Consider the following 268875-nt stretch of genomic DNA (forward strand, 5'->3'; position numbering starts at 1 on the left):
AGCCTCCCAAAGTGTTGGGATTTCAGGCGACAGCCACCACACCTGGCCAATGTGCCTGACATTTAATCCAACACATAGCTAAACTGAGTTCTACAATATTTAAATGGAAAATTAAGTCATTTAGCGGAGTGTGGTGAGGCATGCCTGTAATCCTAGCTACTCAGGAGGCTGAGGCATGAGAATCGCTTGAGCCTGGGAGGCAGAGGTTGCAGTGAGCCAAAATCACGCCACTGCACTCCAGTCTGGGTGACAGAGCAAGATTCTGTCTCAATAAAAATTAAAAAAAAAAAAATAAGTCATGTTCAGATTTGATTTATGTGTAAAAAATTTTTATTAGAGTCAAGAGTCATTTTTCTCAGGTACTTGGGCTGCTGAAACACAAATATAGGCAATCAATGCAACTTCATTTAACATTCAGACACTTTAACAAGTGTGTAAGTATTGGAGACTCGTGGATCTGCTTGTTCAGATTAGCATAACCAATATAACAATACAGTAAATACTACTAATAATATCTACAATAAATATATACAATATATAATATACAATAATATACACAATATATTGCATACAATAATTGTATATAATATATACAATAAATAACATATATAATAAATACCAATATTACCAATATAATTATACAATACTAATAATATATACAATAAATAATATATACAATAAATAATATATACAATAAACACCAATATTACCAATATAGTAATACAATAAATAGATACCATAACTTATTATTGTGGAAAATACGCAAAGTCTCCTGAGCCATAGAGCTCTGTTCTTTGGACTTACCAATCTATGTCCCTATAGTTATAACCCTTAAGTTAGAGTGAAATAATCACTCTAACTTGGAGGAAGCATTTCTTCTTTGATTAGTCAATGATCCGTCAGCAGTAGTTTGGGAGAAAGATTGTTTAACTATTCTATGACCTAAAGGCTGGCACACATCTGTTGTACAAAGAAAAGGAGTGTTGCAACCTTCCTTTGGAACAGAGATTGCCCGTTTTTGTGCTAATACATGTTTGGCTTAAAAATTATTTCTGTTGGCAAGGGCATAGGCTTTTCCAACATACTGAGATTTTCTTTCCAGGTACATCTTACATTTGGAGAAAACACACATGTAGGAAGGACTGCTATGAAGGCTTTTCACTGTACTTGTGATTTCGATTGACCTCTCCAGTACCAAATTGAATTTTAGACACCACAATTTGAATTTTATGTTGAAAACTTTGGGTCTGTAGGAAAAGAAAAACTATCATTAAAATTGCAAAGTGGGCGGGTGTGGTGGCTCACGCCTGTAATCCCAGCACTATTCTGGGGAGAGGAGGGCCCGGGGCAGATCGTTTGAGTTCAGGAGTTCAAGACTAGCCTAGGTAACATGGTGAGACCTTGTGTCCACCAAATATAAACAAAAGCTTAGCAGGGTGTGGTGATGCATGCCTGTAGTCTCAAGTACTTGGGAGGCTGAGATGGGAGCTTGAATCTGAGAGGCAGAGACTATAGTGAGGTGAGATGGTGTCACTGTACTCCAGCCTAGGCAACAGAGTGAGACCCTGTCTCATTTCATCTTATCTCATTTCATAAAATAAAATAAAATTCCGAAGTGGATCTTGAGAATATAGAGTGTTTTAGTCTGCTCAGGCTGCTATAACAAAATACCATAGGCTGCAGGGCTTCAACAATAGACATTTATTAATATTTCTTCTGAAAGCTGGGAAGTCCAAGATCGAGGTGCTGGCAGATTCTGTGTCTAGTGAGGGCAACTTTCTGGCTCATAGACAACCATCTTCTCCTTGTGTCCTCACATGGCAAAAGGAAAGAACTCTGACCATTTCAGAGTTCTCTATAAAAGCACTAATCCCATTCATGAAGACTCCACTATCATGATGTAATTATTTTTGAAAGGCCCTGCCTCCTTATACCATATGCTGTTAGGGTTGCAGCATATGAATTAGAAACTAGGGAACCCAAACATTTTGTCTGTAGTACTAACCCACATCCAATTCATAAGCAAATCCATAGGCTCCACCTTCAACATTTATTCAGAAGTTAACTTTGATCACCACCTCCACAGCCACCATCTTAGTCCAGGACATATCACCATCTCTTTCTTGGGTTATTGCAGTAGCTTAACTTGTCTCCCTGACTGTGCCATTTCTAAGGCAGTCTGTTCTCAACCCAGCAGGTGAGAGTGAGTGATCCTTTTCAAGTAGAAGTCAGATCACCTTATGTCTCTGCTCAAATATTCTCCAATGGCTCCCATCTCACTTTGGGTAAAAGCCGAAGTTCTGGCCGGGCACGGTGGCTCATGCCTGTAATCCCAGCACTTTGGGAGGTGGAGGTGGGTGAATCACTTGAGGCCAGGAGTTTGAGACCATCCTGGCCAACATGGCGAAACCCTGCCTCTACTAAAAACACAAAAATTAGCTGGGCGTGGTGGTGGTGCACTCCTGTAATCCCAGCTTCTTGGGAGGCTGAGGCAGGAGAATCGCTTGAAGCCGTGAGATGAAGATTGTGGTAAGCCGAGATGGCACCACTGCACTCCAGCCTGGGTGGCAGAGCAATACCCTGCCAAAAAGAAAAGAAAGAGAGAAAAAGAGAAAGGAAAAGAAAAGAAGAGAAGAGAAAAGAAAAGAAAAAAGAAAAAAGAAAAGAAAACAAAAGAAAAGAAAAGAAAAGAAAAGCTGAAGTTCTTACTATGATCTACTGGTTGTCTTAGCCCTGGTTTCCTCCCCACCCGAAGTAGAGCCTGGTATAGGGGCTGTGTGCAGGTAGTTTATGGTTAAAAATGATTCCCCAAATGAAGACTGTTTGAAAAGTGAAACAAGGAAGGAAGGAAAGGAAATCCAAGTGTGTGTTATTCAGCTGACCTCCACAATGGGCAAAATTGGAGCTGGATCCCTCTGAGGAATCTCAACAAGCTATCTCTGTATTCCCTCAGAATGGTCCTGCAAAGGATAGAAGAAGGATGTAATTATCCATTTGCTCCCATCCCCCATAGGGACTCCTGGCATGCACAGGGCTAAGGGGTTCATGCAAGAGTTCCATGCCACAGTAGGGAAGAAGCAAGAGATAAGTAGCCATCAGAAGAGGTGCTGTGGGATTATATCTGTGCTACTAGTTGCCTAGGTAGTAGCTGGACTTAAAGGATAGCTGATAGCATGTAAGGTGCAGCTCTAATGGGGTCTGATACAAAGCCCTATCTTGCCCTCACTTCACTACCTCTCTGACCTCATTCTCATTCTTTCCGTCAGTCACTCTTTCCCACTTCCTCTGCCCTGCTTGCTGCTGTTCCTAGAACAAAATGGACATGCACCCTCCTCAGGGCCTTTGCACTTACTATTCTCCCTGCCAGGAAAGACAACTGGCTGGCTTGAAATTCACACGGCTGGCTTCCTCACCTTCTTCAAGTTTCAACTCCAAAGTCACATTTTTAAAATTTATACATAATATTTTACATATTTTCAGGGTACATGTGATATTTTGTTGCAGCAAATGTGTAATGATCAAGTCACGGTATTTGGGGGCACCCATCACCTTGAGTATTTATCATTTCTATGTGTTAGAAACATTTCAAGTTTTCTCTTCTAGCTACAGGTTTTTTGTTTTGTTTTGTTTTGTTTTTTTGAGATGGGGTCCTGCTCTGTCACCCAGGCTACAATGCAGTGGCAGCGATCTCAGCTTACTGCAACCTCAGTCTCCAGGGTTTAAGTGCTTCTCCTGCTTCAGCCTCCCAAGTAGCTGGGATTACAGGTGCCCGCCACCATGCCTGGCTAATTTTGTATTTTTTTTTTAGTAGAGACGGGATTTCACCATGTTGGCCAGACTGGTCTTGAACTCCTGACCTCAAGTGATCTGCCTGCCTCAGCCTTCCAAAGTGTTGAGATTACAGGCATGAGCCACCGCACCCAGCCTCTCTTCTAGCTACTTTGAAATACACAATAAGTTGTTGCTATTAATATTATCATCCTACTCTGCTATCTAATATTAGAACTTGCACCTTCTATCAACTGTATCCATTGACCAACCTCTCTTCGTCCCCTCCCCTCAACTCATACATCCTTCCCAGCCTCTGGTATCTATCATTCTGTCCGCTACATCCATGAGATCAACTTTTTAGCTTCCATATATGGGTGAAAACATGAAAAATTTGTCTTTCTGTGTCTGACCTATTTCATTTAACATAATGACCTCCAGTTCCAGCCATGTTGGAGGCAAATGACATGATTTTATTTTTTTATGATTGAAAAGTATTACATTGTGTATATATATTACATTTTATTTATCCATTCACCTGATGATGATCACTGAGTTGATTCCATATCTTTGCTTTTGTGAATACTGCTACAATAAACATGAATGCAGCTATCTCTCTGATATACTGATTTCTTTTCCTTAGGATAAATGTCCAGCAGTGGGATTGCCGGGTCCTATGGTTGTTCAGGTTTTTATTTTTTTGAGAAACCTCCATACTGTTTTCCATAGTGGCTGTACTAATTTACATTTTCACTAATAGTGTATAAGAGTTTGCTCTTCTCTGCACCCTCACCAATATCTGCTTTTTTTTTTTGTCTTTTTAATAATAGCCATTCTATGGCCAGGTGCAGTGGCTCACACCTGTAATCCCAGCACTTTGGGAGGCTGAGGCAGATGGATCACCAGAGGTTGGGAGTTTGAGACCAGCCTGACCAACATGGAGAAACCCCGTCTCCAAAACCCCCAAAATACAAAAATTAGCTGGGTGTGGTGGGGCATGCTGGTAATCCCAGCTACTTGGGAGGCTGAGGCAGGAGAATCACCTGAACCCAGGAGGCAGAGGTTGCAGTGAGCTGAGATTGTGCCATTGCACTCCAGCCTGGGCAACAAGAGCGAAACTCCATCTCAAAAAAATAATTTAAAAAAATAATAGCCATTCTAAGTGGGGAAAGATGATATGTCATTGTGGGTTTGATTTGCATTTCCCTGGTGATTAGTAATGTTGCACTTTTTAAAAAAATTTGCCTGTTGACCATTTGTATGTCTTCTTTTGAGAAATGTCTGTTGATGTCCTTTGCCCAATTTTTAATGGGATTACTTGCCTTTTTTACTGTTGAGTTGTTTCAGTTCCTTGTATAGTCTGGATATTAGTCCCTTGTAGGAAGAATAGTTTGCAAACATTTTCTCCCATTCAACAGGTTATCTTTTCACTCTGTTGATTGTTTTATTTGCTGTACAGAAACTTTTTAGCTTAGTAGAGTCCCATTTGTCTATTTTTGTTTTTGTTGTCTATGCTTCTGAAGTCTTAGCCATGAAATCTTTGCCTACAATGTCACATTTTAATTGAGGTATCCTTAGCTATCTCATCTGAAATTTAGATTCCCACTCTCCCAATGCCATAGCTCTTCTCTCAGTTTGCCAGGACTTAGACTTCTATGAATCCATGAATGTGGGCTGGCTCTGCAAACACTGCTGTGAAGGCTACATTTTTTGTGGACCACCTGGGCACAGGTAGGTTGGTCTGCCTGGTTTGTACTGCAAGAGCAAAATAACACAGACTGGGTAATTTATAAATAATAGATTTTTTTTTTTTTTCTCACAGTTCTGGAGACGAGCAAGTCCAAGATCAAAGCACTGGCAGCTTCTTTGAGGGTCTGTTCCAGTAAAAGCATCTTCTTGCAATAACATCCTCACATGACAGGGGGGGAAGGGCAACAGGACATGAATGCTGTGCCCTCACCTGGTGAAGAGAGGGAGAGCAAAAGGGTCTCAGCTAGTTCCCTCCAGCCCTTTTCTAAGGTGCTAATCCATTCATGAGTTAACCACTTCCCAAAAGACCCTACTTCTCACTACTACCACAATGGGGATTAAGTTTCAACACATGAATTTGGGAGGACATTGAAACCACAGCATCTCTCTTGCCAACTTAATTATTTTTCTCCTTCACATGGGGTAACATTTCATATGCTTTACTTTTTATCTTGTTTATTTTTTTTCCCTCCTCCACTGAAACTCTGTGTGTGTGTGTGTGTGTGTGTGTTGTGTATGTGTGTTTTGTTCATTGCTCTACCTTTAGCACCTAGTACAGTGCTTTGCACATAGTAGGCACTTAATAAATATTTGTTAAATAAATGAATAAAATGAATTGAAATGAATCAAGATACTGCTGGCAAACCTTAAATTCTCTTATTTATGAACAGTGTGGACAGTACAGAGGGAATGGTGTACCATAGTTTGAAGCTATGATATTCTGAACAGAGGTACTTGACTCAGAAACAGAGCAGCTACGTTTGCCAGGACTTAGACTTCTATGAATCTATGAATGTGGGCTGGCTCGCGAACACTGCTGTGAAGGCTACATTTTTTGCAGAGCACCTAGCACAGGTAGGATAGTCTGCCTGGTCATTTATGATACCTGCAAGCAATGTAGTTGGTAGTTTTATGTGGCTTAGATGTTCTGAATTATCCGGGGATCATGAATTTCCAGTCAAGCCAGGGGCCATCACCAGCATCCTGGAGAACACAAAGACGTTTCACCCAAGAGCATTGGTTCTTTTCACTTGCAACCACGGGTTGAATGTGGGCCTTAGTGGCACGCATTTCACTGTAGATGCTAACGAGCAAATGTGGCCAGGTGGCTGGTCTCTTCCAACCAAACACACTAGGCAATCGGTTCAGCTGGCTATCAGCTTTGGGAGTTCATAGTACCTGGCTCCAACACATCCTAACAAACGCTTCTATAACTACCCACAGAGGGCAGCGCTTTTCTAGGCTATGTCAAAATATTGCTCTAGTGTGGCTGCTGAGTTCTTATTCCTGAATGAACCATTGAGTAATCTGTGCTCTCAGCTTAGGACATGCATTTATACAGTCAGCACAGGTGGGCCAGGAAGCCTGTCTGGTTTTCACTAAACTAGACCCTGTGAGTTTTACAGTATAGTTCACCTTCCACAGCAGAGAACGGCATGACCAAGTATACAATGTAATTTCTATGCAAAGGTGGGAAAATTAACCTCAGGCCTTATTTAGAAACTATTTTATTGTGCTGTGATATAAAATAATGACTTACTATGCCAAAAATTCTAGAAAAAATGTCAGCAGGGAAAGTTGTGTATTTATAATGTTTATTCAAAACAACTGTTTATATAAGCAGTATTGTTGTTTACAGAACCAAGATGAAAGTCAAAGGGTGGATTTCTCTAAAAGTTTTACATTTGTCATATGAACTTAATACATAATGGGGTAAGCTAGTAATGGCATCTAATGGCAATTAATATGTATTTTATTTTATATACATGAAACATCATGTTTATTGAAATTGTTATGCAATTCGAATTAAACTGGTTTGGCTCTTAGGGATTATCATCTAAATTTGAATGTATGTTTTTAAAATGAGTTTGGTTAGCCCTTTTATGTTTGCTTTTTGTTTGTTTTCCATTGGAGAATTTTATTGGCTTGTCATGAATTTTGAGCAGAAAGTTAACAGGTATCTAGTTAGTAAAAATGTATTTGTTTATTCCAATGTTTATCCAATCAAATGTATTTTCTAATAAGTTAGAAGACCAAAAGAATCTGGCAACTTCTAGCTTTTTATTCAAGTCTTTGTATTCCTGCTGCTACTACTCTTATTGACTCTAAAATAACATTTTTCTTTGAGTCTGTTTTGAGTTTTGCTTTATTTTTTGATTTAACTGTATTATTGTTATTTTTTAGACTCGCTCTGTTGCTCAGGCTGGACTGCAGTGGTGTGATCTTGGCTCACTGCAACCTCTGTCTCCCAGGCTCAAGCAATCCTCCCAAGCACAAGCAATCCTCCCACCTCAGCTTCCTGAATAGCTGGAACCACAGGTGTGTGCCACTACGCTCAGCTAATCTTTGTATTTTTGTAGTGATGTGGTTTCGCCATGTTAACCAGGCTGGTCTCGAACTCCCAAGTTCAAGCGATCAGCCCGCCTCAGCCTCCCAAAGTGCTGGGATTACAGGAGTGAGCCACCACCTTCGAGTCCAGGCTTCAAGTCTGCTTTGAATGCACTGTTATCACATCTAGTGCTCACAACTGAAAAACAACATCTATAATAATCTGCGTTTTGCAGATATTGAATAGTTATCTACCCTCGGTCACATTGCCAGAAGGTGATAGAATTAGAATTAAAACTCAGGAGTTTATTTCCACACCAGATACTCTTAACCATTTTATTAAAACTTGACAAAACTTAAATATATATATATATATCTCCATATATTGTGCATTTCTTATTAATACCACTTTATTATGTTTATTGAAAAAATATTCTCCCAACTGAAAACCTTTGGTAAGGTATAAGATCTCTCCAGTGAATAAAACTTCCATTCTATGTAGTGTGTGTGTGTGTGTGTGTGTGACAGAGAGGATGTTTTAACAGCCTGTTGCTCTGTTGCCCAGGCTGGAGTGCAGTGGCACAATCATAGCTCACTGCAGCCAGAACTCCTGGGCTCAAGGGATCCTCCTGCCTCAGCTTCCCAAAATGCTGAGATTACAGGTGTGAGCCACCATGCCTGGGCTAGTTGTGTTTTTTTTTTTTTTTAAACTTAATTAGAATCTCAAGATGACAAATTTGTAATGCAATAGTTCACCCTGAATTTATTCTCACCTCCCAAGCAGGAAGGATTCTCTTCTTCTTCAGAAGGCCTATGTCATTCTATCAGTATCACTTTTATAGAATTTCCTCCTTGCAACACATTATTTCTATAAATGTCTTTTCTCCTCTTCCAGGTAATAATAAACTCTGGGAGCAGGAATTCTGTATTCTATGTCCGTATACCTTTTATCCACTACAAGAGTATACTCCATACTCATTTTGTATGCCTAATAGTAATATCATGGCCGGGTGTGGTGGCTCACACCTGTAATCCCAGCACTTTGGGAGGCCAAGAAGGGTGGATTACCTGAGGTCAGGAGTTTGAGACCAGCCTGGCCAACATGGCAAAACCCCATCTCTACTAAAAATACAAAAATTAGCCAGGCGTGGTGGTGCATACCTGTAATCCCAGCTACTCTGGAGGCTGAGGCAAGAGAATCACTTGAACCTGGGAGGCTGAGGTTCCAGTGAGCCAAGATCATGCCACTGCACTCTGGCCTGGGCAACAAAGCAAGACTCTTCTCAAAAGAAAAAAAAAAAAGGAGTATCATATATGACCTTTGCCACAATCTCCTTCTATGCACACACAAATACACACCCTGCCTAACTCAATTCATTGGATTTTGGGGGTGGAATTGATGAATAACACAAGAAAAGGAAAAAAGAAAGAGAAATGTCGGGGAAGGAAATAACTAATAAAGGAGGTCTGTTATGGGTTGTACCCGTTTGAGGAATAAAGGAATTAAAACTCCCAAAAGAGGACAAATATTAACAAAAATGTACAGACAGATGCAAAACAACAAATCCTCCTTTGCAATCCAGAACTAATTGTTTAGTATGATTTTTGATACACATAAGAAGGAGTATTAGGCCAGGTGTGCTGGCTGGCGCCTGTAATCCCAGCACTTCAGGAGGCCAAATGGGAGGATTGCTTGAGACTAAGAGTTCAAGACCAGCCTGAGTAACATAGTGAGACCCTCGTCTCTACAAAAAAAGCAAAAATTAGCCAGCCATGGTGGCACACACCTGTGATCCCAGCTACTCAGAAGGCTGAGGTGGGAGGATCAACTCAGCTTAGGAGGTCAAGGCTGCAGTGAGCTGTGATCACACCACTGCTCTCCAGCCTGGGCGACAGAGCAAGGAAAAAATAAAAAAGGAATAGTCTGATATCCAAGACAGGTTAAAGTTATGGGGGTATTGATAACCATAAAGATTGGCTCCAAGTCTGTAGAGCTGATCATTTAAAAGCATAAAACCAGCCTGGGCAACATGATGAAATCTCCTCTATAAAAAATACAAAAATTAGCCAGGCATGCTGGCATGTGCCTGTAGTCCCAGCTACTCAGTAGGCTGAGGTGGAAGGATGGCCTGAGCCCGGGAGGTTGAGGCTGCAGTGAGCCATGATCATGCCACTGCACTCCAGCCTGGGTGACACAGTGAGAATCTGTCTCAAAAAACAAATAAATAACAAAAATAAAAAATAAAAAGCATAGGACATGGGGAAATTTTCAGCTATGTTGATTTACTATTCCAGTTTCATGTTGGCATAATACATCGAGATGGACTTTTTTTTTTTTTTTTTTTGGTTAAGGCTTTTATCTTGAGGACATAATGTGTGGATTTGAAGGTAGTGATATATCCCATGCTATTCTTCAGTGTGATAACTTAGGAACAAATATTATTTGAACTCATTTGGGTTTAGGGACGATGTCAGAAATTGAGAGCCGTTTGCTTTAAAAAATGTAGAGAATTTTTGAAAGTGGCATCAGTATGTCCATATTCAAGTGGAGATAAAATGAACCAAAATAAAAGAACTGTGGGCAGACAGGACAACTGTGGATTATGCATCAATTCCTTTGAAAAGTGCTATCTTGAAGATAAATCTTGACTCAATCTTTAGAGAAACTAAGATAACCTTGATGAGCAGGGAAGGAATCACAAGATATGAAATTCCTTGAAGAAAAATGTAATGACTTTAAATAATTTTGTCTAGTATTACACATAATTTTTAAAACTCTTTACACTGTATAAAGTCAGCATGTATTTTTGGCTCAAAGTTGCTCTAGTGTTTTCTGTAGAGGGAATAAAAATTAAATTTAACAGTTTCAGTTGTGGTATGCTTTAGGCTTGAAACACTGAAGGCCCTCTCCCCATCTGCCTGCTCCCCTTATAAATTTTTTTTCCCTTGCTCTTTTTTGGATACAATCTTCTTGCTTTGCTTTATCTAACTTTTGTTGTTTCACTTCAGCTAATTAATTGTATAATCTGTAAGAAATTTATATAGAATTAAAGACAAATACTGCAGGAAAGTAAATTACTAAAATAAAGGAAACCCTATAAAAAAATAAGGCAAGTATTAACATTCGCATACTCAAATACTTACCAGTTAGATTGACCTTATTTAACTCCCCCCAATGATTATAGCATCAATTAGATGATAAGGGAATAAAGAACACGTAACTCTTATCAATGAAGAACTCCTAGTTTATCAAGAGACATGTGGTTCAAAGGAAAATCTAAAATGCTAATGATACATAGGCAATCAGGAATGCTGAAATACATTTAAAAATAGCTGCAAAACTGGTGAAAGTTGTCAGTATCCATAGGGCAATAATCAGTTGCTTTCTGCCAGCACACAATTCATCTGCATTTCTATGGTCAGAAATCGTGTGTATTATTCTTAGCTCTCTAAATTTACAGAGTCATAAAATACCTCATAGATAATGACGAGAGATAACCCAGAAAGGTGTGCATGATACGACACCTGTACCCTTTTATGCCCATTTCAAAGTCTAGTAATATAATACTATAGTATAATACTAATGTAATATAATGATATTAATACACTTGGGCTTGTTGGTTTCTGTACCACTTTGTACTTGTAGGACTTACCGAGTATCTCAAAGAACTTTTGTCTATGTGGATTATAACTATCAACACTTAATGTTTTGATAATTGAAACAAAGAAAATTTTAAATATTGATTGATTTGAAAATAGCAATGATGAACATGTTGCATATTAACATTCTATCTTGGCATTGTCAGGAGGAAAAATAATTAATTTTTTCCTAAACTCCTCCTAGTTCTTAGCTGGGACTTCTATAATGAAAGATAGATTAACAAGAGAAAAATTAAGTTATTGATGAATATAGCACACATCATGCAGAGAAATCTCAATGAAAAGTAATTCAAAGCAATGGCTTAGAAACTGTAGGAAGGTAAAATATATGGGAGGAAACTAGTGCAGTAAAGTTTGTTTGCAGATTCCTCTGGTGCCATGTCTGGGCTAATAAGAGTCTAGGGTTGTCTCCAGTAAAGAAAAATTCAGGGAGAAAAGGGGTTGGATAGAGATAGCTTTTCTTCTGTTTGCTGCTTTGTAATGCCGTCAGCCTGAAAATAATTTTTATGTCAAAGCAGCATATTTTGGGGTGGCATATTCTGGTTTCCTTCAGTATTATTATATTTGTATTATTTGGATGTTACAGATACCCTGAAAGAGAATCACTGTCTTAAAATGTTAGTCGTTTCCAGAATATGAAAAAGCATAATTAAGTACTGTCTTAGTTCATGCTGCTACAACACAGTATCATAAACTGAGTGGCTTATAAACGGTTAGCATGTATTTTTTACAGTTCTGGGGGCTGGGGAGTCCACCCTCAAGATACTGGCAGATTTCAGTGTCTGATCAGGGCCAGCTTGCTGTTTCACAGGCAGCTGTCTTTTCACTGTGTCCTCATACGGTGGAAGAACAGAAGAGGAAGGGATCTCTCTGGAGTTTTTTTTTTTTTTTTTTTTTTTTGAGACAGTCTCACTCTGTCGCCCGGGCTGGAGTGTGCTGGCATGATCTCGGCTCACCACAAGCTCTGCCTCCTGGGTTTAAGTGATCCTCCTGCCTCAGCCTCCCAAGCAGCTGGGACTACAAACACGCCATCACACCTGCCTAATTTTTGTCATTTTAGTAGGGATGGGGTTTTGCCATGTTGGCCAGGCTGGTGTCCGAGCTCTTGGGCTCAAGCGATCTACCCGCCTTGGCCTCCCAAATAGGTGTGAGCTGCCCCCAGCCTGGCGTTTCTTTTATAAGGGCTCCAGCCTCTTGACCAAATCATCTTCCAACGACCCCAACTCGTAATCACATCACATTTTGGTGATAGATTTTAACATATGAATTTTGACAGAAGACAAATATTCAGTCTACATCACTGAGGAGACAACACTTTTTTTTTTTTTTTTTGGAAAAAAAAGGAAAGCACAGTTTTATTTTTCTGTCACTATTACACTTGACAGAATGTTATCCTCTTTTTATATACTGTTTCATAAAAGTAATCAATTTTATTTTTAAGACAGGGTCCTGCTCTGTTGCCCAGGCTGGAGTGAAAAGTGACTAATTTCTCTTTCACAGAGAAAACTAGGGAATGGATAACTAAGAACAGTCTATCATCGACAAGCATTTTTCAGCAGACTGGCAGCACTCATGAATACAAATAAAACAACTTGCTGCAACCACATACATCTCTTTTACATCTTCTTAAAGTGGCCAAAAAAATAAAAAGAGGCATTAAAAAGAGGTCACGAATATGACCCAGAGATATGCCTCTCTATAGCATATACAAATAAAAATCAAACATATGTAAAGACTACCTCACTGATTACCTCGATTTAATATGAATCTGAGCCTGGATGGGAATTATAAGCTAGAAGGATGGTGATTCAGACACAAAAATCAAAGACAGCTTTGAGGCTCTGAATTTGGGTGACTTGGAAGAGGAAGGAGTTTAGAAGAAAAGGGATGGGGGTGGTGCCATGGTGATCACATGCACCATGAAGGGGGTGCATATGATCACAGTAGGATAGATACATTTCCAGGAAGGTGATGTCTGGGACATCATGAGTTTGAGATGTCAAAACAATCGGGGAAAATGGCCAGCAAGTATTTGGCGATGCATCACTAGAATTTGGAAGATGTGCCAAGACATTTGTTTGGGCTGCTCTTACGGGTTACGGATTTGAGTATTGAGGTGATACTTGAGGCCATGCAAATAGAAGAAAGCCAAGAGAAAATAAACAGAAACGAATGTGATTTAGAACTTCGTTGTTATTCAGACTGCATATAAGTATTACTTAATTTGTTCTAAAATAGTGTTGCTTATAACTGTCTTAAAAATGCAAAAGCGGCCAGGCACAGTGGCTCATGCCTATGATCCCAACACACTGGGAGGCTGAGGGGTGCAGATCACTTGAGCCCAGGAGTTTGAGACCAGCCTGGCCAACATAGTGAAACCCCATCTCTACTAAAAATACAAAAATTAGCCAGGCATGGTGGAGCAGACCTGTAGTTCCAGCTACTCGGGAGGCTGAGGCAAGAGAATCACTTGAAGCCGAAAGGCAGAGGTTGCAATGAGCCGAGATTATGCCACGGCACTCCAGCCTGGGCAACAGAGGGAGACTCTGTCTCAAAAAATAATAATAATAAAAAAGAAAGAAAGAAAATGCAGAAGCCAAAAAAGATTATCACACTAGCATGATTAGACTTGAGGCCACTGACACAATGTCAAACATTATATTTAAGTATTCCTCAAGACTGAGGAATACTTAAATCCACACTCAGAGAATTATGCCAGTTTCACCTCCCTTCTATTTTGAACTTTTTTTTCTTTTTTTTTTCAGACGGAGTCGCGTTTTGTCGCCCAGGCTGGAGTGCAGTGGCGTGATCTCCACTCACTGCAACCTCCACCTCCGGGGTTCAAGAGATACTTCTGCCAGGTTCAAGTGATTCTCCTAGCCTCCCGGGTAGCTAGAATTACAGGTGCCTGCCACCACGCCTCGCTAATTTTTGTATTTTTAGTAGAGATGGGGTTTCACCATGTTGGCCAGGCTGGTCTCGAACTCCTGACCTTGTGATCTGCCCGCCATGGCCTCCGAAAGTGCTGGGATTACAGGTATGAGCCACTGTGCCCAGCCCTATTTTGAACTTTTTTATGCATTGGTTTCCTCTTAGTCTGTGACTTGCTTGATTTTTTTATTAGCTCATTAATCTCTTGTTTGCCTGAGTTGGATTTGTAACACTGTTTGGTTTACCTTGATGCCAATCTGGAAATCGATTGGGATTCTGCTTTTGTAACTAACTCATGGTTTTATTCAGGTGGTGATATGCTCATATTCTTTGCCTAGATCCCCAGAGTACATTACCTGGTGTTCAACCACCAATGAATTATTCTAGTACAACATATATCTGGGTCACCATTTTTCTTTCAAAATGTTTCAGGGAACTTATTACATGCTGTGAAAATCAACAGTATTTCTATCTTTTGAAGTATACCCATCAGTGTTTAGGACAATGTCTAGCACACAGTGCTCAACAAGTATAGGTTGAATAAATGAGTGTGGTCTTGAACACACAGATAAATTTTGAGTGATTTACTCAGGTTGTTCCCATCTTCTGTAAATTATATCATGAAATTCGAACTACCCAGTATACTTAACATAGAGATGGAATAGTCAAATTGGTGGCATTTGTACTCCAAAATAAGCTGTTGAACAACACAAATAAAAACATATTTTTGAGGGGCTGGGTATGGTGGCTCATGCCTGTAATCCCAGCACTTTCAGAGGCCAATGAGGGAGGATCACTTGAGTCTGGGAGTTTGAGACCAGTCTGGGCAACAGTGAGAACTCATCACACACACACACACACACACACACACACACACACACACACACAAATTAGCTGAGCATGATGATGCACACCTGTTGTCCCACTTATTCAGAGGGCTGAGGTGGGAGTGTTGGCAGTGGCGAACCCATACAGGTCTGCAGCAACCCCAATTCTTGCTTCCTCAGAAAAAAGAATTTGATGGAGGGGCATAAGGCAGAGTGAGAGACTGAGGCAAGTTTTAGAGCAGGAATGAAAGTTTATTAAAAAGTTTTAGAGCAAGAATGAAAGAAAGTAAAATACACTGGAAGAAGGCCAAGCAGGCAACCTGAGAGATTCAAGTGTGCAGTTTGGCCTTTGACTTGGGATCTTATACACTGGCATGCTTCCAGGGTTGCGTTACTTCTCCCCTGATTCTTCCTTTGGGGTGGGCTGTCTGCATGCACAGTGGCCTGCTAGCACTTGGAGGGGCTGCACTTGAAGTGTGTTTACTGAAGTTGTACACATGCTCACTTGAGGTGTTCTTCCCTTACCAGTCAAGCATTTCCAGAGAAAGGTCATACACCAGTTAAACTCTGCTATTTTGCCTCTTAGTGCACATGCTTGAGCCCAGTTGCTCAGCTCCTGAGATCTTATCAGGAAGATGCTGATCACCAGTTTCTGGCGCTTCTATCTATTGGGAGACTGCCTTTCCCTGCCGCCAGCTGTGACTAATTATTCTTTTAAAGAGACAGTACAACCACTGACTGACCATCACCTGATGGTCACCTGACATTCCTGATGTGGGGAGGAGCCCCTCCTGCTCTGCTCATATCAGACTAATTACCTACTGTAACAGTAGGATCTCTGGAGCCTAGGAGTTTGAGGCTGCAGTGAGCTGGGATCATGCCACTGCACTCTAGCCTGGGTGACACAGCAAGGCCCTGTCTGAATACACACACACACACACACACACACACACACACACACATATATATATATTTGAAAGCCTAGACTTTTACTTCTCAGAGCTGGGCTTTTTGGAAAGTATAAACCAAAAATAAAATTCTAAATCTCCCAACTAACTGAATAGACTCCACTTCTTGAAATCGCCTTCACAAAAATTATAAAAGTGAGAAAATTATGACAGTGAGAGAACTAACCAACCCGCATCTTGCCTTTAATCTCCAAACTGCCCTTAATTATTTCTGGGCTTAGGCCAGGCTAACTTTGAGAGACATTTAGTTTATAGTTTATTTAGAGACAGAGTCTCACTCTGTTGCTCAGGCTGGAGTGCAGTGGTGTGATCCAGGCTCACCACAGCCTTGACTTCCCAGGCTTAGCCTCCCAAGTAGCTGGGACTCCAGGTGCACGCCACCACACCTGGCTAATTTTTGTATTTTTTTGCAGAGACAGGTTTTGCCATGTTGCCCAAGCTCGCATTTTCAGGAAATTGATTGGAGTAATAAATTAGTCTCCCATGTGGTGTGACCAGCCTCGTGTCAATTAAACTCTTTTTTTATTGCAATGCCATGGTCTCAGTGAATTGGTTTTGTCAGTGCAATGAGTAGGAAGAATTCATTAGGCGGTTATGCTGTTGTCCAAGGACATTCTAAAGTAAACCTGGGCCAGGCATGGTGGCTCACACCTGTAATTCCAGCACTTTGGGAGGCCGAGGTGGGCAGATGAGGTGAGGCGTTTGAGACCAGCCTGGCCAACATGGTGAAACCCCATCTCTACTAAAAATACAAAAATTAGCCGGACTTGATGGCACATGCCTGTAATCCCAGCTACTTGGGAGGCTGAGGCAGGAGAATCACTTGAACTTGTGAGGCAGAGGTTGCAGTGAGCTGAGATTATGCCACTGCATTCCAGCCTGGGTGACAGAGTGAGACTTTATTTCAAATAAAAATAAAAAAAAAATAAAGTAAACCTGAGGCCAATTGCGGTAGCTCACGCCTCTAATCCCAGCACTTTGGGAGGCTGAGGCAGGTGGATCATGGGGTCAGGAGTTCGAGACTAGCCTGGCCAACATGGTGAAACCCCATCTCTACTAAAAATAAGAAAAAAATTAGCCAGGTGTGGTGGTGCATGCCTGTAATCCCAGCTACTCATGCCTGTAATCCCAGCTGAGGCAGGAGAATCACTTGAACCCGGGAGACGGAGGTTGGAGTGAGCCGAGATCACACCATTGCACTCTAGCCTGGGCGACAGAGCGAGACTCTGTCTGAAAAAAGAAAAGAAAGACAAACCAATCCACAATAACAAAAGTCATGTTTCAGTGTCAGGCAGAATTGTTTGTAATAATGAACCCCTCCCCTCCCCTCGCCTCCCCTCCCTTCCCCTCCCCTCCCCTCTCCTCTCCCTCCCCTCCCCTCTCCTCTCCTTTCCTTTCTTTTCTTTTTTTTTTGAGACAGAGTCTCGCTCTGTCAACTGGGCTGGAGTGTAGTGGCGCTATCTCAGCTCACTGCCACCTTTACCTCCTGAGTTGAAGCAATTCTCCCACCTCAGCCTCCTCAGTAACTGGGACTACAGGCATGCTCCAATACGCCGGGCTAATTTTTGTATTTTTAGTAGAGATAGGGTTTCACCATGTTGGCCAGGCTGGTCTCAAACTCCTGACCTCAGGTGATCTGCCTGCCTCGGCCTCCCAAAGTGCTGGGATTACAGGCAGGAACCACCGCACCCATCCCGAACATTTATTTTCAAAAGGGATCTCATCAAGCTTAAGGATAGAGAGCAGCAGTAGGAGATTCTTTAACAGCAGAAGATCAGGTTTCATCGTTACTTCCACTGAAGCCTGAAATTCAACTCTGTTGTAGAGAAAATTTGAGGACCCCTATGTTGGAAATAAGGCAAGGCATAAAAAAAAGTTACATACAAAAAAAAATGGCTTTTTGTGTGTTCCATTCAGCAGCCCTATCTAAAAGAATAAATTCAATTTACATACTGTAAACAGAAGCATCCTCCTTATTTTTCTATCTCCAACCTGTAAACATGGGCAGAATAAGGAAGGAAACACTTTGGGGATTACAAAGAACAATAGAGCTAAAATAAATAAATAAACAAACAAATAAATAAAGCCTGAATTTAGTTACCTGAGATTTTATTAGAAAATTCTTCATTTCATCTCATCATTAAGATACTTGGTGGATTTCCTAGATAATCATACACATTTAGCTTTCCTATTTTGACTTTACCCCACATTTACATATTTGTTCACTTTGAAAAAATAGTTTTTATGTTATCAATACACTGTATGCTTATTGCAAAAAATGTGATAAAAATTTATATAATCCTGCTACCCAGACATAATCACTGTTAATCTTTTGTTATATACTTCCTAAGGCTTTTCTCTATGCATCTATACATATATTTTACGTTGTAGATATCACAGTACATAAATAACTTTTTATTCTACATTTTTTCTTTCTTTCTTTTTTTTTTTTTTTTTTTTTGAGATGGAGTCTCACTCTGTTGCCCAGGCTGGAGTGCTCAATTTCAGCTCACTGCAACCTCCACCTCCTGGGTTCAAGCCATTCTCGTGCCTCAGCCTCCTGAGTAGCTGGGATTACAGACATGCACCGCCACACCCAGTTAATTTTTGTATTTTTAGTAGAGATGGGGTTTCATCATGTTGGTCAGGATGGTCTCAAACTCCTGACCTCAGGTGATCCGCCTGCCTCAGCCTCCCAAAGTGCTGGGATTACAGGCATAAGCTACCGCACCCGGCCATTATCCTACATTTTAAAATAGAACATAATCATTTTCCCATGATTAAAAAAATTAAGAGTTTTGGCTGTCTAATTTTCTGTCTATGTTGTGCCACAACACACTCAACTATTTTTTGAGTGTGTTAGGGTACAAACACAGACTTGTGTGTTGTGGTCAAACAAAATATCTTTTGAACATTGAGTTGTTTTTCAATTTTAAATTGTAAATAAAGAATGTGATGAATATAAATAAGCTCATATCTAGGGCTACATTTCAGTTCTCTCCCCTTCCTCCCCACCCATACCTTACACTATGCACACAGGATAGATTGCTAGAAGTTGAATTACTTGATCTAAGGGTAAGAACATTACTGAATTATGTTCCCCACCCAAATTCCTATGTCAGTGACTAATCTCCAATGTGGCTATATCTGGAGACAGGTCATTAGGAAATAAGGTCACAAGGATAGGACCCTAACCAATAGGAAGGACTATAGTCTTAGAAGGAAAGATATTTCTCTCTCTCCTTGCAGCCCTGCTCTGTGAGAACACAGCAAGAAGGCAGCCCTCTATAAGCCAGAGAGAGAGCCCTCACCAGAAATCAAATCAGCTGGCACCTTATCTTGGACACCAGCCTCCAGAACTGTGAGAAATAAATTTCTGCTGTTTAAGCCACTGAGTCTACAGTATTTTGTTATGGCAGCCTAAGCAAATTAATAAAAACACTTTTTTTTTTTTTAAGACAGTCTCCCTCTGTCACCCAGGCTGGAGTGAGGGGCATGATCTCAGCTCACTGCAACCTCCGCCTCCTGGGCTCAAGCAATTCTGGTGCCTCAGCCTCCCGAGTAGCTGGGATTAGAGGCATGCGCCACCATGCCCGGCTAATTTTGTATTTTTAGTAGAGACGGAGTTTCTCCACGTTGGTCAGGCTGGCCTCGAACTCTCAACCTCAGGTGATCCGCCAGCCTTGGCCTCCCAAAGTGCTGGGATTACAGGCATGAGCCACTGCCCCCTGCCAATTTTTGTATTTTTAGTAGAGACGGGGTTTCACCATGTTGGCCAGGCTGGTCTTGAATCCTGGTCTCAAGTGATCCACCTGCCTTAACCTCCTGAAGTGCTAGAATTCAGGCATGAGCCACCACACCTGGCTTAAAAACATTTTTAAAGTTCTGGACACATGTTGATAAATTACTTTCGAGAAAGATGTTACCAATACGCACCACTCTGGCAGTATATAAGAACCTCTATTGCCCTGTACCCTCATCAACATTCAAAAAATTTTTTTTAAACTTAATTCTAAGATATATATCTTTAAAGTGTTTAAAAGTTCATACTTTTAAAGTTTCGTTTCATCAGAATTGTCTTCATTTTTATGGCATTGCCTCCTGAATCTGCCCCTGTATTTTCAAGTTCCCAGTGTAGTAATATTTCATAGCGATAAAAATGTCCACTCGGGAATCCCAAAACAAAGCAAAAAAACACATACAAACATTTAAAACTTTTCAGCATTTTATCATCTCCATTTTTATAGTTATGTAAAGGAAAAGCTAAGAATTAAGAACCTGAGATGGTTCCAAAGCTATGTAAAAACAGGATAAACAATCAAAGACTATGATATAGGCGCTCTCATTTAAAGCACTCACCTATTTTGGACAGAAAGATTTCCTTTTAGTTAGAAAGTAGTCATACAGAAAAATTGCCATAGAAGCAGAAAATACACTCTCTCTTAGTGAATTTAAATAAAGCCCTTACTAGAAGAACACTCCCCTTTTCCTGATAAGCACCCTAAATTCTCATAGGTTTCATGCACAATCATTTTTCTCTCCTTCAGCTTGAAATAGAACTAAGTGATTTAAGAGATAGGTTGGAGTTTGAAACTAAATTCCACTTCCCCATCTAGTTTTACACTGAGAACACTGTAATGTTCTCTCCACAAAATGCTAATATTTGTAGCATTAATTAGTTTACTATTAAATAGTAACAGAAATTTGCCAATTAATGCCACTGATAATTATCTTGAGGACAAATTCAGGGTGTTGTGACTTTATGTCTGACTCACTTTTCCATTCTTACTCCATTCTTAACTCACCTGTTCCATTCAGTATTACTTTACAGTACATCGTGGACTGTTTTCCTAACTTGGCCTTGAGTTGGCACCAAGTGCACGGAGATGAAAATATCTTTCACGTCAGTCTGTCTTGCCTCATGACATTCTCAAGCTGTTTTCCCCATTTTAGCATTTCAAGGGCAGTTCTCTCCTACTGGGTCCTCTTAAAGAGGTGCCTGCAGTTGATAATTGAACAAAGAAAAGAGAAAATTAAATTCACCTGTTCTGATCAAGCAGGCAAAAGAGAACAATCCAATGTCAAACAAAGGATATTTCAAAAGTCAACAGACTTTTGTTGTCTGAAAATCCAGCCAGAAATATCCTCAACCCAGAAAGATGTTCTTATGGGCTTTGAGTGTGCATCTTAATGTTATTTTTATAACATCAATGTTAGTTTTCAACTACTATAAATAGAAAAAAAAAAACCCCACAACCACAACAAACCACTGAGTTGAGGAATTGGAATGATAATTTGAGCAGAGTGATGAGTGAGTAGGGTATGGAATTAAAATGTCAGTTCTTCATATAGAAAAATGTTACATTTCAGGCAGGGCACGGTGGCTCACGCTTGTAATCCCAGCACTTTGGGTGGCCGAGGTGGGCGGATCACGAGGTCAGGAGATCGAGACCACGGTGAAACCCTGTCTCTACTAAAAATACAAAAAAAAAATTAGCCGGGCGTGGTGGCGGGCGCCTGTAGTCCCAGCTACTCGGAGAGGCTGAGGCAGGAGAATGGCGGGAACCCGGGAGGCAGAGCTTGCAGTGAGCCAAGATCGCGCCACTGCACTCCAGCCTGGGAGACAGAGCAAGACTCCGTCTCAAATAAAAAAAAAAAAAAAAAGAAAAATGTTACATTTCAGAAAAAAAAAAATCTTCATGGTTCTAAAAAAGAAACTCACTTCAGTGATACTTTTTTTTTCAATTTAGAAGTGCAGGGGTCAGAGATGTTTGAACCAGAGCAAACTCCATCTTGAATAGGGGCTTGGTAAAATAAGGCTGAGACCTACTAGGTTGCATTCATTAAAGCATTCTTAGTCATAGAATGAAACAGGAGGTCAGATATATGATACAGGTCATAAAGACCTTGCTGATAAAACAGGTTGCATAAAGAAGCCGGCTAAAACCCACTAAAACCAAGATGGTGATGAGAGTGACCTCTGGGGGTCCTCACTGCCACACTCGCAACAGCACCATGACAGTTTATAAATGCCATGGCAATGTCAGGAAGTTACCATACATGGTCCAAAAAGGGGAGGTATAAATAGTCCACTCCTTGTTTAGCATATAATCAAGAAATAACCATGAAAATGGGCAACCTGCAGCCCTCGGGGCTGCTTTATTCCTTTACCTTCTTAATAAACTTGCTTTCACTTTGCTCTATGGACTCACCTTGAATTCTTTTTTGCACGAGATCCAAGAACCCTCTATTGGGGTCTGGATCAGGACTCCTTTCCAGTAACAGGGTATAAAAATTCTAATTTCTTAAATGTCTAATGTGTGCTATAAATTGAACAGAAAAGATGCAACCAAGTGTCTATAATTTACTTGAAATAAAATTAGGTTCAAATTTAATTCTTCGTCTGTGTTCATTTTAGTGTGGAAAATGCCTGTTTTTTTAAAAAAAAATTGTATAGAACAAAGATGTTTCCTTATATTAGGTTCTAATAAAATTCAATCCATACTGGAAACTAATATTTGCATAGTGTCAGTTGAGACTTAGAAAAGACTTGAGTGTAATTCAAAGAACATTTTGATGCCTATAGAAATTACATGGCTTTCCTCTTCTTTCTACTAACCTAAATGTACACTCCAGGATAAATGGTATCAGAGGATACCTTAGGAGAGGTATGGCAATTCCGTGTCCCTACACTTCAGCAAGTTTCCAGAAAATTGAATGTATTGGTATTTCCCACCAAGATATAACTTTCTCTAATAAAACACAAATGTGACATAAATATAGTAACTCACAGCTTTGTCAAGAGTGTCCAAAATCATATCTTGGCAAATTTTAGGCAAATTAGATGTTATCAAGTCCCTCATCTAAAAGACAAATAACAGGGCTGGGTGTGGTGGCTCACACCTGTAATTCCAACACTTTGGGAGGCCGAGGCAGGTGGATCACTTGAGGTCGGTTGTTTGAGACCAGCCTGGCCAATTTAGTAAAAACTTGTCTCTACTACAAATATAGAAATTAGCCTGGCATGGTGGCAGGTGCCTGTAATCCCAGCTACTTGGGAGGCTGAGGCCCAATAATTGCTTGAACCCAGGAGGCAGAGGTTGCAGTGAGCAGAGATCATGCCACTGCACTCCAGCCTGGGCAACAAAGCAAGACTCTGTCTCAAAAATAAACAAATAAATAGCTCACTGCAACCTCTGTGCTCCGGGTTCAAGTGATTCTCCTGCCTCAGCCTCCCAAGTAGCTGGGATTACAGGCACCCACCACCACATCTGGCTAATTTTTGTATTTTTAGTAGAGACAGGGTTTCACCGTGTTGGCCAGGATGGTCTCCATCTCCTGACCTCATGATCCTCCCACTTTGGCCTCCCAAAGTGCTGGAATTACAGGCATGAGCCACCGCGCCTGGCTGAATTTCCACAAATTTTTAAGAAGATCAATAACAATGGAGTAAAAATAGTGTTGTCAATAAATAACCCCTATGAGGTGCCAGACTTAGACACTTTCAAAAGTAGATTCTCTTACATTTGCAAGAAAGAGAATACATATGGCTAGCTGTCACTGAAGATTTGTAATCCTCCTTCCATAATATGGAACTATAGCTGGAAAGTGGCCACACAGCCAACACTGGCACTTGTCTGGCAGCTAGGTAGAGCCACTTAGCTGTTTCTCATAAAACAAACGTAGGCTTGAGTGATAACTGTCACTTCGGGGTCTGGACTGTTAGGAAGGGGGTCTTTCGTTCCTTTGCGCCTTTTCAACCCACTATATCCCAACTGAATGACAATGCCTAGGGCATCCTTTTGAATTACTATATGAGTAAGAAGTAAATATCAGCGGTATTTGGCCTGTTGCACATTTTTGGGTCAATTGGTTTATTTGGTCTATCAATCTATCCTAAGCCATATGTTACATAATGTGTATCAGAACAGCTAGAGTTAAAATGTTTCCTTTACTTTAATTCATACTTTTCTTCTTTTCCTTAGTTTGTAAAAGAATGAATGCAAGCCATTTTAACATCATGAAACAACAGTAAAAATAAAAATAAAAAATTATTTGAAAAATAAAAATCTTCACAAGAAAATAAAAGGTCTACACAAAAATAGGTAAAGTCAAGCAATCCTACTTAGAAAACTTATCTGACTAGATAGACTTGTCTTTTTAGAAAATGACACAAAAATATGCCAAAAATAATAGTTGAGTGACTTGAAAATATTTGACAATCTAGGAACCAGAAGTGTACAAATATGATCTTTTTTTTTTTAATTAAAGTTTCCAATTTAACAAGAACTCTTCCAAGTCGGTCCTCAGGCTGAAGTGCAGATATAGAGAAAGTTAAAAAACAGGCCCGGCCTCATGGCACAATTTGGACATAGGTTATGTTTATATTTCCTATCCTGTCCCTTCCCCCAGCATGTTGGGTGAGTTTGTACCTCTATTCCCTCTTGTCATCAAATGATTTCATAGTGTTCTCTGGCACTCCAGGGCTGAACTCATGTTAATATTCTATCTTGCAAGTTTATCTTTGTAAGTTTATCCTCCTAAGGAAATGTACTCATATTATGTTCCCTTTCCTTGAGAACTAGGGTCATAAAACAATTGCAATAAAGTAACATAAGCCACATTCTTCTAAGTATTAATAGCATAACATTTATCATGGTTGTTCACAAATCTGGCTAAGTATCAGAATCATGTGGAAGCCCTTTTAAATCTATACATTAACAGATTTCATATCTTAGAGATTCTTTTTTCAGATCTTGGACAGGTTCTGACAGTCAAAAATAATAAATACACAAACAAAAGCTCTTGGATGATCCTAATACCCAGCTAGATGTAGAATCTACTGACATTATACTGTTCTACAGTTGACTATGTAATGGATATCTCCTTCACTATTAAATTTCTTGATGGCAGGGACTATGTTTTTAAATTTTGCATCCTTTAGTAGAGTTCCTTGTGCATGTCACAGTAAGAGCTCAATGACCATTTGTGGAATTCAGTTGAATAACGGCTGAAATTTCTTGCCAGTTATAGGCATATTGATGGACTTTCTTTCCTATGTAGTAACTAAACATACTATCTTATGAGTTTCATGCTGCTACAGATACTACAAATATTCTTATTTGAATTAGTAGTATATGAAGTAACTTCTCTCACACATATAAAAAGATTAGGCATCAAAGTGTCAAATTTACAAAAACTAAAAGAAAATATAATTGACTTTTTGAGAGCTTTGGGAATTGGTGGTGATTTTTTAAGCTTAGAAAACCTGGATTAATAAAGACACGTATGTACTCCTCATATTATTTCAGCTCATTTCCAGTGCCTTTGGGTAGATATTGCTAACAGATGAAGGCACTCTTTTTTATTGAAATGGGACTTTGCTTTAGAATCCTTCTTAACCACATATTTATGCAACCACTAAGAAATTATGTGATGAGGTAGATGAATTAAAAATGAGTTGTCTATCTTTGAAATAAAACAAAAGGTAATCAAGTTTGATTTTAAGATGCCATTTCTTAATTTTTTAGGCCTTTCTTGCCTTCCATTTGAGTGATTTTTTTCTTCCCCTTTTTTTCTTTTACTAATTTACAAGTTATATATCTCTACCTTTCAGTGGTATGTTAGTGGGAGATTACCTTGATGTAATGGTGTCTCCAAGTCCTTTACCAAAGGGCTGGCCTAGACAGGCTCACAGACCAAAGATGCTGAGATCACAGTTTATTGAATCAATTTAAAGGATACAGCAAGAAGCAAGGGGAGAGGGGCAGTAGGTTAATAATGTACTTAGGAAAGGGTGCAATTAGTATATGATTGAATTAACTGAAGCCTATTCTATGAAATGTTTATATGTCCTCTCTTCTATTTTTCTGTATTAATTCTTCCTGCTAACATTGTGGTTATAAGGACCAGAATTGCAGACAAACAAAGAAGACTTGGCAGATGGAGGGTGCCTAGAGCCAATTTATATTTTCTCTGCAAGAAAGACTCAGGGACTGGTCCTCCTGGCTATAATTGTAACTCACCACTGTTACCTGTTGAGCACCCATGGATTTTATCTGTCTTGAGCAGAGGATACATGCAGCCAAAATGGGTGTTCATGAATATTTGGTGCCCTGGGTGTTTCATGAATATTTGATGCTTACCCAGTCCTTCCATATCTTCTTGTTTATGCACTCAGTACACACATACTCTACTTACGTTATATATCTAACATATATATGTATCTCTTAATTAATTCTTCCTTTCTTTCATTTTCTAGTCCCTGAATTGAATATTCTTAAATAAAGTAGCAAATACACATGACAGGTGTCTTGAAATTTTTAACATGCATACTTCATTTTACAATTTCCAAAATCAATAATAACTGTAGTCTCCTCTCAAAAAATGGAATTTAGAAACAGAGTATGTTCAACCTGACTTCCTCTTCTTTCATATTATAGCATCTTAATTTTCTTGGTTATAATACATTATTTATATATCAATACTTAGTTTCTCCAAATTTTATTCAGTTTCCTAGTTCAATATTTCTTCTTACATCTTGCTTCTTCCTTTTGGATTCAATTTCCTTCTTATTGAAGTACATCTGCCAGTAGTTGTTTCAGCCTATGTCCGTGAATGGTAAACTCTAGTGGTCTTTATCCGACAACTTTTCTCATCCTCATTTTGACAGTTTAGTTGAGAACAGAATTTCCAATAGCCCTTTAAAAATTTTATTTTAATCATTCTTTTTTACTAGTGGCACTTCTATTGTCAATTTTATTTTTGTTTCCTCATAGGTAGGCTATTGTTGTTGTTTGAGACAGGGTCTTACTCTGTCACTCAAGCTGGAGTGCGGTGGCATGATCATGGCTCACTGTAGCCTTGAACTTCCGGGACTCAAGTGATCCTCCCGTTCAGCCTCCCAAGTAACTGGGATGACAGACATGAGCCACCAAGCCCAGCTAATTTTTTAAATTATTAATTTTGGAGACACCTTGTTGCCCAGGCTGGTCTTGAACTCCTGGGCTCAAGTAATACTCCTGCCTCAGCCTTCCAAATTGTTGGATTATAGGCATGAGGTACTATGCCCAGCCTATAGGTATGTTTTCTTTCTTGCTTTGCTCTTAGGAATTGTTTTTCTTGTTTTGGTGCTCTTTAATTTTAACTAGAAGTGTTCTGATATTGATTTCTTTTAAAACATGTATCCTGTTAAGGACTTACTGCATTCTGGTTTGTATCTATCTTTGTATCTCACTTTATATCTATCTTTGTATCTCACACATTCTCTGCTAGCTTCTCTTTGAATCAGGCCTCCCCTCCATTTTATTTCTTTTCTTTCTTTTTAGAACTTCTATTAAATATGTGTTAGGTCTTGTTATTATACTCTTAAGGATGTAACTTCACTTTTATACTCTCCATTTTTTAAGGTCTGTATAATTTCCTCTGATTTATTTTCCAATTTAATAATTATCTCTTTCACTGTATCTAGTCCATCTATTTAACCCATCTGATGAACTTTTTATTTTTAATAGAAATAAGCTCTATGACAGTAGGAAATTTGTGTATCTTATTCACTATTTTATCTTTAGTACCCAGAACAGTGCTAGAACTCTGCAGATGTTCAATAAGTATCAAAATTATTAATAGATCAATAATTCCTTTTTTCACATATTTTTAATTTTTCTTATACTTTTCTTTCATTTGATTTTTATTTTCCTTTATGTTTTTAATCATTTTATGGATTTTTCTTTGATAGTCACTTCCAGGTTTTTTTTTTTTTTTTTTTTTTTTTTTGGTAGAGACAGGGTCTCACTATGTTGCCCAGGCTGGTCTCATATCTAGGCATCAAGCAATCCTCCTGCCTTGGACCCCCAAAGTGTTGGGATTACAGGTGTGTGTCACTGCACCTAGTGGTCAGATTGCTTTATTAACTCAAGTTGTTTGGGCACAGATTTTTCTATTTGTTGTGTCTTCTCATCTGCCTTTTGGTAGATCGTTTCTTTTTGTAGCATGCAAATTTTATTGAGAGCTCACCTTTACTGAAGGCCATTTATTCTGTGGGATTTTTTTGTTTCCTGAGTTGTGCATATGTCCTCATCAAGGATTTTTATATTTGCTTCTGTAGGGCCTGGCTGTTTCTCTGTTTTTAAGCTTAGGATTCTCTTTTCAAATGATAAGGTAAAATTGGATTTCCATTGGCAGAGGCTTTCAATATTCACAGGAACAATTACTCTCACCCCTACTCACCCTAGACTTCTAAGGCTTCAAAAAGTGAAAACCTCTTTAGGGTTCTAGTTTATGCAGGAATGTTAGTTCCAGATCCTCATAAGTGGCTTTAGGACCACATCTTTTAGTCCCAAACGGGGTTAAAACCTCAGCTCCTGGACCTTATTATTGTGACTTTGAATTTCTTCTTCAATTCTGGTATCTGAAGCCTTTGCTGTCTCTGTTTTAAACTCAGCTTTATATTTTAAAATACTTATACTCTATTCATTATTTCTACATATTTGGAGAAGGCAGGAGTCTCATGCCATGGGAAAAAAAGGGAAAATGGGAAAAAGATTATTTGATTCCATAGGTTTTGCTAATGAATTTCATCCAACTCACACATGAGACTATCATTAAGAAGCACCATATCATTTTGTTATTCTTAGAGTTTTTTGCAATAGTCTTATGGATATTACCATTAAACCCAATTCAATAAATAATAACGTGCAAAATATTTCAGGATATATAGATTACTAAGATAGTCTCTGCACTCAAGAGGCAAACATTGTATAGTACAGAGATTAAGTAAATTTCATAAATAATCACAACTCAGGAAGCCTAATTGCTATGGAGATGCATATAGCTCTTTAGAATAATACATGTATTATCAAACAAATTACTAAAATTGTTAGAAGAATGAAAAAGGAATCAAAACAAGGCATTTTCAAGTAATAGTAACAGGAAAAACTTCATGACAGTGGTACTAGTTGAAATGTGCCTTGAAGAATGACTGGGATTTCTGAATATAAAAACTATGAGGGAGGGGTCAGAAGGGAGGTAGTGGCTTTTCCAAGTAGAAAGAAAAGCATTAGCTTAGACAAGTAGCTAGGAGGGTGGAGGGCTTCCAATAAGGAACAAGTAATCCAATTTTCCAGGTTAGGATGTTAGAAAAGCAGTATCATTGGAAAGTAAAAATAAAGAAATGTAAAAAAACAATGGGGTATGGGGGTTGGTACAAAATGGGCAGAAATTAAAGCTAATTTAACTTAAAATGTTTTACTGTCATATTTATCTAAAGAGAAAAGATAATGTTGGGTTAATTTTTAAGGATCAATTTAAAAACCGGGATCACTTACATTTTAGGTTGGGCAAGTTTCCTCTTCTCAATGATCTGATCCTCTGATTGGTTAGTTTTACAGTTTCCAGGAAGGTAAACGGAATCAGCGTTTTGGTCTCTCAGGCATACAAGTACCATCTAGTGGCAAAGGAAGGCAACCACAAGAATGAAATTATACAGGAAACATCTGCTTGTTTATTTTGAATTTTATTTATATTATAATTAGCTAATAACAGAAGACCATGTTCTACTTGAATAGGGAAATAAAGTACCCTTTAATCAGACATTGCTTGGTTATTGGATTAAAAGAATGTGAGATCAGATAAAAATGGGTTATAAAGAGCTTACTGAATATGAAATGTTTGAAAATTTTACAAGAACTTTGTATCAAATTATATCTTGGGAATAAAACTTAAAGAAGGATCTACTTGAGTTTAAAGAGAGAGAGAGAAAAAGAAAGTCAATGTAAATGAGGAAGAGGCAGAAATACTGAAGGTAACTATTTCTTTCTTTTTTTCTTTTTGAGATGGAGTTTCACTCTTGTTGCCCAGGCTGGTGTGTAATGGCGCCATCTCGGCTCACCGCAACCTCCACCTCCCAGTTTCAAGCAATTCTCCAGCCTTAGCCTCTTGAGTAGCTGGGAGTAAAGGCATGCGCCACCACACCCAGCTAATTTTGTATTTTTGGTAGAGACAGGGTTTCTCCATGTTGGTCCAGCTGGTCTTGACCTCCCGACCTCATGTGATCCACCTGCCTTGGCCTCCTAAAGTGCTCGGATTACAGGTGTGAGCCACCGCGCCCAGTGAAGGTAACTATTCTTTTGGAATTTTCTCTGCTTACACTTTGCCTAACTCCTACTTAGCCTTCAAATCTTTAGATATGTCTTCCTCTAGACAATGTTCCTTGACACCCCAGATCTGTATTAGATGAATCACTAATATCCTTCTATGGACCACTATTCCCATGATGCCACTGACCACACTTCTTTGTCACTCCCCATTTTATAGCCCTCATTACAATCGATAATCCTAAACTGCTGGTGCCATGTCTTTTTCATCCACTGTTCTATCCCAAAGGCTTAGGATAGTACCTGACATATAACAGGTAATTCACAAATATTTACAGAATGAATGGACAGATTAATGAAGAAAGAGAATAACTGTGATGGAAATGTTCAAGGTACAAATATCAAAAGCTAGTATCAGTAAAGTTTAAATAAGAAAACAAAAAGTTTCCAGAAAATTATTAGTTGAAAAAACTGTTTTTCTTCATTGTACATTGATTCCCTACAGGACATCCATTTATTTATAGTTTCTGGTACTTTATAGTTTTCAGAGTACTTCTCTACCTCGGTGAAGAAAAAATAATAGTTCACAGCTCACGTATCATTGCAGAGATCAAATAAAAGGCTACACATAGAGCATATAGAAGAGTATGCAGCACATATTATATGCTCAACAGTGGGATTTTACTATTTCCTATACCTCATCTCATAAATTCTTTGAAGCAGCACAGAGTCAAAGAAGGAAGCTATTTTAGATTTCTGTTTTACAAATTAGGAAACTAGTGATTATGGAAACTAACCATGAGTAATATATGATCATGGAGTCACATCAGTTACTAAGTTTCTAAATCCACAACATCTAAGTAATAGTTATTGTCCCTTTTATGGCATCATGTTGCTTCCTTAGAGAGACAAGGAGAAGAAATGACATGTGGATGCTAAATAAGCACAGCATTGCAATGCAGAGAAGGAAAATACATTATAAAAAGTGTACTAGCTTTTCTGTTGCTTCCCTAACAAATTGCCACAGCCTTCAGTGATTTAAAATAACACAAATATATTATTACAGTTCTGTAAGTTAGAAGTCCAACACAGGCGGGGCACAGTGGCTCATGCCTATAATCCCAGTACTTTGGGAGGCTGATGCAGGAGAATGGCTTGAGCCCAGGCATTCAAGACCAGCCTGGGCAACACAGTAAGACCTCCATCTCTACAGAAAATTTAAAAATTAGCTGGATGGGTGGCATGTGCCTATAATCCCAGCTACTCAGGATGCTGAGGCGAGAGAATCGCTTAAGCCCAGAAAATTGGGGCTGCGGTGAACTATGATTTCCTCACTGCACTCCAGCCTAGGTGACAGAGTGAGACCCTGTCTCAAAAACAAACAAACAAACAAACAAAGTCCAACACACAGATCTCTCTGCGATAAAGTCAATGTGCTCCCAGGGCTCTCTGTTCCTTCCTGGAGGTTCTAGGGGATAATCTGTTTCCTGGCCTTTTCCAGCTTCTAGAGGCCATCCACATCCCTTCCTCCATCTTCACTGCCAGCAGTGGTGGATTGAGCTCTCCCATCACATAATTCTAGTCTCCGCTTCTGCCTCTCTCTTCTACTTTTAAGAACCTTTGTGATTATATTGCATCCACCGAGATAATCAAGGAAAATCTCCCTATTTTAAGATCAGCTAATTAGCAACCTTAATTCCATCTCCAATCTTAAATCCATTTCTCCACATAAACGAACATATTCACAGGTTCCAGGGATTAGGACGAGTGGGGGTGGGGGTCATTATTCTGCCTATTCCAGGGGAATAGTGGCAAGGGGATGAAAGGGAGGAGGAAGGTAGGGCAGTATTTTCAAATGGAAGTGTTAGAGGTGTAACTTCAGGCTATCCTCACATTGATTTTGGCAGACACTAAAACCTCTGGATGTTTTTCGCATGGCTAAGCTAGAACCCACACCCCTTTGTACTTGTGCTATTGTATTTTTCAACTTGAATGTAGAAATTTTCATATATTTTTGTTAAATTTTGTCTTTTAGGTTTTAGTTCACCGTTCAAATTGTTAAAATAATTTTGTTTTCTGGTTCTGTCTTCAGTCATATTTTCTACGCTATGTAGTTTTTGTTTCACCTGTTGATTTGACCAAAATGATTTCTTCGCCTGTGTAATTTATGAAAAATATGAACAAAAATCAGGGTACAGTTATCCAACTAATTTTGAATTTACCTAATAATAATTAAATCAGGCCCCTATTTTAGGCGCATCCACAAAGATACGAAAGACTGGATTAAATGCTTTGCTGAAATTAATTTATATCATGGCTATAACATTCCATCTTCTCTCAAAGATCAAATAAAGAAGTGTGGTGTGACTTGTCTTATTTTAGTCAGTCTGGTTCCGAATGACCAACAAATTCTAATACATTTAATTATGGACTCTGGAGTTTTACTTTTCTGTTCTACAGTTTTCAATGTCTACCTTTTTACCATGTTTTAAGCAAGTGATCTGTCATCTTTTTCATTTTTTACAGTTTCTCAGAACTCACCAGCAATAGATCTTAGGTTATTTGTAAACAGCTGTGGGATGTAATTTGTCCCTGGAAACATGAAACTTCTTTGAAACAGATAGGTGTTTTCTTACTACCTCCTCACCTGTCTCAAGTTTCAGTTCTCTTTGTATGTTGTTTCACCTTTACCAATGTAAAGTCCATTTTCTTTACTGAAAAGGGAAAGAAAAGAAAAATTGAGTCAAGTTTCTCTTTAATGTTTACATTATTCTCTTAAGTAAATTACAAACTGTGTTTATAAAATTTATGAAGGTTTATTTCTCCCTGCTCTCTATTATAATTCTTCACTCTAATTAAACCAATCTTCCCATTTTTCCCTCTTGAAGTTATCAGGTAACTCTAGTTCTCAATGATTTCTCTATAGCATTTTATAATTTGCACCACATAATTTAACAGTGGAAGAAATATTATCTTCCTTGTTTGATGCTTTTATAGTATTTTTTAAATAACTCTCAGAACAATTGTTGATTTCTTTACCTTTTTTCGTTTGGTTCACCTAGAAAGTTGGGAGATTTTACCAAACAAGAATACTGGACACTTAATAAATACTTGTCGGTTGGTTAAGTTTTAAACATCAAATTTGGCTATACATTCTTCAAATATCGGTCTCTGACTAATTTTTCTGTTTGGAGAAACAAAAAGGGTAAAATACTTAAAATTATTTTTGTTGTAATAAAACAATAGTAATAATAATAATAGTAGTAGTAATAACAAAAATCAAACTAAAACTACCTTTAGAAGTCATTCTCTTCTCCAATCCCTCCCCTGTAACCCTCCAACAATTATCAATTAATCATATTACTGAGCTATTTAATAACAATTTCAGCCACATTTGATATGCTAGTTTGGAATTCTCTTTAATGGTAAAGCTGCTTGATTCCCTGCCTACTTTGTCAGCCAAGGCTGCATTTCTTTATTTGTTTTAACTCATTCTAGACAAACGTACCAATTTGAAATACCGAATACTGAATCTAAACTCTGAATATATAAACCACATCATTTCTCTTGAAACCTTTTTTTACCCTTGTAGAAATGCTAAATGTTTAAAAACAAATAACAGTGTTTAATAATCATAGATTTTAAAAAAAGTCACGTAATTTTCAATGTATTATAATCATGCAAATTAATGTACTAAGTTGATAGTAAAAAAGGTGCTGTAACAATTTAATAATTTTGCTCTTAATTTTGGCAAAAATAACATAGAGACTCTGTTAAATAAGGCTTTGATGTCTAGCAAATTAAAAAGTAACACAAATAGAATTCATTGTTCACCAGCAGGAGGAGGGTAGGTTGTAGGTTTGTATCTAGGGTAGCAAGCCTTATTCTCTTACTCTACATTAAATACTGTCAAAATTCCGGTTCACCGTTAATTTTGTACAGCTAGGCAACTTGTTAAATCTCAATCTACAACTCCCATGATTTATGTATTCCCATCTGATTCATTTGTCTAAGAAACATATTAGTGAGATGTGGGGATTAGGGTTGCCACCATAACAACCCATCAGTATGGCTTGTTTCACTTTCCTAGACACGGAAGCTCAGAAAGGAACATCTTCCCTGAAGCTGCTTACTTAGTACTGGGACCTGGTAACTACGGACATTTAGATTGAGATTATATGGCTACATTGTTTACTAGGTACAAATAGTTTGATAAATAACCTGTTCAAATAGACAGTAAAGTATGTCAGGGTCCATACATCAATTTGTAGCAATAGGTCTTATTTAGTATTCCCTCTGTTAAATTATTCTTACAACTGCATTACATCTGTATTAGCCTGTTCTCACGCAGCTATAAGTACATGCCCAAGACTAGGGAATTTATAAAGAAAAGAGGTTTAATTGACTCACAGCTTCGCATGGTGAGGGAAGCCTCAGGAAACTTACAATCATGGTAGAAGGCACCTCTTCACAGAGCAGCAGGAGAGAGAATGAGTGCCGAGTGAAGAGGGAAGCCCCTTATAAAACCATCAGCTCTTGTGAGAACTCACCCTCTATCATGAGAACAGCATGGGGAAAGCTGTCCCCAGGATTCAATTGTCTCCTCCTGGTCACCTTTGACATGTGGGAAGTATAACAATTCAAGGTGAGATTTGGTTGGGGACACAGAGCCAAACAATATCACCATCATAATTTTGCCATTCATCCTCTAAGGGGAATTTGATATCTTCCCTTTTATGAGTAGGTAGCCCTTGTTGAGTGGGTTGTGACATTTTGTGGAGGAAATGAAAATATTTGCATATTCTTGCTTATTATATGTGTTTTCTCATTGGTAGCATTAATAATATTTACAGTATACTATGATGCATAGGACTTGGAAATTTAAATTGGTATAAGAAGAAGCTTTCGGCTGGGTGCTGTGGCTCAGGCCCGTAATCCCAGTACTTTTGGAGGCCAAGGACAGAGAATCACTCGAGCCCAGGAGCTTGATACCAGCCTAGGCATCATGGAAAAACCCTGTCTCTACAACAAAATACAAAAACTAGTCTGTGTGGTGGCATGCACCTGTAATCCCAGCTACTTAGGAGGCTGAGGTGGAAGGATCGCTTGGGCCTGGGAGGTAGAGGTTGCAGTGAGCTGTGATCACGGCACTGCACTCCAGCCTGGGTGACAGAGCAAAACTTTGTCACAAAAATAAAGAAAGAAAGAAAAGAAAAGAAAAAGACAAGTCAAGAAAAAACTCTTAACCTAAGACTATTTATAATTTAATTGAAGAGATGGTACATAAATAAAACGATGTGAACAAGATGGTAGTATGTATGCAATTGGGAGGAGAGTGAGATCATTTTGTCTGGGGTGATGAGATTTTTAGAGAATTGGGTTTTGGTCATGTCATTTTGAAACAAGAGTAAAAGCATGAGCAGACAGAATGAATGACAGAGAACATTACAAGGATAAGAAATGTAAGAAACAAATGCATAGCATAGTAGTAGAAATGAGTAGACTTCTGAAGTTAAGGCAGGTTAAGGCTACTAGTGAGAAGTGTTGGGGTGAAAGTATGGTTCAGTAACATGTTAACCAAGTTTATCCTTGACGTATATTTCTTTACTTGGCCCCAAATCCTAGGCCATTGAAAATTTGTAACTAAAATGTTCTAGATGTTTCAAAAAGAGACAGAATATATCATGGATAGTTTTCATTACATGCCTTCTTTAGTTTCCTGGTGTAGTTTCTTGAATATACTTATCTCCCTTTCCCCCACCCCCACTGCTAGATCTTTTAATCCAGGAGTCCCCAATCCCCAGGCCAGGGACTGCTACCAGGATCTGTGGCCTGTGAGGAACCAAGCGGCACAGCAGGAGGTGAGCGGAGGGCAAGTGAGTGCAGCTTTATCTGTATTTACAGCTGCCCCCGATGGCTGGCATTAGGGCCTGAACTCCGTTTCCTGTCAGATCAGCAGTGGCATTAGATTGTGATAGGAGCGAGAACCCTATTGTGAACTGCACATGTGAGGGATTTAGGTTGCGTGCTCCTTATGAGAATCTAATGCCTGATGATCCGTCACTGTCTCCCATCACCCCCAGATGAGACTGTCTAGTTGCAAGAAAACAAGCTCATGGCTCCCACTGATTCTACATTACGGTGAGTTGTATAATTATTTCATTACATATTATAATGTAGTAACAGTAGAAATAAAGTGCACAGTAAATATAATGTGCTTGAATCATCCCCAAACCATCCTCCCTCCCCCAGAAAAAACTGTCTTCCATGAAACGGGTCCCTGGTGCCCAAAAGGCTGGGGACCACTGTTTTAATCATCAAGGATTCTGAGGAACCTCTTTGAATTTTCTATTTAATTCATATCCCATAAGTAAAACTTGATTCCTTGTTTTTTCCCCCCACCCCCAAGAATTTGGAAAGCAGAGTGTATGTTGGGGAGATCTGGTTTAAATTCGAGAAACAGAGAAAACAAAGACAAGTAAAAAAAAAATACGTGATGTACACAGGATTGACAGAAGAAAAAAAAAAGTCTGTGCAAGGGAATGTGACTATACAGAAACCTGGAGAGGAAAATATGTAATGTTAGTGTTAATAACTTTTGACCCCATTTAGGTCACTTTGGGTAATGAAGCTCAAAACACTAGATTATATTTTTAGCAAAGTAAGTGCAGTATCCAGTCTCTCACAGATGTCATGTGTCTCAGGCCATTTGGAAAATTCAGCATCTGCCGCATTCCCAGACTTTGATGAGGACACTCCACGAACTACAAGCATCCTGAATGGGAGGACGTCCCAGGTCAGGGTGTGAGGGCGAATGAGGAGGCTGGAGAGAGGAGGCAAGAGTTACGGAAACGGGGCCACAGCACTTCAGATGCTGCGGCGGGAGGAAGAGGGGCTGCGGAGGACTCAAAACGCGTTCAGAGCGGCCCATCCAAATGCCAGGAGACAGATGGCAAGGATGCTTAAGAGGAGACGTGACTGGGCGAGGCAGATGAGTAGAGGGCGGTGGGCCAAGGTCACCCGCTAAGAGGCGGCAGGTTTACCACTGAGACCCGAGGCCGTGGTTTTTGCCCGTGCCTCTAGAAAGAGCGTGGCGAGATCCCCTCAGATCCCAGGCGTGGAAGGCCCTGCGGAAGAGCCACGAGGCCCGACTCTGGTGGCTCAGAGGCCCTAGACAGTCGCGCGCCACCGCTCGCCCCACCCTCAGCCGCGCTCCTCTTCCGGGCGCGATGCTTGCCTGCGTGCGCCGGGACGCGCGGGGCCGAGCGTCTGAAGCGCGCCCGTACGCGGAGCGGCGTTTTCTAGGAGCCCCGCCCTCAGGTGCGCTCTGCAGGAGGCGGGGCGCGACTTAGGCGCCGCCAGCTTCTCTAGTTGGCCGGCGCGCTGCCCGTTCTGCCTGCGCCAGGAGCGTGCGAGTGCGCGCGGCTGCGCCCTCGCACAGATCCCAGCCGGGTCACCCGCACTGAGTCAACGGACTGAGCGCGTCCAGGCCTGACAGCTCTGCGGCTGGGGCCCTGAGGTGAGCAGGGCGTCGCTGGCGGCGGCGGCGCTTGAGGCAAGCATGGGACAGCCGTCCCTGGGGGACGAGGAGGGGCTGGCTAGCGAGGGACGGCGGGGAGGGAAGGGGAGTTCGGCGTCTCAGGTGTGGGGTGAAGCGGGCTCGGAAGGGGCAGAGGCGGCGAGCTGAGGGAAACAGACCTTCCTCAGCTCCCGGGAAGCACGGATTGCCAGCCTCGGGGATGCGGTGGGAGCGCACAGGATGCGGACGTGAGGGGGTCGGGGCCCTGGGGCGGGGGCTCCGCGAGGCTCCCCCGGGACCGGGTCCGGCCGTGGGACTTCGGGACACTGCCTTTGCCTGGACGCTGTCGCTCCAACCTCAGCAACCTCAGGGAAAGAAGGAAAACAAATATTGATGTAAATTTCCGTCTGAACAGCTGGGTAATGAGCGCTTGCTCTTCCCTGCGAGGTTACGCGCGGATCATTACCTTGTGTGTTAAAAAGAGTATCAGTGAGAAGAAAATGCGCAGATCTCATGACACAGTTTGGGAGGGAAATTCCTTGATCCTAAAACAGGGATAGGAGCTCCAGGCATGGAAATACTTAATTGGATCGGAAAGCTAGGCAGGCTGGAGCTATTAAGCTGAAGGAGGGTTTCCCCTGGGCTCCTCAGGCTTCGATTTACGTTTTAGATAAATAAGTCTGAAAATAATGAAGATAATAACCACGTTTACTTTCTACGAGGGCGTTCCGAAGGCATCTAAGGGAAGAAAAGTATTTGCTGGACTACAGCTTTGAGCCAGGCTCGGTGTTAGCTCTTTTAATTCTGACAGCAACCCTGTAGGATTGGAGGGGGTTATTCCAGTTGGGCAGATGTGGAGAATGGGCCGCAAAGAGGTTAAGAAACTTATTAAGGTCTCAACTAGTAAAAGGATGGAGTTGAGATTCCAACCCGGGCTGCCAGACCCTAATTCTGGTGCTTTATCCATTATATTTTGTGTTTGCCCGGAGAGCAATATTGTATGTGTTTTAGGGAAGACTCCGTAGTAGGGAACATTATTAGGGCAGTTAGGGCTTTGTGGGTATTTGTGTTAAAATCAAACTAAAGAGGCGTTAATCTTTGCATATGTGTTGTTTGAGTGTATTTCCTTTCAAACAGATTTAGTGTAGGGGAATCTTACATTCACTATAACAGCAAATTTATTAGTATATTCTATGTGTATTGCATGTCTTATTTTTAAAGAGACAGCGTCTCGGGCTGGAGTGCAGTGGTGCGATCAAAGTTCACTGCAGTCTTGAACGTCTGGACTCAAGGGACCCTGCTGAATAGCTGGGGCTACAGGCGTGTGTCACTGCGCCCAGCTAATTTTTTGTTTTTCAGAGACGAAGTCTTGCTATATTGCCCAGGCTGGTTTGTTGCATGCCTTTTACATTCCAGATACTATACTATGTGCCAAGAGTACCGATATGAATACAATTTATAATCTCTGTCCTTGAGTTTAGTTGAGAGGGTGATTGCATAAAAGAATTTTATGATATTGTACTAAGTCATAACTTTTCTAGTATGTAAATTAGTTGGATTAAAAATAGTTTTAAGGGCAAGCTTTTAAGAACCTATTATGTATAAGAAAATTTATTGGATGATTTGTCCTCCGTGTACCATTGCATTGTTATTTTCTCCTTCATCAAGAAACACTGTCATAAAATTTAGGTTAAATTATATTGACAACTAGCATTTTTTTTTTTTTTCTATCACCCAGGATGAAGTGCAGTGGCAGGATCTTGGCTCACTGCAGCCTTGACCTCCCAGGTTCAAGTGATCCTCCCACCTCAGCCTCCCAAGTAGCTGGGACCACAGTTGCGTGCCCCTACACCTAGCTATTTTTTTTTTTTTTTTTTTAGTAGAGACAGTGTCTCTCTATGTTGCCCAGGTTGATCTTGAACTCTTGGGCTCAAGCCGTCCTCCCACTGGGATTGCCACGTGAGCCACTGCACCTGACTACATTTTGTTTTATTATTGCACCACCTTTCAGTAAATTTTAAAGCAATAGAGAAGATGAGGGCATTTATAATTTATCCCTTTTTAAGTTAAAAGGCATATTTTATAGTCCTTTTATTTTATCGATTGCTAAGCAAATGATGTAGCTAGGCAGGAGTTTATTTCATATGCCAGATATGTTCCTAATTTCTCATTCCAAAAAAATCTTAGTTTAAAAGTATAGCTAATACCAGATTGCATTTAAGTTCTTGTGGTTCAGAGTTGTAATGAAATCAGTCTTCAGTTTAGGTTGAAATGGCACATTGTTGAAATGCATAACATTACTTTGTGGTGGATTTTGGAAATCTCTTTTAATTGCTTCAGTTTTCTCAGTAAAGTAGGATTCAAGGTCATAATCTGAGGGTGATCCTACAGATGGAAGCTTCGGAGATTTGGGGATTGGGAGAGTGATGGACTAGTGAAATATGTGATTGCTAGGAAATTAAACATGACTCGTAGGTGTGAAAAGTACAGTAGAGGAAAGATATGAGTGCACAAATTAGGGTGTCTAATTTTGGATACCAGAAACTTCATAATCCATTCCCAATGCCTGCCTTTACCGTGTTATCTAGAACATACATCAGCACCTGTTCCTCCAGTTAACTTTGCCTTATGCCTCTGCCATATGGCAAGTATCCCTGTTCTTCACAAAAGTCAAGCCCTTTTGTTTGGGAGTCTAGCTTTACCATTCTTTTCTTTCTGCCTGGAAATTCCATTCCACTCCTTTCCAAGCTCTTTCTCTCTTATCACATTATATTAAATTTTCTCTCTCTGCAGAGTTAGTGACAGTGTCTAACTTTATTTATTTTTTGCCTCGTAATGTTGGATGCATAAATCCTTCAGCAAATGTTAAGTGAATATGCCACTTTTCTCACTTCACCTCTTCTTCCTTTTTACAGGAGTTGACCAACTCTTTTTGTAAAGTGCCAGATAGTAAATATTTTAGGTTTGCAGACAGTATGGTCTCTGTCTCAATAACTTTACTGTTGTAGCACAAAAGCAGTCATAGATAATACATAAATGAATGAGCATGGCTGTGTTCCAATAACACTGTATTTATAGACACTGAAATTTGAATTTCATATAATTTTTGCATGTCACAAGATATTATTCTTTTTTTTTCAACCGTTTAAAAATGCAGAAGCAGTGTTCCTCATGGGCTGTGCCAAACAGACTGAGGGTTGGATTTAGCCCCCACCTCTTTCATCATAGTTTGCACATCCTTGATCTTTAAGGACTCTCAGGAAGCCTTGATAAAGGAATCTGTGGTAAGATGATACTGGTTATAATATTTCCATTGGTGGTAGAGAAGCAAAGATAAATAAGACAGTGTTGTTTTTTTCATCAAGGATCTCATGGTCAAGTTCAAGATGAAAATATATAAATAAATAATGGTGACAGGGTATAGTTACTGCAGTTACAGTTATATTTACTGGGTATAGAGGTAAAACAAAGGAGTGATAATCAGCTCCATGTCAATGTTAATAATGACATTTAGGCAATATGATTAAAAATTGAGTTTATTTGAGCATAAAATTTGAGGATGGTCACACAGGAGGACACAGACTCCTAAAGGAAGGGGTAAATGCTCCAAAGTGGAGAGGTTTGAGGGTCCTTTACATAGGCAAGGCCTGGGGATGCTTAACAGGGTTACACCATTTTTCATACAAGGTTAGTGCATAGTTAGAGCAATTCAATTAGTTATAGGCAGTGTTTCTTTTTTGGGGAAGGGTATATTTAACATTTCACATTAAGGATGTAATGATCAAAGGGTCTTTTATCACAGTCAAGGGGTCTTTTATCCCTGGCATCATCTGGTCTGATCTAGGAACAAGAAAATAAGGAAGGAATTTCATGTATAAAAAAGGTCAGTAATTAAGAGGTCAAGCTTCATGACCCAGTCTCCAAAGTCAACCTTCCTCAGTGCCAAACAACGTTTAGAAGCCCCAAGTAGACAGACTATCCATTTTCTGTTACATCTGCTTAGGTGGATGAGAAGTAACCTCTAACAGTCATTTGTTGGAGGTAGGGAATGTGTTTTCAGCTAGCCTTTCTGGAAATCTTTTAAGGATGCTAAGAAGGTGACTGGCCACGTTTGTTATCAGGATGGCTCTAAACATCAGGATGACTCAACTTATTTATTTTATAGGGTATAATCTTAATTTGTTTCTCACAGAAATAAACATGGATATGTTTTTTAATTAGGTCTTTCTATATGAAAATAATTAAAAAAATTTAAAGTTATTTTACCTGCTACATAATAAATGGATTGTTTATTCCACAGATATTTAGTACCTCCTCTGCTGTGTAGTGAGTTGTTTTACTAGCTAAAAATATTTGAAGGAGATAATGGTATCATTAGATAAGTGATGGATTTTTGGGGGGGGGCGCGGGGAAGAGAGAGGCTCTTCTGAGGAAAGCACTGCTTTTAACAAAGGCAGTAGGTACAATAGTAGAACTACCTTAGATTTTAAAAAATACTGTATAGCTTTCAAATTTCTTAATTAAACTCATGCTTCCTAAATAATTTTTCTCTAACAATTATTTCTAAAGGTTATGTACATTTTTATTACTTTCAGTGATGTGAAATATGTTTCGTAGGACTTGGAATGTAGTAACCAGTACTTTTTCTTTTTTTTTTTTTTTTGAGACGGACAGAGTCTCGCTCTGTTGCCAGGCTGGAGTGCAGTGGCACGATGTCGGCTCACTGCAACTTTCGCCTCCCAGGTTTAAGTGATTCTCCTGCCTCAGCCTCTTGAGTAGCTGGGATTACAGGTGCCCGCCACCACACCTAGCTAATTTTTGTATTTTTAGTAGAGACAGGGTTTCACCCTGTTGGCCAGGATGGTCTCTATCTCCTGACCTCATGATCTTCCCGCCTCGGCCTCCCAAAGTGCTGGGATTACAGGCATGACCCACCGTGCCTGGCCGTAGTAACCAGTACTTTCAAGATAAATTAAGAAGTTAATTTTTGATATTGAAATTTGGATTATGCAACTCCTGGTCTTTAAGTCAATTAATACATTAGAAGAGGAAGATGGGCTTTAGTAGTCTTTCAATTTTCTTGCAATTTTTTGGATTTAGTATGAATTATTTTATCTAGAAAATTATTTATCTAGGAAAGTTAAATTTGATTAAATATTTAGAGATGTTAGGTGTTTAAAACTCATGTAATTATTATTTAAAGCCTTGCAACAAACTTAGTACATTTCTCAGGTATGCTGTGGAACTATGGAAAATAACTTTTTTTTTTAAATTTTGAACCCATATTTCTCTTTGTGCCATTGTTCTTTAACAGTTAAGAATTGGCTTTGTTAAAAAGTTTTTTAAAGTATTTCATTGGTAAGATTTTGAGTTGGAACCATATAAATTCTGCTTTGGTCTTGTATTAACTCAGCCGCTAGTGAGTGAACTCCTAGATATTGTCTGTAGGATTGTTCCCATTTAGAGGCAATTAAACTTAAACAGTTAAACTTGAGGTAGGCCATGCATCTTTTTGCTGCGTTTTTCTCTTATTCTTCCAAAAACCATCACGTAAAGCTATAAAATTTTGGAATTTTAGTATAGAAAGAGGAAATGTATAGCTCCATGCTAAATACGGGGTTTCTTGTACCCCAAGAAAAGGCACCTGAGAAGTCAAACCCTTCATAGATGTCCCCTTTTTGGTCACGCCTCATTTATAACTTTGCAGCCCTGTTTTCAGATATATGCTTCTGTTAGGAACACCACTTTCATGTCACCTCTGCTGTGTGGATCTCCACCTTTCTTTCTGGAAACCTCATTCTTTCATCCACAAGAGTTGCTCCCATCTCAAGATATTAACCCTTTATTTTTGGGTGTTCGTCAATATAGAAAACTATTGCCTTCCCACATTCTTTCTTCATCCCAATTTTCCCACCCTAACTCCCTGTTAGGCTAGTCAGTATTGTCCTTTGGGATTCCAGACCCTGCAAAACAGTGGAGGATGGGGTGAAGAGAGGGGCCTTGGTGATTACCGTATCAGTGAGAGTTGTAGTCACCCCTTTTTTTATTCTATCTTGTTTCTCTATCTTCTCCCCAAAAGACAGGTATTAATTCTCAGAGACAGTGTGGTCTTGACACCTAAAAAGGAAGCCAAATATTTTCCCCAGCACCTCATCATTTGCAAAGAATTTATAGGGTAGAGTTAGTTTTACATTATTATGCAGAACAGTCCTTGCTTATTTATTCCCCGTATCCCTTTTCAAATTGGGCCTGCTTACACAGTGTGGACTGGCGGGTTGGAGGATGCAGCAGGCAAAGAGGAGGGTGAATAGGTACGTTGTTGGGTCAGTTTACAAAGACCTGACTATAGTTTTGAAGTTTCTGTTTTAGATCAACATTAAAGTTTAAAGGTTTATGAAGAATTAATGTTAAGAATGTTTCCTTCTTTTCAATCAAACAGCTAAACCATATATTTCATACTATGAAGAAAACCAGCAATCGGATGGGCTAAAGAGGTTTTTTTTTTGTTTCAATAACTTGAATTGAATCTCAAGATTATTGAAAGTTAATATTTTCATATGATTAAAGATTTTGAGTATAAGAAAAATCAGATTGTTGAGGTTATTCATAATACTGAGTCATTGGTATAATTTGATGACAGAGTTTATACTTTCATCATTTTTTTCTCTTTGTCCTTTTGCAATTCATTCTGTAGGGTTTCTTTGACTCATGCTTCAATTTAGCTCACTAATTTGTCTTTAAATGAAGTTCACCCCGTCTTTTAGTGCTTTTTTATTTCTATCAGTTTGTTATTTCATTTCTAAGTTCTGTAATTGCTTTTTTCTTAATTGTCTTGCTCTTGTTCCAAGAATATGATATTCTCTATTAACTCTTTTAAGGATATTAGTTATACTTTTATACACAGTCATGATCAACATGTATAATTAGTCGCCATGTACAAGTCACCATTTTCAGCTTTTCGTGTATTAATTCTTTTAGTCATTTTAACAACCTAAAGAGGTAGGTACTGCTATTGCTGTATTTTACAGATAATAAAACTTAGGCACAAAAACATTAAATAACTTGCCCAAGGTCTCAAAGTTAGTATGTAGCAGAGGCAGGATTCATGTTTAGTTGGTTTGGCTTCGGAGGTCATACTCTTAACCTGTGCTACTTTGGGCATTATTAGTTCTTGTGTTTGTTAATTTTGGTGCCTTTGTAATATTGGTTAAGATGCTTTTTGCAAGAAATAGAATCTGATACTGGTTAGCTTAAGTGAAAATGAAAATATATTGGGAAGATAATAGGGCATTTTACATACTCCAAGGAAGAAAAATCAAGTTTTGAGCACAGTAGGTGTGGTACATTAGAAGAAAGCTTAGAGTAAGAATGTATACGCTTTCTTTCTTAAATGTTGCCATTCATGTAATTCAGTTTCTTTGACTTCCATCCAGTCTGTGGGTCTCTTAGTTAATTCTGCCAAGAGAAATTTTAACTGACACAGCTCAAGAGTAGTGGTGGTGGTGGTGATGGTTTGTGTGTGTTGGGAGGGTGTTTGGGGAGTTGGTGTAGTTTTGCTTTAAAAAGTTGTGATGAGAGGTGGAGTGGGTGGGCAGGTTCTTTAGACAAGGCCCTTAGAGACTCAACCTTGAGTTCAGGAAGCAGTTCTCAAAAAAGCAAAAAATTTTGTGGGTCCATCTACTCTATGAGTCTGTTATATAAAAATGAAGAGTTAAGCATCCAACATTCAAATTGGATTAATAATTTAGTAGCATTTACAAAACCAATGTGTTTTGGCAAGTAACTTGAGAATGTTCATGCTGCATTAGGTTAGTGTTTCTGTTTGTATTGTAGCAAATAATGCTTGAATGAGTACAGCTTCCTTCCTTCCTTCTTTCCTTCCTTCCTTCCTTCCTATCAACTCTTTACTAAATGTGATATAACAGTTGAGACTGTTAGAAGAATTTATTTATTGACTATTACAGAAGTTTATTTAACGAAGAGTCTAATATGAAAATGTACATGACCTAATTTTTACATCATAGTAAAACAGGCCCTTTTGAGAGGGGGACGTGGGTTTTTCTGCTGAACAGCCATTATTTATACTTGTTCCAAGGCTTCTAACATGATGATGCTATTACATTGCATTACCACCATTCCAATGTTGTTCTGTTGCCCACTAGTTGCCATCTCCACACATTAATCTATCACAAGATTCATAAAGGGATCAAATCCCCACAATATTCCTTGGACATGTCTGCCACCATTTAATTTTCAATGATAACTTCTTGTCCATAAATTTTTTCAACTCGGGAGGGTAAGCTTTGCTCATGGTGTCTACTCCACAGGTTCACAGATGCCTTGGAATGGAATGCCGGAAGAATTTATTTTAATGTATCTTCTATTCTTGACTGCTTTTGTTTTTCTGTTTTTAATTTACTTATTTAATATTTTTACAGTATGTCTAATTGTTTAATTACTTTTTTTTACTATGTAATACATAGAAAAAAAGCATGAAGAAAATAAAAGTTGTCTTTAATTCCATTGCCAATTTAAACAATTGTTTCTAGTCTTCCTTCTGTGCATATAAAGAAGATGCTCATTTAAGCCAAACTTTAATTATATATATTTACTGGAAAAGACAAACTGCCTCTCAAAAATTATGGGCCAGGTGTGGTGGCTCACGCCTGTAATCCCAGCACTTTGGGAGGCAAAGGCAGGTGGATCACCTGAGGTCAGGAGTTTGAGACCAGTCTGACCAACATGGTGAAACCCCATCTCTACTAAAAATACAAAAATTAGCTGTGCATGGTAGTGGGTGCCTATAATCCCAGTTACTTGGGAGGCTGAGGTAGGAGAATTGCTTGAACCCAGGAGGCGGAGGTTGCACTGAGCCGAGACTGTGCCATTGCACTCCAGCCTGGACAAAAGAGTGAGACTCCATCTCAAAAAAAAAAAAAATTGTGAGTTTTCTTTATCTAGGTGTAGACGGTACGCCAGCTGGGAACAGATGGTCCTTGTTTTGGAGGAGAGTTACAGCAGTGGCCCCACTAGATAGGTTTATTTAAAACAAGGCACAGCAATTTCTCTGGAAGGTTTAACAGGATTTTTTGTTGTTGTTGTTATTTCCCCCAAGCTATCTTCTCAATACTTCTTAGTATGCAGAGATCCTAGGTTACTGGGTTGAGTGTATTTGAATAGGGGCAGTGGACATTGCAGTTGAGACTCTGACCACTTCTGTTTTGAGTTCAGCTGGAATGAAACCTGTTTGAAGAATCGAGATAGCTCCAATAGAGGTCCACAGGCAGAAAGGATTTCAAGGATCTTCAAAGGGTAAATGTACCCTGGAAGAGGGATACTGGACCTGTGATAGGTACAATGATTTAGATCATTCAGTTTTATTTTTTAAAGTAATTTATTAAGGTAAAATTTATTTCCAAAGTAAAACTCCTTACCTTGTAAGCAGTTTCTCCTCATTCTTTACTCTCACTGGCCTCTGACAATCACCAGTTGGCATTCTGTCCCTACATTTATCTTTTCTGGAAGTTTCATATAAAGGGAATCATATAATATTTGACTGTTTTAGTCTGACTTTCATGTGACATAACGTTTTGTACGTTCATTTTAATTGTAGCATATAGCAGTACTTCATTCCTTTTTTTTTTTTTCTTTTGAGACGGAGTCTTGCTCTGATGCCCAGGCTGGAATGCAGTGGTGCGGTCTCAGCTCACTGCAACCTCTGCCTCCCAGATTTGAGCAATTCTGTCTCAGCTTCCTGAGTAGCTGGAGTTATAGGAATGCACCACCATGCCCAGCTAATTTTTGTATTTTTTTTTAGTAGAGACGGGGTTTTGCCATGTTGGCCAAGCTGGTCTCAAACTCCTGACCTCAAGTGATCCACCCGCCTTGGCTTCCCAAAGTGCTGGGAATACAGGCATGAGCCACTGCACCTGGCCACTTCATTCCTTTTTATGGCTGAATAATAGTTGTATGTATATGTCATAATTTGTTCATTTATCTGTTGATACGTATTTGGCCTGTTTCTGCCTTTCTGCTATTCTGAATAGCGCTACTGTGAACATGTGTGAACATGTGTGTGAACATGTACTCAGTTGAGTCCTTATGTTCATTTCTTTTATGTGTATACCTAGGAGTGGAATTGTGAGGTCATATGGTAAAACTTTTTCTCAGCATCTGAATCATTTGCTTTCCCACCGGCAATGTATTCCAGTTTCTCCGTAGTTTCTTATGAGAAGTCTGCTCTCATTCAAATTATTATTCTCTGTAGGTAATACATCATTGTTCTCTGACTGCTTTCAAGGTTTTTTATTGTCTTAATTTGCAACAGTCTAATTATAATGTGTATGGGCATGGATTTTTTTTATGTTTTCTGGGCTTCACCAGCCTTCTTGAAACTTGTGTTTATATCCCTTGCTAAATTGGAAGTTTTCAGCCATTAAGTCTTTAATTTTTTTTTTTTTTTAGCATTAGTACTCTTTCTCCTCTCCTTTTATATATCTGATCATATGAAAGTTAGACTTTTTGTTATTGTCCCATAGTTGTCTTTTTTCTTCTTTTTTTTCTTTGAGACAAGGTCTCGCTTTGTCACCCAGGCTGGAGTGCAGTGGAACAATCTTGGCTCACTGCAACCTCCTCCTACTGGGTTCAGACGATTCTCTTGCCTCCCCAGTAGCTGGGATTACAGGCGCCCACCACCCCACCTGGCTAATTTTTGTATTTTTAGTAGAGATGGGGTTTTACCATGTTGGCCAGGCTGGTCTTGAACTCCTGACCTCAGGTGATCTGCCCGTCCTGGCCTCCCAAAGTGTTGGGATTATGGGCGTAAGTCAGCATGCCCAGCCTGTCTCACGGTTTTCTGAAGCACTGTTATTTTTTAAAAAAATCTTTTTTCTCTCTGTTGTTCAGATTGGATAATGCCTATTGATAATCTTCAAGTTTACTGACTCTTTTTCTGTTGTGTTCATTCTGCTTTTGAGCCACTCCATGAGTTTTATTTATTTATTATTGTGTTTTTCTGTTCTAAAGTTTCCATTTGTATTTATTTCTTACTGTGTTTTTGTGTTCTAAAATTTCCATTTGGTTCTGCTTTAGGTCTTGTTTCTTTGCTAAGATTTTCTATTTTTCATTGCTTTCAAGAGTACTTTCGATTGTTTGCTGATGCCCTTAAATAGCTGCTTTAAAAGTTTTATCAGATAATTTCAAAGTCTGCATTATTTCAGCATTGGTATCTTTGACTTTATTTTCTTAGTAGAGTTGCTATTTTTTTTTGAGATGGAGTATTGCTCTGTCGCCCAGGCTGGCGCCACCAGAAGTGGCGCAATCTCGGCTCACTGCAACCTCTGCCTCCCGAGTTCGTGCAGTTCTCCTGCCTCAGCCTTCTGCGTAGCTAGGATTACAGGTGCATGCCACCATGCCCAGCTAATTTTTATATTTTTAGTAGAGATGGGATTTCACCATGTTGGTCAGGCTGGTCTCGAACTCCTGACTTCGTAATCTGCACGCCTCGGCCTCCCAAAGTGCTGGGATTACAGGCGTGAGCCACCGCGCCCGAACAGCTATTTGCTACATGCTTCATTTTCCATGTAATTTTGGATTGTATGAGACTTTGAGTTTTGTGTTAATACCTATGGAAAATGTTGATATTTTCTCTTAACAGACTGTCAACCAGGTTAGGTTCAGGTCATAAGTTTCTACCCACATTCTTTGAACTGTAGTTGTCATTTTAGTTTATTTTTCAAAAGCTTTTGCAGTACCTTTTTGGTCTGTCTTGTGTGTGCCTTGCAGTGAACAGTCTGGATTTGAACAGTGGTCTCTCTGTTCAGTTTCTCAAGTCTTTGTCACAATAATAGGATTGGATTTATGTATGTCCAGCTTGAGAGTTATTACAGGAATTAAAAACAACTTTTTAGAGTGCTTTCCTGAGCTCTCTTTCTATTTGTTCCCCCTTCTACTTTTTGCTTCCCTGTGGCTGCTGTTTCCATCCTCCAGCCAGATAGCTAGTGTTTATTTTCTCCATTGTGTTACACACTTGTGCGACTGCAACCACCATATCCAGGGCCCAATGGTAGGAGGTAGAGAAGAAAAGCAAAAGGGATTGGCCTCATCCTCTTACAACCATAGCTCCATTGAATAGAGAGAAAGGTTTTCCTGCCTCAGAGTGTTGGCTGCAGTAGGCTTTCCTTACTGTAGTCTGGCCCTGTTACCATGGGATTGCTTGCGTGTGGGGATACAGGAGAATTCAGAAAAGAAAAAAAGATTTGCTATTTCTACATTCTCCCTGAGCATTAAGACTTCCCTTGCCCATTCCTCAATTCAAAGCTAAGCCTTCTTCTGGAGCTGCCTCTGTGGGCGTTTCGGGAGATATCAAAGGAGAAAAAGTACCACTGTTGATACGGTGGTATTTCAAATTCTGGTCTCCCCTATTTCACATGCCTTGTTTACTTTTCAGAGTCCACGGATTGCTGCTCCATGCATTCTGTCCAGTTTCCTAGGAGAGACAGCTTGGAATATGCTTAATCCATCTTAGCTGGGACTGAAACATCTGCTTGTTTTGCCATTAAAAATTACATGCAGTTTACTGTGTGGCTGCAGGTTTGTTTGTTTGTTTTTCCTCCTTAATAGGTTTATTCAGAAAACATGCCCACTGCAATTAGAGAGGTGGGAGTTTGGAGACAGACCAGAACACTTCTACTAAAGAATTACTTAATTAAATGCAGAACCAAAAAGAGTAGTGTTCAGGTAAGTTAACTCTTTCTTATGCTTTTTTGCAGTTTATTTTGCTTGATATGTTCTATCTTGAAGTGATTATTTATTTTGCTAAATATACTTTTATTATTTTATTTTTCTTTGCTTGTAAAGTAAAAGCTTGCCATGTTAGCCACAGAAAAATAACTGAATTACCTGATGCTTTCTGAATGTTAAAAATTTTAATAATAATTTCTATATTTAGTTAATTTCTAGCATTTGTGCTTCATTTTGAGCTTTTGGGCATGTGTTTCGTAAGTTTCATGAACTAACATTCCAAAATAACTTTGATTCCAGAGTTTTATTCCCCACAACCTCATATTTTATGGACTCTAGATTGAGTTGCCCATGAGTATTAATATTATGACACAGATTTGTACCCACAGCATACATTACTTTTGATAAAGGTAAAAGAAAGGAAGAACTTTGGCTAACCAGCCTAGTAATAATTTCAAAGGGTGAAAATATATTATTCATCTTCTCCTGAAACCGGTAAAACAATTAAACAGCAAGATGATATAATAGCTCATTTCTACTAAAACTGACCGTAGAATTTAATTAAGTATGGTTTTGATAGTATACATTTAGGTATAATTAATGTATGATTTCTAATTCAGAATTGAATAAAGGCATTTTTATGGTGAATCCATATAGGGATGTTTGGTAAATTGCTTTAGATAAAATTATATGAGTAAATTTATTATGTTTTATGTCAATAATCTAAGATGTTTAAATGTTATCTTTTATGTCACCTTAATTTATTGTGTGACTTGAATTTTAAAATATTTCAGTAAAACTAAATGCAAAGGAAAAAGTAATTTAATATGCATATTGGGTTTGATGAGGTGTTCAGCACAATAATTCTTTTGGGATAGAATTGCTTTACTTTTTATTCATAAGAAAGGACAACCAAATTTCTTGTTTTTTCTTAGTATTATATTATTTGCAAAGAAATCTTGATGACTTTTGCTGCCATTGTTATATTTTGTAATCACATTGTTTCTTTTATTGTAGGAAATTCTTTTTCCACTATTTTTTTTATTTTGGTTAATATTAATTAGCATGATGCATCCAAATAAGAAATATGAAGAAGTGCCTAATATAGAACTTAATCCTATGGACAAATTTACTCTTTCTAATCTAATTCTTGGATATACTCCAGTGACTAATATTACAAGCAGCATCATGCAGAAAGTGTCTACTGATCATCTACCTGATGGTATTGTGAGCTTATATATGTTCTACTTATAATATTAAGCCTGTTCAATATCTATCAGCTTGCTTTATTGAATAAATAGCAGTCTTAACACTTAGAGATGTGTTCCTCCACCAAAGTATAGTTTTATAAAAATACTAAAATTATTTAATTCTGTTGCCTTATTTTTCTTGTGAAACATTAATTTATATTCTTGGTGGTAGGAAGCATATTTTATGTACTTTTATATTTAATTCTTAGACCATTTATAAAATAGTTTAAGTATACTTGTATAAGATACAAGCTTTGATGGGTTATTTCATTTTCATTCTGACTTTCATATAATTATGAAGCTAGCAATGTTTAGCTGAATGTGGTAGCATGTGCCTGTAGTCCCAGCTACTCAAGAAGTTGAGCTGAGGGGATCCCGCGAGCCCAGAAGTTTGGGGCTGCAGTGAACTATGATCATGCCACTTCAATCCAGCACTCCTTACTCTGGGCAACAGAATGGGACCCCCATCTCTAAAAATAAAAAATCTAAAAAAGAAGCTAGAAATATGTGATAAAGACTATAAAGCAGTCACCTTTTCAGCTTACCATGCTTGTTTATGCAAGTATGTGGTGTAAACTGAAGAAGTACCTAACTTTGGAGACTGCAACTATGACTATGGCTAAGTCCCTAACTCTGTTTTATTTATTCAGATGTATATTTTTTGTAGAGATGGGATCTTGCTGTGTTGCCCAGGTTAGTCTCAACTCCCGGGCTCAAACGATCTTCCTCCCTTGGCCTCCACCTAAAGTGCCACCTACGTCTTTTTTCTCAATGTGCACTTCTCACAAAGAAATGAACTAGAAAACAGTGTAAGCAGTGAAGTGCCAGTGAACTGAAAGTGGCTGTGAGAGAACCTAAAGCAAAAACTGGAGAAAGTGACAGAAATTCTTATACTATTAATGATTAAACAATGAAGTGCTAAATTGTAGAAAATAACAGATTAGCATGTTATTTTTTGCCATATGGGATAGTTGTAATTAGCTTATATATCATCACATTATTGGATTGTACATCATTGAATGGAAAGTGTTAATTATACAGTCAGAAGCCAAGTAACTTTTATTCCATTGGTTTCTTTCTCTGCTTATTTCTATTTAATATTTTGATTAAATACACTTCTTATTGTTATATGTTAGTGTATCGTATTAGGCACAAGTAGTATAGATTACCATGAGAATTTAGTATATAAGCTCAAAAAGCTGATTAAAAATGTTGAAATGAAATTCATTGGTAATTCTGAGTAGAAGGAAAGAATATAAACCAAAGAAATACGAGGCCGGGCATGGTGACTCACGCCTGTAATCCCAGCACTTTGGGAGGCCGAGGTGAGCGGATCACTTGAGGTCAGGGGTTCGAGACCAGACTGGCCAACATGGTGAAACCCCGTCTCTACTAAAAATACAAAAAAATTAGCCAGGCATGATGGTGGGTGCCTGTAGTCCCAGCTACTTGGGAGGTTGAGGCAGGAGAATTGCTTGAACCCGGGAGGCGGAAGTTGCAGTGAGCTGAGATTGTGCCACTGCAATCAAGCCTGGCGACAGAGCAACACTCTATCTCAAAAACAAAAAACAAAAAACAAAAACTAAGTCAGTGTATATTAACTTAGATGCCAAAATAGCGTATACATATACACACATTTTTTAGACTTCTGTCTTTTTAACAACAGAACTGTATGAAAATGGGTTATGCATACATACATAACATGACTGGTAGGATGTTGAACTAACACCTTCTTTACTCATGTAAATCCTGGAATTCCCTGTCCCTCTTAAAAGGCCTGGAAAATCTATTAATTAACATTTAAGTAATACTTTATAATCTACGAAGCATTTTTTTTGTCTTTTTCTTCTTTTTTTTTGAGATGGGATCTCACTGTCAAGCTGGTTTGCAGTGCTGTGATCTCAGCTCACTGCAGCCTCTGCCTCCTGGGCTCAAGTGATACTCCCGCTTCAGCCTCCTGAGTAGCTGGGACTACGGGTGCACACCACCACACCTGGCTAATTTTTGTATTTTTTGTAGAGACAGGGTTTCGCCATGCTACCTAGGCTGGTCTCGTACTCCTGGACTCAAGCAATCTACCTGCCTCCACCTTCCAGAGTGCTGGCATTATAGGTGTGAGGCACCACATCTAGCCTACAAAGCATTTTGATGTTTGTTACTTGATTTGTTTTTTCGCAACAACCCAGTGTCATCAGCTAGGCATTGTACATGAGGACACTAAAGTCTGAAGAGTTTAAATCGCCTGTCTGTGCTCACACAGTTAATACATGAAGAAGCTAAGTACTAATTCTATATTCTTTCCATTTCACCACATGTTTGAAGCTTCTGTAGTGAAAATTAGTTGCTTGTAAGCAAAACTACAAGAAAATATTTAAAAATTAGTCTTATCTGATGAGAAAGAGTGATTACAGTATTTTTTCCACTTATCTCCTAAGAAAGGAACAAGCAATATTGGATTTGAACGACAATTTTTATTTAAGGAGGAGTTGCGTCATAGTTACTAAAATGCCTATTTAGTTTCTGAGAAGGATTGTGGAATTTTCTTTATAAGAAATATTTAAAAATAAAAAATTCATATACTTACTAAAAAGTCATTTTTGTGCAGGCGCAGTGGCTCATGCCTGTAATCCCAACTAGTCCGGAGGCTGAGGTGGGAGGATCACTTGAGGCCAGGAGATCAAGACCAGCTTGGGCAACATAGTGACACCTCATTTCTACAAAAATTAAAAACAAAAAATTAGCCAGGCATGGTGATGAGTGCCTATCGACCAAGCTCTACTCCAGAAGCTGAGCTGGGAGGATCTCTTAACCCCTGAAGTTCGAGTGCAAGATCCCATGCACTGCAGGCTGGGTAACAGAACAAGGCCCTGTCTCTAAAAAAATATAAAATAACGAAGTTACCTTTTAGTTTTACTTCGACATAGATAAATGAACTGCATTACTAATAATTTTTATAATTTCATTGCCGCCTGAAATTAGTATAATTCATTGAGATTTTGAGAAACAGCAATTCTTGATGAAATATGAGTTCTGCATATTGTTTTATACTGTATTTCATATATTTATGACGTAAGTATAACACTGACACATTTCTGTAATCAAATGACAGCTGAGTAGTGTCTGCAACATTGTACCATTTTTTATTTATTATTATTTTGTTGGAAGAATTGTCTTCTTTTTGTTTGTTTGTTTGTTTTTTTGAGACATGGTCTCACTGTGTTGCGTAAGCTGGAGTGCAGTTGCTCAATTATGGCTCACTGCAGCCTCGACCTCCTAGCTCAAATGATCCTCCCGCCTCCACCTCCCAAGTAGCTAGAAGTACAGGCACACATCACTACACCTGGCTAATTTTTTTATGTTTTGGAGACAGAACCTCACGATGTTGCCCAAGTCGGACTTGAACTTCTGAGCTCAAGCAATCCTCCCATCTTGGTCTTCCAAAATGTTGGGATTACAGGTGTGAGCCACTGTGCCTGGCCTGTCTTCATTTTTTAAGAAGTAAATATAGCAAAAGTGCTTATAAAATATTCCATTTATCAAAATAATTGTAAACGTGATCTACTGTATTGTGGTATTTTAATTTGTGAGCTAACTATATTGTTATGATATCTTACAGTAATAATTACTGAAGAATATACAAATGAAAAAGAAATGTTAACATCCAGTCTTTCTAAGCCGAGCAACTTTGTAGGTGTGGTTTTCAAAGACTCCATGTCCTATGAACTTCGTTTTTTTCCTGATATGATTCCAGTATCTTCTATTTATATGGATTCAAGAGGTAAATAGCCCTACAATGATCATTGAAGATCAATTGAATGCATATCTTTGCTGCTTGCAGTTCATAGTCAAAATTTGATACAGTTCAATATTGGCATTTTCAAATATTCTTACTTGTTCCAATAGGAAAACTGAGAAGTATAGCATAAAAATATTTATTTATAAATATCTATCTACTTCTACACATAAAATATTTTTATATAATATCCATTTCGATTTAATACATTTATATATATTAAATACAGTAGCATAAAGCAAAATTGCATTTTGGGTTATATGACTTTCTAAATATCTTTTTTTCATGTAATTGTTTTTACTTATGGTATGTACAAATCTTTAAAATCTTAAGGTCTTCTACTAGTGAACTTTATTAGTTTTACATTTGAAACATGGGAAACAACCTTTGGTTGTTTAAACCTATGAAGAAATATTATCAACCACAAACATTTATTGAGCAATGTTAAAGTCGCTATGCTAAATACTGAATTTGTGGTTTTATTTCAAAAAGCCCTTCTGAAAATTCTTTTTTCCTGTTTGCTTGACTTTGACTTTTCATTGCTCTGGAAGTGCTTTGGAGCTAAGTCATGTAGAATGATTTACTTTAAAACAAAAAAGTAACTTGTTTTAAATAACTACAATTAATTTCTTTACATTTTTATTCATTTACTATTTAGTATTCTAACACATATAACTTTTATTTCAAAATTTCAGGTAAATGATCAGAAATCTTATAGGTATTGTTTACCTTTGCAAGTCAGCTTATTTCTTTGGTCCTATAGAGATTGATTGATTGATTATATTATTTTGGTATCTCTCCATATAATATCTTTAAAACAATGCACTTACATGTTGTACAGAATCTTAGATCTCATATTCTTCCCCCCCATAGCTGGCTGTTCAAAATCATGTGAGGCTGCTCAGTACTGGTCCTCAGGTTTCACAGTTTTACAAGCATCCATAGATGCTGCCATTATACAGGTAAATATGATAAGGGAAGAAATACAAAAACTATGCCATTTTAAAATAAATATTTCCTAATTCTTTACAATAGTATTTGGTTTGACTACTGTCAAATGTACAAAATATGTAGCTTACTACAACTCCTTTAAGAAAAAAGATAAAAAAGAAGTCATATTTTCTGATTTGGTACTTTTTGTTGTGTTTCATATTTTAGCAGAAAAACTGGCCATGAAATTTATTTTTAAAAATCTTACTTTTGTGTCTGGGCTAGATAGCAGTAGATGAAGTTACCTTAGAATTCAAACTATTCAAATTAACCATATTTCATTCTTCCATGTTCTGTATGGATCTGTGGCTTTTTTTTCCATTTGCTCTTTCTAATTGAATTTACTATGCTACAAAATTTACTATGCTACAAAATATTGTAATTTCAAAATGTATATCAACCATCTTCTCTACTAAACTATATGTTTAAAGTGTGTATGAATAATGATAGAACTGGAATCAAAATCTAAGCAGGAGTCTTGTCTCTGTTGTTACATTGCTATGTAGTAGAATGACTATAATAATAATACTTTACTTGACAGCATTGTCGTAAGAACCAAATGAGATGATTTATGTAAAATTGTCTTGTAAACTTTTGCAGTATACTATAAACATATTAGGGACATGTAATATTGCACAAATTCAATAATACAGAAATTTAAGGTAAAGATAGTGAAATACGGATCTATTACATTGATGATGTTGTATCACCTATTTGTGTTTTGGCCAAAGTTTTTAGCCATCCACAGCCCAGACCACACTGGATGAATAGGCAGGACAGATTTCAATTTAGGCATTAATTGAAATGTTAGAAGTATTATGTAGCATAAATAGTTTTATTATTTGGTCTATATGTGCTCTATATGTGCTGCATATATAGACTTTAAAGCAATAGAAGGGCTTGGTATTTAGAAGAACATTTTTTAAACAATCATAGGAATGATGGCACTAATAATCACTCCTAAATTCCTAAATTTTGAAGATGTATATTTTTACTAAGATACATATAATTGTCTGCTTAAGATGATAATTGTGCAATTTTATTTTATTTGACAAATTATTTAATCAAAATTTATACACTTACCGACTTTAAACTTTATGGTATACTTTTAGAATAAATTGAAAGCAATATTCTACTCAGAATTATGATATTGGGGTCACTCACTTTATTTCAGGTATGTAGCTTTTTGAGGATTGTATTTGTACTAGGTTATTGACCAAATTTAGGGATATAGCTGTCCCGTTTTACTAGGGGCTACTATCATAACTAAATTAATTTAATGTATTTACATTTTCTAATTATAGTTGAAGACCAATGTTTCTCTTTGGAAGGAGCTGGAGTCAACTAAAGCTGTTATTATGGGAGAAACTGCTGTTGTAGAAATAGATACCTTTCCCCGAGGAGTAATTTTAATATACCTAGTTATAGCATTTTCACCTTTTGGATACTTTTTGGCAATTCATATCGTAGCAGAAAAAGAAAAAAAAATAAAAGAATTTTTAAAGATAATGGGACTTCATGATACTGCCTTTTGGTATGTTATTGAAAATTTATTACTTAACATAATTAAAAGTTGTATTAAATATACAGATTTTCAAAATTGTAATTTTGATATTTACCTAACTTGATGAAGCGCTTATTCTATTTTCTTACAATGATTGCCTTAGTCTTGGAATTTGAGATTAGTCAACAAGTTTCAGCAACTAATTGGCTTCATTTAACGTAAGGAAGGAAGAATGTCAAAAGCTTATGTTGACAATACGTGTTTAAATTTTATTTCACATTTTATTTGAATCATGGGCACACTCGTGTATATTTCAGAGTATTTCAGTATACTCCATGTGTATTTCTGTGTATTTCAGACTTCAGGAAATGTCAAATCTTGGAACATTAGAAATTAATTGCCTGTTACAGTTCTTCCATAATATGGCATATATATAATATTAAAAATTTAGTTACAGTGATTAAAGTCTGTATATGTGGTATATGGATTTTTTTTCCCTCGAAAGTTTTAGTTATTTGGGTGAATTAAGATGAATATGCGGTGGCTCACGCTTGTAATCCCAGCAGTTTGGGAGGCCAAGGCGGGCGGATCACGAGGTCAGGAGATCGAGACCACGGTGAAACCCCGTCTCTACTAAAAAAAAAGTACAAAAAAAATTAGCCGGGCGTGGTGGCGGGCGCCTGTAGTCCCAGCTACTCGGAGAGGCTGAGGCAGGAGAATGGCGTGAACCCGAGAGGCGGAGCTTGCAGTGAGCCGAGATTGCGCCACTGCACTCCAGCCTGGGCGACAGAGCAAGACTCCGTCTCAAAAAAAAAAAAAAAAAAAAAGATGAATATGGAAATAATTTTAGAGAAAGAAATGAGAAAAACATGTTTTCACTAGTGACCTTTAATGTATCAGCATTTTTATAGTGATAATTTTACAAAGGCATGCATTTTTATAAATAATTCTAAGGGTAGTTTCCTTACTCTTTTCACTATGTAATGAAGTTTGTTCTGGGGGGGAAGTCTAATACTGTGCATGTGAGCTGTTATTATAGTCTGTTTTACAAAATTTTATTCCAATTATCCCAATGTAACAATGAATCATAACACTTTACATAATGGAATTATTGTATATAACATATTTCCTTTGCTTGTTTTTCTTTCATTTGTTATTTTAGAAATTATTAGTTTTGGATTTTTTTTTGAGACAGGGTCTTGCTCTGTCACCTAAGCTGGAGTACAGTGGCATGATCATGGGTCACTGTGGCCTCAAACTCCCAGGCTCAAGAGATTGTCCCACCTCAGTCTCTCAAGTAGTTGGGACTACAGGTGCATGCTGTCATGCCCAACTAATTTTTAATTTTTTTGTAGGGACGGGGGTCTTGCTATGTTGTGCAGGCTGGTCTCAAAGTCTTGGCCTCAAGTGATCCTCTCATCTTGGCCTCCCAAAGTGCTGGGATTACAGGCATGAGCCACTGTGCCTGGCCAAAGGATTGGTTTTTAAAATTTATTGGGTTATTAAAGTATTTTATGGAGAACCGGTAGATGGAAGAATTTAGGCAAATCGTTCTCTCAGGGTCTCAGTTTTGCCTCAGTAAACTGACGGATTCAATTTTGATAATTTCGCTACCTTTTTAGCCTTAACTCAGTGATTTTATGACATCATTAAATCCTGAGCTAACTTGAAAAAATATGTAAAATAAAACTTAATACTGCAGCAATTCCATTGAGCTCTGATTCGTAAAGAAGTCTTGAGTAAAAATAGTGAATTCATTACTGATCTTGTTGATTTCACATTGTATAATTGTAGTAATTATGTCATTGATTAGTGAGGTAAGGTAGCCTTTATTGTTTATAGTTACAGAAGCCGTCAGAGATTTAATTGTAGCACATGCTGTAAAGAAAATTGTTATCTTGACTCATTAAACTCTTACATTTTAAGAAAATCAGAGACATTGTGTGCTATTGAACTTTTGAGAATATTAGATTTAAATTAATTATGAATTACTATTCATTTTGAAAGCTTTTTTAACTCTGGAAGATAGTATTTTTTACCAGATTACACTTTTACCTATCACTTAACCAATACTATATTTTTAATTACTTATAAGACTATTAATATTCAATACATAAGCATATGCAGAAATGAACAGTGACTTAATTTTAAGAATAAAATGGCTAAAATCTAAAATTTTGTTTAAAATGATTTTTTAACTGTCTAAGCCTATGCATTTGACCATAAATATATCTGTATTCTCATTTTAGGCTTTCCTGGGTTCTTCTATATACAAGTTTAATTTTTCTTATGTCCCTTCTTATGGCAGTCATTGCAACAGCTTCTTTATTATTTCCTCAAAGTAGCAGCATTGTGATATTTCTGCTTTTTTTCCTTTATGGATTATCATCTGTAAGTATTTTAACTTGTGATAGGAATAAAGAACTGTCAAAATGTTTGATAATACAGCAAAGTATTTTTCTTCAGTTTACTTGTAGTCAATTTGCCATGAAAGACAGATTTTACTAAGTTATTGATAGGTGACTTAATAAGTAAATGATGTAGCATCACTGTATCCCTGTATTTTTAGGAATGTTACAGAATAGTTTTAGGTTTAGATTTAGCTTTTGTCATATGATGTATTTCACATACAACTCCTCTGAGTCTATCTGTTGTCTTTATATAATGATGTATATAATTAAGACTGTCGAGTATTGGACTATTTTTGTTTGTCTTCATGAAATCCTTACTCTTCAAGTTAATTTATGCTCCAGGATGATGATTTTTAAAGATACGTATTTGCAAATGTAACTCTTTAGCAGTCTGAATGAGGGGTTTTAACGACCAGCCTTTGTTTTAAGTGGTTCCATCTTCCATTCTGATTGGTTTATGTGCCCACCCTGTATCAGTTGTTAAATATTTTCACTATCATTTCTGCTCTTTAAAATAATAAATTAGAGGTAACTGACATACTTCCATATGTAATTGCCTGTTTTTTGGTTTTTTTTTTAATGTTTAATTTTACTTTTTTGAGACAGGGTCTCACTCTGTGGCCCAGGCTAGAGTGCAGTGGCACACTCATGGCTCACTGCAACCTTGACCTCCCAGGCTCAAGCAATCCTTCAACTTCAGCCTCCCAAGTAGCTGGGACTACAGGTGTGTGCCACCACACCTGGCTAATTTTTGTATTTTTTTTTTTTATTTGTAGAGTCGAGGTCTTTCTATGTGTCCAAGTTTGGTCTTGAACTCCTGGGCTCAAGTGATCCACTTGCCTTGGCCTCCCAAAGTGCTGGGATTACATGAGTGAGCCACTGCACCAGGCCTTCGGTTTTTTTTTTTTTCTTTTTAAACTGGTTTTTTATCTTATAATAAATTAAGTTTAAAAGATGGGTCTTGTACTTAAAATTTTTGTTGATTTATTATTTTCACTTATTTTATGCATCTTACTGCAGAAACACATGGCTATTTATGGTTTATATAATGTAGAGGTGGTCATGTTTACCTATGATACAGATAAAAATACAGTCTTTAATATTTGTTAGTTTAAGACCAGGTGTGGTGGCTCGCACCCGTAATCCCAGCACTTTGGGAGGCCAAGACACGAAGATTGCTTGAGGCAAGAAGTTTGAGACCAGCCTGGGCAACATGGTGAAACCCTGTCTCTACAAAAAAATACTAAAATGCTGGATGTGGTGCCCCACGCCTGTAATCCCAGCTACACGGGAGGCTGAGGTGGGAGGATCACCTGAACCCAGGAGGTGGAGGTTGCAGTGAGCCAAGATCGCACCACTGCACTTCAGCTAGGGTGACAGAGCAAGACCCTGTCTCAAAAACAAAATCAAAAAACAAACACAAAAATATTTGTTAGTTTAAATTTTTAAAAGGTATGTCACTATTTGTATGAAAATAAAATATCTTACCATAGCATTTATAGATTATAGTTGTATTTTAGTGAATGTATTTTTCATGAAAATAGCTTGTTCTTTCAGAAGCAAACTTTAATTTTGTTTTCATACCAGTATATATGAACATTGCACTAACCTTAATATTTGTATTTTATAGGTATTTTTTGCTTTAATGCTGACACCTCTTTTTAAAAAATCAAAACATGTGGGAATAGTTGAATTTTTTGTTACTGTGGCTTTTGGATTTATTGGCCTTATGATAATCCTCATAGAAAGTTTTCCCAAATCATTAGTGTGGCTTTTCAGTCCTTTCTGTCACTGTACTTTTGTGATTGGTATTGCACAGGTAGGTAATATATTAATCTTGGATTCACTAAATATTTTCTTTCTGTTTTATGTAGCTTCTTATACTACCATGAATACTACCTTTGATTTACCAAAAAAAAATTATTTTAAAATTTTAGCATGAGAAAGAAATGATTTCTACAGTATATTTTATATCTAGTTTTATTTATGTTTGTCCAATTTTAAGTTTTTAGTTAAATTCTGTTTATAAATTTTTCACTTTTTACTTCAGTGTATCTCAGTAATTTATTTCACTGCAGAAACTCATTTTGATAGTAATGTGTTTAAATGTCAAGTAATTCTTATTGCCTATGGCCTGTTTATATTGCTATCATTTGTACATTTATCTCAGAAGAATGCATGGGAGAAAATTGTGTGTGGAGCAGAACAAATTTACTGTGAGTGTAGTGGTGGAATAAGTAGGCCTGGTGGATTTTGTTGGCCCAGGCTTCGTGGAATTGTCATTCTAAATAACATTCAGACTTAAAATATTATTTTTATTAGTCCTTACAGGAGTAGTCAGGTTCTAAATGGAAGAAGTCTTATAAGAAACGGCTTTGTAGTGGAACATAAATTTGGCTAATGTACAAAGAAAAAATGTAATTACTAAATATAAGAAATTCATGTTGGTTGGATAGAAATTCTGATTTATGAGATATAATTAAATATTAAGTTAATCATTTTACTTTTTTGAGACCTAAGAGTGATTGTTATACATTTTGAGAGTTCATTGAGTCCCCGAGTCCGTGTTCTGTAGGAACGAAGAATTATAGATTCATAGATTTTTGTTGTGAGTGGGATGGCCTTTCAGTGTCATTGAATTTATCTTCTTCATTTTATAAATGAGGGAACTGAAGCCTGGAATAGTATAATTAAAACATATTCACTTAATGGCAGGGCTAGGACCTAAATGAGGCTTCAACCTCCAGTACATTTCTCTTTCCATGCTATCACAAGTATCTACTATGAATACTTTAATAGTTGTGTTAATTAATCAAAATACTTGCTTTCTTTTCACTCTTGGAAAGATGCTAACCATAATTTTATTCCCTAATACTTAATTTGTTTGGCTTCCATATGGATCATAACCCTTTTGTTTGCATTTGTTATTATTAATATTGTAGTTTATTTTTATTTCATTTGTTAGTAATTACATTAGAATTAAATGCCGCTAGAGTGAATATATCCCAGTTAAAGAAGCACAACATTAAAAACATGATTGAAAGGAATTGGTTTGATAAACTTATATCTTTGTAAAATCTTTATTGTTTTCCTTATAAATTTGTATTATTAATTTGGTAAAGTGTTTAATCTGTTAAAAGGCCCAGTTGGTTACTGTCACTCTGGATATGCTAAATAACTCTAAGCAGTGTTAGCTTTTTCTTGTTTTTGTCATTTTTATGTAATAAAATTAGTGTTTCTATTTTTCAGGTCATGCATTTAGAAGATTTTAATGAAGGTGCTTTATTTTCAAATTTGACTGCAGGCCCATATCCTCTAATTATTACAATTATCATGCTCACACTTAATAGTATATTCTATGTCCTCTTGGCTGTCTATCTCGATCAAGTCATTCCAGGTATGCAGACGGTTTTTGAATTTTACTTTAAAGATTTTTAGGCTTTTTTGCCCACATAGGGTCAGCTTAATTTTAAGATTTTTTTTCCTAGCCAGGGTACCCTAAGTCATATTCATTGTTAAAGCTTTTAATTTGACTTTAAATAAGTATATTTTGTACCTTAGTCTGTGGCCACTAGTGAACATAAAGAGATTGTGTAAAAAGAGAGCAGTTTGTTTTGAAAGCCTTAAGTCTCTAGTTGATCTTAACTTGGTCCTTCTTTATATCAGTCTTTTTTAATTGAAGTATTTTATTTTACCCTCTAAGGTCTAAAACTATGAAGTGATCTTGTAACTCCTACCATTTTCTTTATCTCCTGTCCACATCTATAGCCAATATAGCAAACTCCTATAGATTCAATAGTAATATTAAGTATTGAGCATATTTCCTTTTCCCCTTATATTCCTCATTACCTGTGTCTGTATTCTACACCTGTACTGTCCTGTATGGTAACTACTAGCCATGTGTGGCTTTTAAAATTTAAATTGATTACAATTAAATCAATTAACAATTTATTTTTTTCAGTAGCACAAGCCACATTCCAAGTGCTCAGTAGCCATGTATGGGTGTTAGTTACTAAATTACATGGTGCAATCTAGATGTTCTGTAGAACATTTCGACCATTATAAAAGTTGTATTGTGTAATACTAGCCTAGACTAGGGGTTCCCAACCCCCAGGACACGGATCTTACTAGTTGCCTGTGGGGAACTGGGCTGCACAGCAGGAGGCATGTGAGTGAAGCTTCATCTGTATTCACAGCTGCTCCTCATTGCTCGCATTACCACCTGAGCTCCACCTCCTGTCAGATCAGCGGCAGCATTCGATTCTCATAGGAGTGTGAACCCTATTGTGAACTGCGCATGTGAAGGATCTAGGTTGCATGCTTCTTATGAGAATCTAATGCCTGATGATCTGTCACTGTCTCCCATCACCCCCAGATGGGACCGCCTAGTTGCAGAGAAACAAGCTCAGAGCTCCCACTGATTCTACGTTATAGTGAGTTGTATAATTATTTCATTATATATTACAATGTAATAGTAATAGAAATAAAGTCCACAATAAATGTAATGCATTTGAATCATCCTGAAACTATCCTTGCCCCCTGTCTGTGGAAAAATTGTCTACCACAAAACCGGTCCCTGGTGCCAAAAAGGCTGGGGACCACTAGTCTAGACCATTGCAGTGTCTCTCATCTAGTTACATACCTCAAGTCTGTCTGAGCACTTCACTCTTCTTTTTTTGAGGTTTTATTATTTTTTAATAGATTTTTGGGGAACAGGTGGTGTTTGGTTATGTGAGTAAGTTCTTTAGTGTTAATTTCTGAGATATTCGTGCACCTATCACCCTAGCAATGTACACTGTACACAGTGTGTAGTCTTTTATCTGTCACCGCCCTCCCACCTTTTCCCCGAGCCCCCATAATCCATTGTATCATTCTTATGTCTTTGCGTCCTCATAGCTTAGCTCCCACTTATGAGTGAGAACATACAATATTTGGTTTTCTATTCCTGAGTTACTTCACTTAGAATAATGGTCTCCATTTCCATCCAGGTTGCTGCAAATGGCATTATTTTGTTCCTTTTTATGGATGAGTAGTATTCCATTGTGTGTGTGTGTGTGTGTGTATCACATTTTCTTTATCCAGTTGTTGGGATGGGCATTTAGGTTGGTTCCATATTTTTGCAATTGTGAATTATACTGTTATAAACATGTGTGAGAAAGTATATTTTTCACATAATGACTTCTTTTCCTCTGGGTAGATGCCCAGGAGTGGGATTGCTGGGTCAGTCGGTAGCCTTACTTTTAGTTCTTTAAGGAATCTCCACACTGTTTTCCATAGTGGTTTTACTAGTTTACATTCCCACCAACAGTGGAAAAGTGCTCGCTTTTCACCACATCCATGCCAACATCTCTCATTTTTTGATGTTTCGATAATGGCCATTCTTGTAGGAGTAAGGTGGTATCACATTGTGGTTTTGATCTGAATTTCCCTGATCATTAGTGATGTTGAGCATTTTTTCATGTTTCTTGGCCATTTGTATATCTTATTAGAGCTATCTATTCATGTTCTTAGCCTACTTTTTGATGGGATTGTTCGTTTTGTTCTTGCTGATTTGAGTTACTCATAGATTCTAGATATTAGTCCTTTGTCAACATATATATTGTGAAGACTTTCTCCCACTCTGTGGGTTGTCTGTTAACTGCTGATTATTTCTTTTGCTATGGAGAAGCTTTTTAGTTTAATTAAGTCCTATCTATCTTTGTTTTTGTTGCATTTGCTTTTGGATCCTTGGTCATGAAGTCTTTGCCTTTTTTCTGATGTTATCTTCTCAAATTTGTATGGTTTCAGGGCTTAGATTTAAGCCTTTGATCTATCTTGAGTTGATTTTTGTAAAGGGTGAGAGATGAGGATCCAGTTTCATTCTTCTACATGTGGCTTGCCAGTTATCCTAGCACCATTTGTTAAATAGAGTGTCCTTTCCCTGCTTTTATATTTTTGTTTGCTTGCTGTTGGAGCAGTAACGGTTCCCAGAGGGATGCCAAGTACTGATAAAATCAATTGGAATCCTCTGTACTTGGCATCAGATCCCTTTGAAATGTGGTCAATCTAGAAGAAGAGTAGATATTTGAAAAAAAATGAGGAATGTAGGTATTTTGAGGGGGGAAAAGGGAGAAAATGGAACATGTTGCATGGGCAGTTACCACTGTATACCATTTCTTTCTTTCTTTTGAGACAGGGTCTTTGTCTTTTTTGAGACAGGGTTTTGCTATGTCTTCCAGGCTGGAGTGCAGTGGCATGATCACGGCTCACTGCAGCCTCAGCCTCCTGGGCTCAAGTGATCCTCTTGCCTCAGCCTCCGAAGTAGTGGGACTACAGGCATGCACCACCACATCTGACTAATTTTTTGTATTTTTTGTAGAGACAAGGTTTTGCCATATTGCCCAGGCTGGTCTCAAACTCTTGGGCTCAAGCAATATGCCAGCCTCTGCCTTCCAAAGTGTTGGGATTATAGGTGAGAGCCACCATGCCTGGCCTCATTGTATACCATTTCTAAGTCTCAGATTTCTATCCTGTTGCTTTGTTGCTCTCCCTAATTCTGTAGTCTTTTCCATGAAGCATATCCACTTTTCTAGATACTACCTATTTTCAAAGACCATTTAAGATGGTGCCCATTCAAGTCTTCAACACATTCAGCCTACATTGTGTTCTTGCCATTTGCTATCTACTTGTACTCATAAAGGTATTAGTTCCTTTAGCATAGAAAATGTGCTTTATTCACCTTTACATCCCACTCAGCAATTCTGAAACTATTTATGGACTAGAACTATTTATCAATAAAACTTTGATTCATACGATATTGATTTAATACGATACACCTAAACTTTATTTACTTATTACTTTTTAATGACAAATGAACATTGTGTATATTTATTGTGTACAACATGATGTTTGGAAATATGTATATGTTGCGGAATGGTACCTAAACTTTAGATGCAGGTTGTCGTATGTTTGAAATTCTTTATGATTTAAAAACTAATCATGATAACTCGGTTTTTTAATGTTTATTTTTCAGGGGAATTTGGCTTACGGAGATCATTTTTATATTTTCTGAAGCCTTCATATTGGTCAAAGAGCAAAAGAAATTATGAGGAGTTATCAGAGGGCAATGTTAATGGAAATATTAGTTTTAGTGAAATTATTGAGCCTGTTTCTTCAGAATTTGTAGGAAAAGAAGCCATAAGGTATGGTTCAATCTTTGGCAATTTAGGTATAAGAACTGCTAATGGAACCTGCCACATTTATAATCCTGTTCTTTAAATATGTATGTAAATATGGTATCTTAGATTTGGTACGTATGCCATGATTTTAAAACATTAATAACAGCTACTTTTCTCTTTTTCTTATTTTCTTTGCAACCATTTGGAATAAAGTTGGTGCTAGGTTTGAAATTTTGTTTCTTTCTTTCTGTTTTTTTGAGACAGAATCTCGCTCTGTCGCCCAGCCTGGAGGACAGTGGCACAATCTCGGTTCACTGTAACCTCTGCCTCCCAGATTCAAACAATTCTTGTGCCTCAGCCTCTCAAGTAGTTGGGTCTACAGGCGTGCACCACCATGCCTGGCTAATTTTTATATTTTTAGTAGCAACAGGGTTTCACCATGTTGGCCAGACTGGTCTCGAATTCATAGCCTTAAGTGATCCACCTGCCTTGGCCTCCCAAAGTGCTGGGATTATAGGCGTGAGCCACCACACCTGTCCCCTGAAATTTTATGTTTGAATGGAAAATTTTAAAAGTAATAAAACCTGATGTTTATGCAATTAATGTTTAAAGCTTTTCCCATTATATAGACTGAAACATGATAAATATTAACTATAATTTTATTCATGCTACATTGTTTTATACAGCATATTAAATTGTCGTCTGTTAATTTCATAGACTTTTAGGGTTTTGGGTATAATTAGAACATTTCATTACTTTAATTTTTAAGAACCAAAGAAATGCATTACTATTCTTTGTTAGGTCAGTCAGTACCAAATTTAGAAATAAAATTAGGTGAAAGAAAAGAAATAAAATAAAATGACATTAAAAAGTGAAGCATAATAATTTTTAAAGTTAAGAAAAATGTAAAAATTCCAGAGAAAGTCAAAATACTTAAGATGTAATTCATTGGTCAGTGGCCTGCTTTCTCAAGGGTAAATTTTAACTGATTAACAAGTCATTTCCTTAAAAAAATATGAAAAAATTAGGTAGAATAAGAAAATCACTTCACGTTTATTAATGGTTTGAAATTTGTGCTGACATGAAATGACATCTGGTTTATATCACCCTTCATTGATGTAACAAGTGTTTGATAATCAGAAATGAAAAAATTCATAAATTGCTTAAATCAAATGCTTCACTTAGTTTTAGAAGTTGGGTTGGCATGAAAAATGAATCAATGACACTTACAATGGAAAGGAATACTATGCTTTTCTCTTGTACCTTCTTTAAAATAATTTTATAGTTGATCCCTGAAAAACACAAGTTTAAACTACACCAGTTCACTTATATGTGGGTTTTTTTCAGCAAATATATTGGAAATTTTTTTGGAGATTTGCAACAATTTGAAAAAACTCGCAGATGAACTGTTAGCCTAGAAATACCAAAAACAAATAGGTATGTCATGAATGCATAAAATATTTATAGATACTAGTCTAACATTTACTACCATAAAATATACACAGATTATAGTAAGTTATGCTTTATCAAAGCTTAATGTACACAATACTGACAGACCTACATTATGCCAATGCCCAGTTGAGAGAAATGTAAACAAATGTGAAGACGCAGTATTAAATCATAGCTGCATAATATTAACTACAGTATTACTGTACTATTGCAATAATTTTGTAGCACCTTCTTTTACTGTTATGGTGAGCTTATGTGTTCCAAGGATATACTTCAAATGCCATGTGACTCAATTATCTCCTTGTGAGCTGTTCATCTCTCCAGTAAATTGCATATCATGATAAAAAGTAATGTCTCAGGGTTCTTGCTTATTTTTTAGCATGTTTAGTGCAATACCGTAAGCTTTGAATAGCATCATGGGATCCATGGGAATTGCCACTGGTGATGCTGGAAGTGCTCTCAAGAAGCAGAGAAAGGTCGTGACATTATAAGAAAAAGTTGAATTGCTTGATATGTACTATAGATTGAGGTCTGTGGGTGCAGTTGCCTGTCATTTCGGATAGACTATGCATCTTGTTCATCTTATAAATAGATGATGTGAACTGATGGCATTGATAAATACAGTATAATACTGTAAATATATGTATTTTTTCCTTATAATATTCTTAACATTTTCTTTCCTCTAGTGTACTTTATAAAAATACAGTATTTAACATGTAAAACCTACAAAATATATGCTAACCAACTGTTTATGTTATCTTCAAGACTTCCTATCAATAGTAGGCTATTAATAGATTAGTTTTAGGGGAGTAAAAATGTTATATGTGTATTTTCAACTGTGTGTGGGAGTTGGCACTCCTAACCTGTGTTTTCAAGCATCAATTGTATTTTTATTATCAACATTATTTGGTTCATTGTTTTAGTAGGAAAGTACTTTATTATTATTTTATTATTCTTATAAAATATGATAGCATTGATAAAAATATACATGGTAAACACACATACTTATAAATTGCTTTAAATACGTAAAATATAAAACTTTATATTTCAGAATTAGTGGTATTCAGAAGACATACAGAAAGAAGGGTGAAAATGTGGAGGCTTTGAGGAGTAAGTAGTTTTCCTAGTATTCAGGCCATAGTATTTAAAGTACAAATAGAAAAATAATTTGCATAGCTTGTGGGAAATTTAAACTTCTCTACCATGATTTTCTGTCTTGCTTTTATTTTTATTTTTATTTTTTATTTTTATTTTTGAGATGGAGTCTCGCTCTGTCACCCAGGTTATAGTGCAGTGGTGTTCTCTTGGCTCACTGCTACCTGCGCCTCCTGGGTTCAAGTGATTCTCCTGCGTTAGCCTCCTCAGTAGCTGCAATTACAGGTGCACGCCACCATGCCCAGCTAATTTTTGTATTTTTGTAGAGACAGCGTTTCACCATGTTGGCCAGGCTGGTCTCAAACTCCTGACCTCAGGTGATTCGCCCGCTTCAGCCTCCCAAAGTGCTGGAATTACAGGCATGAGCCCCTGCGCCCAGCCTTTGTCTTGCTTTTTGAGATACTTTCATTTATGTGATTACTATTCAAAATAAAACTAACAACATAAAATTTGTAAAAGTAAAATGTAATATCTATTAAAATGAAAAATACTCAATTATTTGAATAAGGCTATGTCCTTGTTTCATTTTATTATTTTGCATGTATATACAATACATGTTAGTTACTTTTTGAAAAATTCATTTGGCCTATCATAGGGTTTTTCAGCCTCAGCACTACTGACATTTTGGTCCTGATAATTCTTTGTTGTGAAGAACTGTTCTTTATTGTAGAATGTTTAGCATTGTGTCAGTGTGTTAGTCAGTCCCCAGAACCAATAGAATACACACACACACACACAGACACACACACACACCAGTATGATTGTAGGGTGGGGGATTAGGGGAGGTTTGTTTTAAGTAGTTCATGAGATCGTGGGGCCTGGTAAATGTAGAAATCTGTAAGGCAGGTTGGAAACTCAGGCAAGTGTTGAAGTTTCAGTCTTGAGTTCAAAATTTGTGGACAGGCTGACAGGCTGCAAACTCACGTAGGAGTCTGTTACATTCTTGAGGCAGGACTCTTCCAAGGAACCTCAGTTTTTTCTCTTTTTTTATTTTTATTTTTTTTCTCATAGTTTTTTTTTTTTATTATACTTTAGGTTTTAGGGTACATGTGCACAATGTGCAGGTTTGTTACATATGTATCCATGTGCCATGTTGATTTCCTGCACCCATTAACTCGTCATTTAGCATTAGGTATATCTCCTAATGCTGTCCCTCCCCCCTCCCCCAACCCCACAACAGTCCCCAGAGTGTGATGTTCCCCTTCCTGTGTCCATGAGTTCTCATTGTTCAATTCCCACCTATGAGTGAGAACATGCGGTGTTTGGTTTTTTGTCCTTGCGATAGTTTACTGAGAATGATGTTTTCCAGTTTCGTCCATGTCCCTACAAAGGACATGAACTCATCATTTTTTATGGCTGCATAGTATTCCATGGTGTATATGTGCCACATTTTCTTAATCCAGTCTATCGTTGTTGGACATTTGGGTTGGTTCCAACTCTTTGCTATTGTGAATAGTGCCGCAATAAACATACGTGTGCATGTGTCTTTATAGCAGCATGATTTATAGTCCTTTGGGTATATACCCAGTAATGGGATGGCTGGGTCAAATGGTATTTCTAGTTCTAGATCCCTGAGGAATCGCCACACTGACTTCCACAATGGTTGAACTAGTTTACAGTCAGTTTTTTCTCTTAAGGCCTTCAACTGATTGGATAAGGTTTACCATTATTATCAAGACTAATCAAGTTTAAGTCAGATGATTATAAAAGTTAATGACATCTACAGCAACATCTACATCAGTATTTGACCAAATAACGGCACCATAGCCTAGCCAGGGGGACCCATAAAATTAACCTTCACAAGCAGCATCCCTGGCTTTGATCACCAAAGAGAGAAGGAGTTCAGCCTCAAGAATGAAACAAATTCTTGCATGAGTTTCCAGCCTGTCAGCCTGTGAATTTTGGACCCAAGACGGCAACTTTAACTCTTGCCTGAGTTTTCAACCTGCCCTACAAATTTTTGGGACTTACTAGACCCCACAGTCTTCTGAAGCAATTTCTTAAAATAAACCTTCCCTGATCCCCCAACCTCACACTCATACTTGCTCCATTGTGTGTGTGTGTATTCTATTGGTTCTAGAGACTGACTGACTGACATACTGCTAAACATCCCTGGCACACTGCTAAACATCCCTGACACACTGCTAAACATCCTCTCCCAATTGTAACAATCAAAAATGTCTCCAGGCTTTACCAAATGTCTTCTACGAGGCAAATTAATTAAGGAGAAAGTAGGTATAGTGGTATATTAATAGGGTTTTAGTTTGCATTTGCCTAATAAGTAATGTTATTAATCACCTTTTTATATGATTATTGGCATTTGGAGGTTTTTCTTTATGAAATGCCTATTCAAGTTCTTTTCACATTTTTGTTTCAAGACCTTTGTTAGATACAGGTATTTAAATATTTGTTCTCAGTCTGAGGCTTGCCTTTTAATTCTACTAACAGTGTCTTTTGACAAACACAAGTCTTAATTTGAATGAAGTCCAATTTATGAATCTGTTGTTTTATGGTTACAGTGTGTTTCACGTCTTTTTATTCAACATTGGAGAGTACATATAACCTCCAATGTAAGTTATTGGAACAACTAGTTAATTATAATTATAATTATAATTGTAATAACAATTGCAACTAATTGTTTCTAATGCAAAGAAGCAAGAGAATGAAATAAAAGGCATCCAGATTGGAAAGGATGCAGTAAAATTATTTGCAGTTGACACAATGATCTATTTTTAAAATATTTTAGATTGACAAAAAATAATAGTAGAACTAAACAATGAGTTTTGCAAGATGATGGGATACATGATAAATAATGGAAAAATCAATTGTATATCTATATGTTACCAACACATAATTGGAAATTAAAATTAAAAATAGCATTTAGCATCAAAAATATGCTTACAGGTAAATAAGGCAAAAATGTAAAAGACATATCCTGAAAAATACAAAATATTGCTGAGAGAAATTAAAGAAGATTTAAATAAATAGAAATACCACGTTCATGGGGCAGAACACTTAACGTTTGGTTGTTGAGTTCTCTTTCTTATTTTAACTTAGATTACTGGCCTTAGGATCTGAGACTTTTTCCTTCTTGTTTTATATGTTAGCCTTCTTAGTCTAGTTTTTGTTGTTGTTTGTTTGTTTTTGAGACAGGGTCTTGCTCTGTCCCCCAGGCTGGAGGGCAGTGGCACAGTCTTGGCTTATCATAGCCCTGACTTCTCAGGCTCAGGTGATTCTCCCACCTCAGCCTCCTGAGTAGCTGGGACTACAGGTGCCACCATGCCCAGCTAAGTTTTGTGTTTTTTGTAGAGACGGGGTTTCGCCATGTCGCCCAGGCTAGTCTCAAACTCCTGGGCCCAGGTGATCCTCCCGCCTCAGCCTCCCAAAGTGTTGGGATTACAGGCATGAGCCACTGTGCCTGGCCAGCCTAGTTTTTTGGTAAGCCATTTCTGCTTTATCATTTCAGGTCCCCATCTCCTGTCTTCCTTCATTCCTTTACATATCCATTCAGTGATATTGCTTCATTAAATCTAACCTTTCAAGCTATCTCTATACTATTGGTTAATTTCTTGGTTTTTTTTTGCCAGTTTATTTAAATGCCTATAAATATCCTCGGGAACAAATTTTTGTTTGTTTTAATTCCGTTGGTAATTCCCAAAAATTGGGACACAGAAAATTCCCAAATATTTTGTATACTCCTAAATCTTACTGTATGAACAAATAAAGTTTATTTTTATTTACTTTCCTTACTGTTTATATCATTGACTGTAACAAAGAAGCTATTTTACCTGCTATCAAATATGCTGGTAACTTATAAATATGTATTTATAGATATAGTGCCTTGAAGATTGCTCAAATATTATGAATTACCATGCATAGCTGAACAGACATAAAAATCACATTTGAGTCTTCTTTTTTCCTGAACTAGATTTGTCGTTTGACATATATGAGGGTCAGATTACTGCCTTACTTGGCCACAGTGGAACAGGAAAGAGTACATTGATGAATATTCTCTGTGGACTCTGCCCGCCTTCTGATGGTGAGTTTTCTGTCTTAAAGAAAAAAAAGACTTCATTATATATATTCTTTAAATGTGTATTGAATAATTTTCGTCAATGGGACCAACTTCCATATCTGTAAAGGTGTTTTCTTTTTTTCTTGGCTATACACATTTGGTTGTTTTTAGTAGAAGATAAAAATGATTCTATCATGTTTAATAAAGTAAAAAGGATCTAATTTTGTACATATTTCTATACATATACACACGTAGATGTGTGTGTATGTGTTTTTATTCATCATTTTCAAGGAAGGATAAGTGAGTAACTTATTGGAAATTAAATCAGAACTATAGACTATTTGAGGTTGAGAAAATAAACACAGATACCTAAATATACAGCAGTAGTTCAAAAGGAAATAATCATAAGTGTTCATACTATCTTCTAAAATGGAATTTTAAAAGCATACCTCAAAAGTATAATTTTGATATGTGATTGTTCGGTAGGTGAAAATTCATTATAGTAGCTCCATATTTTGACAGTAACCAAATAAAGTGGCAGTACAATAAATATTTTACTTCCAGAAGCGCTGAATTGTATTGAATCTGCATTTCAACTCTTTAAATGTTATTTAACTTTTAAAATTAGTTTGATTTTGTTCTTTGTCCTTAGTTGTATCACTTTTTGATAGTAGTCATAATATCTTACATTTGTATAAGAATTTATTATTTTTCTCATGATTCTTCATAATGCATGATTGTTTTGATTTAATAGTTCTTTAGTGGGATATATTAGTGTTCACTGTATAAAAAAGGAAAGCTGGAATTTAAAGAGATTAAGTAATTTGGCCATGACCACACAGCTAGTTAGGATAAAATTTATAGTTCTTTAATCCCTCCGCTATTGCATAGTGTCTAGAAAATTGTTACTGGAATACAAGTGTAAATAATATATCAATAAATATTTATGTTTAGTGTCAAGCTTTTAGTTTCTTGATTTTCCCACTATGTTATATGACCTGTAAGTGATGGAAAATGAAATTGAAATATAAGTGGATGCAGATCACCAATAATATGGAAGGTGTGTTGTGCCTTGTAAATTTATATTAATTTTTACCTTATATGTCTGTTATAACCAAATAACAAAGTTATCAGGATACTTCAAAACATACACATTATAAAATAATTAATGTACATTTAAATATATATTCTGCTTTTAGGGTTTGCATCTATATATGGACACAGAGTCTCAGAAATAGATGAAATGTTTGAAGCAAGAAAAATGATTGGCATTTGTCCACAGTTAGATATACACTTTGATGTTTTGACAGTAGAAGAAAATTTATCAATTTTGGCTTCAATCAAAGGGATACCAGCCAACAATATAATACAAGAAGTATGCTATTCATATAGAAATCTTTACTTTTATTTTCTGTAATCAATAACCTTTTGTAATGACTTGTGCAATAAAAATATGCTTGAAAATCTAAATATAACACTTGTTCTGAGCCAGTAAACAGAAAGCTATTACAAAGAATTAGACAGAATTTGGAGTAAATGTTTTAGCACACATAAAAGTTTGTTTCATCTGGAGGATGCTTGCCTGCCTTATTCCTCCCTTCTCTTGCTCTCATCTCCTCTACCCCCTCCCACTTCCACACATACATTAAGAACCATCACAGTGATCTCTTATTCCTTCCCTACCACCCAAGAAGGCAAAAAAGTAAAACTTTCCCTCAAGAGTCTTGTTACCTGTGGTTTTCATAATTATATACGAATATATGTCAAAGGCAGTTCCATGCTAAAGGATCATTTTTAAAGTTGATATTAAAATTATTTAAAAACATGTTACTTAAATGTTTAACACATTAAAACTTAAAATATTTAAAAAGTAATATTGATAATTATGTAAATGGTATGATTTTTAAAATAACATTGTTCATATTTTTAAAATAACATTGTTCATGCTTTACCTTTACAGGTGCAGAAGGTTTTACTAGATTTAGACATGCAGACTATCAAAGATAACCAAGCTAAAAAATTAAGTGGTGGTCAAAAAAGAAAGCTGTCATTAGGAATTGCTGTTCTTGGGAACCCAAAGGTAAATAAATGTTACTTTTACAAATGAGCTCATTTTAAATTATGTCGAATTAAAAAGCAGGTTGTAGAAAGATATAATACATTATGTAGAGGTTAAGTATACATAAAATACTGTATGTTATTATGGACATAATCATAGTAATGAGATTTTAAAACTGAAGTCAGAAAGATGTATAACTTTAATTTTAGTAGTTTTCAAGGTACTAAAGGTTTTTGGTTACATGGATGAATTATATAGTGGTGAATTCTGAGATTTTAGTTCACCCATCTCCTGAGTACTGTACGTTGTAGTCAATATGTAGTTTTTTTTATTCCTCACCCCCTTCCACCCTTCCCTTTCTGAGTTAACATCTTTATAATAACTAGTTACTTTTAGGAAGGAGAATGGAAGAATAGACTTTAACTATGACTGCCATGCTTTTTTTCTTTCTTTTCTTTTCTTTTCTTTTCTTTTCTTTCTTTCTTTCTTTCTTTCTTTCTTTCTTTCTTTCTTTCTTTCTTTCTTTCTTCCTTCCTTCCTTCCTTCCTTCCTTCCTTCCTTCTTTTTTTTTTTTAATTTGTAGAGAAGAGACCTTGCTATGTTGCCCAGGCTGGTCTTGAACTGGCCTCAAGCGATCCTCCTGCCTTTGCCTTCCAAAGTGTTGGGATTACAGGCATGAGCCACCACGCCTAGCCTCCATGTTTTATTTCTTTAAAAAATGATCTGAAGAAAATGTGGCCAAAAATAACATTGCTGAATTGGAATGATAGCTATAATAGTATTACTCTCTTGTTCTCTATAGTTTAAAAAAATATTTGTTATAGTTAATAACAAAAGTTAAGAAATAGAACAAAATCAAAGGAGTAATTCAGTTTGTCACTGTCCTGCTTTGATTTTGTATGTATTTGTTTTATGCTGTTCTCTGTCGTAGAAACAGAGAAACAACTGTTGTCCTACTTTACACAGGGCATCAAAACTGACAGGTGCATGCATGCATCTAGGATGATCTCCTATTGATTCCACCATCCTGCCACATGCCCCCTTGCTGTTGCAGCTGGGGAATGATTCTGGATCCTGGCTTTATGTTCATTAGTCTTCCTCTCAGCCCCCACCACCATGTTCTTTTTTATATTAAAAATAGTCTTGAAACAAATTGCTTCCCTTGAACTACTATAAAACCATATATTCTTCTCCAAAAAAGCAAGTGTTACATCTACAAATTTAATTGTTAAGGATAATAGCAATATACTTAATGTTTTGTTTTTAGTTTATTTGTCTGACTGTTGTTATACTTTTGTCTTATATATTACAGGCAGTCTTTTAGAATTAAACCAGGGAAAATATTCACATGTCAAATTAATAATTTTAAAAATTTATGTGAACTCAATTGTCAATGAAAAATCTGATCTAATATATTTCTGATTGAAAATAATAATTTGAAATGGGGCAGTTTTTTAGTGTCCACATGCCTGTTTAATATTTAGTTTTTCTGAGGATTCCCTGCCCTTCTTCACCTCTTTTCACACAGATACTGCTGCTAGATGAACCGACAGCTGGAATGGACCCCTGTTCTCGACATATTGTATGGAATCTTTTAAAATACAGAAAAGCCAATCGGGTGACAGTGTTCAGTACTCATTTCATGGATGAAGCTGACATTCTTGCAGGTGAGATTTTTGCTTTATTTTCAAAGGCTGAGATCATGGGCCAAAAAGAAGATGGACATAGAGATGCTAATTCCTGAGGTATAAATAGAGAAGCTTTTACCTAGTGGTATGTTTCCTTCACAAAAAAAGTTTTAAAAAATTTTAAAATGATATATTTTTGTGTTGAGAATCTCCAGGACCATCCCAGGTTTACTGATGTCCTAGAAGAACTCATATGACTCAGCACATAGTCATACTCATGACTATGATTTATTACAGCACAAGGATACAAAGCAAAGTTAGCAAAGGTAAAAGGTATATGAGGCAAAGTCTCAAGGAAACCAGGTAGAAGCTTCCAAGAGTCCTCTCCCAGTGGAGTAGACAGATGTGTTTTAATTTCTTCAGCATTGAGTTGTAACAACATGTGTGAAATAATCTACTTGGGAAGTTAGTATATACTCAGTGTTCAAGATTCTTATTGGGTGCTGAACATAGAAACATCGTCTGCCTAGCACATACCAAAGTTCCAGACTCTCAGAAGGAAAGAAGTTGTTCAGCATAAACCACATTGTTTGTACAGTTTAGGCACTGAGCCACTCTTATCTGTTTTGAGAATAGTAGGAACCCTCCCAAATCCAAGTTCTCAACTAACAGCCAAGAGCCAACCTTGTAAGCAGGCCTTTCTAAGGATAGAAGCCTCTGACCTGCTATGTTAACTCTTTTCTGCACAATTTTATACACATACATACATATAAAGAATCCAAGTTTAAGTCAACACATGACTTTTAATAGCTATGACAAGATATAGAAGTTTGAAATTCTTGAGCAACTTCTGTCTGCTTATAATGTAATCTAATAAAATTGGGCAAGTCATTCATGTCTTCAGTAGTACCTTTGTTTTTAAAAACCCAACAAACTAACATTTGTTCTTCTTCTGTTGATTTTTGGAGTTGTTTCTACATTTGGTTATAAAGGACATTGTGAAAGTGCTTGTATTGGTAAGCCTTTTAGGAAAAATCAGATATTTGGAATAATATATGGAAAGCAGACTCTAGAGGCAGACTCCTTGAGTGGAGTTCCTGGCTTTGTTACTTAATAGCTGTATGAAACATGTATAAGGAATGTATTTTCTTTTTGCCTTAGTATTCATATCTGAAAAATAGTTGATGATAATATAGTACCATCCTCATAAGATTGTTGTGATGATTAATGATATTATAACACGGATGACTCTCATATGAGAAACCATAAAATATAAATGCCAATTATTAATGCTGTTGATACCTTAGAAATTGAAATGTAAATATTTATCTGCAGATAGGAAAGCTGTGATATCACAAGGAATGCTGAAATGTGTTGGTTCTTCAATGTTCCTCAAAAGTAAATGGGGGATTGGCTACCGCCTGAGGTATCATTCATTTTTATTGACATTATTCTATATTATACTCTTGCTATACTGTTATTATTTTGGAGGCTTGCTGTTATATGCTTTGACCATCATTTATAGTACTAAATTTAATTTAAAGCCTTCATAATTTACTTTTGGCTGTTTATTGTATAATCATTAATTTTGATTTTTGGTATTCTCTAGCATGTACATAGACAACTATTGTGCCACAGAATCTCTTTCTTCACTGGTTAAACAACATATACCTGGAGCTACTTTGTTACAACAGAATGACCAACAACTTGTGTATAGCTTGCCTTTCAAGGACATGGACAAATTTTCAGGTATTACTTACTTTAAGTCTCTTGGTGTTTCAACTGGGATCTTATATTGGGAATAGGTTTCATTGATTTCCTTTTTGTTTCCTTCTCCATGTAGTATTGCCATGCTCCCAGGTGGCCAGAGCTAATATTCTGTTTCTGTTTTATTTTGTTTTTGAAAGCCAGAAAAAATACAGCAAAATTTTTTTTTTACAAACACCATGCAAGAAACTGTAACTAATATATTAAATACTTAAGAAAATGTTAAAAAATGTAAAAATAATTGTGTTTACTTTGTTGTCAAGAAAAAGAAATTTCTTGTAGGCCTCCTGAGAGTAAGGCATATATGTATACAGTTTGTATACATTCTCAGGTTCTTTTATAGTTTCATGATTTCATAATGAATGATATGATAAATCCTTGAATTCTTTTAATTGAGACATTATTTTTTAACTTTTTAATGAGGAACTCAAACTCAGTCTCCTTCCTCTGTTTAGGAATTGCTTGATAGACAAAAGGATGTTATTGATGTAAGTACATTGTGCAGAATTTTCATAGCATTTGTCTCATAATCAAAAAAATACTTGTTTTTTTTAAAAAAGAAATCACAGATTAAGTGGATTGAAGTACACTTGCCAACTTAATGCACTCTGCCTATCATTCTATCTACTTATACCCACCTATCTCCTATTCTTTAGTAACATTTATATAGTGCTTATTTTCTACCAGATGCTAGTCTGTGCCTTTTGCAATTATTAGTTTATTTCATTATCCCAATATTTTAAGAAATACATGAGATAAATACTATTATTGCTTTCATTTTACAAATGAAGAAACTGAGACATAAAAACATTTAAGGAACTTGCCCAAGGTAACACAGGTAGAAAGTGGTGGAGCTGAGTTTTGAACCCAGGCAAATCAGTTCCAGAACTCATGGTTTTCACCACCATACTTTGTTTGTTGACTCTTATATTTCTTTGAAAAATTGTCACGGTATTTCACTGGATTTCACAGTGTCTTCTGGGATCTCCTGTAGGATGGACCGTAAGACCTCTTAAAGGAATTCATAATGTCAGCACTTTTTCTAATAATACCAAAATGTTTGCCTTATTGACCCTCAGCTTCACATGATTATACAGTGTTTTCCAGAGACTGCATATGTGCTATCACAACAGATTGAATGCAGAAACGAATATGAGAACCCATCTGTCTTCTGTCAAGACAGACATTAAACAGAAATTGTAACAAACTGTCTCTCAGACCACAGTGCAATCAAACTAGAACTCAGGATTAAGAAACTCACTCAAAACTGCTCAACTACATGGAAACTGAACAACCTGCTCCTGAGTGACTACTGGGTAAATAATGAAATGAAGGCAGAAATAAAGATGTTCTTTGAAACCAACGAGAACAAAGACACAACATACCAGAATCTCTGGGACACATTCAAAGCAGTGTGTAGAGGGAAATTTATAGCACTAAATGCCCACAAGAGAAAGCAGGAAAGATCTAAAATTGACACCCTAACATCACAATTAAAAGAACTAGAAAAGCAAGAGCAAACACATTCAAAAGCTAGCAGAGGCAAGAAATAACTAAGATCAGAGCAGAACTGAAGGAAATAGAGACACAAAAAACCCTTCAAAAAATCAATGAATCCAGGAGCTGGTTTTTTGAAAAGATCAACAAAATTGATAGACCGCTAGCAAGACTAATAAAGAAGAAAAGAGAGAAGAATCAAATAGATGCAATAAAAAATGATAAAGGGGATATCACCACCGATCCCACAGAAATACAAACTACCATCAGAGAATACTATAAACACCTCTACGCAAATAAACTAGAAAATCTAGAAGAAATGGATAAATTCCTCGACACATACATCCTCCCAAGACTAAACCAGGAAGAAGTTGAATCTCTGAATAGACCAATAACAGGCTCTGAAATTGAGGCAATAATCAATAGCTTACCAACCAAAAAGAGTCCAGGACCAGATGGATTCACAGCCGAATTCTACCAGAGGTACAAAGAGGAGCTGGTACCATTCCTTCTGAAACTATTCCAATCAACAGAAAAAGAGAGAATCCTCCCTAACTCATTTTATGAGGCCAGCATCATCCTGATACCAAAGCCTGGCAGAGACACAACCAAAAAAGAGAATTTTAGACCAATATCCTTGATGAACATCAATGCAAAAATCCTCAATAAAATACTGGCAAACCGAATCCAGCAGCACATCAAAAAGCTTACCCACCATGATCAAGTGGGCTTCATCCCTGGGTTGCAAGACTGGTTCAACATACGCAAATCAATAAATGTAATCCAACATATAAACAGAACCAAAGACAAAAACCACATGAATATCTCAATAGATGCAGAAAAGGCCTTTGACAAAATTCAACAACCCTTCATGCTAAAAACTCTCAATAAATTAGGTATTGATGGGATGTATCTCAAAATAATAAGAGCTATCTACGACAAACCCACAGCCAATATCATACTGAATGGGCAAAAACTGGAAGCATTCCCTTTGAAAACGGGCACAAGACAGGGATGCCCTCTCTCACCACTCCTATTCAACATAGTGCTGGAAGTTCTGGCCAGGGCAATCAGGCAGGAGAAGGAAATAAAGGGTATTCAATTAGGAAAAGAGGAAGTCAAACTGTCCCTGTTTGCAGATGACATGATTGTATATCTAGAAAACCCCATCGTCTCAGCCCAAAATCTCCTCAAGCTGATAAGCAACTTCAGCAAAGTCTCAGGATGCAAAATCAATGTACAAAAATCACAAGCATTCTTATACACCAGTAACAGACAAACAGAGAGCCAAATCATGAGTGAACTCCCATTCACAATTGCTTCAAAGTGAATAAAATACTTAGGAATCCAACTTACAAGGGATGTGAAGGACCTCTTCAAGGAGAACTACAAACCACTGCTTAATGAAATAAAAGAAGATACAAACAAATGGAAGAACATTCCATGCTCATGGGTAGGAAGAATCAATATTGTGAAAATGGCCATACTGCCCAAGGTAATTTATAGATTCAGTGCCATCCCCATCAAGCTACCAATGACTTTCTCCACAGAATTGGAAAAAACTACTTTCTTATTTATTTATTTATTTATTTTTACTATTATACTTTAGGTTTTAGGGTACATGTGCACAATGTGCAGGTTTGTTACATATGTATCCATGTGCCATGTTGTTTTGCTGCACCCATTAACTCGTCATGAAAAAACTACTTTAAAGTTCATATGGAACCAAAAAAGAGCCTGCATTGCCAAGTCAATCCTAAGCCAAAAGAACAAAGCTGGAGGCATCATGCTACCTGACTTCAAACTATACTACAAGCCTACAGTAACCAAAACAGCATGATACTGGTACCAAAACAGAGATATAGACCAATGAAACAGAACAGAGCCCTCAGAAATAATGCTGCATATCTACAACTATCTGATCTTTGACAAACCTGACAAAAAACAAGCAATGGGGAAAGGATTCCCTATTTAATAAATGGTGCTGGGAAAACTGGCTAGCCATATGTAGAAAGCTGAAACTGGATCCCTTCCTTACACCTTATACAAAAATTAATTCAAGATGGATTAAAACCATAAAACCCCTAGAAGAAAACCTAGGCAATACCATTCAGGACATAGGCATGGGCAAGGACTTCATGTCTAAAACACCAAAAGCAATGGCAACAAAAGCCAAAATTGACAAATGGGATCTAATTAAACTAAAGAGCTTCTGCACAGCAAAAGAAACTACCATCAGAGTGAACAGGCAACCTACAGAATGGGAGAAAATTTTTGCAGCCTACTCATCTAACAAAGGGCTAATATCCAGAATCTACAATGAACTCAAACAAATTTACAAGAAAAAAAAACCCCATCAAAAAGTGGGCAAAGGATATGAACAGACACTTCTCAAAAGAAGACATTTATGCAGCCAAAAAACATGAAAAAATGCTCATCGTCACTGGCCATCAGAGAAATGCAAATCAAAACCACAATGAGATACCATCTCACACCAGTTAGAATGGCCATCATTAAAAAGTCAGGAAACAACAGGTGCTGGAGAGGATGTGGAGAAATAGGAACACTTTGACACTGTTGGTGGGACTGTAAACTAGTTCAACCATTGTGGAAGTCAGTGTGGCGATTCCTCAGGGATCTAGAACTAGAAATACCATTTGACCCAGCCATCCCATTACTGGGTATATACCCAAAGGATTATAAATCATGCTGCTATAAAGACACATGCACACGTATGTTTATAGCGGCACTATTCACAATAGCAGAGACTTGGAACCAACCTAAATGTCCAGCGATAGACTGGATTAAGAAAATGTGGCACATATACACCACGGAATATGCAGCCATAAAAAATGATAAGTTCATGTCCTTTGTAGGGACATGGATGAAGCTGGAAACCATAATTCTCAGCAAACTATCACAAGGACAAAAAACCAAACACCGCATGTTCTCACTCATAGGTGTGAATTGAACAATGAGAACACATGGACACAGGAAGGGGAACATCACACACCAGGGACTGTTGTGGGGTGGGGGGAAGGGGGCGGGATAGCATTAGGAGATATACCTAATGCTAAATGACGAGTTAATGGGTACAGTACACCAACATGGCACATGTATACATATGTAACAAACCTGCACGTTGTGCACGTGTACCCTAAAACTTAAAGTATAATAATAATTAAATTAAAAAAAAAGGAAAAAGGAAAAAAAAAAGACAGACATTAAAAAGATTTGCAGAAATATAAAACAATATTCTCTTCTCATTATTTTTGTTTTAAAAGATGCAGTTTTAAAAAATAAAATTGTGTTAACCTGTAATAGGTTTATTTTTTATTATTTTTTAAAAGATGAATAAGTATTTAGGTGATTTCTATATATTTTCTAATATACATATTTATTTTATTGTTCAATATAGTAACATTATCAGTTTTAATTTCAAATACTGTAAAATTTTTGTTAGCTTATAATATGATATAATATGGTAATATGATAATATATTCCCATAAATAAAATTCTTTGAGGTCCTTAATTTATAAGAATGTTAAACCTGTTAGGCTGGAGTTCAGTGCCACGATCACAGCTCACTGCAGCCTCAAACTCCTGGGCTCAAGTGATCCTCCCACCTGAGTCTCTTGAGTAGCTAAGACTACAGGCTTGCATTAGTATGTATGCCTAGCTAATTTATTTTTATTTTTTGTAGAGATGGGTCATGATATGTTGCACAGGCTGTTCATGAACTTATTTTTAAAGGATATTTTACAATAATTTATGATAATATGCTTAAAGATATACTATTCTTTCATTTTTTTTCTTCTAGGTTTGTTTTCTGCCCTAGACAGTCATTCAAATTTGGGTGTCATTTCTTATGGTGTTTCCATGACGACTTTGGAAGACGTATTTTTAAAGCTAGAAGTTGAAGCAGAAATTGACCAAGCAGGTAAAAACAGAACTAACAAAACATTTCAGGCAATGAATCAGACAGATGGTGAATAAGACAAAAATTATATAAATGTGAATTTTATTTTTTTTTGGAAGAAAGGGTAGAAATAAACAAGTAAATAAGTAATGAGATACTTAGTGATAGGAGTTATGCAAGAAATAATGGGGTGGTCTTAGAAGGCAGCGAACTTAGATTATATCATCAGGAAGGACTTTGTTGAGATGATACTTGACCTGAGGCCTGTATAACAAGAAAAATCAAGTAGGTGAAGATTTTATGGCAGAAATTTTCAGATAAAGAACTGCAACTGCAAAGGTATTAACTGAGGAATGAGTTGGATGTCTTTGAGGGATAAAAAAAGGCTACCATGGCCGGAGCCATGGTGAAGATATTACACAGCAAAGTCAGGAGGATACTCAAAGGGATAGATCATGTTTTGCCTTTGAACATCTGGAAAACAATTTCATTTGTTTTCTTATTGTAATGTGAAGCTATCAGAGAGTTTTAAAGCAAATAGGTACCATGATCTGATTTGAATTTTTAAAAAACACGTTCTGGTTGTTGCATGATGAGGGTATTATAAAGGAAGTGTGGAAGTAGGAAGACCAGTTAGGAAACTGTTATAGTTAATACTATCTTGAACTAAGGTGTCAGTGAAAATAGGGAGGCTGGGTGCAATGGCTTATGCCTATAATCCCAGCACTTTGGGAGGCCAAGGCAGGGAGATCGCTTGAGCCCAGGAGTTCCAGACCAGCCTTGGCAACATGGCAAAACCTTGTCACTACAAAAAAACACAAAAATTAGCCAGGTATGGTAGGGTGTGCCCGTAGTCCCAACTACTCTAGAGGCTGAGGTGGGAGAATCACCTGAGCCCAGGAGGTCAAGGCTGCAGTGAGCCATGATTGCACCACCGCACTCCAGCCTGGGCATCAGAAAGAGACCCTGTTTCCAAAAAAAAAAAAAAAAAAAGAATAGGGAAAGAACAGATATTTGGGTTATACTGGTGGTAGTGGTGATGAGTTGCTGATAGATTGAGTGTTAGAGGCTCAGGAGAGGGTGGAATGAAGAATAATTCTTAAGCTTTTGGCTTGATAACTGGGAATGAGATTGCCATTTCCTGAAAATAGGGGAAGAATAGGTTTGTGGATCCTTTTTTTTTTTTTTTTTGAGACAGAGCCTTGCTCTGTCATCCAGGCTGGAGTGCAGTGGCGCGATCCCAGCTCACTGCAACCTCCACCTCCCAAATCCAAGTGATTCTCCTGCCTCAGCCTCCCAAGTAGCTGGGATTACAGGCACCGACCACCATGCCCAGCTAATTGTTGTATTTTTTTAGTAGAGACAGGGTTTTGCCAAGTTGACCAGGCCAGTCTTGAACTGACCTCAGGTGATCCGCCCGCCTTGGCCTCCCAAAGTGCTAGGATTACAGGTGTAAGCCACTGTGCCCGGCCCAGGCATGAATTTTGAGTATATTGTTTGAGATGCATCTGGAGCTAAATGAAGATGTTAGGGCTGAAGATATAGATTTGGAAGTTACTCACAGGTAGATGGTGCTGTGGAATTCGATGAAATCTCTTAGCTGGCTAGGGAGTATAGATAAGAATTGAGGGGCAAGCCCCCTGGGTGAGCAGTGGAGAAGGAGCCAAAAGGGCTGACCGTGAATGAGCAATTATTACTCTACTTTTTCATGAAAGAGTGGAAATGGAAAAACCTAGAAAAATGGTGTTTAGGAAACAGGAAGTGGTCAGTTATTTGTCAATTGCTGTGAAGAATAAGATGAAGACAAAAAAGGTAGTTTTGGTAACATAGAGGACGGTGAGGGATTTGGTAGAGTGTAAGAGTGGTGATCTTGACAGATCAATTTCATGATGCAATAAGGAGCAAGGTGGATCTATTTAGTTTACGGTAAGAACATGAGTTGAGGAAACTTTCTTATGATCGAAGGTTAGCAAAATGTTTGTAGTGGCAGGTGAGGTCAGCAAAGGAAACCAGGATGTTAGTTCACAGTTGTTAAAAGAGTTGAGATGCTGCAAATACACATTTTGCATGAATGCCGAGTGGGTGATGATTAAAATCATTGTGATACCAAAGTCAAGAATCAAGCTGAATATATTATCATGAAGTAAACTTGCATTATATTATGCTAAAATAAATCTGGAACTTAAAAAAAAATTACTAGAATTTAATTATTCATGGTTTGGTAGTCAAATTTTAAAAGATTTGTGTGGGAACAATAATTTGTCAGCATCGCTAACTGTAAAGTTGCTCCTGTAGTCCTACGTTTATGATACCAGATGCTCACTTTCGAATGCAGTGAGGAGAAGCCACATATTTTTGAGTTCTTAATTTTTCTTTTGTTATTATGTCTGGATCAAAGAAGATTTATCTGAAAATTATGTATGTGATTTTGTAGTTTCTCCTTCTTTTGAAATTTTTAAATGAAGTGGGCATTCTGCTTTTAGTTCACCCTCTCAAATTGTGGAAGAATCCACAATAAAACTTTTATATTGAAAGTGTGTGGCCTTAATGGAATTAAATAACTAAAAAAAGAAGTAAGTCTCCCAAATTTGTTTTAATACCATAAGTACTAGTATACTGAACCACTACATAAAATTAATATTATATAATATTGTTTCTTTTTATATTATTATCTAAATTAAAAAATACATGTATTGGCCCAAAAGTTATAATGTTCTTCCTAAAGTTATCTAACTAGTACATTCTCTTTAATATTTGCATTAACTGTCAATATTTTTCTGCATCGAAAGTTCTGAATGTCTGTTTTTGAGTTTAAAATAAACCTCAATTGTGTAGTATTTTATTCTTGCCATTAAATAAATATATGTTTATGGTTTAATTGGTAGAATTTTAACATAAAGTACATAAATAAATTTTTATTCCAAATACATTTGGAATGTTTAACTAATTTAAATGAATATTAAATATTAAAATGAAATCTGAATGACATACCTTATTCACACTACTGAATTTGTTATACCTTTTAAATGTTGTGGTAATGATCTGTATGATCACACTGTCATTGATCATGTACAACCTCAGTAATCTCAGGAAATTATATTGAAGTAGGCATTTGGCTGTTAAACCTTCCAAAGACTAAAGATGAAGTTGAAGGGCAGAATTTGGCTGAAAACTGAGCCTGAGGCTAAATTTTAATTGAGAAGTAATGTAAAGCCAGGAGAGGACTCTCAAACATGGAGATAAGAGAGAAGTCTCGTGTATGATAAGGACATGATGCTAGGTTGTAGTCAGAGAGGAAAAGTTCACATAAAAGTTGGATATTATACAGATACAGAGATAATAAGATCTTAAATATGGACACGCATGCAGTTTGATTTTGAACTAGTGGAATTATACCATGTGTCTCCTTCACATCTGTCCTCTTTCACTCAAAATTACATTTGTGAAGTTCAACCATGTTGTTATGGGTACAGTAGTTTGTTCATTTTCATTGGTTTACATTATTCTGTTATATTCATATGTCACAAGTATTCATTCATTCATCTGTCAATAGGCATTTGCGGTCTTTCCAGGGTGTGGGTATTCTACTAAGGGCTCTACTAAGAATGTTCTTGTACATGTGTTTTGGTGAAACCTATATTTATATCTCTGTTGGGTTTATACCTGTTGGGGATCTCTTGGGTCACAGGATATACATATGTTCAGCTTTAATAGATACTGCCAGAATATACAAGAGTTCCATTTGTTCCACGTAACTGCCAGACCTATGCTTCTTTAAATTTTCCTGCTTCAGAAAGAGTGTATCTTTTTAAATGAATATACTGAAATGTTTGTTATGTTTTGGCAAATAGATTATAGTGTATTTACTCAGCAGCCACTGGAGGAAGAAATGGATTCAAAATCTTTTGATGAAATGGAACAGAGCTTACTTATTCTTTCTGAAACCAAGGCTTCTCTAGTGAGCACCATGAGCCTTTGGAAACAACAAGTGTATACAATAGCAAAGTTTCATTTCTTTACCTTGAAACGTGAAAGTAAATCAGTGAGATCAGTGTAAGTATAATTATCACCCTTATACCTGATGGATTGCTTTTTAAGGATACACATTGGTTTTACCATCTTAATTTTTAAAATGTTAACATATGTAAATAATTTATATAGTTTTGAAAGATTACCACTGTAATTTCACAATATTAGAGAAAAAAATTACAATAATTTCATCAAATACCCTGTCTTACACTTTTTAAACTAGCATTTATTGTCTCATCTATAAAGTGAGGAAATAACAAATATTCCCTAATTGTATAATTTTTGAATTACTGTCATTGTATCTTTTTCTTTCTTTCACCTGGGAGCACAGATTCAAGTTTCCTTCGATATATTAATACACTACCCTTTGTATCTTAAATTTTGTTTTGCGTTTCTATTTTTTCACTATTTTTTGCATCTATTAGTTTTTATAACTACTTTTTGTAAATAGCAGGAAAAATGAGTTTTACCTCTATTTATCCTATGAGGAAACTGAAAAATAAAGAAGGCTACATAGCTAGTAGTTCTTGGATCAAAATGACATCTTCTCAAGTTAGCTTTAGCCTTTCTCAGTTAGGTTCTCCTAGGGTACTAGGAACTGAATAATTTGGAAATAACATTAACCACTTTCATAAACCACACTCCTATCCTGTTAAGTCCAAAATGGCGGTAGTAATAAGGCTTAATCATTAAGAATAAGAATATTGTTATATGTTTGGAATATGCTAAATTTATATGCTCTTCTTTGACCAAATTCAGTGTCAAACAAATGTCAATCATGAATCTGATTTATTCCTGGGTCAGCATTACCAAAAGAAAAATGTTTATTTAAATCAGCATGTTTCAATGTATTTTATTTTATTTTTTATACTTTGAGTTCTGGGATATATGTGCAGAACTTGCAGGTTTGTTACATAGGTATACGTGTGCCATGGTGGTTTGCTACACTCATCAACCTATCATCTACATTAGGTATTTATCCTAATGCTATCCCTCCCCTAATCCCCACCCCCCAACAGGCTCTGGTGTGTGATGTTCCCCTCCTTGTGTCCATGTGTTCTTGTTGTTCAGCTCCCACTTATGAGTGAGAACATGTAGTGTTTGGTTTTCTGTTCCTGTGTTAGTTTGCTGAGAATGATGGTTTCCAGCTTCATCCATGTCCCTTCAAAGGACATGAACTCATCCTTTTTTATGGCTGCATAGTATTCCACGGTGTATATGTGCCACATTTTCTAAACACCACTCTCATAAAATACACTCAGAAAAATAATTAAAATACCAGCTGGGCTCGGTGGCTCACGCTTGTAATCCCAGCACTTTGGGAGGCCAAGGCAGGTGGATCACAAGGTCAGGAGATCAAGACCATCCTGGCCAACATGGTGAAACTCTGTCTCTACCAAAAATATAAAAAAATTAGCTGGGTGTGGTGGTATGCACCTGTAGTCCCAGCTACTCAGGAGGCTGAGGCAGGAGAATTGCTTGAACTCGGGAGGCGGAGGTTGCAGTGAGCCGAGATTGTGCCACTGCACTCCAGCCTGGCAACAGAGCGAGACTCTGTCCCCCCGCCCCCCCAAAAATTAAAATACCATAGTCAGCTTTGACTGCCATGACAAAATACCATTTACTGTGTGACTTAAACAGAATATTATTTTCTCACAATTCTGATGGCTGCAGGTCTGAGATCAGAGTGCCAGCATGGTAAGGGCTGTCTTCCTGGCTTGCAGAAGGCCACCATCTCCCTGTGTGCTCATATGACCTCTTCGTGTACAGTGGCATGCACCCTCTGGTGTCTCTTTTTATAAATGTACTAATCCCATCATAGGGACCCCACCCTCTGGATGCCATCTGATGCAGATTACCTTTACGAAGTCCCATTTCCAAACACCATCATATGGGAGTTAGGGCTTCAACATACAAATTTGGGGAGGCACAAACATTCAATCCATAACAAAATGTGTTCCATGGTCAAATACATTTAGAAAATATTACTCTTATATTCCCTATATTAAAGAGTTATTCATTAGCATAGAAAAACACATGAGGTATTCTATGGTAAAGAAATTCCTTCAACTTTGTTTTAACCTCATGTTTCCAAGTGTTATTTAATCGTGAATATTTTTTAACCTAAATCACTTCTTAACTTATTATGGAACTGGATCAATGCCATATGCTTTTGAAATCTTAGATATAACAATTTAAGAATTTTTTTAAAAAATTATGGGATATGTGAAATTTATAAATTGCTAAAGTTTGGTGATCTAAGCTCTCCAATCACTTGTTAGGACACTTATTACATGTGATAATAGAGATATTTTATCAAATAAGTAGCTGCCCTCCAGATAAAAGGGCATTGTAGTATACTTTGCTTTGCCTCCTGAGAGCAGCAATGGCAATTAATATGATAAAATTGTGATTAGGGTGATTTCAAAGATATCAGCCATTCAGAGTTTAATTGTATTTTTATTTGCTTCTCTATATCTAAAATATTTTTGTTGTTATGTGAAAAGTAAATGGGGCCGGGTGCGGTGGCTCACACCTGAAATCCCAGCACTTTGGAAGGCTGCAGCAGGTGGATCACTTGAGGCCAGGAGTTTGAGACCAGTCTGGCCAACATGGCAAAACCCTGTCTCTACTAAAGTACAAAAATTAGCTGGGTACAGTGGCACATGCCAGTTGTCCCACCTACTCGGAAGGCTGAGGCATGACAATCGTTTGAACCTGGGAGGGCATGACAATCGTTTGAACCTGGGAGGCAGAGGTTGCAGTGAGCCGAGATCACACCACTGTACTCCAGCCTGGGTGACAGAGCAAGACTCCATCTCAAAAAAAAAAAAAAAAAAAAAAAAAAAAAGTAAATGGTTAAGATAGAAACAGGACAAGAATTAATTCCTTCAGGAGTAGAGACAAATATTTGAGACATAATGTCTTGTGCTTTAACAGTTATAACTACGTGTTTACTTACTCTTATGAAAATTTAAGGGCGTCACTGATCTAAAATGTACTTTTATAACTTCTAATTTTGTCATACAGTATTGGCTTTCTTTCCAGTACTGTCATAAGATCATTTTGGGGAATACAATTTCTAATTTTTTTTTTTCCAGTTTTTTTCTTTGTTTTTTTCAGTGATTATCTTTTAACTGTCTAGAGTTTAAATCTATACCAGTGTAGGCTGGGCGGAGTGGCTCACACCTGTAATCCCAGCACTTTGGGAGGCCGAGGCAGGCAAGCTCCTTGTTTGAGCTCAGGAGTTTGAGACCAGTCTTGGCAACATGGCGAAACTCCATCTCTACAAAAAATAACAAAAATTAGTTGTGTATGGTGGCGTGTGCCTGTAGTCCCAGCTATTTGGGAGGCTGAGGAGAGAAGATTGCTTGAGCCGGGGAGGTGGAGGTTACAGTGAGCTGAGATCACGCCATTACACTCCAGCCTGGGTGACAGAATCAGACCCTGTATCAAATAAAAACAAACAAAAAAAAGTCCATATCAAGGTGAAGGGAGAGTTTTAATTGATTTTCGTATTAATGTATGTTTGTACCCTGAGCTGTGTTTTTTTTTTTTTCTTTTCAGGTTGCTTCTGCTTTTAATTTTTTTCACAGTTCAGATTTTTATGTTTTTGGTGCATCACTCTTTTAAAAATGCTGTGGTTCCCATCAAACTTGTTCCAGACTTATATTTTCTAAAACCTGGAGACAAACCTCATAAATACAAAACAAGTCTGCTGCTTCAAAATTCTACTGGTGAGAGTGTGTGAAGTTCTGTGAATGAGTGTTGGCATGGAGTGTGGGGTTGAGGGGTGGATAAAGGTCTGGATTTTAGAAATATATTTAAGGTAAAGGCATGGTCTGTGTGCATGAAATCTAAATTATAGTTCAATACGTATCTTACTGCTGCTGAAGAATGTATTACGGTAAATTTTGGTTTACAAATAAATGACAGTTTTGGCCAGGTGTGATGGCTCACACCTGTAATCCCAGCACTTTGGGAGGCCAAGGTGGGTGGATCACCTGAGGTCAGGAGATCGAGACCATCCTGGCTAACACGGTGAAACCCCGTCTCTACTAAAAATATAAAAATTAGCCAGGCATGGTGGCACGCACCTGTAGTCCCAGCTACTCGGGAGGCTGAGGCAGGAGAATCGCCTGAACCCGGGAGGCGGAGGTTGCAGTGAGCCAAGATTGCACCACTGCATTCCAGTCTGGGCAACAGAGGGAGACTCTGCCTCTAAATAAATAAATAAATAAATAAATAGTTTTTAAAAAATACTCTATACTTTGTATAATAGTAGAATTTCCTTTTTTAATAATAACGTTATTCTTACCAGCATGTTTTATGCTGGTAAGCCCATGATGAGCAAAATATACTTCAAAAGTTGAAAAACCCTCTTTACAAAAAGTTGTAGTACATAATATTTATACAGGTATGTGTCTGCGTAGAAGTGTTTAATTCTTCAAGGACAGTCTGAAGAATTAGTCAAAACTAAGAAAAATAAGACTTAAATATCTCTAATTGAATATATTAGATTTGTAATGGATATTTTTGGCTTTGCTATTAGTATTCTTACCATGTAGTTGTCAAATATGAAAAAAATTTAAACATACAGACTTGAGCAAAGCTCAAAACAAAAAACTGACATAGTGTTGTGATTTTCACAATATTAAAAGCTAATACAAACTTCATTCATATGTGATCAGTTGTTCCTATAACATCTCCTATTCTATAACAAACTCTTTGGGGTTTAACCTTTCTAACACTTCACCTACATTCTAGTATCATTCCTTTTGATTCACTAACTAATTCAAAAAAGACTTTGCCCAGTATTAAAATAATAAGCATGGCTAGGAATGATTATAAATTACATTAAAATCATCACTGTTAAAATCTGGTGCTTGTTATATTACATAACCTTCATTCTTTCCGGTAAAGATGCATTTATTGATGGATAAACGAGTGAGAACATGGAAAATTACTTGGAACATGGAAAACTAATGGAAAATTACTTGAATGGAAAATGTTAGGTTTTGCAATTTTTTTCTTTCATTAGGAAATTTCATTATGAATTCTCATTTTGGTTTTAAAATACATTTTATATTGCTAATATATAATCCTTACACTGTGATAATCTTGACTTTTTTATATGTGTCCAGGGAATTGTACATGTATCTCAAATATTTCTTTTTTTTTAAAGGACCTTGGCTTCAAATCAAATCTTTTTGCTTTGAGTTAATTCTCATCAATCTGCAGAAATTCTAGTATTTTCAGTTTGTCTCTTTATTTTTTATTATTCTTAGAGTTGCATGCTTATGCATGCCATATTTTCCTAAGCTTTGTATGTGTTCCAAAATAAAACCACTTTTTTTTTTAACCACTGGCCTCTGTGTGTATATATATTGGGTGGTCTCTTACCCACCTTGCAGAGCTTTTTGCATCTCTTGTGCTGTGGCTCCTTCACTTACAATGTGTCTCCCTTCTCAGGGTATATAGCTGTTCTTGCAAGTTAGAGATAAGAGATCAGTTAAGGTACTAGGTTGGGAGTAAAGTAGTGTCACCATTCTCTATGACACTGAGATTTAGTGCTGTGTCTGATCCACCCTGCCATACTATTCAGTTACTAGTAATGTTTTGCTTTGTTTGATTTAAATTTCTCTCAAAGTCACATTTGTCCTTCCCTGAATCCTGATTTTTGTTATGATGGAGGGGAAACCACATCTGTTCGGCAGACATGTTGGTATAGATTTAAATCCTGACAGGATTTAAAATCTTACTCTTGGCTCCAGGTACTTTAGAGAATGTAGATAGTGACGTGATTATGTGTTTGAATATATTAAGGTAGTTAAGGCAATTGACATGTCTGCCCAGAGTCTACAAAAAATCCTCTAGGGAGTGATGTTACCACACCTATACCTTTCTGAGCTTAGCAGGTTATCTTGTTACCTAAAATTGTCAGGTAGACTTTTATTCTTATTATTTAACCAAATTTCATGTACTATAGGTTAGCTTTTCAATGTTAATAATAGTTGTAGCAGCAGCAGCGGTGGCAGCAGCAGCAGCAGCAGCAACTAAAATATGCACAGTTACTATGTGTCGGGTTCTAAACTCTGTGTATATATTCAGTCATTTAATTATCTTGATCACTCTACCTATAAGGCAGATATACTTATTTTACCCACTTTACAAAAGAGGAAACAAGGTCCAGAGCATCTAGGTAACTTGCTTGAAGGATGAATAGTTTAATGTTACAACTCAACTTTAAAACCAGGCTGACTGGCTTCAGAGCCAATGTACTTACTTGTGTATTCGCTAATGAAAATAAAATGTTTCTCTGAAAATAGAATTATCTTCCCAATGTTACTAAAAGCCTCGTTTAAACTCATTCTTTATTATTTGCTTGTTTTCTAACACCAGACTCAGATATCAGTGATCTTATTAGCTTTTTCACAAGCCAGAACATAATGGTGACAATGATTAATGACAGTGACTATGTATCTGTGGCTCCCCATAGTGCGGCTTTAAATGTGATGCATTCAGAAAAGGTAAGATGAATGCAGTGAATGAATATCCATTTGGGAGTTATGTAAGATTAAAACATTTCTTCTAAAATTAATTGTTGATTTGACCTTATGAGTTAGAAATTAGATTTTACTTTTGGAAATAACTAGCTGTCTTTATTTATGATATATTTCATTCCCTCACAGATGACCAATATATAAAGTTATAGAAATTTAGTTTTTTAAAAAAGTTATATGGTTGTTTAAAATATTAAAATATCTGTACATTCCAAACCAGATTGTCTTTATCTATCATTGAGTATTATTTCTGTGAGTTGTTGAAGCAGTTTCTCAGTATGAGAATTAGCTTTGTTGGTGAGAAAAGCTTGGTACATAGTAATAATATATCTGCTTATGTACAGTATGTAATAAATGTCTTTTTTTAATTGTAGGACTATGTTTTTGCAGCTGTTTTCAACAGTACTATGGTTTATTCTTTACCTATATTAGTGAATATCATTAGTAACTACTATCTTTATCATTTAAATGTGACTGAAACCATCCAGATCTGGAGTACCCCATTCTTTCAAGTAAGCCAATGTATATACAGATAAATTTCCATATGCATGTCATATATATAATAACCATTAAAAACCAAGCAAAAATAACAAAATATGTAGAAATTTATCTTGTGAGATCTCTTAGACTTCTTAAAACTCAAGTGAGAAATGGTTTACATTAAGGTTTAGGATTCCCCGGTATGTTTCAGGGTAAAGGAGATTCTGTTTTGGTATTGATATTTGTATAAGGAATAAATGTGTTCTATATTGATCATAGAATAAAATATAAGATAATTTTTAAATGAATATTTTTTACCTGAAATCCAGATATTGGGGTGTTGAAAAAAACTTGAGAAGTCATCCAGGCAACCATTTTTCCTCTAGATAGAACTGTTGGATTGTACATATCAGAATTAAGATTACAGAAAAGTATTCAGCATTTTTTCTCTTACTCCTTTTGCTTTTCATATGCTAAAAAATAAATGGACAAATATCTGTAACAATATTTTCTATTTTCTCTTTTCATACTTTTAAAAACAGCTTCATTGAAATATAATGCCCAATGAACCTGACCATTATTTAAAATATACACCTCAGTGTCTTTTATTATGCTCACAGAGTTGTGCAGTCATCACTACAGTCAGTTTTAAATATACCATCATCCCCCTCCAAAAAAAATAACCTTATACTCATTAGTAGTCACTCATTTCCTCTCATACCCACTCCCAACCCTAGTCAACCACTAATGTACTTTCTGTATCTATGGATTTCCTTATTTTAGACATTTTATATAAATGGAATCATACAGTATGTAGTCTTTTTTGTCTGCTTTCTTGTACTTAGCATACTGCTTTGAAGATTCATCCATGTTGTAACACGTATCAGTGCTTCATTTATTTTTACTACCAAATCATATTTCATTGTGTGGAATGTATGGAATGTTTATGGGAAATACCACATTCTATTTATCCATTCATCAGTTGATGGCATTTGGGTTATTTCCACCTTTTGGCTATTATGAGTAATGCTATGAATATTTGAGTACAAGATTTTGTAAGAGCATGTGTTTTTATTTCTCTTGGATGTATAGCTAGGAGTGGAATTGCTAGATCATCTAGTAACTCTATGTTTAACACTTGAAGAACTGCCAACTGCTTTCCAAAATGGTTGCATCGTTTTCCATTTCCAGCAGCAGTGTCTGTGGAGAAGTATCTCATATTATGAAATATTTCAAACCTACAGAAAACGAACCACCTACTATCCAAATATTTCAAATGTTAATATTACATAATATTTGTTTTTAAAAAAACTTTAAAGACACAGGTGAAAACTCATGTTACCCCTCTCCAATCTTGTTTCCTTCTCCTCCGTAGAAGTAACCACAATTCACAATTTATAATTCTCATACATTTTTTTTTGATGTTACTACATATGTCTGTATCCATAACTATTACACAAGATTTTACAATTTACAATTTTCATCAACACTGACATATAATCATACTATATTTTGAAAGAAATACATGGGAGTTTTTAAAGCTAACTATTCATCTATATAGTCATATTAATATTTCAAATTTGTTTCTTCCTTCATTAGATTCTGTATGATTGGATCCAACTGTAGTCTCATTCATTTCCACTTCTGGCACTACTAGTCTACGTATTTGTGGGTTCTTTCTGGGCCTCCAGTGTCATATTACCAGAGTTTCAGACAAATTCTGCAATGTCATATGACCTGAACTTTGGAATTGACTTTATTGCTAAATAGGAAAAGGCTAGGTTTCAACAAGACAGTGATGTACTCTGTCTCTATGTCATCCCATGGAGGGGTGTGCCAGTGCGAGGGTATCTGCTAGGCACTGTGGATTCTATTCCAGTGCAAAGTACCTGCTCTGTCCCACGGGTCCATATTCTTATAGAACAAGGGGAGGAAACTGACCTTGGTGAGGGTGGATGATAATATAGTATCCTTGGACCTGGGTAATCTGCATTTGAAGTGCTAGCTGTTTATTGATTGTCCAGGAAAGTTAGCTGACTGCACCTGGATCCCTGGGGAAGCTAACGACATTGGGGCCTGTGGGAGTTAAGTCCTCTTCTGCTTGAGAGAAGAAATTCTAGTTCCATAGGAAGCTGAGCTTGGATATAGCTTTTCCCAATTAAAAAGACAATAAAGAGCAACAAATATCATTCTTAGATATGTATTATTATTGCATAGGACCACTATGGTGGACATACTAACTGCTTTTCAAATACATCATTCATTTTTATTAAATTGCAAAGCTTAATTTATATGCCTGATTATTGTGTGTTGTAGACAGGAAAATGAAAGTAAAATGATTTGCTTAGGATCAGATAGTTATTAGTAAGTGGTAGGGTTGGTAATATTGTCCACCACCACCTGTTAATACATCTGCCACTCATTCTTTCATGTAGACTATGCCTCGGTTAGATATTCTAATATGTTCTTTCTGAGGTTTTGATTTTTTTTGATATAAGATATATCCTAAGATATATCTTAAGATATAAAATGTTTCTCAGTTCCATTTGTTACTCTGTGGTTGTCTTTCAGGAAATTACCGACATAGTTTTTAAAATTGAGCTGTATTTTCAAGCAGCTTTGCTTGGAATCATTGTTACTGCAATGCCACCTTACTTTGCCATGGAAAATGCAGAGAATCATAAGGTAATGACTCAGTTAAAAATATATAATTTGCTAATAAGAAGTGTCATATAAAAATAACCTATTTGCATGATTGCAAGGCTTAGTATAATTGTTATTTTAGAAATAAGTAAATGGAATATAAATACATTTATTATGGTTTCTTGTAATAATGGTGAGAATTAATATTTATTACTTGAGACTTGCTACATGCTTTAAAAATTATATTCTCTAATTCTCACAACATTGTGAGGTAAGTTTTTTGCTACTGATTTCTTATAGATCGGGAAATCAAAGATGGGATTGTTCATATGACTTGCTCAGGTTGACTCAACTTGTTTAAATTGTGGATTTGGGAAGTGACTGTGATCTTTATGTTCTTAACTGGCACACTAACATGCCTGTCCCTTTTATCCTTTAACAGAGGTATTAAGTAGTCAAGGTGCTAAATTCTTATTAACGGGAAAAAAAATAGATGAAAGTGATTGTCATCATTAGGGCCTTGGAGAAATTGCTAAGTATGCAGAGGTTCTTTGGTATTCTTTCATTTTCTTTTTACGCCTTTCCCTTTTGTTTTCCTTCAGGCATATAGCAATCTTGTACAGTCTTTGGCTGTTCAAAGCCTCCCACTTTTTCACTCTGCTGAGATTATATCTTACTGCTCTAATAAAAATTCTGATCTTCTTCATGGATGATCTTAATTCAGTAAAAACACATTTGTCTAAATTAATTTACAGACTGTGATGAATAATGAACTCATTATTTTAATAAATTCTAAAAAAAATAAATTCTAGGCCAGGCGTGGTGGCCCACGCCTGTAATCCCAGCACTTTGGGAGGCCGAGGTGGGCAGATCACCTGAGGTTGGGAGTTCGAGACTAGCCTGACCAACATGGAGAAACCCTGTCTCTACTAAAAATACAAAAAAAAAAATTACCAGGCGTGGTGGCGCATGCCTGTAATCCCAGCTACTCAGGAGGGTGAGGCAGGAGAATCACTTGAACCCGAGAGGCAGAGGTTGCGGTGAGCTGAGATCATGCCATTGCACTCCAGCCTGGGCAACAAGAGCAAAAACTCCATCTCAAAAATAAATAAATAAATAAATAAAATAACATTCTAATAAAAATTTTATTATTAATTTGTTTAGTATAAAAGTACACATATCTCTATTTTTAAAATAATATTCAATTTTTGTTAAATATACTCATTGTAGTAATGTATAAATTACAGAAAAGTATAAGGAATATAGAAATCCATAACCCACTGCACAATAATAAAATTTACTGGACATTTCCATTTTTCTTGTTTCAACTGAAACATTTTTAATTAAACTTTTTATTTTGAGATAGTTGTATATTCATGTTTATTTGTTAGAAATGACAGAGAGATCCTGTGTACTCTTTACATTTTGTCCCAATAATAACATCTCGTAAAATTATAGTACAATGTAACAGGATATTGGCATTGATACAGTCAAGATACAGAACATTTCTGTTACCAAAAAGATTCCCACTTTTTGCCCTTTCCTAGCCTCTCTGACCTGTGGCAACCACTACTCTGTTCTCTATTTCTGTAATTTTGATAGTTCAAAAATGTAAAATGGCATCACAATAAGTTTTCTTTTGGGATTGGCTTTTTTCAAATAGCATTTTTTTTGAAATTCATCCAATTTGTATTTATCAATAATCCATTCCTTTTTATTGCTGAGTAATATTCCATGGTATGGATACATCACACTTTCTCTAACCATTTGCCTGTTGAAGAACATTTGGGTTGTTTTCCGTTTTTGGCTATTGTGAATAAAGTTGCTGTGGACATTTGCATACAGGTTTTGTGTAAACATCGTTTTCATTTCTCTGGGATAAATGCCCAAGAGTGCGATTGCTGAATCATACATATTAATTTTATAAGAAATTGCCAAATTATTTTCCAAGATGAGTGTTCCATTTTATATTATCCCTACCAGCAGTGTGTGAATGACAAAAGTTTGAATTATCCAAAATAATTGCATTTGCCTTGGCTTATATTTTTATTCTTGTATTAGAATTTACATGTGTCTCATGTTCTCATAATTCATTGAACAGAAAACTTGCCAATTTTGTTCATTTCTCCTCTTCTTAACTAATCTTTATATTTCATGCTTCCTTTATCTCTGTGGACAGCTATTTCATATAATACCTTTAGTTACTAGGAGTAGATATTTTTATAGATGACAAAAATCAACTAAATAAAATCGTTAGGTATTTGGATTTGTGAAATATTTTAGAAATTTCAAACTAAATGAGAACATGAGATAGGAAAACTATGATCATTTAAGTTTACCATTAACAAACTTGTGACGTAAATAGCACCTTAGATTTATATACTATACCAGTGTACATAAAAGACTTTGAACATTTCAAAAGCTTTCACTTAAGCTGAAAGCCTTATGTAAATCCAAAGGATACTTGGCAATTTATTAGTGTTTTTATTTATGAAAGGTTCATTTTTAAAACTGAGAATTCTTTTTCTGTGTAAACATATCTTCCCATCTGTTTCCACAGTATTTCAAAAGCAGTAATGTTTTGGCTACTTATTATTTGTATAGCTGTAACCGCAACCGCCATGACACCTGTTGCTTTATTTTAATCTCAGTTTCTTGGCAGCACTACTGTAGTCTGATTCTTAAAAATTTTGTTGAAATTGTTACATCTCAGAAATAGCCAAATTAAAGGCTAAATGGAATTTATATTTAGTGTGAGGGGGATTTTATTACCTATAAGCCTGGAATGTGACCTTTTTGGTTTTGCTGATGTAAAATTAAGAGATCTACAATAATTTATAATTTATTTGTGTGTTTCTAAAGTGTCTAAAATTATAATAAATTGTTTTTCATTTTTTTTAGATCAAAGCTTATACTCAACTTAAACTTTCAGGTCTTTTGCCATCTGCATATTGGATTGGACAAGCTGTTGTTGATATCCCCTTATTTTTTATCATTCTTATTTTGATGCTAGGAAGCTTATTGGCGTTTCATTATGGATTATATTTTTATACTGTAAAGTTCCTTGCTGTGGTAAGTTAACATTAGTTGTACTCATGCTATTTATAGATAGAATGTTATTTAGAATCTGTTATAAACATGACAGTTGACTTATTGAATAATTTGGTTATTAATTTGTTAAAGAAAATAGAGCAAGTGTCTATTGCATTTAATACATGTAATCATTTTATATGATAATAAGTGACTTTTAAAAACAATAACTTACCACCATTTTAAAATAATTTCTTGAAACTAAAGTGATCTTTCATGTAGACCACCTACTTGGGTGTAATCAGGAACATTTTAATATATTCCTTCCTTAAAATGCCTTCCTTGGTTTTTCTTATGCCTGAAAATAATTTCACAAAGGATAAGGTCTTTTATTCCGTAGTTTAAAATATAGCTTAACATTTCTCTATCTCAATAATGGGCAAGCTGCGAGCCAGATGAAGAACACAACTCCATTTACAATAGCCACAAAAAATTAAAATACCTAGGAATACATCTAACAAAGGAGATGAAATATCTCTACAGGGAGAACTACAAAACATTGCTGAAGGAATTCAGAGATGATACAAGCAAATGGAAAAACATTTCATGCTCATGGATTAGAAGACTCAATATGTTAAAGTGGCCATACCGCCCAAAGCAATCTACAGATTCAACACTATTCCTATCAAACTACCAACATTATTCATCACAGAATTTAAAAAAGCTATTCTAAAATTCATATGGAACCCCAAAAGTACCCAGATGGCTAAAGGAATCCTACGTAAGCTGGGCGTGGTGGCTCATGCCTGTAATCCCAGCACTCTGGGAGACCGAGATGGGTGGATCACTAGGTCAAGAGATCAAGACCATCCTGGTCAACATGGTGAAACCCCATCTCTACTAGAAATACAAAAAAATAGCTGGACACGGTGGCATGCGCCTGTAGTCCCAGCTACTCAGGAGGCTGAGGCAGGAGAATCGCTTGAACCTGGGAGGTGGAGGTTATGTTGAGCCAAGATTGTGCCACTGCACTCCAGCCTGGGCAACCGAAAGAGACTCCATATCAAAAAAAAAAAAAAAAAAAAAAAGGGAATCCATGTAAAAAGAACAAAGCCAGAGGCATTTCATTACCTGACTTCAAACTATACTATACAGCCTCCAGTGACCAAAACAGCATGCTATTGGTACAAAAACAGACATGTAGACCGATGAAACAGAATAGAGGACCCAGAAATAAAGCCACACATGTATAGCCATCTGATCTTCAACAAAGTTGACAAAAATTAGCATTAGGAAAGGACTCTGTGTTCAATAAATAGTGCTGCGATAGCTGGCTAGCCATATGCAGAAGAATGAAATTGGACCTCCACCTTTCACCATATGTAAAAAGTAACTCAAGATGGATTAAAGATTTAAGGGTAAGACATCAACTATAAGAATTCTACAAGAAAACATAGGAAATACCATTCTGGACATTGGGAAAGAATTTATGAGTAAATAAGTCTTCAAAAGCAATTGCAACAGAAATAAAAATTGACAAGTGGCACCTAATTAAAGTGCTTCTGCACAGCAAAAGAAACTATCAACAGAGTAAATGGACAACATACAGAATGGGAGAAAATACAAACTATGCATCCAACAAAGGCCTAGTATCCAGAATCTATAAGGCACTTAAACAATTCAGCCATCAAAAAACAAAGAACTCCATTAAAAAGTGGGCAAAAGGTATGAACAGACACTTCTCAAAAGAAGACATGCAAGTGGACAACAAATGTATGAAAAAATGCTCTACATCACTAATCATCAGAGAAATGTAAATCAAAACCACAGTGAGATACCATCTCACATCAGTTAGAATGGCTATGATTAAAAAGTCAAAACCAACAGATGCTGGCGAGGCTGCAGAGAAAATGAAATGCTTATATACTCTTGGTGGGAATGTAAACTTCAGCAACCATGGAAAGCAGTTTGGAGAGTTCTCAAAAAACTTAAAACGGAGCTACCTTATAACTCAGAAACCCCATTACTGGGTGTATATCCAAAAGAAAATAAATCATTCTACCAAAAAGACACATGAGTATGTTCATTGCAGCACTATTCACAATAGCAAAGACATGGAATCAACCTAGGAGCCCATCGACCAGTGATTGAATAAAGAAAGTGTGGTACATATACACCACGGAATACTGAGCAGCCATAAAAAAGAATGAAATTATGTCTGTTGCAGCAGCACAGATGCAGTTGGAGGCCATTATTCTAAGTGAATTAACAAAGGAACAGAAAACCAGCTATTGCATTTTCCCACTTACAAGTGGGAGCTAAATTGGGTAAACATGGACATAAAAATGGCAACAATAGACACTGGGCACTATTAGATGGGGGCAGGAGGAAGGGGAGCACGGTTGAAAAACTAACTGTTGGGTACTATGTCCAGTACCTAGGTGACAGAATGAATTATACCTCAAACCTCAGCATCAGGCAGTATACCCATGTAACAAACCTACACATGTATCCCTTGAATCTAAAGTAAAACTGGAAAGTACTTAAAATAAAATATAGCTTAAAATATCAAAGAAGAGACTGATTTGCATTCATGTTCACATGTAAATGACTGACAGTGGGCCCTTTCACTGAATATTAAGAAAAAGGGAAGGGGAGGAGCCAAGATGGCCGAATAGGAACAGCTCCGGTCTACAGCTCCCAGCCTGAGCGACACAGAAGACGGGTGATTTCTGCATTTCCGTTTGAGGTACTGGGTTCATCTCACTAGGGAGTGCCAAACAGTGGGTGCAGGACAGTTGGTGCAGCACACTGTGCGCGAGCCGAAGCAGGGCGAGGCATTGCCTCACTTGGGAAGCACAAGGGGTCAGGGAGTTCCCTTTCCTAGTCAAAGAAAGGGGTAACAGACGGCACCTGGAAAATCGGGTCAGTCCCACCCTAATACTGTGCTTTTCCAACGGGCCTGGAAAACGGCACACCAGGAGATTGTGTCCCGCACCTGGCTTGGAGGGTCCTATGCCCACAGAGTCTCGCTGATTGCTAGCACGGCAGTCTGAGATCAAACTGCAAGGCAGCAGCCAGGCTGGAGGAGGGGCGCCCGCCATTGCCCAGGCTTGCTTAGGTAAACAAAGCAGCCAGGAAGCTCCAACTGGGTGGAGCCCACCACAGCTCAAGAAGGCCTGCCTGCCTCTGTAGGCTCCACCTCTGGGGGCAGGGCACAGACAAACAAAAATTCAGCAGGAACCTCTGCAGACTTAAATGTCCCTGTCTGACTGACAGCTTTGAAGAGAGTAGTGGTTCTCCCAGCATGCAGCTGGAGATCTGAGAACGGACAGACTGCCTCCTAAAGTGGGTCCCTGACCCCCGAGCAGCCTAACTGGGAGGCACCCCCCAGTAGGGACAGACTGACACCTCACGCTGCCGGGTACTCCTCTGAGACAAAACTTCCAGAGGAACTATCAGACAGCTGAATTTGTGGTCTCACGAAAATCCGCTGTTCTGCAGCCACCGCTGCTGACACCTAGCCAAACAGGGTCTGGAGTAGACCTCTAGCAAACTCCAACAGACCTGCAGCTGAGGGTCCTGTCTGGTAGAAGGAAAACTAACAAACAGAAAGGACATCCACACCAAAAACCCATCTGTACATCACCATCATCAAAGACCAAAAGAAGATGAAACCACAAAGATGGGGAAGAAACAGAGCAGAAAAACTGGAAACTCTAAAAAGCAGAGCACCTCTCCTCCTCCAAAGGAACGCAGTTCCTCACCAGCAACGGAACAAAGCTGGACGGAGAATGACTTTGACGAGTTGAGAGAAGAAGGCTTCAGACGATCAAACTACTCCGAGCTACAGGAGGAAATTCAAAACAATAGCAAAGAAGTTAAAAACTTTGAAAAAAAATTAGAAGAATGGATAACTAGAATAACCAATGGAGAGAAGTGCTTAAAGGAGCTGATGGAGCTGAAAGCCAAGTATCAAGAAGTACGTGAACATTGCAGAAGCCTCAGTAGCCGATGCGATCAACTGGAAGAAAGGGTATCACTGATGGAAGATGAAATGAATGAAATGAAGCGAGAAGGGAAGTTTAGAGAAAAAAAGAATAAAAAGAAACGAACAAAGCCTCCAAGAAATTTGGGACTATGTGAAAAGACCAAACCTACGTCTGATTGGTGTACCTGAAAATGACAGGGAGAATGGAACCAAGTTGGAAAACACTCTGCAAGATATTATCAAGGAGAACTTCCCCAGTCTAGCAAGGCAGGCCAACATTCAGATTCAGGAAATACAGAGAACGCCACAAAGATACTCCTTGAGAAGAGCAACTCCAAGACACATAATTGTCAGATTCACCAAAGTTGAAATGAAGGAAAAAATGTTAAGGGCAGCCAGAGAGAAAGGTTGGGTTACCCACAAAGGGAAGCCCATCAGACTAACAGCTGATCTCTCGGCAGAAACTCTACAAGCCAGAAGAGAGTGGGGGCCGATATTCAACATTCTTAAAGAAAATAATTTTCAACCCAGAATTTGCTATCCAGCCAAACTAAGCTTCATAAGTGAAGGAGAAATAAAATATTTTACAGACAAGCAAACGCTGAGTGATTTTGTCACCACCAGGCCTGCCCTAAAAGAGCTCCTGAAGGAAGCACTAAACATGGAAAAGGAACAACTGGTACCAGCCCCTGCAAAAACATGCCAAATTGTAAAGACCATCGAGGCTAGGAAGAAACTGCATCAATTAACGAGCAAAATAACCAACTAACATAATAATGACAGGATCAGATTCACACGTAACAATATTAACTTTAAATGTAAATGGGCTAAATGCTCCAATTAAAAGACACAGACTGGCAAACTGGATAAGGAGTCAAGACCCATCAGTGTGCTGTATTCAGGAAACCCATCTCACGTGCAGAGACACACATAGACTCAAAATAAAGGGATGGAGGAAGATCTATCAAGCAAATGGAAAACAAAAAAAGGCAGGGGTTGCAATCCTAGTCTCTGATAAAATAGACTTTAAACCAACAAAGATCAAAAGAGACAAAGAAGGCCATTACATAATGGTAAAGGGATCAATTCAACAAGAAGAGCTGACTATCCTAAATATATATGCACCCAACACAGGAGCACCCAGATTCATAAAGCAAGTCCTGAGTGACCTACAAAGGGACTTAAACTCCCACACAATAATAATGGGAGATTTTAACACCCCACTGTCAACATTAGACAGATCAACGAGACAGAAAGTTAACAAAGATATCCAGGAATTGAACTCAGCTCTGCACAAAGTGGACCTAATAGACATCTACAGAACTCTCCACCCCAAATCAACAGAATATACATTTTTTTCAGCACCACACCACACCTACTCCAAAATTGACCACATAGTTGGAAGTAAAGCTCTCCTCAGCAAATGTAAAAGAACAGAAATTATAACAAACTCTCTCTCAGACCACAGTGCAATCAAACTAGAACTCAGGATTAAGAAACTCACTCAAAACCGCTCAACTACATGGAAACTGAACAACCTGCTCCTGAATGACTATTGGGTACATAATGAAATGAAGGCAAAAATAAAGATGTTCTTTGAAACCAACGAGAACAAAGACACAACATACCAGAATCTCTGGGACACATTCAAAGCAGTGTGTAGAGGGAAATTTATAGCACTAAATGCCCACAAGAGAAAGCAGGAAAGATCCAAAATTGACACCCTAACATCACAATTAAAAGAACTAGAAAAGCAAGAGCAAACACATTCAAAAGCTAGCAGAAGGCTAGAGATAACTAAAATCAGAGCAGAACTGAAGGAAATAGAGACACAAAAAACCCTTCAAAAAATCAATGAATCCAGGAGCTGGTTTTTTGAAAAGATCAACAAAATTGATAGACCGCTAGCAAGACTATTAAAGAAGAAAAGAGAGAAGAATCAAATAGATGCAATAAAAAATGAAAAAGGGGATATCACCACCAATCCCACAGAAATACAATCTACCATCAGAGAATACTACAAAGACTTCTATGCAAATAAACTAGAAAATATAGAAGAAATGGATAAATTCCTCAACACACACACCCTCCCAAGACTAAACCAGGAAGAAGTTGAATCTCTGAATAGACCAATAACAGGCTCTGAAATTGTGGCAATAATCAATAGCTTACCAACCAAAAAGAGTCCAGGACCTGATGGATTCACAGCCAAATTCTACCAGAGGTACAAGGAGGAACCGGTGCCATTCCTTCAGAAACTATTCCAATTGATAGAAAAAGAGGGAATCCTCCCTAACACATTTTATGAAGCCAGCATCGTCCTGATACCAAAGCCTGGCAAGACATAACCAAAAAAGAGAATTTCAGACCAATATCCTTGATGAACATCGATGCAAAAATCCTCAATAAAATACTGGCAAACCGAATCCAGCAGCACATCAATAAGCTTATACACCATGATCAAGTGGGCTTCATCCCTGGGATGCAAGGCTGGTTCAACATATGCAAATCAATAAATGTAATCCAGCATATAAACAGAACCAAAGACAAAAACCACATGATTATCTCAATAGATGCAGAAAAGGCCTTTGACAAAATTCAACAACCCTTCATGCTAAAAACTCTCAATAAATTAGGTATTGATGGGGGACATATCTCAAAATAATAAGAGCTATCTATGACAAACCCACAGCCAATATCATACTGAATGGGCAAAAACTGGAAGCATTCCCTTTGAAAACTGGCACAAGACAGGGATGCCCTCTCTCACCACTCCTATTCAACATAGTGCTGGAAGTTCTGGCCAGGGCAATCAGGCAGGAGAAGGAAATAAAGGGTATTCAATTAGGAAAAGAGGAAGTCAAATTGTCCCTGTTTGCAGATGACATGATTGTATATCTAGAAAACCCCATCGTCTCAGCCCAAAATCTCCTTAAGCTGATAAGCAACTTCAGCAAAGTCTCAGGATACAAAATCAATGTACAAAAATCACAAGCATTCTTATACACCAGTCACAGACAAACAGAGAGCCAAATCATGAGTGAACTCCCATTCACAATTGCTTCAAAGAGAATAAAATACCTAGGAATCCAACTTACAAGGCATGTGAAGGACCTCTTCAAGGAGAACTACAAACCACTGCTCAATGAAACAAAAGAGGATACAAACAAATGGAAGAACATTCCATGCTCATGGGTTGGAAGAATCAATATCGTGAAAATGGCCATACTGCCCAAGGTAATTTATAGATTCAGTGCCATCCCCATCAAGCTACCAATGACTTTCTTCACAGAATTGGAAAAAACTACTTTAAAGTTCATATGGAACCAAAAAAGAGCCTGCATCGCCAAGTCAATCCTAAGCCAAAAGAACAAAGCTGGAGGCATCACGCTACCTGACTTCAAACTATATTACAAGGCTACAGTAACCAAAACAGCATGGTACTGGTACCACAACAGAGACATAGATCAATAGAACAGAACAGAACCCTCAGAAATGATGCCGCATATCTACAACTATCTGATCTTTGACAAACCTGACAAAAACAAGAAATGGGGAAAGGATTCCCTGTTTAATAAACGGTGCTGGGAAAACTGGCTAGCCACATGTAGAAAGCTGAAACTGGATCCCTTCCTTACACCTTATACAAAAATTAATTCAAGATGGATTAAAGACTTAAATGTTAGACCTAAAACCATTAAAATCCTACAAGAAAACCTAGGCAATACCATTCAGGACATAGGCGTGGGCAAGGACTTCATGTCTAAAACACCAAAAGCAATGGCAACAAAAGCCAAAATTGACAAATGGGATCTAATTAAACTAAAGAGCTTCTGCACAGCAAAAGAAACTACCATCAGAGTGAACAGGCAACCTACAGAATGGGAGAAAATTTTTGCAGCCTACTCATCTGACAAAGGGCTAATATCCAGAATCTACAATGAACTCAAACAAATTTACAAGAAAAAAACAACCCCATCAAAAAGTGGGTGAAGGACATGAACAGACACTTCTCAAAAGAAGACATTTATGCAGCCAAAAACACATGAAAAAATGCTCATCATCACTGGCCATCAGAGAAATGCAAATCAAAACCACAATGAGATACCATCTCACACCAGTTAGAATGGCCATCATTAAAAAGTCAGGAAACAACAGGTGCTGGAGAGGATGTGGAGAAATAGGAACACTTTGACACTGTTGGTGGGACTGTAAACTAGTTCAACCATTGTGGAAGACAGTGTGGCGATTCCTCAGGGATCTAGAACTAGAAATACCATTTGACCCAGCCATCCCATTACTGGGTATATACCCAAAGGACTATAAATCATGCTGCTATAAAGACACATGCACACGTATGTTTATTGCGGCACTATTCACAATAGCAAAGAGTTGGAACCAACCCAAATGTCCAACAACGATAGACTGGATTAAGAAAATGTGGCACATATACACCATGGAATACTATGCAGCCATAAAAAATGATGAGTTCATGTCCTTTGTAGGGACATGGACGAAACTGGAAAACATCATTCTCAGTAAACTATCGCAAGGACAAAAAACCAAACACTGCATGTTCTCACTCATAGGTGGGAATTGAACAATGAGAACTCATGGACACAGGAAGGGGAACATCACACTCTGGGGACTGTTGTGGGGTTGGGGGAGGGGGAGGGACAGCATTAGGAGATACACCTAATGCTAAATGACGAGTTAATGGGTGCAGCAAAACAACATGGCACATGGATACACATGTAACAAACCTGCACATTGTGCACATGTACCCTAAAACCTAAAGTATAATAATAAAAAAAAAAGAAAGATTTTCTGAAATGGTAAAAAAAAAAAAAAAAAAAGAAAAAGGGAAAACAGAGTTACATGAGGTTGATGCTGAAAGTAAATTTACCGATTTTGTCAGAGATCATAATGACCTTATATATTAGTTTCTGCCATATAAAATAATAATGTTTTTCTTATACTTTAAAAAATAAAGTGCTGTATATTAAAATAGTAGCTAATATTTGAGAGAGATAAAGTTGTAGCTAGCTATACTTGCTTTTTATAATAATGAGAGATAGTATTTTACTTGGAATAAAAAACTACAAATAGTGTTCAGCTTAAATAATTTACTTAGGATTGTATTAATAATTATTTCTTCATATTTTAACATGACTAGTATTTCATGTCATGTGTATTGCAAGCTATTCATATTTTTATAGAAACATATTTCTGATTTACAGGTTTTTTGCCTTATTGGTTATGTTCCATCAGTTATTCTGTTCACTTATATTGCTTCTTTCACCTTTAAGAAAATTTTAAATACCAAAGAATTTTGGTCATTTATCTATTCTGTGGTAAGTCACATTTTACATTATTTCAACTTTCCATAGCAGTTTAATTAACATTAATTCTTTCCTGATTATACTAAAAATGTTACATGTCTTTTGTAATTGCAGAATTTAGATAGATAATTGGCAGCTTCTTTTTGTGTGTACATTTGTCTTCTGAATCATCCTTTCCACGTAGGAACAATATGGAAGACATTTAGCAACTAGTGTGTATCAAGGATACTAGCTACAAACAAGTGGTATTCTTGTTGCTTGCTGGCTAAATATCATCTCTTTTTCCATGTTTTATTAGAGGATTGAAAAAATAAGTTAATGCTTAGACACCAATTTGTAAGTCAGTTTGTATGAAGTTTCTAAACACTTTGTTACTTTTATTTATTTATTTTTTTCTTTAGACAGCGTTGGCTTGTATCGCAATCACTGAAATAACTTTCTTTATGGGACACACAATTGCAACTATTCTTCATTATGCCTTTTGTATCATCATTCCAATCTATCCACTTCTAGGTTGCCTGATTTCTTTCATAAAGGTAATTCTGCTAAATATTTTAATATGTTAAAAAACATAAAATAAATATGGTCTAATTTGGGGATGTTAGTTCCTGTACAGAAAATAGTAAAATGCATCAGGCTAATGGCTACTACTTGATTTAGATATTATTAATGCAGCATAAATTATTGTGAGCTCTTGTCAAACTGTAAATTCTCAAAGGAAAAGGGCTATGTTCATTACAGGTTCTCTCATGCTCAAAATGATGTATATAATTAGAAGTGTGACATGGTTTCAGTCAGTATTTATTTTTAGGAGTTTGTCGGTGATTAAATAACGTATTTTACTATAAAGGGATGAGAAAGAATAAAGTGTAAGAGATTTTCTTCAAGAAAAAATAGAGACAAAAACCAGATTCATTTTATTAAGGCTGGATAATTGAAAAAATTTCCATGTGATTAGAAAAAATATTGTTATGAATTCTTGGTTTGGAATTGCTAATTAATTCTACTTACTAATCCTACTACTCCTGCTTCCCTTTTTAGGTCTCAGTTCAGTGTGTTTAATTTATACTGATCCTCAGAAATATTTTGGGACAGGGAAGATTTTAAGTAAAAAATATAACTTACTAATATGAATAGCTAACTTATTTATAGAAAGTACATGTTTGCTAAACAAAATACATTTTTTCATTTTAATCCAAATATTTCTACATATTGCAGCATATATATTTTCAAAACTTTTTGTCTTAGATTTCTTGGAAGAATGTACGAAAAAATGCGGACACCTATAATCCATGGGATAGGCTTTCAGTAGCTGTTATATCGGTAAGAAATAAAGTGTTTTTGTGAGTTAGCATGTTACCTTCAGAATAGTTTGGTCCTATGGTTTTAACTATGTTTAGTTTTTTATCCTGTTGCATGAAAAAGAAGCTACATAAAAAGTTAAGCATGTTAGTTAACGCTAGCTAATCTGTATTTCAGTAGGGAGTACCTTTCATTTACTGAATATGTCCACTTTAATATACTTAGCCTTTTACATGTTATTAATTCTATTTAATTACAGTTCTGTCTTAGAAGCAAAAACAAAGTTTTTGTGTTTGATTATATTTTATGAAGCTGACAATAAATGAATGATACAGAGGTAGAAAATATGTGAATAATTTGCTAAAAATAATTCTGCTTTGGTTTGTATTAAAATTTATTTTTAATTATCTTTATGTAAAATATAAAAAAGTTGTGATTACTTCTTTTGGTAATGGCAAGGAACTCGATGTATGTAGTCTTAGTTCTGTTGGCAAAGGAAAAAACAACAACAACAACAACAACAACAACAAATCTTTTAGTCATGAGCTGCTACATGTTCTTCTTTTAGCCTTACCTGCAGTGTATACTGTGGATTTTCCTCTTACAATACTATGAGAAAAAATATGGAGGCAGATCAATAAGAAAAGATCCCTTTTTCAGGTCAGTTGATTTTTTAAAAATTTTAAATGTTTTTAGTATATTTACAGAACTGTGTAACCATCACCGTAACTTTGGAACATTTCCAGCACTCCAAAAAGAAACTTTGTACCCATTAACAGTCACTTTCTTATCCCTATTCCCATAGCCCCCAGTCTTGGGTAGCCACTAATCTGCTTTCTGTTTCTGTCAGATTTGCCTATTCTGAACACTTTATATAACTGGACAATGGAAATATGCTGTGGAAAACTTGAGTCAAAAGACCGACAGTTCTCTTAAATACCTTGTATTTAACTTTTATATCTATTTGCTTTTTACCATAGTTGGTTGGCATGTTATTTTAATGTTGGAAAATCATCAGATTTGCCAGATAACATCTTTGAAAAATTGCTAGGATTTGGGCACTATATTAGTGTCTAGCATATGGTTTTACACTTAGTATAATGTTTGGAGGGCTCATCATGTAGTCGTGTGTAGCAGTACTAAATTACCTTTTTATTTTTGTTGAGTAATATTACACTGTATGTGTGTACTGCACTTTTTATATATCTTAGTGAGTTGCTTTTACTTTTCAGCTATTATGAACAATGTTGCTATGAATATTTGTATACAACTGTTTGTATGGACATATATTTTCATTTCTCTTGGGTGGATACCTAGAAATGGGATTGCTGGGTCATTTGAGGAATTGCCAGACTATTTCTAAAGTGGTAATACCATTTACACTCCCGCTAGGAATGTTTTAGGGTTCTATTTTCTCCACATCCTTGCCAATGCTTGTTGTTGTTTGTCTTTTTTTTACATATTCTTCCAAATATATTAGCTAATTTGTTTTTGCTTTTTCTTCTATCCAGCCTTGCTTACATGATTCATCACTTTATTATCATTTCAGCATCCTCAACTTTTGTCTTTTTGACCTGTCCACTAAAAATTATAATTATTGGTGAATCGAATTATGTGCTGGAAAAAATAAAAGTTCCATTTGATAATACTACATATTTATTCCATATAAATTCAGCTGGTTTTTTAAAAAAATTATTTTAGATTTGGAGGTAAATGTGCATGTTTGTTAGCTGGGTATATTGCATACTGGTGGGAATTGGGCTTCTATTGTAACATTACCCAAATAGTGAACGTTGCACCTAATAGGTAGTTTTTCAACCCTCATCCCCGCCCCCTTTTGGAGTCCACAGTCCTAATGTTTCCATGTTTATGTTCATGTGTATCCACTGATAAGTGAGAACATGTTGTATTTGATTGTCTGTTTATAAGTGAGAGCTTTTAAGTGAGAACATGTGGTATTTGATTGTCTGTTTCCAAATTAGTTCACTTAGGATAATGGCCTCCAGTTCCATCCATGTTGCTGTAAAGAACATAATTTCATTCTTTTTATGGCTGTGGAGTATGCCATGGTGTATATGTACCATATTTTCTTTACTCAGTCAACTGTTGATGGACTGTTAGGTTTGTTCTATGACTTTGCTATTGTGAATAGTACCATGATGAACATATGAGTTCAGGTGTCTTTTTTATGTAATGATTTTTTTTTCCTTGGGGTATATATCCAGTAGTAGGATTGCTGGGTTGAATGGTAGTTATATTTTAATACTGTTTGGTAACATATCACATTTGCCTAGTTAGCACCTTCTTATCTCTTTCTTTTCAATAGTTATCCAAAGCTTTCTCTTTATTCCTCGTATTCCTCAAATCACCTTATCTTACTTCTTGCTTCTCAGTAAATAATCTTGTCATTTATCTCAGAAAATAGAAGCATTTAATTATGTTATAAATTTCTACAAATTTACTCACATCTTCCATCATTTTTGCCTTTTCCAAGTCCTAGAGGAAGTAGCAGCCCATCCTATTATCCAAATCTTCATTTATTCTGTATACCTGGAATATTGCTCAATTTTCTTTTTCTCTTTTTCTCTTTTTCTCTTTCCTTTCTGGATCTCAATAGTGTATTTTTTCTCTTATTCTCTTTCCTTTCCAGATCTCAATAGTGTATTTTTTTCTCTTTTTCTCTTTCCTTTCTGGATCTCAATGGTATATTTTTTGTGGGGTTGGGGAGGGTCACCTTTCTTTCATATATGAAAGAACCCATAGATCTCATTTGAATGTGAATCCATCCCTAATTCCTATTCTATATCTCTCTTTCCTTTCATAGCCAAAATTCTTCTATCTCCAGTTACTCACCTTCCATCCACTCCTATAACTCCCCGCAATCTGGGTTTTCCCTTACCTTTCCATTGATACTATTTTCAATAAGATAACTAATGATTTTGTCTTTTCATTGTCTAATAGGTCAACTTATTTAACTAATCTGCAGCCTTTAATATGATTGACATTGTTCTCTTTACACGTTTTTCTTTTCTTTTCTTTTCTTTTTGAGATGGAATCTCACTCTGTCACCCAGGCTGGAGTGCAGTGGCATGATCTCAGATCACTGCAGCCTCCACCTCCCGGGTTGAAATGATTCTCCTGCATCAGCCTCCCAAGTAGCTGGGATTACAGGCATATGCCACCACACCTGGTTAATTTTTGTATTTTATTTTTTAATACAGACAGGGTTTCTCCATGGTGGCGAGGCTGGTCTTGAACTCCTGACCTCAAGTGATCTGCATGCCTTGGCTTCTTAAAGTGCTGAGATTACAGGCAGGAGCCACTGCACCTTGCCACATTTTTCTTGTTCCTTTGTTTTCCATTATGTCTTCTCCTGTTTGCCTCTGTACTTCAAAATTGCCTTTGCAAGCACTTCAACCTCTGTCTATCCCTAAAAATGGTGTTACTGTGGGTTCTGATGTCAGCCCTGTACATCTACTCTTTCTGGGCAATTTCATTTATACTCAGGTTGTAAATTTTTTGAGGACAAGGTTCATGTTTTTTCATCTTTCTTTCTGTGTGATAATACCTGACACCTACTAGTCAAAAATAATATTGTTGAATAAATGAATGTAGATAATATCATCCAAATGCTATCAGTCATTGAAAAATAATGCTTGTGGCTGGGTGTGGTGGCTTGAACCTGTAATTTCAGGACTTTGGGAGGCTGAGGCAGGTGGATCACTTGAGGCCAGGAGTTTGAGACCAGCCTGGGCAACATGGTGAAACCCTGTCTCTACTAAAAATACAAAAATGAGCCGGGCGTGGTGGTGCATGACTGTAATCCCAGCTACTCAGGAGGCTGAGGCAGGAGAATCGCTTGAAACCAGGAGGCAGAGGTTATAGTGAGCTGAGATCGTACCACTGCACTCCAGCGTGGGCAACAGAGTGTGAGACCCTGTCTTAGAGAGAGAGAGAGAGAGAGAGAGAGAGAGACAGAGAGGAGAGAGGAGAGAGAAATATCGCTTATAATTCCACCTTTCAGAGATAATCCTAGATCTTATGTTAGTGTACTTTTTCAGTCTTTACCTAGTATCTGAATTTCTTACTATTTTAATTATTTGAAAACCTGCTGTCTTTTATATTTATTATATATATGTAGAAACCTTTCAACAAAGTCCAAAAATAGGAAGCTTCCAGAACCACCAAACAATGAGGATGAAGATGAAGATGTCAAAGCTGAAAGACTAACGGTCAAAGAGCTGATGAGTTGCCAGTGTTGTGAGGAGGTAATTTATTCTTTATGGCTAAGTCATAGTAAATATGAAATGATCAATTCCCAGTATATAGAAATTAATCTGAAAAATATTTTTCTTTGCATATGAAGCAATCTGAAAAAAACCTTCTTGGAAAAAAATACTTTGTTTACTTACTTTTGAATAAGCCAGAATTTCAGTCATAAATGGATATTTATTTGTACAGTATCCCCTTACTAGCCAATATAATTTTTGTAATATGGATATGAGTTATGTGCAGCCTGTCATTTCATGATAAGTTTTATAACTTTCTTTTTAAATACAATTTTTCTTATTAGAAACCATCCATTATGGTCAGCAATTTGCATAAAGAATATGATGACAAGAAAGATTTTCTTCTTTCAAGAAAAGTAAAGAAAGTGGCAACTAAATACATCTCTTTCTGTGTGAAAAAAGGCTGGTATTTAATTTTTTCTTACATAACTTTTCTAGAAGAGTAATTTCCACTTTTAGTATGATTTGATTATGATTTTTTTTCTTTCAATTCCTTTAGGAGAGATCTTAGGACTGTTGGGTCCAAATGGTGCTGGCAAAAGCACAATTATTAATATTCTGGTTGGTGATATTGAACCAACTTCAGGCCAGGTATGATATATAAGAGTATAGGATATGTTGAATGTGATTTATATTGTTAATTAACATAAACTTTTAGTGACATATTTGGATTTGATATTCAATTTTTATGTATATTTTTAGAATTTTTTGTACAGCCTGATCAAATTATGATCTTTTGGGTTATCTGTAAAAATAAAGTGCATGGTGAAATTTTCATAGACACATGTAGACACACGCATATACAATATTTCTGCTTTTGTAATGCTTACATGCATGAGTTATTTGTCTACCAACTTAATGGAAGACAATTTTATTAGCTTCAGGAAATATGGGAGCTTGTTTTGACTTGCCATCAGCTAGTCTTTTATTATAAGCATGTCACTGACCACTTTGTGGATACTTCACAAAACTACCCTGATCCCATTTCCTGCTTCTCTCCCCTTGCTTACTTTATGCCAGCCACACTAACTCATTACTTTCCTGGAAAATGCCAGGCATACTCTTTTCTTTGGGTTTTTGCCCAAGATGTTTTCTTCATTTGGCTATACCTTATACCCTAGAAATACATATACTAAATTCGCTTACCTCTTTGGCTCAAATGTCACCTTCCAGTGAAGCTCCCTGATCATTAGAATTACATCTTGCTTTTTCGTCCAACTCTGTATTACCCTTTCTGACCATGTCTCTGAACTCTGACTTAGCATTATATGTCCTTCCATCATCAAACATCAAAAAGGAGTAAAACATCTGGCTGGGTGCGGTGGCTCATGCCTGTAAACCCAGCACTTTGAGAGGCTGAGGCAGGAGGATCGCTTGAGCTCAGGAATTCAAGACTAGCCTGGGCAACATAGTGAGACCTCTTCTCTGCTAAAATTCAAAAAAGAAAAAAAAAATAGCCAGGCATGGTGGCACATGTTTGTAGTCTCAGTTACTTAGTGGTAATAATAATAATAATAAAGGAGTACAAATCTGACTTGATATTACTCTGGCTGTAGGAAGGGGTTTTAATTAATGTACTTGCCACTTCCTTCACAGTGTAAATTAAGCAAAATAGTAAAAATTGGTTTGTGTTTCTATAGGTATTTTTAGGAGATTATTCTTCAGAGACAAGTGAAGATGATGATTCACTGAAGTGTATGGGTTACTGTCCTCAGATAAACCCTTTGTGGCCAGATACTACATTGCAGGAACATTTTGAAATTTATGGAGCTGTCAAAGGAATGAGTGCAAGTGACATGAAAGAAGTCATAAGTCGGTAAAATAATTGTCTTTAGATTCCTTTTATTACTTAGAGGAAAGGTTTGCATTTCATATTTTTAAAATTTCATAACAAGCATTTCTGTGGACAATGATTTTTATAGAAAATGTTTATTACTTTTTCATATATTTATGATATATGAAAATATATTGATAGCTATAAATTATAGTTATAAAAAGGTCATTTTTCTATTTCTAGTTACAGGATGAATGTACCTATAGATATCATGAAACTTACTTTAATTCAAAGTGAACCATTTTATCAAGATACTAGTTTATTTAAAATGATGTAAATTGGAGACTTTTGCCCTTACCTACTTATAATAAGCTTCAACTGAGTAACTGTTCTAGAGAAAACAACATCAGGGATCACACCCGGTTGGTATTTGTGTTTATATATATCATGGTATTCTCATTTTGTATTGTTCATTTTGCAGAATAACAAATGCACTTGATTTAAAAGAACATCTTCAGAAAACTGTAAAAAAACTACCTGCAGGAATCAAACGAAAGGTACTTTCATTAAACACCAAATAATGTCTGTATTTTTATTGATAGTTTAGTACCTGATATTGTCTTGAGAGATTCCTTATAGTGAACCTTTGTTAATTTCCCACCCATCTTTTTCTTTCCATGTAGTTGTGTTTTGCTCTAAGTATGCTAGGGAATCCTCAGATTACTTTGCTAGATGAACCATCTACAGGTATGGATCCCAAAGCCAAACAGCACATGTGGTGAGTATGGTACTTGTGACACAGTACATGATACTTTAGAACAGTTTTTTTTTATTATAATAGTTTTATGTTAGTTTTATGTACATCTTGATTTTAAATCCTATTCAAATGATACAATAGTAATTAAAAATTAAATAGATTTAGCCGGGCGCGGTGGCTCACGCTTGTAATCCCAGCACTTTGGGAGGCTGAGGCGGGCGGATCACGAGGTCAGGAGATCGAGACCACGGTGAAACCCCGTCTCTACTAAAAATACAAAAAACTTAGCCGGGCGTGGTGGCGGGCGCCTGTAGTCCCAGCTACTCGGAGAGGCTGAGGCAGGAGAATGGCGTGAACCCGGGAGGCGGAGCTTGCAGTGAGCCGAGATCATGCCACTGCACTCCAGCCTGGGCGACAGAGCGAGACTCCATTTAAAAAAAAAAAAAAAAAAAAAAAAAAAAAAATTTAAATAGATTTAGAGATTTCCTTAAGCTTTTAAAACTTTGCTGTATTTTTCATGAAGTGTTCATAATATTTTACATATTCCGAAACAGAAATAAGCATGAGTCATTATTAAGATAAAGAGTTCTAGTGTTCTGAATAGTTTTTAAGTTTTTTTCTAGTCATTTAGCATACAAATGATCTTTCCCATAATAATGGTGTCTTGAATTTATGTTAAGACTCTTTCTAATACAGTCATGCATTGCCTAATGACAGAGATACATTCTGAGTAGGGCGATTTTGTTGTTATGCAAACATAATAGAGTGTACTTATATAAATCTCTGGGTGGTTATAGTCTACTACACACCTAGACTATATGGTATAGCCTATTACTCCTAGGCTATAAATCTGTAGAGCATGTCACTACACTGAATACTGTAGGCAATTGTAACCCAATTGTAGGTATTTGTGTATCTAGACATATCTAAACACAGAAAAGATACATTATAGAAGTATTATAATCTTATGGAATCACTGTTGGAAATGTGTTTCATCATTGACTGAAATGTCATTATGCGGTGCATGTAAAGTACTAATTAGTTGAACAACTCTTTTTTTTTTTTTTTTTTGAGTCAGAGTCTTGTTCTGTTGCCCAAGCTGGAGTGCAGTGGTGCCATCTTGGCTCACTGCAACCTCTGCTTCCCGGGCTGAAGCGATTCTCCTGCCTCAGCCTTCCAAGTAGCTGGGACTACAGGCAACAGCCACCACGCCCGGCTAATTTTTTGTATTTTTAGTAGAGACAGGGTTTCACCATGTTGGCCGGGCTGGTCCCGAACTCCAGATCTCAGGTGATCCACCCTCTTTGGCCTCCCAAACTGCTGGGATTACAGGTGTGAGCCACAGCACCTGGCCTTGAACAACTCTTTAAGCCTCGACTTCCATGTCTGTAAAATAATAAGGTTGGGTTTGGATGCATGTTAAGGTTTTCTTATGATTCAAAGCCTGTTTTGGTTATAACATGAAAAGGCATCAATTTTAAAATTTATTTGTTGTCATACTTTTAGCCCATGTTAACATTTGAAATCATAGATTTTTTTTTCCATTTGACAAGCTTTTAAAATGAAGGGAAAATAAATTAGAATATAAAAGTCATGGTCTGGCACAGTGGCTCACGCCTGTAATCCCAGCACTTTGGGAGGCCGGGGTGGGCGGATCACGAAGTCAAGGAGACCATCCTGGCTAACACGGTGAAACCCCGTCTCTACTAAAAATACAAAAAAAAATTAGCCGGGTATGGTGGCGGGCACCTGTAGTCCCAGCTACTCAGGAGGCTGAGGTAGGAGAATGGTGTGAACCCGGGAGGTGGAGCTTGCAGTGAGCCAAGATCAGGCCACTGCACTCCAGCCTGGGGGACAGAGCCAGACTCCGTCTCAAAAAAAAAAAAAAAAAAGAATATAAAAGTCATAGTTGGGCAGGATGTAATAGCCATAGCAATTGATATTTGGTATGTTTTAATTAACTTAAATAACCAACCGGTTGGATTTTTAAAAACCCACTTTTTTAAACAAACAGATGTGTTCCTCTCTTTTTGTTTTATTTATGTTTTATAGGCGAGCAATTCGAACTGCATTTAAAAACAAAAAGCGGGCTGCTATTCTGACCACTCACTATATGGAGGAGGCAGAGGCTGTCTGTGATCGAGTAGCTATCATGGTGTCTGGGCAGTTAAGGTCGATGTCTAAATAGCATGCCATTTAGGGGAAGAGGGTGGGGGCTGGATTTTGAATGTCATCATTTCAAAAACATGGCAATAGTTAGTAATTTAAATGTAAATATTTTAGTTTTTGAGTTAGCTTTTTATAGATTGACTTGGATGTTGAGTTTTTTAAAAATATGGCTGTCTACTTTGAATTTGAATTTACTTAATATTTCAATAACAGAATATTATTTTTAGGCATAGTACTTGTTATTTTAAAAAATTGTTATATATTGGATTAATTATATAACACAAATATGAAATAAATATATGAGTTTCTACTTACATAAATAAATAATCGAGTAAAGAAATAAGTGTGAGAGAAGAGGTGCATCTTCCTTACAGAACAACTCCAAATAATAATATATGTAGATAATACCCACTTCAAGGGAGGAGGCTTAATCTCCTATCCCCCAAGTTTGGACGGGACTTAGCCAGTTTCTTGTAAAAAATAAATGACAGAAGGAGAAAAATAGTAACTTTACAGTTGAGAAAGCTGGCAAATACTACCTTAACTAAACAATGTTGTGCAGATATCATGTATTCACTGATCGGATATGATGGAAAAAGTACTACAGCTGTGTGATATTCTCTCCAAAACCCATAACCCAAGTCTAGTCATGAGAAAAATATCAGACTAACCCAAATTGAGGGACCTTCTAACACATGCCTGACCAGTACTTCTCAAAACTGTCAAAATCATGAAAAAGAAAGAGTAAGAAACTGTCACCCACAGTTAGAGATTAAGGTGACATGACAGCCAAGAACACTATGGTATCCTGGATAGAACCTGGAATAAACAAAGGACACTAGTAGAAAATTGGTGAAATCTAAATAAAGTATGGAGTTCAGTGACAAGGAATGTACCAATGTCGGTGTCTCAGTTGTGACGAATTTACCATGGTAATATAAGATGATAAGATTAGGGAAACTGAAACTGGATGAAGAGTGTATGGGGATGCTGTATTTTCTTTGTAATTTTTCTCTAAATGTGAAAGTATATTTTTAAAAAATGTAGTTAATGTGTGAGAGATTATTCTTTGAAGCTGTCATTTTATATCTGAGCTTTCTTTTAAAAAATTACTTCAGATGTATCGGAACAGTACAACATCTAAAGAGTAAATTTGGAAAAGGCTACTTTTTGGAAATTAAATTGAAGGACTGGATAGAAAACCTAGAAGTAGACCGCCTTCAAAGAGAAATTCAGTATGTTTTCCCAAATGCAAGCCGTCAGGAAAGGTAAAATTTAAAAAAATGTGGTTATATTTCTTTATAGAGTAAAGGTTATAAAAAGTTATTATATTAAGGATTAAGTGAAAAATCATCTTTTCATTCATAGACCATATATGTATATCTCTGTGTGTGAATATATATATATATTTTCATATATATGAAATATGTGTATCTGTAGATAGATAATTTATATATATATATCTCTGTATTATCACCAATACTGGACTAATGAAGTCTGATGGCTGGTGTTTTATATCTGCCTTAGTATTAGATCTTTCAATATTCAGTAGTATTTAAATTTTTTTAACATTCTTAGTAGCAATGAGAGTTGTTTTGCATGAAAATGTTATTATTTTAAACAATTTTCATCCAAGTAAATATCAGAATAAGTTATTGAATTTAATTTTGAATTTTAAACTTATTGAACTTTAGCTTTAGAACACAATAGTAGTAATTTTTTATTTTTTCCATATTTTATCTTTTTTTTCAGTTTTTCTTCTATTTTGGCTTATAAAGTTCCTAAAGAAGATGTTCAGTCCCTTTCACAATCTTTTTTTAAGCTGGAAGAAGGTAAGTAGTATTTGAAAAGCATTTATGTTGTAGCTCTCAAATTATGAAAGAATTTTATTTAAAAAATTTAAAACTGGGCACTCGGTTTATTTTAGAAACTGGCAGATAAGAAGATCACCTTTTATTCATTTAGTCTAAGACACAGGTAAACACTAATGTCATAAGGATTTTGTAGATAAACTCTATTGTAATGTAAACCTTTTGCAATCTTCAGAGAGCACTGACACAGTTTATCACATTGCGTCTATGAGAAGGGTCAGCTTAATTATCGAGTCTTTGCAGTTAGTCCAGCAGCAAGAGCTCTGAGTTTCTTGAATCCTTACTTCATACTGGTCCATAGAGGTAGCAACACTATCAAGACTCCGGTGGCAAAGAGAATTCTGAGTGTAGCGAGCAGTGGGCAATCCCCAAAATTTTAAGGAAGCTTATAGAATCTTGGCATTTTAAAAATAAGTGGTATGTAGGATAAATATATATATGCTGGTGACAGTTGAGGGAGATCACCTCCTGGAAGAATCAGGTATTCGTATGCAGATTATTTTATGGCATTTATAAACTGTGAAACAACCTATATTTATGTAAAAGGTTTATTATTAATAATTTTCAAAATAACTACAGGATTTTTATGATTGTTCTTTATGTGATTACTGAATACAAAAAGATTTCCTGATACTGTATATATTCTTGTCGCAGCCATATATTAATGGGTTTTCTTTTGCCAAGAACACTAATTAATTATTTTTTTTGTCTGTAATATATGTATTCACATAGTCAGGTAAAGTTCTGCTTTCCTGGCGATTTCTTTATGACCAAAGAGAACACCTGAACTACTTATGGAGAATTAAATTAAAGGAATGAATAGAATAACAGAAATTTGGTATTAGCTTATATTGCAAAGGAATCTGAAATAAATATAGAAAAGTTTATGGGCCGGGCATGATGGTTCAAACCTATAATCTCAGCACTTTGGGCGGCTGAGGCGGGAGGATCCCCTAAGCCCATGGTTCGAGACCAGCTTGAGCAACATAGTGAGACCCTGTTTTTACAAAATATTTTTTAAAATTACCCGGGTGTGGTGGCATGTGCCTGCAGTCCCAGCTACTCAGGAGGCTGAGGTGGGAGGATTGTTTGAACCTGGGAGGTTGAGGCTGCAGTGAGCCATGATTGTATACTTGCTCTGTTGCCCAGGCCACTGTATACCAGCCTGGGCAACAGAGCAAGACCTTGTCCTAAAAACAAAACAAAAGGTTTATGGAGATAGGACCAATATCCAGAATCTAGTTCAAGAAGCCAGAATAGGCTACAGTGGAGTTGGAGAATGGGAGATAAGAGAGCAGGGATCAAAAGAAGACATGAAAAGAATCACCAGGAAAAAGATAATGGAGGAGAACTTAGAAAAAGTGAAATAAGACACGTAACATTAAACATACAGTACTTAGGGCTATAGAGGAATTACAGGCGTGGGGAAGAGAAAGGAAGTAAGCGGGAAAAATAACATGTTTTGGCAGCTTCAAATTTAAGTGGATTGATTACAGAGATATTTTAAAACATTGTTAGCCACTTTGGTGGGTATTGCCATTTTTTTCAGATATTGAGAAGTAAAATACTATTTTTATATTTTAATAGCTAAACATGCTTTTGCCATTGAAGAATATAGTTTTTCTCAAGCAACACTGGAACAGGTACTATAAAGTTAAATTTTTAAAAATTATTTTATAGAGGAAGGTATCTGATATTGATTGTTTTGGTTTATATCGGAGAGGGAGAGATATCGTAAACCAGTGACAAATTGTTAAGAATAATCTTAAACTTGGTATAATTTTAATCAACCTTAGGTTCTTCACTTACTAATTTTTTAAATTTTATTTTTAAAATTGATATTATTTTAAATTGACAAATGACACTGTTTATTGGGTACAGTGTGATGTTTTGATACATGCGTGCAATATGGAATGCTTAAATCAAGCTAACTTTCATTTGCTTATTTTGAATATCTGTTTTTTTCATTTTGTAAAGAAAGTGAGTCATGATGGTGGTGTTTCACATTAGTGTATTTGAAATTACATTAAGTAGTTATGAATTATTTTTTAAAAAACAAATCTATTAATCTAAAATAATATTCATCTTTGCATGTAACTTTTGGAAATAACTTAATCTGTTTGAATAATGTTAATGTTAATAAATCTCTTGATACTTGTTAATATAACTAGATACAGCCTTGTACCATTTCTGATTTAGTTAAAAGTTCTTTGAGGTACTTGAGATACAGAATACTGTGTTCATTTATTTCTTGTCACCTAGGTTTTTGTAGAACTCACTAAAGAACAAGAGGAGGAAGATAATAGTTGTGGAACTTTAAACAGCACACTTTGGTGGGAACGGACACAAGAAGATAGAGTAGTATTTTGAATTTGTATTGTTCAGTCTGCTTACTTGGACTTACTTCTTTTTCACTTAATTTTAACTTTGGTTTAAAAAGTTTTTTATTGGAATGGTAACTAGAGAACCATGAACGCACTTGAAATTTTTCTAAGCTCCTTAATTGAAATGCTGTGGTTGTGTGTTTTGCTTTTCTTTAAATAAAACTTATGTATAATTAAGTGAAGCTGCATGTTTGTATTGAAGTATATTGAACTATATAGTTTGTATGTCATCTTTTTCACCATTCAAAAACAGTGCTTCTGAATTTATGATTTAAAGGAATAGTGATAGAATAGTTTTATTTTGAAGTTATCTTTAAGTTTATGCCATCTTCTTAAATAAGTATGTAATATTCCAATCTAAATAAAAAACTAATTCATAACTAATGCATAGAAAAGATATGTAAAGCAATGTGAAAGTTTCTTGCTTCTCCTTTTTAATTTCTAAAAAAGCCACTTTGAATGGAAGTTGTCATCCGTAAAAGCTGAAGTTTGTAAACACTAGATCTCAATATAGAGATTTGAGGAAAGTTATATCCACTAGGTGGCAGTCATTGATCATAATAAGTGAAATGAGCCCTTGTTCTAGTACATGATTTTAGGCATAGGTAATTAGGTATGTGAAATTACATTTCTTTTATTTAAAGTAAAATTCAGAAGGTTTTAGTTGTTATAATTAAAGGAAGACTGTGTTTAGAATCTTATGTAATAGTCTGATTTTTTGACTCTGTGGCTAGAATGACAGTTATCTATGAAGGTGGAAGAATTAAGCCATACCTTTTCCCTCATCATTCTTGGAACATACAAATTTTTTGTCATCTTCCTTGCAAAGGGTACATTTAATTTTGTTCTTGAATAAAATATTTTATTGGGTATTTCTTTTTATTGGTAAACTTTACTGAATATCTTTCTCTTTCATAAAATTGTAAGTAGATCAGTGTGTAGATTTATTTAATAACTTAACCTCATTGACTTTGGAACATGGTGGGATATGAATAAACTCTTTCAAGGGTTAAATTAAGAATTGTAAGTGCAGTACACCTATTTCTTTTTAATAAGAACCAGAATTTCATTATTTGATAGAGTTAAAGGCATGGCTAATATTTTCTTAGAAATACTTCCTTGTAGAACCCATGTATTGGCTAAAGGTATAAAATAGTGTAAATAATGCTAGTTGACATTACATTTCAACCAAATGAAAGTATTAACTTCATAAAACAAATATATTGAGAGTGTGATTATTGTATTAGACAACAACAACAGCAATGACAGAAGGATTTGGTACTGAGTTACTTTAAATAAGCAAACCCTTTCAGTGGCATTATTAATTCTTTAATGTCGGCAAAATTTAATGAACTTTTAGCTTTATTGTGTAATAAGACATCTGTGATTTTAGGCTCTAGCAGCGGATTTAAAAGTGTTCTTTCTTGGTACAAAGTACGTGGCTGATATTTTCCCCCATTGCTGGGGCAGCTGCTATACATTTTCCTGAAGTATACATAATGTTCACATAAATACCCAGGGACCTCTCTTTTGGGATGTGCTTTTGTAATATGTGTAACCTTGAATACTTGTTTAATAAAAGCAACAAAATTATATCTATAGTTTACTAAGGCAGTCACAAAAAAACATAGTTTTTTTTAGAACCTGACCATCCTGAGAAAGTTATGTCATCTGAAGATAGAGCATGACTAATATAGAAAATTACCTGCTTTTGGGCTGGGCGCGGTGGCTCACGCTTGTAATCCCAGCACTTTGGGAGGCCCAGGCGGGCGGATCACGAGGTCAGGAGATCGAGACCACGGTGAAACCCTGTCTCTACTAAAAATACAAAAAAAAAAAAATTAGCCGGGCGTAGTGGCAGGCGTCTGTAGTCCCAGCTACTCAGGAGGCTGAGGCAGGAGAATGGCGTGAACCCGGGAGGCGGAGCTTGCAGTGAGTGGAGATGGCGCCACTGCACTCCAGCCTGGGCGACAGAGCAAGACTCCATCTCAAAAAAAAAAAAAAAAAAAAAATTACCTGCTTTTGCATGTAGATTTGGTAACTTTCACTTTACATTTGTGAATGTGTAATTGGTGCAAAGTAAATTTTTTTTCCTGCAAAGTGAAAGTTGAGTAGTCACAATCATGTTATTTATTTTGTTCATTTAGTTACTTTGCTTTTAATGTGTATGAGCATGAATACATGCTCTTGTAAACAATTTTAAAAGACATTCAAATTTTTTTTTAGTTTTTATATACTCAGAATATATTTTGGTTGTTAAATTATGTTCCCTTTTTCACAGTAACAAAATCTGACTCAGGAGAAATATAACTTAATTCTTAGGAAAACAAGGGTAAGTGAGCTGGAAAGCAAAAGAGACAAAAAGTCAAATATATTTATTTACAGTGTACAGTTCATGTTTCTGAACATATTAATTTTAAAATGTCTTAAATTACTGATCTCAAAACTTTTTTCTATATCAATACAGATAAATAAATAAATACACATATTAGGCAAAAGCAACATCACCAACCTTATATTTCCCATCCATGGTCAAATTTTAAAAGGAGAGTAAAAGCTGAGCTTTACTGAGTGAGTGTTTACTGACTAATAAGGCAAGAAAAAACATGATGAGTGTACTTTACATCTTACTTTTGTGGGCTCTTAATTTTTTTTTTCTAGTTTGTTTTCAGTAAAGACAGTGGGTTTTCTTTAAAATAATTTTTTCTTTTAAATTGGCACAAATTACCTTAGGTCAGTATTTTGGTTTTAATCATTAAAACATTTTTAGAGTAATGTAATTCAACAAATATTTTAAGTGATTATGTTTCCAGAAATGGATTCTTTGGAGAGAAGAATGACTATCAGTTTTGGCCCCGTAAGATCTTGGAGATCTATAAGATAGGTACTTATATAACTTACATAAAATATATATAATATATTACTATATAACTTATATAACTAGCTATTTTATATAACTAGCTATAATATGACAAATCCTTTGCTAGTAGTACTAACAACGTTTTATAGGAGCACAATTAATTTTACTTAGGATAAGTGTTGTTAGTATTGTTTTTATTGTTCTGTTGGTCACTCAAAATTTGATTCTAGTTGTGCCCTGAGTTTGTTAAAATACCATACTGTATTTTTGTGTAACATGTAAATAGGCGTTAATTTTTGAGAAATAGAAATGTTTATCCTTAATGTATTTTTAATTTGCTAACATTGATTTTTTATTTTCTTTCCTGAAATAGCATATTTCCTAAAATGAAAGAATTCTCAGATGAATAATTTTTATATCAGCTATTCTTATAAGGTAAAAGTTTAATTATTTTTTGTTTATAATGTATTGTATGTAAGCAATTCTCAATGCTGCTCTTTAAGAAAAATAAATATGATTATATTAATAATAAGCTTTAAGAGTTGAAAATTTAAGACAAGTCATTTTGTATACTGAAGTGAGTTCTTTGTTATTTAGTGCTGATAATTGAATAATGAGTAGCTCATATTAAAAATGATGCAAAAACCTGGCACTAAAATTGTTAGTAATTTTTTTTAAGTATCTGAGGCTAGTTTTCAAGTGCAGAAGGAACATTGACAATTACTTTATGTTTTAATTTACGTTCAGATTTTAAACATAAACTAGGTATGTTTATAGATCTTTTTGTCTTGAATGTATTTTTTTTGTAAATAGAAAGCAATCACTTTAACTTACACATTATTACATATAACAGGTTCAGTTACTCTCAAATATTTAACACTACTTACATATTTATCACTTTCCTTAGAATTTTTGAACAAATTGATTCATACAAATACTTAGGCAATATTTTAAACTTAATGAACAGATTCTTCCCAAGTGCCTAAACAAGTCTTGCAAATCAAATTACCTTTTTAAATTAAAAAATCAAGTTCTCAAGAATTTCAAGCATCGTTTGGTGTTTCTTTCATTTTTGAGATAGGGTCTCACTTTGCTGCCTAGGCTGGAGTGCAGTGGCACAATCTCAGCTCACTGCAGCCTCAAGCTCTCAGGCTCAGGTGATCCTCCCACCTCAGCCTCCTGAGTAGCTGGGACTACAGGCATGCACCACTGCACTCAGCTAATTTTCGTATTTTTTGTAGAGGTGGGGTTTTGCCATGTTGCCCAGTCTGGTCTCAAACTCCTGGGCTCAAGGGATCCTCCCGCCTTGGCCTCCCAAAGTGTTGGAATTACAGGTGTGAACCACTGTACCTGGCCTTCAAGCATCGTAAAAATAGGCAAAATACACAAAACTTCTTGGTTATAAGGCTTGCAACCACACTTGCATAAATATAGTAATATGTTGCATAACAACATTTTGGTCAGAAATGGGCCACGTAGTAAGATTATAAAATATAATACTGTATTTTTCTTGTACCTTTTCTATGTACACAAATACTTACTATTGTGTTACAGTTGCCTACAGTAGTAAGTATAGTAGCATGCTGTCCAGGTTTGTAGCCTAGGACCAACAGGCTGTATCATATAGCCTAGATGAGTAATAGGCTATTGCCTTAGCACAGTGACAAAATTGCCTGATGATGCATTTCCCAGAACATATCCCTGTTGTTACATGATGTGTGTACAAGATTCTCAAATAAATACAGTATCAGTACACTAATCAGAAGTAATTTTTTCACCGTGTCTACATATATACCTTTGCAGAGTTACACATTTGCCAATAAAAGGACTATCTCACACTATCAAAATTTATCCCTTTGATAATTTGAGACCAAGAGATGGATGCTAATTAGGTTTCTCAGTTAACGATTGGGACTGATCAAGGGGTATCTATCAACTAAAATAATGATATAAGCATAGAACCTGGATCTGCCTTCTAAGACTAAACTGGCAACTGTTGAGGTGGCCCTTCTTTTATGTTCAAACTTTGATTTTTGAGCTTTAAGTTGTGAGTTAACTCAATCTAAGTTTCAGGTTTTTGCAACCCAGTATTTTTCCCCTAAAACAAGATGTTATTTAGGTTTTATTATTACGTTTCATCTAAATTCATGATAATAGGACTTTCCAAGTTCTGTGTTGTGACTATAGTATAACATGCTTAATTAATGAAAACAAATTCCTCAGACCAGGTGCAGTGGCCCACACCTGTAATCCCAGCACTTTGGGAGGCTGAGGGTCAGTAGTTCGAGACCAGTCTGGCCAACATGGTGAAACCCTGTCTCTACTAAAAATATAAAATTAGCTGGGTGTGGTGGCACGTGCCTGTAATCCCAGTTAGTTGGGAGGCTGAGGCAGGAGGATTGCTTGAACCCAGGAGGCAGAGGTTGCAGTGAGCCAAGATCGTGCCACTGCACTCCAGCCTGGGCAGCAGAGCGAGACTCTGTCTCAAGAAAAAAAAAGAAAGAAAGAAAATGGATTCCTCACCTGGGTTGCAATTTTACTTTCCTTTCTGTTTTGTAATTCTTATGTGTCTAATTAACCATAATACTATGGTCATTTTACCGACAGAATAATACCATTATTGTTTTGGTTCACCTTATCGAATTTTTATTTATTAACATATCTTTGTCATATAGTTGTAGGAGAAGATGTTGAGTGCTAGTTGTGACATATATGTATTGGCCAGTAATTTCTTTGGCCAAATTATACTATTGATATTGTTATGTGATTATTATGTAGTTGATATTTGTTGTCCGTTGACTACATTTAAATTCTTATACATCAGTGTACGTGAAATCAAGTTTGTGATAGAATGAGATTAAAATTATACATCAAGCTTTACAAATTGGTAAGAAATCTCAACTTCTAGTGTTATCATATCTGCTGATTTTAAAAGACCTTATCTGTATCTTCTAATTCTTTAGTAAGTAGGGATCCTTTGAATTTACCTTCACCAAATTAAGATACTAGATAGTTTTTATAGCCATCTATGATGGTGCCTAAAGTCTTTAAGTTTCAAAGAAAGACTGCTTTTCATTATTATTCAGTATTCACAAATATTTTATTGTATGTCAGTTAAGAATCAAGCACTTTTCTAAGCACTAGGCATATATGTTATTGAAACAATAGACAAAAGTCTCTGCCCTCACTGAGCTTTTATTATAGTAAGACAAATTACCTACTTTAAAAAATACATAGTATGTTAGATGATGGGGAGGGAGATAAGGACTCTTGGTGCTGCAGATGAAAGCACACTGATCTCATGTAGGCAAGACTACACTGAGATGAGTTGGTACTGCAAGTACAAAGGCCCTGAGGCAAGTTGTGAGTGGCTTATTTGAGAAACAGAACCAGTGAAGCTTTAGCTAACTGATCAAGGGGGACACTAGTGGAAGATGGGATCGAAAGGGCCGTTATGGGCATTTTATTGACCTTCAGTGAGATCAGAAGTCACTGGAGGGTTTTGAGTAGAGGTGTGGCAACATTAGGCATACTTGAAAGGAACAGTTTAGCTGCTGCGTTGAAAATAAATCAGATATGAGGGGACAGAGCACAAGAGACCTGTTAGGAGGCCATTGCATTTGGTTAGGCAAGAGATGGTGAGTTGAATCAGGAAGGTGATAAAAAGTGGTCTAATTCTGAATATTGTGAAGGTAGAGATTATAGTACATGGGGTATGGGAGAAAGTCAATGACACCAGGGCTTTTTGTTTTTTGTTTTGTCTGAGCCTCTGGAAGAGTAGAATTATCAGCAATTATTATGTCTCTGAACGTATCTTCTACTAGTATCATCAAGTGGATGAAGAAGACTGTGGAAGTTTAGGTTTGAGGATTTGAGGGAAAGATCAGTTTTGTACTTGTTAAGTTTGAGATGCTCATTAGACATCCAAGTGGAGATGTCCAGTGAGCAAAGGAAATAAATATTGGGAGCAGTGTTAGTTTTGGAGCCCACTCACAAGCTGAGAGTCAAGGGTATTGATGGTACAGCAAGGCCCTAGCAGTAGTGAAACATAGGTAATGTTAACTGAAGCACACTGCCAGAAGGCAAGGGGTCTTACCCAGAGTAAGGAAATTCTGAGAACAGATCTGAGTCCCAGTGGCACAAATCTTAGCTACTGAAGAACTGAAAAGAAGGAAATTGTAAAGTGAAATTGAGTTTGTGATTGATTTCTTGGGAAAGCACTGCTGGGAAAGAGGAAGACAACTTTGGAAGGGGCCCATCCCTTGGAGGCTTGATGATGTAGAGAAGTCAGGCAGCTGAAGAGTTCTACAGAAACAAGTTAATATCACAGTCAGAAGACAGACCACCAAAATCTCACTACATGGTACTATTTACTAAAGAAATTGCATTTCACTGTACCAATAGAAGAGTGCTTTAGTTGGGAAACTAGGTTAGCCACTCCAAACCCTCCATTTCCTCTATTCCAGGACCATAGAATGGCCCATTGTTCCAAGTTCCTGTGGATGCTGAAATGAACTGCCTGTATTCCCCTTCAGAAATAAATAACTTATTTCTCCGGCTTCTGAGAGTGCTACCATCAAAGAGGTCACACTTTTCAACTCCCTAGGGCAGCCTCAACAAACTAATACAAGCCCCATTCCAGGATCTGCTCCTAACTTCCTTCCTAATGGCCAATAACAAGGATTAAGACATAAAGTAACTTGGCCAAAGTTGTGCTGGTATTTCTGAGGGAAGAAATGTACTGTATCACACAAGAGCTGCAGGAGCTAGCCACATCTACCCATAAGAGCTAGGAGAATATGCATGGGACTGAATTTTAAGGGTACATGATCAAACGTTGCAGAACATAAAGTTGGATAAGTTTATTCAGAGTACTCTTCTGGCCTAAAGGATTTTTAATATCCTGGCAAGAATCCCAAGAGATGGTTCTTAGCAAAAACACACTGTTAAGATGGTTCCTGCATGGAAAAAGCAATGGCCCACCCAATGTCATGTATAAATATTGAAAAGCCGTGGTACATGATGCAAGAAAAGGGTGAAGACACCCAGAAAATCAGGCATCATGCATGGGTGTACTATATGAGTTTAGAAAACACAGTAAATGACTAAATTCAAATGAACAAGGAATGTACTATTGAAGGGCACACCAACATCACTATACAGCTAGTGGTGGCTGTCCTATGAGCTGATGGTAAATGATACCATTATAACACTGGGCTCACAGAGAGCAATGGGGATGATAAAATCCTGACTAATAGAGGCCAGGTGGCAGCACTTAACAATTAGAAACCTAAGAAACCATGTGGACACAATTAATGTAAAAAGAACTGCAGAGCTCTCAACACAGAACAACTGTCGAAAGCCTGACACTGACAGACTTGACCAAATTTTAGCATGGCCTCTAGCAGCATAAGGCAGTGTCCGTAGTTTGATCGCAGGTCCCTACCCCCATTAAAAAACCGGTCTGAGAAAGCTCAATACTACCAGAAAAATTTACTTTTTGTTGTAGCCAACACATGATAACAGGCCCGTGATCTACTTTCTTAGAGCATTTATTTACTAAAAGGAGCTTACAGTTATAAATATGTATCTTTTGCAGCTCACACGTTTCTTTCTCCAACGACCTGGAAACCATTCTTTTTAAAAATAGTTATCAAGAAGGATAAGGCCTCTGTTTTGCAGTCTCTGTGAGAGGATAGAATCCTAACTTTGATAATTGCCAGCTAAGAAACACAGCTGACCTAATCACATTCACACTGACCAACCCTTTGTACTTTTCTATTTCTCTGACTCTGCTGAGCCCCTACAACCCCCCTACTCCCACTCGCCTTTTTAAACACCCCAATCACCTCTGTACAGATCAGAAGGCAACTCAGCTCTTTCCTCTACTGTCAGTAGTTAACAAATAAAATTTGTTTTCACTGCTTTAGCTTTTAGGCCATGTTATCTTTGACAACAGCTAGGCTGTGGGGGATGGGGACAGTGATCCACAGTTATGGAGGTATTTAATAGAACATTGCATCTCTAGGGGCCAAATGAATGGATCATCAACAGAGTACTCATTCTTTACAATTAAATCGATGGGTGATCAGGAGGTTGAAGACAACTGCCTCAACAGAAGGTCATGAGCCCTCTCTAGTTTCTGGATCTGAGCCAGTTTTTGTACCCACAACCCGTTGAAAGAGAAGTTGGGTCCCTAGGAGGAGGGACCCTGCAAATGATATATGGTATTGGTTTCCTCAGACCTCCTCCAAAGTAATCTATAGGCTTTAACTCAGGTAATTATATACTGGAGAAAGCGGAATGCCCAATCATTTTAAGGTCTGTTTACCACAGCGTCAAAGTTGACACAAGTCCAAAGACTCTAAAGTATCATCATGGCCTCTCTGACAGAGTAAGAGGCATTTGAGGTCTAGATAATAACTAAAATCCTAGCCTAGAGCTCGTTCATAGAGAATCCACTAGTCTGTAGACCTATCTGTCTTGTCTCTAGTCCCTGAATTTGTAATTGGAATAGATATACATGGGAGTTGGCACAACCTCCATTGTTTTCTTGACCTATGGGGTAAGAACTATCATAGTGTGTATACTAGTTATCTAGGGCTGCTGTAACATAGTACCACAAATTGAGTGGCTTAAAACAACAGAAACTTATTCTCTTACAGTTCTAGAGGCCAAAAGTCCAAAATCAAGATGTCAGCAGGGTTGGTTCATTTTTGGATACTCAGAATCAGTTCCATGCCTCTTTTCTAGCTTCTGTAGTTGCTGGAATTTTTTTTTTTTTTTTTTTTTTTTTTTTGTCAGAGGCTCACTCTTGCCCAAGCTGCAGTGCAATGGCGCGATCTCGGCTCACTGCAACCTCTGCCTCCCGGGTTCAAGCAATTCTCTTGCCTCAGCCTCCCGAGTAGCTGGGATTACAGGTGCCTGCCACCATGCCCAGCTAATTTTTGTATTTTTTAGTAGAGACAGGGTTTCACCATGTTGGCCAGGCTGGTCTCAACCTCCTGACCTCATGATACACCCACCTTGGCCTCCCAAAGTGCTAGGATTACAGGTGTGAGCCACTGCGCCTGGCCAGTTGCTGGAAATTCTTGATGTTCCTTAGCTTGCAGATGCTTATCTCCAATCTTGTCACATAGCTGTCTTCCCTGTGAATGTCTTGTGTCTTCTTCAAAGGTTGCCAGTCATTTTGAATTTAGGGCCCACCCTACTCCAGTATTACTTTGTCTTTTTACATCTGCAAAGATCTTTTTTCTAAATACAGTCACATACTGAGGCTTTTAGGAAGGACATGAATTTTGGGGAAACTACAGTGGGAAAACTCGCCTAGCCCCAGTCAAGATAGGAAATAAAAACATTTCGTTTTGGGAGAAGGAATGGGAAAGGAATGGGAGAAGTTAGTGCCACCCTTAAAGACCTAAAGATGCAAGTGGGAGGGGGATGGTCTTTATAGTATTTCCATGTTAATATACTAATCTTGCCCCTGCAAAAATCCAATTCTAGAGGAGGATATTAGTCTAGAACAAATTCAGCCAACTGTTGGCTTCAGTTGAGTAGATTAACCAGATGTGCTATCTTTGCCAGAGCTGATTAAGAAGAGCTTCTGTCATGTGGTATGCAACCGCTGATTTGGCAAATGGCTCATTTTCCATTCCAATCAGAAACATTTTGCATTGATCTGGAATGTACAAAAGTATACATTTTGCTCTGCCCTAAGGTTACATTTAGGGTTTTCCTTCTCTCTGCCAATAAATTCCAAAAGAGACCTGGATCAGCTGGACATTTCATAGAACGTGACACTTGTCCACTCCATTGATGACATCATGGATTAAATGAGTAAGAAGTGGCTAGTACATTGGAAGCCTTGGTTAGACATTGTGCTACAGAAGGAGTATATCAAAATCCAGTGCCATTAATATTTGACCAGAAAATAATAACTTTTGCCATCTCCTCTTTACTATCCAAAATATACTGGATTTCTCCTTAGGAAACCTATTTTGCACCGAAGTGATTTGCTATTGTTTAATACAGGGTGTCTTAACCTTGGTACTATTGACATTTTGGGCTGGATAATTTTTCGTTGTGAGAGGCTGTCCTGTGCATTACAGGGTATTTGTAACATTCCTAGCCTCTTCCCACCAGATGCCAGTAGCCCACTCTCCCAAGTGACAACCAAAAATGTCTCCACACTTTGCCAAATATTTCCTGAGGGAGGGTTGGGCTGGGGGTAGGGGGAGGAAGACAAAATTACTCCCATTTGAAAATATTTAATGCATTGATTTGGGTTGAAAATTGATTCATTTATCCAAAGGTGTCAGTGGAAAAGTTAGTTTTAATGATTTTCTGTAGTTTTTCCATACATAAGTAATCTTTCATACTCAGTGCTCAAAGGAGGTGGATTCTTGATTCTGGTTCACTCAGATTGAGGTAGTAGGGAGAAAATTTCAGTTCTAATCTTATAATAAATAATTCTATCAGAGTTTTATAGACTCTATCTGCAGACTTATTCTCAAGGTCTTTGTGCATATTTGAATGCATGTCTTCTTTCAGTGCTGTTTTGAGTTAATCTTAGGTTATCTTTGAATATTTTGTGAACTGTCTTCTTACATGTGAAGTTATTTATTTGCTATTCTTAAGTCATTTCTCAATGGGGTTCCCAATTTGGGACTACTCACTTTGGGCAGGGGGGATTTACAAGCCTGCATTATAAATATTAGAAGTAGGTGCCCTGGATAAAAATAAACCGTTTATAAAGACAGTGTGGCAGATCCACAAGTTTGAATAGCTTTGCTTACGTTTTGAAGTTCAAAGAAAGAATCTTTTCAAAAAATCCTACTACTATTTGACTTGGCCATATATATATATAGGTATTGTAAGATGCAAACCCAGGATCTTATCTTTGTCCTCATGGTTATTCCCATGCAGCTGAGGGTACAAAACCTATACAGCAGACACCTGAGACAAAAGTTGGGAACTGAATTGTGTAGAAAGCCACTGGAAGTTTTCTTTTGCCTAGTTAAAGCTCAGAAGAATTTACAATGTACAATTTAAATTCAGAGTTGTAACTGTGCTGGGGGACAATGAATTTTACACTGAAATGTGACAGTGTCAAGATTATTTAAAAGTATTGCATCTCTAACTTTAAAATTAAGGTTTTTTTGTTTGTTTGTTTTTGTTTTTGTTTTTTTTTTAAATCTCAGTAACCAGGAGAGATACAGTTTCTAATCCTGCCAGGTGGAAGCAGCACAATGCAAGGTGTGGGTGGGTGCCTAGTATGTCTAGTAATGGGACAGAAAAAGAGTGAAACTCTGACCACCAGATGGCAGCAGAGGCTTGTGCCAAAGGGATACCTTTCTGGTCCCAGAAAGGGGTGGGGTAAGGCCGCTTGAGTAGTGGCAGTGACAGCAAGGTAGTCTAAGAAGCCAGAACTGAATGAACTAAGAAGCCAGAGCTGAACTCTTCTGAGCCAGGGTCACCCAAGTGCTAGTTCATTTGAGAAATGGTGAGGCAGTAATAGAGTTCAAGAGTTTAGAACAAAGAGTAAGAGGGGTGAGCCAGAGGATAGTCCTAGCCATTCAACAAACTTAAAGAAGGCAGAACAGCTAGAGGTTAAAAAGGACAGGAATGGTTCTTAGACAGGACAGGACAAGAACCTGAAGTTAGATTGTAATCACCAGTTATAAATCTCTCCTTTGGGCTCTTTGAGGAGCCACAAAATAGGAAACATTTCAGGCACTATCCAAATGGCACAGAATCTAGTTATCTCTAATATTGAAAGTAAATTTTATTGATAACTGGGATAACTTGGAGGGAGATGGGCAGAGATGGTTAAAGGAAACCTCCAGAAATGGTGTTGTTTGAGTATCATCTTTTTAAATAAAGGTATAACCATAGTCTAAAATCTAATTTTTTACTTCTCACTTCTCTTGCTTCAAAAGGTAAAACCAGTGATAGTCACATCCTTCAGAAAAGTTAATTTTTTTTCCTTAAACAAATCATTACTTAAGAATTTCATTGATAATTCCCACTGGGAGAAATTACCAAGATGAGCAAAAAACAAGTGGCATTTTAATTGGAATATTTAAGAAGTAAAAAAATTCCAACTGTTAGAAGAGACTTGATGTATAAGAACTAAGCATTAAAAATGGTAATTAAGATTAATTGAAGGTTTACTCTGTGAACGCCATTGTTTCATTGCTCTATGCAAATTTTGTAGACTATTGGTTCATTGACCAGCAGCATCAAAATTAACTGGGGAGAGTGATGCCAGCAAGATGCCATAATAGAAGGTAACCCACTCATTACCCGCCACCCCCCATAACAACAATAATTCTGCACCACCACAGACCAAAGTCTCTGTGCAGGAGCCTCAAGATTCAGGTATAAGATTGTGAAACCCCAGTGGATCCCAAGACCTAGAGGTTGTTTTGAGAGTGCAGACAAACACCCTAGTGGCTGATCTGCTGATTTTGCTTCTGGGTTCAAGCCTGGAAATGGTTCCGTTCCCCAAGGAGCTTGGCTAAAAACCCATTTGGTCTTGAGCCTACAACCAAAACCATCTGCCAGGGAGTCCAGAAAGAATCATGTACACTAGTGCCTCAACAGAGAGCCTGCTCTGACTGCTGACAATGAATCTGGAAGTTGCCCTATGACTTGACTTCAGCCCTTCTCTGCTGAAGTCCCAGCTCAGAACTGCTCACACAAGGACCTAGAGTGAGACTCACCCACATATTGCATCCTGGGAGTCTGAACTTCCATGTTGTGCTCTCCAGCCTCTGTCCCATAATAGATCCTGAGGGAAGCCAGCCTCAGTTCTGACCCCTCTGCAGTCAGGGAACTAGCCCATCTGTGCAGAGACCTGCTGGGAGATGCACACTCATCTGAGCCAATAAGATAGGCTTGCCAGCTGCCATTCTGCAGGAGATCCAAGGGTCCCCAGTCTCAGCTCTGGCCTCACCTGCTGCAATCAAGGAACTACCTCACCTGTCCAGGGACTGTAGGAGATGGACATCCATCTTAGTTACCAGAACAGTCTTCTGGGTTTAGGTTTCTGGCCAGATTTTTCATACAACCTGGGTACCCTTCTTTGGTCTTCCCCAGGTCTATCTGGGCTAGAAAGCTGCATAAATCTCAGAGCTCTCCCAAGACTCACAGCAAACCTGGGCTTAGCATGCCCTTTAATGCTGTAATGCCGAGACAGCTGTACTGGTCTTGGGCTCAGAGAAGACAACAGTCAGTCTCCTTAGAGTCTGTGGAAGATCTCCTAAAGAAGAATGGACATAAACAAAGCCAGATTGGGGAAACTAGAATAAATGCCTAATCCTTCAATGTGCAGACATTGTCACACATCCACAAGCATCAAGAACATTTAGGAAAATATGACCTTACCAAGTGGACCAGAGACTGGCCCTAAATGAGGCACCAGGGACTGGCCCTAAAGTGATGGAGATTGTGATCTTTCAGACAAAAAATGTAGAATAGCTGTTTTAAGGAAGATCAATGAACTTCAAGAATATACAGAAAAACAATTCAGAAATTTATCTGATAATTTAATGAAAATTGAAATAATAAAAAAACTCACAAACATGCCGGAGTTGAAAAATACAGGGAACATAATAAAAAATAAAATAGAGACCATCAAGAGCAGAACCGATCAAATAGAATAAAAACATTAGTGAACTCGAATACAGGCTATTTGGAAATAATCAGAGGAGGTAAAATAATGAATGAAAAGACAGTGAAGAAGGCTTATGGAATTGATGGGACAACATGAAAAGAGAAAATATTCCAGTTGCTGGAGTTAAAGAGAGAGTTGAGAAAGACAAAGCAGTGTAAAGTTTATTCAAAGAAATAATAACAGGACTTTCCAAACCTGGAGAAAGATATAAATATACAGGAACTGGAAGATCACAGCTCATCAATCAGATTCAACCCAAATAAGAATACCCCAAGATATATTATAATCAAACTTTGGAAGGTCAAAAACAAATAGAGGTCCCTGAAAATAGAGAAATAAAAGAAGTAAATAGCATATAAGGAAACTCCAATACACCTGACAAGAGACTTTTCCAGCAGAAACCTTACAGGCCAGGATGGAGTGGAACATGATGTATTCAGAGTACTGAAGGAAAATAAAACTGCCAACTCTGAATACTGTATCTAGCAAAGCTGTCCTTCAGAAATGAAAGAGAGATAAAGACTTTACTAGACACACAAAAGCTGAGGGGAATTCATTACTATCAGACCTGTCCTATAAGAAATGCTGAAGGGAGTTCTAATCTAAAGACAAGAATGCTAACATGATTGTTATTCTAATACTGTAATTGTGGAGCATAAACCACTTATATCATTAGTATGAAGAATAAAAGTCAAAACTATTAAAAATTATTTGCTAAGAGATAGGCAATATAAAATGTAAAATATAAAAATTAATTGTGACATCAAAAATTCAAAATGTGGGAGGAGAATGGAATTAAGTGTACAGTTTTTTTATTTTTCCTTTGCTATCAAAGTTAAGAAGTTATTTTAAAATAACTTGTTATAACAGATGTTTTTTGTCAGCCTTATGGTAACCACAAAGCAAACACCTATAATAGATATATTAAAAATACAAAGCAAGAACAAAACACTACTAGAGAAAATCATTTACACACAAAGAAAGATTGTAAGAGAAGAAAGGGTCCACAAAACAACTAGAAAACAGGTATCAAAATGGCAGCAGTAAGCCCTCATCTATCAATAATTAACTTGAATGTAAATGAAATAAATTCTTCAATCAAAAGACATAAAGTAGCTGATTGAATAAAAAACAAGACCCAATTATCTGCTGCCTACAAAAGACTCACTACACTTGTAAAGACACACACAGATTGAAAATGAAGAGATGGAAAAAAATATTTTATGCACATGGAAACAAAAAAAGAGTAGGAGTAGCTATACTTATATCTGATAAAATAACCAAAACTGTAAAATGAGATAAAGCCATTATATAATGATAAAGAGGCCAGTACAGCAACAGGATATAATAATTATAAATACATATGTGCCCAACATAAGAGTACCAGAATATATAAAGCAAATATAAATAGATCTAAAAGGACAAATATACTGCAATAAATAATTGTAAGGAACTGGAATAGACAGATCATCCAGACAGAAAATCCACAAAGAAACATTATAATGAAACCACATATTAGACCAGATGGATATAATAGACATTTATGAAACTTTCTGTCCAACAGCTGAAGAATACACATTCTTCTCAACAGCACATGGAATATTCTCCAGGAAGGGTCATATGTTAGGCCACAGAACAAGTCTCATCAAGTTTAAAAGAATCAAAATTGTATCAAGTAGCTTTTCTGACCACAGTGGAATAAAACTAGAAATGAATAACAGGAGGAACTCTGGAAGTGGTACAAATACACGGACATTAAACAACATCCTCATGAGCCACTAATGGGTCAATGGAGCAATTAAAAAGGAAAATTTTTAGAACATTCTTGAGTCAAAAAGGGGGAACATGATATACTAGAACCAATGGGATACAGCAAAAGCAGTTTTCAGAGGGACGTTTATAGCAATACTTGCCTACATCAAAAAAGTAGGAAGATCTCAAATAACCTAACATGGCAACTCAAGAAACTAGAATAACAGGAGCAAACTAACTCAAAATTAGTAGAATGAAAGAGACAAACTCACAGGAGAATGCCATTTGAAGACACAGGCACATAGAGGAGAGAATGCCATGTAATGACATCACAGATACTAGAGTTATGTATCTGCAAGTCAGGGAATGACAAGGGTTGCTGGCAATCACCAGAAGCTGGGGGAGAGAGCATGGCTTTTCAGATAGAACAATGATTTTTGGACTTCTAGACTCTGACACTTTGAGCGAATCAATTTCTAAGGTACCCAGTTTGTGGTACTTTGTTACGGCAGCCCTAGGAAACTAATACAATGGAAATTTGCGCAGGGAATGTAAGAAGATGAGCTAGTTTATAAGATACTTTATAAGATAAGGTAGCTTAAGAAAGCTGGCAGTGACAGTATTTTCTCATATGTAATTGCCAGTCATATGTAAAGAAGGATGGAAGGAGAGAAGAGATTATAATAGAAGTTAACAATAAAATAAAAAGAGATAACCAAGAGAGCTAGATTTTAGATTAGGTAATAGAATTTGATTATGCAGTGGTGTTGAGTTTAGAAAAAATTGGCTCAGTTTCCTCTGGAAAATTAGAATGAAGTAGAGATATGTGGAGGAAAACTTCTGCCAAATTGCCTCTGATTGTACATTAATATAGTACACTTACCTGCTGAAAGCCATCGTGCTTTCCGGGGTCAAGGACTCAAGAATAAGGAAGGGTTTGATGAGGAGGCGCTAGTTGGTATTATGCAATGTGGATGTACATAAGCCTAAATCTGGAGTATTTCAACATTCTGACTCTGTAGCAGAACTGTATAATTATAAATATATAAAGGCTTAAGAATGAAAAGGGTCCAAATCCTATTATAAATGTGTAACAGAGACCCGAGGATTTTATATGACCTCTTCAAGGGACACAGACAATGAGTGACAGGTCTGCAGTGCAGGTCTCAGACTCCCAACTGTACCATATTGGAGATTGAAATCCCTAAAATTATTGTCTTAGTGTGTTTTTTATTGCTATAACAGAACACCACAGATTTAGTTGTACCCAGCAGACTGGGTAATTTATAAAGAAAAGGAACTTATTTATCACAGTTCTGGAAGCTGAGAAGTCCAAGAGCATGGCACTGATATCTGGTGAGGGTCATCCCACAGTGGAAAGGTGAAAGGTGAAAGCATGTGCATGAGACAGACAGAATTGGGCCTAACTCATCCTTTTATCAGGAGCCCATTCCCAAGATAATAGTATTAATCCATTCATGAGGGTGGAGCCCTCATGACCTAATCACCACTTCTAAAGGCTACACTTCTCAGTACTGTTTCATTGGTAATTAAATTTTAACATGAATTTTAGAGGAGACATTCAAATCACAGCAATATGGAAATAAAAAATATTTTAAAAATTTGGCGATTAAGAAGGATGTGTGTCTGTATTATAGTATGATTTTAGTTGTTTTCCCCACCCATTTAAATGAATATTACCATTAATGTCTGGGATTGGTACCAGGTTAAGTTTCATGTTTTCTATTTCATGAACTTTTACTTCTAGTAATGATTTTGCCTGAATAGGAAGAGAAATGTCACTAACAACAAAGGAAAGCAATTAAAGTATGCTTCCTTTGTTGTTAGTGACATTTACAATTAAAGGAACCATTTATTTCCATATTCCTAATGAAAATGGCAATCATTTGAAGAGTCTCTGAGTCCTTTACCCTTTCTGTCTCTGTCACTTTCATGAATGGTCATTAGCTTCTGTATGCATACCAAGAAATGTATTATTATAGTTAAAATCACATAACAAGATTTTCAGGGTTGATGAAGAGGTATTATTTGCCATTCTGAGAATATCCAATTTAGTTGTAGCTGAAAAAAAGTAACAAAATCATTAAAGTTATGCCCATCTAGTCTACACCACTACACTTTTTAAATGGGTATCAGATATCATTGTCTTGATTAACACCATTTTCATAGTGGTAGTTAAGAGTGAGGGATCTTGGAGTCCAAATACTATTCTGGACTCATCTGTTGGCTTCACGCTTATTTAAATATCTGCAAATAACTTCACCTGTTAGCCTCACCTTTCAAATTTGTTTAATGGATGTAAATAGAGTACCAACTTTGTAGGTTTGCTTTGAGTATCAAATGGGAGAATTCATTTAAACCCTTAGAACACTTTCTAGTACATAGGAATTAGTGAATACAAGGAACCATTTAACTGAAATGCAGTTAACTTTCAGATGAAACTTTCTCATTGGAATGATTCAGATTTCTGAGATGAGCAATCCTCATTTTCTCTCTCTCTGTGTTAACTCCTTATCAGGTATATGATTTGAAAATGTTTTCTTGTATTCTGTAGGTTATCTTTTTACCATGTCAATTGTGTCCTTTGATGCACAGAAGATTTTAGTTTGATGCAAACACATTTGTCTGTTTTTGGTTTTGTTGTTTGTGTTTTTAGTGTCGTATTGAATAAATTGCTGTCTAGTCCAATTTTATGAAGTTTTTTTCTATGAGCTTGATAGTTTTAGGTCTTCCATTTAGGTCTTTGATCCATTTTGAGTTAATTTTGTGTAGAACATAAGGCCTTCACTTCATTCTTTTACATATTGACATCAGTTTTCTTAGCACTATTTGTTAGAGAGATTGTCTTTTTCCCACTGAGTGGTCTTGGCACCCTTGTTGAAGATTATTTGAGCATATATGGGAGGGTTTATTTCTGGGCTTTCTATTCTATTCCATTGGTCTATTTTAAAATAAAAATTTTATAGCTGATTTATTTATTTATTTTATTGTCTCCTTTTTTAATGTAATGATGGCCACATTAAGGCAATTTGCAACAACTTGGGAATGATTTTATTTTGAAAAATTATTTTACTGGATATACAATTTTTGGATACATTTTTTTCTTTCAGTTCTTTGAATACATCATCACACTTTCTCCTGGCCTCCATTGTTTCTGAAGAGAAGAAATTGTATTGTTACTTCTCTCAGAGTGATGAGTCCTCTCCCACTTACTGTTTTCTCTGCCTTTGATTTTCAGCAATCTGACTCTGATGTGTCTAGATATGGATCTTGTTGTAATTATCTTACCTATGATTTGTTAAGCTCCTTGAATGTGTATATGAATATTTTTTAAAACAAATTTTGTAAGTTTTGGGCCATCATTTCTTAAAAAACGTTTTCTGTTCTCTCTCCCCTATCTTTTTGGAACTCCCACTGCATATATTTGATATGATTGATACTCTTTGAGGCTGTGTTTATTTATTGCTCATCATTTTTCTGTCTGTTCTTCAGATCAATTATATAATAGAAAGTCTGTATTTGAGTCATATTTTACTTTAATTTTTGAAATATGACTTTATTTAGTTTAGTGAATGTACAGTAGCTTTTGTACATCTTTGATAACACTCAAAACCAATTTCTGTTAACTGATTTTTTTTTCTGAATGTGGGTCACACTTTTTTGTTTTATAATTTTTGCTGTTTCTTAAAATACTTAAATGTTTAATCCTCTGGATATATTTTATGGTTTGTTTTTAGATATAGACTAACCTTTGTATTTTAAGTTTTTCCAAAAAAGGGCATTTAGTTATCTCCATGCCACTTACAAATACTCCATTTTATGTCTTCCAACATGAAATGACATCTTTATCAGTATTAAATTTGCTTATATCTATGGACTGATTGTGTTGATATTCTCCCCATTGATCCATTTGTTTACATCAGTGTCAGGACTACATTGTTTTAATTATGGTAGCTTTATATATTTTCACCAATTCAAAATGATACATATATCCTATCATCCTAATTTTTCAAAATTTTTCTGTTTTCCTACTCAATTTTATTGATGAAAATTAGAATGCAGTCAAGTGCCAGAAACTGGTATGTGGACTTTTATGGACATTATTGTTAATGTTTATTTTGCTAGAGCAGTATTTGTGAGTTGAAAATATTTATGTTTAAAGGTTTATCTGCATTTAAGGTTTATTTTATATACTTTAGTATTTTATTTTATATTTTTACTTTATTTCCCTTTTGTGTATATTCAGTTACATTTATTTATGTATTTATTTATTTGCCATAAAATTTTTTTCCCATTGCACGTTCTAGCTAGGTTTCTATACAAAAATATAAAATTCTTCATTGTAGATTCTGGATATTAGCCCTTTGTCAGATGAGTAGGTTGCAAAAATTTTCTCCCATTGTGTAGGTTGCCTGTTCACTCTGATGATAGTTTCTTTTGCTGTGCAGAAGCTCTTTAGTTTAATGAGATCCCATTTGTCGATTTTGGCTTTTGTTGCCATTGCTTTTGGTGTTTTAGACATGAAGTCCTTGCCCACGCCTATGTCCTGAATGGTATTGCCTAGGTTTTCTTGTAGGATTTTAATGGTTTTAGGTCTAACATATAAGTCTTTAATCCATCTTGAATTAATTTTTGTATAAGGTGTAAGGAAGGGATCCAGTTGCAGCTTTCTACATATGGCTAGCCAGTTTTCCCAGCACCATTTATTAAATAGGGAATCCTCTCCCCATTGCTTGTTTTTGTCAGGTTTGTCAAAGATCAGATAGTTGTAGCTATGCGGCATCATTTCTGAGGGCTCTGTTCTGTTCCATTGATCTATGTCTCTGTTGTGGTACCAGTACCATGCTGTTTTGGTTACTGTAGCCTTGTAGTATAGTTTAAAGTCAGGTAGCGTGATGCCTCCAGCTTTGTTCTTTTGGCTTAGGATTGACTTGGCGATGCGGGCTCTTTTTTGGTTCCATATGAACTTTAAAGTAGTTTTTTCCAATTCTGTGAAGAAAGTCATTGGTAGCTTGATGGGGATGGCATTGAATCTATAAATTACCTTGGGCAGTATGGCCATTTTCACGATATTGAATGTACAAGAAAAAAACAAACAACCCCATCAAAAAGTGGGCAGAGGACATGAACAGACACTTCTCAAAAGCAGACATTTATGCAGCCAAAAAACACATGAAGAAATGCTCCTCATCACTGGCCATCAGAGAAATGCAAATCAAAACCACAGTGAGATACCATCTCACACCAGTGAGAATGGCCATCATTAAAAAATCAGGAAACAACAGGTGCTGGAGAGGATGTGGAGAAATAGGAACACTTTTACACTGCTGGTGGGACTGTAAACTAGTTCAACCATTGTGGAAGTCAGTGTGGCGATTCCTCAGGGATCTAGAACTAGAAATACCATTTGACCCAGCCATCCCATTACTGGGTATATACCCAAAGGACTATAAATCATGCTGCTATAAAGACACATGCACACGTATGTTTATTGCGGCACTATTCACAATAGCAAAGAGTTGGAACCAACCCAAATGTCCAACAACGATAGACTGGATTAAGAAAATGTGGCACATATACACCATGGAATACTATGCAGCCATAAAAAATGATGAGTTCGTGTCCTTTGTAGGGACATGGATGAAACTGGAAACCATCATTCTCAGTAAACTATCGCAAGGACAAAAAACCAAACACCGCATGTTCTCACTCATAGGTGGGAATTGAACAATGAGAACTCATGGACACAGGAAGGGAAACATCACGCTCCGGGGACTGTTGTGGGGTGGGGGGAGGGGGGAGGGACAGCATTAGGAGATACACCTAATGCTAAATGACGAATTAATGGGTGCAGGAAATCAACATGGCACATGGATACATATGTAACAAACCTGCACATTGTGCACATGTACCCTAAAACCCTAAAGTATAATAAAAAAAAAAAAAAATATATAAAATTCTTGTACAATTATCTTATATCAGTTTACCTTACTGAATTTTCTTATTTCCAATTTTTTTTTCAGATTCTTATCTTGCATTTTCCGGTGAAACAACCATGTTATGAAATAATTATATTTTTATTTTGAAAATATATACTGCATTATATATTCTTGCTTTCTGACATTGGCTTGAATCTCTAAAAATCATCCACTAACACTGTTGCAAGAAGGCATCCTTACATTGTTTCTGATTTTACTGAGAATTTTCTTGGTGCTTAACCATTAGCATCATAGTAACTTTTAAAAATACAAACTACTTATCTTACTAAATCCCTCAATTCCTGGGTTACTGAGAGCTTTCGTCTTTTGTTTGTTTCTAGTATTTATCAAGAACGAATCTGGAATCTTCTCAAAGCCTGTGAGCCTCTGTTAAGAATGATTAATTTATTTTAAATAAAACCATTAAAAATTAATAAATTTTATTTTATATTCTGTAATGTTTAGGAAATCTCCCCCTCCCTAAGGTCAAGAAGATATTATTTTATATTATTTTCTAAAATATTCATATTTCCCTTTCACATTTATGTCTTCAATAATCTAAAATTCATTTTTTTTCCTGTGGGCTTGTTTTATTTCTATCTTTAAGGATGTCCAGTTGTCCCAGCAGTTGAGACAACTGTTTATTGAAAAGTCTGTGCCTTTCCCATTGATATTCAGAGCTACTTCTATTCATATATCAGTTGCCTATATATGTAGAGTCTGTTTCTGGAATAACTATTACATTTTGTTTGCTTCTGTCAGGTTCACAGGGACACTACCAGTCTGGTACCATGTTAAACCATGTTCTAGGCTTGAGATTTTGTTTCAACCATCCAGTGATGTGAATCTGGGCTCCAAGTCTGTGTAAAAGCTGGTTTGTATTTACACCTTCACTTTCTCTTTCCATGATGAGCACTCAAGGCAATGATGTTAGCAATATCCTGAGGGTTCTTTTCACCCCTCACTAAAAGTATAACCCTTTGAGGTCCATCCTTTATTAGAGAAAGAGTGACCTATCTACCCCTTGCTTGGGGAAAACTCTATGTTTCAACAGTTTCTTCTGTCTTCTGCTCCTGGAAGCATGAAGAATGGCACGAAAATGGAAGTTTTAGTATTTCAAGGATAAAGAATAACTCTAGAACAAGAGTTGCTTTGGGGCTAAACCTATCTCCTATATTCACTTAGATTTGGCTTAAAAAGCCCATACTATTTTATTAGCTCTTCTATGCTTTTTAAAAGTTTTTTAAAAAATTAATGTGGGTTTTTAATTCTTTGTCAGTGGGAGGGTGAGTTTGAATAAACCTTTCTTCCACATGAGAAGTATTTTACAAGTTGTTTGTCAAATTTATAAGAAAATGATCAAATCTTCTGTGACAAAAAAATGGACAAATATTGACCATTGAGTGTGAATGCCATGGTGATGCTAATTCTAATTATTTTTCTTTTCTTTTAGCCATACCTTCAGAGTGTTATTTTCCTTTTTGTCATAAGGTGTCTGGAAATGAAGTATGGAAATGAAATAATGAATAAAGACCCAGTTTTCAGGTTGGGAAAATATTAATTGAGATCTGAATGTAATTTAAATATTTAGTCTTTTTAAATTTATAATTTCATTTATTTATTTGTTTGTTTTTATTTTTGAAAATAGAGACAGGGTTTCAGGTTGGGAGAATACTAATTGAGATCTGAACGTAATTTAAATATTTAACCTTTTTAAATTTATAATTTTATTTGTTTTTATTTTTGAAAATAGAGACAGGATCTTGCTATATTGCTCAGATTGGTCTCAAACCCCTGACCTCAAGTAATCCTCCTGTTGTGATCTTAAATATTTAGTCTTTATTGCAGTACATTTAACATCAGTTTATTAAAATGGATTTACTACCCAACACTTGGCTAAGCATGTTGTACAGTGCTATTTTCAGAAAAAGAAAACAGAATTAGATTGGATGCAGGGATATTTAGTTTCTAAGTCATAGGTTCTGATTTTAGGCAAGATGAGTTTTTGCCCTGTACATCTCTGTAAGTAGTGTTTAAGCATCAAAGCTTGCTTTTCTCCTGGTTGTGGCCATTATGGGTCCCTAAGGAGAAGATACAGTAAAAACTGGTTCCATATAAAACCAATTAGGATGATCTTTTATGAGGAATGTGGTCATGATCTGGATGGTGACAGACTAAAAGACCCGTATGTCTACATTTGAGTGATTTAAAAGAACGAAGCGACAGAGCCAGTTGACAGATGGGATACAATGTTTTAAAGAGAAGAAATAGTCAAAGAAGATTTCAAGGGACTTGGCTACTGGAGGTGTTATTACTGCCAAGAAGAATCTTGTAGGTAATAAATTAATGATGTGATAGTCTTTTTAAAAAGGATAATAATTTGATTATAGGGATTTACATTTTCTTAACAGTTGTGCCCAAATTGCATTTTTATGTTATTTTATTTCCTCTGTAGAATCTCTCCACGGAGTTGAGAAAGTCATCCCAATCCAGAGGAGCCCGAAGAAGAAGATGAAGATGTTCAAGCTGAAAGAGCCCAAGCAGCAAATGCACTCACTGCTTCAAACTTGGAGGAGGTGAGCAGCAGGGATAAGACCCTTAATAAAATCCTCAGATGGTTTGTCCTGTAGAATTGATGAGATGTTGGTTTTTATTTTGAAAGCTGCTTTAGTTTTTTAAATATTTCTATTTATAGCTTATATTCAAATTATTCTCTTCAAAACTAACTACCCTGTCCTCATTCTTTTAATTTTTTCTTCTTCGGTTTTCTGTGGGTCTTACTCTTCCAGCTCCTCATTCATCAGTATAATCAACAAGTTCTCTGATTTTTTAATCAATTTTAGCAAAGTCGCACATTTTTCAAGAGTTGCAATTTCATTTTGTATTATAGTATACTTGTAATATTAATAACTGAATAGCATATGAACAAGAGCAAATGAATTTACAATGCATGGAAATCAATAAGAAATAAACTGGGAATGAAATTGTGGAAAGGGCAAGGATAGATGCTAGCATAATGCAAAGGGAATGCATTTGATTAGGAATTAATTTTATTAGTAGTTGATTAAGTAGCCCTTATTTATGAACATACATTTGGGTATTTTATTTGAAAAAAGAGGCTAAAGCTCTTCAGCTTGGCCTAAAATTTAGTTGGGTTTATAGACTAGGGAATGGAAAATAAAACATCAATTTGTAAAGTATCTGAAATTTAACGGGGAAATCATGCTTTGTCATGTTTTCCAGGAACCAGTCATAACTGCAAGCTGTTTACACAAAGAATATTATGAGACAAAGAAAAGTTGCTTTTCAACAAGAAAGAAGAAAATAGCCATCAGAAATGTTTCCTTTTGTGTTAAAAAAAGGTTTGAATAATTGTTCCTTTTATTATTATTATAATGTTCCTTATTCTCTAGATTTAAGACTACGAAGGGGACAAATTTTTATTCATTGAGATTGTTCATATATCCTGGTTAATGAGTAATTATAAAACTTCTTCACATGTCAGCAGATAAGTCTTTTCTACTTCAAAATCATGTCCCAATTCAAATGGCAAGAAACCCAATCTTGGATTAGGAAGACCCCGATTCTCTGTATTAATGTTGTAACACAGGAGAATTTTCAAGGTGCTAACTAAGCTTTTGTTTCAGAAATGTTATTTTGGGGTGGCCACAGTGGCTCGTGCCTCTAATCCCAATGCTTTGAGAGGCTGAGGTGGGAGGCTTGAGGCCAGGATTTCAAGACCAGCCTGGGAAACATAGCAAGACTCCATCTCTACAAAAAAATTTAAAAATTAGCTGGGTGTGGTGGTGCATGCATGTAGTTCTGGCTACCTGGGAGACTGATGCAGGAAGATCGCTTGAGCCCAGGAGATCGAGGCTGCAGCAGGCAATGATTACACCACCACAGTCCAGCCTAGGCAACAGAGCAAAACTCTGTCTCTGAAAAAAAAAAAAAAGTCATTTTGTTTCAAAATGTTATGCAACCAACCAAGCAATTTTAGATTAGTCAGCCTTGAACATTCAAATATTGATGGTGACTCTTTCTTCCAGGTGAAGTTTTGGGATTACTAGGACACAATGGAGCTGGTAAAAGTACTTCCATTAAAATGATAACTGGGTGCACAAAGCCAACTGCAGGAGTGGTATGTGACATGTGAAGGAAATTTTATTTTAAATATTGATGACATCCTTCTATTATTCCTATCAGCAAATCAAATATCTTTTTAAAAAATAGATGAAAGAATTTATAAAATTTCTCTTGCGTATTAAAAAAATATTGCAGCTTAATGGCCGCTTTTATCTCCTTTAGTAGAAGGGGGATTGGAGCAAAAACCAAAAGTGGATGTGACATTCATTGTCTTGTGTAGGTGATGTTACAAGGCAGCAGAGCATCAGTAAGGCAACAGCATGACAACAGCCTCAAGTTCTTGGGGTACTACCCTCAGGAGAACTCATTGTGGCCCAAGCTTACAATGAAGGAGCACTTGGAGTTGTATGCAGCTGTGAAAGGACTGGGCAAAGAAGGTGCTGCTCTCAGCATTTCACAGTACAGAGAGAAGTCTCACAATTTGTAGCAGGAGGAAGGGAAAAATATGTCATTTCTTCATTATATGTAAAAAGAAAATTATAAACAATGTCTTTAAATTTTCATGCAAATAAAATGATTGAAATACCTGAATAAGAACCAAACCATAAGATTTAGCATTTATGAAAATGTTAAGGAAGCTTAAATTTACTATCTAGAATAATAGTGCTTAGAGTTTCCTATAGTTGTTTTAGAGAGGTCCATTTGCCATATACTTCATGTATAATCACACTGTTTTTTGTCAGATTGGTGGAAGCTCTCAAGCTCCAGGAACAACTTAAGGCTCCCGTGAAAACTCTATCAGAGGGAATAAAGAGAAAGGTATGCGCCAGGCTCAGGGTTTCCCTGTGTACCCATGGCTGGGTGCCCATGGGCTGTTCCTCCCATTGCAGCTGTGCTTTGTGCTGAGCATCCTGGGGAACCCATCAGTGGTGCTTCTAGATGAGCCGTTCACCGGGATGGACCCCGAGGGGCAGCAGCAAATGTGGTAAGGAGAGTGAATATTAAGTGTCAGAGTCAAGAGAATACCTCTAGGTTTTTGTTTTTGTTTTTGTTTTGTTTCTTTGTTACATTTTGCTCCATTAACCTTTGATGTGCACATCTTCTATTATGTAATTCAGTGAAACCTAATATAGCATTCAAAATTCCTGCAGGAGGGAAAAAATAGATATTTTAAGACCCAAATAAACTCTTGATTATATTTGTTTGGATTTCTCTTTTCTTATTCCTCTTCCCCCTGTCTTTTTATTTTTCCATTTCATTTTTCATTTATTGAAAGTCATATAGTGTGATATTTCTCTGTTTTTTACTCCAGCTTTTCTACTTTTCTTCCCCAGTAGTGCATTATTTTAACCAATACTCTTCTTTTTTATGAAGCCTATTAATACGGTACTATCATTAGGTAATGTAGCACAATTTTTATTCTTTTTCTCTATGGCAAAGATTTTCTCTTGTAGCTTATTTATTTATTTATTTATTTATTTATTTATTTATTTGTATTACTTGACACAGGGTCTTGCTCTATCACCTAGGCTGGAATACAGTGGTGCAGTCACAGCTCACTGCAGCCTCGACCTCCTGGGCTTAAGCGATCCATTCATCTCAGCCTCCCAAGTAGCTGGGACCACAGGCATGTGCCACTATGCCTGGCTAATTTTTAAAATTTTTTGTAGAGATAGGGTTTCACCATGTTGCACAGGCTTCTTGCATCCAACATAATATTTTCTCTTTAGATTTCCTGCTTTTTTCTATTTATCTATTTTCCAAAATTACTTTCTATATGCAAACAATCCCTTACTTTATCTTTAGGCAGATACTTCAGGCTACCATTAAAAACAAGGAGAGGGGCACCCTCTTGACCACCCATTATATGTCAGAGGCTGAGACTGTGTGTGACCGTATGGCCATGATGGTGTCAGGAACGCTAAGGTGGGTGCCTGTCCTGAGCCAGCAAGGGACTAGCATGTTCTTATAGAGAGAGTTTCAGCTTGCTATGAACAGCTGATGCTCTACAGCTCCCTAACGTATAATTAAACACCTTCCCCTACAGTGAGAACCGAGGAAGAAATTAAGAGACAAGTATTTTTTCTTTATTTCCCCTGAACTAGGTGTATTGGTTCCATTCAACATCTGAAAAACAAGTTTGGTAAAGATTATTTACTAGAAATAAAAATAAAAAATTTACCCAGGTGGAAGCTCTCCACACAGAGATTTTGAAGCTTTTCCCACAGGCTGCTCGGCAGGAAAGGTAAAGGATGTTTTTAGTTTGAGTGACAAGTATGAGTGTTTTCCAGTATTAGCATCAATTAGTTTTGTGCTAGTCTAAACAGGAAGAGAAAGGCAGAGTGGACACAAAACAAGCTGTTGAGGATTGCTAGGATGCATTACAAAAACTAAACAGTTATTTTCAGTGAGTGTTTTAGACCTCAGAAAAGGTGAATGGTGTGTGTGTGTGCATTCATATATGTGTGTAAATGGTGGAATGGCTTGGAGATTAAGAACAAAGTACAGACAAATTAAACTACCAACTTTTTAATGATTTTTAAAAAATAGACAATGAAAACAATGCTTTCACCTACAGGATTTTGCTGAATATAAATTGCATCAAGAGCTCCGTAACACAAACTTCCATGCTTGAGAAGGATTGACTCTATCCTAAATTATTCAATTATAAATCATTTGATCCTCCCAATGTTTCTTTTAAAGTTGTATGTGGTCAGCCATGGGTTACAAGTAATGGTAATCAAACCCTTGTGAATAGCAGAATGAGCCTGAATTTTATTGAAAGATGAACAGAATTTTCTTGTATACTATTTCTACTCATTTATTTTTATAATATTTATTATATTTATTGAACACCTATTATCTGCTGCTGGCTATGTATTGAATAGTCAACAAAATAGACAAGGTTCTTCCTTTTGGAGGCGAGGATATTAAGCAAATGAAGATACAAATAAATGAGGATATGACATTGAGGTAGGACTTTAAGACTGAGCAGGGTTTGGTCAGCTGAAGAGTGGGAGTAACAGACACTGTTTCCAAGTAACAGCATGTTTAAAGAACTTAGGTCAAGAATGAATTCTACAAATGTGAAGGATGAAACAAAGGCTCAGGTAGTTGATGTGTAAAGAGATATCCAAGTGGAGATGCCAAAGTACAGAGCTGTAGACCTGTGGCTCACAAGAGAAGGAAGAGGTCATTGAGATCTGGTCTGGCAACAAACAAAGTGGGGGATTTTTTACTGTATAGAAGACGATTAAACTAGGAGAATGTTGAGGCCAACAGGAGAGATAGGAAGTCAAGAGGGGCTAGGATGAACCCCAGGAGCTCTTAGCTTTGAGATGGGATTGAGGAAGAAAATAAATCTTCCTGTGTGGACAGTACCACCACAACCATACCAACAAATACTGAGGAGTATCTAGAACAGCACTGGCCAGTAGAATTTTTGTGATAATGAAAATGTCCTATCTGTGCTGTCCAGGATGGTAATCACTACACATATGTAACTACTGAGTACTTCAGATGTGGCTAGTGTGAATGAGGAGTTGAATTTTCAATTTTATTTATTTTAATTACTTTAAATGTAAATAGCCACATGGATTTAGTGGCTACTCTATTAAGCAGTGCAGGCCTAGAGAGTTAGAAGGACAATCGTAAGTGTGGTTGTCTCAGAAGCTAAGAGAGAAAGAGTATGTTTGTTTTAAGGAGGGTGTGTACAATTTTATTTAATGCTTTTGAAAAGTTTGCAAAATGAGGACTGAAGAGTGTTCATTGGATTGTGCAACATGAAAGGGGGTCTGAAGGTCAAGAAAGAAATTTTTTTAGCAGGAGAGAGTTCAACATATTTTAATTCTTATAGGAGAGATTGAAAATTAAATCTCAATCTCTCCTATGAGAGAGGGGAAAGGTAATGTAAACATTCTAGAAAGGTTGCTTTTTGAGAGTAAGTAAGAAATATAGCACAATAAGAAAGTTCAGGCTGAGTGGGAAAGATTCTTAATCAGAGCTATTTCTCAGAATTTATCTTTAACATAAAATTAGAGGCAACCGGATTTTTGTTGTTATAACTATTTTTATGATTGAATCTGTAATTTCACACCCATTCATGCTGTATCAAATCAGACACTTATTTAAAGAACACATTGAAAAATTATTTTACTTTGCCTATTAATTCCTCCCCAGTGTTATCACACTGAAGCTTAGTAATAAATCTCACTCTTCTTCCTGACAGATATTCCTCTTTAATGGCGTATAAGTTACCTGTGGAGGATGTCCACCCTCTATCTCGGAACTTTTTCAAGTTAAAGGCAGGTAAGTTTGGGTATATATAAATAAGACTTTATGTATTGGTTGCATATTTTCATGTAGAATATAGACTATGTAATTTCAAGTAGAACAATGAAATAATCAACCAAAACTTGAAAAATCCCTACCAGGACAGTCATAACAATCTCAAAGGAAATGAAGTGGTGGTCCTAGATGTGGGTTTGCTCCACCTGATTCTTCCTGTGCTGACCAGGAAGCCCAGCCGCAAGTCAGTCATGTTACTCTATCCTGCAGGATTGAATTGGGGTACCAGGGCTGTTTCTTACCATGATACCAGTGCATAGAATTGAAGGATAATGATGAGAATGTTGTCCCAAAGAATATTAAGGAGAGCTTTTGAGGTCTCTATGTTTCTAAAAGCCAAGGTACCAGGAGCAAATGTACAGAGGCAACAATTGAAGGACTGAGTGAAGGTTAGCGAAATAAAACACAGAGGGGTGAGGTGTAACAAGTCGCTACTGAAGAGGACTTCTGAACTAGTTCCAGAGACACTGCGTATTTATGGCTATTGATGCAGAATGTACAAGTGTGAAAAGGGAGCCAGCATGGAGTGGACTTCTCTGTAGATTTACAAATATAGAATAAATTATTCTCGACAGCTGATTTGGAGTCCAAAGCATACATGTAAAGAATCAAAAGGATAATACTAAAATAGGACACAAGGAGCTTTTTTGAGTTTATAGGAAACTGAATATGTTCATGCATGGCTATCTTTTATTAGCCATATCAGCACTCTTCTTTAATTTATCCTTCAAGAAAATGTAATTATTTGGCCTATATCTTACAGTATCTAAACAATTTGAAGTTACTGTCTCTGTTGTAAGACTTTACAAACACTTGGTGAAAAATATATAAGCCACTAATGTCAGTCTCTTTAAATGCAGTGAAACAGACCTTCAACCTGGAGGAATACAGCCTCTCTCAGGCTACCTTGGAGCAGGTGGGTTTGCATTGAACAAGTGAGCACCATCCAGATGACCTCTGTGTGAATCCATCTTTCAGACACACCCTGATATTTTTGTGTCTTTTTTATTTTCTCTTACTTAGGTATTCTTAGAACTCTGTAAAGAGCAGGAGCTGGGAAATGTTGATGATAAAATTGATACAACAGTTCAATGGAAACTTCTCCCACAGGAAGCCCTTAAAATGAAGAACCTCCTAAGGTTCAATTTTAGGTCCTACTACATTGTTAGTTTCCATAATTCTGCAAGAATGTTTCCTTTTACTTCAGTTAACAAAAGAAAACATTTAATAGTTTAAACATTTAATAATGATTACAGTTTTCATTTTTAAAAATTTTAGGATGAAGGAAACAAGGAAATATAGGGAAAAGTAGTAGACAAAAATTAACAAAATCAGACATGTTATTCATCCGCAACATGGGTCTATTTTGTGCTTAAAAATAATTTTAAAATCATATAATATTAGGTTGGTTTTTGGTTATTATCAGTAAAGCTAACACTGAGAACATTTTACAAATAAAAATATGAGTTTTTTAGCCTGAACTTCAAATGTATCAGCTATTTTTAAACATTATTTACTCCAATTCTAATTTAATGTGACATTGACTATAAGAAGATCTGATAAACTGATGAAATGGCACAGCATAACATTTAATTATAATGACATTCTGATTATAAAATAAATACATGTGAATTTTAGTACATATTGAAATTATATGGAAAAAGATAACCATAATCTGTAAGAAAGTACTGCAGTTAATATTTTCTTTAGCCAACTTATATTCAGTGTATTTTTATGGGTCCTTTTTCAAAGGTAGTATCAGTAGGCGTAGTCATTTTCTGTATCTTTTCACCTCACAGTTCACTAACATTTCCCATGTCATCATAATACTTTTGTGTTATATAATTGCTGCATTAATGTTATAGCAATATTGATATAATACCAGAGTTGTTATGTTTGGGTTATATGCAAGTTTATTTCTTAGAAATAAAACTATGATGGACTTTTCTTATGTTTTGTTTATTAAAATCTTAAGGTAAGTGGTTCAGATATCAACTGATGGTTCTCTCTCTTGTGTAAGATCCATATAACTTTATTCTCTGACCTGTAGAAAAAGTCATTATCCATCTGCTATCATTTGGATATTTGACCCTCTGAATCTCATGTTGAAATTTGATTCCCAGTGTTGGAGGTGGGGCCCAGTGGGAGGTGTTTGGGTCACAGGGATGTATCCCTCGTGAATTGCTTGGTGCTGTCCTTGCAGTTATGAGTGAGTTCTCATTCTGTTAGTTCCCAGGGGAACTGGTAGTTAAAAAGAGCCTGGCATCTCCTTCTCTCTCTCTCTGTCTCGCTCACCATGTGATCTTTGCACATGCTGGCTCCACTTCATCTCTACCAAGTAGAAGCAGTGTGAGGCCTCACCGGATACAAATGTTGGCACCATGCTTCTTGTACAACTTGTGGTTTCAGAATCCCAACTGAAAAAGTCAGCCTAAAAGTGTCCTGTGAAACACCTAGGAAGATAGGACGTCAGGCAAGCAACAACTTCAATGCAAAATGTGTCTTGTCCAAAAGTGACAGGAGGACCACTGCCACAGAAACCACCCTAAAGTCAGAAGCGGCAGTAAGAAGATAGGCCTGGTGGAAACAGAGCTGACATGCAGTTGCTGACTTTCACATGCTTCCAACAAGCAGCGTTTGCAGCAGAGCAATATGAAACGTTGATTTATGAATACAGAAGCAAATGAATCAGAAAATTTAGCAGGATTGTGTTAGATTGGGTAAAGAAAAACAACTGTTGCAAATAAAATGAATGTACATTTATTGCCCATAAATTCTCAGTGTCTCAATCCATTTAATTTTTTTTATTGTGGCAAAAATATAATAAAACAAAATATACTTGAAATCAGACACAGAAGCAAAAATATTGTATGCTTACACTCATGGAATATTTATTAATAAATTAGGCACATTCCCTGAGGCAGAAAGAAATTAAAAATTACCAGCGGCTCGGGGGAGGAGAGAGTGGGAGTTATCACTTAATGGTTACGGAATTCCTGTTTGGGTTGATAAAAAATTTGAGAACTAGACGGTGGTGCTGGTTGCACAATTTTGTGAATGCAATTAATGTCACTGAATTGTACACTTAAAAATTGTCAAAGTGGAGAATTCCATTCATTTAATTCAAAAAATATAATTTTAAAAATTCTTACATGTTTTGCCATAAAAATTATAGTATTTATACAATCTAAACTGGAAAATATTCTTTCTCAGCTAGTATATTTTTCTATCATATACACACAGGATAATATTATATCTACTATTATATAATTACTTAACATCATACTACAAACATCACACTTTCCTTGTTTATTGTATACCTATGTCAGTTTAAGTCAGTGTTTTTTTGTAGTGCATATGTAGTATTTCAGTGTTTGGATGTACCAAAACGTTTTAGTTGAGAATAAATTGAAAGATATACAGATTGTTTCTTAGTTTTCCTGTTAGAAACAATGCTGCAGAAGTTCTGTCCCTCTAGAGAACCCTGCCAAAGATATACATGCAACATTCTTCCATATATATATATATATATATGAGTTTATTTAGTAGTATTAACTCATACAATCACAAGGTCCCACAATAGGCTGTCTGCAAGCTGAGGAGCAAGGAAGCCAGTCTGAGCCCCAAAGCTGAAGAAACCTGGAGTCCCATATTTGAGGGCAGGAAGCATCTAGCACAGGAAAAAGATGTAGGCTGTGAGGCTAAGCCAGTCTAGCCTTTTCACGTTTTTCTGCCTGCTTTTTATTCTGGCCGAGCTGGCAGCTGATTAGATGGTGCCTACCCAGATTAAGAGTGGGTCTGCCCTTCCCAGCCCACTGACTCCAGTGTTAATCTCCTTTGGCAACACCCTTACAGACACACCCAGGATCAGTACTTTGTGTCTTTTAATCCAATCAAGTTGACACTTGGTATTAACCATTACAGCAATTATCTACATAATCACTTCAAATATATTCCTAGAATGTCTGGGTCATTGTGTGGAGTTGTACCAATGCATTCCATCCCTAGCTGTCCAGAAATTTACCCAGAAAGGAAGGAATTAGAGACTGTTGGCAGTAATGCCAAGTGAAGTGCGCATTTCCATAAACAAAAAAAGATGGCAGAAATATACAGCTAAAATGGAACTAAGAAAGGTCCCAGGCTCTTATTATAACATTGTTAGCATCCCAAATAATTATTTACTAGACTAAAGAAAGATGCCAGGAGCTAGCACATACTGCTCCAATCTGTGATTAGATTGGGAAAGGTGGAAAGTGAAGAGAAAATGAAAGCCCATGCTGATGAATCTAGACTTCTTTAATATGGGTCATTAATGGGAAAAAAATCACTGGCTAGATGAGAAAAATTAGACTACAGAAAGATTAAATCCAAGGGCAATAATCAGCAAAGTTCCCCAAAGAAACACACATAATAATAAAAAACGGGAAGATCTTAAAAATACTACTACTTAGAATTTTGTATTAGTCACATTTGAGAGAGCTTGCTTAGCTCACAATAATTTCCTCCTTAGTTCTTGAGTTTTCTAATAGTCTCGTTTGTCCTACTGATTTGTTTTCATGGTAGACTTTTGATTATGAGTTTATCTTCTGGGAGGAATATTTCTTTTACCTCTGTTGCTTTGTGTTCTGAAACTTGGGTATATCTTTATGGAATTTTTTGTTTTCTCTGTGACACTCCAGGATAGTAAGAGGAGGAGGAGAAGGGAGGAGGAGGAGGGAGGAAGAGGAGGAGGGAGGAGGGGTGGAGGGGGAGGAGGGGAAGTAGCAGCAAATAACATTTTTTGAGCGTTTACAATTTTCTCTCATTGTTCTATGTACTTACATAGATGAATTTAACCCCTACAATAACCTTATATATATATTAATACTGTTGTTTTTCTACTTTTGGGGAGTAAAAAAACCCGAGGGGGTAAGAGTTAAATGGATTGTGCAAGGTCACACAGCTAGTACATGGCAGAACCAGAAGCTGAACACAAGTTTGGCTCCAAAGTGTATACACTAACTCCTATAATACATCTCTGGACGTGTTATTATACTGGGAGAATAAATTCAGATTCTTCTCCTGTCTCTTGTACTTGATACATGCTCTACATACTTTGGGGTTTCATTTCCTATGGGCGATTATCTATCTATCTGTCTATCTATCTATCTATCTACCTACCTACCTACCTACCTACCTACCTACTATCTGTCTGTCTGTCTGTCTGTCTTCCAGAAATTGGGCAGAGAATACAGCTTTGCTCTTCCCTGAGGTTGTAGGTGAAATTTTCCTAGTCTGTTTTTAGCACTGGACAGTCCTATAAACCTTCTGGATTCCTGCAGGAATATGAACTCCAGCTTACCAACCTTTCAAGGACCAAGTTCAGGTCAGAGGGTCATTAAAACACCTGAGGCTTGGTTTTCAGTCCAATATATCCTTGAACTGCTGGAGTGTCTGAAATGCCACTCACAACTTAAGGGAAACTTTAAATTCTTTTTCAGTTTTAATACCTGGAAACATGTCTTTCTTTTTTTGTTTCTTCCATTGTTGTTTACATTCTTCATCTTCTTCCTTTTTTGAATTTGACTATATATTGGAAATTCAATTTGGGGATATATTTTACCCACCACTTCCATGCTCTTCTAGCTGGAGGCTGGGCACTTTATTATAATAGGTCACCATTTGTGGGTAAATTGTCACATTACATAAGGAAAACGGCCTCCTAAAATGAAAATAAATAAGAGGAAACAGGTCAAGAAAAAGGAAGAGAAAGCATACACAAGAAACAATGGTAAGAAATGAAACTAATAAATATATTTAAATAATTATCACTGATATTGTAGCTGTGAATTTTAATACAATTATAAGAATGGCAGAATGAAAATGATTCCTAAAATAAAGTATAAAGGGTCTAAAACAATGATAACAAAAAAATTCATAAAAGCCTTAACTGTATTCCAGGTGGTTTAAAAGTAATTTTGAATTTTGTTATATTACTAACACAAAATGTTAAGAGTGTTTATGACCTCCCTTCCCAAACCCCATGAGAACTTTAGAACACCTTTATTAACGATGTTTGTGCCAATTTTCAATGTAAAAAAAAGTGGCATTTCACTGTTGACTATTTTTAAAAACAGAAGTAATTGCCAAGGAGAGAAATCATATATATATATATATATATATATATATATATATACACACACACACATACACATAATAGTATCATAGCTGTAGTTGTTGTTGTTGTTTAAATTATCTGCTTTGCTCCAGAAAGTTTCTCAGCTTTATGATTATTAACATCTGCGGATTTGGGAGCCATGTCAAATATTTGAGATTTCCCAATTCATGGACTTTGGTTTCCTGTTTTGCCATTCACTGTGGCAGGTCAAGAAAAGTTTGCAACTCTTTACACAGCAGAGAGAGACAGACTATGCTATATGAATTAAACACGTTTCAGTTTGTTCTAGTCTTCATGCACAAAAATTTATCTGAATCCTTTTATATGTTTTGTAGACCTTGGCAAACCACTGGCTTATTTTGTTCATATGTATTATGAAATCCTGCATCCACTGTGAAGAGGGTAGGAGCAATAAATTTGTTAAAAATTCTTCATTTGTGTATCTTAGGAGTTTCTCCAAGGCGTACTGTGGATTGCTTAGCTTTATTAAGAAAAAAATCAGCTCCAGAATATTCTGCTAACTTGGTCTGAATTAGTTAAATATACAAATAACTGGCAGTTGTGTTTATTCATCAGTAGTGAAAAGAAAATACAGATTTCTCATACAAATTTAACTGCTTTGTTTGGTTAGTTATTGTTTTTACTCTTTCTTGTTCCTGCCTCCATCTTGGTCTCATCATTTCTGAAGAACTAGTTCCATTTTCCTTGTTTACCGTTCTCCCCCTTATCCCTGTAGTTGGAAGGCTAAGTGAACAAACACAAAGTTTGTTTTATTCCCAACCAACCACGGAACAGTCATTTCCTTGCAGAATAATTGGCTTAGGGAGAAAGAGACACAGAAAAGAAAACAAGTTCATCATGTACAGCTTGGTCTGGCTACACCCCTTTTCAGAAACCAGGCTGTGTAAGAGCTGCTGGAGTAGGCACCCATTTAAAGAAAAAATGAAGAAGCAGCAATAAAGAAGTTGTAATCGTTACCTAGACAGACAGAGAACTGGTTTTGACAGTGTTTCTAGAGTGCTTTTTATTATTTTCCTGACAGTAAGTAAAGCTCTATTTTGTTGTGCTGTGCCAAATATGTGGGTGGACACTGCTAAAATCAATCTATTTTTTCAGATATTTCCCAATTCTTATGTGTTTTATGTTAAAGACCTAAGACTAAATTTTTCTGCTTTTTCCCAACCACTTTTTGTTGTGTAGATTGTAACAGTAAGACTTAGAAAAATGGAAAAAATTTGCTTCTGTGCTAGCTGGGGGAGAATTATCTGAATATTTTGATGTAAAAATATGAAAGAATTTCATTTTGAGGTTACAGGAACTAAAACAAATTGTGTTTCTTTATTTGCAAATCTTTGGGCAAAATTACTTTCCCGTGTGATTTCTTTTTGCTTCTTTTAAAACTAATTTTGTAGTTTCATGAGTTATTCAGGGACTTCTGAATTCAGAAAATTGCGAGAAATTTCTTTATTCTTCCTGTATCTCAGAATCAAGTTTCAAGTAGTTTGAGCCCGGATTATGATTTACACCCTAACTCTTTTCATAAAAGTTGATTCAATCTGAAGGTAAAATTACAAGAAAACACTTTATTGAGGTTGTATCTAGTGGACGTAATTTATTATTCAGACAAACTTAAGTAATCAGACTTTTGATGTTAATTTGATTAGCTGTGAGATTTCTGTTTAAATGTAAAGAACAAGAAATGGCTATTAGCAGGATGAAATTAATTTACTCTATTCATGTACTTAAAGTACTCTCATACAAGGCCAAAAATGTGAAATTATCTTACAGGTTCTGAACTTGAATTACAGCTTTTCCATTTCAGTACTCCAAGTTATTGCAAAATTGTGATAATAATCACTCTGCCTTCCCACCATCACCCACTCCCCTAAAAAGCTTAAGGTGAAATATTTGAGGTGAAATTTTACAGTCATAAATTATTGAAATAATATTTCAAACTCATGTTTACACTTTTTAAAGGTAGTAAATATTTTCCTCAACAGTATGATCAAGGTTTTTCTTATTACACTTCTTTTTTTCTAGGTTGTGTTCCACCATGATTACTTTCTCCTTCAGTGAATAGGCTAAATGAATATGAAACAAAAAAGTGGATATCAGCAAACCAAAGCACTTCTGTGCAAGAATTTTCTTAAGAAATGGAGGATGAAAAGAGAGAGCTTATTGGTATGTTTAAAAACTTGTCTTTTTCCACAGTTAGCACTCTTGCAGTATTTCATTACCTATTGATTCTCTTATGTTCTCTTTTAATTAGCAGACGGGATTTATTGATTTTACAGTTCTCTCGTTATATTTGTTGAATTGAGAGACTCACAACAGTCTCTGAAGAATAACATAAAATTATTAAAGACTAAAAGAATTACTCATGTAAAAAGAGATTAAGTGAACATTTAATTATATGGTAAATTACAGCAACTGCTAGAGCTACTACCAAATGTTACACACTTAGAGCCAAGAAGTACAAAAAAAATGTTGCCAGAAGAAAAGGAGACATTTTAATTTTGTGGATTTATTTTCAAGGACATGAATTATGGTGGCAAATAGCAATATTTTTGCCAGTTGTCATATCCTTGTATTGTAAACTAAAGAAAATGAAAAGGAACTGGCTGGTGGAGGCTACTACTATTGCTGTTCACCAGCGTCGATCATCATTACCTCTTTGGCACCATGCTAGACTGCATTCTCAGCCTACTGAAATTAAGTGGAACCAAATGATTTCCTGGCCCACAGGATATGGGCAGAAGTGATATGCACCACTTCCAGGCCTGGTTCGTGGACATACACAACTTTCTGTATTCTCACTGTCTTGGTCCCACTATTTCCTGATCTTCTGACTGAATGCAGAGGATCCTCTAGAGGTCTTCAAGGTCCAAGATGGTAGCAGAGGCCCTGGATGATTGTTTTTTAAGATTTATGTTTTTAAGATTGTTTTTAAGAATTATGATCAACTAACACCGCTGATAGTTTGCATCAAGCAGGTGGGCTAATCATAGATGACTAGCCCAAATCTCAGTGGCTTAACACAGCAAATTTTTATTTTTAACTCCTCATGGTCTAATCAAAGTTGAGAGTGGAAGTAAAGTAGGTTGGGTGGGTGAAGAAATCTTCTCCACACAGTCATTCAGGCACCTAGGCTTCATCCAGGGGCTCCGCTACCATCTTGGACCTTGAAGACCTCTAGAGGATCCTCTGCATTCAGTCAGAAGATCAGGAAATAGTGGGACCAAGACAGTGAGAATACAGAAAGTTGTATACGTCCACGAACCAGGCCTGGAAGTGGTGCATATCACTTCTGCCCATATCCTGTGGGCCAGGAAATCATTTGGTTCCACTTAATTTCAGTAGGCTGAGAATGCAGTCTAGCATGGTGCCAAAGAGGTAATGATGATTGACGCTGGTGAACAGCAATAGTAGTAGCCTCCACCAGCCAGTTCCTTTTCATTTTCTTTAGTTTACAATACAAGGATATGACAACTGGCAAAAATATTGCTATTTGCCACGATAAACTCTATCTAGGATACTCCATGTCTTATAAATTCTATAGTCAGCTGCCCGTGCATATAGAGATTGTCATCCTGTTATTCACTCCATTAGTTTCTATGAGGGCTTCTGCGGGAGTTCATGATTTAATGCAAAAGTTTTGTTCTAGTATTAGAGAATGATAAATTGTGGCTACTGTCTCAGTATTTATCTTTCATTTGATTCTCCATGCTCTGAGGCTTGGAGAGCAGAGAGAACATAACTGTATAGCATAACTGGAATTTGTTTTCAACAGTATTTTGTATTAACTGAGAGCTTTAAGTGAACGCAACCTTAATTCATTATTTTTCTTTTTTTATGCATTACAGGAATGGGGCCTCTCAATACTTCTAGGACTGTGTATTGCTCTGTTTTCCAGTTCCATGAGAAATGTCCAGTTTCCTGGAATGGCTCCTCAGAATCTGGGAAGGGTAGATAAATTTAATAGCTCTTCTTTAATGGTTGTGTATACACCAATATCTAATTTAACCCAGCAGATAATGAATAAAACAGCACTTGCTCTTCTTTTGAAAGGTAGGTGTACTCATGGCAAAAAAAGAATTACTGATAGACATTTATTTACTGTTGATAAGTTGTCTACACATTAATTTGAAGTTACAGTCATATATTATGCTAATAACTTAAGTACTAAAATAGCATACAAATCTGGTTAGAGTATTGCTTTCTCTCACAACAACTAGCCTTTGAAATATTTTCAGCTTGATGGGAGTCCAGTTTAGGGAGGTCCGTATTTCTACTGGAATATAACTAAATCCAGATTTATACTTTTAGATTTGCAGGATAGTATCTAGAAGGAATATAGTCACTGAAAATTGTGTGTGTTTTTAACATGGCATACAATGACTAAGATTTCTATCTCAGGAAAAAACATCTAAATAAATAAAATAGGTCATGGTTATTGAACAATAATTTCATAACTTTGAAAAGTAGGAATGAATAATCTGATGATTATTCTGTTCTGAATATAGTACAATCAGTAAACATCTTTAAAAGTCTTTATTCTAAATGAGATCATTATGATGTAACCAAAATAAGCAAAATGCATATTTCATTCATGGGCAAATTGGGTGCAGTTTGGCTATTTACTCTTTAATCCTCCATTCCTGACAAGTGAAATTCCTGGCTACTGAAAATAGAGTCACTTTTTAAAAATCTTGTTTTCTGCAGAAGGCAAAGCTCATGTAAATTGTCTTTGCTTCAGTAAATCTGAAATAAGGAATCCCTGACTGTATAGTAACTACAACAATTACTTCTGTTTTTGTACTCTGATTCTCTTATGCATACTTAATCTGGCACAATGTTTTGTTTATGTACCTAAAACTTGCCCTGATACTTGTCATTATGAAAATAAAACGTGTAATTCTTATGCATGTCTTCTGATTGTAGAATGTAAACCGTTAAATTTCCCCCCCTTGCATTTGGGTTCAAGTTTGATTTAAATGGAAAATGATTTTAATTTAAGTCTAATGAAATTATATGGGGAAACAGTTGAATATCACATTATATTGTGGCAAAACTCTGTTACAATTTTCTATGTCTATTTTTACCTTGTAATTCACAGGAACAAGTGTCATTGGGGCACAAAATAAAACACATATGGACGAAATACTTTTGGAAAATTTACCATATGCTGTGGGAATCATCTTTAATGAAACTTCCTCTTATAAGTTATTATTTTTCCAGGGATATGACATTCCATTTCGGAAAGAAGATTTCTCAGGTGACTTTCCATATCAAATATCATTATGGCATTTTTCTAAAGAACAGGGGAGGGTGGGCAACAGAGATGCTTTCAATGACACATGAGAAAATAGAGAAAGCCCATTTCATTGCTTAACTTATTTCAAGGTCAATCGTATGTTCCTACTACAAGATGACTCCAAAAATTGTAGAGTCATCCAACATATATGTGTTGAGTGCGCAGATGCATGTGTCAAAGGATGCATGAGTAACCAAGACTGACAAGCCCCAGCCTCAGGTGAGATTCCAGGTTAGCAGCAAAGACAGACATTGAACAATTAATGACAAGTACGAGAAAAAGTGTTTCATGGACACTTAGACCAGGGGTTCCTAATAGTGGGATTAGAGAAGTCCTACCTGGGGAAATGATGTTTAAAGGGAGACCAGAATGAATAGCTTGTGTGAGGTGCTAGAAGCATTGTGTTTCAGATAGAAGAAAGGTAATTATGAAGGCCGTGAGGTGAGAAAGGACATCCGTTCCTAGATCTGGAAGAAGAGCAGTATAGCTGAACAAGGAACATGAAAAGGAATGTAATGCGAGAGTGAAGCTGAAGTCACTCAAGTGCTACCTCCTGTGGCATCTTGTAAACCTAGGCAAGGAATAGCCACTGAGTCACTTTAATCAGGGCAAAAATGTAATTTGGTTTCCAAGATTAGGGGAACACTCCGGATATAGCCTGGAGAATAGATTGCCGAGAAGCTATGGAGAATGTCAAGAAACAAGGAGTCCATTATGGCTGGAGCAGAGTGTTTGCTTTCATCTCCTGTTTATTTTCTAAGACTTTCTAAGCATGCTGTGGTCTGGAAGAATAAAACTGCTTTATTAAAAACTTTCATTCATTTGCTTCCTTTTTCTATGTAGTTAAAAGTCTACTGGTAGGCCAGGCATGGTGGCTCACACCTGTAATCCCAGCACTTTGAGAGGCCGAGGTGTGTGGATCACCTGAGGTCAGGAGTTCGAGACCAGCCTGGCCAACATGGTGAAACCCTGTCTCTACTAAAAATACAAAAATTAGCTTGACAACGTGGCCTGTGCCTATAATCCCAGCTTTGGGAGGCTGAGATAGGAGAATCACTTGAACCCAGGAGGTGGAGGTTGCAGTGAGCTGAGAGCTCACCATTGCACTCCAGCCTGGGCAACAGAGTGAGACTTCATCTCAAAAAAACAAAAAAACAAAAACACAACAAAAACAAAACAACACCACCAAAAAAGGTTACTGGTAGAGTCTCCTCTAGATTGTTTTCTTTTCAATACTTGTTTCATATTCTCCAACTGCCCTCATCCCATAATGTTGGCTGTGCTTTTCTTTGTGCTTACAGCTCATTGCTGGGATGGATATGAAGAGTTTTCATGTACATTGACCGAATACTGGAATAGAGGATTTGTGGCTTTACAAACAGCTATTAATACTGCCATTATAGAAGTAAGTGCTTGATTGAAAAGTTCTACTAATTAATGTCAACTACTTCCAGAGACCTCAAGATTTTGATGAAAGATAATTGTCTTAGTCCGTTTGTACTGCTACAACAAAATACTTGAGATTGGGTAATTTGTAAAGGACAGAAATTTATTTCTGGATGCTGAGAAGTGCAAGATCAAGGTGTTGGCAGGCTCAAAGACTGGTAAAGGTCCATTCCTCATAGATAGCACTGTCTAAGTGTCCTCATGTGTTGGAGAAACGGAGAGCAAAAACTGCCTCGCTAGTTCCCTCTAGCCTTTTACAAGGCACTAATCCATTCATGAGGGCTCCACCCTCATGACCCAACCACTACCCCAAAGGCCCTCCCTCCTAATACCATCACAATGGGAATTAAGTTTCAACAAGAATTTAGGAGGGGCCACTTTCAAACCGTAGCAATGATATATAATCAGATTTTCCTGTGGTTATATAATGAAGCAGATATTCTGACCAAGGAACACATTGCATATCTATTTTAAAACTTTAAAACCAATTTTATTGGTTTTAAAACTAATTTTGAAGTGGTTGTAAAGTCACAGGAGGCTGCAAATATAATGTACAGGGAAGTCCATGTACCCTTCATCCAGTTGCCTTTACTGGGAACATCTTGCATAACTACAGTACAGTAAGAAAAATTGGAGAACCGACATTAGTAAAATACACAGAGCTTACTCATAGTTCACCAGTTTCTATCTTTTAAATAATAATTATGTTTGTTTAAACTCTACTTTAGATTACAACCAATCACCCTGTGATGGAGGAGTTGATGTCAGTTACTGCTATAACTATGAAGACATTACCTTTCATAACTAAAAATCTTCTTCACAATGAGATGTTTATTTTATTCTTCTTGCTTCATTTCTCCCCACTTGTATATTTTATATCGCTCAATGTAACAAAAGAGAGAAAACAGTCTAAGAATTTGATGAAAATGATGGGTCTCCAAGATTCAGCATTCTGGTGAGTGACTAATTCAAGTAGTGCAAATTAATAAACAGGAAAATTAAGAAGCAGTGAAAAAGTGTTATTGTTTCAGAGCATCATGGTTTAAACTTGATGCATTGGCTACTTTTTCTTTTGTTCTGAGTTTTTTACTTAGTCTGTTAAATTTTGCCATGCAAAATAGTGCTTATAATGTGCTGAGCACTTTTTCTGTGCCAAGAATGTCTTAAGCCAACCCTGACATAGAGGAACTGTCATTCATTTTATAAGCAAGGAAAATGAAGTTCAAAGAGAGTAAGAGAATTGCCCAATGTGAGATGGAGGGTGAGTGCCAGAGCTGAGATTCTAACCCAAGTGCCCTGACTGCAGCTTGTTTGCTCGCCTGGTCTCTTTACAGTTAACAGCTGATTTCTCCAGACTTTCTCATGTTGAAGAGAGTATAATCCTATAAAAGTTGACTTGTGTTCAGGGGTTTGGCCACAAGGCATAGATTTTTTGGAGCAAGTAAATACTATATGTTGGAATTAAATGAGAGAGCCCACATAATATACCTAGGACATACAACACGAAGGCTGGCATGTAAGAAGGCCTTAGTAAGGGCATTTTCTTTATATATTGATATTTATATCTTACCCCCCACTCCACATATAATTTAAAATGACTTTGAATTAATGAGTGTGTGTACACATATATATGTGCTATATATACATATTTACATGTATTACATATGTATGTATATATGTATGTAGGTAGATATGTATTTGTATCATAATAAAGACAAATAATTAGGAGTAGAAATAAAGACCTAGCAAATAGGCCAGGCACACTGGCTCACACCTGTAATATTAGCACTTTAGGAGGCCCAGGCGGGCAGATCACCTGAGGTCAGGAGTTCGAGACCAGCATGACCAACATGGTGAAACCCCCATCTCTACTAAAAATACAAAAATTAGCCGGGCGTGTTGGCGGGCGCCTGTAGTCCCAGCTACTCGGAGAGGCTGAGGCAGGAGAAGGGCGTGAACCCGGGAGGCGGAGCTTGCAGTGAGCTGACATTGCGCCACTGCACTCCAGCCTGGGTGATAGCGAGACTCCGTCTAAAAAAAAAAAAAAAAGAGGGAACCCCTGTAAAAGGGGCCTTCTTTCTGTCCAGGGCATGTCCTATAGGACAGTGTCCCTGCAGTCACCTGAGACCAGGGAGGCATGAGTCAACTCTATATTAAAGTCAGAAAGATATGGGACATTTGGGTGTGAATTCATTCTCAGGATAAGTGATTCTTAGTATGTATGCGACCTAAAAACTTAGCAAAATAAATTCATATATACATCCTTAAAACTAAGAAGAAAAAAGATTCTGAAATGTTTCTACTAAGTGCAGGGTATCTAGTGGAAATAAACTTTATGACAATTTTTTTACTGATGTAATAAATGTGAAATGTAATCAGTATTCTTTAAGTATAGTGTCTGAATTGCTTTGTTTTTAGCAAGATAGTTTTTATACACTTATTAACATCTGACTTTCCACTCTACTCCTGCAAGTGGTTCCTTTTTCTAAGTAGTGGCAATTTCTAGGTAATTTCTTTCATTTGTAATTTTCATATCCTGTGTTTTTTCAATTCCTACCTAAAGTAGTTCCCTTCTGAATTCAGGAAGTGGGTTTTACAGAATGTGATATTTTTTTAAAAGTGCTGATGTTTCTAACACAGGCTTAATCATTGTAATGGCATGAAATTTAAAAAGAAGTCAAATAACCAGTAAATCTGGTGTGAACATGTTCTACTGGGACATATTGATGCAAAGTCCTGGTTTTAATACTTGTGCTATATGCTTCAGCTATTGAATTCTCATTTAATTAGTCAATGTTAAGTAGACGAAAGATCTCTGGACAGAGATAAGGCCTGCAACTTCATGGACTTTGTTACCGATTTATTTTGTGACCGTGGATAAACCCCTTAACAAATAATAGGGATTGCGGTTTCCTTATTTGTAAAATGAGACACTTGGGCTAAAACACTCTATAGTCTTGTTAGGTCTAAGATTGAATACTCTTTCTTAATAACCACTTCATAAAAATATCAACACTAGCACCTCTAAAGCAAAATCGTGCAAATATTTAAGGGTGCAGCATACTTTATACAAATTTAAGTGAAGAAATCATGAATAGGAATAGAGAGAATAGAATGGGCTTAGTAGAGTTGCAAAATTTCGATTTTCTACTACGAAAGAGGCTGGAGGTGCTGCCTGCTGAGATCCCCATGGATAGTCAAATTATCAACTGCCCCAGTGTTTATAGAGTTACTTGATTGATCAGAGGCTTTTAAGTTGCTTCCAATTCTACAGTTAGGACGGTATGGTAATATCTAACAAAGCTGAAGTTACAAAATGCTTAGAAACACTCTTGTACATTTTTCTCAAAAAAGACAAGTACGAGAATGTTCTTGGCATTGTAATAGAAAAAAATGGAAAACAACCTAAATTTCCATGGGCAGCAGAATTTTGAGTCATAGTCCCATAATGAAATATTATACAGCAGTGTATAATATTGTTGACTGATAAAGACAACTTGCAGAATAATACATACATATGATATTATTGATACTGTTTAATACAATAGTCATACTGTTTATACAATACATGCACACAGAGCTGTTGCCTAACACGTAGGTACCAACAAGGCACAATGGCCCAGCTGTGCTTACAGTCACTTAATTAATTTTGGCATCCTTTTTATTTTTTTGAGATGGAGTCTCACTCTGTCACCGAGACTGGAGTGCAGTAGCGTGATCACAGCTCACTGCAACCTCTGCCTCCTAGGTTCAAGTGATTCTCCTGCCTCAGCCTCCCAAGTAGCTGGGACTACAGGCATGCATCACCATGCTTGACTAATTTTTTTGCATTTTTTTTTTTTTTTTTTTTTTTTTGAGATGGAGTCTCGCTCTGTCACCCAGGCTGGAGTGCAGTGGCGCAATCTCGGCTCACTGCAAGCTCCACCTCCCGGGTTCATACCATTCTCCTGCCTCAGCCTCTTCGAGTAGCTGGGACTACAGGCGCCTGCCACCACGCCCGGCTAATTTTTTGTATTTTTAGTAGAGACGGGGTTTCACCATGGTCTCGATCTCCTGACCTCGTGATCCGCCCGCCTCGGCCTCCCAAAGTGCTGGGATTACAAGTGTGAGCCACCGTGCCCAGCCTTGCATTTTTAGTAGAGACGGGTTTCACCATGTTGGTCGGGCTGGTCTGGAACTCTTGACCTCAAATGATCTGCCTGCCTTGGTCTCCCAAAGTGCTGTAATTACAGGCATGAGCCACCGCGCCTGGCCTTGGAGTCCTTTTTATTGGTTGGTGCCTGTACCAGTGTTCAGTATCTGTCATCTCTGTTTGCATACGTGGTAAAGGTAATGAAAATGAATGGCAATTATAAAGAAGGAGAATTGTGATTGAAAAAGGATATGCAATGAGCTTCTGCTGTAGGATTAACAGTATAGTTATTAATCTAGAAGGTACAAGGGTAGTCATTACATTGTTCTTTAGATGCTTTTGTATATATTAAATACTTTGTAAATAAGTTAACATAATTTATATAACTTTTTGTCTTTATTTAGGCTCTCCTGGGGTCTAATCTATGCTGGCTTCATCTTTATTATTTCCATATTCATTACAATTATCATAACATTCACCCAAATTATAGTCATGACTGGCTTCATGGTCATATTTATACTCTTTTTTTTATATGGCTTATCTTTGGTAAGTTCATACATTTATTACCACTTTCTCTGCTTTAGATCTTAGCTAAATGTAGCTAATATTAATGCACTAGTAGGTTACTGTAATCACTACTTTCATGTCCATTGTGTGTATGTGTGTGTCCTTGTGTGTACTTGAGATAGTTTCTGTAGAGTGAAAAAATTATGTAATCCAAATAAAGTTTGACCTGCCTTTTGCATAAAGGACTGAACTAATGAAATGATGTATCAAAAAGAAAAAACAATGCTGACTCAAATATCAAAGGCTTTTCTGTATGATTATTGAGGTTATTTTTGAGGGGTGGACCCAATTTTTTTTCCCATAAGGGTGCCCATCACATGGTAGCTGATCCCAATATCTCTTCTCCCTCTAATATTCTGTCTCATACTCACTTCTCATTTCACTCTGCTCTCCCTTCTCTGAACAAGGGCCTCTAATTTCCACCCTCCAGGTTGTTTTCTGCAGAAAGTATGTAGATGCTCCTTCTTACATTAATTTAGCTTCATTACATTAATTTAGACCCAAGTCTGCATTTCTACCCTATCCTCAGCTCTTATTCCAGCTTTTCCCCCACCCTTTCCTCAGCAACAAAAGCCTGGCATTTGAGTAGGATAAAAAGGATCCTCTTTCAAAAGAAGTTGAGGAAAGAACAGACTCATTATACCTTAATATTTTCACCACTTTCTCACTGATAAATATTTATGTTATGATATAAAAATCCTTATTTGATTGGGCTGCCAAAGATTCTCAGTGAGCTAAATATTTTTTATAACAGCTGAATGTCTTCTCTCTCTTGCAGGTAGCTTTGGTGTTCCTGATGAGTGTGTTGTTAAAAAAAGCTGTCCTCACCAATTTGATTGTGTTTCTCCTTACCCTCTTTTGGGGATGTCTGGGGTTCACTGTATTTTATGAACAACTTCCTTCATCTCTGGAGTGGATTTTGAGTATTTGTAGCCCTTTTGCCTTTACTGCTGGAATGATTCAGGTAAGAGCCTAGTTAATTGGTTTATTACTGAAATTTCAAAAGAAGTAGATACTTCATACCCTGTAGGATCAGCACTACTCAAACTAAGAGCTTTTATTCTAAACAATTTTTCTAAAGTTAAACTTTAAAATGTTATTATTACATTGTAGAAAAAAATGTCACTTCACAAAGAAACTTAAATTAAAAAAAAATCCTTCAGATTTCACTGCTCAGATATATTTTCATTTTGAAGTATTTTCTTCTAGGTTTTTTTCCCTATGAACAAATATTTACTTTTATTACTATTGATTTAACATAATGAAAATATCTGCTAGTTTATTAAAATTGTTATATATGAACCCACTTTTATTGTTTAAACTATGAATATGAAAAACTTTCCAAACACAAGTATAGTTTAACAGATAATTATAAAGTAAATCAAAGTATCTATGAACTAGATCAAGGAATAGAATGTCGCCACCAGTCACAAACCCCTCAGAACACTCCTTCGTAAAGGTAAAAATTTTATGATATTCACTTCTTTGCTTTTCATTACCACCTAAGTATGTGTTCCTAAATAAAATTTTTGGTTTTGCATGTTTTAAACTTCATAGGAGTGATGCTGCACGAAGTGTATTTTTGAAAATCTCTCTTTTTTCATTCAACATGACATTTTTAGGTGGCAGCATAGTTTCTGTGTAGCTATAGTGTAGTGTTACGTAGCATCCTATTGTGTTAATATACTATCAATTTTCTTATCAATAGATTATGATAATTTTTAGTTTTTGAGCCCTTTTAATAAAGCTGCTACAAATATTCTAGTACACATTTCCTACTGAATATGGACATTCCATTCTGTTCATTATGTTAGTATGACAAACAGAATAGTGGGGCTGAGAGTATACAAATATTAATCTTAGTAGCTACCACCAAATATTTTTCCAAAGTGGTTGCATCAATTTAGTTTTACATCAACAGTGTTTCGGAATTCCAGTTTTTCTAACACTTGACCAGTATTGTCAATCTTTCAAATTTTAGTTATTCTGATGGTTATGCAATGATATATCATTGTAGTGTTAATTTGCATTTCCCCGATTATTGATGACGTTGAATGCCTTTGTATATGCTTAGTGGATTACGAATTTTCTTTTTTATTAATTACCTATCCAGTTCTTTGGCCCATTTTTCCTCTGAGTTTTCTGTCTTCTCCCGATTGCTTTATAAGAATTCCTTATACATGTTGAACATCCGACATTTTTCTGTTATTTGTTGCTAGCTTTTTTCCTCTCTTAATGGTACCTGTGATGAACAGAGATACATAATTTTGATAAGGTCCAATTTTTCAAGTTTCTCTTTTATGTAGAATGCTTTTTGTAAAAATCAGTTTAAGGAATCATTGCCTACACCAAGTTTACAAAGATATTTTCTGGCTGTTTTTCTAGAATATTGACTGTTTCAGCTTTTACATTAAGATATAAAATCCATTTCAATATAACTTTTGTGCGTGTATAGGTAGAGGCAATACTAATTTTGCTACACAAATATCCAATTTCTCCAGCTCAATTTATCAACTAGACTATCCTTTCCTTGAATGAATTGCAATCTTTCTTTTATCATAACTCAACCAATCATGTGATGGCCAAAATGCCTATCCTTGCACTGTGGCCACATTGTCTTAATTGTTTTGCTTTATTATATGTCTTGATATCTGGCAGTAACAGCTTTACCTCTTTCATCTCTTTTTCAAGAGAGTCTTGTCTATTCTAATTTCTTTGCAATTATGTAAATTTTAGAATTAGCTTATCAAGTTACGTAATCACACATTTATATGCCTGTGCAAAACTGTTAAGAGTGTGATGCAGTTGAATTATTCGATCAGTCTGAAGAAAATTGTCATCTTTTTTTCAGCCATGAACATAATATATCTTTGCATTCATTTACGTGATCTTCAATTTTCTTTAATAATTATCTTATTTTTATTTTTATTTTATTCTGAGACAGGGTCTTGCCCTGTCACCAAGGCTGGAGTGTACAAACACAGCTCACTGCAGCCTCAACCTCCTGGGCTTAAGTGATCTTCCCGCCTCAGCCTCACAAGTAACTGGGACTATAGGCATACACCACCACACCTGGCTAATTTTTAATTTTTGTAGAGAGTTAGTCTCACTGTGTCGCTCAGGCTAATCTCAACCTCCTGGGCTCAAAAAAGTGATCCTCCCAACTCAGCCTATCAAAGTGCTGGGATTACAGGTGTGATCCATGCACTTGGCCTGTTTTAGTTTTCACTGTAGAGGTCTTACACATTTTTATTTGATTTGATGCTTTTGATATTTTCCTTGCTATTATAAATAGCATCTATGTTTAAATTCTTATTTTTAAACATTTGTTGTTAATGTAGAGAGATGCAACTGATTTCTGTACACTGGCGTTCTATCCAGCATTCTTGCTATATTCTCTTATTAAACCCAATATTTTTCTGGGTTTTATACTGGAATTATATATAATCATGTTGTCTTCAAACAATGATGGCTTATATTTTTCCCATCGCAATCCTTACGCTTTTTGTTTCTTTTTCCTGCTTTCCTGCACAGGTCCGGACCTCTAGTACAATAATGAATAGAAATGCAGGCAAAATAAAAGCTTTCTACGTCGTGCCATTAAGTATGATGCTTATTGTTGGTCTCGGTGCATGTAATTCACCAGATTAAGGAAGATTCATCTTCTTAGTTTGTGAAGATATTTTCTTTATTATGAATAGATATTACATTTTACCAAATGTTTTCTCTGTGTCTATTATATTGATCACATTATTTTCCTATTTAATGTTTTATGTTGAATTACATTGATTGATTTTCAATTTTGGATTCCTAGAATAAATTCAACTTTATCATGAAAATGTTAACATTTTAACATAGACTGAGAAGCTGTAGAGTGTGCAGGGTAAGGAAGTGGACTTAGGAGTAAGACTTTCTCTTCTAATTTCACTTTGCCACTTTTGGCTACTCAACTATGCTGTGCCTTAGTTTTATCATATGTAAAATGCAGATTAAAATCTTATTATTTTTATAAGACTTATTGCTTATCTGATAGGGTTTTAAGGAAGATTAAATGATAATATACAAAACACTTAGGACAGTGCCTAGAACATAGTCGCTGTTATTATATGGCAAAATTCTAAATACAAATTTTATTTGAAATAATAACTAGAAAAGGAGGTAAGTTCTCTTTTTATCTAATTAGAGGCATCCAAGAATTTCTTATATTCTTTCCAAAATTTGTATTTCCTTTGTTGCCCAGAAGAGATATATATTGCAATGATTTTCTGAAAACAAACAAATGAATTATAATTTAAATTCTTTTACTTAGAACATGGTATTTATTAAATAAATGTTTTTCTAATTATTTTTCATTGTAAAATAGAAATATTTTGACCAATACCTTTATTTACTTATTTATATATTTGACTAGTAACTACTAAGTGCCTCTTGAAAAGGCTAGTTAATAAATTAATATTTTTTGCTGCTATGCCCAGCTATTTATTTATTTATTTTAAACATTTATTTTTATTTTTTGAATCTTAGATTATCAAACTGGATTATAACTTGAATGGTGTAATTTTTCCTGACCCTTCAGGAGACTCATATACAATGATAGCAACTTTTTCCATGTTGCTTTTGGATGGTCTCATCTACTTGCTATTGGCATTATACTTTGACAAAATTTTACCCTGTAAGTAATAGTAAGTTTTCTCTGACCTCTACAGTTATTAATTACATTGAATATATTTTTTTAGATTATATAGACTTTTAAAATGAATATTAAATATTTCCCATTTCAAACTAATAAGTTCGTTTTTTCTACTTCATAGTTTTAATGGTCTAATGAAAGTTTTATGTAAAAACAATTCTTCTTATGACTTACTATAACAATATATTATAATTATATGACAACAATAATTATAATATATCTTGTAATTATGTGGTAATTAAATAATGTTAGGTTTTTCTGGATCCCTGAAAGTGTTTTGAAAGGGTCATATTAGGATTTATGTCAGAATAAGATAAAATAAATTAGTTTTTGTGGTGGTTTGGCTGGCGGGAGGCCATTATACTGTGGAAGTGCTTTCTCGTGAATATTTGTTCAGCATCATTCTCAAAATGTTTTATATATTGTTCATATTTACAGAAGTATATTGATTGCCCAGTTAGATTATCTTGCAAACAACCAAAAATTTCACGTAAGCCCAGAATTTTTTCACACATTCTAGAATCAGAAAGCTTTTTTTCTGGCACAATCTTCTTGTTTATCCTCTTATTTTGTATGTTCCTTCCACTATTTAATGTTGTCTTATAGGTTTTCTATGTACTTACTTGTACATATTCCTGTCTTTCTGTGACTTCTGGTTGATATGTGAAGGCCCTTAATAATAAATTCAACTTCATTTTTTAAACTGGAAAAATATATTTAAAATATCACCATAAATTTATTCTAAACAAATATAGTTTCTCCATGTATTCATGCCTAAGAAGGAATATATAGATTTCAATATTATGTTCAATTATGTTGCTGTGGTCAAATTATTTAAGTTCACAAACATGTCTACAATTATTTTTATGCACTATATTAAGGCTTTGTGTTTTCCCAAATATTTGATTTCATTCATTCTCCTAAATACCTTTAGATCACATTTAAAAAAAATTTAATAAATATGTTTATTGGGTGATACAAATCTGTTTTTCATGAGCCTATTATCAAGGATAATGCAACCCATTGTTAAGACTGGAGAAAAAGGAGATATAATGGTTTCCTTGTTGGGTGTCCTTTTCTACAGATGTAGACAACAGAGGCTCTAAGATCTGTACTAACGTCTTGATCAGGGAAAAGCTGGAGTCCAACTCAGCTGGTCATACACCTAATATTTCATTTGAACCTCACTTTCCTATTGACTTTCTTTTTTTAGATCACATTTTATTTATACTTTGTTGAAAGCTGTATTATATTGTTTAACTTTTGCAATATATTATTTCCTTTGAGTTCTCATTGTTCACTTCATCATCAAGTTTTCTTCTTAATAATAAATAGAGTTTTAGAAGAAAAAATGTCTCTATGATGCTTAAAACTTCAAGGCATTCTGCATTGTTGTGAGCAAGGCTTCTTTGCGCATTGTTTTACCATTACTGATCATATTTTGTTGCCTCTTGGTTAATTAGATGGAGATGAGCGCCATTATTCTCCTTTATTTTTCTTGAATTCATCATCTTGTTTCCAACACCAAAGGACTAATACTAAGGTTATTGAGAAAGAAATCGATGCTGAGCATCCCTCTGATGATTATTTTGAACCAGTAGCTCCTGAATTCCAAGGAAAAGAAGCCATCAGGTAATCACACTTATAAGTAATACTAATACATGAGCACAAGGCTAAAGAATTATTAACCAAGAGCATCAGGGTGAGCTTGAGGCAAAATATTGAAGGAGAAGATATTTGTTTTTGTCAATGTCACTTTGAACTGCTCCATTTCCATCACCACCAATTTCTTCTGTTATTGAAAGGAAAATCCTGCTTGTTTATCAGCTCCGTATCATATTATCCAGCCACACTTCATCTTGCCCCCCTTTCTGCCTCTTTCTCTTGTGCCCACCTCTCTTTTATACTTGATCCTTTCATTCTGTGAACCCCTCTCTCCATGGTTTCATTTGGCTTTATATGGTAAGTTGGAATAAGTAAGAAATCCTGAATCAGAAATTCTTAGATCCTAATACTCTCGTCTCTCATTTGATGTGTAATCTTGGAAAAATGAGTAAATTTTATGAGTCTGTATGTCTTCTATGAAACAAGGTTAATATTGAGTTTGTAGGGTTGTTATGAGATTTGGTATATAACAGAATTGTATGAGGAGCAGTTAGAATATCTGTTTTTAGCCAGGGATTCTAACTCAGCAGTTTTGGGATTGAACCCAAGTATTGTGGATTTCAAAATAGCTTTGTAGATTTTTCTACAAAGTTTGGTACAAAGTTAATGAATCGGCGCTTTAAATAGCAATCGTTTATTTATTAACAGATGTTTACTTAGTGCTGACTATGTACCTGACTTGCACATAATTCGCACAAAAAGTTTACAAGGTAGGTATCTTTATTTTCCCCATTTTGAGAATACAAAAAGTGAAATAATCAAAGCTGAAGCCTTTTACCCAATGTCACACAACTCGCAAGTGGGGAAATGGAATTGTAATCCAGATAGTCTGGCTCTACAGTCTGCTCTTAACATACTATTGAGATGTCAGGAGGCAAAGGAAAATGAATAAATAGAGAACCATAGTTAGGAAGTAAAATATTTCCAAGACAGAGAGGCCTAACCCATATACCTAAGCTTCCTCCATCTAGTTCTTAACCAATTTTCCGTTAAAGTTTTCTGAGAGGGGCAACAGTGCTTCCTCTGCTCTAGCTAGGAGTATACCAGCTCTATACAAAATATCCAAACGAGAAAGGCCAAGTGAGGAATAATTCCATAAAACTCAGTTCCAGTGTCATCAATCCTTCTTTACCAGTTGAGGGCACAAAATAATATTGTATTATATTATTATTCAAATTATAATAATTCTCAGATCCAACCTTCTAACAAAATCTTTTACTTACAAAGACCTCAAAATTTTCTTTGTTCTTCTACTGCTGCCTAGTGGCCTAGGAAAGAAAGCAAAATGTCCTCCACCCCCACCTTCCCCCGACTTCTCTCCTCTTCTCCCACACCCCCGCTGTGCCTCCAAACCTAGCCAATGTATACAATGTTGACTGGGCACACTTGTCACTTGGTCTGGATTCTTAGCTCAGGTGGAACCTGAGGCTACTGACAAACCAGGTAAAGAAAGTCATTTGATGCAAGGACTATTCACTAAAGCTTTTGGATCCATTGTGGGGCACCTCACCCCAGATCCACACCAAAGCAAGAAAGTAGGCTTAGGCGGTCAATGTTGTAGCTCTTTAATGACAAGGTGGTACATACTCACTGACTGTTAAAGCAGGTCTGGGGCTGCAAGGCAGTCTAAAACTGCCTTTCAACCATCCGACAGTATATGCAGTTTCCAATCCACAAGTTTTATCTCTTCTTTCTTCACAGTGATCATTTCTTAGTAGCATCATTACTCTTCCCCACCTGTAGACAATGTAAAATCTTTTTCAATCAATTCCAACGTGTGAATTCTATTTTGTATGAATATAAAAGGCACGAAGGCATTGATTTTTTTCTTCCTATGTGGTCTCTGCTTTATATAAAAATGGACTCTTTCCCTTTATATACGAATGCTTTATATACAAAGGAACTCTTCCCCTAAGATACATAGAGCTTACAGGATATGTAACCTTTAAGCTCTGTGTATCAGGGGTATGGATGAAAGCTTGTAGAATTCTAACCAGAATCATGATTCTGGATTTGTAAAAATATACATTTGTTATTCACAACTGGCTCTTCCTCATTCATAACCCCCAAGTCACATTTTCTCTGGGGGCAATTGTGTGCACATATGTGCATTCCTGTAACTATAGACCATTCAGGCAATATTCCCAGAACACAGGTAGGATGTCTGCCCCAAATGTAAATGACTGATTTCATGTCTAAAATCCAGAAACACCAGCTCCTCCTAAATGGAATTTTCTTTATTAAAACAAGACATTAAAGGATCACTTCAACAGGGATTCCATTTTACAAAGAAATTCTGAAATAAAATACCTGGTGAAACTCATCACCTTTTAACTTTGCTTAATTAATTCATTCAACAAACATATTGTTGCTGGGTTCTTTACTAATCTTTAGGGCTGCAAAGATGAACAATAAACTGTCTTTCAAGGAGCACACAGCCTAGGGAAGAAGATAAATAGGTACATGAAATTCAACCTGATAAATGTAGGGATAGAGATATTAACTACTGTTATTTAGCCAATAGAAGTGTTAACTACCCTAGTTTAGGGAAATTGAAGAAGAGAACATCTATTTTTCTTTTAAAAAGTTAAAAATTACTGAAGAAATTTAGGCTTTTAAAGCTGACATATTCACCATCCAGGTTGAACAGATATAAACATTATTATAATATTTGCTTTGTATTTTTAATGGATATATAACATGTTTATTTAAAGTCCCTTTTGATCTCTTTAAAATATTTTCTCCCTCCTTCATTAGAATTGACCTTTATAATGGATTTGGTGTTATCACTTTCCATTCATATATTTACATATTGCACCATACACTTATAGCCCTAAACAATATGTGATATAGATATATGTGATATAGCTCATGTGTTTTTAATATAATCTATAAATGGTATCAGACTGTACTTCAGTTTCTACATATTGCTTCTACACTCAGCATGTTGCTTTGTGGGGTCGATTCATAGTGATAACTATGGGCTAATGCATTGATTTTAATTTTTATATAAGAATATTCTAAGATATGAATCTACCATTTTTATTTATCTTTTCTTACATTGAAGAATATTCTGGTTGTTTCTAATTTTTTGCTCTGACAAATGATGTTGCAATGAACATTCTTTTAAGAATAAGACATATAAAAAGGTGCATTTGTGCATATATACATATGTGTGTGTGAGTGCATGTGTATATGTATATGTATGACACACCCAGCAGAAAAGACAAAAAGCACTAAGCTTTGTGTAGGATATAAATGGTGGTTTGGTGATCCTGATAGATAAAACCTGAGGCCGAGGATGCTGAAAGATGTCACTGGACAGACCATGAGTGGCTGCTTCATGTGGTACAAAGTAGCCTTGACTTTCCCTCCGAGGCTGATAAGGAACGTTGAGGAGTAAATAAAATGGATTTTAAAATAAATCGCCCTGTTTGCTGTGTGAAGCATGGATTCTACGGGAATAAACTGAAAGTAGGGAAAATAACTAGAGGCAGTGAACAACAGAAGAATAGTTGAAGACTTAAAAGGGACCCAAGACTTGAACTATTTTAGAGTTAAATTTTACAAAAATGATACCAGGTTGGATGGGTGATGAATCTGAGTGAGAAACAAGAAGAGAGTAGTTGAATGTCTATGCTGCCAAGTAAGATCCAGCATGATGGGGGAATGGGTTTAGGTGACAATGCAGTGAAGTCTGTTCTGGATATGCAGTTTTAGAGCAGTTAATTCTCAAACCTGGCTTCACATTAGACTCATTTGGAAGAACATTTAAATTATCCCAATCCTCAGCCTTCACTGCTAAGAAAAACTCATCACTCCAGATCAATTAATGTGAATCTTCTTTTTTCTGTGAACTCTGCAGAGAAGTAATTAATGTGAATATAATGTGAATCTCTGAGGATTGTTTGTAGGCATCAGTTCTCTGTGGAATTCTAATGTGTATTCACAATTGATAACCACTGATTAAGAGTGGTGTGTGTGTGTGTGTGTGTGTGAGAGAGAGAGAGAGAGAGAGAGAGACAGAGACAGAGAGACTATCCAGCAAACCATTAGACGTGTAAGTCTAAAGATCAATGAAAATGGTGGGGTCAACATTAGGTTGATATTAAAACAAAAAATCCAATGAGAAAACTTCTGGAGAGAGTCCCGAATGAGAAGATCCATCATATACATGGAGATGCATTGTTGTGAGCAAGGCTTCTGTGGATGTTCTGTGGAACATCAAGCTGATGTGTCTGATGAAGAAAGAGGAATTTATTAGGAAACAGAGAAGGAACATTTAGAAAAATCAGAAGCAAAGCAATTAAGTCACCACTAACAAAGAGAAAGTCATCAACAGTGACTCATAATCCAATACCTAAGAATGGAAAAGTATTTGTTGTATTTTATAATTGGGAGGTCACTAATGATTTCATTATGAAGTGATTCACTGGAGTGGTGAGTTCAGAAATCAGCGTGCAACTGAAGAGGAATTAAAGGTCAGGAAGTGAAAATGGCAAGTTTACAATGGCAATTTTATTTTGAGAATTTTATGCAATACAGGGAGGAGAGAAATTAAACTGTGTCCAAAGTAGAGGTAAGTTCAAAGAGGAGCTATTAGAGAGGACACTATAAAAGATGCAGGTGACAGAGTGTCTAATAAACTAATAAGCAAGACTTAGAGATGATGCAGGATGCCAGTTCAAGACCCCAGGTAAATGAGCTGATCTTGAACAAGGGGAAGAACCAACTATTCTAAATCTAGAGGAAGAAAGTGAGGATAATTACACAGCATTCTACTTTTCTAGGCAAAATACTAATAGTTTAATTGTAACTTGAGAGAGACTCCTTTATTTTCTACCTCAGGGGAAATGAGTAATCAAAAATAGGTCTTTTTCTTTCTGAATAGACTGTTTATGCCATCCTTTATTTCACATAAAGTGGTTGGCTGCAGCTATCACTATGACTAGGGCTATTAATGGCCTGTGCTATTTTCACTTCTGTGTTGGCTAAGTAAGCACCCTTTTTGTTATTTCAGAATCAGAAATGTTAAGAAGGAATATAAAGGAAAGTCTGGAAAAGTAGAAGCATTGAAAGGTAAAGAAAAACATTGAAACATTTCATTCTTTTACTTATTTCTTTATTATAAAAAAGGGAAACAATGTGAAAAAATTTGAAATATATAGATAAGCAAAAGAAAAAAGAATATAAATAACCTAATGCTATCACTTGGACATTAATCATGATTAAGAATATGCTGTAAAATTCTTCCAGATATTTCATGGATCTATTAATTTATAAAAATGGTATCATACAATGAAAGATGCAATTTCTCTTTGTTTTTAAAGATTAATCTGCTATGATCAATATTTTATATATTGTCATTGTGAGGAAAGAACATCTAGACTGAAATCTGATAAAGGTTTTATACTAGCCGGTGAATTTACATAGTTTATATGTACTGGTGAGGTTAACTAAAGCAAGATGAGTAAAACCATTGACTATGAATTAAATTTCACAAGTCAATATCCTATAACAAATATAAGTTATAATTTGAAATGAAAAAACACATTTTGATACAAAATATTCTAACATACAGTTTTCTATAACAGACATTTAAGCAAACATCAAAGTGAGTAGCTAGATTTCATGGAGGACTATTTACTTTTATTAAAAATAATTTTTAGGAGGAATTAAAATGATTTTTATAAAAGACAGAAGCCTTAAAAGCTGAAAAAGAAGAGCCATGAACCTTCCAGAAGTAGAGAGTTCTCTGACCATTGTGTTTATATTGCGTGTATTTTCTAATAAATACAGCATCCTTTAATTCAGTCTTATTCATTGCTTTTAGATTAGGTCTTTGAGAATTTAATGTATTTATATGAGCAATTTTATTCTCTCTCTAGGTTTCTCTCATCAAATACCATCTAGAGCTGTGATTTCTTTCTTTAATGTTAGCTCAGGAGATACTGAAATAATTTTAAATTGGTTACTTAAAGTTTTGGAGCACATTTTGAACTACCTTTGCACTCATCAAGTCATGAACTTCTTTTTGTCTAAGCAAAAAACTTCTTTAAGAATTTTGTTCATTTGGCCATGTGCGGTGGCTCAAGCCTGTAATCCCAGCACTGTGGGAGGCCGAGGCGGGAGGATCACGAGGTCAGGAGATCGAGACCACCCTGGCTAACACAGTGAAACCCCGTCTCTACTAAAAATACAAAAAAATTAGCCAGGCGCGGTGGCAGGTGCCTGTAGTCCCAGCTATTCGGGAGGCTGAGGCAGGAGAATGGCATGAACCCGGGAGTGGGAGCTTGCAGTGAGCCGAGATCGCGCCACTGCACTCCAGCCTGGGCAACAGAGCGAGACTCCGTCTCAAAAAAAAAAAAAAAAAGAATTTTGTTCATTTTAAAAATAGCAGCACCTTAAAAAATTAAAAGCATTAGACATCAATACATTAAAAATATGATTATGAATTCAAACCAAGTGTAGCTGCTCTTTGGGAAATCAGGGAAGAAGTTGCATTCCCTTAGCCTCCTCTTCCTTCCTCATGGAGTTAGTTTGTGGAGCACATCTGCAACACCTTTGGGACACACTTTTGAAATCTTTTATCTATGGCCTACTTTTCAGAAGCTAAGTAGCATTCCATTATATGGATACCATGACTAACTTATTAACACACCAATGTATGAGATTCAATTTGTTTCCAATTTTTAGTGTAATAAAAAATACTAGAATGAACAGCCTTGTTCAATCTTTGTAAATGTCATAAATTGTTTCTTGAATATAAATTTCTAGAAGCAGAATTTTTCAAAGGAAGCATACTTTCAAGAGTCTTGATTCATATTTCAAATTATTTCCCTCTAAAATTATAAAAAGTCATACTCCCACAAGCAATACATAATAAATAATAATGACAACGACAACAATAGTAATAAACACTCAGATTTCATTGAGGACTTGGTGTGTGCGGGAAACTATGCTAAGTGATTTACATGTACCATTTTACATTTAGGCCTGTGAAAGACATGTTAATATATCTCTCACTTTGCAGATGAGGAAACTGAGGCTTCTATTTAATTTTTCCAGTTACTGTGGGTCAGTCCCAACAGCCAGTATCACCTCCCTCTTACCCTGGAAAACACTGTATACTTTCCATTTAAAAATTACAGGCCAGGCATGGTGGCTCACATCTGTAAATCCCAAAGTGGGTGGATTGCTTGAACTCAGGAGTTTGAAACAAGCCTGGGCAACATGGCAAAACCCTGTCTCTACTAAAAATACAAAAATTAGCCAAGTGTGGTGGCGTGGGCCAATAGTCTCAGCTGCAGGGGGCTGACGTGGGAGAATCGCTTAAGCGTGGGAGACTGAGGCTGCAGTGAGCTGTGATTGCTCCACTGCACTCCAGTCTAGGTGGCAGAATGAGATCCTGTTGCAAAAAAAAAAAAATTACAATCATAAAATTTGTTAATGTATTTATTTAGTCGTCCCAATATTATTTATTAAATAAACAATCTTTCTAATAAATTTGAAAGGTCATTTTATTAATCTTTGTTTTTATATTTTCTTTGGTCCATATTAGACTTCTGTTCTGTTCCATTGGTCACTATATCCTGTACCAGTAACATATTATTTTAATTATTATAGTTCTGTCACATATTATTTTGGCAATTAGGAAAATATTGAACATTGTGTATTTTAAAGTATTGAAATGCTGAGAAATACGCCACTAAACTAAATAGCCTTGTTCTATGTTGGGACCAGACCTGTCTAATGCCTTTCTGTTTATACTGTTAATAATTTGTTAACAATTTGTTCTAATAATTTGTTCTAAAAATAGGCTTGCTCTTTGACATATATGAAGGTCAAATCACGGCAATCCTGGGTCACAGTGGAGCTGGCAAATCTTCACTGCTAAATATTCTTAATGGATTGTCTGTTCCAACAGAAGGTGAGTAAAAAGAAATTTCTCAAAGGCAAGATGTCTTATAATAGAATGAGGTCAAGCATATGCCTCTCATTTTAAATCTTAAATTTGATGGCTTAAGAGAAATAATGTTTATCTAAAGTTGTTTCCAAGAGCTACATAATTTTGAATATACTTCATATTTCTGCAATTTTATAAAAATTATTATCTTTATTCCATTGTGTGATATTTCAGGGTAAATATGCAGTTCTATAAGCATATGTTTGTAACAAGAATAATTAGTAGTTCACAAATTGTGTTCACAAATGTGCAGTTCTATAAGCATATATTTATGTCAAGAATAATTAGTAGTTGTTCACAAATTATTTTAGACATTTGTGAATATATGCCAATATTTTCTTAAATGAGATCTATGAATATTAACAAAATGTATTATCTTGCCAATTTTATTTTTAACTTCTATTCTTAGGATCAGTTACCATCTATAATAAAAATCTCTCTGAAATGCAAGACTTGGAGGAAATCAGAAAGATAACTGGCGTCTGTCCTCAATTCAATGTTCAATTTGACATACTCACCGTGAGGGAAAACCTCAGCCTGTTTGCTAAAATAAAAGGGATTCATCCAAAGAAAGTGGAACAAGAGGTAGGAGGGCATGCTTGGATTAACTGACCTGCCAACCACTTACCAAATTAAATCATGACCACAGAATTCTCTTCAATGATTTATCTGCCCTGTTATGAATAAAATTTAGGCAAAGAGGTCCCATAACAAATATCGACTGCTTTAATGAGTGGTTAAAATTGCATAATATGAATCATTTTGGATTTTATTTTATTTTTATTTTTTTATTTTTTATTATACTTTAAGTTTAGGGTACATGTGCACAATGTGCAGGTTAGTTACATATGTATCCATGTGCCGTGTTGGTTTGCTGCACCCATTAACTCGTCATTTAGCATTAGGTATATCTTCTCATGCTGTCCCTCCCCCCTCCCCCCTCCCCCCTCCCCCCTCCCCCCTCCCCCCACCCCACAGCAGTCCCCTGGGTGTGATGTTCCCCTTCCTGTGTCCATGAGTTCTCATTGTTCAATTCCCACCTATGAGTGAGAACATGCGGTGTTTGGTTTTTTGTCCTTGCGATAGTTTGCTGAGAATGATGGTTTCCAGCTTCATCCATGTCCCTACAAAGGACATGAAGCCATCATTTTTTATGGCTGCACAGTATCCCATGGTGTATATATGCCACATTTTCTTAATCCAGTCTATCATTGTTAGACATTTGGACTGGTTCCAAGTCTTTGCTATTGTGAATAGTGCCACAGTAAACATACATGTGCATGTGTCTTTATAGCAGCATGATTTATAATCCTTTGGGTATATACCCAGTAATGGGATGGCTGGGTCAAATGGTATTTCTAGTTCTAGATCCCTGAGGAATCGCCACACTGACTTCCACAATGGTTGAACTAGTTTACAGTCCCACCAACAGTTTAAAAGTGTTCCTATTTCTCCACATCCTCTCCAGCACCTGTTGTTTCCTGACTTTTTAATGATGGCCATTCTAACTGGTGTGAGATGGTATCTCATTGTGGTTTTGATTTGCATTTCTCTGATGGCCAGTGATGATGAGCATTTTTTCCTATGTCTTTTGGCTGCATAAATGTCTTCTTCATTTAGGATTTTAAAAGTTGTGTATTTTCTCATATAGGTACAACGAATATTATTGGAATTGGACATGCAAAACATTCAAGATAACCTTGCTAAACATTTAAGTGAAGGACAGAAAAGAAAGCTGACTTTTGGGATTGCCATTTTAGGAGATCCTCAAGTAAGTGAGATTATGCATGGGGAAGGAAGCAGGTCGAATGTCTGCAAAATGTCAAGTTCTTTTACCACTAAAAGTGGTAGAGCTTTCATTGTAATGCATCAAGAGAGAACCTGCTATGTTTAACTATAAATAGAAGTATATTGGAGGAAAATGGCTGGATGGTTATTATTTTATGGTATTTATTGTTTTTCATGCTATCTTCTGGATACAGTTAATGTGAAAGAGAGACATATTTTATATATCTTCATTCTCTGTAGATTTTGCTCTTAGATGAACCAACTACTGGATTGGATCCCTTTTCCAGAGATCAAGTGTGGAGCCTCATGAGAGAGCGTAGAGCAGATCATGTGATCCTTTTCAGTACCCAGTCCATGGATGAGGCTGACATCCTGGCTGGTAATTGTTGGTTTTATCTCAGTATTACCATGATGCAATTGGGGAATTTAGAAGTGAGGTCTATTCCCAGGGTAAAAGCCTTGCTGTCATTACGGTTATGTTCCTACATTCTATAGCAGTCAGGAGGACGACAGAAGTCTAGTGCCACTGTGGAATTCCTTTCTGGTTGTACATTTGCTAGGTAGTGACAACTAATGAAAAATTCTGATTACCTTTTTTTAAAATCAGCTATCAATTAATTTAAACATTCAAATCCTAAATATATTTAATTGAAAAATAGACACTCATTCTTTAGCATCAGAGTATACAGTATACCATGTAATTTGTGTGTTTTTTTTTTTTTTCGAAAGTATTGGAAGGTGCAGATAGACTGGTGTTCATGAGCTTATTTTATTTTAAATTTAATTTATTTGTATAAATTTAATGAGTACAAGTACAGTTTTGTTACATGGATATATTATGTACTGGTGAAGTCTAGGCTTCTGGTGTATTCATCACCAAATAATGTACATTGTACCCATTAAATAATTTCTCATTCCCCATCCCCCTCTGACTCTCCCACCCTTCTGAGTCTTCAGTGTCTATTACTCCACACTGTATGTCCATGTGTACCCATTATTTAGCTCCCATTTATAAATGAGAACATGCAGTATTTGACTTTCTCTTTCTGTGTTGTTTCACTTATGATAATAGACTCCAGTTCCATCCATGTTGCTGCAAAAGACATGGTTCCATTCTCTTTTATGGCTGAATAATATCATGAGTTCATTTTAAATGCATCGATTTTAATGTGTCGAATGTTAAAATGCACACTAGATCTAGTTATACCCCGTTGAATACTTCTCCTTTGCACTTCTGAGCCTTGGCTCCTCATCCTTCTTTACTAGAGAAGGAAGAAATGACCCCAAATATCTTTTCTCACTTGATTTCTTTCATTCAGATAGAAAAGTGATCATGTCCAATGGGAGACTGAAGTGTGCAGGTTCTTCTATCTTTTTGAAAAGAAGGTGGAGTCTTGGATATCACCTAAGGTAAAGGCTTTGGGAATAGATTGGATTTATGTGTTTTCAATACTGGCATATGAAAAAGGTGGACAATTATGAAACAGAACTGGCCTCATGCTTCATCTCTACCATACTGGATTGATCAGTGGTTCCTGAATACTTTTCCTACTTTCCTTCCTCCTGTGTCTTTACAATGTTAATCGTTGGCAACATTTCAACATGATAAACCAAGCCTGACTTTTCACAGCAGGACTATTTCATGTGCCACTTTTCCAGGTAGCTGTTCTGTGCAGCCTAAACCTCTACCTTCTTCCTACCCACATTTTCCTCAGCCGATCCATAGAATTCTGGAATATGTTTTCATTCTTTCATAGGGCAAAAAGGCAAATAATTTCAGAAGCCAGTATCAACAAGGAGAGAATTTAGGGGCAGAGAGTAATGATAACTGTGGCTAACAAAAAAGTGTATATATTAGTCTGTTCTCATGCTGCTAATGACATACCCAAGACTGGGTAATATATAAAGGAAAGAGGTTTAATTGACTCACAGTTCGGCGTGGCTGAGTAGGCCTCAGGAAACTTACAATCATGGCAGAAGGGAAAGCAAACATGCCCTTCTTCACATGGCGGCAGAGTGAAGGCAGGGAAAAGCCCCTTATAAAACCATCATATCTCGTGAGAACTCACTATCATGAGAACAGCATGAGGGTAACTGCCCCTATGATTCAGTTACCTCCCACTGGGTCCCTCCTATGACATGTGGGAATTATGGGAACTACAATTCAAGATGACATTTGGGTGGGGACACAGCCAAACCATATTGTTGTATATCCAGGCTAAAATAATTGTTTAAAATAATCCTATGGCCAAACAAAGCATGCATGTGGGCCAGATTTTCTCTACTAGCTAATGATGTGGTCTGGTATAATAATTATTTTCCCTAAGAAGTCTCTTCTTCCTAACATTCTCACCTTCCTACATTTATCTATAACTATACGTATAAAACTCTATATAGTTCCATTTACATTATATATCTGTTTGTATATTTTATAATTGTTCTGAGCTGATATATTTTCTGTATATAGATTATAAAATTTTCAAACTGATAGATTACTATCATGTTAGTATTTACTCATCTTTTTGTTCCATAAAGCCAAGTAAAGTTGTGCTCAACAGCTAGGTGTTCAATTAAAGCTCTTCTTTTGTGGTAGTGGTGGAGAAAATGCAAATGACTTATCTTTTCTTTTAAATATTAGTTTACATAGGAATGAAATATGTAATCCAGAACAAATAACATCCTTCATTACTCATCACATCCCTGATGCTAAATTAAAAACAGAAAACAAAGAAAAGCTTGTATATACTTTGCCATTGGAAAGGACAAATACATTTCCAGGTAACTCAACTATGATTACAATGAAATGAAATTTGGGAAAAAATGTTCACATTATTATTAAAATAATTTTGTTTGTCCAATGAATTTAGACTTTTTCTTAGTTTTGGCCACCTGAGAAGCAGAACTCAAGAGGAAGGATTGAGTCCCACTGATTTATTGGGTAGTTGCTTCATGGAAGCACCAGCAGATAATGGGGACAGGAGAGAGGGAAGGGAAGGCAGCCAGGGAAGTCTGAATTCTGGAGCAGATTACTGTGGTAAGCAATTGAGGTGCAATGCCCCGGGGAGGGAAATAAATGAAGTAAGTGGGCTCAGCGTTTTGTCACCAGAGGGGTGAGTAAGCTGGGGTTCTTACCCACTGTTCCCTATCCATTGTTGATTAAGGGATGCCTACGAGAGCATTAACTTTCTCATAGTTCTGGCTTACTCTGAACATGAGCTTAGAGTACTTCCAAGTACAGAAAAAGGACCTCAGGTAGGTGTTTTTAATAAGCTGATTTACCATGTACAGGTGAATGCAGAAGAGATGTTGGTGGGGCATAAAGGTTTCTGCTACAGGTTTCTCTTTGTAAGGTAGCCCCCCATTATTCACAAGGAATAGATAGTTACAAGATCTCCAGTTCATGTCTGAAACCATGGATAGAATCAAACCTAATTGCCATCGATCGGAAAACATTTCTGTTCATGTCTTCCACCTACACACCGAATGCCTTTTCCATCTTAACTAAGCACTTAACACGCATTGTGGCTGTAACTTTTGCAGTTTGAGGTGCAACAGCAAAAGTAGCATGAATTTCTTTTTGCCTTCTTCACAATTTCACAGACAGAAGATTCATTCTTACGTTAGATCTTAGCATCAGCATAAGATTTATTTTTTTCCTTGTTGAGAACTTTCACCTTTTCACTTACAGGAAGCATTTTATGGCTTTTCTTTGGTATATCCAAATTGCCAGCACTTTGGGTATATCCAACTCTGGCACTTTGGGACCCTTATTAGGTAAAATAGGGGTGCCTTGAACTGCAATACCGTGACAGTTGCGCTGATATCCCAGAGGGCTACGAAGTGACAGGCGGGTATAGCACGGTTCTGCTGGACAGGGGATGATTCACGTCCTGAGCCTGAGCAAGATATAGTGTGATGGTGAAGGATTTCATCACACTACTTACAAGGGCACACAACTGAAAACTTATGAACTATTTCTGAAATTTTCCATTTTATGTTTTTAGACAGCAGTTGACAGTGGATAATTGAAACCGTGGAAAATGAAACTGTAGATAAGGCAGGATTACTCTATTTTAATTGTGCATGTATTATTTTGCAGAGAAAAACAACTTATATAGTCTACAAAAGTGTTCAACCCTCGGTTCCCTGCCAGTTGGGTAGCAGCACCCGTTCAGATTTTGTTTGATAAGCAATCCTAAAGATTACTAGCTCTTTGTGAAATGTTTTCTACGTGTTAGGCACTGTTCTAATGGTTTCATGTATATTAACTCCTTTAGGTCTCACAACTGTTCTTTCTATGAGATGGGTGCTATAACTTGCCCTATCTTACAAATGAGGAAATGTATTTCAGTATCTTTTGATTTAAACAGCTTCCCTTTGGTTTAAACATTTAGTTTGTTAAAGGTATAACAAAGACCCTATAGACCTACCTTAAATAAGCTCTTTTGCATAATTCGGTTTCATTAGGCAAATACTCAGGGATTCCCAGATTTTAGCTTCACTCCCCAATGTGGCAGCTCTCTATGTCCTTGCAGTAGCATAGAAGATGGTGTTCTTCTCAGATCAGTGGACTATGCCATGTTATTTTGTTCTTGGACTAAGGCCCTGTGAGGTGCAACTGGTCCACTTTCATTTTTGGTCAGAGAAGGAGAATAAGGAATTATATGTTGGTATCACCACTGGAATATGTTACTTTGCTAGAGTCTCTGGTGTTGACCTCCTGGTCCATGGCAGCCTCTTTACACAGACCCAAGGCCTCTGCTGTCTAATGGCATGCTTATGTCCATTTCTGAACATGGGACTCCCAGGTCCCTTGCTGCCATGTGCAGGTCACAGGGAAACAGTGTTTGCTATAGTCTCATCCACCTCGTTCCTCTCAATAATGTCATTGGCCCATCCTCCCACCCAAAGTAGAAAGGAGCATCTAAGAGTCTTCTAGAATCCTGCAGTCTCATGCAAGTATCTCCATAGAAGAGTTACCCAATAAATGTATACTGGGAAACTATTATATAAAAGGCACTTCTCCAGGAACTAGAAATGCCACATTAAATAAGAGATACGTGTCTCTACTCTCATGGAGCCTACATCTAACTAGATAGGGAAAAGTAGACACACAAAATACACAAAATTTTTCAACAATTGTACACTAAAATAATAAACAAGGCCAGTGAGTTAGAGTGATGACTGGTGTCTGGCTGAGGTTTATATAGAGTGGTCACCGAAGGCCACAAGAAGAAAATGGTCAAGGGCACTCCAAGTTGAGGGGAAAGGAGGATGGCTGGAGGGCAATGAGTGAGGGAGCAGAATGGCAAATGGAGGTGGGTAAGGCTGTGTGGATAGATGGAGACAGGCTCTTTTGGAGCTTCAGAGGTTGTGTTATTGACTTTGATTTTTATTTTAAATGCATTGAGAAACCACTGAAAGACTTACACAGAAAAAGACCCAGAATATAGGTAGAGATATACATGGGTTTGTAGTGTGGAGGTGAGAAGATAATGGTCTTTCTGATTGTTCAGATTTCTGCAGATAAATCTGCAGAAAGCTCATAAACTGAGAATGGAAGATGAAGTGAGACAGTTTGAGGATGGAGGAAGAGGTCTTTCTTAGTCATTTCAGAGAAGGAGAGCATTCTCATGAAATTTTGCTTTTGACTACTGTGATACTCCAAAGACATAATTTTCTTAACAATATTATGTATCGTCTTTTAAATAAGTATTAATTTACTTGGTTTAGTTCTCGATGTGGTTTTCCAAAGTATCTATTCATATTTTCTTGCCTTAGATCTTTTCAGTGATCTGGATAAGTGTTCTGACCAGGGAGTGACAGGTTATGACATTTCCATGTCAACTCTAAATGAAGTCTTTATGAAACTGGAAGGACAGTCAACTATCAAACAAGGTAAAGCCATTTGTATAATTCACAGAAAACCAATTCCCAAATGATCATGTGTCATTTGGTATTTATAATTTCTTATGGGTGATTCACACTAAGAAATGTGATTTCATTCCAAATTTGGCTCTGCTGTTTGAGATGGGCTGTCACTATTTCTTAGCATCATTACTAAGACTGATCACAGATCCCTTCATGGCATCTACCAAGTTTCCTTTTGGAAACTATTTCCTATCCTCAGATGTTCCCTGCTTCTTAGATACCTTCAGGCTGTGAAAGGCTCTTAATTAGGGGAATGAGGTCTCAACAGATTTTTTTAAAAATAAAAATTGCTCTTAGCTTGTTAATATACAAAATTCCACTAAAGTCTTAGTGGGGAGAATTCTCAGTATCCACTCTTGTATATTTTAATGGGTGATAATAATCATTGTCATTATGGAGCTCCTCTTATGCCATACACTTAGATTAATGTATGGATATACATTGATATATATGCCTTCAACATTATCTTTCCTATAATAACCTTTCCAAGAAGTGTCATTGGCACTGGTTACAAATGAGAAAATCAGACCTATGAGCAGTTAAGTGATTTTCCCCAATCACAGATGTAAGATTCATGTACAGATCTGGTAGTTCAGAGCTGATGATCTTTCCCCTATACTACTAAATGATTGATACCTTAGTCGTAGATATTTAGGTGGTAATGATTGGCTATTTTATGCAGAAGATTTCTTAAAAATCCCTCAGAGTAATCATACTCTTGGGAATTTCTTTGCTTTTCAAAGGTTGGGCACAACGAGATCACCATTTTTGTGAATTATTCTTTTGGTATGAATTCAGCATGTTTTCTCACCGAGTATACAATATGGACATCATAATATGTTTCTTATATTGTTTGCACTGTAACCACAAGCAATCTAAAACTTTGTTTTATTTAAAATTTTAAGATTTATCACCATTGGCAATTAAAAAACTTAACTATAGAAAGAAAATATAGATGGCAGTGGTGAAGTATAAACTTCATAAATATTGAAAAATGTTGTCTAAATAATTCCTTTGAATTGGTTATAAAAATAAAAACAAATGTAAAACTTTTTTTTTTCTTTTTTTTTTGAGATGGAGTCTTGTCTTTCTCCTAGGCTGGAGTGCAGTGGCGCAATCTCGGCTCACAGCAACCTCCACCTCCCAGGTTCAAGCGATTCTCCTACCTCAGCCTCCTGAGGAGCTGGGATTACAGGCGCCTGCCACCACGCCCAGCTAAGTTTTGTATTTTTAGTAGAGACAGGGTTTAGCCATGTTGTCCAGGTTGGTCTTGAAATCCTGACCTCAGGTGATCCGCCCACCTCGGCCTCCCAGAGTGCTGGGATTACAGGCATAAGCCACCATGCCTGGCCATGTAATACTATTTTTAATATTACTAAGGAAAATCTGTGATGCCTCCAGGATGGCATTAATATTATAACATGTGTGTTTGTGTGTGTGTATGTATAGATTTCGAACAAGTGGAGATGATAAGAGACTCAGAAAGCCTCAATGAAATGGAGCTGCCTCACTCTTCCTTCTCTGAAATGCAGACAGCTGTGAGTGACATGGGCCTCTGGAGAATGCAAGTCTTTGCCATGGCACGGCTCCGTTTCTTAAAGTTAAAACGTCAAACGAAAGTGTTATTGACCCTGTGAGTAGCAGAGTACTGTGGTTTTGTTAGATCATGAGTTTCAAAAGAGGTTCAAACCAGAAGATAATTTAAAACTAGAACACAGTATCTGACATTCCTGCCACGGGGTGGATAAATTCAGCATTTAATTTTTCTGACAGTGGGAATACCTGTATGTTCACACTCGATTAGGCTTATACGTGCAGGTGTGTTTTGTTTTCATGGTTTGATAACCTGGTGTTTATATAGTAATGCCTTCTGGTACTGTGTAGCATGCTAGGGTATTATCTTCAGAATTTTAGCACCTAGAATCATGATTGGCATAAGGCAGGCTTGGCACTCAACAAATACTTGTGGAATGTCTTACTAAATAAATAAAATTCCTAGAGATTCATATGCTAATTTTTCTTTATTGTTTAGATTATTGGTATTTGGAATCGCAATGTTCCCTTTGATTGTCGAAAATATAATGTATGCTATGTTAAATGAAAAGAACGACTGGGAATTTAAAACCGAATTGTATTTTCTCTCTCCTGGACAACTTCCTCAGGAACCCCGTACCAGCCTGTTGATCATCAATAACACAGGTGAAAAGAAAAATAAAATTTAAATCCAGAAATAAGTTATTTTTATTGTTGAATAGCACAGGAGCAGGGGAAAGTAAGTTATAAGAGAAGAAAATGGATATTTAAACTTCATTTAGAGAAAACACCTTATGAGGAACAGTGCATATTTACTCTGATTTTGAAGATGACAGGGGTGAGGACAAGACAAAAAGAACTTGGGTCACTGTATAACCTGGGAGAGTAAAGACGTCTATCTACCTGACTACCCTAAGCTATTACGTGACAAATAAACTTCTATATTGGCTCACCCATTCTATTTTGAGATCCCTTAGTTACACAGCAGCCTAACCTATACCATGAAGACAATACACACTGGTTACCATGTGAAGATGGCCTATCTATTCCCCATACCCCTTCATTAAGTACAAGATACAGGAAGACGCCTTATTTTGTTATCCCAAACAATGGGTAGTTGGTTTTTTGTTTTGTTTTGAGACAGAGTCTTGCTCTGTCACCCAGGCTGGAGTGCAGTGGTGCAATCTCGGTTCAATGCAACCACCACCTCCGAGGTTCAAGCAATTCTCCTGCCTCAGCCTCCAAGTAGCTGAGATAACAGGTGCGTGCCATCACGTCTAAGTTTTCTTTTTGTATTTTTAGTACAGATGGGGTTTAGCCATTTTGGCCAGGCTGGTCTTGAACTCCTGGCCTCAAGTGATCTGCCCTCCTTGGCCTCCCAAAGTGCTGGGATTATAGGTTTGAGCCACTGTGCCCAGTCGGTAATTGTTTTTTTGTTTTTTTTCTAACTGCTTAATTCACTTTGAATAAGGAACTTTTATGTTAGTACCTCAGATGTTTAAAAAAAAAATTACAGTAAGAGTCTTCCCTTGCCGAGTTCCTCACTCATTTGATTTTCCTATGGATTTGCGATTCAGGCCTATGGTGACCTCTTTAAACAAAGATGGTCTTTTCCTTTCTGTTTCTCATTCTTCTTCTTGTTTTCCATTTGGGTTTTGGAAAGTAAATGTTATTCACCTCACTACCTTAAATGCTAATTGTACATTTAATTTCTGAGATCTAGAAAGGTTTCTTTACCTATGAGCTCATAAGATAAGTAAATCAGGTCTCTCTTTTCCTCTTTGGTCACTCTTGAGGACAGTAGGCTTGTTTTAATTTATTTATTTTTTTGTCTCTGTACTTAGGTATTTTATGGTTTACGTTTGAAGCTTCTATGCCATTTTGTTCCTCTTTTCTCAAAATCCGCCAATTATTGGTAACATGTTAATCTTTTCATGTGAGAATCCCTGTCTGCCTAGGTGAATGTGGGTTGACATATGGCATTGTGGGTTGACATATGGCATTGTACCTCAAGCGACTGTGGAGGTGGAGTGGGGTGTGTGGCTGCTCAAGGTGCATGGAAAGCTTATTTTCTATGTGCATGTCCCTGTATCACTTGGTAGAGGGATCCTAATTCATCTAAGGTTTGGCCTTATTTTTCCAATCCCAGAGCCCACTGTAAACTCCCATTTCAAAGGCAAAAAAAAAAAAAAGTCCTTCTTTTCCTCTTATTCCTTCCATCTTGCCTGAATTATTGTCATTGTCTGCAGTTACTTCAGGTTTGCCCAGCTGTGCTCCTCAGATAATGTCTCTTAGTAAGTAAATATGGGACTCTTACCCTGGGGACAACTGCGGCTACTGTGTGTTCTGTGCGGAACGTGGGGAGGGGCCTGAGAGGTCATCTTTTTCCAGGTATAGTTCATGACCCTGACTATAGCTTCAGAGCCTACCTTACCCCCTTGCATTCATCCACTCTGCGTTCGGGTATCCTGGAAATTGGTTTTACCTTCAGTTTGCTCCGGTGTGCTCTAGGCTATGGATTTTTCTCAGCTCGTATTTCTCAGTCAGACGTTCTCATCTACTTTCTTCTTTAGGGTCATATCCAAAACCTTGATCTGATGATGACATCCTTTTTCATTTCCTAAGAAAGATTATATTTATACAATATACATGTATGGAATATGTACGTAAATGTTTAGAATAAAGTAAAACATATGTATGTGTTATACAGACACATATATATTTACTTGTCCATTATTTGGAAGAACAAGGGAGAGAGAAGAATGTTATCATTGCCTGTTTGAAGCTGGATAATCTGAAGTACTCCTCATAAAATTATTGTATCTCCACAGATTATTCAATTCAAATGTTGTTGTTGTTGTTTACCAAAAGTCATACAATAGAATTAGCTTATTTTTATGATTACATGTTAATTTGCATTAACCAGATTTATAAAGCTAATTCATTGTGGTTTAAGATTTGCTAAATAGAAGATGGTACAGTGTGGGTCAATATTATTATTGTGATACCCAAAGAAAGACATTTATACATAGTATTCCATAAATATTAACTTTATTTATGTATATGACTTATTTTAAAAGTTTGATATGTATTTTCTTACTTTTCTATGGCCTTCTCTTATTAACTTCATATTAGAATCAAATATTGAAGATTTTATAAAATCACTGAAACATCAAAATCTACTTTTGGAAGTAGATGACTTTGAAAACAGAAATGGTACTGATGGCCTCTCATACAATGGAGCTATCATAGTTTCTGGCAAACAAAAGGTATGTTTGCCTTTTTGTTTTTATGAAAAAAAACAAAAAGTACTACATTTTAGCTGTTTTAAAACTGCAGAAATTAAAGCTGGTATACAGCAACTTGACTCAGAAAAACATTCTGGGTTGTTATTTAATAAACTGTGAAGTTTACCCAAGTTTTTGTAAAACATTTTCTATCTTAGCTTTGTTTTGAATTAGATAATTTTTACATTTGAAAGGATCTAAATTTAATTGTATTGTTTAAACTCAATAAAAATATTATAGCTTATAATTATCAACCAATATAATTATGGATTTAAGGAATTTCATTCAGTAGCTAACTACCTGAATAAAGTTTGTTTTTATATATTGAGAAAATACATTAAATATTATAGTATCTACATGAAATACCTGAGAAAAAAGTATTCTCAGTCTGCTACCTTAGCATATGTCAATTTGGTTAAAAGAGTCAAGCCATAGAGATTCATCAGAGAACAAGACTATTGAAAATACTTTTTTTGAGGCAGAGTCTTGTTCTGTTACCCAGGCTGGAGCGCAGTGGCATGATCTCAGCTCACTACACCTCTGCCTCCCATGTTCCAGTGACTCTCCTGCCTCAGCCTCCAGAGTAGCTGGAATTACAAGCAGGCACCACCATGCCCAGCTAATTTTTGAATATTTGGTAGAGAGTGGGTTTCATCATGTTGGCCAGGCTGGTCTGGAACTCCTGACCTTTGGTGATCCTCCCGCCTTGGCCTCCCAAAATGCTGGGATTACAGGCATAAGCCACCATCCTCGGTTTAAAAATACATCTTAATCTTAAGAACTCTTCAGTCTTATTTGCATTCTAATAAGAGCAAGGGGCCTAATTAAGTGAAGCTACCTCTTTATTTCTTGCTACAAAGTAAATTTTTAAAAAAGAAAAGCCTTTGAAGATGTATTACTGAATTCAGTTCTATGTAAACTAAATATGCTATAAAAAATGTAATCCCTTTGTGCCAGTTTTGGGAAATTACTTTGTCAGCTACTATGTTACGTACGTCACATATTTACTGCATGAACTAGTGGTAAGATTTAAACAATAAACCTTCTAATAGATTCATGAACATTTTCCTAAACATGAAGTACATAAATATAAAGATTGCTTTAGGAAGTGGGGAAATGCTTCTTTGGCAGGGTAAGCATGAATGTTTAATGAACTCCATGCTTATCTCCTATCCAGAAGGCCAGCATTCCTTTGCTGCTGCTGCTTCTTTTTTTTTTTTTTTGAGACAGAGTCTCACTCTGTCACCCAGGCTGGAGTGCAGTGGTGTGATCTCGGCTCACTACAACCTCTGCCTTCTGAGTTTAAGTGATTCTTCTGCCTCAGCCTTCCAAGTAGCTGGGATTACAGATGTATGCCACCACACTTGGCTAACTTTTGTATTTTTTAATAAAGATGGGGTTTTGCTATGTTGGCCAGGCTAGTCTCAAACGCCTGACCTCAAGTGATCTGCCCGCCTTGGCCTCCCAAAGTGCTAGGGTTACAGGTGTGAGCCACCGTGCCCGATCTTCCTTTGCTTCTTCATCATAAACTGACAGCGTCTCCTTGTCAGGGAGACTTTTAAACTCTACTAACTGAAATTTCCCCATCAGCAAAATGGAGACAAAATTATCTAAAATTAGTAATACAAATAAAAATTCATATTGATTGTATGCTGACTCTGTGCTAGAGCTTAATGTACATGAATAGAGTGTCATTTAAGCCCTATAACAACCCATTTAGTATCTCCTTTTCATAGATGAGGAAGGTAAAGCTCAAAAAGTTTAGTTCTCTTGAAGATGGACACACAACAAGCACTTGTCACTGTTAGGATCTTTTATACATAAACCTTGCCTTTGTTCTTTAAGAATTTAGCATTAACATTATTTATTTGTTTCTGTTTTAAGGATTATAGGTTTTCAGTTGTGTGTAATACCAAGAGATTGCACTGTTTTCCGATTCTTATGAATATTATCAGCAATGGGCTACTTCGAATGTTTAATCACACACAACATATTCAAATTGAGTCAAGCCCATTTCCTCTTGTAAGTATTGGATTTACTGAGTCTAAACAATTAAGAATTGGATAAATAGCCTATGTTTTCTCTCTTTAGCTTTTAAATATCCATAAGTGATTGTTAAGCCTGAAAATTATTATTTTGTCCTAATATTTTAAATGGGTTATAGCAAACAAAACAGGATTTTTTTTCTTGCCAGGTTATCAGATAATTATCGTGAGGGAATACTTTTCAATATTTTGTCAGTCTTCTAGGCAGTGTGTTGAAAAGTTGTACATACTTGATTGTGGAAGTGTATGAGAGAGCGAAACAGAAAAAAGCAAACACTGACTTAGAAATCAGGAGCACTTGTAACCCTGGTTACATATAAATCTATTGTAATTAGTTAGTGGACCCTCCATTGACTAAATGTGTAGTAGACAGACTAATATGAAGGAGAATCTGCCAGTTCTGAGGCTATCTGTTGATTTATTTCTTCACCTACTCATAGTTGCTGTATGTTGTGAGGGAGCCTAAAACACACAGGCTGCATTGGATTCTGTGTCAGTTGGCTATAGTCTGGCTTCAGACAGTTTGGACACCAGAAAGCAGTGGTGGGAGACAGAAGAGCAGAGGACCCCCTGCGTTGGGCTCCAGTCACATCACCTCCTTCTGCTGTTCCTGAAGGCCAGAAGCAACAATGGCTTGCTTCTCACTTCACCATCCTTGTGGGATGTTCATCACCCACCTAACCATGTCATAAGGAATTGCACTCTAAGTACTTAACGTAGTCATGGTTTTCTGGTTAGACCCTACCTGATACCAGCAGGGGTCTCTCAAAGCTGACTCCAACTGTTTCACACCAGAAGTCTGAAACATCAAGAAGCAGGATTAGAAACGAAGCCATCCAAAGGGAAGTCCATTTTGTGACAAAAGTGTGAAGTTCAGTTTTGGCTTCACTGAATCAGTGGTGCTGGGAGTATATGCAAGCGCAGGTTTTCTGCAAGCCATGGGGACAATGGGGATGAAATATACAGTACTTGAGATGTTCGTGACAGACATATACCTCCATGAGTTGAGTATGACCGACTAATCATGTAAACAAGTCTGCTGCACAGGGTGACTCGAGGGAAGGGGTGTCCGAAGGGAATTCTCCAGAAAGTGGAACCAGAGGGGTAGCAGAAAGAGACAGTGATTACCCTTCCTCTTTGGAAGGATAGCAGCATGAGCCTGTCTCATGCAGAATTATTTTGAGACAGGCTCATGCTGCTATCCTTCCAAAGAATACATCCACCCAGCTACTGAGGTTTCCATCTCTGGGTTTGCTCAGAAAGACATGCTGCTCAGGCCTGAATTATATGTTCATCAAAGGTCCTAACTTCTGAATTATTAGCTTCCTAATGCCATTGTGTTTGCTCAGGATCGAAATGGACTGAAGCCCATAGCTACTCTATTAGGAACCTGTTCCCCACTCCCACTTCCCCATGGCACACACCTTTCCTCCCTCATTCCTATGATGAAAAATGGAATTTATAGACATAGCCCTCAAAGTCTTAAATAAAGTTAAAGAATTGTGGAATTATTTTGAGACAAGCTCATGCTGCTATCCTCTAATTATATCCATGAGGTGGTCCTAGATGCTGCTTGAGTGTCCACTTGGCCTAGCCTTAAGTGCATGCTGATATGGGGGTAGTGATTTAAAGTTCCTTTCCCTGAAGTTAAGACAAGCAGCAACAAGTTTTCTTCTTGGTTCTGTGCTTCAGAACACATCCACCCAGCTACTGAGGTTTCCATCTCTGGGTTTGCTCAGAAAGACATGCTGCTCAGGCCTGAATTATATGTTCATCAAAGGTCCTAACTTCAGAATTATTATTTTCTTGTTGTGGTAATAATGCATGATATAAAATTGACCATTTTAGCTGTTTTCAAGTGTACAGTTGAGTAGTATTAAGTATATTCACATTATTGTGAAATGCATCTCCAGAACTTTTCCATCTTGCGGAATTGAAACTCAATGCCAATTAAACATTTCCCCCTTCCCCATCCCCTGGAAACCACCATCTTACTTTGTTTCTATGAATATTACTAGTTTAGATACCTTATATAAGTGGAATATTTGTCTTTTTGTAACTGGTTTATTTCACTTAGCGTGTTTTCCAGGTTCGTCTATGTTGCAGCATGTGACAGGATTTCCTTTTTTTTTTTTTTTTTTTTTTTTTGAGATGGAGTTTTGCTCTTGTTGTCTAGGCTGGAGTGCAATGGGGCGATCTCTGCTCACTGCAACCTCTGCCTCCCGGATTCAAGCGATTCTCCTGCCCCAGCCTCCCAAGTAGCTGGGATTACAGGCATTTACCACCACACGTGGCTGATTTTGTATTTTTAGTAGAGACGGGGTTTCACCATGTTGGTCAGGGTGGTTGGGACTCATGACCTCAAGTGATCCTTTTTAAGGTTGCATAGTATCCATTGTTTGTATATACATATACGTTTTGTTAATCCATTAATTTGGACTTTTGGATTGCTTCCACTTGTGAGTATTGTTGGTATGAATATGAATGTGCAGGTGTCTCTTCGAGAGCTTGCTTTCAATTCTTTTGGAAATATCCCCAGAAGTAAGTCCTAAATGACTTTTGACTTCTGTTTGTTCTTTGAGTTGAAGATCAGAGTCCTTTTCCCTCCCACCTCTGTGCATAGATGGTGATGAGCTACACCTTTACTTTGATTTTTCAACATTTCAAAAAGTGCATTTTTGTGGCTATAATTATTTGTTTCATTTAACAAATATTCACTAGTTTAAGCTACCCTTTATATTTTCAGAGCCACATAGGATTCTGGACTGGGCTGCCGGATGGTTCCTTTTTCTTATTTTTGGTTCTATGTAGCATTTCTCCTTATATCACCATGAGCAGCATCAGCGATTACAAGGTAAGAAAAAGCGGGGAAAAGAAGAAATTTCAGGAATTTCAATATCTGTATTTTGGATGCTATGTGTTCAAAATGTTTTCTTCTGAGAAAAATGTTTCAATGTATGTTTAATTTAGATATTGTAGCTAAACCTTATTCTTAGCAAGTCAGATAATTTACTTCTAAAAACTCAAAATGCTTTTTATTCCAAAGTCACCTGAAAAGTACAGTGATTTTTCAGAGACTCCAATTAGTCTAAACCTTTAAAGGGAAATATTATAAATCTTTTGACCACATTATTTCCCAACCACAAGAAGGAAATCATTGATGTTGAAATCAAAGGCCAAATTTAAGACTTGAATTCCTTTTCCACTCTGGAAATTGCAATTTTATGTTATGTTTGTATTCAGTTATGCCCATTATTCAGACAAAACAGTTAAATCTATCAATGTTCACCATCTTGAGCCAGAAACTCTCCAAGATGTTTAGGTAAAGGTAAATGTATTATGTCCTCCAGGTCACAAAATAATACTTTTTTTTTTTTTTTTTTTTTTTTTGAGACGGAGCCTCACTCTGTTGCCCAGGCTGGAGTGCAGTGGTACAATCTCAGTTCACTGCAACCTCCGCCTCCCGGGTTCAAGCATTTCTCCTGCCTCAGCCTCCTGAGTAGTTGGGATTACAGGCTTGTGCCACCATGCCCAACTAATTTTTGTATTTTTAGTCAAAATGGGCTTTCACCATGTTAGCCAGGATGGCCTCAATCCCCTGACCTTGTGATCCGCCTGCCTTGGCCTCCCAAAGTGCTGGGATTACAGGCGTGAGCCACCATGCTGGCCAATACTTCTTTTTATAGAGTTTAATGCCTTGAACATTATGAGGTCCCTTTTCATTATTCATGAGCTAAAGTAGTGTTATGAGTCAGGCCTATCACAGTATACATTTTTTTTTAAAAAACACCTTGTAAACCATGGAACTGGCTCTATAAGCCTCAGGTTACTAAGCAGTATATGCATAATTTTTTTTAATATTAGAAGATTATATTTATCTTAAAAATTCTTCCAATGTGTTTGTGTTTATTTTAGATTTGCATTTTGATTGAATCTATATACATTTCTTTCTTTCTTTTTTTTTTTTAAATCAGAAAAATGCTAAGTCCCAGCTATGGATTTCAGGCCTCTACACTTCTGCTTACTGGTGTGGGCAGGCACTAGTGGACGTCAACTTCTTCATTTTAATTCTCCTTTTAATGTATTTAATTTTCTACATAGAAAACATGCAGTACCTTCTTATTACAAGCCAAATTGTGTTTGCTTTGGTAAGTAACACAGTACATAAACCAAATTTCATAAAGTAATTAATAATACGTTTTAACATTGTTATTTTAAGTAGTTAAGATGTTTTAATTCATATTTTGTAATAAACCAAAACACAAAACATGCAAAGTGCATGTATGATAAAATGCTAATAGTTTCAGATACCAAAGATGTTTTATACTTTTGCCAGGTTACTTGTTTTTTAAAATTTGTAATCTAATTTTTCCCTCAGTAATATTTGGTTTTTGACTATGTTATTATTTCTTTTATCCTCAGGTTATAGTTACTCCTGGTTATGCAGCTTCTCTTGTCTTCTTGATGTATATGATATCATTTATTTTTCGCAAAAGGAGAAAAAACAGTGGCCTTTGGTCATTTTACTTCTTTTTTGTAAGTATATAATACATACATACAAATAGAGAAATAGAGTCATTTTTTAAACTTCCAATGTAATCTTAAATACAGATGTCTGCCTTAAGCAGTAGGCAAAATTAACAATACTTTAAAATTACACCATAGAAAAGAGAGGGAAGTGTAACACTGTTACTGAATCAATAATATTTCTAAAGAAATCAGGTGCTACCCATTGAACAGAATTTATGGAGAATCTTACAGAAGACCTAACGTCTAAAACATCCTGTTGAGTTTATGTCTCCAGAATATAGGGCTTCCTGCCAACACTAGAAAATTGGCTTCCTAACAGTTGACAGTACAACCCATCTCTACAGTCTTCAAGAAGGTCTCTCTTAACCTTAGCTGCTAATAGTTTCAGATACCAAAGATGTTTTATACTTATGCCAGGTTACTTGTTAGTATAAAAGTAAAGAGCTTGTTCAAAATCATGGAAAACTTTGCTGGAAATGTTTGCTGAAACTCTAGAGACACCAGAGTGCCCTGAGTCCTACACTTCAGGCCTCCATTAACTGATATCCTCAACTGGTGATTGAATGTCCGTCTGGAAAACAGCTCTCAACTCTTAGAATGGGAATCTTGAACCCATGAGAAGAACCCAACCAAAGATCATCTATAAGAAATATTAGGTTGGTGCAAGAGCCATTGCATTTTTTTGCTATTTAAAGTAACGTCAAAACCACAATTACTTTTGTAGCAACCTATACGACCCACTGGCTTCTACAAGAAATTAGTCTGGGACTCTTTTGGCCAGCAGGTAGCTGTTGTTCCTTCTCAGTGGACAGCACTTGGGTTTGACTTCTCTGGGTTGTATTTCTTTGTATTCAGCAACAGCGTCTATAACTATATCTCTTACCACCATCAGCACAATCCAGTGGAAGTACAGAAGCTACAGAAAGAATATTAGGGTTACCTTACTCAGAAAAACTGGCTTTGAGGCAGCCATAAGGATCTGGTGCACAAAAGGTCTTTCCATTTATCTTTTCCATGGAGACTATTTTTTTGTTCAGTCAACAGACTTACTGCCATTGTCCAGTGTAATCCCAGGTGCTAGATCAGATGTCTGTAGAAGACAGTCTTACTGACATTTGGTTGGTTTCTTTTCAGTCAGCACTCTTGTATCTATCTAGCAAAGATGAACAAAGAATTCACATTCATTCTTTGTGTTTGCCAGTAGTTTTAGCTCTGAACGAAGTCTACCTTGGAGGTCATAGCCAAGAAATGTCAGAGTTATTGTCCAGCATGGTTGCACATGGGTCTGCTCCTGCCAGCCTGAGTGATGCTGCAGATGCCCTAGTGAGTGCCCCTCATAGATGCTCTTTCAGCAGCTTGTCCTTCAGTCCTAAGTAAACAGCATCCTGGAATCAAGCTTCCTTTTGTGGCTTTTGCCACTCCTTGTGTAGACCCTTATAACACAAAAATCATTCCAAACTGGAACAAATGCACATCTAGATGGACACATTTTTTGCTATGTGCCTCATGAAATAGTTGCCCCTGGTTTACTGTATACTCACAACTTATCCCAGTTTGTATAGAGCTGGAAATTTCTCAGACAAGGGAGCATTCAGCATCAGTGGTAGAAACATACCTCAGCCCTTGCCTTTTAGCTTTTAGTGGAGAAGCTGAGCAGGTTTGATTTCCTCATGGCTGCAGGCTCCGTAGTGATGCTTTGGGTTGGAAAACACTATAGACAAGATTTTCTCAGCCAAGTTCCAGGAGTTCAAATCTGTGCATCAGTTCCATAGACGGTGACAGACCTTCTAGAACTTAATATGCCAGAATCTTCCAAAACAGTAAGTTTCATCTCTAGGCTTAGACAGCAGAAACCATTTTCCCATTGTGGAGTAAGGAGTGAGAGTCCAGTGAGAGGAACTTTCCTTCAAAACATGGCAGAAGACAGAATCTGCATTATCATATTGTGAATTCCCTTTGTATATACGGCAGCAAGTGAATAGATGAACAAAAGAAGAAATTTGACTTTGTTCTTTCTAAGGAAAGATGATAATGCAGAACTGCTTCTTAGGCTTGTGGACTAATGTGGTGATTAAGGTGTTCTCACTGTGATTTGAAAAAATTATCACAAATAAAAGACCACAGCAGGAAATCAAACATGACACTGAGAAACACTGTATTTTTAAAATCAAAACACATACACATATGATTACATGCCTTTTATCCTTTGTTGCCATTTATGCTTAAGTTGTTATGGATTCAAATAAGGCAAGACAATATTCCAGAGGCAAGGTACGTTTTATAAAATAAAGACTGTTCAAAATATAGAAACAAAATTACACCACAGTGTAATAGTAAAATATGTATTTGTATATTTGTAATTTCTGATTGTTTTTCCTTTGCCCTTCTTATGCTTATCTATTTCAGTGTATTTATTTATTTCATTTTTCTATCACTGAAAGGAATCTACATATTTCTAGAATGGTGGAATGTCAGACTTGAAAGAAATTCAAAATTGTCTAGTATGATTTACGTAATTTTATAGTGTTGCAGGAAATTAAGGAATCAGAGAGACCGATCGGGATACAGGAGAGCTTTTATTTTAGGTGTATATCGGCTCAGCGGACATGTGTCCTGAAAGTCTGAGCCCCGAACAAAGAAAGAGAGCAACTTTTAAGCATTTTGGGGCGGGAAAAATGTGAAGCAGGAAGCAGGTTTGCAGAAGTGAGAACAAAGTCTGTTAGTCATTTATGCCATGACTTACATCTTAGGAAAAATATGAGTTGCAATTTAACTTTCACTTATTTATTTTGTGACCTTGCAGCTGCACAGCAAGAAAATCGGGGACTTACAGAACTTACAAAATATGTGGGAAAGAGATATGGTTAATGTTTCTTGGGACAGACAGTATTCTCTTTTAACTTTAACTTCAGCGGAAGGGCACTACTTAAATTCTTTTCAGCCTTGGTTAATACAGCAATTCATTCTATGAGCTATTGTTATTTTTCTGTTACTATAATTTTTACTATTATCACTTATGCTATTATTCTGTTATTTTCTTAATTTCCTACTTCAATAGAGGAAAAAATTTAGTAACTTGCTCAGAAAAACACAAAAAATAGTGGCAGGCTCAGGAATAACTTGAAGTCTCAGACCTTATGTCATTCCTCATGTTAAAAAATATGAGACAGTAGCATGGTTGGCAATACTGATTCAAAACTTGCACTGATGAACACATCTTGATTTCAGTAGGCTAAAAAGTTTCAAAATTATACCTCTTCACAAAGACCTGAAGCAGTTTGCACTAAAATTTGCATTTGCACACAAATAACTTATAATTTATTTCTAAATATGTATTGAAAATATATATTGTGAGAATTTATCTTTCATCGTACAGCTAGTATCAACTTAAACCATGCTAGTCCTAGGACTAAGGCAATTTGTTTACTCCTCATGGGATCATATGTCAGAAGGTATAGTATGTTGATATTCAGTGCAGTTGTCCTTTGGTGATCTGGGATCCATTTGGAAGGACAGTGTTGGCAATGTTTCTCCATCATTGAGTGAAGCTACAGTCAGCAGTTAATTTGTTTCTAGAGTCCAGTGGACTTCCATACCCCCAGGGTTGTGGTGCTTCACTGGTACCCTAGACCCCTGTCTGATTAGGAAGTATCTTTTCAGCCTATTATGCTGTGTGGTGGAGGTATAGTAGCACATCTTAGCACATGGAGTTCTGGATTATCCTCTCACGCTGTCAAAGTTTAGACTCCTCTCTTGTTCCAGTGGATGAGAAGAGAGGAAAGAAACTGTAGAAATATGGAGGTCTGGTAGAATAAGAGGAGTCAGCTAAGTGAACTAAAGGACTTAAGAATGAACCCCAGATTTCTCATTTGTAAAGGGAGAGATAATAAAAGTAGCTACATTATGGAGTTGTGAGAATTAAATAATTCATGCTAGATTATTAAAACCTGGCATTTATGTAATATTCAGTGAATTTAGCAATTATGATTCTATTTTTATTATAATCAGTGCATTAATAAGATCTGGCAAAGGGTAGTGCTCAATACATACTTGACTGATCAATTGATTCTTAAAACAAAAAAAATAAACAATTATCCTTATTTTTTCCCATTTGCCAGTAAAAAAATTGTAAAATAAAATAAGTCCATCACAATAAAAATACACAGTCTCAGAAAAGTCATTTGTTTGGTATGGGGAAGAAATGGAGCAGGAAGGACAATGAGAAAGCTCCACAGTAGTCTGGTTGAGAGACAGTATGGATTGTTTGGTTTTTTTATAATAGCCATGTAACTTTCAACATATAAAATTCATTAGCAATATTGTTACCTTAGCCATAAAAGGGTAATCCCTCTATCCTCTTGTCTTGGATTAAATTTAATAATATACGTCAAGAAGTCTGTCTGGTCATTTTAGCTTTCATCTTAGTCTCCAGTCTTTATTAAGAATTTTCTATTGGGGATCATATGTATTCTTGTTAACAAAAGCTTCTTCCCTACTATCTCTAAAAGGAGAAACTATCATTGCCAAATGGATATATCTGCATATGGGAACATTATGATATACATCATGAGAACACCTGCATCTTAAATGTTTTACAAAATATCAATGGGTTGAGTATGTCTGATACAATATATTTGAATTTGCCTTGTAGGCCTCCACCATCATGTCTTCCATCACTTTAAACAATAATTTTGACCTAAGTATATGGATTACCACCATGGTATTCGTTCCTTCATATACCTTGCTTGGATTTAAAACCTTTTTGGAAGTGGTAAGAAATGTTACCAACTGTGTCATTAATTTTGAATATGTAGCTTATTAAAGTGCTTTTCCCAGATCAAGAGAGACAGAAAGTAGTGGAAGTGGGGAGTAACAGCAAATGGGCATAAGAGATTTTGGGGGGAGGATGAAAATGTTCAAAAGGGGAATTGTGATGATGCTTGCACAACTCTGTAAGCTTACTAAACATCCTTGAGTTCTACTCTTAAAATGAGTAAATTTTATCAGATGCAAAATTAAATCTCAATAAAACATTTAAACTTTTGCCCTATTCACTTTGCAAAATATAGGCATTGTAAAATGCCATTCAAATATGGGTAATGCCAGATTGGGGAAAAATTGTGCTTGGTTTGACAGGTAATTTGTTAGCCACTGAGGATAAACTCAAATGCGATTCCATTCAATCATTCAGAAATATATATCAAAGACTATTCTCTGTTAGTCACTGTGCTAGTAATTGGGGACACCTGATGAGCAAGATAGCACAGTCCTGACTTTCCCAAAGCTTAGTGGAGGCAAAGATAGACCAAACTTACTCAAGTCAATACAAGGAACTTAAATGTTACAAAGGACAAGGGCAAAGGGCCAAGGGAGGATGCACAAAGCACAGCTGGTGTGTTCTAGCAAGTCAGACAATTCTTCTGGGGATGTTATATTTAAATACATGGCTAAAGGATGAATAATAATTAGTTAATGGGACAGGAGGTTAGCATGTTCTGCAGAGGAAAGCAAAGACCTTGAAGCAGGAAAAGCCAGGAGGCATTAAAGAAAGTGAATGTGGTTCAAGTGGAGAAAAGTATACGATGAAGTCAGGGCAAGATAGTTAAGTGGAGAACACACTTTTTGGAGCTCTGTATCACTCTGGATGAAATGGCTTTAAGGAAAGTAAAGAGGGCTTCCATAATCGGGGATGTCCTTGGAGAACTGGAAAAGCCTTCCATTTGCAAAAATACATCTCCATTGGCTGAGCAATGCCTGAAGTTCTTGATTAGAAACTAATCCCTTTGCTTAAAGTATTTTCCTCTTAAGTAGACCTGCAAGGTGAAATACATTCATCTAGATCTGTCATGTATTATATAGGAGGAATGAGTAACTTTCTGAATGAACTGATTGATGCAAGAATAACATGCTGGAACTAATTATCATTATAGGAAAATAGTCACCATTGGGATAAGAAGGGGCTCTGAAAAGGCTCGTCTGGGGCACTTAAGAAAAATATTGTCAACCCCCAGAAATTTTACCAGTGCCAGCACCTCTCTCTGCTATGCTTTCACTAGACTTTCTGCAAATGTTAAAACCAATTCTTTTAAAAAAAGAATTGGAAGAGAGGAACAGACATAGGTTACTTGCTTATTGAAAGACAGTAAGAGTTGAGTAGGAGGTTCTCTTCTCTGTGGGGAATTACTTTGTCGCTAGTGCACACAAAGAAATTGAGCTTGATGAGGAAAATAGTCAATATGTGAATTTTATGTTACTTAAATGCAAATGCAAATCATAAAGCAGATGAATTATCATTAGTGTGTGTGTGTTTTGTTTTGTCTTTTCAGAGAGACCAGGAGCACTACAGAGAATTTCTACAGGCAAATTTTGAATTGAGTGCCACTGATTTTCTAGTCTGCTTCATAGTAAGAAGGCCTTTCCGTCTCAGCACACATTCTTTTGGATGACTGTCATTCACTATAACAATTTGATCTTGTCCAAAGTGTGCCATTTTAAAAGTGTTTTTATATGATTTTAGATAAAGCAATTACCTTCAGACATGTTTCTAAACCTTAGAGTTACTTTTTACAGGCTTGGATTGGCTACATGTGTCCAAAATTTAATATTAAATTAATTTTTTGTTTGCTTATCCTGTTTACTGTCCCTCCTCTAAATTTGAGAGAGCTTGTAAAAAATAGAGATGCAATGTAACTTACTTTCTTTGAATAATAGATTAAAAAGGCAAGAACTGAATAATAAAAGTGAAAGGGAAAATGATTATTTTGGTGTATTTAGGCTGAAGGGAACGACTGTCTTTGAATCCTATGTGTCAGTACTTTTCTAGGTACAGGAGAAAATAAAGACAGAGGTCCTTGCCCTCATGGAGCTTATATTCTGGTGGAAGGAGATGGATAATAAACTAAATGGATAATATGTGTGGTGTCAGATGGGTGGTCAGGAAAGTCTTCGAGAAGAGCACTTCAGTAGGAAGTGGCAAGAGTGACCCCGGCTCAATCCAGGGTCAGCCAGGCCAGTGTGGTTGTGACTGAATGACCAAGCAAGAGAGTGATAAGAAAGATGGCCACAGAAGTCATGGGATAAAGTGAGAGGCCAGGAGAAAGGGTTACACAGGGTAATCTAGATTACTCTAAAGGCTTTGACTCTACTCTGAGTGATGGAGGAGGAGTCATTGGAGAGTTTTAAGCACAGTGATAAGTTCAGACTTATGTATTAAAAAAGTAGCTCAGGATAGTGTGTTGAGAACAGATGTTTAGAGCAAGAGGGGCAGCGATAGCCCAAGTAGGAAGGGGTTGCAACAATCCAGGTGAGACATTATAATGACCTAGGCCTGGGTGGGAGTATCATGAGTAGGGGTGAGAAATAATTGGGTTATGGATAATTTTGAAGATAGAGCAGTTAGAATTTACTTACAAACTGAATATGGGTGGCAAGAAGAAAGGAAACAGCTTTCACTAATCTGGATTGTGAATGTATAGCTACATTTCTCCCCCAGCTTATGAGAATGATTCACAACTATTTACCCAAAGACAAAACACCACCAACTTAATTCAAATGTTTAAATAATATTTGTGAAATTATGCCTAAATATAACTGTATTTCTTTGCTCATAGCCCTACTTTCAGACTTTGCTATTCGTTTTTGTTCTAAGATGCATGGAACTAAAATATGGAAAGAAAAGAATGAGAAAAGATCCTGTTTTCAGGTTGGGGTGAAATTTAACTTTATACTTAATATCATATTTTAACATTCCTAGATTGTGTCTGCGCTATCATCTTGTTAATACAGATTTACATTTACAATGGAAGCACATATTGATTGTCATTAGGGAAGGTGGATTGCTGCCTTACTGCCAAGAGATAGAACTCCCAGGCAGAGTTCTGGCTGTAAGCAGCTGAAAGAAACCTTCACTCCATCCAAAATTTAATAAGGACCCAAATATGCCATTCTCTCATCTGAGATAATTGTGCATCCTTGAAAAGAAAAGATGGGAAGGAATTGATTTAGCAACATAGTTGAGTGTTTTAAAAATGGAGGGCTGTAGAGAGGGTGAGCAGTAAATGATGTTGAAAAAAAATCTGGTGTGATGAAGATGGGCTCAGACTGAGTAGAGAAAATGAGAGTGACATGAATTTTAAAGAGAAAGGAGCAGTACCTGCTGACAGATTTGAAAGGGTCAAAGATTCTTACTGGAAGAATGGCAACAACATCAAGAAAGGGATTCTGGCTAGTGGGACAGAAGTTCTTGGCAAAAGCAGAGGCAATGTTGATAGTCATCATCACATCATCACCTGCACATTAGAGAAGAGGACAGTAGTAAAATCACAGGAATGCTGATTTTTGACACATTTTTTAACAGCTAGAATACCACATGTAACCCATTTCATTTTCTCCGTAGAATTTCCCCCCAAAGTAGAGATGCTAAACCAAATCCAGAAGAACTCATAGATGAAGATGAAGATGTTCAAGCAGAAAGAATAAGAACAGCAACTGCTCTGACCACTTCAATCTTAGATGAGGTAAAAAAGCAAGGGGTAAAATGGATGTTAATGGAGATATTCAAGAACTGTCAAGAACAGGATTTGATATGCTGGGTTTCATTTTGAGAGTTTGGAGTTTGGTGCATTTCTGTATTATGCATCCAAGACACTCCAAAGAAGTGTCTGCATAATCAAGGCACTTCACTTATTCAGAGTGTCCTAGAAGCTAAAAAGAACACAAAACCTAATGGTTTTATTTTTCTTTTGAGAAAAGTGGACTTTCATAATTAGGGGTATAACTGCAAGACCAAACAAGACCTCATGAGTTAAATAATTTAAGTTAGATTTGTCGAAGAATGCTAAATAGAGATTAAGATTTTAAGGGTTACTCTATTTGACTTAGATGTGATGGTTCCATGAGGTTAGCCACCCCTCTTCTGGCAAGACAATGAGCTACTTCCATGAAACTCAGTCTATTTGGAAGCAAGAAATATTTTCTACATTAATGAATGCATATTACATTTAGCAGCATGAATTACTCTCAACTCAAAATATGGTTTGGTTTATGACATAAGGCATGAAAGGTTCCAGCAGAGACCTAAAGTCTCTGAAATTTAAGAGGAAAATCATACTGTCATCTCTTCTAGAAACCTGTTATAATTGCCAGCTGTCTACACAAAGAATATGCAGGCCAGAAGAAAAGTTGCTTTTCAAAGAGGAAGAATAAAATAGCAGCAAGAAATATCTCTTTCTGTGTTCAAGAAGGTCTGTAATAATCCCTTTTAAAACTTACCATTATTTTTAGAACTACCTACTGAACGTCTATGTCATAGGCACAGTTTTACTTGCTGAAGCATTCATTCACTTATTCAATATATATATATATATTTTTAGTGTGCCAGGGAGTGTTTTAGACTCTGGAAATACAATTATGAAGAAACTAGACAAAGAGCATCCAGGTAGAGGACATAGTGAGGGCAGGGACTCAGACACATTTGGAAAGGTTGTATCTCTAGCCAAGAGGCCAGTAAATGCATCCATAAATGGAAGGGATAAAGCTATAGAGCTGAGCAGTGCCAGATTAGGTACAGCTTTTGAAAACAGCAATGAGTTTGTGTTTTATACAAGTTAGCGGAATACCATTGGAGAGTTTTTAGCGGACTTGTGTCATTTTAATTTATCTTTTGAAAAGATTACAGATTGGCTATTGTTTGTCAGTTTGGGTTGGGGGGGATAAGTTCAGAGGCTTTTATATCAGTTGGGATGAAAGATGATGGTAACTTGGACAGAGGTGGTTGAATTTGGGATGAAGAAAATATTCCTAACTTCTCAAGTTTGAGAATCATTTATACATGTACTCAGTGCATCAGCCATCTATTATGGAAAACAGTTGGACACATTTCCAACTGAAACAAGTAATCTGGGGGGAAAAGGACAGATGTATTGACATCAAATTCATTAGCTTTGCAGTAACATTTGGCATAATTACAGAAAATAAAGAACATGCTTTGGTGACGTGGATTACATATATGTTATCAATCTCAGAATGGTACTAACTGAAGGGTGCAGAGATCTCAGAAGATTTCACTGGAGCAAAAGGTTTATGTTGTTCAGTATTTCACTTCCAATATTGATAGTCTGATTCTTTCTTTCAGGTGAAATTTTAGGATTGCTAGGACCCAATGGTGCTGGAAAAAGTTCATCTATTAGAATGATATCTGGGATCACAAAGCCAACTGCTGGAGAGGTAGTGAGGAAATGGTTTCCATTACCAAAACAGAAATTTCATGATATGTGTAGATTATATCTTTGTAAGACTATACTATTTTTCTTTTTTTTGCCTTTGGATAAATTTTATTTTTCCCCTCTTTAAATTTTTACTGGGCATCAGGTGTTTATAACAGGACTTGGAATCTTACCAGAAACCAATTACCTTTTCCTCATCAGTTTCTCAGGAACTTCCTGAGCTTATTAGGTCTCTTTTCTCCTTTGCATGTAAAACTATATTTTTATATTTTTACTTTAAATCATTTTCTGTAATAAATATATGAAGTAATTTCTATAGTATTTATTTGATGATTAAACAATTTAGACGCTTATATATGTCAGTTTCTGGAGTAATTATGCTATTGGAATAAAGGCTGCATGCCTTTCTAAAGCTCTTTTATTTTTTTAGGTGGAACTGAAAGGCTGCAGTTCAGTTTTGGGCCACCTGGGGTACTGCCCTCAGGAGAACGTGCTGTGGCCCATGCTGACGGTGAGGGAGCACCTGGAGGTGTATGCTGCCGTCAAGGGGCTCAGGAAAGCAGAAGCGAGGCTCGCCATGGCAAGGTACAGACGGGACCTGCGATTCCTTTGTGTCAGAATGCAGGGAGACTGTAGCACTAATGATGAATTCACTAATAAAGAACGGAGAGTGAATATGCTATCTCCATCTTTCCAGAGTGTCAGTGGCAGAGCAGGGATGAGGGACAAGACCTGACTTCCTGCATCCCTGAATGAGAGATCTTTAAAAAATGATTGTATAAAATAATTGACAAGGAATAAGTGAACGAATCACCATGAATCGTCATCCATTTCAGTTTTCTAATTTAAACAACCTGAAAATGAAACAATCATCCATTGTCAGTTTCTCATTCAGAATTCTAGTTTTTCCTAAAACTGTTTATGAGGCAAAAAAAAAAAAAAAAAAAAAAATCTTTCATGTTCCAAAATAAACCAATCTCTTTTTTAAAATCATGAGTTAGGATTTTGACAATAATGTTGCTAAACTTCCCTCTAATGCTGTTACTGTTCTGTGTGCTTGGATTTTCCAAAAACCTTGTCTTGACCAGATATTCTCATTCTGTTTTCTGTCAGATTAGTGAGTGCTTTCAAACTGCATGAGCAGCTGAATGTTCCTGTGCAGAAATTAACAGCAGGAACCATGAGAAAGGTATGTGCGGTGTATGATGCTCTATGGAGAGCTGGTGTGGTGTGGCAGCAAACAGGGGTGTTTTTCTGCATTGCAGTTGTGTTTTGTGCTGAGCCTCCTGGGAAACTCACCTGTCTTGCTCCTGGATGAACCATCTACGGGCATAGACCCCACAGGGCAGCAGCAAATGTGGTGAGCATCGTTATACCCCAGAGCTGCGAGCATGCACATTAGGGAAGGTTGCATATTTTAACTGATCTTGGAAAATCAGCCCTCAAACCCACTGGTTCCTGATTCAGGGGACATAATTTATATTATCAGGAAAACAAATATTTAACCAGTAGATGATCTAATCTGCATGATGTTCACGTGGTATTCAGGTTAAAAAGACCCAACATTTTCTTGGGGTTTTAGGTTTTTAATGTGGACTGTTAAAATACAAAAATATTTTGCCTTTTAATTATTGAGATGTCTATAACTGTTTCCTCTTTTTTCCCTTTTACTTTGTTTCCTGGGAGACTATTAACTTCCTGACACAATTTTCCTGTTTTTTTTTTTTTCCTTTTTAATGTGACCTGTCAAATTTGTTCCTCCAGTTTTTCTCGGGTTTATTCTTTTTCTTACTTTCCCATCTAGGATTTACCGTTTGGAATAATAAAATCTTCAGTCTAGTTTCATATTTGTCACTGTCTGATACTTTTCCAACTTTAACAAAAACTTTGTTATGGCAATTTTATACAAATGTAGAGAATCACTTATGAATCCATTATTCCCATGGACAAGTTTCAGTAGGTATCAATAGAACCAATATCCTTTCATCTATATCTCCACCCACTTCCTTTCTCCACCCTCCAATTATTTTGAAGGAAATACAAAGCAGCATATACTTTAATTTTTAAATATTTCAGTTAGTATCTTCAGAAGATAAGGAGTCTTACCTCTTTTTTAACTCAACTACAATATGATTAGCACATCTAAAAATACTTAAAAATGTTATTTATGTTATCAAAAACCTAGTCAGTACTTACATTGCACTTTTTTTTGCATTAGGATCTGAATATGATTCATATATTGTATTTTGTCTTGTTTTTGTTCTGCACTTAGTTATTTTAAATACTGTTAATTTTTTTGCTCACTTCAGGCAGGCAATCCAGGCAGTTGTTAAAAACACAGAGAGGGGTGTCCTCCTGACCACCCATAACCTGGCTGAGGCGGAGGCCTTGTGTGACCGTGTGGCCATCATGGTGTCTGGAAGGCTTAGGTGGGTGTCTCTCCAAAGCCTGCATTTGATGCTCAAAATGAGATTTCCCATGGGAAGGGCAAAATCCCTGTGTGTGGCTGGAGCCCTTCCGTTTTGCTTCCTTGGTGACACCTTTTCTTCTACATTTGAAATTTAAGAATAACATTAAAAAATTAAGGGCAATATTTTTTTGAACATATTATCTTTCTTGCCCATAGATGCATTGGCTCCATCCAGCACCTGAAAAACAAACTTGGCAAGGATTACATTCTAGAGCTAAAAGTGAAGGAAACGTCTCAAGTGACTTTGGTCCACACTGAGATTCTGAAGCTTTTCCCACAGGCTGCAAGGCAGGAAAGGTGAGACGGGCTTTTGATCATGGAGAAATATGGAGGCTTTATCCACTCAGTGGTTTCCTTTTTGCTGTGTGAGAACTTCATAGTGATTTGGCTTCATAATAAAAGTTAGGGACCTCAGAAATGGATTTGTTCAGTATTCCAGATTATAAGAGATTGAGACCTACTCAGGAACCTGTGTCCCCTGGGGCAGCCCAGGCACACTCTCCTCGGCCATCGCAGGCTGATCCCCAGCTCCAGAGGGGGACTTGGAAAGACTTGGGAGAAGGAACTTCTGATGACTCAAACCCACACAGGACCACAATGGTGTCCTTCCTGGGCCTCCTCATAAACGCTTAACATATATAAATATTTAAAATTTAAAAGATATAAATATTTAGGGTGAATTTTCCCCGTAGGAAACAAATGGCAATTGAGATAATCAAACGGTCTCTCTTTAATGGAATTTTCATACCTTAAAGTAGATAATGGAAAGGGATATGTGTGTATGTGTGTGTGTGCATGACCACCTATCTCTGTGTGTGTGTCTGTGTGTGTGTGTTTGTGTACGTCTGTATGTTATTTGGAGGACGGCAAGAAGGTGGAGCAGAAACTGAATTTGAAATTCCCGTGGAGAGATAAGCACATCAAAAAATAGGACATAAAAGCTACTATTTTATTTTAGCACAGTGTAAATGTAATTAAATTTTCTAAGATAGATATCAGAACATGTAACTTTGTCCCATTCCCAGACGTTTGGTGTCACAAATCAGAGAAGCGGTTCTGATATAGGTGGGAAGATCAAAAACGATAAAACAGAAAGAACAGGGGCTGGTCTGAAAAGGGCCAATCCTGGACATCTGGTCAACCTTAGTGCCACCTGGGAGCACTAAACCCCTGTTTGGGAATAAGCTGGGAATAGGGCATGAGGGTTTACAGCCAGAAGTAGCACACGGAAGCAAGATGCCCCAAATCAATTACAGCTCTTCCTTAGAGGTCAGGGAAGTATTTAAAGTGTTTTATGTCCTTCCTCTACTGCTATCTTCAACTCTCCCAACCTCATATTATTCTTTACAAGTTAGATTTCTGGGAGGAGGGGGAATCAAGGAGATTCCAAGGTTTTTTGACTGGCAGCCCCAGCTCTATTGATTTCCTTACTTCTGGATGGCCCTGGGGCCTAGAAAGAGCCTTCAAAATAAATATGTCTTCCTTACAGATCTTTCACCAATATTAACCTCCATCTCCAAGATTTGCCACTTTTTATGGTTTTACAAAATAGTCCTGAATTTACTTTTGTTTAAATGTTTATATTTTCCATTGTAAATGTGAAGCAAATTGCTGAAAACATAAGAAATAAAGAAAAAATTCATGCATTAAAAAAACAAAACAATGAATTAGCTTTCTGATGACAAAGATGAACATTTATTTTGGGGTTAATTCCCAATCTAATTTGAACTAATCAAAGGGAATAGTTCAGGATACCTGATTTTCAACAAGCAAAGGTTTTGCATAAGCTGAGCACATACATAATTATGCTGAGTTATTACCAGGAGAGCTGTCTGCAACAGCCAGATACCAAAAAGCAATTCAAAACAATGCTGTGATTTCATATTTAAGCCATACATTAATTTGCATTACTTTTATTTTAAGAAGAAAATTGTTGGTAATATCAATATTTATTCTGATGCTCATTTTCTCCCCTTGAAACTCAGAGCTGAATATGACATCTTCCTATTTTCAGGTATTCCTCCTTGTTAACCTATAAGCTGCCCGTGGCAGACGTTTACCCTCTATCGCAGACCTTTCGCAAATTAGAGGCAGGTAAGAGTGACCACATTCAAATAAATCTTTTGAAGAATCAACTAATACTAAAATAATAATTTAATGGATGCTAATTGTGTAACAATTTTTAAAAATAGGCCTGTAGGGCATGATTTTTAAGAATTCTAATGGTAGGTAATGGTGGGATTTAACCTCAATTTAGGTTAATCTGACTCCATGAAAAGAGGTTAATCTCCAGTGCAGGGACCGAAGCTGCAGGAAACACACATGCTTAACTGTTCTTACTGTGAAGCCATGGCGTCCCCCTCTAAAAGCCCCTTTGTGTGGCCTGCTTTGCTCACATGTATATAATCCATTCACACCAAGTGTCCCAAATTATTACTTTACTCCATTTCTTTCCTTACATATCCACCTCCTTCCCACTTTTCTCCCTCAGTTGATGCCCTTGCTTTATATTTCACTAATAAAATAGAAGCAATAGAGAAAGTTTCCATCCATCCATCAACCTCCTTGTGTCTGTGCAGGTGTATTTGGCCTTCCTATTTGAATGATAGCTTCGACCGTCCCCTGCATTGTGTATAACTCCTCTTGCTGATTGAAATTGTCCACACTCTCTCTCCTGTCATCATTTTCTCTGCTTTCAACCCTGTCATTCCCAACAGTAGACCATTGGGTGTAATTTCTCAGCACAGCATAATGGTGAAGAGCTCAAAGTTTAGAGCCCGTCCTTCTGGGCTGAGAGCCCAGGCATGCTGCTTACTAGCTGGGTGACGTTGGGTGAGGTACTCAATCCCTGCATATCTAGATGGTTTGTCTCTACAATAATGGATACTATTAGTGCCCACTTGGCCAGGTTGTTAGGATTAAATGAGTAAATATTTTAAGTGTCTAGAACAGTGCCTGGCTCATTGTGTTTGACATAATATGCATTATAATATGTATCTCTGCTTTGTTCCTTCCACGCTAGGCAGATGACTTTGTAGTTCTTCCTAAATGCTGCCAGACATGTAAGCTCCTGCCTCAGGACTTTGTACTTGCTAATCCTTCTTCCTGGAATTCTCCTTCCTAAACATCCAGGCTTCTTCCTCGCATTTTCAGATGTTAGTTCAATTATTACCTTATTAGTGTGGCCTTCTCTGACCATCCAGTAAAAAAGAGTGCCTAGCGCTCCCTATTTATTTTTACCAGCTTTATTTTTCTTTAAAGCCACTATTGTCATTAACTTTATCATATATTTAAGTGCTTGTGTGTTTAATGTCACTAATTCCTCCCACTAAAATGCACACTATATCAAGGCAGGAGTATTTGTCTATTTTCTTGACTGTTCTATTTGTGGCATCTAAGAGTGCCTCACACATAGCAGATTCTTAGTGTATGAATGGTGAAGTATGCACACGTGGATATGTGAATCTGGTGACAACTGTCATGCAGACTTTTTGGTGGGGAAATCCAGCAGAGAGATGAACTGGCTGAAGAGAGTTTTGAGTTCTCTTAAAGAGGATGGGATAGGATCTTCCTCATGTTTAAGAATATTTTGATCAATGATGTAGTTCTTCAAGGAACATATATATCTTCCAAAGACGCAATACCAAAACAAATATTATTGAAACATAATATGAGAAAATGATAACATCAATATTAATATAGTATATATTTATATATTATATATAATTAATTCTGTATGGCTTTCATTATTTCATCCTTACATCAAGCATTTGCTTATTCAGCTTTATTTATATTAATGATTTACATTTTTATTCTTTATGATTTTGAAAAAATTCTTGGTAATAAATTGTAAGCACCTACTATTAATACTAGTGTTTTTTTTTTCCTTCAGTGAAGCATAACTTTAACCTGGAAGAATACAGCCTTTCTCAGTGCACATTGGAGAAGGTAAGTCAACTGGTTTGACTTTGTATCATCCTGGTAAATTTCACATGAAAGCAACATGCATTTTCCTGTTCATTTGGAAGACCAACAACTTGATAATCTCTCTTCCCTCTTTCCTTCTTTCCTTCTTCTTTGTCTCCTAATTAGGTATTCTTAGAGCTTTCTAAGGAACAGGAAGTGGGAAATTTTGATGAAGAAATTGATACAACAATGAGATGGAAACTACTCCCTCATTCAGATGAACCTTAAAACCTCAAACCTAGTAATTTTTTGTTGATATCCTATAAACTTATGTTTTATGCAATAATTAATAGTATGTTTAATTTTAAAGATCATTTAAAATTAACATCAGGTATATTTTGTATATTTAGTTAATAAATACATAAATTTTAAAATTATTCTTCCTCTCAAACATAGGGGTGATAGCAAACCTGTGGTAAATAAAGGCAATGCAAAATATTAGTAAAGTCACCCAAAGAGTCAGGCATTGGGTATTGTGGAAATAAAGCTATATAAACTTAGAATTTTTAAAAAATATGACTTTTTTACCTTTTACTAAAAACATTCTCTTGCTGAAATATGTAAAGGGTATATTCAGTAGCCAAGAGTTGCATGACTACTTCACACCAGTTCATGATACAACAGGTATACAGGTTTTCTTTTATAAGCAAGTACAACTCAAGAGTCTTCTGAAAATACTCCAGAAATTGCTTTAAAACTCGCAAGTGTGGGGCCGGGTGCAGTGGCTCATGCCTGTAATCCCAGCACTTTGGGAGGCCGAGGCAGGTGGATCACGAGGTCAGGAGTTCGAGACCAGCCCAGTCAATATGGTGAAACCCAGAATCTAATAAAAATATAAAAATTAGCTGGGCATTGGCGTTTGCTTTTATAGTCCCAGCTATTTGGGAGGCTAAGGGAGGAGAATTGCTTGAACCCTGGAGGTTGCAGTGAGCCAAGATCATGCCAGTGCACTGCAGCTTGGGTGACAGAGGGAGACTTTATCAAAAAAAAAAAAAAACCCAAAAAGCCTCACAAGTATTAGGAGGTCCTTGGACATACAAGTAGACAAGCACTCACACTGAAAATAGTTCCGTTATACCTTTTGAAAATAAAGGGAGTCACAGTAGTATTTGTTCAGATTTTTAAAATTTTGAATACTCTTAACAACATTAACTTATTGTTTTCAGGGGGTGCTGATTTTCCTTGTCATCTTTGAATAGTTTTATGGGATTTGATATTATTTTAAAATCATTTCTCCCTTATATAAGTATATGTGCATGTATGTATATCTATATATTTTCCACATATCTTTTTTTTTTTTTTTTTTGAGACAAGGTTCTTAGCTTCCTTGCATTGGGTTAGAACATGCTCCTTTAGCTCAGAGGAGTTTGTTATTACCCACCTTCTGAAGACTACTTACGTCAATTCATCAAACTCATTCTCTATCTAGTTTTGTTCCCTTGCTGGCAGGGAGTTTTGATTTTTTGAAGAAGAATAGGCATTCTGGTTTTTTGAACTTTCAGCCTTTTGTGCTGGTTTTTCCTCATCTCTGTGGATTTATCTACCTTTGGTCTTTGCTGTTGGTGACCTTCAGATGGAGTTTTTGCGTGGTTGTCCTTTTTGTTGATGTTGATGCTATTGCTTTCTGTTTGTTAGTTTTCCTTCTAACAGTCAGGCCCCTCTTCCGCAGGTCTACTGGAGTTTCCTGGGGGTCCACTCCAGACCCTGTTTGCCTGGGTATCACCAGCGGAGGCTGCAGAACAGCAAAGATTGCTGCCTGCTCCTTCCTCTGGAAGCTTTGTCCTAGAGGGGCACCTGCCAGATGCCAGCTGGAGCTCTTCTGTATGAACTGTCAACCCCTGCTGGGAGGTGTCTCTCTGTCAGAAGGCACAGGGGTCAGGGACTCACTTGAGTAGGCAGTCTGTCCCTTAGCAGAGCTCAAGTGCTGTGCTGAGAGATCCACTGCTCTCTTCAGAGCCAGCAGGCAGGAAGGTTTAAGTGTGCTGAAGCTGTGCCCACAGCCGCCCCTTCTCCCAGGTGCTCTGTCCCAGGGAGATCAGAGTTTTATCTATAATCCCCTGACTGGGGCTGCTGCCTTTCTTTCAGAGATGCCCTGCCCAGAGAGGTGGAATCTAGAGAGGCAGTCTGACTATAGTGGCTTTGCTGAGCTGTGGTGGGCTCCACCCAGTTTGAACTTCCTGGCAGCTTTGTTTACACTGTGAGAGGAAAACCACCTATTCAAGCCTCAATAATGGCAGACACCCCTCCCCTCACCAAGCTCGAGCACCCCAGGTCAACTTCAGACTGCTGTACTGGCAGTGAGAATTTCAGTCTAGTGGATCTTACATTGCTGGGCTCTGTGAAGGTGTGATCTGCTGAGCTAGACCACCTGGCTCCCTGGCTTCAGCCCCCTTTCCAGGGGAATGAATGGTTCTATCTCACTGGCGTTCCAGGTGCCACTGGGGTACAAAAGAAATTCCTGCAGCTAACTCGGTGTCTGTCCAAATGGCCACCCAGTTTTGTGCTTGAAACTCAGGGCCCTGGTGCTGTAGGCACCCAAGGGAATCTCCTGATCTGTGGGTTGTGAAGACCATGGGAAAAGCATAGTATCTGGGCCAGAGTGCACCGTCCCTCAAAGCACAGTCCCTCATGCTTCCCTTGGCTCGGGGAGGGAGTTCCTTGACCCCTTGTTCTTCCTGGGTGAGGCAATGGCCCATCCTGCTTCTGCTTCCCCTCTGTGTGCTTCACCCACTGTCTAACCAGTCCCAATGAAATGAACTGGGTACCTCAGTTGGAAATGCAGAAATCACCCGTCTTCTGCGTTGATCTCGCTAGGAGCTGTAGACCAGGGCTGTTCCCTTTTGGCCATCTTGCCCGGGAGATGCATTTTGTTTTTTAAATTTTTGTATCTTTTTGTTCATTTATATTTATGCTTTAATCTTTTTCTTATCTATTATATAAGCATTTTATGTAATTAAATATTTTATCTGTATATTTTACAGATATAACTGTATCTGAAGAGTTACATTTCCAAACCTGTGATAAATAACCTATAATTTGTTCATTCTGGAACCATTAGTGCTTTATAAATGTAAATTTGTTTTATAATGGTAGTTGAATTTATTTAAATTATTTCTTTTTTTATTATTTTTTATTTTTTATTTTTTTTTTGAGATGGAGTCTTGCTCTGTCGCTCAGGCTGGAGTGCAGTGGCGCAATCTTGGCTCACTGCAAGCTCCGCCTCCCGGGTTCACGCCATTCTCCTGCCTCATCCTCTCCGAGTAGCTGGGACTACAGGCGCCCGCCACCACGCCCCGCTAATTTTTTGTATTTTTAGTAGACACGGGGTTTCACCGTGGTCTTGATCTCTTGACCTCGTGATCCACCCGCCTCGGCCTCCCAAAGTGCTGGGATTACAAGCGTGAGCCACTGCGCCCGGCCTATTTAAATTATTTCTAAAACTCAAGAAATAAATTCTCCTGTCTTGCTCAAATGAATAACATGACAATATATATAATCACTTTAGATAACAATATAGTGAAATCTTTGTTTGTATTTTTGATAAACTGTAAGTTTTCTTAAGTGTTCTGGAAATGTTTACAAGATACCAAATAACCAACATCGGATATAGTATAAATGTTTTAAAAGTTTTAAAATGGACATAGTTTGCTAAAAATATCATAATATGGTTGTTTTTCAAGCTATTAACTCGGGTTTTTATTAGGATTATATTTAGGAGCACATTAATGAATATGAAAATGGAAGATCAGAATAAAACAAAGAAGGGATCAAAAGAAAAATGGAAAAAGAACTAAACTATTTCAACTCTGTTGTAGAGAGATCTAGTGCTGGCTTTACTCTCTATTTCCCTAACACACCCCTTGTAGAAGAAGCTGACCACTGTGTACTGCATCACCAATTCTCTTCTTTGATGCCTGGATTCCAGCTGGGTTTGATTAATCCAACAGGAAGTAGCAGCAACAGGTTGAGGATAGAAGGAAGGGGAGGTCAGACCCTCCTCCCCTGCTTTGGTACCAGATCTAGTGGTGAATGGCTCCTTGAGGCCCACAGGCTTTGCCCTCCTCCGGTTACACCCACCTGCTTCTTCCCCTTAAGGGTACTGACCCCAGGAATGTCTCCCCTGACTGCAGGCCACACTCAACCTCCAGCAATTCATCAAAATTACCATTTATGCATTCCATCCTACCAATTTCTGGCTCTAGTGATTTCTGCTCCAGGTAAGCTGATCTTGGCTGTGATTCTCTGTATTCACTTGTTTTTCTGGATTTTAGGGTTGTAGCTTGCCCTGAAACCTCAGTCTCTGATGGGTCCAAGATACATCACTGATTTTCAGTTTGCTTAGCTTTTTTCTTACTGCCAGAAAGAGAATAATGACTTCCACGCTCTTTACATGTGGAGGTGAAGAAATTGAATTTTAAATTTTATTGATTTTTAATTAATTAAAATTTACATTTAAATACTCACATGGGGCTAGTGGCTACCTTATTGAAGAATGCAGTTTTAAAGTTAATCACATCTTTGTCCTCTTCCTAAACTATAAGATTTTTAGGGAACGTAGCTCTGATCATGGCTCTCTCCTCCCATATAACTGCTGTTTGATACTTGAGTTGTCCATTGTGTTTCACAATGCCCCCTGCACACATCAGTCATTATCATCATTAGTTTGCACAATCAATATTTATTTAGTTCACTAATATATTTATTAGTTGCTAGCATTCAACTACTTCTTTCTGGATTCAGTTTTTTTTTTCTTCTTGGAAGATATTTATTAGTAGTTCTTTCAGAGATGTCCGTAAAATAGAAATCTCAGTGTTTTGGGGTAAAGATATATCTATTTTATGCTTACACATGAATTGTATTTTAGCTGGTTTGTCAATCAGCCTTTGCCAAACCACCCTAAAACTTACTGGCTTAAAATAGCAATCTCCTTTTAGCTTTGTTTTCCTGTTTCATTTCTGGCATCTGGATATTTATTTTTCTTTGAATGTGATCTCTGTTTTTGTTACTTCTTATTTAACCATTTCATTTATTTCCTTGTTGAAGGAGCATTCACATTAGCATAGTTCAACAATAGAAATAGAAATAAAAATTTTGCTATTATCTTACAAAATCCCACTGCGTGGTATTTTGGTACAAATAAGTTGAAAGGTAACTGGCTTGATATCTTCTTAAGTTTTTTAAGTTGTATGCTAAATACACTAGAAAACTTGCGTAAAATACTCCTAGGGTGGGCTCAGAGGAATAATGATTGTATATTGGAAACAATAATTTTAGATGACCGAATACATTTTTGTTTGAAGTTTCCATTGAATGTTTATAAAAAGGCTGAACACCTGAGATTCCTATATAATAGTAAATAATTTCTCTGGAGAAAAAAGACCTAGGCAAAATCTAACATATATTAATTTAATCAAACATCTTAAAACAAATACAGAAAGAATTAGTGCCCCCAAATATTGTGGAGTGGGCCCTAGATTTCCTGGTCTATAAGATAAGGAGCTAAGATTTCCCAGTGTTTCTATTTAGGTATCCTGCACAGAGATGAGCGTCTACTATAACGAAATAAACTCTTTGTTTTTATATGCTGCCCCCAACAGAAGCTGACAAGAAATGCAATGGCAGCAATGTTTAGTTCTTTCAAACCCAATGAGCTCTGTGAGGCTTCTGAACTCTGACTATAACTTGTAATGTAATTGTAATTGGTGGTGATGTTTGAGGAGCCCAGGCTTACTAGTTAGTCTTATATAGGGTAAGAATAAAAAAGAAACCTGTATAACCCAATTTCTTTCTTTCTTTCTTTCTTTCTTTCTTTCTTTCTTTCTTTCTTTCTTTCTTTCTTTCTTTCTTTTTTCTTTCTCTCTCTCTCTCTTTCTTTCTTTCTTTCTTTCTCTCTCTCTCTTTCTTTCCTTTCTTTCTTTCTCTCTCTCTTTCTTTCTTTTTTTTTTTCAAGGTCTCACTCTGCTTACTCTGTTGCCCAGGCTGGAGGACTGTGGCACCATCTCAGCTCACTGCAACATCCACCTCCCAGGCTCAAGGGCTCAAGTGATCTTCCCACCTCAGCCTCCGGAGTAGCTGGAACTGCAGGCATGCACTACCAAACCTGGCTGATTTTTTTGTATTTTTTGTAGAGACAGGGTTTCACCATGTTGCCCAGGCTGGTCTGAACTTCTGGACTCAAGAGATCCTCCCACCTCGGCCTCACAAACTACTGGGATTACAGGGCACAATGACTTTCTTTTATAAATTCAAAGTTGAAGAATATAAATTTAAAAAATATTAAATCTTATTTAATTATATATTAAGAAAATTTCCATTCATACAAAAATAGCAAAAATATTACAAAATTTAGCATTAAATATGTCAATTCTTTTTTTATTGCTATTTTTGTATTGGTGCTGGTGTCTTAGGTATGAGTAACTCAGTTTATTCAGTAACTATGGCTTTTCTCTTGCACATTTAAGACATTTTTCTGTCAAGTCTTTAAGTCACTCACTATCAGTTTCAATAGCTATTGATGCCTTTCCTGATCCATCAAAAATTTTAATTAATGATAAATAACTTCTAAAATTATGTTGTGTTGATCCATCAGTTCAGAGACAAACCTTACAAATTTTCCTTTAGTTTCAAGGAGCATTTCTTAAGGCAGCAGGACTTATGAGTTCCTGACCTGCCTAAGGCAATCTTCCACTCTCCTTGATACCTATTTCAAGACTCCTCACAGTATCCTCCAGTGCCCAGCACATCTGTTGGTTTGTTCTTAGAATTTGCTTCCTGCTTCACAGAAAAGTAACCCTGAGGATGGAAATCTTTACTTCATGTTGTCATATTTTTTAATCCTCTCAGCTTTCACTGGCACTTCCTTTTTTTCTTGTGACAGAGAAAAAAAAAACTGCCCTATCTGATCCAATACCATCTTACCCAGCCCCTCCAAAAAAGCAGCACTCCATCTGTTACTGCATTTCTCCTGTGTTTCTCCTGCATGTTCAGCATTCTCCTCTTCACTTTCCCTTTTTAAATGTTGTCTTTTTTAAAAAACAAAAAAAACAAAAAACAACCTTTCATTGACAAAAACAACTCACTTAAACTACCACCCAACCTACAACCTTTCTTTTACAACTAAACTTCTTGAAAAAAAGATACTTTTTTTCTTTTGTTTTCCTACCTCACGTTCAACATTATACATTTAAAACTTAAAACATATTTATTGAGCAACCTTCATGTTCCAGGCTCTGTGAGGTATACAACAGTGATGATTTTGTACTCTTCAGTTGTTTACAATCTGTGGTGTGGGAGAAATGAGTATATTTAGCCTAAAAGACAGTGAGGTACATATGATAATAGCAGTAACCACAGCGTGCTATGGGGGCACCTGGGAGGGGCATGGAACCCATATGCGATGAGGGCAAGGGTATCAGTTCGTTCTCATGTTGCTAATAAAGACATATTTGAGACTGGGTAATTTATAAAGAAAAGAGGTTTAATTGATTCACAGTTCATGGTGGCCGGGGAGGCCTCAGGAAACTTACAATCATGGCAGAAGGAGAAGCAAACACGTCCTTCTTCACAGGGTGGCAGGAAAGAGAAGTGCCAAGCAAAATGGGGAAAAGCCCCTATAAAACCATCAGATTTTATGAGAACTCACTCTCTATCACAAGAGCAGCATGAGGGTAACTGCCCTCATGATTCAATTACCTCCCACGAGGTCCCTCCCACGACACATGGGGATTATGAGAACTACAATTTAAGACAAGACTTGCCAGGGGGACACAGCCAAACCATATCAGCAAGGAAGGCACTTTGTGGGAAGAGAGATCAGAGCTGAAACCTGAAGGAAAAGTAGGAGCTGAGCAGATAGATGTAGTCACCAGAGAAGTCCACTTGTGAACCGGAGTTAGTTACAGGAGAGCAAAGAGAGGTAAATGAGAACATGATGTACTTATTAAAAAAGAAAATCATGTAGAAGTATCTGACTAGAGTTGGAAGAAAGAGACAAGGCAAGGGAAGAGTGAAAAGAGAAGAAAGGACCAGATAATTAAAAAAAAATTCTTGCACATTTGCAAAGAGATCAGGACACAGTCAAGGCAGTAGTGGGAATGATATCATAAAAATTGTATGTCAGAAAGATTGTTTATATGTGATGTGGAAATGAATTGCTTTCCCATTTCAAGAAGATAGATAAGCAAAGGATAGAGACAAGGACAACATTGCTCAATATCTAATAAACTTCCAAGAGAAAAGAATAGAGAGACTAGAAGGAAAGCAATATTTGATGAAGGTATTAGCTAAAATTTTCCCAGAACTTTAAAAGGAGACACAAGTTCTTTGACTGCAAGTGAACACAAAGTGCCATGTAGGACAAAACCCAAAAATCTATACCTGAGCACACTGTCGTGAAATTCCCTATACTTGCGGTTACAGAGAAAACCCTAAGATACCTCCGCAAGAAAAACAAGAAACCTCAAACTTCTGAGTACCAAAAGCACTTAATCATCATATCTGGATGAGAAAGCAATAACATGCTATTTTTAAAGTGAGAAATATAAGACATTTTCAGTCAGAGCCATAAACAAAAACAGAAAACAATAATTGAATGACAGAGTAACAAAAATACAGATGGAGAAAATGAACATATTTGTTATAGTAAAAAAAATTTACAAATGGCCAAAAAGTATATTAAAATATGCTTGACACCACTAAGAAATATAAGTTATCAAGGTGGTACTATTTTTTATTAAACAGACTGGTAAAATTTACAAACACCTATAAGGTCTAGTTTTGACACAGCTGTGGTGAGTATAGTCTCTAGCATTTGGTGAGTCATCCCTCATTGCAAGCTACTGCACTCAATGCTTTACATATGTTATTTCCTTTAATCCCTACCATCTCGCCTCCACCCCAATCCTAAATTTCTAAATTCTGAAACAACCCTTGCTAGATACTATTGTGTCCTCTGGATCTCACAGATGAGAAAACTAAAACTTGCTGGGTAAATCGTTGGGGCTCCAGGGTAAATTACTTGCCCTACATTGCAATTAGTAAGAAGTAGAGCTAACGTTTTAAGTTCAAATATGCTAACGGGTGTATCCTATAAGGAGCAGGAAGATTGGGGAGAAAGATGGATAGAGACATAGGCTGATTTTTTATATTGTCAGAGTAATGCAGATCGTGATATGTTTGTTAACATTTGAGGGTTATCACTAGTAGAATAAAATACCAGAACTTTATAGATGACAGTTGGGGAAAAAGGAAAAGGGGAACCTGAAAAAAGGAACAGAGTAAATGCAATCACTATAGAAATGGATAAATGGGAAATAACAGGAAAGCGTAATTTAAAGAGACTGTAAAATAAGATGACTGGAAGAAAAGGATTGGGTAACCTAAGGACTTACATCCCCTTCCTTGCCCTGTCCATGGATAGTAGAAGATTTGCAGGTAAGGTAAAAAGAGAAATGCAGTTATACTATTTCAACAGGCATCCTTTAGGCATGTAATAAAAGTTTGTCAAAATATATCTGAGAAATGCAAATTGCAAATAAAAGTGGAGGGCAGGAATATATCACACAAAGGATATTTCAAGGCAAAAAAAGCACAAAACAAGACCAAGTCGAATTTATTACATTTTTAAGAAACAAAGAGGGTCAGGCGCGGTGGCTCACGCCTGTAATCCCAACACTTTCGGAGGCCAAGGCGGATGGATTGTGAGGTCAGGAGATCGAGACTAACCTGGCTAACATGGTGAAACCCTGTGTCTACTAAAAATACAAAAAATTAGCCGGGCGTCATGGCGGGCGCCTGTAGTCCCAGATACTCGGGAGGCTGAGGCAGGGCAAAGGCATGAACCCAGGAGGAGGAGTAGCTTGCAGTGAGCAGAGATCGTGTCACAAAAACAAACAAACAAACAAAAAAAACAGGAATGTTTGGAGGATATCTGACAAAACTCACACGCAGGCAGTGCAGCCAGATCTGAGAAAGAATGAAAAGCAAGAAGATAAAAGCCCCTGGGATATCAGGCAGCTGGACCACTTCATCCTTCTCTCTTTATAGATCAGATTTTTCTGTTTTTGCACAGTGTTGAGAAGGGCTGCACACAAGTCCTGAGGTGACAAGTCCTCCTTACAAATAGCCAGCAAGGATTCCAAGAAGAATGTTTTAGTCTGTTGCAAAACACATCACATGAAATCTATAAGGTTTCTGGCACTGGAGAATACTGCCGCAAAATAAATGAAGCAAAAGGCAAGGAAAATTGTAAAATATGTGCACATAAAGTAAGAATAATGGAATAAACAGAGACATATGCAAATGATACAGCGTAGCATTTGTAATTTGAGCTCACAGACTCTACAGATGGTCTGAGTTTTAACTCAGTTTCCGCTACTCACCATCTGTGTGAATTTGGGCAAGTTACATAACTCCCTGGGCCTCACCTTTCTGGTCATAAAATGGGGTGATTAGAATAATGCCTACCTCATGGGATTATTGTGTGGATTAAATGTTTTAATATTTAAGTATGTCCTAGACACAATAAATGCTATATGTAGTTGCTAAAAAAGTGTACATTATGGTATAAAATCAGTGCCATTTCATTTTTGAACTCTCATGGGATTGTTTTTGATTGGTAAACTGATTCAAAAACTTCTTTAGAACAGTAAATACGTCGGGCGCAGTGGCTCCCGCCTATAATCCCAGCACTTTGTGGGGCCGAGGGGGGTGCATCATTTGAGGTCAGGAGTTCCAGACCAGCTTGACCAAAATGGTGAAACCCCTTCTCTACTAAAAATACACAAAAATTAGCTGGCCGTGGTGGCAGGCGCCTGTAGTCCCAGCTACTGTGGAGGCTGAGGCAGGAGAATCGCTTGAACCTCGGAGGCAGAGGTTCCACTGAGCCGAGATTGTGCCACTGCACTCCAGCCCAGGCGACAGAGGGAAACTCCATCTCAAAAAAAAAAAAAAGTAAATAAATATTAAATATTGTTTAATCTAGAAAATATTAAAAAGAAGATCAATGAGAGGGAGCTTGCCCTGTTATAGTGCCACAGAGATTACAGTGTAGTACATTGAAGGAAACATATTGAAAACAGAATTTAGAACCAAAAGGCAAAGTCGACCAGGGCCAGAACTCACAAGCTCTAACCTAGGTACAAAGTTCTAGCAAACAGGTTACTGAAAAAATTCCTAAATTATATTCTCTGTGCACAAAATGTTGGCGATGTTATTAAATGTATTGAATGTGATAATTTTGTATTTTCTGCAGAAAATCCAACCAACCTATAACCTTTTCTGTAGATGTGGAAACAATCAGAAGCCTTTTTTTTTTTTTTTTTAAGTTTGACAGTCTCATGGATTCAGGAGTTCAGCCTACTTCCACAGACTGCTTGCTGAGCAACTTCTGGATCGCATATAACTAGAAAAAGGATAAATATAATTGAATCAATATTGAGAGAATGGGAAATGGGTAAGGAAGATTTCATTTGGTTATCATGGTCCATGAGACACAGATAAGAGGCTGATTTAAGAATTGCATGCATTTATTGTTTCCCTTTCAGCTGTATGTTCAGGAAGAAATTACAGTACCGAAGAATTTAACAGACTTACTGGCTGTAAGCAAAATGATAGTGGTCCTTTCTCCCCTCTTCTTCAGCCAAAGATAAACTCCATGAATTATAAGAATTTTGGAACAGTCTTTTCTTCTACTTACACAAGATGCTCAAAAATAGACAGAATGGCATCTATTACCAGTTAAAAATGTTTCTCTAATAATACTGGAAAGCAGGACATACTAAAATTCAGTAGTTACTGGTGGAGAAAGTAGTTTGTTTCATGGGAACTGTTGCAGAAATGACAAGCCTGGAGGCTTTGGGAGCACAGGTAATTGTTATGTGAGATTTCTCTAAAGATTCTCCTCACTTCAGTACCATGAAAGATGCTACATTAGTATGAACACAATGAAACTGAGATGCAGATGGAAACTCAGAGTTTCCTTTGTTACCCTGAAAAAAATTACATTGCTTTATTGCCATATTTCTGGATTCAGGTTTTAAGAATCTGTTGAAGATTTTGAAATAGTTTATAACCCTATTTGTATGTATTTACTTGTCACTTAAAAAATATATATATATGTAAAACATATATATTTATATATTTTCCACTTTGTTCTGCTCTACTCTTCTCTGGATTGGCTTCTTACTTATCTTTGTTTAAATCATTGTGTTGGGGTCAACTCTCCCATTAGGGCCTTGTATGAAAAGACCAATTGAGAAAGGCTAGATTCTCCTTGGTTTGTTAGTTCCTAATGTTTTGATATGTCCAGCCAACCATCTGCAACTACAAACTCCCTGCTGAGGAACTAGCAGGAAACAAAGAAATGGAAAACAGCAAAGAAATCACCACGTGAGCAGAAGATATTTTGGCAGGCTAGCTGAACTGAGACCAAATTCTCCTTGGAAATCAGTATAAAACAGAACTATTCACAATGAATGTGAAATTAAAAGCACGATGTAGTAGTGACCCAAAAGGAATGTGAATTCTCCAGAACATGCAGAAACCCATGGATGAACTGTGTTTCTAGATTTTTCCTCCAGCTTTCCTGACAGTAAGTTAACCTCTAAAATTGTGGTTATTTTGCATATAGAAATATAACATAAGACTATAAATAGGAATGCCAGACATTTAGGTAGAAACCATTAAAAGCAGTAAGTTATTAATGAGTCATTTTGACTTTTTACATCATCGATTTTATTTTGTATGACTAAATAACCAAATGAAGAACTAAGAATTTGAATTTTTACCGCATAACTAAAACATTTTTGGACAAATAGCATACATTATCTAATAGGCTATTGAATAAATCAAAAGAAATGTAACGTTATGTTGCTTCTTTACAAGTATGAACTATTTCCAAAGTTATTTGAATTACTTGTTCTTCTTTGTTTGTTTTTAATTTTACTGCCAGAGGAATTGTAAGCATTGCAGGATGCACAATTTTCTGAGTTTTGAATTGTTTTTAACTGGCTTGAGAATATTTTCATCAAGAAAACTTAAGGAAAGATTTTTATTGATCTTGTTTATTATAGTAACTATTTAAAAATTTTGATCTAATTTGTTGCCCAGTGCAACAAATTAGAAAAATTTGTTCTGTGAATAACGGGAATTTTATCTGACTGGGAAATGATTGGCTTTTTATAACCAATTTATTATTTCTAAATTATACAATTTCCTATTCAGAACAATTTAGGCTAATTAGAAGTTTTATTATTATTACAGTGGGTAGCATATTTTTTCTCTGATATTTACACTAAGATGTTCAGTGGGGGAAAAATCAGTCTTAACGCTCAGAGATAAATAACCACATTGATGACAATGAGATTCTGTAATTGTTTTTTATTCATAAATATTTTCTGGTACACACATTAATTCACAGAAAGAAAGAAGAATAGTCACATGGGCACAATATTTAACCCTTTCAGATACTGAGGTTTATCACAGCTTGATTTCTTAGTTGGAAATGCTGCAGTTTGGTTTCAGTCAGGATTTCCAGGCTATCACAGCCTGCTCTGATGGCATGATTATCAGGAGCTCATCTGCATCACTGGTGAATTTCTTTGGTCACTTTTGGACAGTTTTTAAACATAAGTCCATGCCCTCCTTTGTTCTGCTGATGAGGCGTGTCATGAAAGAAATGCCCAGCAATGTCTTCCTGTCTTGTTCTCAGGCCTCAGGCTCTTGGACTCCTTCCCCCAACCCTGCCCCCATGTTAACTTTCTATTGCTGCTGTAAAAAAAAAAAAAAAAAAAAAAAAAATGACCACAAACTTAATGGTTTAGAACAAAACAGAGTTATCATCTTACAGCTCTGGAGGTTAGAAGTGTGATGCGGGTCTCACTGGGCTAACATCAAGGGGTTGGCCAGGCTGTGTCTCTTTCTGGAGGCTGTAGGGCAGAATCTGTTTTCTTACCCTGTGTAGCTTCTAGAGGTTTCTTGCATTCTTTGGTTCATGGTCTTCCTCCTCCATCTTCAAAGCCAGTAGCAGCAGATCGAACCCTTCTTCTACTGCCTCACTCTGATCTCCTCGTCTGCCTCCCTGTTTTACTTTTTAGGGCCCTTGTGATTACACTGGGTCTACCTAGATAATCCAGGATGATCTCCCTATTTCAAAGTCAGCTTATTAGCAACTTTAATTCCATCTACTGCCTTAATTCCCCTTTGTCATGTACTGTAACATATTCACAAATTCCAGGATTAGAATGGGACCATTATTCTGCCTATCACATTTCTCTTCAACTATGCCTTGTGATATGGTTTGGCTCTGTCCCCACTCCAATCTCATCTTGAATTATAGCCCCCATTTTTAACACAAAAATGTCTCTTTTTGTGTTAAAAAACGTTGGAAACAGTAGTTCCGTTAGTAGAGCAATCTTGAATCTGAAGACTGGATTATTCAGGGAATAAGAGTATCTGAATCTGGGGACATCTATTGACAAACGCAGCGGACTCAGGCTGCTCCTCCTGCTTAAAAGCCTCAGTTGAAATGATAATGACGTTTTTTCTTTACATAGGAAAACAGTTATGTCTGTTCTGTAACACAAACAAACAGAACAACAACAACGAAAAGAGGCGGTCTTTCTGTTAAGAAGGATGGTACAGTTTTTAGGTAACAATTTTATTGCAGCAAATACTACACAGAAGGGAGCCAACGGAGGCATAGCAGTGCTTTCTTCATTCCCCAAAAACAGCGCATTTTGTGAAAGTGGGGGGTTCGGTACAATAGGCTTTGGAATCAAAATATGTTACAACTTCTAGCTCAGCCTCTTACTATCTGTATGACATAGGATGAGTTATTTATCCTCTTTAAGTCTTAGCTTCCTCACCTGTAAAATGAAGCCAGTTATAATGCTCAGGGGTGTGTGTGTGTGTGTGTGTGTGTGAGAGAGAGAGAGAGAGAGAGAGAGAGAGAGGAATAAGTGAAATAATGTATACAGCACATTTCACATAGCACTTGACACACAGTGGGCCCTCAAATGGTATTTGCTTTTATTTTTGTTGCAATTAATTGTATATTTCTGAGCATACCACTTTCTTTCAGGCGAAGTTATAAGGCTGTTAGGACACAATGGAACTGGTAAAAGTACAACTATTAAGATGATAACTGGAGACACAAAACCAACTGCAGGACAGGTCAGTAAAACGCACAGGAATATGGTCATTAGTGCTACCTAGGATAAACATTTTACAACGAATATTGATGGCAATAATAGACTATGTAGTTGATCCATAATCAATTGGTGTGATTTATGCATTGAATAAAGAGGATTGATTAAAAATTTATATCTTAATTCCAAAAACAGTTTGTTTCTGAGAAGGGCTACATATCATATACACTATGCCTTTTATTGAGTGAGAAATAAAGATATTAAAAGGAAATATATCTTCCTTAAAGTCAGATATCTTTGCTTTATTATGTATCCCATGAACTTTGTCGAATTTAATGGCCTCACTCAGCATGACACCAGAAACCACTGTCAGAATAATGACAACAACTGCTTATGGGATTGCAGTTGTTTTAATGACTGTCCTCTACCTATATGCTACAATTAAATATTATGTGTGACTTGTGTAACAATAAGAGTCCACTATCGAGTAAAACTTCATAGGTCTTTAAGAAGGTATATACCACAGAAACTTTTTTACAATTATTGAAACATTTCTTGGCCCTGATGATGTAATGTGGTGATAGAGCAGTTGAGGGTATTATTGCAGATACACTGAAATTCTTGAAGGACAGTGGTGATTCTGGGCTAATGGTGAAAGATCCAGGATGTATTAAGACAAAAGAAATCAGATATAATGAAAAAAATGGATAATTATCTAAATTGCAAAGCAAAAACTAGAATAATATATGAGTACCACTTGGTGGTATGTCTGGGCCAAGTTTGGGTAAAATGATGGACAGAAACCAAAGGACCACAACTTCGAAGAGGAAATGCTATTGACCTTGAACATGAGCTCAATGTCAGAGGGAGTGTTTATGAAGGAAGGTCGCACAGTGGTGTTCAATGCTACAGAGGTTTCCTGTCCTTCCATTTCCACTCTTGCCTCACACTGCAGTAAGAACAGTCCTTAAAAATGCAAATGAGAGGCCGGGCGCGGTGGCTCACGCTTGTAATCCCAGCACTTTGGGAGGCCGAGGCGGGCGGATCACGAGGTCAGGAGATCGAGACCACGGTGAAACCCCGTCTCTACTAAAAATACAAAAAAATTAGCCGGGCATGGTGGTGGGCGCCTGTAGTCCCAGCTACTCGGAGAGGCTGAGGCAGGAGAATGGCGTGAACCCGGGAGGCGGAGCTTGCAGTGAGCCGAGATCGCGCCACTGCACTCCAGCCTGGGCGACAGAGCGAGACTCCGTCTCAAAAAAAAAAAAAAAAAAAAAAAAAAAAATGCAAATGAGGTCCGGGCACTGTGGCTCCCACCTGTAATCCCAGAACTTTGGGATGCCGAGGCGGGCGGATCACCTGAGGAGGTCAGGAGTTAGAGAACAATCTGACCAACATGGAGAAACACCATCTCTACTAAAAATACAAAATTAGCTGGGCATGGTGGCAGGTGCCTGTAATCCCAGCTACTCAGGAGGCTGAGGCAGGACAATCGCTTGAACCTGGGAGGCCAAGGTTGCAGTGAGCTGAGATAGTGCCATTGCACTCCAGCCTGGGCAACAAGAGAGAAACTCCATCTCAAAAAAAAAAAAAAAAAACGCAAATGAGGTCGTCAATCTCCCATGTACAACCTCTCACTTAATGTACAGCCTCTCACTTAGAATTGATCCAAAATCTTTACCATGGCTGCAACCGGCCCAGCATAATATGCTCTGTTGACCGCCTGCTCACATTGGCCTCAAGGCACCTTGTCGCTGTGGGATCTTTGGGTTTGATCTTCCTGTGGCTAGAGTGCCCTTCCGTTGGCTCCTCATGTGCTTGGCTGTCTCCTTCTCATCACTTAAAAATTTATCTCCCCAAAATGCCTTTTCCTAACTACATTGTCAGCTAAATTAAATCCTCCCTGTTATTCTTTAGCATATCTATTTCCTTGAAAGCACAAGGCAGAGGTTATAAATCGTTCACTTATGTGTTTACTTATTACTTATATTTTCTGTTTCTTTCTCCACAATGAAAGCTCTATGAGGCAAGATTAACTAGCTCTCTCCTTTGTACTGGGGGGAGACAGTGTAGCATCAAGGTCAAGGACTTGGATTCTGAAGGTAGATCCCAGCTTCAAGTCCGAGATTTACCTTGTTGTGATCTTGTACAAGTTTCATAATCCATGCTTGTGATAATTTTCTGTATGTAAAACATCAATGATAAAACCAACACCTAACACATACAGGGGTTCTGTAAGGATAGGATAATGTAATTAAAAATGTATTATATGCTTAGATTCTGGCACATAGCAAGCACTGAGGACACATTAGATGTTCTTATTATTGTAAAGCAAAGCATAGCCTGGCTCATAAAAATAATAAATGCTACATGTGTATATTGGTTCCTATTGGCTAGATACAGTGCTAAAAGTTTGTTTATTTCTTAGTTCAGGATTTCTCAACCTTGATATTATGGACTTGATAATGTCAATTTGTTGTGGGGAGCTGTTCTGTACGTAGTAGGATGTTTGGCAGCACCCTTGGCCTCTACTTACTAGATGCCAGTAATACTGTTTTCCAATGCATACACACATGAATTGTGACAACCAAATGTGTCTCCAGACATTGTTAAATATTCCCTAGGAGGAGGATTCCCCTGGCTGAGAACCACTGCCTTATTGCAAGATAAATCCTATAATTACAACTATCACTGGCGAAACAGAATTCTCAACAAGTATCTATTCCTTTGAATGTCTGGATCAATGAATAAAGCCAAGTAAAAGACACTCAAATCAGCAATCTTGAGTTCAATCACGGTCATGGAATTGGTAGTAAAGTCTGCACTACAATGGATAACCATGGAATGTCTGCCTTTTGAAGTGGGCTTTTACCATCTTTTCCCCAAAACTAAGTGATTACTGATTTGCATTTGTGCACTTAGAACCTGTGTGTGTGAACAGAAGGGCATCTCTGAAGTACAGCTTACATGCACATACATTACGTGACATTTGGGATAGAATCTGAGAATGAACTTATTTCGTGTAGGTGATTTTGAAAGGGAGAGGTGAAGGGGAATCCCTGGGCTTCCTGGGGTAGTGCCCTCAGGAGAATGCGCTGTGGCCCAACCTGACAGTGAGGCAGCACCTGGAGGTGTACGCTGCCGGGAAAGGGCTGAGGAAAGGAGACGCGATGATCGCCATCACACGGTACCTGGGGCTGAGGGGCACTCCCCTTCTTTGCTGAGGGGATGTTGTATTAATGACATACACACAAAACGAAGACAGGGAGGTTCTAATTGATGACCCCATGCTTGTGGGAGAAGATTTGGTCATCTAGAACTCCATTCAGTGTCGTTTTCTCTCACTTTGAACCTGGAGAGAAAAATGTTTATTGATTATTCTTTTTCTTTTTTCCTTTTTTCTTTCTTTTTTTTTTTTTTTTTTTTTTTTAAACAGTGGTAAACTTTAAAGCCACTGAAAGGTTTTAAATGCCTAAGGGAAAAATAAACATTTGCTTTCAATCATTTTCTCATTAAGCATTCTCTGCTAGATGGAGAAGGCTTACTTTATACACACACACACACACACACACACACACACACACACACACACACACACCTTTGACTCCGCGCCACAAATGGGGACTTAACCTACTGCCCGTTCTCTGTCCAAGGCGACCCATTTGCGCTTCTGCTATCGCAGCTCTGCCCGCGTTCCTGCGCCCCAGGTTCCCCGCTGCAGCGCGGGAGCGTTGCTTCGCCTGGCCTGCTGGCCTCCTCTAGACCTTAGCCACCTTCTCCGTGGCAAGAAGGGCTACGTGCACTGACAGATTTTCCGTTGGCGGTGGCTGGGTGGTGGCGAGGCGTGTTTCCGGGCGCACTTAAAACCTAGCAGCTCTCTCCAAGTAGCAGCTTCCCCTACTCCGCCCTTGGACTGAGGACCTAGCCCTCGGTGCCCCCTCACTCCTCCCCGTCCTACCCCGCCATCACCTCCTAACCTCTCCAATATACTCTCAAGCCTCACACGGGCGCCTGTCCTCCCTTCGCATTCCCTAGCTCCCGGGCGCCCCGTTCGGTTGAAGTTTCAGTATCTTGGGACCTAATTGCTCCCAATTATCCGCGCAGCCTAAGTCCCGCGTCTGCCTGGCTCTCGCCCTGGGAGCCTGAAGCTACCGGGCAGTTCATTGGGTGTCCTCGGGGAAAAGGTTCAAGCTGTAGAGATGAAAGAAGTGGGGCTGTGAGAGGGGAGAGGCTCCAGAAGGAAGACCACAAACACGTGCGAAGAAATAAAAGCCACCACGTGTGCACGAGCGCGGGGCCCAAGGGCGCGAGCGCGGAGCACGCCCCAGGGGGCCAGGGACAGTGGTCCCCTGAAGCGGGCATAGCAGGGGGCGCGGGTACTCACACGAAAGCGTGGTAGATGAACGCCCAGCCGCGGGGTCTCTCCAGCACGTTGTACAGGTAGTTCTGCACCCGCCGGTACTTGACGTTGCGCCGGCAGCTCTGGCTACTCGTGTAAGAGAGCGGCTTCCCCAGCAGGCTCATCCGGGCCCCCTGCTTGCCCCGGCGGCTCTCCCTCAGGCCACCGCCGCCGCCCCCGAGCGTGGCCGCGCGGGTGCCCAGCAGTAGCAGGCCGTCGCCCCTGGCGGCTGCCGAGTTCAGCAGCACCCTGCCCCGGCCCGACTCCACATCCTTCATGCCGCTGCCCAAGCGCCCCCCGCCCGCCGCAGCCGCCGCTGCGCCGCTCTTCACCCAGAGCCCGGCGGCGCCGCCCTCCTCTCCTCCCGCGTGGAGTCCCAATTTCTAACAGCCTTTAGCTTCGAATTCTAAATCCGGACCTGTTTGGGGCGTCGCTTTGAGAGGGTTTCTCTTGCTCCCTCATTCCCGCGACTACCACTCCCTCCTTCCCAAAGTGCCCCCGGGGATAGAGTGGGGTATGCGGGGCGCTCCGAGGCGCGCTCCCACGCGCGCGCACACAGCCCCAGGCTTCCCCTTCCCTCTCTCCACTCCCCATGCCCTGCAGCGAACCGGCCCCAGAAGCCCCTCTCCGAGGCGCGAGTTCGGTTTGGTTCTGGCAGGGGCTTTGCAGCTGTCCGGAAGGTGAAGTCAGCCTTGTGTCCTGAGGAGAAACTGGAGATGCAGGTCGCTGTGCCCTCCCGCTGCTACGTCGCTGCGCCGGATCCTGCCATCCTTCCGCAAGGGGTGAGAGCGGTAACAGCCCTGCCCTGCCCTCCAGGTATTAGCTAGCCTGGAGGCTGGAGAGCAAGGTAAGGCTCCGGGAAGTGGCACTCGGGTCCCCGCACACGGGCGAGTCCTCAGCAGTTCAGTGGACAGACCCGAAGGACGCGGCTGCCAAGTCCGCGAGGCAAGGACCAGGCATCTTCCCGCGCCTCACTCCAGCCTGCGGACTGTGACTTTCCATCCCAGTATCAGACAACAGGCCCGCGAGTAACTGAACATCCTTTCCAGTCCATGGGTGGAGTCCTTTTTTTTTTTTTTTGAGACGGAGTTTGGCTCTGCGGCCCAGGCTGGAGTGCTCACTGCAACCTCCGCCTCTTGGGTTCAAGCGATTCTTGTGCCTCAGCCTGCCTAGTAGCTGGGATTACAGGCACCCGCCATCATGCCGGGCTAATTTTTTGCATTTTTGTAGAGACGGGGTTTCAACATGTTGGCCAGGCTGGTCTTGAACTCTTGACCCTCAGGTGATCTGCCCACCTTGGCCTCCCAAAATGCTGGGATTACAGGTGTAAGCCACTGCACCCAGACTGATTATTCTTGGTTTTTATTTGTTTGTTTTGTTTTTTGAGACGGAGTCTTGCTCTGTCATCAGGCTGGAGTGCAGTGGTGCGATCTTGGCTCACTGCAACCTCCACCTCCCAGGTTCAAGCAATTCTCCTGCCTCAGCCTCCTGAGTAGCTGGAACTACAGGTGCACGCCACCATGCCCAGCTGATTTTGTAATTTTAGTAGAGACAGGGTTTCACCATGTTGGCCAGGATGGTCTCGATCTCTTGACCTCGTGATCTGCCTGCCTCAGCGTCCCAAAGTGCTGGGATTACAGGCGTGAACCACTGAGCCCGGTCCAGCCTGATTATTCTTAATATGGGAAGACATCATTGAAAATATGAGTTTGATGACTATGAAAGGTTCATAAAGTATCTAGGTGGTTTAAATTTTATGACCACTCTGACCACTCGTAAACACCTCCCCCACCGTCGTGTTTCTCCTGATTTGCTCATTCTCCCATGTACATTCACCAGTGTTGGGATTATGTGGATTGACTCTGTTTTCCTTAGGTTAGTGGATGCGCTCAAGCTGCAGGACCAGCTGAAGGTTCCCGTGAAGACCTTGTCGGAGGGAATAAAGCCAAAGGTATGGGCAGGGCTTGGTGTTGCTCTGCAAGTGTCATAGATAGGAACCAGACAGGCTGTTCCTCCCGTTGCAGCTGTGCTTCATGCTGAGCATCCTGGGGAACCCATCAGTGGTGCTTCTGGGTGAGCTGTCAACCAGGATGGACCCTGAGGGGCAGCAGCAAATGTGGTGAGGTGCTATCATGAGCAACCTCTGGATGAGTGTATTGATCCTTTGAAAACTGGCCTGCAAAATCGTTGTTTACTTAGAAAGGGGAAGACACTCACAGTATCAGGAAAAGCAATATTTTAGGAAAAAAATTATCTGATTTCAAATCACAACTAGCTTTTATTGAGAAGAAAAAGCTATATTATCTCACCCTAATATCTGTTCAAATAATTTTTGTGTCTGTGCCTACATGGAACATTTTTATACAGTCAAATCAATCTATAATTAAGCTTTAAATCTTTCTGCAACATCACCTGATATACAATTCTTATGGAGGAAAAAAAGAAACATTCCAAATCTTCGATATATTTTTAAATTATTTTTGGGAAATTTCTGAATTCTGTCATTTTGTACCTATAGGGAGTATGTCATGATTATCACGCTTTTTAGTAAATTCTCCTAATTTTCTTTGTTCCTACTGCATTCTCATAAATATTTCTGAACTTTGTATTTTTATAAACAGCATCTTACCCAATATCATTTTCTATGTTCCGAATTATATACTCTAACCAATAGTTTAGTTATTTCCATGCCTGTCATCCCTACACACACCCCTTCTTTGTCTAGTCTGAATTCGCTGCATGTTTCATCTGTGCGTCGATGGAAACTTCTTTTAAAAATTCCAAATACCTTGAGCATTCATGAGTTCATGTTTTCCCTTAACTTTAGGCAGGTGGTTTGGGCCACCTTTAGAAACACGGAGAGGGGCGCCCTCCTGACCACCCACTACATGGCAGAGGCTGAGGCAGTGTGTGACCGAGTGGCCATCATGGTGTCAGGAAGGCTGAGGTGAGTGCCTGTCAAAGCCGGCACTCAGCCCCCAGGTTGTGCACTATGATGAGCAAAGTTTATTTCCCTGCACCAGGCTACCCACTGTGAGGAGCTAGCATGGTTGCTCCCAACTCTATGTGGCCTTACTCTGGCCTCCAGAGGCTGAACATCACAAGCCATACATTTTTCTCTTTTCTTGCTTGACTTTATCCTTCTCTTACCTTCAGACATATTGGTTCCATCCAACACCTGAAAAGCAAATTTGGCAAAGACTACCTGCTGGAGATGAAGGTGAAGAACCTGGCACAAGTGGAGCCCCTCCATGCAGAGATCCTGAGGCTTTTCCCCCAGGCTGCTCGGCAGGAAAGGTAGACACAGGTGTTTTGTTTTATCACAGTCCTTGGTTTCTGTTTCCATATTTCTACTATGATGACAGAATAAGAGCCTCATCTTCCTCGTTCTTTAACTCTATGGTAATTGCAAGTACTTTACTTAGAGAAAATTCAATTCCAAGGGCTCCCACAAGAGGGAAATAAGAGAACAAAGTGCTGATTTGAAAGCTGACTCTTGTAAGAGAATCAGCATGCATGGGGGCTCTAACATGTGCCAGATACTGATGCATGCATGCACTCAGGTCATCTCAGGGGTTCCTTCTAGAGGGTAAAACCATCCCTCATTAAAAGAAATCACCTGCATAAAGCTCATGCCAGAGTGCCAGGCATCAGTCAAGGCTCAGTGAATGGTGTCTTTTAACATTTCTATATATTATTATCAGTGAAATCAACTGAGGCTCAGAGTGTGGAGACAGGAGTAGAATCTAGTTCTTTTTACTGAAATGCTACTCTCTTCTCACTAAGAAGAAGGATATGAAGTTCTGCTTCTTCCCTTCATAAGGCATAGGGGCTGTTAATTTCCTTCCCTTTGTCTTTCATTCCTCCTCTTAGTGGATTGACTTCTGGTTGATCAAAGAGCACTCACATTATGAGTGGCTCTCTAACACCACACAGATGTGACTATTTAAACAGATTGTTGACGATGTTGTTGCTCCTTTTCATTTTTTTAGTTTTATTTTTTGAGACAGGATCTCACTCTGTCGCCCAGTCTGGAGTGCAGTGGTGCAATCACTGCTCACTGCAGCCTCAATCTCATGGGCTCAAGTGGTCCTCCTGCCTCAGCCTCCATAGTAGCTGGGAATACAGGCACACACCACCATGCCTGGCTAATTTTTAAGTTTTTTTGTGGAGATGGGATCTCAATCTGTTTCCTAGACTGGTCTCAAACTCATAGGCTCAAGCAATCTTCCCTTCTTGGACTCCCAAATTGCAGTGGTTACAGGCATGAGCCACTGTGCCTAGCCTTGTTGCCCTTTTTAGACTTGTACCCATCAGGGGTTTCAACCTTGACACCTGGAGTTCAGCCTCACTGTCTTCCCTTCACAGGTTCTCCTCCCTGATGGTCTATAAGTTGCCTGTTGAGGATGTGCGACTTTTATCACAGGCTTTCTTCAAATTAGAGATAGGTAAGAGTGATTGTTTAGAGACAAAACCCTGGGAAACAGATAAACCTAAATCTGACATAAAACCAGTATTTAAAAAATACATAAACATAGAATTATGCTGTTACGTCATTAATACATTACTAAGACTGCTAATCCGGTGTTTCTCAATAAGGGTGATTTGGCAATGTCTGGGAAGATTTGGGGTTCTTACAAGTGGGGACAGAGAGGTCGGATGCAACTGGTCTCTAGTGGATGAAGGCCAGGGATGATGCTAAATACCCTACAGTGCATTGGTCAGCCATCACAGGAAAGAATGATCAATCAAAACATCATTAGTGCTGGGGCTAAGGAACCCTACTGTAATTGAGCAAGGCTCTGGGAGAAAGAGACCATTGACATTCAGGGATAGATTATCCACAAATTCATACAAACAGAAACATATGAATTTGTTTTTTGCCTTTATGTATTGTTTGATAGCCATCTATTGATAGATGCAGATAAGGAGGTTCCTGTCTCTGTTTAGGTGTGTTAATCTGTGACTCATTTTAGGCCCTTGGATTTTGGTCTTTGCATACTGCATCGATGTATCGGGGGCTTGGTTTTTCCCTGTCATGTTAGTGTATGAAATCTGATGAGTTAGTGTATGAAACTTCATGCCCCTTCTTGAGCCGTACTTTCTGGCTTGTCACCTGCCTTCATCAGAGGCCTCAAGCATCATATATATATATATATATATATATATATATATATATATATATATATTTTTTTTTTTTTTTTTTTTTTTTTTTTTTTTGAGAAAGAGTCTTGCTTTGTCACCAGGCTGGCAGGCTGGAGTGGTGCAGTGGCACAATCTCGGCTCACTGCACCTCTGCCTCCTGGGTTCAAGCAATTCTCCTGCCTCAGCCTCCTGAGTAGCTGGGACTAAAGGTGCACACCAGCACACTCAGCTAATTTTTGTAGTTTTAGTAGAGACAGAGTTTCACCATGTTGGCCAGGATGGTCATCCTAGCTTTTGATGAGACCACACTGACCATTATGCCCCAATGGCTGGTTGGCATCTTTCCAGTTGGAAGGATTCCACAGTGAGATCAACAGAAGTATTTTATAATGGATTAGGAGCAGAGATTGATGTTTCAGGAAGGCTGCCTCCCTAGAGGCTTTTAAAAAAAGCCTACTTATGTTTCTGCTTTCAAAAGCATTCCCTCCCACCTCAAATTCCTTCTGCAGTACTTAATTTGCTAAAAGCGAAATTCTCATTTAGGGGGAAAAACAAAGTATTTATCAGAGTTCCTTGCTCCAATATGTGAAGATGACACAAAGTACAAAATGTGGAGATGTAAGCTAGCATTTTTTCCTCCAAATGTTCTTGAACACCATTACGTTCTCAAGTGCAATACACATTGAATGGGCTAGGCATGGTGTCGTCCAAGCCAAATGCCTGCTCCATGGCAATCCCTTTGCCTTGTTGCATAGATTCATTCTTTCCTACCACCAATCTCTTCTGTGTAATGTAAACTCTAGCAAAACCGTAGCCTCATGTGCCCCTTCTTGGTCAGACTTGCTTCAAATTTGAAGACCTATAGCTAAGAAGGTGAAATGGTCACTTTTATGTCTTTTCTTTCTCTATTTCCTCCATGACTCATAAATGAATGTTTTGGGCCTCTCCAGGGTGTAGTGTAAGAGGAAAAAAGAAGAGATAATATTGCATCAGAGCTTGATCTGATCATTAGAGCTATGATATCACATTGGGGTCTCCAGTATAGAAATGAAGAATTGCTGGCCCTTTCTTTCAATGGGTGATTTTATGGGTTCCTTGATGACTTTCTTTCCCCCCTCATCTATTACCTCTGATTACAGCTCCCTGGGGTGGGCGATGCATCCTGCTTTTGGCTCTTGTGACCACCTGGCAGCCCCTGAGTCCCTTCCTTGAAACCCCTTTACCTTTCCAGGTGATCTTCTCAAGATACCTCCACTTTGAAATCCATGAGAAACACACAGCATCTTTGCTTCTCCAAACTCTACAAGGGCAGGGAAGTCAGCCACCCACTGTATTTTTTTCTTCACATGTTTCCAGATATAAGATAGGGACTGGTCCTATGTCCAAGGAAAGAAGAAAGAAAATGCCACAGCAGTCTGACACTGTCCAACAGAAATATTTGCCTTCCAGTATCATTTTTCCATTCATTATCTTCCTTTTCTTATGTATCTACATGGTTGGGGTCTCAGTCCAAATGGGGTCCAAATTGGTATCAGATGGTAAACTCAAAATAGGATAATTCAAGGAACTTTTGTTTATCAGAAGACTCTTTGCAAAGGTACATGGAACAGTGCAATTACCTGAGACGAGAAACAGTAGAAGTGTTACCATTCTTAGGTCCAAAGGGACTAAAAGGGGAAGTGATGACCTGAACTTGAGGGTAGAGTCATGTAGAACCTACCACCTCGAGAGAAACAAGGCACACACTTGGTGTCAGGGAGGAAGTGAAAGAATAAATGCCTTGACCTCCTGTCTCCCCTGTCCTTCCCAAAGGGCTTGCCATTGGTGACGTCCACCATCTGTTACATCAGCCTTTGGAGTAGACAAGAATGAGGGCTGGTATAGAGGGGTACGTGGTCATTGTCTAGCACAGAGGGTACCATCTCTTAGCTTGTTCTGCACAGATGCTCTGGAACCTCTGATATTGCTTTCCAGTTTTGTGGTGACTCTACCAATACTCTAGACGAATGGGATGGAGTTTCCCTCCTGTTATATGACTATATCATGCGTTTGCTTTCCCATATTTAGTCTAAGAATACTTATTGCCTTATCTTTTATGTTTAAGATCTATTTGCATGTATTTTGGTTTGTAACTTGGTAAAACTCACTGAAAAAAACAGAATTCCTAATGTATGCTCATTCCTATGCAGTTAAACAGAGCTTCGACCTGGAGGAGTACAGCCTCTCACAGTCTGCCCTGGAGCAGGTGGGTCATTTTTAGTGATTCTATATCATCCATGGAATATACATGTATAATGCATTCGCCTGGAGCCGCAGGAGGAAGTATGGCATTGTTCTCCTCTCTTTACTTCTTTCCTTCCTTTTAGGTTTTCCTGGAGCTCTCCAAGGAGCAGGAGCTGAGTGATCTTGAAGAGGACTTTGATCCCTCGGTGAAGTGGAAGCTCCTCCTGCAGGAAGAGCCTTAAAGCTCCAAATACCTATGTCTTTCTTTAATCTTGTGACTCTTTTAAAGATAATATTTTATAGCCTTAATATGCCTTATATCAGAGGTGGTACAAAATGCATTTGAAACTTAGCAATAATTATCCTCAATAGTATTTCTTGCAGTGAGACAACAGGGGATGTCAGTGAGGGCGATGGTAGGGCATAAGGCTAGGCCATACCATGCAGCCTTTGTGCCAGCAACCAAATCCCATGTTTCCTACTGTGTTAAGTTTAAAAATGCATTTATTATAGAATTGTCTACATTTCTGAGGATGTCATGGAGAATGCTTAATTTTCTTTCTCTGAACTTCAAAATATTAAATATTTTCTTATTTTTTTTGGTTAAAGTATAAATTAAGACATCCTGTTGACTTCCGGGTAAGGGGAGTCAATTGGTTACCCAGCAGCACAGTGTTTGCTTTTTATAATTCCCTTTTTAAACACTTGTTCTTAATTCACTGGTTTTCCTTTTCTGTCATTTTTCAGAGTTTAGATTGTGAGTCCATGTTTTGTCTGTTGTGCCTATAAAGGAAATTTGAAATCTGTATCATTCTACTATAAAGACACATGCACACGTATGTTTATTGCAGCACTGTTTACAATAGCAAAGACTTGGAACCAACCCAAATACCCATCAATGATAGACTGGATAAAGAAAATGTGGCACATATACACCATGGAATACTATGCAGCCATAGAAAAGGATGAGTTCATGTCTTTCGCAGGGACACGGATGAAGCTGGAAACCATCATCCTCAGCAAACTAACACAGGAACAGAAAACCAAACACCACATGTTCTCACTCATAAGTGGGAGTTGAACAATGAGAACACATGGACACAGGGAGGGGAACACCACACACTGGGGCCTGTTGGGGGAGGTTGGGACTAGGGGAGGGATAGCAGTAGGAGAAATACCTAATGTAGATGATGGGTTGATGGGTGCAGCAAAGCACCATGGCACATGCCCTATACCTGTGTAACAAACCTGCACATTCAGCACATGTATCCCAGAACTTAAAGTATAATAAAAATAAATAAATAAATAATTTCAGTAAGAACCTGAATGTTCAAGTTGAACATATATATATATATAAATATATATATATAAATGTTATATACAAGTTTGAAACATATTTCTGTTTTTATATGTTTTCTTATGATGCAAGGGTATACTCTTATGCAAAGAATTAAAACTTCATAGGTCTTAATTTCCCATAACTCTATATATTATGACCTACCCAACTGGTAACCCTATGAACACCTTAAAATAAACACACTATATTTGTATACTCTTATTTAGGTGAGTTTTTCTTGTTCTTAATACTATTATTATTGCAATCTAATTGAATACTTGAAGGAAGTTGTGTGAAAGACCTTGGCTTTGATTTTAGTTGTTTTGTATGTTCTTCTAGTTTTTGAAAATAAAACACTTCCATCAACCCGTGAGAATATTCGTATGAGACCTTGGGCCAAGGGCCCCAGACTTCTTATTTTTTTTAAAAACAGACATTAATACTGATCCTACTGAGTCACTTGACTTTTATAAGTCACAAATGAGTCGATACAAGTCAACACATTGAAAACTATAGTTCACTTTACATATATTAGTAGTAGAGTAAGTGTTTCGTGCAATGAGCCAAATTGCCAAAGACTGTGCCATTATCATTGTATGTAAGGCCTGTGCCTTAAATAAGACTTGATTTTATATAAGACTGGGTTCATCTGCACTAATGACACTCAGACTCAGGACTTCAGTGAAGCATTTTTCAACAAGAAAGTGTCAATGTGCTATATGTTGGGAGATGATGAAGAAACACATCATTTCAGTATTCTAAGAGTATGTTCCCAAAGCTAAAATAAAATGCCAATAATAATCTCAGTGAAAGTGTGTTAAGCAAAGGATTTATATCCAACAGTTCTATAAAAGAAACTGAAACAGTAAACTTGAGCCACATAAAAATTCTAGAGCTATAGTAATTTTGGAAGCATAATATGATAATGGCAATATTATCATTATTTATTAGACTAAGAATACACATTATAGCTAGGTTCTGTACATATATTGATTATTTTATGCAATCTTCATAATAACATTACCAACAAATATTCTTATTTATATTTGGCACTGTGAGAGGCAGAATTTCCAAAATGGCCCAGTAGAGATCTGCCTCCCTAATCTCTGGACCCTAAGAATATGACATAATATTGCTTCATTGTCTCTGTTATGTTTCATGACACTTTCACATTAGGAAAAGAAAGATTATCTGTGTGGGCCTGATCTAATCGTCTGATGCCTTAAATGTAGAGAGCTTTCTTAGAATGGTGGCAGAAGGGGAAGTCATAGAGATTTGAAACATGAAGACTTGTTGCTCTGTGTCTGTTTTTGAAGATGGGAGGGCCATGGGGAAGGAAGGTGGGTGTCCTCTACTGTTGTAACTTAAAGAAAACAAACAAAAGAAAAAAAAACCTGAACTGCCATAGACCACTGTGAGGTATTAAGATACAGAGATTGTTGAGAGTTAGGGGCTGGTTACAACAGGTAGTCAGCATTACATTGACTAGTATAGTAATTCATGCCAAGAAAACAATGAAAGCAAAAACCTAGGGTAAGAATCTCTCAAGCATGCAGGGCACTGATGCAATTGCAATTGAACTGTTCCATGCTTCCTATTGCCAATCCTTACCTGGTGCAGAACTCTGCAAGAGTGATCCTCCCTACTGTCTTCCCACGTGTTTATCTTTGTTGACTCTCTGGCTAGTGGATGCTGCCTTCATTCTCAGTGTATTCACATTGCACCAACCTGAAAGTGTCTAGCCAAGCAATAGTAACTTGCCTATTACTAGTGCTAAAACAAATTATCTTCTCGTTTTGATTTACTGAGTTATATTCATGGAAATTTCAAAGCAAAAGAGTTGAAATCGTGTGCTAAAATCACTGTCTTGACCGGGTGTAGTGGCTCACACCTGTAATCCCAGCACTTTGCGAGGCCGAGGCGGGCGGATCACGAGGTCAAGGGATCGAGACCATCCTGGTCAACATGGTGAAACCCTGTCTCTACTAAAAATACAAAAATTAGCTGGGCGTGGTGGCGCGCACCTGTAGTCCCAGCTGCTTGGGAGGCTAAGGCAGGAGAATCGCTTGAACCCGGGAGGCGGAGGTTGCAGTGAGCTGAGATCACACCACTGCACTCCAGCATGGCGACAGAGTGAGACTCCATCAAAAAGAAAAAAAAAAGTCACTGTCTTGAAATGAAACTCTTATCATAAGTTGGTGGAAATATTTTAATGTCTCCTCCAAACCTCTCTTCGGACACAATCCAACCCAAGACACAATGCCTTTGGATAAGTTTATCCTTTGACTCAATTAAAAAACTAGGAAGGAATATCCCCACTTAGATTAAAAGTTGTATTGCATGAATGTTTGGAGTATTTGAAATAGAAGGTAAGAATAACTTATTTTGAGGCCTCAATAAATGAAAATATTACAAGGATTATAAAGAAATAATTTTAATGATACTTAGTTTATTCTTATATGAGATGTGAGTTTCTCAACAGTGGCATGATTGACATTTTGTATTGGAAACTTCTTTGTTGGAGTGGTGGTGGGAGAGGCTGTCCTGTGTATCGTAAAATATTTTGCGGCATCTCTGGTCTGTTATCCACCAGATGGCAGTACCACTCCCCAAGTGTGACAACCCAAAATATTTCCAGAAATGTCCAAAATCTCCCCTAATCCGCTAGATTTATATGTTATTTAAACCAACTGCTCGATAATTTTATCTTGAGTAAAAAAATGAGGAATTCAGAACAATTGATCTTAGGAGTTTTTGGTTTCTGTGCTTAGCACATTCGGCCAACCTGCAAAAATTGTCCTTTGAGAACAAATCTAGTAAATTAGCAATACAAATGTTCAGTAATTAATAGAAATATCTATAGACATTGGAATACATTTTGTTTGAAGTTCATGTCCCTTTGAATATTTTCAAGATGGCACGGGCCTCAGTAATGTCACATAATAATCTGTAGATTATTTCTGTGAGGGAAAATAAAGACCTCAACAAACTGTAGTATATACTGAATCAGCAAAACTTCTGACAAAGCAAGTGTGGCAAAGACTGTTGAAAATAAAATGAAGTCTCTCTTTCTGGGGTGGCAATCTAAAAAGCCATTCCTTGGGTTGTCTTGACAGGAAAGGTTAATGTTGAAGCAGATGTGTTAGCTTACCGGGAGAAAAAGACCTTGACTCAGCACTGACTCCTCACATGAACGCTGGGTGTGCATTTAAACCAGCGCTACAAAATAATCTCAGAATTCTTGGCGGAAAAGGACCTTGAAGGCCGGACACACGCCTATAATCCCAGCACTTTGAGAGGCTGAGGTGGGAGAATTGTTTAAGGCCAGGAATTTGAGACGAGCCTGGACAATATAGCAAGACCCTATCTGAACCAAAACACATATGCGCGCGTGTGCGCACACATACACATACACACACACACACACACACACAAACACCTTTTTAATTAGCTGAGCACAGTGGCATGAACCTGTAGTTCCAGCTACTCAAGAGGCTGAGGTGGGAGGATGGCTTGAGTTCAGGAGTTTGAGGCTGCAGTAAGCTATGACTGCACCACTGCACTCCAGCCTGGGCAATAGGTGAGACTCTGTCTTTTAAAAAATAAAAATAAAGGACCTCAGCGATCCTACTGTGATTTGCTTGTTTTACAAATGTAGAACCTGACAGATTTCATTACTTGATCTTAGAGAATAGAGAGATATTTATCTCATGTCACAGTAAATTTTGCAGACTTATTTTTGGGAAATGCACTATAGAATATAAATTCAGTTTTAATATCTCTTTACATATAATAAAATATAAGATTGTAACTAGAGGTTGGATAATGGCTTACGGTTCTTCCCTCACTAATAGATGCATAGTAAATCATAATGAGTTTGACCAGGAGAAGAGTCTCTTTTATGATTGGCTTAGTTTGAATTTTTACCCTTCCCTGTATAGGTTCATGCTTTCCTAGAATCACACTGCCCAGTCCTTCATTTAGGATCCTTAATGCTGAACAAATTTTAAGGTGGAGCTCACTGACTCATAGTGTTGAGTTCAGGAAGCAATGAGCTGAAAATGGTGGAAAAGACTGTCCTATTAAAAAAAAAAAGGACGGAAAATTTAAGCAAAAATGTTTCTATCAGATACTGTGGATATCATATTGTCCTTTTTATCATTTATCTTCTGCTAAACTCATGTGTTATTCTAACACATTGAGTAGCTCCGTTTGCTAAATATTTGGTTATTATCTCACTATTTTGAAACTGTCTTGTTAATTATGTCATTCATTTTAGATAATCAAAAGAGAACTTACAGTTTCAAGGCCCATCCATACTTTGACCTGCCTTCCAACCCTAACTAACTTCATCTCCTTTCTTTATCACTTAAACTATACTTTCAAGGCCACATTTTACCTTCCACCAAACCCATCCTAAACTCCCAAATCCAAGTCTTGCAGTTTTCCACTTTTCCAGTCATGCAGCTGAGCATTGCTGGAGAAAATCATTTATCATGCTTGCCGAATGCAATAGATAGAACAGTGTGTATATGTATTTAATTTGCATCTGTCAATATACTGCAGGATTAATGTCCTTGGGGATTCAAGACACATGAAAATTGTAGAAGTAATGTTGTTTTGGCTTAGAAAAAAATAAACTCTACATTCTTAAAAAATGTCCCATGTTACATTTTTCTCAACTACAATTCTGATTAAATTTTCTTCTTATTATTCAAATTGAAAATCTTTCTCAACACTCTAGAGAGTAAGTATTCTATGTTGCTAATCAGAAGATTGATATTCTTAAAGCTCAACTGAACATGTGTTAGGTTTATGAACACTAAGTAATAAAACAAAGGATCTATGACTTTAAAATATGTTTCCAAAGAAAGTCTAGACCACAGCAGGATTCCAGGCAGATACCTGGAGTTTCACATGCTGCAGGCCAAACCAGCTATTCCCTCCTGCTCCCACCCCACTACCACAAACTAAGAAACAATCTCCTCAAAGACAGTAATTAGAACTGATTATGCACTTCCCACTAAAAAAAGCAAGCAGACCAGATGCAGTGTCTCATGCCTGTAATCCCAGCACTATGGGAGGACGAGGTGGGTGGATCACAAGGTCAGGAGATCGAGACCATCCTGGCTAACACAGTGAAACCCTGTCTCTACCAAAAATACAAAAAATTAGCCAGGCGTGGTGGCGGGCACCTGTAGTCCCAGCTACTCCGGAGGCTGAGGCAGGAGAATTGCTTGAACCTGGGATGCGGAGGTTGCTGTGAGCCGATATCGTGCCCCTGCACTCCAGCCTAGGCAACAGAGCGAGACCCCATCTCAAAAAAAAAAGAAAAAAAAAGGCAAGCAAACCCTTTCTAATTAACTACATTAACCACATCAAGTTTCTGTTTACTGAAATCATCATTAAAAGTCTAAGACTCCCAGATTATCCATCAGCACTAGAGATCTTATCCGCATGTAGTCTTCTCATCCTTAGACCTTTGTCTTCCACTTTGTTCAATCCCACCCATCTGACAACCACAGAAAGCTGAGCCTTAGCTAATAATTTAACTTTATTTGGAAGGTGTAAGCCTAGGGCAGCGAGCGTAAGAAAAAAGGAGAAGAAGGTAAGGAAAGATATGAAACAGATTTTATGTGTGCTGCTGGGCTGGCTACTGCTCTGTCATGAGTTGAGACAAAAGCAAGCCGGTTGCTAAGCCAGTATGTTCATTCACTTCATAGGATTTCTGTGGAATGGCTGCGAGTGGGTCCTTGCAGGTGTAGTCCATGGAAGAAAGAAAGAAAAGTAAATTTATCTTCCAAGCAATATCCTATTTCTATTTTCCTGTTGTATAAAGTTTAGCCCACAGGGTATTAGTTTTCATGCGTTTTAAAGATTTCCCCCTTGGGAAAATGGATCCAATACCTGATTGTGTGTTGTTAAGTCACAAATTGAGGGCCAGCTCTTAACAACCAGGCTTGGCAGGCAGAGAATGAGGGCCACCAGACCCAGGCTATACCTGGGATTACAGTCCTTTTGGAGAGCTCTGCAAGAGCACCAGCAAAGGGGGATATGGCAGTACTGCCTGGCAGGTGGGTGGTGGCTTTCTGAAGAAGGAGGTGGGGCAGGTCGCAGTGGCTCCCGCCTGTAATCCCAGCACTTTGTGAGGTCAAGGAGGGCGGATCACCTGAGGTCAGGAGTTTGAGACCAGCCTGACCAATATAGTGAAACCTCCTCTCTACAAAAAATACAAAAATCAGCCGTGTTTGGTGGCAGGTATCTGTAGTCCCAACTACTCGGGAGGCTGAGACAGGAGACTTGCTTGAGCCCTGGAGGCAAAGGTTGCAGTGAGTCAAGATCATGCCACTGCACCCCAGCCTGGGCAACAGAGTGAGACTCCATCAAAAACAAAAAAAGGGAGGTGGGAGGGGGCATCACTATCTTATATAAATTAAAATGATTACAAAGGGAATACTGTGAGTAAATGTTTGCCAACAGATCAGCTAACTTAGATAAAATGGATAAATTCATACAAAGTCACAAGCTGGCAAAACTGACTCAAGTAGAATAGAAAACTTGAATAGACCTATAACATAAAGAGGTTAAATTAGTAATTTTAAAACTTCCTAAAGAAAACAAGCCCATGCCCAGACGACTTTACTGCTAAATCCAAAGATATATTTAAATAAGAATTAATACCATTTCTTCTCAAACTCTTCCAAAAAGTACAAGAAAAGTAATACTTCCCAAGTTCCCAACTCATTTTATAAAGCTAGTATTACTCTGCTACCAAAACCTTACAAAGATATCACAAGAAAAAGAAAACTACAGATCAATATCTTTTATGAGTGTAGATGCAAAAATCCTCAACAAAATACTAGCAAAAATAATTCAGCAACATACAAAAAAGATTATACACAACAGCCAAGTGGGATCCATCTCACAAATGTTAGTGATTTAGTATCCAAAAAATCAGTCAATATAATACATCACATTAATAAAATAAACATCAGATTAAATCAGATGCATTAACAAACAATCCCATCAAAAAGTGGGCTAAGGAGGTGAATAGACAATTCTCAAAAGAAGATATACAAATGGCCAACAAACATATGAAAAAATGCTCAACATCACTAATGATTAGGGCAATGAAAATCAAAACCACAATGTGATAGCACCTTACTCCTGCAAGAATGACCATAATAAAAAAAAAAATAGATGTTGAAGTGGATGTGGTAAAAAGGGAACACTTCTATGCTACTGGTGGGAATGTAAACTAGTACAAACACTATGGAAAATAGTGTGGATATTTCTTAAAGAACTAAAAGTAGAATTAGCATTCGGTCCACCAATCCCACTACTGGGTATCTACTCAGAGGAAAAGAAGTCATTACATGAAAAAGATACCTGTGCACGCATGTCTATAGCAACACAATTCACAATTGCAAAAATGCAGAACCAGCCCAAATGTCCATCAATCAACGAGTGGATAAAGAAACTGTGGCATATATTCCATCATATGATGGAATACTACTCAGCCATAAAAAGGAATGAATTAATGGCATTCACAGCAACCTGGATGGGACTGGAGACTATTATTCTAAGTGAAGTAACTCAGGAATGGGAAACCCACCTTCGAATGTTCTCACTCATAAGTAGGAGCTAAGCTATGAGGATACAAAGGGATAACAATGATACAATGGACTTTGGGGACTCAAGGGGGAAAGGTGGGAAGGGGGTGAGGAATAAAAGACTACAAACTGGGTTCACTGTATACTGCTCAAGTGATGGGTGCATCAAAATCTCACAAATCACCACTAAAGAACTTACTCATGTAACTAAATACCTCCTGTTCCCCAAAAATCTATGGAAATAAACCTATGGAAATAAAAAAAAATTAAAAATAAAATAAGTATCAAAACTACATAGTCATCTCAATTGAAATAGAAAAACATTTGACAAAATTCAACACTCTTTCATGATAAGAACAACAACAATGTAGGAATGGAAGGGAATTTTTCCAACCGAATAAAAGAAACCTTTGGAAAATTTATATCTAAAAACATGCTGATCAAAGAATGAATGTTTTCCTCTAAGATCAAGAACAATAAAGGGATGTCTGCTTTCCACTCAACATTGTACTCGATATTTTAGCTAGGTGGTTAGTTAAGGAAATGAAATAAAAAGCATCCACTTCAATAAAACATCTAATAACACTTCCCCAAAGAAGTTGTACAAATGGTCAGTAAGCATATAAAAAGATGCCCAATATAATTGGACATTAGGAAAATGCAAATCAAAACCACAATGTGATACCACTTCACAGCTACTAAGACAGTTATCAAAAAGGCAGAAAATAACAGTTGTTAGTGAGAATGTGGATAAATTAGAATAGTCATGTATTGCTGGTAGGAATGTAAAATGGTACAGCCACTTTGGCAAAGTTTGGCAGGTCCTCAGGATGTTAAACATGAAGTTACCATATGACAGCAATCCCGCACCTAGGTAAATACCCAAGAAAGATAAAATCATATGCCCATGCAAACTTGTGTGTGAATGTTCATATTGTATCATCACTCATGATAGCCAAAAAGTAGAAAAACCCAACAGTCCATCAACTGATAAGAGATCAAATAAAATGTGGTACATCCATACAACTGAATATTATTTAGCGATGTAAAGGAATGAAGCAGAGGTACATACTCTAACACAGATGAACCTTGAAAACATTACACTAAATGAAAAAGCCAGCAACAAAAGGCCATATATAACTCTATTTATATGAAATATCCAGAATAAACAAATTATTAGAGACGGAAAGCATATTCTCTCTGTAAGATAGTTCTTTATAATATGATGAAAGTCAGTGATATGGTTGGCTATGACCTCATCCAAATCTCATCTTGAATTGTAGTTTCCACAATTCCCACGTTGTGGAGGGTCCTGGTTGGAGGTAATTGAATCATGGGGGTGGGTCTTTCCCATGTTATTCTCGTGATAGTGAGTAAGTCTCATGAGGTCTGATGGTTTTATAAGAGGAAATTTTCCTGCACAAGCTCTCTTCTCTTGTCTGCCACCATGTGAGACATGCCCTTCACCTTCTGCCATGATTGTGAGGCCCCTCACCCACTTGAAACTGTGAGTCCATTAAACCTCTTTTGTAAATTGCCCAGTCTCAGGTATGTCTTTATGAGCAGCATGAAAACAGACTAATACAGTCAGTCAACCAAGTACAGCTGATGCTTCTCTGCCATAGGACCTGGCCTGCAGTCACTAAAAAAGGAATTTTTCCCAAGAGTGATCATGTAAATTTCATACTCAACAGGCCAAGGATCACAATCTTTCTGGAAAACAGACTTAAGCAAGACAAGTCAAACATAACATAGAGATGACATAGAGACCATTTTCCTAAAAATAATGAGACTCAGGGATAAACTGAGTTTGTAGGTCACTTTCTTCAGATGTCCCAAAATTAAGTTCTTTTTTCTGTTTTGTATTATACAATTATAAATGATTTCATATACTAAGTGCCAAACATCTCTAGAGAAATGACTTTTAAAACAATGAATTAATGTTTCTGAATAATGGCTGATATAGTCTACAAGAAAAAAAAACTTGGTTAGTAATTAATTTTTAAAATTTTTAAACTATTATATCACGTTAAGACAAAAAATGTGAACATGTGAAGAAGCTGGGATTTTATGGATTGATTATGAGGAACTCAGTGAATCTTTTTGATGCATTTGGTGTGTGGATATGAATGTGGCTGCATTTACAAGTCTGAGTTACAAATATACATACACACACACACATATATATATGATTTTATTGCACAACAATTCACAGGCATTTTATATATACTTTCTATTGCTTTGAGACTTTTCCACCAATAATATTTAGAGAAAGGTTTTTATTGTCTCTGTTTTTCGCTCTCAGACTTACATTTTTAAAACATAAGATGCTTTTCTATATCTTTTACTCTACGGGTGCAATGTATTGAATGAGATTGAGAAATATGTACTTTTTCATCACAACCATATTATTTCAAATATACATCCTTTGCCGCTTAGAATCGTTTCTAGTAAGCAGTTTTCTGCACTCACGGTGAATAGCAAAAGCGTTTCCTTCTGACATGAAGATCAGCATGACAGGAGAATTATCAGAAACTTTACAGTTAGAAGTAAACCACGACATGCATAATAACAAGTCCATGTTATTATTTTTTATTCAGATATGAGCTACAGAGATTACATGAATCAGGGAATAAAAGAAAATGTAAACAGGAGGCGTAGTTTAATGAACTTGTTTATACTTCAAGACTGATTTACAATGGTAAGCCTAACCATTGCAAGTCAGACTCAGTTATCCAGGACACTGGGCGGTGGTTGATTCCACAGTTAGCAGATCACCTTCTTGGCCAGCTCACTCTCCTGTCCAGCCTTGCACAATCTCTTTAAGTGTCTACACAGCCAGGACAAATCCTTGGGGATCTTAGACGCCCTGACCTAATGCTTTTATTCTTGGACTAACTTCTTCCCTCCAAATGTTGTTCATGGGCTTCCTGACCTCTTTTTTATTTTATTTTTTTATATTTATTTATTTATTTATTTATTTATTTTTGAGACTGAGTCTCACTCTGTCACCCAGGCCAGAGTGCAGTGGCATGATCTTGGCTCACCACAACCTCTGCCTCCCGGGTTCAAGCCACTCTCCTGCCTCAGCCTCCTGAGTAGCTGGGATTACAGGCACGTGCCACCACACCCAGCTAATTTTTGTATTTTTAGTAAAGACAAGGTTCACCATGTTGGCCAGGCTGGTCTCGAACTCCTGACCTCAGGTGATCCACCTGCCTCTGCCTCCCAAAGTGCTGGGCTGACCTCTTTACTTGGCCTGCTTGACCTAGATTTGCCTCTCAACCTCATTAAACAGCCAGGTGTAGATTCTTCCTCTGGCAATACTCTTTGAGACTGCCTTGGCTAATGTGCCTCCTGTTGCAACTGGCCCCTAAATACCTTACCTGAGCTTTGACTATAGAAAGTAGCACTGCCTTGAGGGTCATCCTGCCTCATGAATGGGATGAGGGCTTCAGGCAGGGGCACATCCACTCCTTATCTCCATGCAATATTCCATGATGACTGTGTAGACCATTCTTGGCCAACATGATGTAAAAGGAGGAGGCCACTTCCCTCAAATATCAGGACCTCAGACTCAATTGACACAGGCCATGACAGAGGTGCTGACTTCGTTCCTAAAACTTCTGATTCATTTATGCAAGCCTTGCCCCAACCTGCTTCCCAGAATACTAATGTTCCTTCTAAAATCCCCTTTTCTTTGTAATTCACACAGTCTATTTTCTTAAGCAATTAAGACCTTTCATGAACACAAGTTGTACAGTTTTCAGGAGAGGCTCAGCAAATCAAAGTTGTATGGGATTTGTATGAGCTATGGAAAGATGCGATATTCAACCCCACACTGAAATGTTTCCTTCTGGGAAAAGTACAAAATGTTAAACTGTAAAGCTTTTGCTTTATATATCACTTTATTAGTGATATATAAATTCCTCCCTTGTGATGGTGAATTTTATATGTCAACTTATCTGAGCTATGGTGCCCAGATACTCGGCTGAACAGTAGTCTAAATGTTGCTGTGAAGGCATTTTTTAGATGGGATTAACGCTTAATCCAGCAGACTTTGAGTAAAGCAGATTTCCTTCCATAATGTTTGTGCTTCATTCAATCAGTTGAAGACCCTCAGAACATAGACTGAGGTTTCCTAAAGAATATGAAATTCTTCTTAAGACTGCAACTTAGAAAACTTGCCTGAGTTTCCAGCTTGCTGCCCTGTGGACTTTCGACTCAAGGCTACAATATCCACTCTTACCTGAATTTCCAGCCTGCCAGCAAATTCTACAGATGTAGGATGTGCAGCGCCCACAATCATGTGAGCCAAGTCTTTGATGTAAATCTCTCTCATTCTCTCTCTGTCATATCTATAGATCTATTTGCTATATCTCTCATCTCTCATCTATCTATATCTATCCTATCTATCATCTATCTATCTATCTATCATCTCTCATCTATCTATATCTATCCTATCTATCTATCATCTATCTATCTATCTATCATCTCTCATCTATCTATATCTATCCTATCTATCATCTATCTATCTATCATCTCTCATCTATCTATATCTATCCTATCTATCTATCATCTATCTATCTATCATCTCTCATCTATTTATATCTATCATATCTATCTATCTATCTATCTATCATCTATCTATCATCTCTCATCTATCTATATCTATCCTATCTATCTATCATCTATCATCTCATCTATCTATATCTATCCTATCTATCTATCATCTATCTATCTCTCATCTCTCATCTATCTATATCTATCCTATCTATCTATCATCTATCTATCTATCTATCATCTCTCATCTATCTATATCTATCCTATCTATCTATCATCTATCTATCATCTCTCATCTATCTATATCTATCCTATCTATCTATCATCTCTCATCTATCATATCTATCTATCATCTATCTATCTATCATCTATCTATCTATCTCTCATCTCTCATCTATCTATATCTATCCTATCTATCTATCATCTATCTATCTATCTACCATCTCTCATCTATCTATATCTATCCTATCTATCATCTATCTATCTATCATCTCTCATCTATCTATATCTATCCTATCTATCATCTATCTATCTATCATCTCTCATCTATCTATATCTATCCTATCTATCATCTATCTATCTATCATCTCTCATCTATCATATCTATCTATCATCTATCTATCATCTATCTATCTATCTCTCATCTCTCATCTATCTATATCTATCCTATCTATCTATCATCTATCCATCTATCATCTCTCATCTATCATATCTATCTATCATCTATCTATCTATCTATCATCTATCTATCTCTCATCTCTCATCTATCTATATCTATCCTATCTATCTATCATCTATCTATCTACCATCTCTCATCTATCTATATCTATCCTATCTATCTATCATCTATCTATCTATCTATCATCTCTCATCTATCTATATCTATCATATCTATCTATCTATCTATCATCTATCTATCATCTCTCATCTATCTATATCTATCCTATCTATCTATCATCTCTCATCTATCTATATCTATCATATCTATCTATCTATCATCTATCTATCTATCTATCATCTATCTATCTATCTTATCTATCATCTCTATCTATCTATCATCTAACGTATTCATCTTATTGGTTCCGTTTCTCTACACAGCTCTGACTAATAAACCCACCAAATTCTAAGAAGTTCTCCTACCCCTCCCAGGTGCAGCATACACTTCTTTTGCTACAGGTGAGAAGTGCTAAGGCTGAAATTTGCTGTTTCCACCAGAGGATGGGACTGGCCTATAACTGCACTTCTGCTTCCTGATTATGCATGCACAAGGCTCCTTTCAAGGGCCTCCAAATATAAATTCATTAGATTCATCTCTGCGTCTCTGCACTGCTAACTCCCTCACCAATATCATTTACCCACACACCCACCGCACATGCACATGCACACATGCATACACATACAATAAAAAGCAAAAGTCATATTTGTGTCACATTTTTGGAAATGACAGCTGTTGCTCTGTCTCCCTGGGGCAGGGTGCCTGGGCCTGCCAAATACTGAGTACGCGGCAACAACCCATCTGTGCCTGTTTTCACAACATGCCCTTCCACAGCAATCCCCGCATCCCTATCTCAACAATCTCCGGCACCGCTCTGGGGAGCCGTCAACGTCTAAAAGAATCCCATCCTCCCAGGACACTCTACAGTCACATCTCTCAAACTATCTGTGCTGAAGGACTATTTTATTTCTAATTTCCAGTCTGCAGACGAATACTTTTAAAAAATATAAAACACGTACCATGACATTGCAGAAACGTTAAATTGCTACAAAAGCTTCAAAGGCAAACTCTCATTTCCTCACTATTTCTTCACTGACCAGAAAGCAATCATGCTTTGAACAGAACTGTCCTAAGTGCCTAACACAGAGTGGCTGAGGATGGTGCCTAGGGCAATAAACAGCACTGATCGGGGAAGACTGTGCAGGAGGATATATATCCTAGTGTGGCTCATGTTCCATATTATGTGCATCCTCAGGCTCGCTATGAACTAAGACTCCAAAACAGGAAATATCATTTCTCTCCACCCCAGTTTTTCCCATCCAAGCACACTCACCCCATTTTTATTTAGTATGCCTGCCCTACTAATTGTAATCACTTTATAATCCAGGCCATTTTGATTCTCCCAGATGATCAATGACAGGAAGTTGAAGAAGACAGGCCATAGGTTTTTAGTCTATCTAAAGCCTATTGAAACCTCAGTTCAGAGGGAGACTCTTTCCCCCACCTCGTCCAAACATATTATGGTCTTTCCATGGTAACTGTGAAATCAGTTTATATATTTAATCACCTCATATCTGATTATCTACTCTTATGTATTATGAACAGAGAAGGTGGAACTAAATTTCTATTCCACAATAAGAAGGAGGTTGCGATTGGAAATTCTATACCCAATATCTCTGCAATTTCTTTTCTGGATACATCAGCTAGACATAGTTTCACACATGTGCACAAGGAGTCAATATTATTCTTGATATAATCTTTACATTGTCAAAAAGCATAGAAACATTGAGGTCCAAAATTCTATTCTATTTCAATAGTGTAATGTTTTTAAAGAAAAAATGTGATGGTTAAATTTTTCTTTCTCTTTTCTTTTCTTTTCTTTTCTTTTTTTCAGATAGAGTTTCACTCTTGTTGCCCAGGCTGGAGTGCAATGGCGCAATCTCAGCTCACTGCAACCTCTGCCTCCCGGGTTCAAGAGATTCTCCTGCCTAAGCCTCCTGGAATTAAGTTTTTCTTATAGGAAAAAAAGAATTTGATTGTCTCCTCACATCAAATTAGTGTAAATGAAATGACTCCCGTAATAATAAACAAACTACCCCTTAATTGTGTTAGATACATCAATTTCTAAAGGCTTTTATTTATTGATGTAATGAAATGGTTAAATATTATAGAGAATCCAAGTGGGAATACTAACATGTTAAAATACATTTATGTCTATGTGTACTCAATGATTAGCTGCCAGTTATAAGTGAGAATATGCAGTGTTTGGTTTTCTGTTTTTGTGTTAATTCACTTAGGATAATGGCCTCCAGCTGCATCCATGTTGCTGCAAAGGACACGATTTCATTCTTTTTTATGACTGTGTAGTATTCCATGGTGTATATATACCAAGTTTTCTTCATCCAAACCACTGTTGATGGGCACCTAGGTTGATTCCAAGTCTTTGCCATTATGAATGGCACTGCCATGAACATACAAGTGCATGTGTCATTTTTGTAAAATGATTAATTTTCCTTTGGGTATATACCTAGTAAAGACATTGCTGGGTTGAATGATTATTCTGTTATTCTTTTTTAAGTTATTTAAGAAATCTCCAAACTGCTTTTCACAGTGGCTGCATTAATTTACATTCCCACCAACAGTGTATAAGCACTCCCTTTTCTCTGCAGCCTAGACAGCATCTATTATTTATTGGCTTTTTAATAATGGCCATTTTGACTGGTGTGAGATGGTATCTGTATTAGTCTGTTCTCACACTGCTAATAAAGACATGCCTGAGACTGGGTAATTTATAAAGGAAACAGGTTTAATTGACTCGCAGTTCCACATGGCTGGGGAAGCCTCACAATCATGGCAGAAGACAAATGAGGAGCAAAGTCACATCTTACATGGTGGCAAGTAAGAGAGAATGTGCAGGGGATCTCCCCTTTATAAAACTATCAGATCTTGTAACACTTATTCACTATCATGAGAAGAGCATGGAAAAGACGCACTCCTCATGATTCAGTTGCCTCCCACTGGGTCCCATGACACGTAGAAATTATGGGAGCTACAATTCAAGATGAAATTTGGGTGGGGACAAAATCAAACCATATCATTCTGCCCCTGGTCCCTTCTAAATATCATATTCTTGCATTTCAAAATCAGTCATGCCTTCCCAACAGTACCCTGAAGTTTTTATATATAATATATTAAAGACTTTATAATAATTATATAATAAATATAATAGAATATATAAATATAATTTAATATAATATATAATATAATTATATATTATATATTATATTATTTATATATATTATATATTATATTATTTATATATAATATACTATATTTAATATAATAATATATTATATATATTATATATACTGAGTCAGTATATATAATATATAATATATTTATATATTATATATTTATATAATATATTTATATATTATATAATATATTATATTTATATATTATAATATATTATATTTATATATTATATAATATATTACATTTA

General features: G+C 37.1%; 4 protein-coding genes, 1 long non-coding RNA gene and 2 pseudogenes across 8 annotated transcripts; 4 read left to right on the top strand and 3 right to left on the bottom strand.

The window, feature by feature from the left end:
• Nucleotides 1–4222: 4222 nt before the first annotated feature.
• On the bottom strand, nucleotides 4223–29663 carry LOC134732439 (uncharacterized). Its single transcript, XR_010115602.1, has 3 exons — nucleotides 29557–29663; nucleotides 21037–21230; nucleotides 4223–5728 (listed from the first exon to the last, which is right to left on the bottom strand). It is a non-coding gene; the product is annotated as an uncharacterized lncRNA (long non-coding RNA).
• Nucleotides 9385–9474, top strand: LOC129463333 (uncharacterized; annotated as a pseudogene).
• A 7993-nt stretch (nucleotides 29664–37656) lies between the features above and the next one.
• On the top strand, nucleotides 37657–126674 carry ABCA5 (ATP binding cassette subfamily A member 5). Of its 3 annotated transcripts, none has more exons than XM_055243687.2 (39): nucleotides 37657–37843; nucleotides 50465–50581; nucleotides 51602–51806; nucleotides 55451–55612; nucleotides 56501–56589; nucleotides 57922–58151; nucleotides 60371–60512; nucleotides 62163–62351; nucleotides 63782–63929; nucleotides 67545–67713; nucleotides 70190–70248; nucleotides 74222–74332; nucleotides 75508–75683; nucleotides 76269–76388; nucleotides 77896–78034; nucleotides 79331–79421; nucleotides 79605–79744; nucleotides 85080–85199; nucleotides 89030–89231; nucleotides 92775–92944; nucleotides 95610–95737; nucleotides 96145–96282; nucleotides 98822–98935; nucleotides 101795–101965; nucleotides 111155–111268; nucleotides 111658–111792; nucleotides 112505–112579; nucleotides 113127–113218; nucleotides 116700–116826; nucleotides 117132–117249; nucleotides 117347–117438; nucleotides 118488–118663; nucleotides 119103–119178; nucleotides 119305–119399; nucleotides 121431–121550; nucleotides 122666–122815; nucleotides 123300–123379; nucleotides 125006–125061; nucleotides 125681–126674. In XM_055243687.2, the coding sequence occupies exons 2-39, from the start codon at nucleotides 50480–50482 to the stop codon at nucleotides 125786–125788; spliced, it is 4929 nt and encodes a 1642-aa protein (XP_055099662.1). In that variant the 5' UTR covers nucleotides 37657–37843; nucleotides 50465–50479; the 3' UTR covers nucleotides 125789–126674. The 3 variants fall into 3 exon arrangements, with proteins under 3 accessions (XP_055099662.1, XP_055099663.1, XP_063473557.1); XM_063617487.1 differs by having other exon boundaries at nucleotides 37708–37843; nucleotides 50292–50581; XM_055243688.2 differs by lacking the exons at nucleotides 121431–121550; nucleotides 123300–123379; nucleotides 125006–125061; nucleotides 125681–126674 and having other exon boundaries at nucleotides 122666–122808.
• LOC129463146 (small nuclear ribonucleoprotein G-like) lies at nucleotides 45897–46291 on the bottom strand (annotated as a pseudogene).
• Nucleotides 126675–127785: 1111 nt separating the features above from the next.
• Nucleotides 127786–225077, top strand: ABCA6 (ATP binding cassette subfamily A member 6). Its single transcript, XM_063617488.1, has 47 exons — nucleotides 127786–128373; nucleotides 129036–129097; nucleotides 148432–150425; nucleotides 150546–150666; nucleotides 151334–151452; nucleotides 152140–152995; nucleotides 153067–154102; nucleotides 154282–154421; nucleotides 156405–156484; nucleotides 164721–164861; nucleotides 166544–166748; nucleotides 167797–167955; nucleotides 169296–169399; nucleotides 170169–170395; nucleotides 173977–174118; nucleotides 174918–175103; nucleotides 178664–178811; nucleotides 180293–180461; nucleotides 185515–185573; nucleotides 188314–188424; nucleotides 188870–189045; nucleotides 190112–190231; nucleotides 190489–190627; nucleotides 191568–191658; nucleotides 192887–193026; nucleotides 196030–196146; nucleotides 197629–197812; nucleotides 198212–198378; nucleotides 200848–200981; nucleotides 202884–203021; nucleotides 205791–205898; nucleotides 207019–207192; nucleotides 207467–207580; nucleotides 212226–212345; nucleotides 213901–213978; nucleotides 215185–215276; nucleotides 215970–216090; nucleotides 216699–216816; nucleotides 217707–217798; nucleotides 218228–218382; nucleotides 218911–218986; nucleotides 219063–219157; nucleotides 220107–220226; nucleotides 220424–220564; nucleotides 222282–222361; nucleotides 224160–224215; nucleotides 224360–225077. The coding sequence occupies exons 10-47, from the start codon at nucleotides 164766–164768 to the stop codon at nucleotides 224459–224461; spliced, it is 4854 nt and encodes a 1617-aa protein (XP_063473558.1). The 5' UTR covers nucleotides 127786–128373; nucleotides 129036–129097; nucleotides 148432–150425; nucleotides 150546–150666; nucleotides 151334–151452; nucleotides 152140–152995; nucleotides 153067–154102; nucleotides 154282–154421; nucleotides 156405–156484; nucleotides 164721–164765; the 3' UTR covers nucleotides 224462–225077.
• A 12518-nt stretch (nucleotides 225078–237595) lies between these two features.
• Nucleotides 237596–244824, bottom strand: LOC134732428 (potassium voltage-gated channel subfamily KQT member 5-like). 2 transcript variants are annotated; one of them, XR_010115586.1, is made up of 3 exons: nucleotides 243764–244824; nucleotides 242571–242731; nucleotides 237596–238000 (listed from the first exon to the last, which is right to left on the bottom strand). XR_010115586.1 is itself a non-coding variant. In XM_063617547.1 (2 exons), exons 1-2 carry the CDS (start codon nucleotides 244054–244056, stop codon nucleotides 243540–243542), a joined length of 324 nt encoding a protein of 107 aa, XP_063473617.1. In that variant the 5' UTR covers nucleotides 244057–244824; the 3' UTR covers nucleotides 242754–243539. The 2 variants fall into 2 exon arrangements, 1 of the variants encoding a protein (XP_063473617.1); XM_063617547.1 differs by lacking the exons at nucleotides 237596–238000; nucleotides 242571–242731 and adding an exon at nucleotides 242754–243570.
• On the top strand, nucleotides 238591–252676 carry LOC129462920 (ATP-binding cassette sub-family A member 9-like; the record flags this gene model as incomplete). Its single annotated transcript, XM_055243407.2, is given in 10 exon segments — nucleotides 238591–238612; nucleotides 239313–239404; nucleotides 242406–242566; nucleotides 245654–245729; nucleotides 245803–245897; nucleotides 246606–246725; nucleotides 246935–247075; nucleotides 248147–248226; nucleotides 251113–251168; nucleotides 251290–252676. Coding segments are annotated over 10 exon segments (942 nt in total), but the record flags the coding sequence as incomplete, so codon positions are not given.
• Between the last annotated feature and the right edge of the window lie 16199 nt (nucleotides 252677–268875).

Source organism: Symphalangus syndactylus, chromosome 14 (genome assembly GCF_028878055.3).
Source record: "Symphalangus syndactylus isolate Jambi chromosome 14, NHGRI_mSymSyn1-v2.1_pri, whole genome shotgun sequence".
NCBI lineage: Eukaryota > Metazoa > Chordata > Mammalia > Primates > Hylobatidae > Symphalangus > Symphalangus syndactylus.

Excerpts from the sequence above, each read along its gene's own strand:
- LOC134732428 (XM_063617547.1), bottom strand. The coding sequence starts at position 244,056 with ATGAAGGATGTGGAGTCGGGCCGGGGCAGGGTGCTGCTGAACTCGGCA. Across the intron at positions 243,571-243,763 it reads TTCATCTACCACGCTTTCGT|CTTGAACCTTTTCCCCGAGG; the intron begins GTGAGTACCCGC and ends TCATCTCTACAG.
- ABCA5 (XM_055243687.2), top strand. The coding sequence starts at position 50,480 with ATGCCCACTGCAATTAGAGAGGTGGGAGTTTGGAGACAGACCAGAACA. Across the intron at positions 70,249-74,221 it reads AAATGTGGAGGCTTTGAGGA|ATTTGTCGTTTGACATATAT; the intron begins GTAAGTAGTTTT and ends TTCCTGAACTAG. Across the intron at positions 117,250-117,346 it reads CTCTTTCTGTGTGAAAAAAG|GAGAGATCTTAGGACTGTTG; the intron begins GCTGGTATTTAA and ends CAATTCCTTTAG.
- ABCA6 (XM_063617488.1), top strand. The coding sequence starts at position 164,766 with ATGAATATGAAACAAAAAAGTGGATATCAGCAAACCAAAGCACTTCTG. Across the intron at positions 169,400-170,168 it reads TTAATACTGCCATTATAGAA|ATTACAACCAATCACCCTGT; the intron begins GTAAGTGCTTGA and ends ACTCTACTTTAG. Across the intron at positions 207,581-212,225 it reads GGTCATTTTACTTCTTTTTT|GCCTCCACCATCATGTCTTC; the intron begins GTAAGTATATAA and ends TTTGCCTTGTAG.